Source organism: Eublepharis macularius, chromosome 4 (assembly GCF_028583425.1).
Source record: "Eublepharis macularius isolate TG4126 chromosome 4, MPM_Emac_v1.0, whole genome shotgun sequence".
NCBI classification, from domain to species: Eukaryota; Metazoa; Chordata; class Lepidosauria; order Squamata; family Eublepharidae; genus Eublepharis; species Eublepharis macularius.
In genome coordinates, this window is record NC_072793.1 from 81,492,540 (window position 1) to 81,780,897 (window position 288,358).

Sequence of the window (288,358 nt, forward strand, 5' to 3'; positions counted from 1 at the left end):
ATCTGAAGACCCTAAGACCAGTGGGCCAGGGTTTAAGGACTCCTCCAACTCCTGGTACAGCAAAGAACTCTGCATATGCTCTGAGGAACCTTCTACAACTTAGAGCTAAACTAAATGAGACAAATTACATGAGACTATGTGAGTGTTTAGAATCATGTCTGTTCCTACCTGCCCGTGTTCATTTTACCCGTGGTGAACACGTGTCCTGTAGCCCTAGTCCATGCACATGTCGGGTAACTGGTATAGTCACAGTTGCAACTTGTTTATGGTAATAATCAGTGAGTCGCCATTGCAGAGTGTTGGTTTGGGGTGGCTTCTGCTTTCCTCTCCCTTCTTTTTGCCCTTAGATCTGGCTTACACCCAAACTGTTTTGCTTTTAATCTGGTATGTTTTAAATTCTCACATTTTCTAGTTGTTGCCACCGCCTCCCTACTCCTCCTTCCTGCACCCTGCTCCCCCTTAACTTCCTCCTCCTCCTCTTCATGCAGCATCTTCGGTCATGATAAGGAGGAGGTGGGAAGAAAGATCGTGGCAACACGATTAAGCATCTGAGCAAAAGTTCAGAAACATGTCTGATACATGAACCTGAAAAGGAGAGGGTGGTGGTGGGGTACTCATTCTCCAGTTCAGTTCAGCAATATAGAGCAAATTGGGTAAAATTTGGCCATTGTTTCCAATGGGAAATGCAATTCGGGGCTTTCCAGTGGTCTGGGGGGCATTTTAGGACCAAATTTTACCAAATTTGCTGGGGACTTACTCTTAGCTGTTCTCTAAAGACCCCTCAAGTTTCATGAAGATTAGACTTTGAGGGGCTATTTTATAGGCCCCCAAAGAAGGTGCCCCCAGCCATCTCCAATCTCCAAGGTCCAAAATACACCAAATTTGCAGGGGACCTACTCCTAGCTGTCCTCTACAGACCCCCCGCCCCCGGCCAAGTTTCAGGGAGATTGGACCCTGGGGAAGGCAAGATCTATGGGTTTCTGCAGTTGCTGTCAGTTTTCCTCAACAATAGGAGAAAATGGGGTGGTTCGGTGCACTCACCATTTCCCCTTTTTTTCTATAATAAACCTTCTTTCTATAAAGGCATTTTTGGCTTCCTTGGTGCAATCCATTTCTCTGGGATGTTTCTCGAATTTCTCTTCCCTATATGCCAGACCGCTTGAACACTACGCACAGTTTTTTCATCCTGTTACTTGGTTATTTTGCTAGGGCTGAACTGGAAGAGCTGCTTCCCAGTGGATCAGTCTAGCTGTTCTCAGGAGGTACCTGAGCGGAGGCAGCCAACTACCTGAGTGCTTTCCCTTGGTCTAAGGTTGTTCTCAGTAAGGAAAGTCATTTTCCCCCTTTCCTAACAGTAACAATTTGGCTGGCAGCGGTATGGGATTTGAATCTGAAGAGTTTTTTTTCTGTTGCTTTTTTGTAGAGAAATCCCATTTTTCTTTGGGGTTTTTTGCTGAGAAATCCCAAGTGAGAAACATGAAGCCAGTTTTGAAATTTTTAGGGGAAGCACAGGAAACAAACACGTTAACAGAAAGTTTTCCTTTTTGTTTTGTTGATTTTACTTAGGAAATAGGAAATGTTGGCAGGTCGGCACCTAGACCTCTCATCATTCTAAAGAGGAGATCCAAATCTTCTGGAAGCAAAATAACAATCATGAAATGAATAAAACAAAGAGCTGTTTAGGACTGCAAATAAACATAAAAACAAAGTTAATTTAAAGCAGTCCTAAATAAAAATATTGTCAGCAGTCTCTGGAAGATCAGCAGTCAGGGGGGCCAGGCACACCTCCCTGCGGATGCTGGTCCGTAATTGTGGGATTGCCACCCCAAACGCTTTCTGTTATGTACCCAACCAGATGAGCTTCTTTAGCTGATGGGTCAGGAGGGCCTCTCCCTGTGATCTTAATTCCTGGGCAGGAACATATGGGAGAAGATGGTCCTTCAGATAACCTGGTCCCAAGCCATGTAGGGTTTTAAAGGCCAAAACCAACACCTTGAATTGTGCTTGGAAGTGGATTGGTAGCCAACATAATTGCTGTAATATTGGGGTCACATGCTCCTGATAGCTAGCCGCAACCAGCAGTGTAGCTGCAACTTTCTGTATTAACCACAACATTCTGAATCTGAAGCTATTATTAGCTGCAGCTTCTGAATGCGTTTCAAGGATAGCCCCAAGTAGAGTGCATTGTGAAAGTCCAGTCTAGATGTAACTAAGGTATGGGTCACTGTGGTTAGATCGGACTGAGTCAGGAATGGGAGCAGCTGTCACACCAACCAAAGCTGGGCAAAAGCACTCTGAACCATCTCAGCTGCTTGGTTTTCTAAGATGACCGCTGTATCGAGCAGCTCTCCTAAGCTGCAAACCTGGCTTTTCAAGGGCATGATACCCCAGCCCAAGACTGGAAAGATCGTCGCTATCATATCTCATTCCCATGATAGTTCAATTCTGCAGATAATTAAAAATACACAATGGGCCTTCCCAGGGAAAGAGGAGATATTTCTACAAATCTCTGGGAATAACTAGGTGAGCAAAAAAATCTTTAAATCAAAAAGATCTCAAATGGAGAAGCCATATGTACACAAGCACAGATATTGTATGTAAGAAAACTATCAAATGACACTGAGATTGTGTGAGACTATGTTACTGATGCTCTTCCATCCCCCTTCCAACTCCTGCAGCCTCTTGCCCCTTATCTACCAATCCTTTTGAGGTTTCCCTGGACAATCTAAAATGTCAGACAAGATCTTTCAAGATTTCAAGGTGAGATCTTCACTGCCATTTAGGGGTTGCTAAGCAGTCACATACAATATTGCCGAGGCCCCTGGCCACAGATGCAGTGGTCTATAGATTTTGTTGATGGGCTAACAGCATTTTCCAAAGCACTGAGTGACTGTAGTTTCAATCACATTTGATGGGCCATTCTCATGGCTGAGAGAGGTCTGCTTTTCCATGCCAACCATTGATTTGGCAAGCACTTGGCCGCAGAATATAGCCTTTTGGAGAAGGGCTTCCTTCCTTCTTCAGTCAGAAACTGTGCAGAAGTTCTGAATAAATTTCATATGTAAGCAGAAAAGGCATGGACACACACATGTGAATTGCCCCTCCCTGAACAGTTAAATTATTAAATTCATCTCAAGCATTGATCTTTTTCTTGAGTTAGTTCATGGAAAACTAATGTATTGTATATGCATCTGCCTTTTTTTCCTACTAAGGCAACTTCTACCGGGAAATAGTATGTGGTAATGGGTTAATCCCCATTCCCTACACCATAACCCTGATCCACCCCACACCCAATACAGAAACAGCTGTGTTTTAACACTGAAATACATTGGTATATGCAATCACAGATTTCTTTCAGAAAATGTCTGCCTGTTGACAAAAGAAGAAATCCTTCAGCCAGCTTGGTGCCCTGGAGCCAGCTTACATTAGAGATATGACATGCACAAAAAGTACCACGAAGAAATGACAGCAAGACAGACTAGAGGAAATATTTAGTGAGACTCAGTGTTTTCCATACTCAGGAATTTATAGCTATTTTATTGCACTTGAAACACCAAGAATAAAACTGACAGTTCCCCCCCCCATCCCCCCCAAAAAGTATAGCATAAAAGTTCAGCAGTGATCATTTTGTTCACAGCCACAGCTTCAAAAAACTGGAACAAAGAATTCAACACAGTCACACCGCCTTACAAGTCTAAGTCACTTACAAAAGATACTGAAGGATTTTGGAATATTTCAGCCACATCAAGTTAACAAACACAAGAAGGATGCTCTCTGAAGTTTTGTTTACATTACAAAGCTGCTTTTTTTCTGTTTCCCCCCTCCCCTTTTTTGCATTCATGTGAAATAAATATTTCCATAGAGATTTCATTTATACATATATATATTTATATATATTTATATATACATTTTAGATTCATTTTAAATCACTTAACTTTTTTCCTACTTGTCCCCCAAAATATTACAAAAGCCCTAAAATTGTGCAACAGTTAGAAAAAAATATCAGTCTCAAACTCTGCCTTCTCACACAGATTTTACCTTACTAAAAGTTTTTTAAAAAGACAAAAGGTGGCTAGTTTGCAGCCAAGCAAGAACTGAGGAGAAGGAAGTAAACCCGTCTTAAGAAAAGGGATAATGTGGGATGACTGGAAGAGAAAACCCAACCTGATATATTCCCCATTGTGTGAGGAGGTATGAACATTTGAGGCTTTACCTGAGGGTCCATCTCTCTGGAAATGTATTTGAATATTCTCTTTGTCCCGCCAACGTACAGGCAGCTGATGTGTGTAAGTAGGGAAAAAATGAGAAAAATTGTTCTGTTTTGGAATCCATGTAGCTCTTAGGTTCCTCTACAGATGGAAATGAATTTCTGGGAGTACGTTTCGAAGTAACTAAAACAAATCTGTGTTCCAGCAAAAAGCAGGCTTCTGCTGTTGTGTGTAAATTAATGATAGAATCACATGTTTAGAAGTGATAGTCCAAGCTCTTTGCATTTCCCCCCAAATTCACTGCACATAAACTATCTTTGATAAGGGATATGCCGAGACCCATTTTGAAAATCTCCAGAGATCGGGATTATCCAGTGCAGCTAATAAAGAAGATGAAGCAGAGATTAATGTTCTAGATAGCTATAAGGAAAAATTTAGGGTATGTCTGAAGTCCCAAACAAAATTCCTTTATTGTAGTCTGTTACGTTTGATTTTTCAGAAGTTAGTCTTTGCTTGTCCTTTTAGTGTTTATCATTGTCCCTTTATTGCTTATCACAGGCTTACCAAACAGAAATAATTTCTCTGCTCTAGGTAACTGACTCATTTTTTTTAAAAAAAAGTTAAATACAGTTGTGCAGTCCTAACACACTAATAGCTTGGACACAATGTGCAAAGGGGCAGGTAGGTGGGTAGGGAGTTGAGATGTTCTGTGGGATTTTGAACAAACTAAGGCTGTATTGGGTCTGAAAGAGCCTCTTCATTAAAAAACACATGAAACTAGTCAGGTTTCACTGATGGAAAAAAGAAGCTAGGATAATGCAGGAGGGCAGAATGTGGTTGAGGAAGAAAGACAATATAAGTTCTTTGAGCAAACTTAAGGAAGGGACATAGAGAGGTGAAATGTTAGTAACACTTTGCACACACAAAAAGAATCCCATACAAAACAAACAAAAAACAAAACAGGAGGGAAATATAGGGGGAACAGACTGTAGGTTAAAGAGTGATCTGTGCAAAGCATTTGCAGCATTTCCCAGGACAAACTGTGCAAAAGTTATCCAGTCTCGTCACGCATACAGAATCTTTAAATGGAATTTCTTCTTGGGTCATCTGACTAGGCTTCCAAAGGCACATGCATTTGACTTGTCTGATATTGCAATCCTGGAGATGAATGGCTAAAGCACATTTTAAAGCAGCACTCCTCCTAGATTACTTCAGCAATTGTGCTCCATAAAACTAATGCAGAATTATCACTCTGAAGTTTGTTACTGAATGAGGACCACACTGCTTGTGAAAGTTGCTCCCCACACCCACTTTATGGCAGTTTCATGTAATCAGGACTTTTGCCACAAGGATAAGCTGTAACTTGGATTTGCAACCACTTAACCCCTGTTTGGCAGACTTGCAGCTTTGTTTCTGGCAAATGATTCAAGTGATGTGTATTTAAGTAGGGAGCTGCCGTATGTTTTATAGGGGGAGGGGGAAAGGAGCTGCCATGATCATCTCTACTGAGATTGTAAACTGTACTGTGGTTCACTGTGAAGAGAGGGTGTGTGTGTGTGCTTATGATTGAAAAGTATAGAGCAATAGTTCAATGCAATAAAAAGATATTCTGAAGCTCGCTCTGTACAAATTGCCTTATATGATTGCAAATATGACCTTGTTGAACACAAATGCCCCTAGGTACTAGGGCTGCTTCTGCAGAACCTCATTACATTTTGAAGTTTAAATTCCAAGGGTACTGATACATGATACACCCTAAAATCTGTCACTTCCCTAAAAGTGACTGACAACCTACACGTCACATGAAAAGAAGCTGTGATAATCAGGTGGGGCATTTCAACATTTTGAAGAAAAGCATCCTCAAGAAATTACAATTTTGAGTGAAGGAATAGCAGATAGTATTGCAGGATAGTTTTCTGCTCAGCTTCCTTCTGTTTTCCCTCTGTCGGGTTTGAACAGGATTTATCCTGTTGAAGAGGCATGAATCCCATGGGAACAAAATGAGTTTGGGAAATTCTGAGCAGAAAGGCATCTCCCTTTCCTCCTACTATTACCCTGCATCTTCCTGAAAATGTTCTTACTTTAAAAAGAAAAATCCTGTTAGGACTTTGTAACATGCATTTGCTTGTAATGCACTTAAGAAGGTACCACATGGTCTCCTAGTATATGGAACCAGATTCACACACGGAGGGATTACACCATTAGCTATGGTTATGTGCTGCCTGCCGCAGACGACCAGGTAAATACTGGGAGTAGTGAGTGTTCCTAAGCCCAGTGGACCTTGCGTATTCTGGAAGGCATATTCTGGAAGCCAGGAAAGGTGTTATCATGGGTCCATAAGGATTATGCAGCTGAATGGAGACAAAGGGTGAAGGAGTTCAGAAGAAAAGCAAATACAGAGAATGGATTAAAAACCATGGTGCAAAGTATCCACAGTCAAAGCAGACTTTAGTGATGCCACTGGCAAGCAAGATGATGAATGCATTAGGAGGAGGAGGCCAAAAAGAGAAATCTATGGCAGCAGGGCCCTCTGTAAAGTGCAGGTGCTTAATCAGATGTAGTGGGAGGGCCAGGAAGGGCTGCAATGCACAGTCAGGTTTCCCTCTTTTCTGGAAGACTTAAAAGAATTGAAACCTCAGGCTCTGCTAGTATTCTACTTCTCTTTGACATGTTGGGCCTTATTATGTAATCATAAATGATCGTGGAAGTTATAGTATATTAGTATATTATACTAATTAGTATAATTATACTAATTAGTATTAGTATATTATACTAACTTGATGCACAGTGACTGAATACTGTGGCTCAAAAAACCATAGATAAGAGTAATGCTTGAAAAGGGGCAGGATGAAGGAAGAAGAAAGGAAGAAGCCCCCCATCCCTGAAGATTTTAACATTCTGAAAGCAAAATCCCAACATTCACATACTACCAAGCAAGGCAAACTATCATGGATTAGCAGCAGTGGGGTAAGGGCGCAAAAGTAAATAATCATGAAGCTTAGTAGCAATTCAACAATGCCCAAATCAAAAGCAGACTCATACACACCACTTTCCTCCTTGGAATTCCCCCTTGGAATCCAGAAAACTTTGGCCAGGCTAGCTAACTTGGGTGACGACTAGCATGGGAATTACAGTAAGAGAACAGAAGCAGCTCAGAGAATGGCTACTTCAGACATAGATATCATGACCAGAAATGGTGAAATGTGCTGCCATGGTAATTTTAAATGCTGGTGGTAGGAAAGGATAATGGAATCAGACATGTAGACTGAGACACAAATAATTGGAGAAAAACAATGTAAACAAGTCCTCAGGTCCGTATTCTGATAAATCTCCTCTGATATAAAAGCCCTTCTTTAAGAAAAGAGCATGGAGTACATATATCGTCATCTCAATATTACTCTCTGTATCTCCACTGAGTATTAATATAGGTTCAGTGATGCAGTCATGTTACTCTTTTTATGTCCACTATTAGGGCCCAGAGATCTGTAACTCACCCCAAGTAAACAGAAAACTCATGTTTGGGTCAGTCGAATCCCATTAAATATTGCAGTTTCTTCCCCTCAGCTCCAGCAGCAAAATATTCTTGCACTTTGCAAACATGGTTGTATATTGGCATATGTCCACCCTGCCTTTTAAGATGGAAAGCTAAGCAGTTCAAACCACAGAAAAGGCAAAATTACACCATTCAGAATTTATACAGAGTATACCCCCCCCTTTTGATATTATTGTCCCAAGCAAGCATTTTCATTTGCTTTGAAGTACACATAGTTTATGAAGTTAAATATCATGCAAATGAAGAAAGTGCCATTTATAAGTTCCTCTGGAAGTCGAAGAGCACTGTAGTTAATCTCACATTAAAGAGTAAAGGCTGCTAAAATTGGTAAAAATAAAAGGGAACAAGAAACAGAATGAATGCCAAAAATAATAATCATCACACTTCTCATACCCCTACTGGAAGGCAAGAAGGTGATGCCAATAATAGAAATCTTTCAGCCCTCCATATGTCATCAGAATGACACAACAATGATATCGGAGACATCATTTGGTATCAGGTTATCATTCATAAAAATACACAGGCTTGAGAAGGACCCATTCCTGTGTTCCCTTAAGCTGACACTGATGTCCTTTTAATGCAGACATTGTCCCTTGATCCAAGTTCAGAAATTTCTTCATTCTCCTTTAAGGTCCATCAGAATGTCCAGTTTTGATATTCATACCTTTCATGGCACACAGAAACAGCATCACAAGGAGTCCTGTTATGGTGTAGAGCTTTCCTAAGAGGTTTGCCAAAACGCGCAACAGAAATCTTTCCTCTACCTCTACCTTCTCGTACACTCTTGCACTTTCAATAACAATTTGTCACAAACTCCAAATGTAAACAATAACATAGTAAGCCCCACCCCAACTTCATTAAAAATCAGCCACAAACCCCCCAAACAATTGATACTTCTAGGTATTACATAAAGATCAATTTCAGCAAATACTCAAAATCCATTTACGAAATTACACAGAAGGGTTTTGTTTTTCCTATAAAAAAGCATGCACTCAAAGTACAAGAGATAGCGAAAGGTTTCATTTTGTTTGTTAAAAGCATAATCAAAACACCTCAAAAGTGTCATTAGTAAAGCTTGCATTCTCTTTGCTGGAAAATGTTGGCCTCTGTTTATATTTCTAATAGAAAGGGCAGTTCTGTTTCCATAGCTCCAGCATCTTCAATACTGTGAAATTTCCTGAAACTGCTTATGTAGGGAATGGCTGGGGTGAAAGGTACAAGCATAATTTATTTTTTCTTTTGCTTAAGGACAAACTTAAGTCTTGGAATGGCAGAAGGAAAGCATGTAGGTAAAATACCATAGACAATGGGATAAAAGGCTGGCTCAAAGGAAGAAAGCTGAATTGATAAAAGGTGAAACCAGTCAGCATTTTGGAGGCTCTTTCCAAAGACATTTATCTGGTATGCTGCTCTATGGCAGAGCCTGCTTCATCCTGCTAAAGAAGAGCTGTCATGTGCTTAGAAATCATGGGGGAAGATCCCACTGTCATACTGGATCTTTCACCAATCACTTTGCCCATTAGCACGCCAATGAAATATTACGGGTTTCCTTTTATTAAATGAAGCCAACAGAAGGAGAAAGGGATGAACATCCCAATCTGTTAAAACTATTATTAAACGTTATGGGCCCATCACAAAAAAAATCTTTACTTCTCCAGGAAGAGAAATTAACTATGTTTTCTCTCACTACTCTGAATAAAACCATATCAATGTAGTTTATCAGAGTTTAAGATGACAGTTTTCAGATTCATGCTTCACAGAACATGCAATTGTACTGGAGTGACAAAGTGCTGACCAAGAGCAAATTAGAACAAAAAAATCTGCATCAAGTATAAATCCACCAGTGGAAAAAGGTATCTGGCAAACTTACACTAGCAGATGGTAGCTTGCATCTTCCCTGCATGCTTCCCTTTCTGTCACTTCCCTAAAGATTTACTGGAAATGGTGATATTGAAATATTGAAGTCCAGCTTGAACCGGTGAGAATCACAGTTAATTGTGACAATATTTAATTAATGTGGATCCATGAGGACTAGGGTAAGTATTGGTGGAGGGTTATACCCTCAGGCTATTCCTCATGGGTTTCTTCTTTGCACAGACAGCTGTTTCATGCAGATGTGAGCCTGGCAGATGCCCTATAGTGTTAGATTGGTACAAAGCGGCAAACACGGAGCACGTGAAACAGAAAGGAAAGTTTTTGAAATTCTCATTGGATTATTTGTGGAGCATCTCTGTGAGAAAGGAATCCCAGCAGGAACCAAGCAGTAGAGACAGCAGCCAAGTTCCCTAGATAAAGGATAGCAGGGGTCTTCCCTTGGTAGTGAGGCAGTAAGAAACTTGGCCTGAGCAGCCAATGCTTCAGCTGAAAAACATAAAGAGAAATGGCTTTTTACTGTACTAAAATGATGCTTTTCGCATCTGGTTTCCCCTAGGCATTCCTATTCCATTTGTGTAAAGGTCGATGACTATTGACTGTGACTGCACCGAGACCTCCTGATATACTGAGATTTTTTTAAAGTCACTTTTGAAACTAGCTTTGATCAGTCTAGTAGATGCAAGTGCCAAAGCATGGTTTGTGTGTAAACCCCAGTTTGTATGCTTCTTGCTTCCTTTCTTCCCCCCAGCAGGAAGTATGTCTTCCCTATACTGCTGCATCTGTTTGCACAGGGAGATAGTGACACTAGTCAACAAACTTGAACTTATGTGTCACAACAAACCATGATTACTACTAGATTTTGCTTCTTTTAATACTGCTTTAATATTGTCTCTACTGAAATGTATGGGGTGGGTTATTTCCATTGCAACAGATTTTTAAACATCTGCAACCTCTGGACTAAGAACCAGGATTTTTTAGAAAAAGTGCAAACCAAACTAAATAAAGCAGCTATAAAACCTAGCTAGAAATCTCTGTTACTGCTAAATAAAAGTCCTGGTTTGCTTAACAATCTGCATTTAGAAAAGAGTCCAGTAGCACCTTTAAGACTAACCAACTTTACTGTAGCATAAGCTTTCAAGAACCACAGTTCTCTTTGTCAGATGCGTCTGATGAAGGGAACTGTGGTTCTCGCAAGCTTATGCTACAGTAAAGTTGGTTAGTCTTAAAGGTGCTACTGGACTCTTTTCTATTTTGCTGCTACAGACTAACACAGCTAACTCCTCTGTATCTGCATTTAGATAGTTTCAGGTGGATAGCTGTGTTGGAAGAACAAGATTAGAGTCCAGTAGCACCCTGAAGACCAACTAGATTTCCAGAGTATAAATTTTCAAGAGTATCTAACAAAGGGAGCTCAGTGTTTGAAAGTTTATATTCTAGAAAATGTTGTTCGCATTTCAGGTGCTACTAAACTCAAATCTGGCTTACCTTCATTCAGACATCATGGCTAACCATGATGTCTAACCAGGATTTAATCCAACCACAATGGTTCTTGAATGCAACCTATGTTTTCACAGGTGAAAAGACAATCCCATTTCCATAAAGATATTCACCTTTCAGAATTGAGAGGGGGTGGATTAAGAGCACTGTCAGAAGACAAAGTATGTAGAGAAGTGACCACCCCCTCCCCAAGTACCACTTCAGGGCTACAGAAGTGCAGAAGAACTGAAGATAGAATAGCCCATCAAGTAACCTGATTGAAGTATAAAAAGAGCAGGTGAGGGTCCCTACTGAAGTCAGTCTAAGACACCGCCCAGAGCCCCTGGGGATGGGCGGTATATAAATTGAATAAATAAATAAAATAAATAAAACATGGAAAGTGGCTACTGCAATGCCTTTTCCAGGCAATTATGACTGACTTGTGTATACTAAAAGCAAATATTTTAAAATCAACCATATGATTTAATCTGCCATTAAATGCTGCTCTGTTTTTGCACTGTCATCTTTATACTCCTACTTTTATTTTAGACTTATACCCCTGTTTACATTTTGAAACGGAATACTTCATGTCTTCTGGTATGACAAGAGAAGGCTCCTCTTTGACTGAAAGGACTTTTGTTGTGGCCTAGAAATGACTCACTGTGGTAAAACAGAAGGTGCTCCAGATCTGTGGAAGTGAACGATTTGCCATTTGCCATCCCGACGATGCCAGATACGAGTTTCCTCAGACTGTGCCGTGCGAGGGATTCCACTTGTGTCAACATACTGTGTGATGCGGATATAAGCAATGCAGGCAGACTCATCTCCCATTAAGTGGATATGTGGGTTCAGGATGGTAGTGTGCACTGGCTTGCTGTTTCTGGACCACACTGAGAGTGGAAGGACAAAGCAGTGAAATCAGTGTGATCTGCCCCTTGCTGCTTCAGCATAACCTCTTCTCTGCTCTTTACATAATTGTAGATAACACGAGAAAGGAAGGAAATTATACATGACATGGGATTTGTTTCATGTCAGTTTATGTGATCTCTCTCTCTCTCTCTCTCTCTCTCTCTCTCTCTCTCTCTCTCACACACACACACACACACACACACACACACACACACACACACGAATCTATCCAGCCCATCTTTGTATATTCACATGGGCAATGGCTCTACAAGATGGAGGAGGTCTTTCCCTGCCCAGATACTTTAATGTCCTGTTTAACACAAGATGCTAAGGTTCAAATCTCAAGCCTTAGCATATGCTCTAACTCAACCAAGTCACCCTTCTCTTTCCAGAAAGCTCAAAAGGGGATAAGGCAAACATAATGGAGATTGGATGAACCAAAATGTTTATAAGATGAAAGTTCTTCTTCAGGGAGTTCTTCAAGTTATGACAGCCAGGCTCTGAGAGGCAAGGTAAATGATGGCATTCAGGCCCCTTATTCACTTTATTATGAATCATATTGGATTTTGCGAGCGATTGTCACTGGGCAAGACAGTCCATATAAGTGATTTAATATCTAAACGTTTATGCTTCGATATCAATCAAAAGGCCTCTCAGGAGGGCAAAGTTTGCTTACAATTCTCAAAGTAAAAGCGATGGAATTCCAGCCCTTCCACCAGGTTCCCTAGAGCTTCTGGTTCGAAAGCAGTCATCCCAGGGTCACACATCTTTCTGCAAGGCCCATCAAAAAACAAAAAAATGGAAAAGGAAAGATTTAAACAAAACAAATTATCATTAGCAAAATTTGTTTAGTTCTGTATTTAAAGCTAAAACAGAATATATATATATATATATATATATATATATATATATATATATATATATATATATATATAATTCAAGTTTGTCTTAGTATAGTTTGACACTGAGAGATCCCTGTCTTTCGGTGCTACACCTCTGAAGATGCCAGTCACAGCTGCTGGCGAAACGTCAGGAACTACAATGCCAAGACCACGGCAATACAGCCCGGAAAACCCACAACAATCATCATTCTCCGGCCGTGAAAGCCTTCGACACTATAGAAATTATTTATTTACTTCATTTATACCCTCTCTTTCTCCCAAGTGAGGACCCAAAGCAGCTTATATTGTTCTCCTGTCCCATTTTATCTCCACAACAGCCCTGTGAGGTAGGTTCCTTCTCAAAGAGTGTTCCTCCCAATAGAGTGTTGTTTATCTGGACTGAAGAATTCAGAGTCTCTGTGTGAAGTCATAGTAACAGCAACTACTTTTTTTTAAAGTTCTAGCATGGAGTAGGGCAGTCTAACTTCAGATTAAAGGAATAGATTCAGGGATGCCATTCCCCCACTGGGGGTAGGGGATCCCCCACTCCCACCTTCTGCCCCTGCTTCTACTAACCTGACCAATGGGGGAGAAAAGATGGGGGAACAGGCCTCCCGGATGCGCTCCTAGGACTCACCTTTGGGAGTCATTGCTCTGCCCCTGAGAGTGCTCCTATGCTTCTCAGCAGGCTAATTTTGGCCCAGACAGGCCAAATTGTGCTTGTTTGGGGCCCAAATTGACCCACTAAGAAGCACTTGCATACTCCCACACCTGCGCAATTATGTTACTTCCTGGAAGCAAGGAGCACCAGGGAACACTGACAAGGTAAGGACCAGGTCCCCCCCCTCCTGCGAGAAGGGTAGAGGGACCTGGCATCCCTAAATAGCTTCATCATATACACTACAGTTACAGGCTGTGAAATACACAGATATCTGAAAGAGTAAGCTGAACTCACAAAAGCTCATAACAAATAAATGTTAGCCCTTAGGGAGCCACTGGGCATTTTTCTTATTCTACAAAGATGCAATCTGCTATTGGAGATGTTCAGTGGCCTCAGTTTATAACACTTGGGCCAATACCTTTTATGCCCAAGGATGGGGTTAAAATGTGTTGCATGCTCCCTTCACAGGGGATGGTAAACGGATCATAATGACCTGTTGATCAGCAGCTTAATGGAAAAATTGCTGCAGGAGAATTCTGCTTCGCACCTACGCTAACAGCTTACAGCATTCACCATTGTGGCTCTCTTGAGCCATAGCAATAAGGGGAAAGACATTCTTTAAATGTAGTTGTGCTCTTCACTAGAATGTCTACTGAGGGTAGGGTTACCAGGTACCCCTCACCTCCCATCAGGAAGGTGGTGTACCTGGTACTTACTTGTGCAGAGCACGAGGTCTTCATTTGTGCTCTGGTACTTACTTGTGCACACACCCCGGAGCTGGCATGATGACTTCACTTTTGGAAGTGACATCACCACACCGGCCACATGAGCGCTCCTGTGCTCCACACGGGGCCGATTCAGCCCCAAACAAAGCGCAGAAACTCTCCCACAGTCCCAGTGTGTTCCTGCACATAGCCACAAAGATTAACATAGTACTTCATACAAAGCAAGTGAAGGTTCTAGAACACTATTTGCTGGAAAAGAGAGTTGAATAGAAGTATGCTGTAGCCCAGAGAAACTGATCATGGCAACAGCCCTACATAGAAATGAAGATTTTTAAACATAGTTTTATCTGCAAAGGGTATATTACTGCAACAATTTAAGTTCTAGTCATATTAAAACCTCAGCAGCGGAGTGTAACACATGTAAAACCATTTTTTAAGCATCTCTAGATCTCAGGACCTAAATATTCACTGTCCAGTCCATAATACACCATTATCGAACAAGGCAATAAATCAGGCAGTACTGGCATAGCTACGTGAACTTAGGGCTGCCAGCTCCAGGTTGGGAAATTCCTGGAGATCTGAGGAGGGTGGGATTTCAGGAGGAAAGGGGCCTCGGTGGGCCATAAAACCATAGAGTCCACCCTCCAAAGCAACCATTTTCTCTGAAAGAACTGATCTCTATCATCTGGACATCAGATGTAATTCTGGGAGATCTCCAGCCACAATCTAGAAGTTGGCAACTCTATTTCTCAATGAACATTATTGACTATCTTCAGGTGAGGTGGCTGATGCCCCAAACAAGAGCTTGAGGTCAGTGATGGATTGGATGAGGACGAATAAACTGAAATGTAATTCAGGTGAGAAAAAATGGTATTGATGGTTTGACAAGTCTGATTTATCTGTAAAGCACAGCATCTGTTCCTGAAGGCATTGTGCACAGTTTGGAGCCACTTTTCTGGATGTCAGTTGTGGCCAGGAATGGCTTTTAATAGTGAATTTAATACTGTATTTAGTTTTCTAGCAGCCACAGGTGAAATGGTGACCTGATTTGTGTCTTACAGCCCAAACCTAAGCCTCAAGCACTGATTTATAGAATGCAACAAGGGAGGGAACTATGGAACACAGCATCTTCTCTGCAGGGGGGCTATGTGCCCTTTTGACCACTGCCACTATGATCACACCACCAACATGCCTCCACAGGCCCCTTGGCAGAGGCAACCCTAATAACATTCCCAAGCCCTCTACTGCACAAGAGTTCAGGTCTTGCTTGGGGAAGGGGCAGATTCAAAAACACCCAGGCAGGCATCTCCCCTCCCCACCTCAAAAGCAGACAAAGAAGTTTCATGGTAATTTTTGCACACACCTTGTATGCCAGCCACTGGACCAACAGGCCTTTAGCTGATTTGGCCATGTTGACTAAATGAGTTGGTATATGTTTGTGTGGTTTATAAACATGCAGGGGGGGTTTAGATGTATCCTTTGATGCTGCTGCTGATTTATTGTTTACTTGTGGATTATACAGATGTTGATTTATATTATATATAGCATTTGAATGGTTTATTTATACTGTGTTGTTCGTTGCCATGGAACCACATTTGGCAGAGTACAAATTTTAAAATAAAAATAAAATGTAGCTACCCTTATTAATTGTACTAATTCATTTCATGTGGTATTTCTCAACGTGCTGGATTAGAAGACAGCAAGATGGGCTGCTTGATAACAGTCATGGGTGTTGGGGACACGACAGTTTCAGGAAACAGCTTGACTTCTGTGCCAAGGCCTATTATCAATGTGTAGGTTCCAGACAGCAAAAACTGATTTTGTGAGGCCCCTTGTAATTAAACCAGTGCAGATACGCTTTTGTAAATGACGGAAGATTTCTTTTTCAAACTTTTAATCTTATTAAACTTTAGAAGATCAGTACAGTAAACTAACTATTTTGTTAGGCTCTGAATTTACAAGGATACGTGTCCTGTTAAAATTCTATTACTCTACCACCCTAGCTGATTATCTGTAGAACTAAAATTGGAGTCTGTGTAGGCTTGTGTGCAGGGCTTTTTTTCAGCAGGAACGCGGCGGAACGGAGTTCCGGAACCTCTTGAAAATGGTCACATGGCTGGTGGCCCCGCCCCCTGATCTCCAGAGAGAGGGGAGTTTAGATTGCCCTCCGAGGGCAATCTAAACTCCCCTCTGCCTGGAGATCAGGGGGCGGGGCCACCAGCCATGTGACCATTTTCTCTGAGGGCAACCCACTGAGTTCCACCACCTCTTTTCCCAGAAAAAAAGCCCTGCTTGTATGTGTTTTAAAAGCCTTTTCTTAGGGCAGAACAAAAACAAGCTCTGAAGCCTATGTTCTTCATTTGGAAATTCATGCTGTTTGTTCTCTCAGTCAGCAATTTGGGCCCATGCTTGCTCAGCAGTAATAGCAGTGACTTATCCTTGGCAATCTGCAAAAGAAATCCATCCATTTTAGTTATGATGGGAGATGATCAAGACACAGTCGTTTAGGAGGAGCCAAGAAGGAAAACAAACCTCCTTGAAGTTTGTTCCTAGGTGTTCTCTGTAAGGCCAGAAATAAAAATAATTAATTTGCTTACCTTCAGAGCAACCTGATGTTTCAAAGCTGGACAGCATCACCAAACTGCTTTGAACAACTCAAGCCTTTTGGAGATATTTGCTGCTAGCCTGACTTTTATATGGATCAGCATCCCCCACTCGCCCCAATGCCAAAACACCCACTGGGCATACTCACGTGTAGGACTCAAAATCCCCATTGCTTATTGCTTCAATCAGCTGCTCTGTCACCTTAATGATTTCCTGTTTTCGTACTGTTGGGTTTAAAAATAGAGACAGTAAAATATTTAACAAATAATAAGCAAAAATCCTTAGAGGAATATGGAATGAGTAACAGATTGCTGGGAGAAAGAACATTCTCAGGGCTGTGTGCATTATGATTCTTCCACATTCAGAAAAAGAACCAAATGGGTGGTACTGGGGAAATCAACATTTCAATTTTCATTTTTTCAAAAGCATGTTCCTGGTTCTTATCATTGGGAAAATATCTTTTAAAGTCTGTGAGGCACCAGCTCGTAAAATCTCAGAAGCCAGAAGGGTGGCTAAATAAGATTTTCAGCTGTTGTGGGACAGGCTTCAGCACAGAATTTAGAAATTATGCACATTTGGACAACCAGCATAATTTAGACAGTCTGCAGTGTAGAGTCCAGCATCTCCTGGCACAAAATTTAGAATGCTGAGAATTGTTCTTAACACAGAACACACACAGGCCTAGGTATTCTAACCAGGAAAAAGAAAGGCTATAGAGATGTAAAGTTTCTAGCAACAACTGGGTAAGGAAAATTCCAGAATGAGGGAGAACTTGAAAAGAATTCTTTGGTTGCAGCTTTTAATGGGGAAGGTGAGGAAAAGACCATTTTATTGGGCTGTATTTGGTATCTAGTGACTGCAGTGCCTACAGAGATTCAAATCCAGGATCAGCTTTGCTACTTAGAGCCAAATTACAAGTGACGCCTTACACAGGTTGGACACTTGTCAGCTTCCCTCAAGTTTTGATGGGAAATGTAGGCGCCCTGGTTTTACAGCTTGGCTCTCCATTACAGCTGCAAGTCCAGGATGCCTACATTTCCCATCAAAACTTGAGGGAAGCTGACAAGTGTCCAACCTGTGTTAGGTGTCACTTGTAGCTTGGCTCTTAGCTGCAAATAAACACTCAACTGTGGTGGGTGGCAGCTGACATAGGAACAGCCTTCATAGACAGATGTGACCCTGTGTTGCCTTCTTACTGCTAGTGAGAATGAAGCTAGGAAATAAACTATGTTGTTTGGTAAGACTATACCCAAAAACATATATTTAAGGGAATGAGTTGGTAAAGGAAACTAATGGAGAGACAAGTGAATGAAGGATAAAAGATGGGAGAATAATGGAATTACCCTAGATTAAGTATGAATATTACAAGCTTTATGTCATATTAATATAAAAATATTTGATTCCTGGAGCAACTAACAACTTATTAAAACAATTAAACCACTGTTCATCATCATCAACAACAATAACAACAAAAATGTAAACAAAAAGAAATTAAAGACAGTAACTTGATCAGTAGAATAAAAATCCAAATTCAAAAATCTATTTACAAAAACCAAAAAAGCAGTAACCCAAAATAGATGCAATGAACAAATAACAGTACAGTGAAGTATCTCTGCAGCCACAATATTTCATGGCCTAGGAGTTAAACTGCAATATTTCTACACTTCAAGGACAAAAGTATAGTAATTCTGTGGTTAGATGGCCAAAGTGCAGTACTTCCTTAATTTTAATGACCCAATGCCAAGGCATATAATTTTTATTGTCATCATAATACCTTTTATGATTGGAGAATGTAGTTCAATAACCTTGAGGTTTGAAACAAGAGGTTGTCTGTGGCAAGCACAACAGATACAAAACTAAAGCTAGGAACTTCCAAACTGCAGATGATGGGAGGAGCTGTGTCCAAAATGAAAGGCATGAGAACATCTTGGTCCAGGTTGTCTCCCGATCCACCCACATGCTATTTGTATTAGAAGCTCCAGTAACTTAAATAAAAATACAGTTAAAAGTCTCATAGTTGGCCACTGGCTTCTGGATGATCATGGGAATTGCAGTGAATCCAAACATGAAAGGAATGAGAACTTCTTGGCCTGTGCAATCCCCACAGTGATTGGGGATTGGAAGCTATCACTATTTGTGGCAGGCACAACTTGTCTGAAAATAAAGCTAGGGGGTTAGAAATAGGTGATTACCTTCAGGATGGCAGTGAGACTTGCAGTGACAAACAATGAAGGGATTTGTAAGATCCTGGTACAGATTATCCCAGAAAAAAACCTTTGGTATTTGCAGTGGAAGCAAAGGTTTACTCGTGAGAAGCCAGCTACAGTTTGGAAAAATGGTTGATGACTTTTGCTGTTGCTTCCTCGGGTATTGCTGCAGCTCTTTGGGAGGAGACAAAACTGCTCCTTCAGTATTCAAAGTACCATTAAATATGGAGAGTGCGGGGAGTTTTCAGGTTTGTGAGTGGAGTGAGCAGGTATGGAGCCCTTAATTATCCATAAATCTTACATCCTCATAAAAGAGAAGATAGAAATAACTTCCCTATTCCCATTCACCAAGGCAGAAAACCATAGCTTCCAAAGCAAAAAGAATGTGTGTATGTGTGTGTGTGGGGGATGTTTGAGGATTACATAGGCCAGGATGTTCCAATCCCTTTCATGTTTGACACTGCAACTCCCATGGCCATCCTGAAGCAGGTGCCCCATTTTGAGGGACCTAGCTTTATTTTTGGATGACTTGTGCCTGCAGTCGTGACAGGTAACCCCTGGCAACTGGTGGGGGTAGGAGAGACAACAGGGAGCAGTGGAACTTACCTGCGATGTAATGATGTCACTTCCAGAGGTGACATCATCATGTCATGTTATGCCAGAACCTCTCAGATTTGGGGGCAAAAATTTTACAGTTTTTGTCTACAAACTATGGTTTCACCACCAACATGATGCCATCATTTCTGGGTACAAAGGAAATGACATCATTATATCACCAGAAATGTGAAGACTGCCAGCAAGGGCCTGCAGCAGGGGGTAAGTTGTCCCCATGTTCCTCTTTCCCTCTCTATTTTCCTCCTGCTGGCCAGGTGAGCAGTAGCAGAGGTGTGTGTGTGTGGCAGTTGGGGACAGGGAATCCCCCATCCCCAGTGGGGGGCTGGAAAGTTGTCAACCTTCTGTGCCTGTCACAGCACAGGCACCCTTAGCTTCCATTGCAAATAGCATCAGGTTATGATTGGAGAATCATAACCCAAGCCACTCCCAATTCCTTTGATTTTTGACATGGCAACTCCCATCATCTTGAACTGTGTGCCCAAGTTTCATAAGCCTAACTTCATTTTATGATGTGTTGTGTCTTTCACAATCAACAGTGACTTCTAATGCAAAATTGGGGGGCAGGTTCATAGTGATAGTACAGGCCTGGATGTTCTGATTCCCTTCACATTTGGTGTCCCATGCCCATCCTGAAGAGGGTGGTCAATTTTGAGATGTCTAGCTGCATTTTCTGAGGAGTTATGCATGCCACAGATGGACAGATGGCTCCTTTTATTTATACAGACAAAGTTGAGTGTTTTCTGGAAAAGATATTTTGGTGACAAACAACAAGAAAAGAGAGCTTAGCAGGGCAAAGAAAAACATACAGATGAAATTAAAGATTGGAGAAGCATTTCAATGAATGAGGTTAAGTCTATATTGAAAGGAGAATTGAATTTGCTTCAGTCTGAGATTTGTGATAAGATGGATAAGATTTGGAATGCGGTAGAAAGCAATGTGGATACCAGAGCTGCTGTCTGGAAGGTAAGGTATTAGAACAAGAAAACAGAATTAGGAGTTTAGAGAATTTGGCTCTACAACAGGGAGAAAGTAAGATTTAAATAGCAAACTATAAAAACAGGGAAATTGGTGGGTAAACTGGGAGAAGATTCGAGAAAGAAGAGAATTTAGACTTATCTTAAGAAATAAATAATATTAAAAACAATATTATTTTGAAGGGTATTCTTGAAGAAGTAGATAGAAATTGTGGTCAATTTATTTATGGAAGTGACAGGAGCTGACACAAATAATACCACTGGTATAGATTTTGTACATACAATTAGTTCTTTTTGATCCTGTCAGCTGTGATGGATATAGATTTGAAGAAAGGGATTTTATATACTACTTCTGTGCCTTTCAATATTACATGCCTTGCACTTTTTCTATGCTCAGGAGCCAATGTAGTATTTGTAATGCAACCTGTAAGAATATGACACTTGAAACAAGAATAACAGAGAAGAATGTATGCTGACTAAAAAATATACTGCTTGTAGAGATGCACTTATAAAAACATTTCACATATGTTATATTATTCTATAAGATTCCAATGGGAATCAATACCAGAGAGCCTTTTGTAAAAACTGATTTATGCAGCAAGCTGGGTCGGCCACCTGTGGCATTATCTCCCTCAAGGCTGCAAAACTGGGAGAAAGGGCAGAAATGGGGGAAACATTCCTTTCTGCTCATGGACTTCAGTTATCTGAAGGCCCCAAGGCTGCCAGATTGAGACTTCATGGTGCCGTAGAAGGTAACAGTGGCAAAAGGAAGTGGGCAAAAGAGTAGAAGGTGTCCTTCCAAAATGAGGACAAGATAAGAAGCTGCAAGAATTGGAATTCCCCCAAGTAGGGGGCTGACCCAGAATTGCGTCTTCAAATCAGAACTGACCCTAGATACCTTACGAACCAATAAGTTAACAAATATTAGAATATTGAAATATTATTATAATTAACCTGAGGTATTAATTGCTTTGCATTCCTATTGTAGTTTTGATGAGCTTTGCACATAAGGAGACTGTCTACTTCTGTGTAAAAAAAAAAAGGACTCATCCACCATTTAATTAAACAGTCCATTTTACTCCAATTCAAACAGGACTCCCTGATTTTATTTTTTATTGTGGTTGGTCAAAGGGAGAAAGATACCACAGAAGCGCAAAGTTTGCGCATAACAGTTGTGTCCCTGGAAATTCTGGCTAGAATGTGGTAACTTTCAAGCAAAATCAAAGCCTCTGAAACAACGCAGAGAAGGTACTCCAAAAATTAAAGATCTTCTTCTCTTTGGCTGACATTAACATTAACTTAGGAAAATATCTTTTTTTAAAAAAAATAAACTTTTTATTAACTTTAAAAAACAACATACAATGCGTAAACAGGAAAACAAATTACACAATATTAAAGTCAACTATAATACAAGAAAAAACAGATAGCTTATAATATACTACCAGTTTTCAAATATAATATTAACAAAGGAAAAAGAAAATTTGCTTAGAGAATTGCAATATACCTAAGCAGAGAGGGAGGTTCTTTACAGTTTGTATGGAACCTAACATACTGCTCAGAAACACCATGAGACAAACGGTAAATGCTTTGGAGGGTGTATATCATTGGTTAATAAGTAGTCAAAGAAAGGGAGCCATTTTGTCATGAAATCAGTTTCTTTTGGAAAATGCTGAGATATATAAATAGAATCATAAACCTTCTCCTGGATATAATAATCCCAGACTCTGGAAAACCAACTGTCGATAGATGGGATCTTGGGGGACTTCCAGTTAGCTGCCAAAAGGGATTTTCCAGCCATTAGGAGGTCATTAATTAATTCTTTCCTAATGCTTGGGATATCCATGTTGTCCCATTGATTTAGAAAAATTAGCTTAATATCAAAGGGTACTTCATAACCTGTTATTTCTTTTATTAGGAAAATATCTTGATAGCCAAGCGTGATCTAGTCAAATCTTGGAAACTAAGCAGAGCTAGCCTTGGTTAGGAACTGGATGGGAGACCTCCAATGAAGATCAAAGTTGCAGAGGCAGGCAATGGCAAACCACCTCTGTTAGTCTCTTGCCATGAAAATCTCACCAGGAGTCACTCACCATAAGTCAGCTATGACTTGATGCCACTCTCCACCACCACCACAACTCCAGAACATAAAGGCTGCAATCCTAAGAATGTTCTCCTGGGAGCAAGCCCCATTGAATAAAATGGGAATTACTTCTGAACAGAGCTGCTTAGTATAGCTCCCAAAGAAAATGAAGGGAATTTAAAAGATAAACAGATGAATTAAGGACACTGGGAATATAATTTATTATTATTTTATCAAGGGAATATTACAGTGGTTTATGAAGCTGAAGAAGAAAATAGATATATTGGAAAATTTGCAGGATATGTACAGTAAGCAAAGTATTTGTAGATGATGATACAATACAGACTCAGGATAACTTAGGGTTGCCAACTCTGGATTGGGAAATTCTTGTAGATATGGGGACAGAGCCTGGGGAGGGCAGAATTTGGGAAGGGGGGGGTTGCCATAGAGGCCACCCTCCAAAACAGCCATTTTCTCCTGGGGAACTGATTTATGTAGTCTGTAATCAGTTGTAATCCCAGATCTCCAAGCCCCATTTGGAGGCTGGTAGTCCTTGGATAACTAGCAGGAGAATAAAGAGATGATTTGAGTAGAAATCAAGAGTCCTATAGAGATACATTGATATTTCTGGATCCATTAAACAACAACAAACAGATTGAAGTCTTAAAAAGGCAACATTCGAGCTACAGACAGAGAAGGAAATCTTTACTAGTAGATTTAAAAGCAGCAACATTAATTTTGAAAGTATTATCAGTTCATGTAAGAAGACAACCACCCTATAAGCAGGAGAGTATTTTCCAAACTTTATAGTGAATATAATAATGATACAAGGAAAACATATTTAATTTATAATAAGAAGAAATTAGATGATGTATTCTCTGCTACTAATAATTCACCAACCAAAGGGCTATTTTAATTTTGTTTTAAAAAATTAGATGTTAGTGTGTATAAAGCATTTTTATATCTTCCTCTTTCTCACTCAGGAACCTGATAAAAAGGCAGGCCCAGCTGGGAGAAAGGGGGAAGGACTGCAAGGAAAGGAGACTGTCAAGGGCAGGCACAGGGGAGACAGGCGGCTCAATCAAAGAAGGAGCAGAGATAGCTCTCAAGGAAGAGAAAGTCTGGGACTGGAAGGAAAGAGGACCAGGCAATGGAGACAGGGTTGCAAGGTCCCCCCCCCCCTACCTTAATTCCACGGGACAGAGGTGGCTGGAAACGAGAAGGGTTGCCGGTTCCTCCTCCGTGCATGTGTGCAAAGTGCTCTCATGCTCTGTGGGGCTTGAAATGACATCACTTCTGGTTCAAAATGGAAGTGACAGTGTCTCAGAGGGGCTGATCCTTTAGGAATTGACCCCAAATTGGGAAAGGCCTGCAGACTCAGATTAAAGAGACAGCACTCTTTAGCTCTGTGCAAAAGAGAATAAATGAAGGGCTCGAGGCAGCTGAAGATGGCAGTGGGCAAAGGGAGGAATACGATGTGATAGGTACCCCTGCCTCAAGGTGCATGTTGAGCCCAAATGTGATGAGCCAGGCAGCCTCACAATTGATGTGGTATTCCCTATTCCATACATACATCTCTTATATATATATCTCTTATATCTCTTTTATACACACACACACACACACACACACACCTCTCTATACATAGGGGGGAAAGCCCAAATTACATACTCAAAGTTATTTTGCCTATTATAGTGTAGGTAGCCTTGCTAGGTACCTGCTGATGGTGGGCAATTCCCTGGTGATTCCTGCCTCTACCCACCAATTGCCAGCTGATCAGTGGGAGAAGGCAGACCAAGGAAATGGGCACCCATGCACCTCTGGTCAATGACATCACTTCTGGTGTGACCCAGAAGTGATGACATTGTGCCAGGGCCAATTCTTTAACAATTGTCATAAAACATCAGCCCTGGTGTGACTCCATCACTTCCTGGTCACTCCAGAAGTGACGTTATTACCTGGAGCTGTGCGTGTGCTGGTTGGCACACATGTGCACGAAGAAGACAGGTGAGTACCTGCTGCCTCCCCCACCTCCCACTGGTTACCAGTTTCCCACTGGTTCCTACTGGAATTCTGAGTGTAGGTATGGCTGAAAAGCCAATTTCATATGATTAAAATCCACTTTGTGGATAAATACAAATAGTGAACAAATGTTGATAACAGAACTCTAATATGAGGGTTTCCCCCCTTAAAAAAAACAGACTAAGGGTAATTTTGAATGAAGTATGTGTTTTAACTGTTTCCTAGCCTGCCAGTTCTACCATCCAAATCTTCCCCTAATAGCTTCCTTCTTCCTCAGAGTTCAAAATACATACATTTTGAAATCTCTTGAGGAGATCTGAAACAAGGAAACAGCAGGTGGAAGAAAGGTTAAGTTCCTACTTCTTCTTCTGTATGTAAAAATCTGCCCCCCATAAACTGCTTTTCTACTCCCCCCTCCCAAAACAACAAATAGCACTGGGGCTTGGTTACATATGTTTGCACATAATGTGTTACTGGCCCTTAATTACTATAATACCAAGCTTTGGGCCTTGTTTACCAGAAAGATTATTATTTCCACAAGGCTGAACAGACATTAAATTGTGAATGTCAGGTGATCTTTTTCTCAGATTGTATGGGTTGTACCTCAATTAAATGAAAAAAAAATATTAACAGCCTTCCGGCCTTTTCCTTAGCCAAAGGATGAATAAACATGCTAAATTAACTCCTTGCGTTACTGTCACCTGCCTTGAAGTGACAGCTGTTATGTTTTAAACAAGAAACATAGAAAACACTTCTGTATCCATGTTTATCCACTGGGAGGCAAAAAGACAACCAGATAATGCAAAATTCAGGAAAGATCCATTCTGTTCTGTTCCTCAATTCTATTCTTGTTAGACCTGCAAAGGGCTGTAATCTCAAAAACCCTGCAACGCACCCTGTGAAATGAATCTTCCAAAAAGTTTTGCCAAAACATTCTGCTGTGCTCATTAATAAGATTCTATTTTAGACACACTGTATAACTTTAAATTCTTATGCTAAAGAAACAAAGTAGTTAATAAAATCCTGTGTGTATTTGAGAAGGACTTGTCTGCAATACTTCTGTCTTTTTAATTTTCACCACCCACAGAGAGACATATTCCTTCCATTCCCTCATCATGAGTTATTCCCAGTGAGCAAATTTTCAATTAACTAAATGTGAGGTCAAAGTTCATCACTACAGCAGATGAGTTCTTTTCATTGGAGAGACTTTACAAATTAACAGAGAGAAATTATTTCCTAGGCTATTATTGGAACACTGGCCCTGTCAAGTAACAGGAAGTATCAAGGGGTCACAGATTTCCTTAGGTTCGTCTCAAAGGGTAATTTAAAATGAGGAGATAAAAAGTACTTCTGAAGAGATACGGAGAAGATGAAAAGGGAAAAGGGGGGAAAGGGTTAATGGTTGCTCAGTGGGTAGAAGAATCAGGTTATTTAAATACTGTCAATACCCGGCATCAACAGAATATCTAAATGGCATGAATCTTGCTCCAGAAAATTCTGAGCAAATTAGAGTAGGGGCTCAAGTAGTTGGATAAGACAGATGGAAGACAGGAAGGCCAAGAAAATTCCATCAAGCCAAAGGGCGAACATGGATATTGAACATCAAGTTTGGTGAACAACTTGGTCAAATATTTGTTTAAAAAAATTATAGCTTTCTCTGTCTTCTCTTCATTTTCTTCAGACTGATGCTTATGTACACTAATCACCCATGGGACTGAAGCTGGTGGTCTTCCTTCAGGTTAGAGACATTTATTCCTGAAGTTTTTTCTCAGACCATCTTCTCAGGATGAGGTCAGGTCCAGTCTCTGATAATTCTCCCTCTGTTCCAGCCATCATTCTCCACAAACAAAATTTAATCTATCCTGCCCAACTCCATCCAGGGACGTGTTAACCCATGGCCAGGCCCCTTGACTTTCAGGTATTTTGGGCCCACTCTCGCACTTCAGTCTTTCACCCCATTACAGCTGACAGCCTGACCCTGGTACAGTAGGTACTAGCCAGCAGTACATAGCCCTATATCCATTTTGAGGGTCTCCTGAAGAATTCTATTCACAATTTTTAAAATATTTTTTTTGCAGAAGTAGAACTCTTCAAAAAAGCACATTTTGGGGGTATAATTGTTCAATTCTGTAATATTTTGAAGTGAATACAATTTTTATTATTTATTAAAAATATATAATTTATGGATAATCGTTTTACTATAAGAGACAATTTGTTTCACTTCAATAAGGAAGTAGTTAATTATATCATTAATAGAGGTTATATAAGAGAATCAATTAATTGGCTGTTTCCACATGTTTTCTTGCATGAGATTTGTGCGACGTCATGTGACATCGTGCAAATCTCATGCGAGAAAACGCGATCTTCCACGTTTTTCGCACAATCTTCTGGGTTGTTACGAGCAGCGGGGAGCCGTGTGGAAACGGCCATTGTAATTTATGTGAGGGTGTGCCTAAGCAAAAAAATTGATGGGCTGGTAATCTCTGCAGGGCCTCTAGGCTACAGTCTTTTGAATAATACGTCCCTGACTCCATCATAAAATCTAAAAGTTTGCTTCAAAGAAATGCAAGTACTGATCAAGCTCAAAGGACAGTATGGGTGACTGTTGGAAACATGTATAGGATGCATAGAGAATGCCTCTTATACTCACCTACTTATATTAACTGTTAATCACAGTGACACACAGAAATTCCTGCAATAGGCCAGTTGCTGCTTCCATATGATCTGGTCGTCATGCTGCATCAATTACATGTGCAAGTGGGAACCACATGGGATGGGTGTAGCATATGGCTAGTATGCACATCAGTGCTGCCAGCTATCAAAGCGATGAGGCATTGGCGGGGGAATTTATCATGTGTTCCACTGGTTCCACATGGTACCTGGTTGCAGCAGGATTGCTAATTCATTAATTGTAATTATAATAACAATATTATTCCACAGGAATTTTTGAGCATTGAAGATGAATGTGAATATGAATTTAATTCTTTAGGAACCGACATAAGATCTAATATTTACACTTCTCAAGATTTTCTTATGCAAAACAAATGGTCTCTCTGAGAATTCAGAAACAGATTTTGAAACTTACGTTTTTGAATAGCTCTTCTGTAGTTTGACACTGAAAACTACTTAAGGGTTCATAGTTTTGATCAACTTTTTTGCAAAATATGCATATTAAAATTCAAAAGGGTGACCCTGAGATCAACTTTTGTATTGCCAGAATTGCATACTATACCTTTGGTGTCTTCATCTTCAATGGTGGTGTTTGTGCTCTCTGAAGATTCCTGAACAAAGAATGGACAGGAGAGAAGCAAAATAAGACCCACCCTTTATTCAGAAAGTCCATTTGGTCACCTGTCACCTAGCTCCACCCCAGAACACCAATCACTGCAAAGGGACAAAAACAAGGTAAGTATCAGATTAAAAAAAACACTAATCAGTAATTTATCAGTAACAACAGCTCTTGTTTTGTAACTATAATACTTGTCACAGCTTTTAAATCATGAATAACCAATACATCTAACTGTGAAGAATCTTGTAGAAATGGATTCACCTTTCTTCCATTAGTCTACTGCAGTGATGTACGAAATTGATCCAGCAGGAGTGGGGCTTGAAGTCTCTTACCATAATAACTAAAAGGGGCAAGAGGGGCTGTGTAAGACTGAAAGACACCATGTTGACTGTACAATCAGGAGAGGAATGTACAAATTAACAAAGAGGGAGCTAGAATGAGAGAGTGAGGGGGGTTGTGCAGGAGTGAAAGAAATCACATTGACTGCATAGTAAAGAAAGAAATGTACAATAAAACAAAGAGGGGTTCCAAGACCCACATGGACCACCAAAGGCTGACACACATCTCCTTCCATAAATAGCCGAATGGTACACAAATTAATGCAGAGAAAGAGATCCATTAATTCTCCAAGTTTCTCACCAAGACAACTCAATTAACTGAACAAGATTCATGGGTCAATCAGTTCATCCCACCAGAAGCTTATTTACATGTTACCCACAATCACAAGTGGCAGGTTGACCAAGGCCGTCAGCTGTTTGGTCTCCTGTGACTGTATAGTTCCAGCAGAGCCATATAAGATGGCATTTTCTTTCATGGTTCCTTGGCTGATGCAGCTTGCAGACCTGCTAAAGGAGAAGTTCCATGGAGAACCTTTCACTAGAAACTGGAATTAGGTTCTCAGTGCTTTTGGGCTTCAACTATCATTCTGCAGCAGCCATCCCTGTTCATAGGATCTGTAGGGGAGACACTGTTCAGAAAGTGTTACCTTCAACCCTACTTTCCATCACTCAAAAGTAAGTCCCAAAAACAGGGAAGGCTGGAACATGTTGAAAGGCCCAACATTATCTGCATTGAGGAAGACAAAGGACACTCACCATTAACTGAACGCTGGAACTGGACTTTCTTTTCTGGAAAAACAAGGAGAAGAGATGGGACAAGAAGAGACACAGAGTGAGAAAGAAGGAAGGGAGCAGAACATGGGATGTAGTGGGTCCTGATCTTTCTGAACTGAACCTTTTAGAGAGATGAAGAATTTGTGGATAAATCTGATCCTTAACACAAGAGTTTTGTGTCTACAGCTCAGGAAAACCAATCACAGTGTAAAATGTGCCAATCTAACTCTCACACACAACTGATAATTCCATCAGACTTGCTTGGCTACACTTTCTGCTATTTTAACTTTGAACCCATTCGCTTCTCCATTTTTTGAAATCTTTCTGATTCTTGACATCCCGATACTGTCCAGAGCTCAAATTGTACAATTAATTCTTAATCCTGTGATTTTTGAATTCCAGCCAAGCCTATAATGAGCCAAGCCTCATTATAGTTAAATTTCTAAAACTCATCACATCATAGACTTCTAAACTAGTAATTACATTTTGAGACCTGATTAAATATACACCAAGGCTTAGCTTCTGCTGAAAATTGTCCATTGATGGAAGGATTTCAGTCAGCAAAGTGCAACTTCCTTGCATGCTCCTTCCACTAGCTCAAAATACCGCCTGAAATGCTGCATCTGGGGGAGAAGGGACTCTCTAGAAAGGGGGAAATCAGAAAAAAAATTGTCTCCTGCTTCCATCAGCAAAAATCTTCCAAAGGATCTGATCATAGATGTAGTCCACAGTTACAGTGCTGTATATTGCACCAAGTTTGAGATGAGTAAATTTTCTCAGGAAAAAAAATTCCCCCATGAAGAAAATAGTTAAGATAGCCGTTCAGATCTGATGAGAGAGATGATACCCTTGCTCACTATTTCAAAAGGAGTGGTTTACAAGGCTTTATTAGAAATATTTAAAATGCAGAAGCAGACTTAAACCAAACCTTGTGTGCCAATGCTAAGTGACAACTTCTCTATCTGAGCAACTGGCTCAACAATAATTTATACAAGCAGAAAACAGAAGAGGAATTATACTATTTCCCATCTTATTAGAGAACAAAACATGGGAAATAACCTAACAGGATGACAAATCAGTATGTATTCCTAAGATCAGTCCCCAGTTACCAAAGGTAACTGCTCTATGGAGGAGAGTGCCAGATTCATATTATTTATACTAAGAGTGATAAATCAAAACCTGAAACAAGCCCAAAAAAGATGGAAGCAAGTTTATTTGCAATGTGGACATGGCCTAAGAATTTGTTCTGAGCCACAGAGTGGTACTGAATAGTATACAGCAGGAATCCTGGAAATAGTCCAGTATTTAAGACTTTGATTCACGATGGAGTTTTCTCAGTGTAATACTTTAATATACAAATACACCTTATGTAAGATTCCTAAAATACACTCAAAACACTGCTGACCTCCTGCAGATGATCCATATTTGGTATTCCTCAAATCCATTTTCTTTCCTTTTTCACTTTTGCACTCCACTTACTTCTACCCTATTTACAATGGTTTGGACATCTCAATACTATATTCTTCCTTCAACTATTACCGTAATACTATGGCAGTATGTCTTTCTTTGATGCTGACAAGACATTAAAGGAAGCAGGAACAAAGTAGAAGATCTGGAAAATGCACCAGCAAAATAAGTTCAGTATACACACACTACAGAAGTCATAAATATATCTCTACCTTAACCCATCTCTTTACTGACAACAGGTATCAAACATGTGCACATCCCTGTTGAGATCAAAGGCTATTTGCTACAAGCAGAACTACAGTCAAACAAGCAATGTCCATTATCACTTGGTAATCCTCCCTACTGCACCTTGTTTGCTGCATCATATGACATCTTCAGCTAGCCTCCCTGAATCTTCTTCTCTAAAGGTAACAAGAGAAAGAGCTGACTCTATTAGTAGCATCAGCACTTACGCTCCACATGATGGAGTTTACTAGGCTTAGATGTATGATGACTACATTGATTTAGAACCTCAAAAGATGCAAGAATAAATTGTCCACCAAACCTTACTGGACAGTAATTGTAAGAGCAACTAGACGCAACATGACACAACATAAAAGCAGTGACCCCATTAAAGTAGGAACATACACACAATAAAAAGATGTAACATAGGGCAGTGGCTTTATTAGTTTAGGACATAACAGGATGTGATATGGGCAGTGGTTGCATTCATTTACAATGTAACAGGATGTGACACCAAACAGGGCAGTGAAATCATTGTGTACCCACTGGCTGAAGGAGGGACACCGTCTTCTGTCAATAAGACATAGGGGCATATTGTGGGAAAGATTAGAGTGGGAAAGGATCTTCCATTTCTTTTAGTTTCCCCAGACAAGAAGTTTCCAGCTCTACGGAAGTAGTATACAAGATATTTATTTATAATAGTAAGAATTAATGAAAGTAGAACAAACTGCTTTCCACAACTGACCCATTGCCATTGCCCAGAAATGGAACAACACCTCAAAAAATTGCAGATTGGTTCTTTGGTGTCAGTTTGTTAACATAAGATGGTGACATCAGTGAGTTTCCTCAGAAAGTCACACTAACCTTGTGGCTGTGAACCAAGGCCCAAGATCTTTTTCACCATATATTTAAAACAGCCACCACCTCCCCCAAAGGAATAGTAACATCAAAAAAGCAAAAATGAGAATCTGCAGATAAACCAGCCGGCAGCTTCATCCTTCAGACTTCGGGGATGGAATTTGGTCCTCTGTGGTGTCTCTGAGATGAAATGGAGTGAGATAGTGGCAGAAGGGAATAATCTGGTAGGCCAGTATACATGTCTTTGGCCAGGAAACCCTCTTGTCAGCTTCTGCATTCTTCAAGTAACAAATATTCTTTAATGCAGAATTAATTTCCCACATCCCCGGACACCAAAGGATAACCTGGCACAGGGAACGAGTTGCCAGCCTGCCACCCTTTCAGAATGCTTCGCCTTGGCTTCCAGGAAAAAAATGTGGTTATGTTAGCACAGAACCATGTTCAAATTTTACAAATATTTCAGAACTGATTGCGAGAATGGGTAATGTCACTGGAGGGAGAAAAACTGTTTATCCATTATTCCACAGCTCAAGAAAGCTAATGAACTGAGTTATAGAACACCTACAGGATAAACTGTGACTGGTACAGAATTAGAACTTCCTGCATTTTCCCACCTGTTCCATTTTTTCTCCATGGTTTCAAATACTGTTTACATTTACCATACTAATATGCCGGTCTCATGAACTCTAGTAAAATCATAACTATCAGTAAAAAAGAGTTTGTTTTCTGACCACTGACCAAAATGTCTAAGCCAGTATCCTAATGAACTAAGAGAGATCCTTGCCCTCACTCCCCATCCCATCTCCCTCTCTTCCAGATGAAGAGTCTTTCAGTTTGTCTTACCTCTCACGGCCCCTTGTGTTGGATTAGAAATGCCCTAGAGCCTATCCAAATGATCAGAAGGGCATGTGGTACAACTCTCTCACAAGACTATACCACCGCAAAATGGAAGGAACAATTGCTTGATAGTGACCCCACATAAGAAGATAATCCATCAAGAAGGTGGTCTCCTTGCATTCTAAAGTGATACACTCCTAAAAATGGACTGAAGGATCATACCAAGATCATTGTTGCTTAGAGCCAAGTGACAAATGACACTTGCCTGGCAAGTGAACAGACTCACGTGTATTCCTCCCTGTTCACTTGCCATTCACTTGTGGAGAGCAAGTGAATGGCAAGTGAACAGGGAGGAATACACGTGAATCTGTTCACTTGCCAGGCAAGTGTCATTTGTCACTTGTAGCTTGGCTCTTAGAGTCACACAGGGAGGCTGTATCACTTTGGCCTACAAATATTTGAATTGACTCTGTTCAAAGTATTTCCTCCAACTTCTGAAAAGTCAATAGGATGGAGTTCTTTGTTGGGAGGATTCTTAGGATATACCTATGATTCACAAAGAACAATATCAAAGCCTGGTTTAGTTCTCCAGAACTGTCCTTTTAACTTTTTTCCTTTCAGCCCTCTTTTTCTCTTTCATTCTGTAATATGAAGAAACCAATCAAACCAAGCATGAGGTAGGACAGCCATTACTTCCTCTCAGTACTGCAAATTTTACCTAAATAAAAGTAATGCTTATATTTTCACTTCTGCTGTCTTGTAGGAAATGCAGTTAATGAGGAAATGTCTCTTAAAATGAGAAGAGGATGGTGCAAGAAACCCACCAATATAACATTAGCAATGTGCCATTAATACAAGGCCCAGGGCCACGCTGGGACCCTCTAGCAGGCCTTCCTGAAGGCAAGCAATCTAGTGGCTATATAAGCCAGAAATGAGGGAGACTTACCTTCACACCATCATTCTTCTTGTTACCACCACTTTTCCCTCCTGTGGAGAAAAAGTACCATGTCAAGAGGACCAGGCAAGGTACCAGAATGAGCAGGCTAAGAAACAGCAACATGAGGGAAGTTGGACAAGAGAAGCAGAAGACAGGAACCGATGATCAGAGATTCCTCACTGCTGTCTCCTCTATAGGGTGTAAATTCACTTTACAATCCAGAGCTGTGTGTGCAGTCTGTCTCAAAAGTCCCTGAAGCTTAAACGTTGAAGTTTTCTTACTTGGATCCTCCAATGTGAATAAGAAAAGCCACAGCCACTTATACTCTTGAACACTCAAATCTTTGAAAAAACCAAAACAAAGTCCAGAAATGGAAAGAGAAGGGACCTGAAGACACATTCTCTGACAATTTACTCTTCCTGATAGAACTCAAGGATCTTTTAACTACATGGCTTGTCCTGCCCTATGCCCCCCTTTGCGTGCCCTGCTTTACAGCCTCTGGTGTGAATGCTAATGGTTCAACTGTAGCCAACAGCAGCATGCAATTGCCTGCCTGACTTTTGCACGCTCAGCCTCTCTTGCTAATTTTAGCCCCCCATGCTGGCAGGGGTCATGTGCTACAATTATGACATCCTGACAGCTGCAGCCTACATTTTGACAATGATGAAAAGCAGACATCCCATCCCTATGCCCCCACTGTCACTATCTCAGACCTAGCCTATTCTCCAGGGACTGCAGCCCTCTCACACTCCCTCCCTCTTCTTGCTATTGCCTTCAAAGAGATTCTGAACAAGTAAAGTGAGGTAGCACATGCATGCTTGGTCCAAGTACAGCTTCTAGGCAGAACCAGATAATCCAGTTGTCTGTAACAAACACTGCTCTGGTCATGAAAAGACTCTGGACTTCTCAGGATGTAGGGAAGAGAAGACCAATAAAGGATGAAGATTTGAATTTCCTAGTCTTTCCTTTGCCACACCAAGAATGTTAAGCTAATAATGAACTCTTCCATTTTTACAGCTACAGTTCTTTAACTACTCAGGCATCTTCTGGTGAACATCCATCTTGGTTTCTGAACTTCATAATGTTCCTCTCCCAACAAATCTCTAATTAACCTGACCTCTCCATTCAATAAACAATACAGTCTCATTCTTTAACCATCTTGGATTTATATTTTGTTTAATTTACACTTAAGTATATCACATATAAGACTAAGACATGAGTAACTCAGTGCATGTACACACAATAAGAAAATGCAACGAATCCTGATTTCTCATTGCATGTAGTCAGCCACAAATGTGTGAGTGTCACATCTGAGGCTATATGCTGAAATTGTGCATGATTTCCTACACAGAAGTTTCTTTAGTGTAGGGAACAAATGTAACATGTGATTTTTTTTTTGTAATTTCCCCTATCCCAATCAGATATTCATCTTGCTTATAATCCTGTCCTATAATCTCACTCTCACTCTGGCTATGTATTTTGATCATAAATCACTTGTCTACACAACAGCTTTGTCTCTAAAGCACAAACAGAAATCTCATCTTGTATCATCAGTAATTTAAACTACTAATGTACTACCAAGCTATGATGATCATGTGAGGGGGAAAAGGTTGTATGAGAAGAAAATAATTGGCTGCTGATTGCTATACATTTATTGAAAATATGACTTTTTAGAATACATTAATAAGTGGCTAGATTATAGCTAGACTACAGTCAACACACACAGTTAGTTATGCATGTCCCTTAAAATAATGGAGATAAATGTACCTAACTGTGCAATGATTTATGGCCCTAGTGTACAATTACCTTGAAGCTGGACATTTTACCTCTACTAGCTGTCATACTGCATAGCTAGGATGGGGAGGGAACAGAGGGTTGCAGGAAAGCTTGCTGGGTATTGTTTAATGAAAACCAAACTCCAGAATGTGAGATTCTATACGTGAGAAACAGCACTTTTTCTTAGAATCTTTTTTAAAAATTATATAACTTTCTATTTAAGAAGCAAGCATTCCTCAGTCCTCCTCCCCTGAGCTACAGAATGTATGACTCACACTAAATGCCTGCCTCTTATAGCATTCCTTGTATATCATCTGCATGGAATTTTGGAAAGAATATGCCATCTCTGTCTGGACACTATACATTTAAGTCATGATTCAGGGATAGGTAACCTAACAGGAGGGGGTCATTCCCCCATGTTTTTCATCTATCCCACACTAACCTACATATTGCTGTTCTAAGATGCCCAATGAAATTAAAAAGGGATTGAATAGACACAATAATTGAATGAAATAGAATGAACTAGTAAATACCATATAAATGTCTGGGGTTGTTTTAAAGATTTTATATATTACTAGGTTTTTTATGACACTGAACTAAATTGCTTTATAACTAAGGCTCCAAACTTGAAGTTGGCTTAGCTGTACTTTAGTCTACATAACTGACTATGAGGTTGCCACCCAAATTTGGAAGTAGACAGCTGGTCATTTGAATGTTGCGTTTATAAAATCAAAATATGTTTCTATTCTTGGCACATTAAAATATACAGGGTTTGGTGTAACTAGATAGTTGTAATGTGGAAAGTTTATTGAATATGAAAATTTAGCAATCAAATCATTTTGTATGCATGAGGAAAAACCTTAAAATGTTAACCATGCATCTTCTGTGCCGCATTTGACAATTAGACAATTAAATAACCTGAATTCTATGTGATACGTGTTACTATGATGTGATTTATACATTTTGTATTGTGTTGGATGAGGATAGACTGACTATTAAATTGAAAAACTGAAGCACAGCTATAGATTCTAATCAATATAGCTAATTCCCAACATGGCCCCATCTGTGGATACTTAAATCCAGCGAACGGACAAGACAAGACAGATCTTTTTAAAAAACTACAGAAAGCCACAGATTTGCATAAAAATCTGAAATTCTAAAAAAAACCCTGAACACTGCGGGAATTAAGCTGCCCCCCCCCCATAAAAGAAGCAGCACTTATAGCTTTGAGGAACAAATGCCCTCAGTTGCTGTTGCTAGGCAACCACAACAGCATTGTCAGCCTTCAAGCCTTTGTTTCTTTCAGTAAAAAGCAAGGGAGGGGGAAGAGCCATTTCCAGGCCTTTTTCGGCATTTGAGGAAGGAATCATTGGAGCAGGCCTGGCACCAACCTCAGTCAACTGAAAGCCAATGTTGTATAGTGGTTATAGTTTAAAACTAGGATCTGGGAGACCCAGGTTTGAATCTCCACTCTGCTGTAGAAATTCACTAGTTGATCTTAGGCCAGCCTAACCTACCTCACAGGATTGGTGTAAGGGTAAAATGGAGGAGATAGGGTTGTCAGTCCCCCCAGTAGGGGCAGGGGATACGTGGCTCCCAGACTCTACCCCCGCCACCACTTACCTGGCCGGCAAGAGGAAAGGGCGCAGGGAATGGACCCAGGAGGCAAGGAACCTCCTGGGCAAGTGTTCACTGGGCATGCTCCCCAGCACGTGCAACAACATCACTTCCTCAAGTGACATCATCTTGCCCAGTGGCACACATGTTCCTTTGCTTTGTATGGGCCAATTTTGGCTCCCAATGGGCTGAATTGGCCCTGTGCAAACTGCAGAAGCAAACCCGGTGATAGCGCAATGATGTCACTTCCTGGAGTGATATCACTGCATTTGCACTGACAGCATGCGTACTTTGACTGCATGAAGGATTTTGCCTTAAGGTACCCTCCTTCCCAGGGTATAGAGACCTGGCAACCCTACAAGGAGAGAAGAATGATGTATGCAATTTGGGTGCCTGTTGTGAAGATAGATGGGAGATAAATGAAATAGATAAATAAATATAACTGAAGATGGGAGGATGATGAAAAATAGGTTGGTTGGTATAGGAAGGAGAGAAAGAAATGAGAATTTAATGATATGAATGATATATCAGAAATAGAGAAATAGCAGGAGGGAAATACAGGGGAAAGTGAGGTGCTTCCCACAAGTCCTTGCAGGTCCTCCACTGTTCAACTGGGCCCAGTCCGGACAGCACCCCACAATCCGGCTGAGCCTGGCAGCTGAGCCTGGCACCACACAACTGGGCCAGACTTTTGCCAGGAGAGGCTCCCAGAGGGAGGGAACGAGGTAAACCTGAAGACTGGAGGGGGGGCAGATAAAAGTAGGATGAGTGGGAAGGAGAGATGGAAGCAGGAAAAGGAGAGAGATTTGGGGAGCTTTCAGGATCTAGAAAGAGGAAATATTGGGGGATGGGAAAATGAGATCCCCTCCCCCCAGTTTTTGAAGTCTACTTTTTAGTAGTGGCCTACCTAAGAATTATTATCACAAAATACAAGCTATACCAAAAAAAAACAGGACTTTAGGAGGGAACCTTCCACCATCAAGTCCCTCATATTATTACAGTCTTCTATGAAATATCCTGGTTTTTAGTAGATATATAGTTGAGAGCTCTGAGTATTCAATTCAATTTACATAATCTTTATAGGATTCAGTGACCACTATCTTCTTGCATACTTGAGTATCTAAGTTATATTTATGTAATAAGAGGCCAAAGGGAAGTCTAAGGGAATTCCTGTGAAAAATACTTAAGATTTCTTTTGCATATCCTGAGTAAATGCAAACCCTATATGGGATAGAATTAAATTTATTTTAGAATGCACTTCTTCCAGCTTACAAATGTGCGTATATAATGTTCAAAAGATTACAAGGTCCCATGTCCATTATTGTCCAGCAATTTTTTTCCATTTGGAGCTGAAGTTTAGAGTTCTCTCTTCATGTCCAGCATCACTCTAAGATTAATATCTAATAAACCAGGAAGCAGCAAATAAATTTTAACTCAGATAGAAATGTGTTACCTACCAGAAAAATTACGGGTTGCTAGCATTGTAGTGAGGATTGCGCCCTGAAACACACAAAAGACAGGAAAAAAGAAAAACAACACATTACTGGGTTCAAAATCATGCTTATCCCGTCCCCCCACCCCAATTTAATTTCTCTTAAAGACACTGTGGAAAAAGTAAGCAGGCTGGGGCTACAGAGGGATACATCTTTGGCCATGTTCCAGAGGCATGATGAATATCGTTCTGAGATTATATTAATAGAAACAGCTTACAGTTTGCAGAAAACAAGTCACTGGATATAGTGGCACCTGGCAAGGGGTTAATTTAACCACCTTCTGAAGGCCTGGTATCCTTTCTGTGTGTGTGGCATTATGGGATGTCATTCATCAGCAAACAGACTACCAACTAACAAGAGTTCTATCAGGGGCTATAGAGAGGGATTTTACCTTACCTCCAGGTTAATGACAGGAGGAGCAGCTAGACCTCACTTATATCAGTAAATATAAAGGGTTCCCCTCAAAAGAGCAATCTATTTTCTTGCAATCACAAGATTGCAGCTAGTATCCAAAACTAGTTATATCTGTGATTTTAAAAAGAACATTGGACACACAGACACAAACTGATCGGTGGCATATATTTCTATACCAATTCAACATTAGAGGTACCAGAGCCATCATTATCTCTACTACTACTACACATCTCTCTCACATAGCATGTTGCCCCAAAGATGTCGAAGAGTGGACTGGGGAGTTGCCTCATATCCATTTTATAGATAGGTCTACCAAGGTAGAATACTGAGGTACTCTGTCGAGAGCCATTGTCTGTAATACAGTAAAAGATGTCCTTAGCCTAGTAGTTCTAAAGTTGTTTGGATCTTTAGGCCTGGTTGTGGATCTGAAACAGATTTTCCTAGTGGATGACTTGTGCCAGAAGATGAGCCCAGGAACTGTGACCCTGTTGATATTCCTGGACCTCTCAACAGCTTTCAATACCATTGAGTATGGAGTCCTTCTGGAATCCTGGAAAGTAGGATTCTGAAGGTGGTGCTAGTGGACTACCACTCAGCTCCTCAAGCACTGGCCTATGAGGTCTTGCAAGGTTTCATCTTGACCCCATGCTTCTCAACATCTACATTAGACCATTGGCTGAGATTATCCAGAGATCTGGACTGGGTTGTCACCAATATTCAAATGACAGGGAGACTGAAAACCTTGAACAAATGCCTGGAGGTAGTTTGAGGATGGGTGAGGGCCAATCAACTGAAGCTTAATCCCAACACATCAGAGGTGCTACTGATGGCCAGAAGGACTGAACTGGGATTTGAGGTTTCTTCTGCTTTGGATGGGATTTTATTTCTCCTAAAAAGAGCAGGTCCACAGTCTGGGGGTGCTCCTGGACCTGGCCTCCTGTTGGAGAAACAGGTGGCAATGGTGGCCAGGGCGCCGTCCATCAGCTTGGGCTGGTGAGCTGGCTGCAGCCTTTCCTGAGTAGGTAAGATCTTGCCACTCCCTGGTAACATCTAGATTAGATCACTTTAGTTTGCTCTTTGTGGGGGCAACCTTTGAAGAGTGTCTGGAAACTACGGTTGGTACAGAATGCTGCAGTGAGAATGCTGACCAGCATTAGTATGATGGTGTCAGTATTTACTCACATACAGTTAAGTAATTTATTACACTGACAATACATTGATTCAAAATTTCTATCAAAACAAACATTGCCAAACAAAAGTTGAAGTGGGAAAGAACATCTTCATCTCTTTCTTCCCACTCTCACACACACATGAAGTATTTCTTCCAGTCAGCTCCATAAGCTAGTTAGAGACCATATAAATAAGATCATGTTAACATAATTGTGGCAGTAAAAGATTACAGGATAAAAGTAAACAAAGATCACTGTTTGTTACCTTCTGCCTAGTAAATGTGCACAATTGTCACAAACCAGTAAGGTTGAATTACAGTGTATAAATACTGGGGAAAGAGCTATGATATCATCAATACTATTCTTATTCAATATAATTTATCTCCAGAATAGTACTAGGTAGACAGTGGCTTATTTCAGATGGAACATGAAGCTACAATTTAACAAAACTAATTGTGTTTAGTGGGATTGTCCAAATACAGGCCATCAACTATGGTTCAGGTATGTCAAACTGGGATCTGAAACCATGGTTTGAACTTGGCTTAGTCTTAATGATGGTTTCTTATGATGAATGAATCCTGGCTTATTCCCTGGTGCATCCACGCTGCAATGCAAGTCAGGATACCAGTAAGGAATTTGAGGAAGTAGTGGTGACTAGACATGGGCACAAACAGCATTACGAACAGAAAAAACCCACAAACAGCCCAATCTGCTGTTTGTGAACAAGCTGTTCGTGATGCCCCATTCTAAATGAACAGGTGGTCATTGCAAGCCTCATTCATTGCCTTCGTCAGCCTTTCGTCAAGCCAGACAGTCTGGGGCCTTTCATTCAATTCCCCTGGCAACGGTAGGGACTGAACTCTGTCTGAACTTCTTCTGCCTTTCCTTCTGGCTTTAACCCTTCAAAGTACTTCCAGCAGAGAGTCCCATTTTTGCCACTGTGAAGAGAAAATGACAGCCAACGGGGAGACCTGTGGATCATGCCTTTCCCGAGGTGCAATCTCTCTGAAACTTTGGGGTCTTCAGAGGACAGTGAGGACTATGTCCCCTGCAAATGTGGTGGGTATTAGACATTGGGAAGGTCAGTTGACAACCCCTCAAAGTAGCTGCCAGCAGACACTGCTGTTTTTGCCAAGACAGGGCTCTTTAAACTATCAACTAGCTGGCGGCAGTGGGGAATCCCCTGGTAAGTGCATTTGAGGGGAGGGGGACTAAGTGGGGGGTGGGGGGTTCTGGCCCCCATGAATAACAGACAACGAACATGTCCGGGAACAGTTCATGTTCGTCCATGTTTGTTGTTCATTGTTTGTTGTTCGTGGGTGGCAATGAATGACTAACAGGGTGTTCAGGGGTTTTTTTTCCGTTTGTGCCCATGTCTACAAGGGCAAAGGCAATGATTTGTCAAGGCAATATTTGTCAAGGCAAACCAGGATTTAAATAATCATCTGAAAGCTGAATCCTGGTTTCACAAATTAGCCACAGTTGAAATTGATTGTGATTTTTAACATTATGTCTGAATTGAACCAATTACTTGAAAACAATTAATTTGGTCATGGATCCCAAGTTCATTCACTTGGAGGAAAGTCCCACTGACATCGATGAAAGTGTGTGGAGGGAATGCAGCTTTTATGAGTCCTATCAGAAGGTAACTTTAATTTGTCTTGAGATTTTTTATTAAGGAGTTTGATTGATTTTAATTAATCAGTGTTATCTTCTCATCCTCAGCTATTATGGCTGATTACTGGACTTTACCATAGAGCAGAATCTCTTATTTCTGGTAACCCAGCATTTCTCTCTGTACAAGATATGATGACATTATAGTACTAGCACTGCCAATGTGAAACAGATCTTGTTCTTCACAGAAGCTAACAGATCTATACAAAAAATTTGGAGAAGTGCAACTTTAAGATATAAAGTCTGAGAGATGTCTAGGAAGGCATTTTCTTTCTTGGGTTAAAAGGTAGCCAGAAGTATCAGAGCCAAACATTCAATAACAGGAACCAGGGCTCATTTCGAGGGGGAACGTGCAGGAACACAGTTCCGGCAATTCCCCAAAGAAGTCATGTGTCAGGTGGCCCCGCCCACTTGACTCTCAGCCATTTGGGGCCTGTTTCAGCCTGGATTGGGACCAAAACAGCCCCGATCAGGCATCTGATAGGTGGTGGATCACTCTCCCACTCATCAGCAGCCCGATCCTGATCATTTGGGGCCCCTTTTCAGCAATTTTCAGCCCCTTTTTGCCATTTTGGGCCCAATTTCAGCTCTGAATGGCCAGGACTGGGTCCAAAACTCCAGGATAGGTGATGTCAGGGGGTGTGGCATATACAAATCAGTTGTGCTAATGATGCACTTCCGGTGATGTCAAGGGGCGTTGCATATGCTAATGAGTTATGCTAATGAGTTCCTCCAGCTCTTTTTCTATGAAATGACCCCTGACAGGAACACATAAATGAAAGGCAAAACAAGCCAGTTAGGCAGATACATTTGCTAGAGAAGCACCTGTGAATCAGCAGTGGACACAAAATACCTTTAGCTTCCTTCTGGCATTGAATTTCTTCAAGCAATCTACGGTCTCCTGTCTGTGCATGCATGAAGCCACAGTGGAACGGTGCTGGAAGACAGAAAGTATGCTCAGAAATGCAAGGAAATAGTAAACAGACAGATCTCACTTATTTAGGCAACCTGGATTTGTTTTACTAATAATGGTATATATTGCATAGCAAACACTAGTTGCATGAAAACCACCCGGGCCATTTTCGGTTCTCTGTTCATAATATTGTAACTGGATAATACCTGTAAAATCTATTAGGGAGGCTAATTGTGTATGCCTTTGCTGGATAAGGCAATTTGTAGCTTCTTCCAGCCATTTGAATAACTAGATACAACTTGTGCAGAATAATTATTTAATTTCTTCATGCAGAAGCCTGAGCTCTGTGCTATTTATTCAGCATAGCCCCAAGACCATATATTTTTGCATTCTATGCCAGGTTGGTTCCCAACTACTCATTTAGCCTGGAATTGCCACAATTAATTGTGTTTTTATAGCCAATCTAGATGACACTGTAGTCAACCCACTGCATTCCAGTATTGTCTGTATTGCGTTTCCACCTTGTCTCAGCTAATCCTCATCTTCCCCATAGTCAGGCAACCAATTCTTTTGGGGCATTTATGCATTAATTTCACATTATTCACACATTATTGTCTTGTGGTGAGAGTTGGCTTAAGTGCTGTTTTGCATGTTTTGGTCAGCCAAACCTGCACTCTCTCTCAAAAAAAAAGTACAATATTTGTAATTGCACCATTATGGCAGTAAGCAAAAGAAAGATCATGAACAGTAGCTTTGGTATGCTATGAAGTAGAAAGTACTTAAGCCTCTCTCTTTACACCAGGGAACAAGCGCTGGTGATTAGGCATATATTCATGAGTGCCAAGACAGAATCAGCTAGTCAGGAGTGAAAAGGAAGTAATTAATTGAAAACACAAAAACTGCATGAAGAAGCAGGACCTTTGCCAGCAAGGATTTATTTTTAGGTGGATATGTAATAGAATTTTGACTGTGGGAATGGATTTTTATGGAAAATGTGACTATATTGCTATGTACAACCCCTGCTTCAATTCCTCTTCCAGCTGAATGTGGAAAGAGATCCTTCAGCAGCACAGAAAGGTTACAGTGTGGGGAGGAACTATCCCCAGCCTCAGTCTGCACCCAAATGTAAAGGAGGGAGGCTTATTAAGTGTCATCTATAATTAACGGCTTGCTATTTGTGGTTCAATATAACAGAAATATAATATAACAACAATTATGAAAATAAAGGCGTTTTCATACGCTGCCTATCAGAGACATCCTTTTGCAGAGAGTGTCTAGAAAGTATTTTATTAACACTGCTTCTTATTTGGACACAGTGTTCAAATTCAGGGCAATTTTCAGGAATACTTACTGATATCCAGGGGTGCTTTAGAGCTTCTGCTGCTGTGATACGTTTGGATGGGTTGATTGTCAGCATTTTATTGATGAGATCTTTTGCTTCAGGAGTAACAGTATCCCATTCAGGGGAAGGAAACTGCAAATGCAAAGCGAGAAAACTTCTTAAAGCAATAGGCTCCGAAGACCTTTCACATCTTCCATAAAATCTGGCCTGTTCATACAAGATCAGACCTTGAGTTCTACAACAGTTGAATACATTCCGCAATACTTGTAGACTTTAGATTGGATATGGGTATGTATGAAAACATTTATTTAGCAGAAAATGAAGGAACAACTGCTTAGCATCATCAGTAGGGGTGTGCAGTTCGGGAATCCAAATCCCGAAAAAATCCCGAATCACCCTGATTCGGGGTGATTCGGGAAATCCCGAATCGATTCGGGAATCCCGAATCGGCATGCCCCGAATCGATTCAGGGCGGTTCGGGGTGATTCAGGGCAGCATTTTGCTTGCTTTTCAATGGGAAAAAGCCTCCCCCAGGCTTCTCTGAAGCCTGGGGGAGGCATTTTCCCACCGAATCAAGCCAAAATTGGTGGTGGCCTTCCTATAACTCCCCTCTAACAACCCCCCAAGTTTCAGACCGATTGGACTTTGGGGGGCCATGTTATGGCCCCCCAAAACAAGGCCTCATCCACGCCTATAAAAGGGCATAGCTTTAGGTTGCTGCTGCTAATCTCCTATTTTGTGCTTGCTGCTGCTGATCTCCATTATTTCATATGGGGAAAAAATGAAGAGGCAGGCTTCCTTTGCCAGGGGTGGCATTTTGCATGCAAAATGCCCCCCAACCCTCAGGGGCCCTTCTCCCACCTTTCCTCCCACCCCCCACCAAGGCTCAGCCTGCTCCCACTTGGGGGGGCATTTCATGGCCTCCCTAAGTAGGTGCTCTTTTCTCTACTACTTACAGCTGGGGGAGGCTTGTCTTGCCAGGGGTGGCATTTTGCATGCAAAATGCCCCCCAACACTCGGGCCCTTCTCCCACCTTTCCTCCCACCTCCCACCAAGGCGCAGCCAGCTCCCACTTGGGGGGGGAATTTCATGGCCTCCCCAAGTAGGTGCTCTCAGCCCCCAAAGTCCACCCCATACAGCCCCACACAAACCCAATTCCCCCCCAGCTGCCACACACAGACCCAAATCCCCACATTAGCCCCTCACAGACCTAAATCCACCCCCAGCAGCCCTACACCCATAACCCCAGGAACAGGCTGGCCAGCCCTCCCACTTTGTTCCCTGTGCTGGGAACTTCTAAACTCTCTTTCCCAGGGCAATTCCGCATAGCCCAGGGGTGCCACAATGGTGGGCAAACTTCTGAGTGCCAACTTGTCCCTGAGAAAGAGCACCTGACCTGACACATAGACAACCATCCCCTGACACCCCCACCACCTACAGAGATGGCTGGCCAGCCTCCCCATTGTTCTCTGTGATGGGATCCAACTGCACAACAAAGAATAAAACACGAACAACACAAAATACAGTTTTTAAAAAATTATTTTCTCCCTTTCAAAGTACAAGTAGGCAAAGCATTATGACACATTACACCAGCAGTCTCCCACACAGAAAAATAACACAACTCTCACTTAACATCAGAGAATCACAAAAACACAATTCCTGTCAAAAACACTTTATTTCTTTAACTGCTTTAGGTTACACAGTAGGAGGGCATAACAGGGCATGATAGCAGAGTACTACACAAAATAATACAACCCACTTCACCGTTTTTGACAGCAATTGTGTTTGGGTGATTCTCTGATGTGAAGTGAGTTGTTATTTTTGTGTAGTACACTGCCTTCATGCCCTGTTGTGCCTTCCTACTGTGTAACCTAAAGCAGTTAAAGAAATAAAGTGCTTTTGACAGCAATTTTTGGGGTGATTCTTTAATGTGAAGTGAGTTGTGTTATTTTTGTGTAAGATACTGCTGCCATGCCCTTTGGTGTGCCCCCCTGCTGTGTAACCTAAAGCTGTTCAAGAAATAAAGTGTTTTTGACAGGAATTGTTTTTGTGATTCTCTGATGTTAAGTGAGTTGTGTTATTTTTGTGAGGTGGAATGCTGGAATGCCCTTTGGTGTGCCCCCCCCCCCCACTGTGTAACCTAAAGATGTTCAAGAAATAAAGTGTTTTTGACAGGAATTGTGTTTTTGCGATTCTCTGATGTTAAGTGAGTTTTGTTAATTTTTCTGTGTGGGGGACTGCTGGTGTAATGTGTCATAATGCTTTGCCTACTTGTACTTTGAAAGGGAGAAAATAATTTTTTAAAAACTTTATTTTGTGTTGTTCGTGTTTTATTCTTTGTTGTGCAGTTGGTTCCCATCATAGGGAACAATGGGGCTGGCTGGCTGGCTAGCCATCTATGTAGGTGGTGGGGGAATTTGAGGGAGGGTGTCTGTGGTTCAGGTGCTCTTTCACAGGGACAAGCTGGCACTCAGAAGTGTGCCCACCATTGTGGCACCCCTGGGCTGTGCAGAATTGCCCTGGGAAAGAGAGTTTAGAAGTTCCCAGCATAGGGAACAAAGGGAGAGGGCTGGCCAGCCTGTTCCTGGGGTTATGGGTGTGGGGCTACTGGGGGTGGATTTAGGTCTGTGAGGAGCTAATGTGGGAATTTGGGTCTGTGTGGCAGCTGGGGGGGGTATTGGGTATGTGTGGGGCTGTAGGGGGTGGACTTTGGGGGCTGAGAGCACCTACTTTGGGAGGCCATGAAATGCCCCCCCAAGTGGGAGCAGGCTGAGCCTTGGTGGGGGGTGGGAGGAAAGGTGGGAGAAGGGCCCCTGAGGGTTGGGGGGCATTTTGCATGCAAAATGCCACCCCTGGCAAGACAAGCCTCCCCCAGCTGTAGGTTGTAGAGAAAAGGTCACCTACTTGGGGAGGCAATGAAATGCCCCCCAAGCAGCAGCAAGCACTAAATAGGAGATTAGCAGCAGCAACCTATAGCTATGCCCTTTTATAGGCGAGGATAGGGGGACCTGGTTTGGGGGGCCATAACATGGCCCCCCAAAGTCCAATCGGTCTGAAACTTGGGGGGTTGTTAGAGGGGAGTTATAGGAAGGTCCCCACCAATTTTGGCTTGATTCGGTGGGAAAATGCCTCCCCCAGGCTTCAGAGAAGACTGGGGAGGCTTTTTCCCATTGAAAAAGCTTTCCTGAATCGCCCGGAATCGCCCGGAATTGCCCCGAATTGCCATTCCCGAATCAGCTTGCCGATTTGGGGACAGTGATTCCCGAATCGGCTTCTCGATTCAGGTATACCCGAATCGGGAAAGCCGAACCACTGTGCCTTTGCACACCCCTAATCATCAGTCAAAGACTGTAAATGTAGCACAGAATGGCCGCTGGGTGTGGGTAGGTGCTGTGAATGTTCTACCAAAATTTGTACACTGCTGAACTGGCATCATGCTTTTGGCTTGCCAGCTTGTTCTGTGGCACATAGAGCAAAAAGAAAATCATTCTCTGAGCAACCTCATTACAAACCATATTCGGGCCATGTGAAAATATGTAACAGAGATTGAGCGCTCATATTAGGGATACACACACACATATTTACTTATTTTATGAAAATATTTATATCCTGCCTTTCCTTGTGTGACTCAAGGTGGCTTGGTGGTGGTAGAAAGTGCCCTTAAGTCATAGCTGACTTACGGCAACCCTTGCTGGGGTTTTCAAGGCAAGAGACTAACAGAGATCTTTTGCCATTGTCTGCACTTGCATAGCAACCTGGTCTTCCTTGGAGATCTCTCATCCAATTACTAAGCAAGGTCAACCTTTCTTAGTTTCTGAGATCTGAGACCAGTCTTACAATAAAAACATCATGATTTAAAACATACAAGAATAAAATTAAAATAACCTCCCCTCTACCAAAAATGCCTGCCATTATATATGCTGTTAAAAACCTTGGCCAATAAAATGGCTTTGTAACACCCTGTGAAAATTTTCTAAATCTTGTTGCCCCTCCACCTCCTTTGGGAGCCCATTTCACAAAGCGGAAGCTACAATGAAAAAGGCACGGGCTGTGGCTGATGCCAGGCAGACTACCATAAGTGAGAGAACTGCAAGTCAGAGGACAATAGTTGGCACATGGGACATATAGGAAGAGATGTTGCAAGGCCATGAGCATCTTAATGGTCATAACAAGCACCTGGAACTGCACTCAGAAACAAAGTGGAAGCCAGTGTAGCTGTTTTAAGATAGGCAAAATATGTTTCTGCTGGCTAGTCCCTTACAATAGTCATGCTGCTGCATTCTAAACCATCTAAAGTTTTCAGGTTGTTTTCAAGCCAGGGCAGTCAGTCCAATGTCTAGTACATTATAGTAATCCTGCCCTAAGGTTAAGCATGAATCAGCATGGCCAGATTGACCAAGTCTAAGAAAGGAGTGAGTTGGCAAACCAAATACAGCTTACAGAAAGTATTCTTGGCCACTATCCCAACATGATTTTCCCAACATAAATCTGTTGCTTTAAGTATGTGCTACTATGTCCTATCTGTTAGTATGATCCTACTCGGTAATTCTGTGTTGTTTAGTTTAATGTCAGTCTTAGAAATGTTTATGCTCAATTTCAGCATTTCTGCAACCCTGTATTAGATTTCTGCTGATGCTATGTCTTTGCAAATTCACGTTTATTGAAATGTCCTGAAACTGACCATACTAATCTCACACTAGGTAATTTGCCTTAAGTCTCAGTGAGAAAGGCATACTACAAATTAGAGAGGGGGGACTGGGGGGCTGGGTCCATGAGCATCTCCAGGCTCTTACCATCATCCATTACAAGGGAATCTAATTCCCTCAAAAACATCAGCCTTCCCAACCAGCATCACCACTATCTTGTCTGGCTTTAGTTTTGGTTTGCTTTGACTTAGTTGCTTGACCAAGAGACAAGAAGGATGTACTTGGAGGCTTGTGTAATGAAATATAGGACTGCATTACATCTACATATTATTGACCCCCCTCCCAATCCCAAAATCAAGATGAATGACCTTATATAAATACTGGTAAGCAGGGTATTAGAACAGAATCCTCTGTCACTCCACAGGAAAAATCCCAGCCCGCTGATTCTGCTCCTCAAGTGGAAATTCTGTCTGATCAGACAGAAAAGAGAATGCTGCTCTGCTAATGCCAACAGAGGGATAAAATATTATTGAATCTAGTGCTGTTGCAAGGATTTCCATGAACATGTAAATAAAGTACTGTGAACATTTATAAAGTACTATATGGATGCTAAGTACAATCTTCCATCTTACCCAATGGCAGACTGGGAGACGAAAATGGGGAGGAGAGCTCTTGGAAAGTTGGACCTTCAAGACAGCAATCTACTGGGATTCCCCCCAGTAAAGTAAATGGCCAATCTAAATGACCAACCTGCCTATTATGGGCCAGCCAGGGCTCAGCAGTAGTGGGGCTTCCTTCGGAGGACTCTTCAGGAGAAGAGGAGCCCTGTGCAGTCGGTCCTGACCCAGCAGGAACTGGCGAGCAGGATGATGAGCTGCAGGCTTGCCAGGGTTCACAGCCAGCAGCTGATGCAGAACCACTGCTGCCCTCCAGCCCTGTTGCAACTGGTGAAACCCAGTTGGTCATCTCCAGCCTTCTGGCAACACTCACAGCCTTGGAGCACCAAAGATGGAGCTACAGGAGAGACGACAAAGCGCATGCCTCCTGGCCCAATGCTTGCTGATAGCGACACAGAGTATCCACAGGATAATTCCCAAGCAGCTGATTGCTGGCATGACCCAGTAGCAGGCAGCTATAAAACCCAGTTAAGAAAGGCTGTTAGGCAAGGGAGCAACAAGTCACCATCTCTCTAACTTGGTGCCCCTTGCATCAGAGTCTTCCAGGTTTCTTGTTTCCTGCAACTCTCTGGACTGGCTCCTGACCCTGCCTCTGTCTAACCCTGGAACCCCCACCAGTGAACAACTCTTGGAACTCTAGACCTTGTGATTTGGACTGACCCTCAGATTAGATGATGGACAGCTTTTGGATTCTGTGCTTTCCTAAGACCAGACCTTTGACTATGCTACTTACATTGGTGCTCTTGCCTTACTCACTCCACGCTCTGATGGAGCAACTGCCCTACCCACGACACTGCCCTTGATCTCCCCCCAAAGCTACTGTTGCTTCTTCTAGGCTCACTACTCTGCTGCATCATGATTTTAAAAAGAAGACAAAGGTAGTGATGACATTAGGTGACAGTTGTAACAATTCTACATTCTAGAGTGAAATTCTTTCACCTGTCATCTGCAGGGAAGAAATAAGGTATGGCATGCTTCTTCGTAATTAATAAATAAAAAGAAAAAGCTTATATAAATTTTATTGAAAATTAAGCTTCAACCATAGTGCTGTGTGAACAAAGCAAGGCAAAAGATAAGAACTATTAAAGGAAATGATTGTGGATGAGAGAAGGAAAAACAGGAGCGGTATTACTTACATCATAAGCTCCAGCTTTGATCTGCTGGTATAGTCGATGTTGATCTTCATCCCAGAAAGGTGGATAGCCAACCAGCAGAATATAGAGAATAACTCCTGAGTGATACAAGAAGAGGACAGCATTTTACATAAGCACCTGCCAAGTACAGATGGTAAATGGCTAGTTCAATGACTTAGAATATTGGAGCAGGCCAACACTGTCAGTGAGTAAAAATCAAAGGTGATTCGTTGAGAATCATCACATAAGTGAATACCTCATTACACAATCACCATCATGCTAACAATGACTGCTTTCACACACGTTGGATAATGCACTTTCAATGCGCCTCCATGATCATTTGCAACTGGATTTTCCTGTGTGAAACAGGAAAATCCAGTTGTGAATGAAGGTGAAAATGAATTGAAAGTGCATTATTCAATATGTGTGAACATAGCAAATGTTTTGTATAGCTTCTTGGCTAAAGTATTTAAGTCTTCAGATTTCAATATGATGTTTTCTACAGCTCAACTTCAATAGTCAGGTAGCATCAAAATATGCCAGTGAGATACTCTGGTCTTTATGGATGTGGAAAGATGAGCAAGCCGCATCTGTGGGTGTATTACAGTCTACATATAATGGCACTGGTTGCATGAGCCCAAGGAAACACTGATAAGGAAAACTGTCATAGGCAGAGAGTTTCCAGATGCAAATATGGTATGTATTAGAGGATTCAGGAGCTTAAGCATCTCAAAATGACTAGTCTGAACAGAGCCTCTTTTTAGAACTTTGAGTCTTGGGGATTGAATGCTCATTTGAAGCTTCTTGGCTAGGGTTCCGAACTCCTTGGGAAATTTGGGGCTCGGACTCACATTCGAACTCACGTTCTAGCTGTATATGAAGAAGTGAGGCTGTGACTCATAAAAGCTCATACCCTACCACAAATTTTGTTAGTCTTATAGGTGCTACTGGACTCTTGCTCTTTTATCCTGCTACAGACAGACAAACTTGGCTACCTAACATGATCTGTCTCCAAGGGAGAAAGCAGGCCATTCCATTGTAATATATACAACAGACATGCCACAGTGGTGTTGATTATTAATAGTAACCAAAATTACAAGCAGTGACAAAGGGTGCAAGATTTAAATGATTTTTGTTTTATCCTGGACCATCCTGTAGTCTATTACCTGTCACCTATGGCCAGACATCCTGTACTGGAGAGAACAAGAATTATTTTGTTAAGTGTGCAGAACATCCTTCCTTCATCTTCTGTATGCGTAATTAGCTCCTTATCTCAATTGTTTCTTCCAGATCTACCTGTTCTCCAATATTCTGCCAGGTCTACATCTCTGACTTAAAATATCAAATAAAATATCTAAGATATATTATTCAGGAAACATTGATCAGCAATGTAATCTCAGTGGTAAGTAGTTTTGCTCATTATTATGTACCCCTTTCTGCCAAGTTAGTGTTCTAACCAGGATATCTTCCTCCTAGTAAAATTTATTTTAGAAAATCTGGTAACCTCATGGAAGATATTTGCAAGGACTGGTCAATTAGGCATGCCAATAGCAATAATGCAATGTACAAAATTAGAAACACGCAATGGATCTGAGCTTGAATATAATTCAGAATGAAAATATGACCAAAAATGTATACTCCAGATCTGCTTAGTACACCACTTGGAATCCAACACAGCAAGTATTGGTTTTTCCCATGAATGTGCTGTGAAATTAAGTTCAAGGTAAAATGCTTCACTGAGTAACTGAATGACATCAACATGCCAAGTAGGTGAAGAATATACACAATTTGGCCTTGTTAGGGGGTCTTTCCTTGTTGGAAGCGTTATTTTCCTTAATTTTTTATTCAAAAAATCATTAGTTTTGTTTGATGGAGCGAGAAAAATGCTGTTAGCAAACACATTTCCTCATGGGAACCACCAGAGTTTCTACCAGAGACTCTTATTGTTCACAAGTAGCTCTACTCAAGAGATAACATTGCAGCACGTTAAATCACCAAACCATGACTCTGTTCAAAAGATCTTTGCAGTTCAGTATTCCTGTCTCATAGAAACTTGCCCTCAAAAGTTACGTATTTTGCTAGCGATGATCAATACTGCATCTGAACATAGAGTTCATTCATAAATTTTATTCAGATAACCTACATTTGTTCTTCTGCTCTACCATAATTCCTTGTTTAGAGTTACAAAAGGTTGCCATTCATGGCTGGTCAACCAGCAGAAGATGGGGGAGGTGGGGATTTACAAGAGGGGGGGGGGGTGATTGGCAACCCCAGTGCAATGATGTCACTTCTGGTATGACCTGAAAATGACATCATTGTGCGTGGGGGGGGGGGGGGGTTGATGCTCTAGCATTTGCTCAAAATCTATGGTTTAACCATAGAGTCTGGGGGAAATGCTACAGCCCCACGCCCCCATTTCACTGTGGAATATCCTCCTGCTTCCCTGGTGAGCAGCATTAGGCAACAACATGAGGGACAGGAAGTCTCCCATTATACTGTGAGACCTAGAAACCCTATGTCTATAAGTGATTTAGCTTTACTTTGCTTTCCGTTTTCAGTTGTTCACTGAGAGTAAGTGATCTTCCCTAATGCTCAGAAGAATGTTGAGGATAGATAGATGAATGAATGAGAGGCTTTTTGAAGCCTCTCTAAGTAATATACATGACAAAAAATACAAAATGCTCTGAATGTGATGAGAAGTTCCTAGATATCCCCTCCTCTATACACACTAATCTTTTAATAACTTCTTAAATCCATAAGGCTTTTTGTCAGCTAAAAGCTCCTCTGCCTAATACATTGATACTTCTTCCACCAAAATAGAGAACGAATTTTGTTGCAAAAATTTTAACCTGCTACAAAACAATCTTTGTCACCGTTTTCCTTATTTCTTGATTATATTTCTGCTCATGATGTAGAAAATGGTTGCAAAGCCTCATGACATAAATTATTTGCTGTACTACGTAGAGAAAAAACAGCTGAACCAGTTATCAAGAGTAAAGTGGGCAAATAGTTCTCACTAGGTTTATCCTCTGATGAAACTAACACAAAACATGTAGGGACTGGTAATTTAATAAATACCAGCTCTCTTTTTTGGATTTTTTGCTCACTTTTTTCTTGCTGCACTGTGTGCCATATTTTGTTTACAAAACTGAATTTGCACATTTTACAATAAACTTCCTCTCAGGGAACAATTTTGACCAGCGGAAGTGGGTTTATAAAGGTGACCACTTAATTGACAATTGGTCAGTTACCCAAACAAAGGTCTTCCCATCGTATAAACTTATTAAAAAAGACCATCTTAGAGCCTCCTACTTGGTTGATATTACTAATCACAACCTCAGAATGGCATTTACATCATCGAGGTTCCAAACAATGTCAATTGAGTTACTTTTAGGTCGTAGATGCAGAGGAGTTCACCGTGTTAGTCTGTAGTAGCAAAATCAAAAAGAGTCCAGTAGCACCTTTAAAACTAACCAACTTTATTGTAGCATAAGCTTTCGAGAATCACAGTTTTCTTCGTCAGATGCATGGAGGGCAAGAAGAAACTGGTCAGATATATAGGTGGAGAGGGGAGGGAGGAGTAGATGCAAACAGTAGCTTCTGATATGGAGATCAGTTTGCTTCTGTTAAGGAAGTCAGTTACTTCTGATAATGAGATAACCATTCATAGTCTCTATTCAATCCCAGCCTGACTGAGTCAAATTTACATATGAATTCCAATTCAGCAGCTTCCCGTTGGATTTTGTTTTTGAAAGGTTTCTGTTGAACTACGGTGACCTTTAAGTCCTTGATGGAATGTCCTGGTAGATTGAAGTGTTCTCCCACTGGTTTCTGGATGTTGCCATTTTTAATGTAGGAAAATGGGTAGGAAATACAATTACAGGACCTAATGGCGTCAACTATACTGTCTCTGGCTCTTACAACTGCCCTCATATGCCAACAATGTCCATCTAATCTGTACATTGGACAAACCAGCCAACCTCTGCGCAAAAGAATAAATGGACACAAATCTGACATTTCGAGAACTGTGATTCTCGAAAGCTTATGCTACAATAAAGTTGGTTAGTCTTAAAGGTGCTACTGGACTCTTTTTGACTTTTAGGTCGGTACTCCAAAAAACCAAAGGAGCAATGCATTTGTTTATGCAGTAGATCAGTAGAGGACCTTCTTCACTGTGTCCTGGCTTGTCCCTTGTATATGGAACCCAGAAATAAATTCCTGTCCAAGACCCTAAATGACACACATTTCCTCTCTGACTCTGACAAATTAGTATACATGTTATCTGACGTAGATACTGCCGTATCCTATAAAGTGGCTCTTTTGCCTTGGCCGCTAGAAAGATAAGAGCAAGTGCGGCTTCTAAGACAGCATCTCATCAGTCTGAACAGTCACTCCAGGTCTTGTGTTTTGCTTCCTTGTGTTCTGAATAATTCTAATGTTGTCTGGTATTTTAGAATTCTTTTCAACCTTATGGTTGTAATTTGTATATATGTTTTGCTTTGTAAAGGCCAGTGGCCATATACAATAAATTTATCTACTCTACTTTGTTTGCCCAATAAACTTCCTGGTCAGAAGGGTCACTTCAGGATAACAGCCCCAAATCCTGTTTGACAACATTGGATTAATGAGCATTCTGTAGGTTCTAAAAACATCTTTTGTATAAGGAATTATTCTGGTGACAGAGTTGGAAATTTCATTGCCTTGGTCATCTGATTTAGAGCCATGGCAGGTATCTATGATGGATATTTTCTTTCCCTTTCACGATACAGTATTAGGATTCTGTCATTTACATGGTTTACCAGTCTGTCATTTTTTTTTTTAAATGTAGCCCTCAGATAGGGTTTGCCAACCTCCAGGTGAGGCTTGGAGTTCTCTTGGAACTACAACTTATCTCCAGATTACAGAAATCAGCTCCACTGAAAGAAATGGCTGTTTCAGAGGGCAGACTATGGCATCACATTCCTGCCAAGCTCCCTCCTCTCCCCAAACTCCACGCTCCCCAGGCACCACCATTGAATCACCAGGATTAGCAACACAACCCACCGATTGGCATCTAGATAGTATATAACTCCGCTAAATAGACATTCAGAATATCCACCAAGCACTGTGGAAAAAGGAGACTGTAAACACGAAAATATACAGTTGTGGAATCACAATGACCTTTCTCCTTTTGCATAAGTTAACTTCACTTACCACATGCCCACAAGTCCACTGCTTTGCCATAAGGGTCTTTTCGGAGGACTTCTGGAGAAAGGTAACCTGGCGTGCCTGCAAAACCTGTGAAAAAATAGTGATAATGTGCAACAACAAGGTAAACCGCTGCTACCAGCAGAGTCTGAAGCACTAAGAACACATTAAAGGGACTTAAAAGTAAGATGCAGAGAATAATAATCACAAACAGAACTGCCATTTTGTTTTTCCAAACTATAGCTACACGTAGTGAACATGTAGTTCCCAGTGTTTGTTCTGCAGGTGGTTGTGATCAGTTCTATTCTCACAGTACTGAAAATCCAAGCTGTCCATTTATTTTGGTAGTGATGTTCCCAGTCATACGCTTGTATAAGCCAAACTCAATTTGCTTTGATTTTACAAATGTCACACTTAGTAGCAGATAATTTTAAAAAGCAAAGGAAGAATAAAATACACAAATCCCCGAACCTACAAGAAAAGAGATCTAAGCCACACTCTAGGAAAGACAAAGCACTAATAGGCCTACATGCCTATTTGTGATCTTGATAAATGTTGTCATCCACTACTTCCATTTGCTCTTATTTTAGAAGTTATTCCGGGATAACTTATTTTTCTCCAGAATGTATGGTTTTGTTTCTGTTATCCTGTTAGTCCCTCTCTCTTTTTCTTAAAAATCTTTGCAAGAATTAAAGAATTGTACCTTTAATGTAATGAACTCATACACTTTTACCTAATTGTGGTTGTATTTTGTGTTATTCTTGCTCACGAGGATGCAAAGTTTAAAAAGCATCTTAGTAGGGTTGCACAGTTGAGTGAAATATAAGAAAACAAATAACCCTTTGGAAGTGTGTTCCTTTCAATCACACCTTTTCTTCTGTGTTCCCACTTTGTGTAATTATTGTAAAATTCTCATGTGAAGGAATACCAGACAGATTTCTGAATCCCCTCAGCTGATAGCTTCACACAATACAAAGGCAATCTTTCTGAAGAAAAAAAAAGAGTCTATTCAGAATATGTGCCTTGATTCCATGGGAACAAGGAAAACGCCCAGAGCATGCTATTGAAATCAGAGTGAATTTGGTTTCTTAAGAAGTTTTTTAAAAAGTCAGCAGAAATCCCATAACCAAAAGTGGTGACTAAATAAAGTTTTCAGTAGTTGAAATATTGCTTACACACTTTTAAGCATACTTGCACAGCTATAAGGGCTAGAAACTTGTGTAATTCAAAAAGAAAGCTGAGATTCTCTAAAAACAAAATTCAATTTGCATTCATTACCACATTCTGGACATTCTTTCTCCATACTCCCAAGGTTCACCCAAATGTATGCGACTCATTCCAAGGTCTTAAGTAAATTTGCTACTGTAGAGCACTGAGAGTATTCTTTTTGCCTTAAGTGCACTGATCCAGCAGCTATGACCCAGAATATACTCCTTTTTTCTACAGTCTTCAGGCATTAAACTGTGAAACAGACCTGGGAGAATGACCTGAAAACTCCCTGCAGCAATAAATGTTTCCCATACCAACAGTTATGCCAATATGTTATAAAACATGTTAACTTGGTATGGTAGAAGTGTTATGAAAGCACTATCAGCAGATCCAGAGACACAATGTAGTATAAAGGATAGTGTCTTGACTTGGAAAATCTGGTTGAAATCCATGCTCAGCCATGAAACTTAAGTGTTACATAGAAACACATAAAACAAATCCCAGTAACATTTAAAAAACACACACAAAAGCAACTAGGAGAGAGCAAACATTATTTGGAATCCTGCACACAAGAAAACAGCGTTGGGAGAACAATTTGGAAAGGAGCTGAGATGGGTAGGGGGTAGCCTCCACTGCATCTTTGTTTCACATGGCTCTCTCTTGGGTCTTGACATGGTATTTTAAAAAGGAAAGCTACATTTGTAAAAGAATGGAGAGGAAAAAAAGCCTTCGCTGACTGATTATATGTGTTTGTCTGTAATGTGTAGTTTACCCTTCAGTAGAGATGGGCACAAACCGCATTACGAACTTCAAAAACCCATGAAATTGGCGTTGGTGCAATCGCAATCTGGTGGTTTGTGATTGTCCATGGCAAATGAACCAGCGTTCAGGAGAGGCCTGGCTTGGTGCGTTCAGCCACAGTTTGGGAAACCAGACAGTCAGGCGCAAGCAATCAATTCCCCTGGCAATGGAGCCAGGGGAATGCCTGAACTCTGTCTGCGCTCCTTCTGTCGCCCTGGAAACCCGAATGGAAGCCCAGCTTACCTTGATCGGCATGTCTTCCTTCCAACCACGGAGCTGCAAAGTGGTTACAAGTTGGGAGAAGACACCCAGGAGAGGGAGTGGGAAGGGGGTGTTCTGTAGCCATGGACACTCCAATCTCATCCCTGCAAACCCTGATAGGCAGCTCTGACGGCCAAACACAGACCTCCTGCATTGCTCAATGGGACCTGTGCTTATAAATAGCCGTGGGCTCCCAGGCTGGGTTTCACTTTCAGCGAGCAGTGGAGTGGGACAGAGCTCTTGCTTCCACTTGCTAGCCTTTTGTCGTGCACAGGGCTGGGCATAGCAGGCAGGAGGCTCACTGGTACTGCAGGGCTGAACACAACAGGCAGGAGGTCAGTAGTCCACAAGGCAGCAAACCAGGGTCAAGAAGTCAGGCCAAGTGTCAGGACCAATATGCCAGTCAGAGAGAGGAGCAGGCAGAAGGGTAGTCAGAGGGCAGGCCGGGGTCAAAGTCCAATCAAGCAGTAGAGCAGGGCACAAGGCAAGGCAAGAGCGTCCAGGCGTAGAGCTCTGGTAGCAGGAAGTGGCGAGCTGAGTTGCTTCCACACTTGGTTTCCTCGGCATCTTCCTTTTATGCTGTCCTAATGAGGAACAGCTGTTGCCTCTCTCTCTAACAGCTCCGCTCGGTGCTGTGCCTGTAAACGGGCACTCCTCCGTCTCTCCAGCAGAGCTGTCTTATCTCTAAGTTTCCTCCTTTCAGCTGGCCCCAGGGGCTCGGGTTTCGCTTTTGCCCTGGGGGAGTCTTTGTCTCTTACAGCCTCTGTGGAGGTTTCTGGCTGTTCCTCGTCCCCGACAGTCTCTGCAGAAGCTCCAGGCTGTTCTTGCTGAATTCCCTCTGGAGCAGCAGCAGTGGTTTCTGACTGCTCTTCCTCTCCAATAGCTTCTGCAGGGGCTTCTGGCTCTAGAGACGATCCTGCTGGCCCTTCCTGCTCATCTTCTGAGCAGGACTCTGAGGCAATAGGTAAGGTGGCCAGTCGAGGCTGAGGCTGACTCATGACCCCTTTGGGGAGAGAGTGAGAATATAATTCAGCTTGGCTTTGGGGGATAGGGATCTATCTCATCTGGTTCCAGGGCTGCTGCCTGGCTCTGGGGCCAAGCTCAGTGGGCACCTCGGCTGAGGGCTCACATTGATTATTGATCAGAGCCTGATCGGGTCAGGTCTGTGGGAGTGGTGGGCTAGGGCTCTAGTCCCTCCTTTCCTCTAGTGCCAGGGCTGCTGCCAGGCCCTGGGGCCAAGCTCGGTGGGCACCTCGGCCGAGGGCTCACATAAGTGCCTGATCTGTTCAGGTCTGTGGGAGTGGTGGGCTAGGGCTCTAGTCCCTCCCTCCCTCTGGTGCCAGGGCTGCTGCCAGGTCCTGGGGCCAAGCTTGGTGGGCACCTTGGCTGAGGGCTCACATTAGTACCTGATCTGTTCAGGTCTGTGGGAGTGGTGGGCTAGGGCTCTAGTCCCTCCTTCCCTCTGGTTCCACGGCTGCTGCCAGGCCCTGGGGCCAAGCTAGGTGGGCACCTCGGCTGAGGGTTCACAGTGTCATCTCCTTTCTTCTCCTCAATTGTTGTTTGCTGGCACTATGAGGCTTCGGGTGGGGGACAAGAGTGGTCGTGGGGAGAAGTGCAGAGATTGTCCCGGTTGCAGCACGGGAAACAGTGCTGTGCAGGACTCTGGAGCAGCAGAGACTCCCGCTCTCCAAAAATCACCAGTTGAAGCTGTGGAGGAGGCCAAAGAGCTCTTGCTGGCGGTGGAAGATGAACTCCTGAAAATTTGGGGGGAGGAGGAGGCCGAGGGATCCTTGAAGTAATGGTTGGGGTTCGAGGAAATATCCAGCCCATCCCCATCCCAAACTACCGGTGGTGCTGTCCCTGCCTGTAGTCCACCCATCACTCCGTCTTCCATTGCCAGCTCCATGGCACATCCAGCAGCAACCCTTCATCCTCCCTCCCCTGGAACCGTTAGTGGGCCACAGTTCAACCTCAATGTTTGGAGGCACTTTCAATCCCTTCCTACTGACCCCCGTGTGGTGCGGTGCTGTGTGTGTGAGGGCCTGGTGCGCAGGGGCAATGACCTGAAGCACCTGTCATCGATGGCCCTGACTCGGCACCTGAAGAGGCACTGCCTGAGCCTGTGGTTTCCATCCTTGGCCAGCATAACATCCATCGGGGAGAGACCGAGGGCCACCAGCTCGTCTGATCCGGGATCGATGGGAGGGTCTCTGGAATGCACCCTGAGCAAGAAGCGTTGCCCTGAGGGTGCGGCTGGTGGGAGTGGAAGGGTCAGGCAAGCCGCCCTAGGGGTCGGGGCTGGCTCTGCTGAAAAAGGTGAGGTCAAGGGCTCAGGAGGCGGGCATTCATGTGGTGGTGCAGAAGATTGCCCTGCAAGGCTTCCCCCATCAGTCGTGGAGGGTGTGGGCTTCCAACTGCTGCTCCAGCACTTTGCCCCATGGTTCTCCATGACATCACGGCACACCATTGGGCATCGAGTCATGCCCGCCCTGTATGAGGCAGTGTGAGACATGGTGCACAGAGACCTGTCAGCCACCCAAGGCAGAATAGTGCACTTCACGGCTGATCTGTGGAGCGGCTGCGATCACGGGTACCTTGCCATCACCGCCCACTGGTGGCAACCAGAGGACCTCCGCCTCTCCAGGCCAAGATCTGGCAGCCATAAAAAGGTGCCCTGCATGACCTGGGGCTACAGGGTGGTTCTTCTTCAGACCCGGGGGATGGACGAGGTCCACACTGGGAAGAACATCACTGCCACCGTAAAGGCGGCTCTGAGGGAGTGGACATCTGGGGTGGAAGGGTTTGTCCGTGGCTTCATGGTGACAGACGCAGGAGCCAACATGTTGGCAGCCCTGAAAGAGGCATCCCTCCCAGACCTGGTGTGCATGGCGCACAAGCTGCACCTCATGATGTGGGATGTGCTCGGGCTGGGGAGCAAGACGAGGGACAGCTGGGATGAGGGAACCTTGTGGACGCACAATCTTGGACAGCTGCTGTCGCATCGCTTCCCACTTCTCCCACAGCATAAACTCTTCCCGCGAGCTGTTCCAGAGGCAGGAGGAGGGAGGGGACCCTGAGCACAAACTCTTCCAGGACCTGCCCACCCGCTGGAACTCCACCTACGACATGATATGTCGTCTGGTGGAGCAGAAGGGCGCATTGCAAGACATCTTCAGATGTTCTGAGGAGGGGAGAGGAGCATCAGCTCCATGGACTGGAGAGTCCTTGCCCAGATGTCCTGGATCCTGAAACCCTTCAAGGATGCCACTGAGCTCTTGTGCTCCTACCAGGCCAGCCTGGATCAGGTCCTCCCTCTGATCCACAGCCTCGACCAGTTTCTGGCCCAGGAGCTCCAGCAAGGGCAAGAGCTGCTCCCCAGGGTCCAGGACTTTGTCCGGAGGATCCAGGCCTGCATTGCTGAATGCCTGCATCCTCTAAGCCACGAGGCGCCATACCAACTGGCCTCCCTCTGTGACCCCCACATCAAAGGCAGCATCGCCACGCAGGCAGGTCAGATGCAGCACTGGAAAAAGAAGCTCCGCAGAGCAGTGCTCCGTTTCCAGAGACAGAGGGCAGGAGAGAAGGAACCGGGCAGCAGCGAGGGGCAGGCGGTGGAGGAGGTGGGAAGAGAGCCATGCCAGGAAAGAATGCAACCTTGCCCTTTTCAGTGGAGCCACCCCCGACCCCGATCAAACAACTTCCCCCAGGGCGGTCTGCCTGAACCTTCCGCTCCCACCAGCCGCACCCTCAGGGCAAGGCTTCTTGCTCAGGGTGTATTCCGGAGACCCTCCCAACAGCCACATTCGGTCTCTGGGCCTCGTCGGTGGGCTGCATGGTTGGCTGCTGCATGGCGGGCGCGTCCCTCTCAGTGGAGGACTCAACGGGAGCCATGGTGCGCGAGTACCTTTCTGAGCCCATCGAGCCCCCCCATGCCAACCCGTTGCAGTATTGGGCAAGGAAATCTGACCGATGGCCGGACCTGTCCATCATCGCCACCATCATCCTGTCCTGCCCTCCCACCAGCGTGCAGAGTCTCCCAGGTGTTCTCCCACCTGGGAGACCTCCTCCGTCCCCGCCACGCACGTCTGCACCCGGACCTGGTGGACATGTTGACATTCATCAAGGTCAACCTCAACCTACTGGGGCACCCTCCCGTGGACCTGGACCTACCTGGGCTCTGAGCCACCCTGGGGTTGTAGCCAGCCCAGCTCGTCCACAGCGGGCTCAAGCCTCCCTCAGTTCTCGGGGCTGCTTCCATGACTGGTGACCCTTTGCCCTCCTCTCCCAGACAAGTTCCCGTTCCCTCTTCACACCTCTCCCTCTCTGGATCTGCTCAGATGCCTCCCAACCTCTCCTGTCTTTCCCATCCCATCCTTTCCGCAAAGGCAGGAAGGTGCGGTGCTGCCAGCTGATGCTGCTTTTGGTCACGAGGAACAGCTCTGCTACAGTTGCCGATGTGAGAGTGGCACCGTACTGTACCCTCCCTTCCATGGCACCTGGTGTCCCCTCTGAGCAGGGAGGAATAGGTCCCTCCCACCCTTTCCATGAAGGCAGGAAGGTGGGTGCTGTCTGCTGCCGCCGCTTTGGACCCCGAGGGTCAGCTCAGAAGCTTTTGCTGAGCTTGACAGGTTTGAGCTGCACGGTGCACCCCTATCCATGTGCACCTGCTGTCCTCTCTGTGCATGGGGGGAATGGGACCCACGACCAGTCACGTGTCCTTTCCTTGAAGGCAGGAAGGTAGTTGAGGTCTGCTGCTGCTGCTTTTGGGGACGAGGGGCAGCTCGTGCTGGTGTTAGTGTGGAGCTGTTGCTGGTGTTAGTGTGGTGCTGCACAGTACCCCCCCTTTCCGTGGGCACCTGCTGCCCCCTCTGAGCAGGGGGGAATGGGTCCCTCGCCCTCACACCCTTTCCATAAAGGCTGGATGGTGGGTGCTGTATGATGCTTCAGCTTTGGGCCACGAGGGACAGATCAACTTCTGTTGCACATAAGATTGTATGTCACGGTGTCCCTTGCCAACAGCAGTGGCTGTCCCCTCTGGCCAGGGGTGAATTGGTAATGCCACTACGACCAGTCATGTCCTTTCTGCAAAGGCCGGAAGGTGTGGTGCTGCGAGCTGATGCCACTTTCTGCCACGAGGACCAGCTCTGCTGCTATTGCTGGTGTTAATGTGGCACCGCACGGTACCCCCACTTTCCATGGGCACCTGCTGCCCCCTCTGAGCAGGGGGGAATGGGTCTCTCACCCTCACACCCTTTCCATGAAGGCTGTATGGTGGGTGCTGTATGATGCTTCGGCTTTGGGCCACAAGGGACAGATCAACTGCTGTTGTGCATAAAATTGCACGTCATGGTGGCCCCTGCCAACAGCAGCGGTGGTCCCCTCTGGGCAGGGGGGAATGGGTAATGCCGCCACGACCAGTCATGTCCTTTCTGCGAAGTCAGGAAGGTGAGTGATGCTGGCGAAAGCCTCCACTGTGACACAGGGGGAGCGGACAAGCCCCTGCCACAGCAGTCTGCGCACTCCTTCAGGGTGGATGTGGGGTACCTCCGTCCCGCTCCTGCTGTGCAATACAGCCAGGAAGCCTCGGGCTCGGCCCTCCTCTCCCACACAAGTACACGGTCCCTCTTCTCACCTTGCCCTCTCCAGAACACTCAGTCTCCTCCCAATGACCTCTCCGGTCCTGTCCTATTCCATCCTTTCCGCAAAGGCAAGAAGGTGGTTGATGCTGGCTGCTGCCGCAGAGTTCCTCAGTGGGATCCTTGCAGGAGGCCTTGCGGCTGTTGGGATTTTCCAACTTCACAGACCCTCTTTCGACCTGTCTCTCTCTGGAGCACTCCGACCCCTCCAATCGACATCTCTCCCTCCTGTCCTTTCTGGCAAGGCAGGAAGGTGGGTACTGTTGGCTGCCGCCACAGAGTAGCTTAGTGGGAGCTTCGAAGGAGGCCTCGCGGCTGTTGGTGGATATTCCCACTTCCTCTCCAAATGACATCTCCTCTCCCTCCTGTCCTTTCCGGCAAGGCAGGAAGGTGAGTGCTGTCAGCTGCTGCCACACTGTTCCTCAGTGGGACCCTCGGTTGAGGACCCTTGCTTGCTGGGGGATCAGGCCCCCGTCCAAATGACATGTCCTCTCTCACCCACGCCGGGAATACCAGCACACTCTACTTTGGCCTGGCAGGCAGGCACATGGGGGGGGGTCACCGGCGAGCAGCCAGACCCCCGCCCCCTAAAGGGGAGGTGGCTCATCGCTGCGTCCCTGTGCCCACCAGGCCCAGAGGCTGCTATCAACACCCACTTTCTGTAAACTGGGCCAACGTCAACTGCTGGCTCTAATTGTGTTGAGTGGGAGTTTCCTGGGGGCCTTGGATTGGAGAGGGTATGACTCCAAGATCCCTTTTGCAATCTTGTCCAAACTTGGGTGATGGCTGTAGGAGAGCCTGCAAAACACTCCCCGGGAATATGGGCTCTCTAAGTGCCATGGGGGCCGTCCTGTACCCAACGAACTGCAAACCGCAAACCGGTTCGGCAACAGAAAATGTTCATTGCAGTTCACGACTTCGGGATCGTCATCGGCACCGAACCACGAACCGCTGGTTCATTAAATTTTTTGGGTTTGTGCCCATGTCTACCCTTCAGTATTGATCTTGGGCTGGTCACACTCAAACTAACCTACTTCACTAAGGTGTGGTATGGATAAAATTAGATGACATACTGTATGCTGTCCTGAGATCCTTGGAAGAAGAGCTAGATACAAATGAAATGAATATAGAAAATAAATAAATGTTTGAATGTACTCCAGATCCATTTTGCTGGAGATGAGATCTGAATGGTGACCTTTCACCTCTAAACACCTGTGCTTGGCAACTGAGCAGTGTTCCTTTTTTAATATAAACCAGCAAAGTATAGTTATGGCTTGAAAAAGTACAAACTGTTCCCTTAACAGCCTGTCAATAGTTCAAAAATACAATAGCAACGTGTCATGTTGACCTAATTAACTTGCATTTGTAACTGCAAGTTATCAGGATTTAATTGAACCACAGCTGGCATCCAAGTAGGGTTTTCTGAGTTAAGATTTAGTGAAAAGCCCCACACACTAGGCAAAATAAAGCTAAAGAGACATTCAATATTGTTTATATTAGCTACCATAAGCTTATTAAGTTGGGGAGAGCTCTACATTATCTAAATGAAGGTGAGTGAATTGTTTAGGCCACAATTGAATGACTGGATCTAGAATGCTTTGTAAATTTAACTATTCCCAATTCTCATATCTTTTGCATGAACTATTGCATGCCACAGAGAACGGACAAGATACATTCAGTAACATGATAGTTCTACAACTACAAAGTATGAAACTGTCCAGAGCCAGTGGGGTAGTCTGCAAGGTGCCCAAGAGCTGGGTGAAAAGCCCACTGGCAGCTCAAAGCCTCCCACTGTGGTCTCACTAACTGAAGGGGCCCACACCTCTAGGCCCAATAGTGATCCAAAGGAGCCAGAAGCAGCAGGGCTCCCACACCCTGCACACCACAAGAGGGTGGTGCAGGTGAATACCCAGTCCCAACAAGGAGGGAGGAGGGAGATCCCATGAGAATGGCTATTCCGGGGGCTTCCGGTTTGGGATTCATGGAGGTCTGACGCAGCTCCAACTGCGGAGCTGACTGGACTGCCGTTTTAAGCGGCCGGCGGGGGCAAAATAGCCCGCGGCCGACTGCTCTCAGGCGGAGAGCAGGCAAAGAACGCTCAAGACCTCAGGGCGCGTTGATCTCGGGCGAGGGGGGGCTCTACGCGACGGGCCCCCTCACGACCCTTGAGGTCCCACCCTGTGACAGGTCGGCTATGATCTCTGCAGCAGTTTCGGGGCCAATGCGGTTGGCATAAGACCTACGTACCCAAGCTTCAATAGGGGAAAGAGGAGTAGAGGAGAAACGAAGATTGAAACAGTGATTACAACCCACGGAAAGTGAATGGGAAGGTAAAGATCACTATCTTCTGATACGGGACAGATTGTTAAAAGTAAAGAAGATTAAAAGTAGATTTTAAAACTGCAACAGGCTAACTATAAGGAGGAGAAGACTCGGCAAGAGTCGAAATAGAAAAAAGACTAAGTTTAAAGAAGTTATTAAAGAATTTGGATTATTGTTTTGAATACTTGCGGTTATGGAGCTGTGAGAAAATTTTACCATCGCGAGAGCTACTGCGGGAAGTCGGGAGACAGGAAGTACGTAATAACAATAGAGTTGCTGGAGAGAAGCGGCCCCTGCCGGAGGGCAGGAAGAAGGGAATCGCCATCTTTGAAAGGGGAAAAGCCGCGGCTTCAGCGGAAGAGGAAGTAAGCCATTTTGGATTACAAAAACCATAGAAGAACCATAGAGAAAAGATGCCCGACATTTTGGATTTTCTAAAAGTTTTTTCTTTGCAAAAAGACTGGGACATTTAAATTAAAAATTAAAAAGACACTAAGTTTTACGCCACGGAGTTAAGGAAGAGGGCGGACTCGTGGGAGCGAGCTAAGGCAAGCCCCACGATGTCGAAAAAAGAGTGGCAATCGGCAATAGAGAACCTAGACAAAAAACTCTTAGAAGTGATTAAAGAACTTAAGGACATGAAACCGGAGCTGATCAAAGAGGTTAAACAGACAGTGAAAAGTGAGCTGTCAGAAGTAAAGAAAGGTATGGAAACAATGCAAAATGAACTGCAAGGAACACAGCAGAGAGTTAAAGTAGTAGAAGGCGCGGTGGAGAATCTAGCTGACACGCAACAAACAGAGATGAGGCTGATGAGGGGGAGAATGGCGGTTGCGGAAAGTAAACATATGGAGAAGCAGTTAAGATTTCGCGGCTTGCCGGAAGTGGAAGGAAAGACAGCGCAAGAACAGATGACGGAGGTGTTAGCTGAATACCTGGGGAAGGAGGAGGAGGAAGTTGTGGCTATCCTGGACGTGGTATATCGTGTAAATTCAAGAATTGCGACCCAGAGGAAATTACCAAGAGATGTGATTGTGCAATTCACGACCCGAAATATGAAAGAGAAGATTGTGACTAAACAGTTTCAAGATCCATTGGAGATTGACGGCAAGACGATTATCATTATGAAGGAATTACCCAGATCGGTGTTATTGGACCAGAAAAAATATAAGGCGCTAATTCAGATTTTGAAGGACATGAAAATTAGGTACAGATGGGAATTACCAGAAGGAGTGTCCTTTGAATTTGGAGGGGCCAAAAAACGCATCAGATCTGAACGAGAGATGGAGCGATTCATAAGAGACAATGAAAAGGACTTACCAGCAACAAGATTATGATTATGGAGTGTAAAGTTTTATCTTGGAATGTAAATGGACTTAATTCACCGAATAAGAGAAAAAGCATCTTTCACTGGCTATTAAAACAAAAATGTGATATTGTATGTTTGCAAGAGACCCATATTCGAAAACAAGATGTAAAGTATCTAAAATAAAAAAATTGGGCAATGATTTTGCAGCGGCCTCTAATAAGAAAAAAAGAGGAGTAGTGCTTTATATTAAAGAGGAGCTGCAGCCAAAGTTTGTAATGAAAGATGTGGAAGCCAGATTTATAGCAGTGGAATGCGTATGGAATTCAAAGAGAGTGCTGGTAGTTGGAATTTATGCACCTAATGGAGCAAAAGAAAGCTTCTTTGAGGATTTAAGGAAGCAACTAGATGAAGTTTCATATGACCAGATAATACTTGCTGGAGACTTCAATGGAGTGACAAATTTGGATTTAGACAAAAAATCATCAACTGCACAAAAGAAGAGAGGACTGCTACCAAAGTTGTTTTTTGAATTGATACAACAGGAAACCTTAGAAGATGTATGGAGAAGACAAAACTCGAAAAGCAGACAATTTACGTTCTACTCCGCAAGACACTCTACACTATCAAGAATTGATATGATCTGGGCCTCAAAAGACTTAGCGTTATGGACTAAGGAAGTGGAAATAATGCCGATGGTAGGCTCGGATCATAATCCAATTATGTGGAAATTGGGGAGAAGGAGCAAAAGGAAAGGATGGAGAATAAACGAGGACTTACTTCAAGAGGGAGAGAATATGGAGATGCTGAGAAGAGAGACAAAGTTCTTCATATAATACAACATGAATAAAGAAGTACCAACCAACAAGGTTTGGGACACTTACAAGGCGGTAATTAGGGGCATACTAATGGACTTAAATGGAAGAGTCAGAAAAAAGAAAGAGGAGAAGAGACAGGAGATTATGGAGAAAATAAAAGCCAAAGAAATACAGTTAAAGAAGAGACCAGGGAAAAAGAAAATTTATCAGGACATTAAAATATTACAAGAACAGCTGACAGCAATGAATAATAAAGAATTGGAGTGGAATCTTAAAAGACTGAATCAAAAAGGGTTTGAAGGTGCAAACAAACCTGGGAAATATTTGGCATGGCAATTGAAAAAGAGAAAGGAAAAGAAAATAATAAATAAAATATGTGAAGATAACAAAATGTATTTGGAACAGACATCCATTAGTAGAGCCTTCTATAAATTTTATGCTAAATTGTATAATAAGAAAGAGGTGAATAAAGAATCAATAGCGACATACTTGGAGAAAATGAAGCTCCCAGTAATCTCGGAAGCGTGGAGAGACAGACTGAACAACGAAGTAACGGATGAGGAAATAAAAATGGCAATACAATCAACAAATTTGGGAAAGGCGCCAGGGCCAGACGGACTTACAGCTAAATTTTATAAGACAATGGCCAACGAACTGGTACCATTCCTAAAAGAAGTGATCAATGGAGTATTAAAGGATCAACGGATTCCAGATACCTGGAAGGAAGCTAACATTTCATTGATCCCCAAAGAGGGCCAAGATCTGACTAATGTGAAAAATTACAGACCCATATCCTTACTTAATAATGACTATAAAATCTTTGCGAAGATACTGGCAGAGAGAGTGAAGGGATGGCTTTCGGAAGTTATTGAGGAGGAAAAAGCAGGTTTTTTACCTGGTAGACAAATCAGAGACAATTTAAGGACAGTGATCAATGCTATTGAGTATTATGATAAGCGTTGTGACAAAGAGGTTGGTTTCTTCTTTGTTGATGCTGAAAAAGCGTTTGACAATTTGAACTGGGACTTTATGTTTGCCACTATGGAAAAGCTACAAATGGGAGAAAGATTCATAAGAGCAGTTAAAGAAATCTACAGAGACGAGAATGCAGCAATTGTGGTGAATTACGAGACTACTAAGAAATTGACTATAAGTAAAGGAACAAGACAAGGTTGCCCGTTGTCTCCGCTGTTATTCATTTTGGTATTGGAGATATTGATGATACAAATACGACAAGATGAAGAAATCCGCGGAATAAAAATAAAAGACTTTTCTTATAAGGTCAGAGCATTTGCGGACGATATAATGTTAATTGTGGAAGACCCAATGGAGAATATGCCAAAAGTGATAGAGAAGATCAAGGAGTTCGGAGATTTGGCAGGGTTTTACATTAACAAAAAGAAGTCAAAGATATTATGCAAAAATATGACTAAGCAAAAACAACAACTGTTAATGGAAATAACGGACTGTGAAGTAACAACTAAGGTGAAATATTTGGGAGTTGAACTGACTGCAAAGAATATAGATCTATTCAAAAATAACTACGAAAAATTATGGACTCAGATTGAGCAAGATTTGATCAAATGGAATAGATTGAATTTGTCATGGTTGGGAAGGATTGCAGCAGTTAAGATGAACGTGTTACCAAGAGTAATGTTTTTGTTACAGACAATACCAATTATCCGAGACTCTAAGCAGTTTGAAAAATGGCAGAGGAAAATATCAGACTTTGTTTGGGCAGGCAAGAAGCCTCGAGTGAAAATGAAAGTTTTACAAGATGCAAAGGAAAGAGGCGGAATGCAACTGCCCAATCTAAGACTCTACTATGATGCAATCTGCCTAGTGTGGCTGAAAGACTGGATGACGCTGAAGAATAAGAAATTATTGGCCCTAGAGGGATATAAAAAAATATTCGGATGGCATGCATACCTATGGTACGATAAAGTGAAAGTGAACTCTATGTTCTTACATCATTACATACGGAAAAGCCTATTTGCAACTTGGAAGAAGTACAGAGACTTTCTACAAGAAGGAACCCCCATGTGGGTGGTTCCATATGAAGTAATAGATCCGAGAGCTGTCGATACTGAGCAACAGTGTTTAACATATAAGGAGATAACCCGAATAGAATCTTTTAAACTTAAAATAAAGACACAGGACGAGTTATCACCCAACTATGACTGGTTTCAGTATAGGCAGATCAGAGATCTCTACAACTCGGACTGTGCAAAGGGAGGCATAAGAACAGAGAATTCGGAACTAGAGCAGACACTTTTAAAAGAGGATAAGAAGGAAATTTCCAAGGTATACCAAGTACTGTTGAAATGGTATACTGAAGATGAAATAGTTAAAGTACAAATGGTGAAGTGGGCCATAAATTTTAACAAAGAAATAACAATGGAGGCATGGGAACACTTGTGGAAAAACACAATGAAGACTACAACGTGTACTAATATTAAAGAGAACATTTATAAAATGATCTATCGTTGGTACATGACACCAAAGAAGATTGCGCTAGGGAATTCGAACACTTCTAATAAATGCTGGAAATGTAAAAAACATGAGGGCTCTCTGTACCATATGTGGTGGTCGTGTGAGGTAGCTAGGCAGTACTGGGGAGAAATAATAAAAGTAATAAGTGAGATTCTACAATTTCAAATCAATAAGAACCCAGAACTCCTGCTACTGAACTTGGGAATGGAGAACATTCCAGCCCAATATAGAACATTGCTATTTTACATGACAGCAGCGGCCAGACTTTTGTATGCGCAAAAATGGAAAGTACAAGAAGTGCCAACTATTGAGGATTGGACTTACAAATTGCTGTATATGGCCGAAATTGACAAAACGACAAGAAAATTGAGAAATCTGGACCCAGGACAGTTCAACACAGACTGGGAGAAGCTGAAGCAATATGTGTTGAAGAAATGGGAGGTGGGAGGAGAACTGTGGCAGTTTGAGAACTATTGAAACATGACAAAATGTAGAGGGGGGTGACTTTACCGGAGGGTAGAGAGAGAAATGAAAATGTCTAAGCAGTTATCTTGTTAGATTGTTATATATAGAAAAATATATAGAATATGGATAGAAAATAACTAACTATAAGGACCGACTAATTAATATTGTTTCTGGTATAAACGTGTAACATGTTAAACTGAATAAGTCTACCTGAAGAAACATATGGATCAAATTGATTGATAACTTTTGACGATAGTTATATAGATGTATAATTAAAGAAAGAGGAAATCAATAATATAATTAAATATAACTAAAGTAGAATGAAGACAAGATATGTAGAAAAAGTAATATACATAATATAAGTTAAATCGGTTGACTTATATGAATGTGAAATATTTGAAATCAGGAAATTATGAAATTATGGAAAAAGGGACAAATTGTTTGTCTAATACGGAAGAAGGGACTTAAAGATAGGGTACAGAGTGTTAAAAATAGTTAAAGAATTATTGCTTAGATTAAAGGGAAAGTATATGTTTGTTAGATAGATGAATTTAATATGAGTAAGGGAAAAGGGACAAAGGGTTGGAAAACTGTTGGAAGTCTACAAAAAAGGGGGGAAAGGGAGGGGGTTAGAAATTGGGAAACGGGAATTGATTGTAATGTGAAATCAAATGATTCTAATTCCAATAAAAATTTTATTTAAAAAAAAAAGAGAATGACTATTCCCATAGGAACAAATACTAGGGAAGGGGATTGCTTGGGCTGTGAGGAGCTATTTAAGTTCCCTCAGCACAGTGCCAAAGAGGACACAGCTGGGTCTGCTCTTGTCTCCAAACTAGCAACCCAGAGAGAACAGAAAGAGAGTAATGGTGGCAACTTGATTGGAGGAGGAGGATCCTCCTAGCCTCTGTCCCATGCAAGGAGGATTATGGATAAAGACCCCACAAGGGAAGAAGTGGTTGAAGGCTCAAGCTCCTGTCTGCTTATGTAACTCCTATGAGCTAATTGGTTTAGCCCAGGAGGGCAGAGTCAGTAGGTGAGGAAGAAGCTGGTTGCTGGGGAGCTTGATAACAATTAATTATCACCTTGAATAAGGTAATCAGAAATGTTATATGTGAACAATAGTGACTAAAAGTGGTATGTTATGTTTGATTGGTGTTGTTACTGGGATTGTATTGTTTTTGCAGGGTTGTAATTCTCCAAGAAGAGGACAGAAGCCTGGATTCCAGTTGCTTCATAATTGGAAGGATTGTGGCAAAGGACTCCATCACTTGCTGAGATCCAACAAATTGAACTTGCTTACCTTGAGTGGTTTTCAAATACATTGTTTGCTGAAAGTTTCTGTTTTTGTAGCACTTATGAGTTTGGTTAAAAAAAGAAAAAATAGTTGTATTGTTCTAATTGTTAAAACGTTTGGTGAAAAAGAACATTTTTATTAACTTAAAATTGTGTGAAAGTTTCCTTCTTAAATTAGCCCCATAGAACCCATACAATAAAGGTTACACTTACACCTTTGCGTAGGCCAGCTGGCCTTCTAGTATCTGGGGTTATTCTACATGCCTAACATTACTATGAATTTTTAACAGAGCCATTCTAAGTAGAGTTACATCCAGATCTCAGTGTTTCTTCTAAACCTGCACAGAAGTCTCTTCACCACTGGGTGTCATAAAACATAGACCAGCAGTTCTTTTTAAATAAGAGTTAGTGGGAAGAACGTTTGTTCGTTACACCCAGGCCCAGAGTGAATCTGGACCAGAATGCAAAGTGGGCCACATTCACATGGACAGCCATCTAGAATACATGTGTCTTCTTGACTAGATATAATGAGGAACCATTACATTTTCTTCACCATATCCACATATTTTACATAGTGTGGTTGTAGTGCACTGATTATAGTGTACTAATACGCTTAGAAGTGCAATAACACTGTATCAGCATGTGTGAGCACCAATGATATGTAAGCATGACTTGGTCACATTTAAATCTCTTTTGAATTGTACTACTGGCTTGAATTGTACCTCTGGTTTTCTGCATTTGCTCCCTTATTTTCAAAGGACTCATACATCAGCTCTGTAAGATTGTGCAATTAGGCACAATATAAATAAAAATAAAATACTTTCTTTTCTTTGTATGCTAACTTCACATTTTGAACTAGGAATAGCAGAAACGGTTTGTGTGCGTATGCACACGTTTGTATCAATTAAGTACCAAGGGAGTAAGAAAGTCTACCAATGGGTAGTAGTAATCTAAAAAGACATTTTTGAAGTATGGTAGGTAGGAAGGTTTTTGAATTCATATTTTCATCAACACTGTGTAGATAGCTAGATCAGATGTATCTTTCATATGGCTAAAATAGACCATTTGAAAGATACATCTTTCACAGTAAAATTATAAAGCAGACAACACCTGAAGCTATGAAGCTAAAAATTGTCAACTATAACAAATTTAGGACTGTAACCAAATATTGGCCTTTCCTGGGGACAATTAAGAATAAAATAAAAGAGGGGTTTGGTTTTCTTCAGACTGGTCCATATTTTAATTCTTCCTCTGCGTTATGCACTCTATTTCCATGTGCTGGTGTTCAGCTAATGTACCAGAAATGCAGAGAATCCTTTGTCTTAAGATCTTGAGATTCATGATCTTCAGAGCAATGAGATCCTCATACATGGGTAAAAACAAGTCGCTGAGGTGATCACCTCAAAGCACAGTTCCCCCACTCACCAAACCAAGCCTGCTGCTCTCCTTCCACTTCAATAGCAAGGCCAAAGTCAGCCAGTTTAACAGCAGCTCCCTTCAGTTTGGATGCCAGTAGAAGGTTCTCCGGCTACAGGAGGGAAAAGTCAGAGACCAATCAGCATTCAAAAGGGAGAGGAGAAAGTGAAGAAAACTAAGTGCAATGGCCTGTGTAAGTGATCAAGACAGAAACAGAGGCTGCAACTCTGAGAATTGTGAATACAAGTTCTTGTTCTGCCTTAGAATAATTTCACTCACACAGACATGCTAGGGTTATCAATCGAAACAAGAGTTTAGCATCATGCTTTCCCTTTTAACACACACTGAAGCAAGTGTTAATTTCTGCAGTGACAAAGTCCAATATCTAATTAAGCAAATGTATTTCATTTTACACAATTCATTTAAGCAAAATAGAATATTTGAGGAAGTCTTGATCACCAAGTGGGGTATTGATAGAATAGTAAGCAAGAAATAGGGCAGAAGGATTCATAGAATGGAACCTGGAGAAAAGTCAAGATGGATGAAGCTCTCATCACCATTGAAAGCTTATCCTTCTTATAAGTTTTTAAAGGTACCAGCTGCACATTTTCTTGCTATAGACATAAAGGTTAGAAAGCTGCTTGTGTTTTATTTTTTTGCCCCTGTGAAATTCTGAGTCTCAAGATACTGAAATTCCAACAAACTATGCACAAAGCTTCAGTGCTATACAATATTATTATTGTTATTGTTTGTTTGCTTGCTTGCTTGTCTGCTTGTTTGCTCATTTATTTATTGCTATGGACATACATAGTTATGGAGACCTATTGCTATGGACATACATGGTTGTGGAGATTTCTATCTCTGCTTACTCCACTTCTGCATATGATCAGACAAATTGCGAGTGATTATGAACAAGTCCCCCCTTCCCTTTTGTAGAGTAACATATAATTTGTAAGGAGAGGAAGTAAATTTATTATCAGTTAAATCAGGGGGAGGGGAGTTGAATGAAAGTCTTATTAATGGGACACTTGGATACCAATTATGGATGTTGTAGGCAGTGCTGCTTGTGAAAAAAAATGCACATTGCCTACTTATTTTTTATTACTGTCCTGATCTATTGCTGTGGATCCTGGTAAATCATGGGATCATATCTGTGTAATAATCTGAACCAACTCACTCCATTTTTAGTTGTTGGGTGGATACCTGAGCCTCCTCAGTTTATGTAAGGAGAAGATATGTCACCCAGAGTTGTGCCCCATATTTTCTCTTTTGTATACCCACCCCCCTACACACGAGATTACTCAGGAAACCCAGCAATTCTGTTTTTTTCTATTCTGCTCTTGTCTTCTATTCTATATCAGCTTTCCAAAGACAATCAATTTATAGGCCTATTAATAGCTCTCAAGCCAGGTTATCCATAGAGGCTTTGAATAATGCAAAAAACCCTAATGCGCCTGGATAGTTTAACCCTTATAAGTGTTTCCCTTCAGCTAGTGCCTGAGCCAGGACAAAATTCTGATGGCAGGCCTTGCTGCTGTACTTTGGCATGGTATATGTGTGTGCATGCATGTCCAAGCACACATGCATGTGCCTGTTTGGTCTTGGATAAAGTAAACCAAAACATGCCATAAGCTGTCTGTGTACAACCTGCTCTTCCCTACTTCTCTTCAGCAGACATGAAGATACTGTCTATGGTGGAAATCCCGTGCCACACTATCTTTTCCCCCTGAGACTGTTTTATAAACAGGTTAGGATTAGAGATGGGCACGAAATAGAAAAAAAACCCCAACCGTGCGGTTCGTGGTTTGTTGCATTTCACAAACCACGAAGTTTCACGAACCTGCCCCAGTTCATGAACCAGTTCGTTTGGTTTGTGAAAACATCACATCCAGGTCAGCAAATCATCACTTCTGGGCCAGCAGAAGGCCACTTCCAGGTCAGCAGAAGGTCTGCAGGAAGTCCATCCCCTGTTGCTTAGGGAACTGATTGATCGGTGCCAGGCTGTCTGCAGCGACGAACCAAAAAATGAACCAAACAAACTTGCCTAAAGTTCATGGCGGTTCGTCAGAAATGGGCTCTGACGAACCGCCAGTTTGCGAACCACGAACCGGCCTGGTTTGTCATGAACTTTGGTTCGTATTTCAGTTCATGCCCATCTCTAGTTAGGATGTTTTTGTATCATGTCCTAAGGAAATATTTGGGAACCACATAGAGTAGTAAAGAACATATTTTTAAACAATGCTTTTCATTTTTCACTATCAGTTTTTACAACGAAGGAGGAATTTTTGATAGTCTTGCAAGATAAAGCCAAAGCTGTCAGAGTGCCATTTCCTTAGAGAAGCAACTCAGCTGTCAAGATTTTAAAAAGTTGTTCTGTGAAGAAGAAACAGGACACATGTGAACAGCTCCCCAGCCATCCAGGAAGTGCTCTGACTGGCAGCACTGCTGCCCCAACTCTTCCGACATCTATTTTCTACCTGAGACAGAGGAAGGTGTACTTCCATCATGCCCAACACACTTTCAAAAAGGCACTTCCAGTGAGTGCCTGCCTACTTATACTCAAAGAAGCCAAAAGTCATTTGGGCTGTGGGCAGCCCAAATACAGCACTGAGTTAAAGGCAGCAATACCCTTAACACAGCCCTTAACAAAGGACTGAAAAGAAGAAGAAAAATCTGTAATAAGTTGAGGTGATCTATATGGGCTATGTGAAGAAAATGGCTTTTCTATTTCAAACTCTAGCCATGCTTGAAAACTCTGGTTCAGAAAGAAAGGCCTGGGAATGAAGCTTGTTAGAAGCTGTCAGTCAGTACACAGTGACCTTGGAGATAAGATAGCTCATTAGAACCTCCATGGTACAGCTTCAGGCCAATAAACATTCCTTAATACTAAGTGCATTTTGCACCAGTGGGAAAGGGGCTGGGACCAAAGCTGCAGATTGGTTTCACTTCTGCCCACTCACGTACTCATCCTAGCAATGCTGACATCAGCTTTTGGGGTCCTGATTGGCTAACAAGTCTGAGCTACTTAGGCCCCCCAAACCCATAAAAATAGCTTAGCAACATGGAGCTTCAAGCATAGCCAAGTTTTTGCTTGGTTCTAACTTCTGCTTCACTATAGCTCTAGCTCTGTCTATGAATCTGTAGGATGGATGTTCTTTTGCAACCATATTTTTGTCTGCTGTAATGGACTTGAACAACTGAAGTCCTGTTTGCCTCTATGCAAGAGATTCTGTTATTCTGCACCTGTGCCTAACTTATGTTTTGCCTTCTGGAACTATCGTGGTATGTATAGTTAGAGCTTACATGCTAAGGTCAAACGTCAAAAGCCTAAACCAATGAACCACCTACCAGGTAAATTTCAGGCCTGGAGATTTATCCTTTTGCTCCTGTGCCTTGGGATAGACTAAAAGCTATTGAGGCTAGTGTGAGAGCAGTCTTTCATTGGTAGTTTTGTAAAGTTCTGTTTAATAAGGCTCTGTGCATGATCCCTGTGGCCCTGGGAGGAGGCAGTAGACTCCAAGGACCTTGATAGGCTGGGAGGAGTTTTTCTGTGAAAAATCAGAATATGCAGATGTTTGCAATGCACATTTTAGAGGATAATTAACCGCCAGAAGATGCATATGTGGGGTTGAAAAGAAGATATGGCATTAAAAACTCTTTAAATCAAGATGAATTATGATATTCAAGAACATTAGTAATAAGAAATTGGATCTAACAGTAAAATACATTCATAGCTGCTGTTTAAACCTCAAGTTTTTAAAATACTTTGATTTGCTGGAAAGCCAATAAAAAGCCTTTGATTTGCTACCTTGCCTGTGAGAGCAAAGCCAGCCTCTCAGCCCCACCCTTCTCTGAGCCTGAGGTAAGAACATCTTGAAGTGCCTCAGTACATTGAACCTAGCGTAAATTGTATTTGGCTGGGGTGTTTATACAGCTGGAATGTTTATATGGCTCGGCTCTACTGGACTATATGGAACCAGTATTGATTCTGTTCACTGTTGTTAATTGAATTAATGCTGTGCTCGTCTGTCCCCGAATTAATGCTGGTCCTCCACCAGTCCCAAATAGGAGGTCGGGGGGAGGGGTGGCAATACTTGCCCAAGATTCTCTCTCCTTCAGGCCACTTCCCACCCGAGATCTCTGGCATTGAATATGTAGGCCTGGTGTGGGGTGCCAAGGAGAGTTTGGCTATCTGTCTGGTGTACCGACCACCTAGCACACCAGCAGATACCCTGTTGCACCTGCTAGAGGTGGTAGCGGGGTGGGCCTTGGAGTACTCCAGACTGATGGTGCTGGGGGACTTCAACATCCATGCCAATGATGCTTCCTCTGTGCAGGCTGCGGACCTAGTGTCTTCCATGGCAGCACTGGGAATCTCCCAATTGTATCGACCCCTACACATCAAGCAGGCCACATGCTAGATTTGATCTTCGGGATGAGGTTGAATGTGGATCTGGAAGTGGTAGAACCGGTGCCATGGTCAGACCACTCGGTCCTGAAGGCTCGTCTGGGGATACCCCCCCCCTTGCAAGGGCGGTGAGCTGATTTATGCTCGCCCGTGGAGACTTATGGACCCGATTGGGTTCTAGAATGCTTTGCAGGATCCATTGCTCCATGGCAGTTCATTAGATGAGCTGGCGGAAGACTGGCAGTGCCGGCTGTCTGAAGCCATCGACGAAATCGCCCTGTCGCCCTCTTTGCCCTTGTGCAATACGGGCTCCCTGGTATACAGAGGAGCTCTGATGGAAGAAGCGGGAACTAAGATGGCTTAAGCGAGTGTGGTGACGATCTCGGGATGAAGAGGCAAGATCATCTTATAGGACGTTTATGAAAGCTTATGAGGTGGCGGTGAAGGCTGTGAAGAAAGAGTTTTATGCAGCCCCCATCGCAACAGCTAGCTCACGCCCGGCAAAATTGTTTAACGTGGTTCGGTCATTGGTCTCCTTACCAGAGGGAGGCCATCAAATTTTGAATTTGGATATTACCTGTGAGGCTTTTGGGAGCTTTTTTGCTGATAAAACCTTGTCTCTCTGCCGTGACTTGCCAGCCTCAGTTGATTCAGTGAATGAGCTAGAGACCTCTTGGCCGTCTTCGGGGACAATATTTGATCATTTCAGCCCACTCTTTGGGGAGGATATTGACAGGACCCTGCGATCAGTTAGGCCCACCACATGTCCCTTGGACCCATGCCCATCGTAGCTGGTAAAGGCCAGTGCCAAGGGGCTGCAGTCCTCGCTGGAGGCCATTGTTAACCTATCCTTAGGCTCCAGGGTTTTTCCTGGGCCATTAAAGGAAGCTGTGGTGAGGCGTCTTTTAAAGAAACCATCGCTGGACCCCACTGACCTGGTCAATTACCGCCCGGTTTCGAACCTCCCGTTTCTGGGAGAGGTGATTGAGCAGGCGGTGGTGGAACAGCTGCATGGCTTCCTGAAGGATGTCTTGGCCCTAGACCCCTTCCAGTCCGGGTTCTGTCCGGGACATGGGACGGAGACATTGCTGGTTGCCCTCACAGACAATCTTCGTAGACATCTGGATCAAGGTGGCTCAGCGCTGCTGATATTATTGGATCTGTCAGCAGCGTTGGATACAGTCGATTAAGATCTTTTGACTCACCGCCTCACCAATGTGGGGATATGAGGGACTGCCTTGCTGTGGCTTGTCTCTTTTCTCCATGGTCAGGGACAGAGGGTGGCGCTTGGGGAGAAATTGTCATCCCACCACCCTTTGGTGTGTGGGGTCTCACAGGGAGCAATACTCTCCCCATTATTGTTTAACATCTATATGCGCCCCCTTGCCCAGTTGGTGCGAAGTTTCGGACTTGGGTGTCATCAATATGCAGATGACACCCAGTTGTATCTGATGATGGACGGCCGGCCCGACTCAGCCCCAGATGTCCTGGAACATGGTTTTGCAGCCATGACTGGTTGGTTGAGGCAGAGTCAGCTGAAACTGGACCAGACAAAGACGGAGGTCCTGTACTTGAGTCACGGGGGATTAAGTTCAGGACTCTGGCTCCCGGCCCTCGATGGGGCACTGTTAGTGCCAGTTCCGAGGGTTAAGAGCCTGGGGGTGATCTTGGATGCCTCCCTGAAAATGGAGGCACGGGTCACAGCGGTTGTCAGGTCCTCTTTTTTCCATCTGCAGCAGACCAGGCAACTGGTCCCTTACCTGTCAACCCGTGAATTAACTACAGTGATCCAAGCAATGGTCATCTCTAGGCTAGATTACTGTAACTTGCTCTACATGGGGCTGCCCTTGAGCCTGACCCGGAGATTACAGCTGGTACAAAATGCAGTGGCATGTGTTATTATGAGAGTGCCAAATAAGGCGCATATAACACCGATCTTACACAAGCTGCATTGGTTGCCAGTGGAGTACCGGATCAGATTCAAGGTTCTGGTATTGACCTATAAGGCCCTGTGCAGACTGGGATCAGTGTTTCTACGGGACCATCTCTCCCCATATATTCCCCGGAGGACACTCCAATCAGGGGACAGACAGCTGTTCGTGGTCCCTGGCCCCAAGGAGGCCTGTCTAGCCTTGACTACAGCCAGGGCCTCTTCAGTCCTGGCTCCCACCTGGTGGAACATTGTCTGCTGAGATCAGGGCCCAGCAGGACCTATTATCCTTCTGCCGGGCCTACAAGAGAGAGTTGTTCCACCAGGCATATGGCTGAGGCTGGGCCTCTGCCAGCCTGAAAAAAGGGGTGTATAAAATCTTAACCTTCCCTGTGAAGGCTGTCCACCATCCTGTTTTAAATGTTTATTAATAGAAATACACTGCTATTTTAATGTTTTCATGTAGATGAATTTTTATTGTATTTTAATATGTTGTTATCCACCCTGAGCCCACTCATGGGGAGGGTGGAATAGAAATTTGAAATAAATAATAAATAAATAATGCAGCAGCAACAGGTTTTCTACATTGCAGGTTTCCCCTCAGTCCCCTAACCCAGTCCTTCAGCCAGGGCCGGCGTGCCCATGGAGGCCAGGTAGGCGGTGGCCTCGGGCACATGGGCACTGGAGGGGCACTGGAGGGGGTGTTGGGGCGGAGCTTCTGCGCTTGGCGGTCCTCTGCGTGCCGCCCAGCCCTGCTGCAGCACGTGATGACGTCTGCGATGACGTCATCACGCAGTCCGTGGCGCGCGCGCAGGGTGCGCACATGCCGCCTCAGGCGCCAAAACCTCTGGCACCGGCCCTGCCTTCAGCAGTGGCCATCCCACCTTCCTCGAGTGTATCAGATTCTCTGAATTTCCAGCTTTAATTTTTAAAAAGTCTCTGGGTGGAGATATGCCACTGCCCTTATATTTCCGCAAATAAAGGAGCCAGAAAATTACTTATTTAAAAAAAATGAAAACTCGAAATTCAGAAAACGTGATACTCATTGTTATAATGTGTTTATTGATATGATGACATAATGATATTCAATTGCTGATTTTTTAAAAAGCCCCCTGGTGGAGGTGGGGAGGAAATTACTACCATGGACACAGGGTCAGGGAAAATGGCTTCTGTGTGAGTGAGAAAATCAAAAGTTTTCTGCCCACACAGCAGAAGGGATATAAATCCCTGTTGGAAGTGCAGAATCATATGCCCCCAGGTCCTTTTCTCCATTGCCGCTCTGAATATCTGTGGGAGATTTTTTTTTTAAAATGCTGTTGGGCCTATGGCATGATGTCAGTTCTGTGAAAACTTGGAAGCGATATCAGTTCTCTCTATGAATCACCAGGAACTTTATAGTTGGCTTTATCATAGAATCTGCACTGCAGAAATTCCTATAGAGGACTGATGTCACTTCTGGTTCATCCCCCAAGGAGGGCGGAATTCAGAAATGATATCATACTATCACTGCCTTCCATTTCTTCATGTTCTTGCCCTCAGGTCACAGCTGCCATCCAAGCTTTACTATGATCTTTTCCAAAACTGCACAGCAAAGAAGGTTTGAGAAAGATTGGAGAAAGCCAGAAAAACACTGCTAGTTGCCCGTGGGGACTTGGCCACCCTAGATAAAGAAAAAAGACCATGGAACTACTGTGGAACTACACATGATGCACACAATTCAATACACAATACACAGTCCAAGGTTTTGGCTATCACGTCCAAATCTCTATTCCAGCAGGACTGCCACTCTCCCTGTCTTCTGCCATTGCAGCTTTGCTCATCTGAATAGGGCCTTCTGTTACCCTATAAGCTGGCAAAATAAACACTGCTAGTACATGATCATTCTCTGTTGTGGCCCCCATCATGAAATAGCCTGCCTGATGAGGTCAGAAGGGCTTCGATTCTCCTGGCTTTCCATACACTATGCAAAACTACACTATTCAGGAATGCTTTTTTACACAGACAGGAGGTATTACAAGGAAGAAGTTTCAAAGAGATGCATTGCTAAAGGGATAGGGACTGTATTCTATGTTACTATGTGCTTTCTGTTGCTGTAAATATGTTCCTACTGGGTAGCTTCTGCTTTTTTTAATATGTCAGGTTTAATTGCTTATGTTTTATTTATTGTTTCAGTTATCTACCGTTGCTGGTTCCCCAGTGGGGGCGGGGGATCCCATGCTCCCAGCCTCTGCCTCTACTCAACGGGCTAGTGGGGGGGGGGGGAGAGAAGGTGCAGGAACAGGGTGCGCTCCCACGGTGCGTTCCTCGCACAGGGTGATGACATCACTCTCAGGAGTACTGTCATCACGCAGGTCCAGGGAGTGCTTCTGCGCTTCATGCCAGGCTAATCTGGGACCAATGGGCCAATTCAAAGTGCATGAGCAGTCCCAGGGCCTGCACGATGACATTACTCTCAGAAGCGTGCACTTGCTGGGAGCAAGTGCATGCTTTGCATACACTTAAGGACACTGAAAAGGTGAGTGCCAGATCCCCACCACCACTGGGAGGATAAGTAGACCTGGCAACCCTATCTCTATCAGATTTCTGCATGTTTTCAAATCTCTGCCCTATTGCATTGTTTATTGAATGTCTCAGCTATTGATTGTAGTGATTTATGCTGTGTAATCTGCTTCAGTGAGAAAACTGGTCTATAAATAAATAAATGAAAAAATAAGTAAATTAAGTAACTTCAGAAGTAAATAAAGTAAATAAAGAAGGTCAAGTGCTTCAATAACTGATTCATTCTGGTAAAGATATACTAGAATTAAGTATCAGAAGTTTCTGGTTAGCTATGGGAGTTTCAGAATAAAAGTGCTCAGTCCCCCTGCTTGAAATTTAACCACAGGATGTTCTAGGTCTCAAAACTGTTACCTTTAAGTCCCGGTGCACCACACCCATCTGATGGCAATGTAAAACAGCTTCCAGGATCTGCTGGATGCAGTGGCTAGAGAGAAGAAACATTGTCATTGTAATGGGTGGGTTAGGGAGTTTAGCTGAGGTCAAATTTTTAACAATCCCATTTGTAAATGTTTTTTTTCCCCACAGCTCCTGTAATCCCATTGCCCTTTGCAACTGTCAAGGATGTGGAATGGTTCAGTGCCTTCCATGTTCTGGTTTGCTGCAGGATCAAAAACAAAAGAACAATCTTAATCTGATGGCCACTGAAACTCCACTAGGGGCGGGTCAATAGAGTCACTCAGACTCCTCTTGTAAAAAACAGAAACTGAGCACTGCCAGATCCTCTATGAGCCTGCAGGACTGCTGAAGGTAATAAGCAAAAACACACCCAATCAGTTGTGCACAGAAATGAGGACAGTGGATGGGGTGGAAAAAGCATAATAGCGTTTTCCATATTGATAGATTTTCTCCTGTGACAGTTTGATAAAACATACACATCATGTTGCAGGCATGTAGAAAACAGAAAATGAGGACCCAGGTGCCACAACAGACAAAACAGCTGTCTGCAAATGACATTACTCTGTTTACAGTTTTGCTACATGCTAATAAAGTAATTGGATATAATATTCTTGGTATACAGGAAACTTAATGAAAGCTCTGTGAAGGGAAATCAAGTTGATAATTTAGCATGTAACACTCAGGTGGTGATTCTAAATCCAACTGAACTAATATCAAAGTTTGGGCTGGACATTTTTTGTTTTGTTTTGCATGGCAGCAATTCATTTTACCAGAAGCAACAGCTGATATCCCCTAAACCATCCCTGCAAACTGCAGGAACAACTTGTCCCACACAGTAAAATACCTACTCACCATTCTCCACTAATCCAACACTGTGTTCAAGCCTGAATTAAAAGCTAGCAAATTTTATGTGCTTTGAAAATTCAGAATGCAATAAAATTGGAACCAGTGCAAATATCCTCAAATAATAGCAAATCCACACTTTGTGAACAAGGTTAGTGGGTGTTTTCTTCCTCCTAATTGAATGAAAACCCTAAGCAAGGACTAATAGCCACACACCACCAGAAACAAAAGCTAAACAAAACCTTCTTGCAATACTAGCTCATAATGTTAGTTTTAACTGAGGAAACTGGTGGAGAAATAGAGCAATACAAGAATGTGTTCAGAGATATAGACAGCAGGCTCACAACAACCCTGTTTTGCCAGCCTCAGAGACCAACCTATGCCTGACTACTCCTGAGCATTTTTAGCTTTTCATACTCACCTGGCATCTGCTTCACTGTAGTATTCTCTAGCTACAATATCCTCAAATAGTTCCCCACCTGTGACCCTGCAAAGAAATTAAAGAGCAGTCAGCTCCAGCTCTAAAAATCCTATTACAGTGATGTCATATTGTCAGCCCTGTGCAAATTCCACCCCACCCCTGCTCCCCAGTGCAATTATTTGGCAGCACAACTACCTATGAAAGAGAGAACCTTTGTCCTACTGACATGGACTAAAGTATGATTAGTGTCACCATTCTGCTCCCCTGCCCTCTTTCTACATTTAACCTGAGCAGTGAACAGATGAACCTGCCAAAAAAACCCACCCACCCCCCAAAAAACAGGTGTAGGTTGTATTATTGCTATTGCAGGATGAGTTCTGGTTGCATAGAGATTGCCTCTTCTGCCTGAGTCTGTGCTTCAAGCAGGCAAATCATTTGCATTTTTGCTCCTCAAACACCTTGCACTTTTATTTGATCAAATGTTTTTATTTTGTACTTAATTTTTCTGAATGCAACATTTATGGTCTTGAAAAAGTATTCCAAGGGGAATGGATGGGTGGCTTTGTGACTGACACAATGAATGGCCGACTAGGCATACTTAGTACTATGTAGACAGCCTGATCCGCAAGGAGTGGAGATGGATTCATGATTGAAACAGCAACCAATAACCAGATCTGTGTGAACCTGAGTGATATACCAGAAATAAAATGCACATCTTTATTCATGCCAAGTCTTACATAGTGCTGCTATATTATCTAGCAGATTCTCCTGCCACTCTCAAGGAACTCAGGACAGGTTACAGAACCTGGTTTGATTCCCTTTTTTTTTTTTTGTGAATTGCTGCTGCACTGCAATATCCCATACATTTTGCTTCACCATTGCAACACAACTTGAAATGTTGCAGTTGTATATTGGCCCTAATGGTTCATCCTTTGCCTTACATAGCAGACCCCAAAATTGGCTGTGTGAATTGTGAAGGTGACTATCACAATGTCTTTTTGTCATCTTAAAACTTGAGGCATATGGGACATATTTTAATGCATGTGGAATGTTTATTTCCTCCCACTTGCCAATCTCACTGTTTCCTTACCCTGCTAATCACATGCCTTCTTGGCATTCTTCTGGTGCTGTACTTCCAACCCAGGGTAGCAAAGGAGGGATAAGGGAAAAGAGGAGCTATGCAAGGAAGAGGAGTTTGTGGGAGATGTATTCATGATTACTTAATTGCCTGTCTACTCTGTCTCGGAGGAGTAGGGAAGAAAACCTGCAGCACTAGGCAAGTTCTTTAAAAGAAGCCTGAGAACAGTACAGGAGCAGCTGACCCTCCAGAGGCTCCACGTTAAATATGCTAATTGTTGCTCTAAGGAGCTTGAAGGGCTGATCTGCATAAAGAGCAATGCTAATTTTGTTAAATTAGATGCTGTAAAATCTAATCTGTTTAGCAGCTACTTTCTCAACAGAGTTGACATATCTTACACACCAGGAAGAGCCAAAGTAGACAAGTTCTGTAATCAGATTTCTCGCCTCTTTATATTTCTTTTCAAAACATGGGAAGGGGTGAAGAGGATTGAGATTGTTATGCTGTAGAAAGGGGGTTGGTGGTGGAGAGTGGCCTCAAGTCAGAGTTGACTCATGGCTACCCCCTGGTGGGGTATTCATGGCAAGAGAATAACAGAGGTGATTTGCCATTGGCTGCCTCTAGTCTTCGTTGGAGGTCTCCCATCCAATGACTAACCAAGTCCGATCCTGCTTAGCTTCTGAGATCCAACAAGATCAGGCTCACCTGGGCTATCCAGGTCAGGGCAAAAAAGGGGTTACCCCCCTCCCATACCATTTTCCTGGTCATATGTAAGGCATGTTGTTTTCAGCAGGACAAAAGAAAAATTTGAACTTGTCACAAAATTCCATTCATGCTGGTTCAACACTGGGAATAGCACTCCCTTTGGGTCACTGGCAGAATTTTCTAGCAAATTGGCACCAAGGGCAGGGCTTCCCTCTGCTCCCAAATGAAGCCTAGAATCTGGAAATACTCCACCCTAGAGATTTGCCCACCCTCACATCACCAAACAATGCATCACATGTTCCACACTGTGACACTGAGAGATCTCTGTCTTTTGGTGCTACACCTCTGAAGATGCCAGCCACAGCTGCTGGCGAAACGTCAGGAACTACAATGCCAAGACCACGGCAATACAGCCCGGAAAACCCACAACAACCATCGTTCTCCGGCCGTGAAAGCCTTCGACAATACAATGCATCACATGATTTGCCTATCAGGGGTCCTTCAATCTTATCCCTTTAACATCTCCTCTAAGCATATCTGCCATCCTGTTCTATAATTATAAAATCCAGCCAGATAGTGAAAATATCTGTAACAAACTGTAATAAATATTTAAGATGGGAAAAACAAAAACAAAAGAGAACAAAGATCATCCCACCCTATTTGAAATAACTAAGCATGAAATAAAAGTACTTTGAATATGCTAAAATTAATTTAAATTTATGGCTTCCAGGGGGGAAACATTTCATTGTTTTTTAATCTTTTGCAGGTGTTTCAACTTCAAATGGAAATGGAAATTCATGCTAAGTCCACATTTTCCTATCTGCAATCTGTTCGGGGCGGGGGGGGCGGGACAGATTGGAGAGGAAGCCCTAGCACCATGTTCTGGAACCATTCTGGGTTCTACCCACTGTGGCTGCTTGTAAAAGACATTTAAAGAGACAGGACAAGAGGAAAAAATGGATGTACAAAAATGTCTATATCATATCACATTGAATTTTATGGGGGGAATAGTTCATTGTGTAGAGTGTGTGTTTGCAATTATGAGATGGAAGAAGATGGTGCTCCACCTGGAGCTTCACAAAGTACTCCACATACCTATGAGAATTCCTAGATTTTCCACTAACACTTACAGGTCAAATATCAGATAGTGGTGTGCCTCTTCTGATATGCTGTCATGGAGTCTCACTGCAGAAACAAAATGGATCAGCTTACCAGTCAGAACAAACTTCTCATTCATTAAAAAAGAAGACAGCTCCTTCACCTCTGTCATTCGATATGAATATACTTCAATTATGCAATAGAATGCAAGTACAGGAATTTGGATAGGTATCACACAATTCAGCCTCATCTATAACCCCATCTCCATAACAGAGATAGCATTCACAAAGCACAAATGTGAACACACTTTCTCACACAGTCCTGTGATCACACAGAAGCCTTTGCAGGTCTTGATAAGTGTTGTAGTATTTCTGAACAAATTGGTCTGTGTCTTAATATTGTCATGTGACAAAAGCAACATTTGGAGACAAACCAAAAGGGGGAGAAAAGAAGGTGCAATTTTAATTATAAGGAGGATAAATTTATGGCCATCATGTGATCCTTTGCATGTCCACAAACATGCGTTAAACAGATTTACATTGCAGCTGAGCATGTGGTAAAGTACTGTTTTATTTCATTATGTGCAGCACTGTAGTCTCCACCCAAACCTCATCCCGTCTGTGTGCTATTCATATAAATTTAAAGAGTTGGGAGGTCTGATCCTGGTTCTCCATCTTCTCATATAGTTGCACAATATCATGTCAAATTAATTTTGTCACTTAGTTTATTGTTGGGAGACCGGCAATCTAGGCGGGGGTTAAGTGCTGAGTTACAACGTAAATTCACTCTTCCCCCACATCTCAGCTCCTGAGATAGGATGCAACCGATTGGCAACCTCCACATTCAGCGACAGTATATCTCTGACTACCACAGGCAGCAGTTATACAAGAGGAAATTCATTGCAGTTTGTCATCTTGCTTCAAAATCTCCCTGAGACATTGGCCTAGCCATTGTAGAAAGAAAGCAGAGATAGATGGATCTTTGGTCTCATCTAACATGGAAATTTATTTTTATATTCCGTGATCCAACGCAATCTTATCCAGAAGCTCCACTGAAATGTATCATTATTGCTTAGATACATTTAGGTTCAGGGTGAAGTTGAGGAATTTATTGTCCAAGAACACATGAAGTGGCCTTATAGTAGCCCAGTTCAGATGTCAGTGAACAACACACATGCAATCCATGTATGGTATACACTTGATTTTTATTTATATATGCATTGAGTAATTCTCATGTTCAATACACGTACAGCACAAGGTAAGATTCATACCCTGCATTTATCCAGGTACTGGTCCACAGTTTCATTTGTAAAGTGAACATGCATTGGCTCTTTCTTACAAGTAGATGTACTCATGCACATACTGGATGTACATTCATTCAATATAATATATGAATGGGTTACTAAGTCAAACCATTGATCTAGCAAGCTTAGTATTGTTTTCTCTGACTTGCAGTGGTTCTCCAGGGTCTCATTTTTCACACATCCTGCTATCTGATCCTTTTAACTGGATATGCCAGGGACTGAATGTGGGACCTTCCTAAGAAAGAGCATGTGGGTAACTGGACTTGATGCATACTTGAACTATGTGATGGATAAGGTTCCATCCAGCATTAAGCATTCTGCCCAGAACTGGCCAGCAGCTAAGAACAACCAATGGATGCCCCCACAGTATAGCTTTCTCCCAAAGCCTGTTTTCCCCCAGAACATCTATATCACCATAGAGCTTCTCCCTTCATCTTGGTGGACTAACAGCTTCAAAGGCAGTCCTTTTAAGATGGCGTTCTAGCAGGTAGGGTTTCTTAGCTGCCTGAATGGATGTGATGTTCTCTTATGGAATGAAAGGCATGCAGTAACTGCCTCAGCATTCTGCTCTTGAAACTCCATACAAAGGTTAACGTGGGATAACTTGCAAGTGATCCATTCCATGTGTTACAACTCCTTGTGGCATTGTTAGCTGCCTTGAGTCTAAGGAAATAAGATGGGATATAATATTTTAAATAAAAGTTTTCCACAATATGAAAATCAGATTTCTGGACTTAGGCTCTTGCAGGTCCTAAGTTTGCCAAACATTTAGAGGAATGTAATACAGAGAGGAGTAAATTCCATCATGCTTGACTTCTCCCATTTTTGTAACCCTGCAATGGAAAAATATCTCACACCATTAAATTGACAGAGCTGATTACAGTAGATGCCAATAAAGCGGACACTGCCGGGAATGACCACAGCAGATTTCTGTACAGCTGAGAATTGGCAAAGGGATTGCCCTAGTGCACAGCTTGCTCTACAGCAATCTGCTTTCAGTGCTGAACATTTGATTAGACAATTGTTATAGATGTAATAAAGCTGCTCAGATACACGTAGCCGTAGAATATTTGAACATCCTTGAGCCTGCGCATATTTAAATATTATTATTTAAACTTATCTCAGCATATAGCAGGACTACTTGATGTTTCTGAAAAATGTGAACATGTCTGTGGGATCAATTTGGGGACTCAACAGGGGGATAAAGACAATCATGTGGCTTTATATAATTTTATGCAAAATCTAAATGCTGGAGATTTCACTACTGAAATTTTAATCAACTTCTGCTGCATAGCCTTTGGAAGAAATCCAGTTCTTATCTGATCTTTGCTAGAAATAGGATGTGGTAGAAAGCATTTCCAACTGTAAGAAGAACATAACAATCTGTAATAAAGGAGGCCTGGGAAGATACCCAAGGCATCCAGAACTACTACTGGATTTCCTAATCACTTAAGAATATAATAAGAACAGAAAAATCCAGAGCTTGGAGCAGTGGGCCCAAGAGGTGTAAATGCATATTGCAACAGTTTATGAAGGCGGCTCTCTCTAGCATCTGTCTTCATTGGTGTTTTTCTATCTATGAATCATATTTTTATCTCACCTTCCTCCAAAAAGCTCAGTGTAGGTTATATGGTTCTTCCCTCCCTTATTTAATGATTGAGGTAGGTAGGTTAGTTTGAGAGAGATAATCTGGGCCAAGGTCACACAGTAAGCTTTTACAGCTGTACAGATCTTGAACCAAGGTATCCTCGATTCTAGTCATACAGTCTACTGGTTTTCACTTTAAATAGGACCCACTGAACCAGTACACTAAAAATACCCAGAATGAAGTAGAAACAATATTATCCAATCAATATTTATGTTCCAATAGTCAGCGTTTTCCTTTCAATAACACTGGCCTATATCCAACCACTATATACACGGACTCCCAGGAACAAAATTTCAGGGGGCTGTAGTGGGAGCAGGGGGGTCAGTGGAAATTGCCCTTAATTCTTTGGAATGCCAGGACTGGGTACAGGCCAGTTAGGTTAAAAAATTCTGCATGCTAAGGATCTGGATAGCTTTTGAGGTTTACAAAAGAGTCAGTCTGTTTCAGCAGCTTTTTAAAGATTCACTGTCTAACCGGCCTGAATTTCAAAACCAATCACGGAAGGAATTTGCTGTGTTTTATATATAAATTTCTGACTACAATTAGAAAATCCCTGGTTACCTTGAAACTGATTTTTTTCCAGAATTCAAAACACCCATTCATATTGCCTCCATTATCTCACCACAGAAGAAAACAATTGGGGCTCACGATTATTTCTGAACTAAGGCTGCACTGGGCACAGAGCTTTCAGATTCAGGATTAAATTGCTGTAAAGTCTATAGACATATTTTTTTAAATGCAAGAGCAAGGACAGTGCAACTATTTTTGCAAGCCACCTGGAGTGGTGCAAAGTAGCTAACAATGTCATCATAAGCAGAGTTAACATGGTGCTGTAAATGAAGTATGCATGTCTCTAGGTTTTCTATTCCTATTTCTCAGAGCAAGTGCAGGCAAGATTGATGTGAACATGGAAAGCAATGGGAAACCATAACCAGCATCCTTTTTTCACGGCACTGGGCTGGGAAGGTATAAACAGGTTCCTCAAGCAGCATCACTCTCTATGATGCATGTGACCTGGTACAATCTAGTACAAATCTTGCCTTATTAGCTGGCCATTGGCAAGCCTTGACCTCAGCCTGTATCTGCAAAATGGAAGATAATATCCAATAGAATTGTTATAAAGTTTATTGAGTGAATGTCTAGAATGCTATGAACATTCTCAGAAGTGATATAAAAACTAAACAGTTATTGATATTGTCTGATGCAACAGGATAACAGAAGAATAGAATGTGGGGGTAGATTGGCACAAACATCAGAAAGAAAGCAAGGTCCTGGCAGGGTAGAGACTAGAGGAAAAGGGGGTCATCTACTCTCCTGCTGCTCTATCAATGAGTTTTTTAAAAGTAAAGGTGCAAGCACTGAGTCATCATTACTGACCTATGAGGGGAGAGTAGTTTTTGCTGTGATATTTTATGCTTTTCATCGAATCTCATCTTGGCTCTATTCCTTTGTAAGTTTGCCATGAAACTTCATTTTAGAAATTACCATACAGACATTACAAGTTTTTTAGGCTTGTTCTGGTTCAGAATTGACTGATTTATTTTCATTCAGAATTATTATAAGGAATGATGGATTTTGCTATGCTTGAATGAATCTTTTTTCTTCCTGTCCTTTGTGGATTCAAAGGTTTGAGACATGGCTGTTGCTCCTGTCTACTTTATTTCTCATTGCTAGCTTCTATAATTTGGGCTGCTAACACTCAAAGATACATGCTCATTCTCCTTTGCATTCTTTTTTTCTTATTTGCATTTTTTTACATAAATTTGATCATAACCATGTAAACATCTTGGGGGCAAATGATAGATTTTTTTTTAAAGCGTTCGATGCTAGTTTGAAGGAATGGATCACTGCTCATAGACTGCTGCTTTGCCTATTAATAAACAGATTTTTGCAGATTCTTTAGTGTTTAAAAAAATCTGCTGATTAACCAGAGATATATATTTCTATATTTCTCTATATTCCTTTAAATAAGCTTGCAGAGGTAGCTTACTCTGGCTTTGGCCATTGTACAGCTGGGGCCGGGATGTGTCCTGGAATGATCATCTCCAGGCTACAGAGATCAGTTCCCCTGGAGAAAATAGCTGCTAGGGAGAATGGACTCTATGGTATTATACCCCACTGAGGTCCTTCCCCTCTCCATGCTCCACCCCCCAAATCTCTAGAAATTTCCCATCCTGGAGTTGGCAAACCTAAGAAAATGTCAGCTTTGGAGGATGGACTCTATGATACCCCACAGAGTATCCTCCTCTCCCAAAACTCCATTCTCCACACACTCCATCCCCAAATCGCCAGAAATTTCCCAAGCTGGAGTTGGCAACCCTATTTGGAACCTTCACCCCATCACTTCACATAGCTGTGGCAATGGCACTGGGCTCAAAGCTAATCGGATGTCAAGAAAAAAGAGGTAAAAGCACTTGCTTCCTCTTCTTTTCAACTTCCTTTCATTCCAACAATTGTGTTGTAGCTGAACAGGCTCAGCCACATGAACTGATAGGGCTTTCTAAAAACAGCGCTCCCAACAGGGTTTTTTTTGTTTGTTCTGTTTTAAAGAAAATTCATGCGTACAGTGAATCCCAGTTCAGATCAGGACCAGGAAGAAGGTGCTTTAACCCACGCACCATGCACCATTTCCCCAGCTTGCAATGGCCCCAGGGAGCTGTTATTTGCTCCACTATGGCAAATATGTGGGGCCCTAAATGTTTGAAACAGGATGAATTGTGGTTCCCTCGGATCACTTCAGGTCAGAAAAATGGTGCCATAAAAAGGTTTAGATTTTCTTTGTACCATATGTGGTACTGATCCCAATTAATGGCTTTCAGTGTGATTTTTTTTAATAACCCAAACACTAGCAGCTCTGTTCACAAAACTCCCAGTGTCTTTCTTATATAGTTGAGCCCTTAGTGTCTGGGCAAAGGTTTACATGCCAAGGTAGCAAATACTGATGCAGCCTCTCTGTAAATATTAACTCAAAGATGAGCCTTGTTTTAGTCAATATAGCCAATGGGGCAGAGTTCTACTCTGCTACAGATCACAGTGATGCACAAATATATCACTATTCTTTGATCTATAAAATGAAGTAGAAGGAGGCTGGTATGAATGACTGCTGCTCCGTTGCTTGGAATGGGGTTCGTTTCCTTTGCTAGCCCAAGGAGATGAACTGTCCCTTCATGCTAGCAGTTTACCCACTTCTATGCACTGCCATAACTCAAAGCCTTTTCAGTTCCTCCTCCATCCCAAATTACCACCAAAAACTAGAAACAAAGCACTATATGGGGGTGGCAGAGAAGGGCACCAGAAGCTCTGTCTACATAGATCCAGTTTGTTAAGCTCTTACAAAAGAACCAAATAGCTTCTTAATTGGATTTCACACCTCAATAAATTAATGCCAGCTTTTCCATTCAGCTGATAATAGTTAACTCAGATAATCAATTGAAGAATATGGAAAAAGAAGCAAAGTTTTTATGTTCTTAAAAATGACAAACTTGACAGCTATAAGAGATTTTATCTTTGTTTATGGGATTTTTACCTCGCCTTTCTGCCCTCACAGGGCCTCCAAGGCAAGGCACCAGGGATACAGCATGCATGCACACACAGAGAAAGACTCATTTATACAGGCAGTACCGATTTGAGAACTAATGATGACTTGCTTGACTCTGGACAGCCGCTGTCAGTCTGAGTAGACAATACTGACCTTGATGGACCAATGATCTGATTCAGTATAAGGCAGCTTCATATGTACATATATGTTCAGTGTCTGCATATAAAACAACAATGAATCTTGTGGTACCTCAAAGGCTAACACATTTATTGTGAGCCACAGACTACTTCCATGTCTGCATATAGGAAATACATGCATGGAGCCAACTTCATGAGATCTTTCTACCTGGGGCAAATCCACGCGTCCCGGTGCATCCCAGCGTCGCAGTAAACATTTGCTAAACTTCCGGAAGTATAGCGTCTTTCTAGTGCGATTTCTGACTCATTGTGCGATGAGTCAGAAATCGTGCTATAAAGATGCTATACTTCCGAAAGTTTAGTGAATGTATACCGTGACACCGGGACGAGTGGATTCAGCCCTGGTCATTGCCTGCCTCCTTTGTTCTCATTTGCTCATTCATCTTCTCATTTTATAAACTCTACTGCTGTCTTTCATCCTGCCATATCTCTTAATCTTATGCCACCCTTAGCTGATCTCTAATGCCTGCTTTCATCTCTGCTTCCATGTTGGACTCTCTCAGAGCGGAACCACAAGTGACAAAAGGCACAGATTGGACACTTGTCAGCTTCCCTCAAGTTATGATGGGAAATGTAGGCAGCTTGGCGGAATGTTGGACAAGTGACAGTTGAAAAGTCCATTGGACAGCAGTCAGAGAGCCAAGCTGCAAGACTAGGATGCCTACATTTCCCATCAAAACTTGAGGGAAGCTGACAAGTGTCCAATCTGTGCCTTTTGTCACTTGTGGTTCTGCTCATAGTCTCTGAAGATATCCATCCCTGAATTAGGCTATGTTCCTGATGGCATTGACTTCTCTTCTATTCTTGGCTTCATTCCAACTCTTCTAATTTGCCTGTTATTCCTCCATCCAGGATCCTGCAAAAGTGCAAGCTCTCTTGTTCCAGGTTGGGGGACAGTTCTCCCACTATATCAGGAGACCTCTCAGAGATTCCCCCTGTTCACTGGTGGGGGGAAATCGGTGGGTGCCGGCATCACACCAGCATGTGATGTCACTTACCTTGATCTTATCCTTTCTGATTGCTACATCTTTTAATACAGCTTCTCTTTGTCCTCATTGGCTCCCTGTCTCTTATTCTCTGACATATAAAGCAAGGAGGAAAGTACAGTGGCAGAGCATAGCATAGCAAGATGAAGTGGGGGGTAGTTCAAGTATACTAACTCACATGTGCTTTTTCTTGCAAATACTAGGTGTCTTCCCACACTATCCATATATGAATGAGGCAGATAAATGAACAAACATGGCTGTCCTTATCATATGTAGATTGGCCCTCACTTGTTGCCTTATTGAAGTGCGCTAGCACATTCTTTTCTTAACATTCTGCTCATCAATACTTGCCAGTTCTCAATCGTCTTTCTCAGTTAACTTTCCTCTCCATGTCATAACTCCAGAGATTTCCCTTACTTCTGCTCTGCCAGTTGACTGCCTTCTCTTGCTCTGCGTGTCCCTCTTGCATTGGCTGATTTTTCTCTCCTTCGCTCGGTCTGTGCCATGCTTCAGTATGACAGGAAGTGGGAGAATAGTTCAGAAATCTGGAAGCGTCTGGTATGGGAGGACTCTACAGTGACACCCACACAAACACATGCACAATGATGCCATTGGTACATCCGGGTCAGTATTGTCTATTCAGACTGACAGCAGCTCTCCAGGCTCTCAAGCAGAGGTCTTTCACATCACCTGCCACCTTTTAGCTGAAGATGCTGGGGATTGAACCTGGGGCTTACTGTATGCCAAAGAGATGGTTTACCACTGCACAACAGTCCCTGCCCAATCCTTTGCTGGAAGCAGCCATGCATACCAGCAATTGCATGTCAGGATTCTTGGCTAATAGATCTCAAATGGTGTGGTGATGGCTGTCTAAAATTAGGCACTTAAATGCACATATATTTACTACTATTTAAATGGTAACAAAGATTTGTTAAGCCTAGATCAGAACACTGAAATGATATACCTCCTGGCTAATGTGGTGCTTAAAACTATATTAGATGTACAAAGATGGAGAGAGAGATTGGGGATTGACAATGGCAATCATCTTTTCCCTGATGTGTTTGACAGCTCAGTCAGAATATCCATATGGTGTTTTTCATACAGCCAAAGTATATTTAATTAAATATCTGCTGTTTTGCTGCCCTTTAATGATGCCCCAAAGCACCAATGATGGCCTTTATTGATGCCCCAGAGCTGCAGCTTAAAGCCCCCATTCTGTGATTTACCTAATGATAAGCCTGGCCTCATTGGTACCATCCAGGAAGAACTCTTCCATGTGGCTTAGACCAGCTCTGGGTAAAGAGGCGGCTGGCAGAAGTGGGCTGTAATCAGGATCTGTGACAGAGAGGCAAAGAATGTACTCTAGCGATTCTCTCCAAGAGCTGTCAGGAAGTAGGATGGAGGCAGTGAGGTGTATGTATAAAAATGAAACTAAGGTCATTCAGAAAAAAAGCTTTGCTAATGAACACAGTCTTGAGATGTTACTTCCAGGCAAAGAGGGAAGCAGGGAAAGGAGGAGGCTTTTACTGGGAACAACTTTGCAGGAGCACCGTGGCAAGAGGACCACACAATAGATGAGGTACAGAACAGAAAGAGGAAGAAGAGGTGTATGGGAAGACAGGCAAAGAAATGTGATCAGAATAAATTTTGTAGACCATGGAGATATTACTTCTAACACGAAGGCTAAAAACTCTCATTTTTCTTAAGCTGTTATTCATAGAACCTATCCACCTATAGCTGCTTGGTTTGTGATACTCCCCTAAAAGATTTTCTAGCAGAATGTGCCCAGAGCACAGCGGGTAATAGCCCATAAGGACTTGTTCTGGGAAAAATAACAAGGACTCACAGCTTCTAGCTGCACTCAATCAGAACCTCCCACTCATTCCATCAGAAAGGGTCCAACTTATTTGCCTGCATTCAGTGTTCTGTCTTCACAGAGGTCACAACATAAATGCAGCAGCATAAATGGCATTTCTCTTTCATGAATATCAAGCAACTGAATTATTCAACAAGCATAGAAAGGTCTGAATAGGTATACTAAAAAGCTGCACCAAGGCTTAACTATTATAATTACATATACAGTAGATTAAAATGACTTAACACAACCAAGTGTAAGGTAAATCAAGCCTTCTAAATCCATGGCTTTTGGCTCTAGAATGGACACCAGGATCAAAATTGTGCACTCTGGTGGAGTCCAGATTGATTGATAATCCGTTCATAATGAAATGGTATGACGATTCTTTACTTTCCTCCATTCATACCCTACTAGGGACAATATAGCTTTAAAAGCAGGACTTGTGGCCATTTGCTACCAGCTTTGCAACAATAAAAGCCCAATGATATCTTGACATAGATTGTCTTCTTAAATTCCACTAAGCAGCATTTTAGTACATGCCCAATTGCCAGCAGATACACTTTTTAATGTTATTTTCGAGAGGAACTGCATTCCTGAGTTTCCAGGCAGCAACGAACAGTTGGGGTATAAGGGGAGGAAAGGATTGCTTTCTGGGTATAAATAGCAATCAGATTGTTCTTCTGACTGTGCAGTCCTAAGAAGAGGTACTCCAGTCAGTGTAGACCCGTTGAAACTGATAGACTGGAGTAACTCTTCTTAGGATTGTACTGTTAGGGCTGTTGCTCCAATATCATCATCCTGTTATGGCTGCAGAGGAAAATGCACAAAACATGTAACGTAACTGATTGAGATAGATGTCTGAGATGAATCTGTACCATGCCTCCTTGTCTTCAGAGGTATAAGCTGCCATGGGGGATTAACTCAAATGCCAGAGATGTGAATTCAGATGTCAGCAACGTTCGCTATCTCATCCCTCAGGGAAGAGAAGAAAGCCGGGCTGTGCAGCACATACCACAATTTACTGCCCCCTGGATCTTCTGGTAACACACACAGATAGAGGTGGAGATGATAAAGGAAAAGAACTGCTACCTTGCCCCTGCCCAGCATTCTCTTCCCATAGGGTGTTATATAACAGATGAAGCAGCTGAAAGTGCAAACCATAGACTGACATGCAGTTAACATCAGTTGTGCTTCCACTGTGTTCATTCTGCCTATGTGCCTTTACCATACACAAACACAACAGCTAGTGAGGGGAGTAGAGAAAAATGCTTTTCTATTTAGGTTTACAGAGGACAAGTTTCTGCAACTTTGGTCAAGAGGCCCTGCTGGGCCTTGCTGCTTCGTTAGGACATTCCTTTTGCCCAACCTCCCCCTTCCTTTCATCTTAGCAGCTCCTTGAAAACAGAGCTCTTGCTAGCTTCTTGGCTGACTCTGACCTTGGAGATTAGATAAGGTGTTCCATTGCTGGAGTGACTGAGCTTCCATGGACAGTCACTGAGCCAATTAACATTCTTGACTTTGGGAACTAATTGCACCTGCAAGACAGGGGCTTGGTGCCAAGGACTGCAGCCTTTGCGCCCAGCCCCTTCTGCAGCCTTTGCACCCAGCCCCTTCTGCAGCCTTTGCACCCAGCCCCTTCTGCAGCCTTTGCACCCAGCCCCTTCTGCAGCCTTTGCGCCCAGCCCCTTCTGCAGCCTTTGCGCCCAGCCCCTTCTGCAGCCTTTGCACCCAGCCCCTTCTGCAGCCTTTGCACCCAGCCCCTTCTGCAGCCTTTGCACCCAGCCCCTTCTGCAGCCTTTGCGCCCAGCCCCTTCTGCAGCCTTTGCGCCCAGCCCCTTCTGCAGCCTTTGCGCCCAGCCCCTTCTGCAGCCTTTGTGCCCAGCCCCTTCTGCACATTGTCTCCTTTTGCCCATGACATCACTTTCTCGCCACTTGATTGGAGCAGGGCCCACTCCACTGAAGTGGTGAAGATGGCATAAAAACTCTTCTTTTAACATGGAGACTCAGACCTGTGTGGGTTACAGTGATCCTTCCAGTGTAACTCATCCATTGTCTCAAAATCTGGCTCTGACTGGGATGGATGCTCAAGAGGCCATCCCTTTTGCTGTGAAGCTTGACTGCTTTTGCCTCTCGATCAGAGACTTTGCCTCTTGCCTTTTCAACAACTTTGTGATTTATCTTCTGCTATGATATTGGCATGTATTAGTTAGAGCTAATAAAGCTATAGCTTTGGTTATTTTATTCCATACATTCTGTCTTGTGCATTTTAATGTGACCTTGCATCTTAATAAAATAATTATATTTTGTGTGGGTTTGTGACTAGACATGGGCATGATCGGAATTATGGACTGAAAATTGCCCCGATTTTGGCGTTTGTGCCATCGGGACCGGGCTGATCGGTTCCGTCCACGGCTCCCAGTTCAGCGCTCAGGCGCTCTATCGGGTCTCGATTGGATCGATCGGTTTACATTCGGGATTGCAGTCTGTAGACAGTCTGGCGCCAGCCATCTGTTCCCAAGGGAATGGAGCCCCGTGCAAACAGAGCCTGGGGAATGCCGGAGCTGTTTGCCCTCCTTCTGTCGCCCTGGAAACGCGAATGGAAGCCCAGCTTTCCTTGATCAGCAGGGCTGTCTTCCAACCACGGAGCAGCCAGAAAAGTACACACCTGTCTCGTCCATTTGGGAGAAGAGAGGGGAGGGCAGGGGAAGGGGGTGTTCTTCTGTAGCCATGGGCACTTGAATCTCATCCCCGCAAAGCCTGAGAGGCAGCTCTTACAGCCAAACACAGCCTTCCTGCGTAGCAGACCCAGGCTTTATAAATAGCCATGTGCTGCGCAACAAATTTTCACTTTCTGCTCCCGGGTGGAGTGGGACAGAGGCGAGCTCTCGCTTACCGCTTTTGGAGAGAGAAAGCGTGCGTGCGAGAGAGAGAGAGGGAGCTTTAGCTTTGGGCTTCAGCGGATAGGGAATTAGGGAATAGGGCGCTATCTCCTCTGGTTCCCCCCCCCCGTGACAGTACCAGCACACTCCCGTGGGGACAGACCCCCCCCTGAGGGGAGGTGGCTCGCCACCACCTCCACGGGCCTGCTGGGCCCGGCAGCCGCTATCCTCCTCACCCACCATTCCTTTAGTGCTGGAAACCGCGGGGCGCCCTCCCACGTTGGCCTTCCCGATTCCCGATTCTGTATTGGAAACGGGACTTGATTGGTGAAGTTCGGGTACCTGGGTTCGGTGCCGCCGCGGAATCATGATCAGCTAAATTAGGATTATTTTTTGGATCGTGCCCATGTCTATTTTTGACTTTGAAGTCTCAAAACTTTAAATCGCTTTTGCTGAACTCACTTTTGTTAACTCTCGTGAACCACCTACCATTTAAATACGTTTTGCTGTGAACTCTACTTGCAACACCATTCCTGCAGGGTAGACTTTGCTTTATTTAGTTCCCTTATAGGCTAGGAGTGGTGTCCCTCCCCTCCTAAAGTTTTGGGAAACCCTGAGGGACTGGTGGCAGAATTTAAGGGCATTTGGAGGGCTTTCCTTCTCTTGCCAGTTTGATAATTTTGTTTAGCCCGGTCTATAGGACTCTGCTGGCTCTCCTCCTCAGCTGGGTCGAGGCACCAGGGGCCTGTAGCCATGACAAGGGGGACAGAGGAGGCAGAACTGACAAAAGCCAAAAGCTCTATATGCTCCCCATAGATGTTACAGTGACCCATTCCACTTAATCCTTCCATAACAACTAGGGCCACCTTTGTTGCAAGTCTAATATCCTTAAAGATACTTCTATTAAAAAAAACCTTCATTCTCATGATAGATCAGAATGCTATATGTATATATTAGTTCTCACACTGAAAGTAAAAGTAGAAATCTGGCGCCATCCTAAAGGTACAGAAGTTTTTTGGTATTTTAGAAACATTGTACCTATCTCATGTTTAGGAGTGCCACCTTTTTTACTGGCTCTGTTCCTGTGGTTTAACAGCAGTCTGGAACACCAACATATCAACTGTTATGACTAACAGTGCAATCCTATGCAGAGTTACTCCATTCTAAGCCCATTGAAGTCAATGGTCATAGACTGGAGTAACTCTCCATAGGATTGCGCTGTTAGTGTACCAGGCTGCTTTTAAAGCACAGGAAAATTGCCTGTCAAAAGATGGTGACTACAAAAATCTGGAAGCACAGCCTATGCATTAAAAAAAATGAGATAGCCTGACAGACATTTGAACTGAATGCTAAATGGAACCAAGACTTTATTGCTTATGATTAATTTTATCATATTGATTAGATGTTGTTGCTTTTATTCTTAGCTGCCCTAGAACTCTTTAAAACATATGAGAGGGGGCAGAAATAAACAATAATTGACTAAACAAATTGCCTTTTTATTAGAATGCTTTTGTTAATGTCAAAGTTGTAATGTCTTTGAATATTTTAATACTGAAAAAATTAAAACTTTCAAAAAAAACCCCAAAATAAAGAATGAATAATAAATGAATGGCTTTCTTTGCTCTTTTCTACCAACTTCTAGTTCTCACCCTGTGCCTCAACAACCCGTTCTCATTATCCCTCTAAGTAGTTTTGTTTGTTTGTCCAGGAAAACATTCCTGTAAGAGAGGGAGGGAGAAGAAATGCTTCTATTGTCATAGTAACAGCTTGGTCGGGCACAGTCTGTGGTTCTGCCTGATGCAGAGGAGACCTGACGCTGCTGTGCAGGCATTTACCCGAGACAGATTGAAGCTGACAAGCTCTTTATAGTCTGAAACATTTATGAAGCAGAGGCTGTGCGTGCACATATGTAGGCATGTGTGTCTGAAGAAAAGGAGGGATGAGGAGGAAATGGGAGAGGAGAAGATAGTGAAGCAGTTTCAACTAGAGCAAAGAATGTAGGACCAATAGAAGCCATTCAAGATGAATCTTGTGGCATTTATTCCTCCGTTTTACCAAACAACATCCACTGGAGGCACTGAATAAACATGGATCCTACAAACCACTATTGTTTGTAAAAAACTGAAGTGCTGCTGCAGAAAGCAGAATTGCAAATCCTGATGCATATTGTCCTTGAGTCTAAAGAAATAAGGTAGGGTATATATTTTTAAATAAATAAATAGGACTGCCACTTTTTTGTAATTAGTCCATGTCTTCATGCCTTTAAAGACAAATTGATCTGCAGGCATTAGTAGGATAAAGTGCTCATCTTCATGCTTTACTGGATGATTTCTGTACATCAAGCTGAGGATAAAAGCACACAAACTGGTCCTGGGGAGGGTTTTTCCCCCCTCATCAGTTGGCAACACTAAGTGTACAAGATGTGATAACAGATGCTCCATTTCTGACAATCAGTGATATTCTCTCACAAAGCCCAGAATTGCTTCCTTATTCCCTGACATTTAGGAGATTCCATGCACAAGATTTTCTTGCTGTACTTCCTCTTATGCCTTTAACAGCAGCCCTATAAACAAAATGTTGTAGGTGAAGTTTTTCCTGGCAGAGAGGTAAGTATTATGGAAAGCTTTGCCTGCTGCTAAAGACACAGAAACACAGCCAGGAGAAATCCTACCCAGGAGTGATGAGGTAGACCTGTCAGGGATGCCATCCCCCCCCCGCCCCCCATGCAAGCTCAGTGCCTTAAAGAAGAGCACAGCAAACAGAATTCAATAGCTGGACTGAGTGTGGTACAGAGTTCATATAGCAGCTCCTAGATTGTATGTGCCTACAAGTTATTAAGAACTCTTATAAGCTGGTAATAAAGTTACTGTCTTTCTTTACTATTCTGATCCTGCATCTGAAAAATGGAAATGTAGCCACTGAAGGTTTTCTTGACATGGAAACTACTGTGGGGTGGAAAAAGCTACACCTGCTTACAATCTACATGGCAGATTGCTGTTAAAGACACCAAAAACTGTTTAAAATAACAGTAGGCAAAACCCCATTCCTTGACCTGGGACAGCTTGTATTTCTGAAAAGCTTTCAAATCACACTGGTGTTTAGAAGTGTTAAATGGGATGTTTTTTTAAAAATACAGATTCTTGCAATTCTGCCTTCCCCTCTTCCCATTAGTTGGGCAGAAAGGATAGAGTAACTGGTCAGATGAGATTGCCATTTAAACAGGATAAGCTTTAGATAAGGACCATTTTTCATGCAAATGAACCTTCCCAGCACAACTTTCACCAGGATTGATGGGAATTGTAGTTTTCATAGCCTTCTGAAATGAATCAAAAGTTGATAAAGCTACATTGTTTAACCTCAACAGTTCAGCAAGGCCGTTTCCACACACACTTTCAATGCACTTTAGTTATCCTTTAGAAGTGGATTTTTTGTTCCACACATGGAAAATCAGTTACAAATGTGCACTAAAGCGTATTGAAAGTGGGTTATTTAACGTGTGTGGAAATGGACCAAGTCTGTTTATGCCAATAGTGGCCACTGAATCCTAAAATTGTGCAAATGCAAACACATTCAAAATGTTTCTCATTTAAACTGTGAACAAATCAATGAAAGTGTTTGGCAAACAGGCACAGCAAGCAGGGTAAGCCTGATTTTCAAACACATTCTTTGCAAGGATCACGACGACATCACTAATTTTTAAAAGCTGGTAACTCAGCTACATCTAGAAATCACCACCAGCATCCGTACTTATAAAGACCTATTAAAAACTGAAAAGAATGTATTTAAAATAAAAATGAATGAAGAATTGCCATTTAAATATGGATGGCTACAATACCGGCAAATTAAAGATATATTTGAATCTGACCAAAGAAAGACAGGACTTAGAGTTAAAAACTCTGAACTAGAAGAACTTTTATTGGGGGAAGGGAACAAAATAATCTCTAGAGTTTATAAAGTGTTGTTGAAATGGTATACAGAAGACGAGACAAGGTTCAAATGGTTAAATGGGCAATAAATTGTAATAAAGAGATCACAATGGAGGCATGGGAACATTTATGGAAGAACACTTTAAAGATTTCAGCAAGTACTAATATTAGAGAAAATGGCTACAAAATGATATATAGATGGTATTTAATGCCAAAAAAATTAGCCATTGCTAATAACCAATTATCGAATAAGTGCTGGAAATGTAAAGAGCATGAAGGTTCTTTGTATCATATGTGGTTGACATGTGAAAAGGCTATGGATTTTTGGTCTAAGATGTGTGCTGAAATGTCTTTAATACTCAAAAGAAGTCTTGTAAGAAATCCAGAAATGTTGTTGCTATCTCTGCATTTAGAGGATATAAACAGTAGAGTGCTACTTTATTATATGATAATGGCGGCGAGAACTTTATATGCACAATATTGGAAAAAAGAAGAAATTCCAGAAGTTGGAGAATGGATTCAAAAATTGTTGCACATGGTGGAAATGGACAAGCTAACGAGAAAACTGAGAGATAGAGAACCAAAAGAATTTATAGAGAACGGGGAAATTGAAAGAGTATTTGGGGAAAAAATGGGGTTAAAGGGCATTTATGGTCTTTCGAGAATTATTAAATAAGATGTAGTGTAGTGTAAATCTTTACCTTTAAAATTAATATTAACAAATAAGAATTAGAATTTTGGAAAGGAAAAAGGGGTTGCAGTGCTATTGGAAGTCAATATAGAAAAGGGGGGGAGGGGATGGGGAACATATGAGGAATCAATGAAGTTGTTAATGGAATGTAACAATATATATTTTATGTCATCCCATCTAATAAAATCTTTATAAAAAAAGAAAGAAATCACCACCAGCATCCATGGTGATCATTTCATTGCCTTTGCTAAAGGTTGTTTTCCTCTGCTATGGGAATCCAGTTGAATTTAAATTTTACCCTCCTTGAGGAATCAGGCAATCCATATTGTCTCCAAAGCCAATATCACTGGATTAACTGGGATTTACACCCAAGTAAAAGTGTATGGCATCACAGGCTTTACACTACATGCAACAGCCTTAGAAAAACAATTTAGGTTAAGTTTATTGGCTGTATAGTTTTGGGCCCTAAATGTCTGTAGGTGAGTGTAATTTCAAAGACAGAGCAACACTGCTTACAATGAAGAGATTGTGCAAGTGGAAATTAATCAGTCTAACAAAATATGAGAAACCTGTACACAAAAGACTCATAAAATCCTTGCTGTGCTAGCATCCATTTTGTAAGCAATTTTTGTTCTGTGCATTCATTACCATTTTGCAACATCAATTTGCTGTTGCCTATGTTTAATTTTTATATAGTATATAAAAGCCCAGGAGGTTTCAACAGCTGCTGCTGCTGCTTAGACTAACTTCCTTGCTTCAGGAAAGGAAGAGCTCTCTCAGCTTGGCCAATTGAAGGCCATCTGACTTCCCACGGGGTGAAGCTCCCATTCGGAAGCTGGTACTATCAAGCAATGAACAGCTCAAGCTCTGAGAGAAAGAAGAACATGACATAGGGGTTTCTGTAATTCTTCCCCTGTTTTCTTCTAATCTATATATTTCATATACCACTCACTACATTACATCCTGGTACTTTGGATCAATTCACTGAGGACAACTGCCACTACTTGGCTCAATACAACCCCCTGTGTGAGTACTACAGTGTTGATTAAAGAGGTGATCCTTTAGGGATCTTTATTTAAAGGAGGCTGCCATCTTCTAGGATTGCTGCCTGCTCTAATACTGGTTTTGAGTCCAGTGGTACCTTAGAGACCAACAAGATTTTCAGGGTGTAAGCTTTCAAGTCAGCACTCCCTTTTTCAGTCACCTTCTTGTTGACTAATTTGAATTTTACCCTCTCCTCTATTCAGTTTTTTTTAACAAATCAGCTTACTGATCAGCAATGACTAGTTATATATTTGCATATATTTAAATTAGTTAGCATGTGCAAATGAGCGTTTTATTTTTTTCAATTCTCTGTGACTTAAAATGTTTGTGTAAAGTATTAACGGAGGGAAAGGGGTCTAGAAACGGGCCTACTTTGTTCATTGTTACTTTTAGCGATGTTTTAGGTATGCCTTCATAAAAATTGTGATAAAAATTATGTTGTTTAGTTTTATGTATTTACGCAAAGGAGACAGAGGCCTTCTCTAAAAGAGTGGCTTTTATTTTTGACACGGTCTATTTGTCCAGTGCTGAAAGCACAAAGCTTTGTTACCAGCAAAGTATAATTTTCCCACCTAACCAATGCTTCCATTGATATTGTGTGCTGTGTAGAAAGTAGCTGCATTAATTAATTTATTTGAGGTGCTTTAACCACAACTTTCTCTATAAATGAATGGCTAGTGGCTCACCCAAATTAAAATCATAACAATTATAAAAACATTAAAACAAGACTCGGGCCGTGAGCATTTAACAACCATAACCTCATGGGCACCTACTGCACAGCATCCATTTTATCACTAGTAACAACTAGTAGCATTAGTTCCATAATGCTTGCGACACTTTTGATTTTTCCCAGTTCTGTACTCATATTCTTCATGCCGGTGCACTTCCCTAATGCATTATTGTAGTACTAGAACATTCATCCATCCCTGATACCTGTAAACTCTGCCTAGTGGTTGTGGCGTGTATCCAACAGAAATTACCATAGACAGAAGAGATTTTGGTCCACAGAGTGGAACTTCCCCGCCCTCCCCTGCCTGCTGCATTCCAAAATGGCACATTTGCTACTTACACTCTTAGTGGTCTGTCAGGCAAGTGTTGGTATTATTCAGAAAGGAACATCAAGATGAGAAAAACTGCACCTGCTCATACCAAAGATAGAGGAACCTGGGACTCATGTTTATCTGGCCATCAATCTATATTGCCTCAACAGAACCCACTTTTAAAGACACACCCCAGTGAGAGAGATGGGGTGGAACAATGGTAGCAATGAAAAACATTGTAAAATGTCTAAAAGCCTATGAGCTGTATCGACACACCTGTTAATAAATGCAATGTCATTGTAAAATGATTGTCCAAAATTTTTACATTTCAGTGGAATTGCATTTAATATATAATACTGTAAGCAGGAGACGGATTAGATGGTCACATTGCAAAATACATTCTTGGAGCACAATGAGGTTAGCAGATTTTTGTTATTCCAAAATAATTCATCTCTACAGAATATATACCAGAAGGGTAGCTGTGTTTGCTTTCACACACATTGGATAATGCACCTTCAAAAATGCACTTTAGCATTCATTTGCAACTGGATTTTCCTGTCACAGGAAGCAGGAAAGCAGCCAACATCTGCTGAATTTAAACTAACAAAGAATCTTTGAAGAGGAATGCAATATAAGATGTATTAAATGTTACCTTCAGTAAGCAGAAGGGCCAAAAAGTTTATATATGCTACATGTTTTATGTACAGTATTCACTTAGTTTTGCCAGTTCATCAACAGTGGTCCACACTCATTCTAACTGGATTGTTTACTCTTTAAACTGACTCTTGATCTGTGCTCTGAAATGTGTCATAAAACACTTATTTTTTGGAATACTGGACAGTCAGGCCTTGCTTTGCAACAGCTTCATACACACATCTTTCTTCAGTTTGAAGCCTTGTACTCCACTGCCTATTCAATGCATCTTATGAAATGGACTTTGGCCACAAAGGCTTATGCCACAACCAATGTATTAGTCTATAAATTTACCTTTTATGGGGGAACATTGCAGTTAGTTAGTTAGTTCCCTTTCTCCCCAGAGGAGACTCAAAGAAGCTTACATCATTCTCCTTTCTTCCATTCTGTCTTCATAAAAACTCTGTGAGGAAGGTTAGCCTGAAAGTGTGTGACTAGCTCAAGACAGCCTTCCATGGCAGAGTAGGGATTCGAAGCTGGATCTCCCAGATCCTAGTGAAGACATCAGTGTTCCCTGGTGCTGTTTATCTTTGAAATGTTCAATACGACATTAGCAACCCATTCTCAAATGGCAATTAGCAGCAGTTGAGCAAGAAAGTTTAGAAAAGCACTCCCTTCTTAAACATTTGAACTCTTGTTAAGCAGAAGAGGGCTTTTGCCTACCTATATTTGGGTGCTTCAGGAGACGGCAGATCCGAGCCTCACGTTCCAGCTTCTGATGATCTGTAGGGAGAGAAGTCAACAAATCAGTTTGAGGCACTGCAGCAGGTGCACTCTTCTTAGTTCAGGGCACCATGGGAAGTAAAAGCAGCCCAGGAGGACACAGCTTTTAAACATCCCATGTTTAGCCTACTTTTGTAAACCTGCCAGGCTGATCAGCAGCAGCAAGCATCCCACACCTTCCACATAGCCACCACCTTCTCATCATGAAGAGGACAGTTCAGTACCTCAATTTCCTCATCTGCCACTGCTTCCTCTTCAGAAAGAGGCAAGAAAGCAATGGTTACTGCACTTGTGCCTAGACCTCCCTCCTCATGAGAAAGTGGCTGCTGTCTCCTCCTTGCAAAGATGGAAGCTCAGACAGTTCATGCATCCAGCTTCCCCCTCCCCCTTGTGAAGCAGAGGCCATTGTTTCCATGCCTGGAACGCCCTGGTCATAGCCAAAGCTGCCTCTTCTTCACAGAGTAGTCCAGGAGTGAGTTTGGCAGTTACTGCTGCCTCCTCACCACTCACCATGTCTTCCTTGCAAAGGACAGACCAGCAACCTGTCAGGAAATCTCCTGGTAAATTAAAAGGCCCATCCATGCTAGCCTCAATTGAAGTAGTATCTATGGATATACATTATATCTCAAAATAATTTCCTTCTATTTAGCAACATAAACCCAGCGGCAACTGCAGTCATGCCAGTGGTACTGAAGATCTCGTGATCATTTAGACTTGGTATTACTTAGAGAAATGTACCAGTGGAAATGTGGAGCACATCTAGTAGGCACTGACTCAGCTGCTGACTTACAGCAGCATCATACATGATATGTACAGCACAGATGTCATTGCAAATCAGTCCTGCATGGTCATCACTTATTTATATTTATTTATTTGATTTGATTTATACCTCACCCTCCCCACAAAAGGGCTCAGGGTGGCTAACAACATTAAAAAATACATTAAAATCACAAAAACATAAAATCAACAATAATTTTTAAAAAATCATTAAAATAGTCCAGGAGCAGGCTATTTAGACAAATATTGGGAGTCCGTATACGAGCATAGCAGATGGCCGAGGGCAACCCTAGAAGAAGTGGCGGTCTTAGATGGAAGAAGGAGGACACCCGCTGGCACTCAGCCGAAGGCCCAGTGGAACATCTCCTTTTTACAGGCCCTGCGAAACTGTAACAGGTCCCACAGAGCCCAGATCTCCAGCGGGAGAGTGTTCCACCAGGCCAGGGCCAGGGCAGAAAAAGCCCTGGCCCTGGTTGAGGCCAGACGGATGTCCTTCGGGCCAGGGACCACCAGGAGTTGCTTGTCTGCAGAGTGCAACACCCTGCAGGGGACGTAATGGAAGAGGCGGTCCCACAGGTATGCAGGTCCCACTCCGTGAAGGGCTTTAAACACCAAGGTTAACACCTTGAACCGGATCTGGAACTCCACTGGGAGCCAGTGCAGCTGGCACAGCACAGGATGAATGTGTGCTCAGATTGGCATTCCAGGAAGGACGCATGCTGCTGCATTCTGGACCAGCTGTAACTTCCGGGTCAGGCCCAAGGGCAGCCCAGCGTAGAGTGAGTTGCAGTAGTCTAGCCTGGAGGTGACCGTTGCATGGATTACTGTGGCCAGGTCCCGGGCCGAAAGATAAGGCGCCAGTTGCCTGGCCTGTTGAAGATGAAAAAAGGCAGACCTGGCAACGGTCGTGACCTGGGCCTCCATTGAAAGTGTGGCATCCAAGGTCACACCCAGGCTCCTCGCCGTTGGCGAAGGTTGTACCCTGTCGAGGGCTGGGAGCCAGGTCCCCAGCTCGATCGCCCCATGACCCAGACACGGAACCTCCATCTTCGGGGGATTCAATTTCAGGCGACTCTGATGTAACCATACTGTTACAGCCTCAAGACCCTTGGCCAAGGAATCCAGAGTGAGATCAGACTAGCCATCCATCAGCAGATAGAGCTGAGTGTCATCCGCATACTGGTGACAACCCAGCCCAAAGCTGCGGGCTAACCGGGCGAGGGGGCGCATATAGATGTTAAATAGCATCGGGGAAAGAATCGCCCCCTGAGGGATGCCACATACCAAAGAATGATTCAGAAACTCACTACAAACACATTCAAAACTGCTCTTCAGTCAATCACACATTGAAACCTGATACCTGCCTATTCAGAAATACATTTCTGTTCTTCACCCTTGCACATCAGCAATGGGAGAAAGGCATGTATGAATTCAGAGTTCTGCCAAAGTTTAGTATCCTTGGATGATCTAATCTCCCAGGGTTCCCTTTCTGGCTTTTCAACCACAAGTTGAACCATTGTTGTATGTAAAAGTAGACTATCCTCAAATCTAGGAGGAGGTAAAACAGTATAAATTACTTCTTCATAATGTTCAGTAGGGTAACTGGATCACTGCAAAACCCAATAAGGCAATAATAAATCTATTCATCTTTAGGTGCCTTTTCTTGTTTGTTTACATTATCCATTGGTAATATGAAACCAGGCTAAAAGTGACAAAACTTTGCACTATATTCAAAATGTAAAAGTTTAGAAATACGGCTCTGCAGTGCCACCCTTGTGTGCCCCCTCCCAGTGGTGTTATAGGCATCCTTGTTTAAGTGGTGTTTGCAATTAGGTGAGAATCAGGCTCAGGAAAGAGTAATACGAAAGCTTTTTATTAAACAAATCTGCTAGTAACTCTTCAGTTCTCTGTCTTTCTCTCTGTCTCTGTGCTTCTCCAACAAATGACATCCTGTAGGTGTTCCCTCACTGCCTATCTTTCCCTTGTCCCCCTGAGTAATTCCCCACTTGCTGAGTTTCACATACACTGATACATATTCCACTTCCCCAAGCAGTGAGAAATTCACAGGGCAGTTCTACAGAGTTTTCTTCCTTGGCAATGAGATACGATCTTTTGTAATATTCCTTCATTTACAAAAGAGCAAATAAGCAGTCAGCTAGCATATGGATAATTAATAGTCCTCAAATATCATGAAAACTTCACCCACAGATTCTTCAGGTAGTTTCCTCTTTCAGCGTTTCAGAGAGACCATTCATTCTACTACCACCCACCCTGACCCTTAGAGTCTCTTCTGTTCAAGATTCATAGTCAACAAACCACTTCTGGTTGCTTTCAGCTCTCCCAGGAGCAGGTCTTTTGTCAAACTAATAGCCCTTGATTGCCCATCCAGTGCCATTACATAACAGCAGGTACAGCATACAACAAGAGCAACAACAGCATGTAGCAGAGTGAAAAATCTCTGGCTGGGCACTTGCATTTATACAGCTAGCAGAAGCTGAAGTGACAAACTTTTTCTCTATACCCTGAAGTTTCAAATCAAGGATGCTTCTTTGTCTCCATATATTTGCAATACTGATTTCTCCCCAAACATTTACTAGTGTGATTATTGTGATCAGTGGAAGAGAAAAGTCTCCTACAATACAGCTTGGCTTCGTATTAACCATGTAGACATATGCCTCACATTAAATTTTTACTGGACGTGCCCTCTTCCTGTCTCTCTGTGTTTGGCAGCCGATATAAAATTGCATCCCTCGTTTCTTTCAGCATCTTTCTTGAAGTAAACATACACAACCTGGTTTGTGTTGAAGTCAGATATTTGAAATGAGGCAGACTTAGCTTTGTTCTGCCTGTTCTCCACTGCACATTGCAAATGTGCCCTAAAGCTCAAGAGCAACAGTCTCACACTATACATAAGTGCCAAAACATCAAGAACTTAACAAGCTCCAACAATCCATTAATGGCTATAGATGTGTTAACACACAACTGATAGTTCCTTCTTGCTCTGCTGTCATCTTTTGGTCTGTCTATCCCAATGCAAATATGGTGTTAAAAAAATCAAGTTTAATTTTCCCTGGTTTCTTATGTCCTTAAAAACAATTACACTTTGGAGGAGCAGAATTCACAGCACTTGCTGAAACACATGTAAACTAGAGTAGTGGTTACCATTTCCAACCTTTTTCTTATGATGACCCACAAGTCAAAATGTACTTGGTATGATGACCCATCCAGGGCTGACTCAAGGTTTCTGGGCACCCTAGGCAGACTACGACTTTGGTGCCTATCTAGTCTACAGTAGCCAACCAGATGTTTTTAAGAAACAAACAAATGTTGCAGAAAACGTACAGCTGTCCCCAAGGAAGTGACATTCTGAAGTACACAGCCTTTGCATTTGAACAGCTCCTGTCAACTCTCCAGTCTTTTCCCCCTCCTTCCAGCTACTCCCATGAAATTACTACTTGCCCAACAGATTCCCACCCCCTCATTATTGTCCCAAAGAGAGGTAGAAGGCGAGAATCAGAGAAGCTGAGGAGGACAAAAGGAGAAAAAATGATGCATAAAGGAGCAGTGGCCATTAGGGAGGGCTGGTCTGTGACCCACTTTCAGAGGCTTCACATGACCCAATTTTGGGTCCTGACCCACATGTTGGGAAACACTGAACTACAGGCAGATCAACAATCCATTTTTCACTGTTAGACATACTCAATATCTCAATATATCAGAAATAATGTGGTTGGTTATTTATGATTTATTTATTATTATTTCTCCCTAGTAGGGATCTAAAGTGGCTTATATCACTCTCCTCCATTTTATCCTCAAAATAACTCTGTAATGTAGGTTAGTCTGAGAGCGTGGAATTGACCCAAGGTTACACAGCAAGTTTCTATGGCAGAGTAGGGGTTCACATGGGTCTCAACAATCTAACCACGACAACACATTGACTCTCACTAAGTAGACCAAGCATTTATAAATAAGTAAATGAGATTTAAAAAGCAGCACTTCAGAATGGGACATTGGGGAGAATACTAGAGGCAGAAAAATCTGGATTCAAGCACACACTTGTGAAGATCACTAGGTCACTATTTCTCAGTCTGTCTATTTTACCTCTTTCTGAAGGAGAAGAAAGAGAACCCTCATGTATGCCCTGAGCTACTTTTAGAAAAGTTGAACACAATTGTGACACACAAACACACAAAATGGCCGGAGAGCCATATATGTACCGGCATTATCTTCAGTTCTCTCTCTCTCTCTCTCTCTCTCTCTCTTATTGTTTTGCATATTCTAGCATCCTATACACAAAATGACATAACTAATCCCCCATCCATCTATAATTCTAAAATATTACACTTTCAGTGGTAGGCTATCAAAAGACAAGCATGCCTCACTAGATCCAGAAAGGCTACCTTGAAGGCAAGTTACAGTTATTGTGAGGGACAGGGAAAGTTCCATCCTCTGTCCTCCCTGGTTAGAGCAGACCAATAACATTCACAAGGAATGGAATGCTGAAGTGGAGAGCTGAACTGTCAATCACCAACAGAAGAAACAAACAGTTGGAATTGGGGAGTGGACAGGGTTAGGAGGTTTTCTGGACCAGACAGGAAAGTCTAGTAGGGACTATGGTTATAGATTTTGACAGGCAAGAGTTTGGGTGCTGTTCTCTGTTAAAAAACAGTTTAAAAGTGCTAAGCAGTTATATTACTAGTTGCTGATTGATAAAACAGTGTATCTCTTACATGTAAAGCACCTCCCAGCACTGTCGTGTAACTTTGTCATGTAGCTGACTGAATCGGGAAGAACTTACAATACACTCTGACCATCTGAATAAATTTGTTTCTTTTGTTATGTCAGGGGTTGTCACTATTAACAAAATCACAAAAACAAATCAATAAAATAAAAACAACTCTAAAAATAATCAACTATAAAAATAGTAATAACAATAAAAAGAAACTACAATAGTAATAAATGGTGTGTCACTGAGCTGGACTCCTACCCCATGGGAGAGAAAAAGTGGAGCATGAGCACAGCTCTATGGAAGGTAGCAGCCACTGGGGCCAACAAGAGCAAGGGAGGAGTGGACAGAAGAAAGGCCAACCAGTACCAGCTCCCTATTGAGTAAAGCTCTCTGGACAAAAGGCCTCCTTGAGAGAAAGGGCTTGCTCAGGAGTAAAAGCAGGAAAGCAGGAACTGGGGAGTGGTTAGGGAAAGAGGAGTAAAAGGGCCCACTTTAAGGGGTTAAAGGGGCAGTAAGAAGCTTCGAAAGAGTTGTGGATAGACAGCAGGCTTGCCAGATCCCCTGCCCCCACTCTCTTGGCCTGCAGGGAGAAGAGGCACCTGGAAAGGCCAGAGGCAGGCTTGAGGCACACACACAAAGAGCACACATGTGCACCCATTGCACCAGAAAATGACACCATTTCTGGTGCTCTGTGGAAGCCATGGGTCATGACCATTGCTTCTGCGGCACATGGGAAATGACCTCATTTTTGGTGTGACAGGTGGCTGTAGGAGCACACGCATGTTATGCGTGTGTCAGGATAATTACCTCCTGGCCCCCTGGCCCTTGTTCTGGCCTCCAGGAGACCTGGCAACCTTGGAGAAATAACAGAATCACTTAAGGGAGCAAAAAACTTTTACTGGAGGTTCTGGGGGTTGAATCTGGGGCTTTAAACATGCTAACCATGTACTATACTATGAAGTTATTGTTCTGAACAGTCTCCATGTTTGCAACTAGTTGAGCTGGAAGAGGCAATGAAAATGAAAATCATTAGGACTTAAAATGTTAACCTCCATAGACATTGTCTTTAGTCATCGATCTGTAATTGGCAATGACCTTCCCAATTTTATTACAGTCTTGATGGCATCCTTGGTATCTCAATATCACTGAATGTTTGTAATTAAGATACACGTTATTGTCTAAGTCTAGATTGTCAAGGAAAACGTCCTTTTTTGACATGAGAAATAATACCCTGAAGCCTGCTTCTTGGAATCAGACTTGCAAGACAAGTTGTGAATGTTGTAGTATACCACTTTAAATTTAGAATCTTGTATTAGTTTCTCCACATTTTACAATATAGTCCTGTGTATTTATTTCTCTACATTTTACTGGCTTGTTAGTACATGAAATGAATTTCCTGGGAACACAATGGCTCCCCTTGCAAACATTTATTAAAGTGCTTTATTACACCAGGCGCTTCTAGTGAAACTAGTGTTCCATCATCATTACCAGAACTAGGAAAGGCCCTAACACTGCATTTACACACACACACACACACACACACACACACACACACACACACACACACTATTAGACTATATACCTTCTCACATTGTTACCAGTCACTGTCTAACAGGCACCCTAATATAGAACTTACATTTTCTCTGTGTCAGTTCTGTTGCATTTCAGCTCATGCACCATCCATGTAAAGCCCAAAATAATCCTCCTCAATCCCTGGCTTTTACACAATTTGTAGGAGACGACACATTACTGTGGTATTTTCTTGCTAAACAAGACATGCACTTGGCTCTTAATCCTGCCACCAAATTTATCTCTTCCTTTCCCCCCACAATTTGTCTCCAGTTGATTAGTGATCAACAGTACTACTGTTTCTAGGACCTAGATGCTGCATCCCTTTTTTTTTTCTTTTTAGCTCCCTTACACCCCCTCCCCATTTTAAAACCAGTTTTGTTATAATGATTTCTTCCCTCTCAAGCTGAGATGTAAGGTAGAAAGCTTGCTGTGGGGGGAGGACAACTAACCAGAATCAGCTAATGAAAAGAGGCCTCCTCTTCTCACTGGCATACTAAGATCATTTGCCTTCTCTAATTTGGCTTCTGAGATTTACAAATATTTTGGCATTCTTGACAATCTGTATTTGTACCAGAGCAGATGGTAAAGAACCAGCTGGCTATTCCTGGTCTAAGACATCACAAGTTAGTCTTTTTCCCCCTTCCATAATTTAGGGCCAAGCTACACATGACGAATGACACTTGAATGGCAAGTGGATTGAGTGGAGGGCAAGTGAACAGGGAGAAATACACTTGCTGTTCAAGTGTCATTCGTCATGTGTAGCTTGGCCCTTAGACTACTTTACATAATCACTTGAGTGGCTATCGTTCTTCCACCCCAAGCACCTGATTATGTGGAGCAGGAGTGGAGAAACACACATTGTAATGATATCAGGACAAGGGAAAAGATTAACTATATATTACAGAAGGGTGGGGGAAGCTCAACCAGCCCCATGCTATTTTGGATGGTAGAATATTGTCTTGTGTGTGTGTGTGTTTACCATATCAGACAATCTTGCTGATAAATACCAAGTCTGAAATTCTGAGAACCATACAGCAATATCTGTAACTGACTAGATTTTAAAAACATTATTTCCTAGGTGATAATGAAATACAATTGATGTTCAGGTCTCTAAAATTTTCCAAGTGGGTTGTGTCAGCTGCCACTGAGGGAAACAGCTTGTTTACACCACTCACTGTGTATTCCACCATGAGTAGCTATTCTCTCACCTAGTGTAGGAACAAATGTTCCTATTTTATCTGATAAACACTGAGGATAATAGGAAAGCAGCATTAGGAAAGGCTTTTCTCTTGTGTCATTTGAAACAACTGTGAAAATACTGGCAATTATGTCAGAATTATTATCACGCCATAACTATCTGGAAATAAATCTGATGGTACAAAGACTTGGCACAACCTTTATGTCATTAAGGCCCTAGGCAAATACTCTTAGGACTGTCTATAATATACCTTACAGGATTGCTGTCCAGGTTAGAAGGCAGTGTATATTAAGCACATCGAACACTCTAAAATGCTATAAAAATACTGTTTGTTGGTTTGTTGTTTTCTTCAGGTCTACAGGCTTAGTGTTATTACCACCCCCCAGGGCTTTTTTTCTGGGAAAAGAGGTGGTGGAACTCAGTGGGTTGTCCTCGGAGAAAATGGTCACATGGCTGGTGGTCCCGCCCCCTGATCTCCAGACAGAGGGAAGTTGAGATTGCCCTATGCCGTGGCGCAGAGGGCAATCGAAACTCCCCTCTGTCTGGAGATCAGGGGGTGGGGCCACCAGCCATGTGACCATTTTCAAGAGGTTCCGGAACTTGGTTCCACCGCATTCCCGCTGAAAAAGCCCTGCCACCCCCAGCAGCAGAACAATAAGCTTTTGTAGCAAACATTGTACAGATATTGGCCTGGGGGAGAATACTTCTGATAGGCAGAACCAGAAGGAATTCAGAGCCCATGATAGGATGGGTACACCTCACTGGGGCCCAAGAGAGATTGGCTCAAGCTGGAGACCCATTACCTTGATACAGTTAAGTTGTGTCATTTTAGAAAAAAAATAGACATTTTTATTTCATTCATAATGAGACTGTATGAATGGAATGGAATCGTGGTACTGTTTCAAATTTGTACTGGTTCCAAAGCCATTATGTTTGGGTGATGAGCCAGTGAACAGCCTACTGAGGGCTGCGAGTGACCATGGAGATGAGAGAATGTGGGTTCAGGGTGGGAGAATGACAGTTGCTGAGGGTTAAAAAAGTGAGCTCATGGAAAAGAGACAAAAAGACAGAAGAAAGGCAGCTGAAGAAATGAGAGTGAAATAATGGAACATGAAAACTTAGAAGGCATGTGAACGGAAGAGAGTGCTGGTTCCATGGCAGAATGAGAAAGAAGAACCCCTTAGGTCAACCATGTTGATGATACAGGAATTAAAGACAATCAAGGAGAAGGCAACAATGGAGGATAGGCGAGCCATTGACTCCTCTTTTCATTTTTGTCTTTCTTTGTTTAATATATAATAATAACATTTGAATTATATACCGCCCTTCAGGACAACTTAATGGAAGTTAAGACAGCTGCAAAAAATATCTTTTACAATCTCACTCTAGCCTGGAAGATGGCTTCTTACCTCAACATGGCTGACCCAGCCACTCGGATCCATGCTATGGTAACATCCAGACTTGACTGTTGTAATGCACTATACATTGGTCTCCCATCCAAATTAACTAGGAGACTCCAATTGGTGCAAAACGCTGCAGCGCAACTGCTATCAGGAGCGAGCAGGAGCATGAACATCACCCCATTCTGCAGTCATTCCATTGGCTACCTATCAGCTCTCATGCTCAGTTCAAGGTATTGGTTATCACATAGAAAGCTCTTCATGGTCTTTGCCCAGCATACCTACGGGACCACCTACCTCCCTATGTTCCTCCACAGCAGCTTTGCTCATCTGAACAGGGTCTCCTACAGGTGCCACCCTACACATGGGTGAAATCAACAGCAGCTTGTACATAGGCTTTTTCTGCAGTGGCCCCTCCCCTGTGGAACAGCGTGCCTGAGGAGGTCAGGAGTAAAGATGGGCACGATCTGCATTACGATCCAAAAAAACTCACAATAATGGTGATCGCGCGATCGTGACTCAGCGGATCGTGATTGGCCATGGCCAATGATCCAGCGATTGGGAGGGGGCTGGATCGGGGCTGGATCGTGCTCAGATCAGGAAGCCAGACACTCAGGCGCCAGTAATCTATTCACGGGGCAACGGAGCCAGGGAAATGCCTGAGCTGTGTTTGCCCTCCTTCTGTCGCCCTAGAAACCCGAATGGAAGCCCAGCTTTCCTTGATCAGCAAGGCTTCCTTCCAACCATGGAGCAGCAAAGCAGTCACCAGTTGGGAGAAGACACCCAGGGGAGGGAGGGGGAAGAGGGTGTTCTGTAGCCATGGGCACTCCAATCTCATCCCTGCAAACCCTGATAGGCAGCTCTGATGGCCAAACACAGACGGCCAAACACAAACACAGATGCCGCCGGCATCACCCACCGTTCTTTTCTCGCCAGCGCGCTCCTTTTTGGCCTGGTGGGCGGGCACATGGGGGGTGCCGCTGGCGAGCAGCCAGACCCCCTGCCCCCTGAGGGGAGGCAGCTCGTTGCCATCTCCCCGTGCCCGCCGGGCCCGGTGGCCACCGCCAACACTCACCTTCCCACATAGCTGGGAATAGCAGCGCGCCCCGCTTTGGCCTCCACGATCCACGGATCGGGAACGGGAGATGATTGGTGTGGATCGTTTAGTTGGGATCGTCACCGGAGCCGATCCACGATCAGCTGGATCAGCAATTTTTTTTGGATCGTGCCCATCTCTAGTCAGGAGCGCCCCCACCCTCCTAGCTTTCCACAAATGATGAAAAACCGAATTATTCAAAAAGGCTTTTGTATTGTAGGGAGGGGCTCTCAGATGCTTCACTAATGAGTTAAGGACCATAGACTTCACCACTATGTTGCCTTACCTTCTACCTGTTGTCTTAAATATGTGCTCCTATGAGCTACTAGTGCTTCATGTGGTCTAATGGCAGCCCTAGAATTGCTTATGTTCTGTTTCAGCATTTCTTCAACTCTGTATTGGATTCTTACTAATGCTATGTCTTTGTAAAATTGTGTTTATTTACCCTATGGCATTGTTTATAGAAATGCCCTTGAAACTGACTGTACTAATCTCACACTGTGTAATCCGACTTGAGTCTCAGTGAGAAGGATGGACTTATAATGACATAAATAAATAAATACAAAGTATGTTACTATTATCCCCACAACAATCACCCAGTAAAGTGGGTAGGGATGAGAGAGCTCCGAGAAGCTGTGATTGACCCAAGGTCATTCAGCTGGCTTCAAGTGAGGAGTGGGGAATCAAACTCGGCTCTCCAGATTAGAGTCCTGCTGCTCTTAACCAAACTGGTTTTGTAAGGAGGTCAGTAGTTAGGAGATTCCTCAACTATTGGACACTGCAGAAAAAAGAAAATTGCAGGTGGCTGTGTTGGTTCATACAAAAATTGCAGAAACATGTCTCATCTAATATCTTTTTGTTTTATCTTTTCTGCATACTAGGAGCTGCCCCATGATGCCCCAAAATATATTTTATCTATCCTGCCCCCTTTTTTTCTATTGAACATCCACCTAATGAAGAATTCCGGAGAACTCGAGAGCTTGCTCACCATTTGGTGATAGTTGGCTCCTTATAAAGAGGAGGAGCGGTTAAACATCTAGCCTTGGGAAACAAAATTGGATTGCGTAGATTACTTGGCTTAAATGATTAACAGTAACAAATTCGAAAGTACCTCGTGTTTATACTGTAAGAATGAAGCATACATAGTGAACTGAATCCATTAATCTACAACAGTTTACCCAGCCTTTCATCCCTTGTTTCAAAACAAAGAAAGAAAATGTCTGTTTTTAAAATTAAATACGTTTCATTTTCATTGTTTTAATTTTCCTTACAGTGCCACCCTAAGCAGAGTTACAAACCTTCTAAGCCCATTGACTTCACAATACTAAGTATAGTACTGTGCTTAATATTGTGCTATATTGTTTGTACTGCTTAAATTATGGTCTGAAGTACACATGACACAGAGAGTTTCATAGACAGAGCTGCCAGTATTTTCAAAATTTAATTTTCAGGTACAGTGAAGCCTCATTTGGATTTAAGATTGTGATTCATGGGTCTGAGTGAATTAAACCTTATTCCCAGGACCATTTCAGATTAGAAAAACAGAACTGGAAAAATATATAATACACCCCTCACATTAGACCACAATCCCAATCCCAATCTGAATTAAAAATAAAACACTTAGAGTTCTATCCATATAACTTCACAGAGTCACATGTTGTTGAGTCCTCCGTGGTGTATTAGTACCTGACACAATACATGTAATTAGGGTTTTAACATACATAAATGCACACATCCTTCAACAAGAGAAAGGAACCCAGAAATAAGAATAGTACACTTACCTGAAGTATCTACCAGTACACTTCCCTGAAGTGTACTGGTAGAGTTTCTATCATATTTTTTCTGTCCTCCTTCTGAGAAACTCAGGGTAGCTTACATGGTTTTCCCTTCCTCGATTTTCTCCTTACAACAACTTTGTGAAGTAGGTTAGGTTGAGTAGGAGTTTTACACCTGTCTTGGTCTTGGTCTAATAGTAAGGTAATATTCCATTTATTTTCCCCATACTGGCTCTCTACTGTTATTTCCAACTACTCAGACAGTTTTCTGCATTTTCTGAGGTTACACATGTACCTAGGGGAAAAAATGGGGGGTTGCAGCAGCAAAGTCTATTAATCAATGTTTCAACTGTGAAAGAATGAAGTGTCCTCTCACATTTGGAGCAGTGAGCAAACAGGAAATAATAATTGTAATGTCAAATTAATGGTGAGCTTGCTTAGACAGAGTGAGAATTAGTGCAAGGTAGTACATAGAAGAAGAATTTATTGATGGATAGTTTTGAGTTTGCATACCAAGAATATTGCTTCTGTTATTTCTTTCTAAAAAATCTAACTCCAAGATCTCAGGCAACCGAGAATGATTCTGCAGCAGTTCAATTTCTAGTGTTCCCCTCCATAAACTAGTTGTCATAAACTAGTTGCCAGGAGCTCTCCTACCGCTGAGGTTTTCCCCTCCGTCACACCCCAAGCAATCTTCCCCAAAACATGTTTGGAGCAATCACAAGCCAGTACATTCTGCAACCTGATGAAGCGCACAGCAAGCTCTCAGTGTGAAGGGCAAAGTAGGGTTTTATTGTGGGTTGTTGTGAGGCAGGGGGGGAATGCATGTTCTTTAACTGAAAGTGGCAGGTGAGATCTCACTCTTCAATGCTGGCTTTTTTTTCTTTTTTCTTTTTTTGCAAAGAGTGATCAGCAAGCTTTTCCTTTTACCTTCACAGCCAGGGAGCACAATGTCAGAGAAATTTCTCCTCCCACTCCACCCTTCTGTTCACATCTTCTGTGCCTTCCTTTAATACTGACAGCTATTTGAGTAATATGAATGTTCTGGAAAATTACAAATAGTATGGATAAAAATGGACAGGTTGCACAGCAGGACACCTGTTGAGAGTTTCAGTCAAGATGAAAGGATTTTCTTCTTTCTCAGTGTGCAATGGATTAATGTGTGGTATTTGGTTACCATGGGATTTGGAGTTGAACAGTAACCTAAAATGAAGCATAAGTAGTAGTCAAAAAGGAACAGAGATGTTCATGAAAAGCAGCAATATAAAAAACTGCCCATCAAGAAGGCCAGAACTCTTTTATCCGCATGCTTGGAATGTCCTAACACTGCTAAACTCATCTGACACTGCTAAAACTCATAAACATGACAGATAATGTAAGAGTTCTTCTCTTGCCCTTTGCACCCAGTGTTGGAGACAAGGCTGAATGAACAGTTGATCAGAGTGACTCAATGAAGTCTATTATTCCCAGCTTCTAAACCTATCCAGTCCACTTGAGAGCCTTGGCAATGCCATTTGGGGTTTGCTTAGCAACCCCCAAAATGGCCACCAAAAACTTTATTTCATGAGCTCAGTAGCATTCTTTTCTTAAAGAAGCTGATATCCCGATGTTTTTAAAAACATTTTATATTTTTCTGCAAACCTGGAACTTCCCCCAGGCTTGAAAAAGTGTGGACTTTTTTGATCCATACTCTGGGTCATTGTTCAGAATTAGATACATTGCTTAAAATTGTGACAAGTTTATTGGAATTTACAGGGCAACGCAGACCTGTGAGTATCTCAAATAGTTTAATTGTCCTTCTCTACAGGTGTTTCCATGTCACTCCCATTGTGTAAAGTCTTTTGCTGGGGTGGATGGTTTTGACATAGTTATCAATTACATTACTAACACCCTGGTAGGAAAGTGCTTTGCCTGGAGGTTTGCTAACCCCAAAGGTACCTGTATGGACTGAGCACTTTAACATACTCAGGCAGAGCAAGTATAGAGGTGGCAGTATTCATGCTACCCCAAGTTTTATCTGTGTTAAGGAGGTCTCGGTTCATGGATGTCTGATAGATCTTCAGACCTATTTTGCACAAAATTAAAGCTAGACAGTTATAAAACTGGAAGCTTTCCTTGCTGTTCTTCACCTCCTGTCATACAGACTGAGATTCTGAACTTCCCCAGCACAACCTCTCCTGTTTGTGCCATTGCAATCTGTCACCAGTGAAATGACAGCAAAGTAGTAGCAGCAGTTAGTGAAGATGAGAAGATTGGAAGAAGTTCAGCTCATCTTAAAAGATAAAAGGTACAAAGGAAAAATAGGAGATACTAAGTAAAATGACTGACATGGAAAATGCAGATTTGGTAGAAATTATAACTAGAGATGGGCACGATCCAAAAGAAATTAACGATCCAGCTGAGCATGGATCGGTGCCGGCAACGATCCCGAATTAATGATCCACAACGATCACCTCCCGTTCCCGATCCGTGGATCGTGGATCGTGGAGGACAAAGCAGGCCGTGCTGCTATTCCCAGCTATGTGGGAAGGTGGGTGGTGGCAGCCGCCGCCAGGCCTGGCGGGCACGGGGAGGTGGCAATGAGCCGCCTCCCCTCAGGTCCCATTCAGCAACACAGGAGGTCTGTGTTTGGCCATCAGAGCTGCCTATCAGGGTTTGCAGGGATGAGATTGGAGTGCCCATGGCTACAGAACACCCCCTTCCCCCTCCCTCCCCTGGGTGTCTTCTCCCAACTTGTGACTGCTTTGCTGCTCCATGGTTGGAAGGAAGCCCTGCTGATCAAGGAAAGCTGGGCTTCCATTCAGGTTTCCAGGGCGACAGAAGGAGGGCAAACAGAGCTCAGGCTTTCCCCTGGCTCCTTTGCCAGGGGAATAGATTGCTGGCGCCTGAGTGTCTGGATCCCCAATCCGAGCCCGAACGCAATGATCCAGGCCTCTCCCGATCGCTGGATCGTTGGCCGTGGACGATCACAATCCGCCAGGTCACGATCGCGCAATCACCATTATCGTGGGGTTTTTTCAATCATAATGCGGATCATGCCCATCTCTAATTATAACTAGCTCTTGTTGCTTTACTAATTTTCAAGGGCTATATTACACACAACATGTTTAGGTGTGCACCTATGATGTTTTAAGATTACATCTAAAAATGTAAAGCATGATTGAACCAACTTGTGTATCATACAGGTACACTTGGTGGAGAGCTCAAGTTGACCGCAGCTCCTGATTGAGGAAGCACAATAGCAAGCCTATGTTTGACTCTGTGCCATCTATAAATAGCCTAAGAGTAACTATTTCAAAACATCATTGGGTAGCTACAGAGTACTATTTCCAGCATACTACCACTTGTAATCTCACAGTGGAACACAGCACCGTGTAGAGAGCAGGTTTTGTGTAGCATTCCAAGGGTAAAACAGATTGTATGCCACCCCTCCAATATACCACATCTGTATTAAGGACACATATAAGGATAATATTAAAGGAGAAACCTTTTTTTAGAACTCTGCTACAAGCCCACTTAAACCAGGCATCTCTAAACCTGTGAATACATGAAGTTGCCTTATACTGAATTGGACCATTGGTCTCTCAAGGTAAATGTTGTCTATTCTAACTGGCACCAGCATTCTGGGGTCTTCGGTAGAGGTATTTCATATCACCTAATAACTGATCCTTTTAAACTGGAGGTGTCAGGATCTGGAGACCTTCTACATGCAATGCAGTTGGTCTACCACTGAGCCACAGCCTCAGAGTTAGGTTTCTGGGATATTTGAATCAAGGAGCTTCATATCTATTTATACTAATTTGTTGTTTTATCTCCTTTTTTTAAACATCTACACTTTTTTAACATTCTACAATATCAGGCCTTCCAAAGTATTTTTTTTAGTTAGAATCTTCCCAGAGATACCAAATGAAAAGGGTTCAAAGCCTTAAATAAGACAAATATGAAGAGCATTATTAAAATAAAATATTCACAAGATGGAGGTTAAGGAAACACTCCTTTTGTGAAAGAGAATTAACATGGAAGGAGCCAAGGAACTCCTCACCAGTCCCCTAGAACTGTTCATGTCTTTTTGGGACATACTTCCTGTACTTTTCAGAACTACATCTTTAGATGTTGTTCTGTAGAGTGCATTCTTTTTTCCACCACATTTTCAATTCCAAGACAAAAGAGACGTATTTTTTCCAAGTTCCACTTATGAGAGGTGTTTTACCCAAGCAGTTTTTCAATTGTTCTACTTTGCCATTGTTCCAGTTTGGATTTATCATTCTTACTGAAAACAAATTCTAAATGAGGCCAGTGCTTCATACAGTGCTAATTAATATGCTACCTTTTCTAAATTTGCCTTAATAAAACTTAGAATTATAAAATAGTTTTATTTAGCTTCATACAGTACATGCAGCATATGCAGAACTGGCTGGGATGGGGGACAAGGATAAGAGAGAGAGGAAGGAGACTTCTGAGATAACTGCTCTTGGGACTTATGGCTACCTAAATCCCACAATCTGGCTTCTCCTTTTGTTTGTTTAAACCCCTCTCAGCTGCCCACAAACAGCAAAAAGGAGAGTCACAAGCTTTATCTGATTGGTAGCTTGTAAGCTTTTTGTTCCCTAAAGCGTTCTAATTTGTGACCCTAAAGAATAAAAGGGTACTTATTTTGAAGTAAATATAAGCTTGTTCACGTTGATATTTTGACTTGTCAAACAAGACACAGATGGAACTGAACAACAAACATTTATTTACAGAAAATGTGGTGTAACAGTAAAGGATTAGTGTCAAATTATCAGTACAGAATGTACTATCGGCTGTCAACTGCGCTCTCCAGTGGTTATACATTTTCCAAGCTGTGACTTAACATCTTGAACTGACCTTAGTTAAAGAAACATGAGTGCTGAAGGGAGATTTGATGCTTTTCTGTAATACCATAATTTGGATTTTTTTTTAAAAAAAATGAGACATCTCAAAACAAAGATGTTTCAATGTCTCAAGCAAGTTTCACATCTATACAGGCACTTTGGATTAAACTGAAAGGTGCCATAAGACTAATGCAGGAAGCTGGCAACTGCAAGTCATGAATTAATGTGTCAAGATGGTGGAACAGAGGATCCATAGTGACACTAGTGAATCCTCTGTATGGCAGTGGAGAAATGCCTTCTCACTGACTACATTCATTCCTTCAGTGATGCTTTGTATTAATTATTCCATTTATAACCTGACTTTTAAACACCTCAGGCAGCATTTGCTTTCAGTGACCTAGTCTTGCCTGAGAAATTAGATGTTACATTTTCACAAGTGTAGAATATATTTCCACATTTTTATATATGGGAAATTGTTACGTATAAACAACTAAAACAGTGGTGTAATGCCATAAAGATTGTGCAATTCTGAACCAGATTTGGAATTCCAGATTGTACAAAATGTCACTTAGTCAGAACTATTTATTAGCATCCCACATATTGCATTTTCTTGTGTTTGCTGCCACAGGACTAACTCAAGTATCTTCCAAAAGGTAAATGTCTGGATCAGCCACAAAACTGATTCATGATGGCTGAATCACCCTGGCACTCAGTGGTGGCCATTGACATCTCTAACTTGAGTGTAGCAGAAATATCTAGTACAAGGGTTAAATTTCTGAAAGGGTTTCCTTTGACAAACAGAAAATGATTACAACTCCCCCCCCCCCACTGCCCCTGTCGTGGTAAGCTAGACCTCAAAGTCCCAAGAAAAGTTGGTACTACATCTTTAAAAACAGTGGTGGGCGGGTTTGTGCTTTTAAAAATTTGAAATGCAAAGAGTAAGAGGAGGGAGGGAAAGGGAGTTTCTAAGGTGTTAAATACAGCATGTCACTATGGCCTTAGCAGGATCTGCACATATCTGGAGGTGGGAGGCGGGAAGAGGCAGAGGGAATCCCTCTTTATCCAAACAATAGTTGGTGACACTGTGAAGCATGACTGGGCAGCAGGGAATATTTTGCCTATGAATACATAGAGCTAATGATTTCAAGCACATGTGGCTTGAAACAAAGTCCTCAGCATTTGATGGCTAGTGAATAATGAAATGGTGCGGGGGAGTTTAGATTTAAAGAAGTCAGCTAATGAAAAAGCCTTATTACTTTTCTTAAAGCACTATTCCTCTTTCACATGCAAATCTAACTAGCTACTAATACATGCACCCAGCAGATCTCTGGAGAGGTGGCATATACATTTTCTAAGTAAATAGATAAACTTACCAAATGTAATCCATAGGACCATGATTTCTACAATGAGGATTTAGGACTCACCAGTTTATCACAAGAATATTTGAATGGATGACTAGTCTGCCACTTGTTAAAAGTTAGGAAGGGAGTAAAAGAAACCACTAGAACTGCCAAGGGCAATTAAGTTCAAATTCTAAGAGATGTCTCAGACCCACAGGCAGACATAGTAATCAGAGAAACAAACTTGTAAGCTGAACAGTCCAACGGCAAGACTGTGTCATGTCCATTGGGCATGCTAAGCATTGATGTCTATTTTTTTTTTAATATATATATATATATTTATTCTTTTTAACATCTAAAAACAATAGACTACAAAAAACTACAATAATACAAGGAAAGGGAAAGAAGGGAGAATAAGAAAGGGGGGAAGGAGGGGGTGGAAAAAAGGGGAAAGCAACTTACAAACACTAAACACTACACTTCAATGCTTTCCCTTCATACTGCCATAATTAAAAAAATAGCTTAATAAAGTAATGATGGAATGGTTGATCTTACAAAATACAAATTACAATTCAAATTAAATCTTTCCCCCCCTCTGGGCCTCGGACGCAGTTCTCTCTGAGCAGCTACAGCCGCAGCGCTCATTGCCTCCCCCCTCCCTTCAGGCTTCGAATCTTCTTCTTTTTGCTTGATGTCTGGCCCAAAGTCTGGATTTTTGTCCACAAAATCCCTTAGCTGATCTTCCGAATTAATCTTGTAAGCTTGATCTTTGTAACTAAACCCGATTCCTTCCGGAAGTAGCCATTTGTACTTTATGTCACGTTCTCTCAAAAGAGCGGCTAGCTTTTTATATTTAAATCTTCTCTTCCGAACTAAAAATGGAACGTCCTTCAGTATCTTGACTTTATTTCCCAGAAAGTCCAACTCCGCATTATATGAGTTATATAGGATATTGTCCCGGACCCTCCTGGATGAGAACTCAATAACGATTTCGCGAGGCAGCTGCCGCTTCATTGCATATTTTGAAGATGCCCGACGGACTCCCAAAATGGCGCTTCTTACTTCTTCTTTAGTTGCCCTCGCTGGTGACGCTAAAAGTTCCGAGGCAAGATCCCACAAATCCTCGTTTTCCTCCTCTTTAACATTCTGGAGACACAAAATGGTCTGTGTTCGTTCCACTTGCAGCCCAATCAGCTGATTTTTCACCAACTTTAGCTCCTTGTTCGTTGCTCTCGTAAGTGACGCATTTTCCCGAGCAGACTTCTCTGCCCCCCCTACTACTTCCTTAATGGCTTTCACATCGCTTTCAATTAAGCCCACCCTTTGATCTGTTTCATTCAGCTTGTCAACAAAGGGTTTTATGGCCTCAGTAACCGATCTTTTCACCAGTTCCTCGAGCGACTCGGCTCTTCCCTGCAGGGCAGCCGAAACTGACTTGCCCAAAGCAGGACTCTGTTTTTTTGCTGCCATTTTAGGGGGGGGGGGACCGCAAATCTTCCGAGACTCTGCGAGGGGGGAAAAATCCAAATCTTCTAAGCTTCAGATCCCACCACTCCTTCACATGCGCTTGTAGTAACAGAAGGGATTCGCTTACTTACAGGCTTCCGCCTAATCCTGTTCTTTGCCGTTTTCCATAGCCCGGCAGCACACAAGGTGCTGCGCACGTCTGCCGACCTCCATAGGGACAAACGGGCAATTTACCCTCTGCCTCGATCTGCCAGAGGGCTCTTCCCGTCACGTCCCGGACCCAAACTCCCTCCCTGGGAGCCCTGGGGGCTAACCTTTGCAGATCAGCCGCCCGGTCAGGGTGCTCGGCCGCTTCTTCTCGGACCTGCCGAGAGGAGCGTCCGACATGGCTGCGAAAACGAAACCGACGCATTGATGTCTATTTTAGATGGGAAAGGAATGTTGTGAATAATAGAATTTAATGCACATGTTTAGTATCCAGAAAGTCTTACTGCTGCATTCTACTATCTGCATAGCCTTGTTAAAGACTGAAATGCATTAGGCTGTATTGTGCATAGACCATGTTATGTTGTATTACTGCTACTGCTGCAAGGTTGACTATTGTTTATCATGCTTTACAGTTCAATGCTGCAATACACACTGAGGTAACAAGGAATCAGGATGTGACCAATTACTGCCTTATAGGTTAACTACTGGTCAAAACTGAGAATAAAACTGATACTAATGAGCCTGGCATGTTCACTGGGCCTTGGGACTCTCTCCTACCAAGTCATCAGATACTACTGAGCTACCAGGGATTCCCCTTAGCTATAAATCAAGCCTAACTCAACAGCAAACCAGATCCACTTCCAAGTAAGGAGGGGAGGGGCTCTGGTTCAATGGTAGAGCCTCTGCTTGGCATGCGGAAGGTCTCACGTCCAATTCCTGGACTCTGCAGGTGGAAGGATCAGGTGATTAGTGATGTGAAAGACCTCTGTCTAAGATCTTGGACAGCTGCTGCTAGTCTCAGTAGACCTTTCTGACTTTGATGGCCCAATGGTCTGATTCAATGTGAGGCAGCTTCATGTGTTCATGAGTAACAGGTTAGAATTTCTTAATGGTGATCCTTCCATGCCTAGATTCCCTGACAGCAATATACATTGGTCCTCCCGTAGCTGAGGAAGTTTGTCTATGAATCTTTTTTTTTTTTTTGAAAAATTTTTATTGGGTTAGAATCCATTATTTCCACATTTACATTCAATTTTCCCCAATTTTTTCATCTCTAACCCCCTCCCTTTCCCCCCCCCTTTTTGTTGACCTCCAACAGCTTTCCAACCCTTTGTCCCCTTTCCCTTACTTTTATTAGCTTCCTCTATCTAAAACAAATATATATTCTCCATTATTCTAAGCAGTACATCCTTAATTATTTTTAACATTATATGCCCAAACTGTAAGCCTTTGTTTCCATCTTAGATAAACAATTTATCCCAATTTTTCAATTTCAGGTATTTCTATATATCATAAACCATATAGATCATACGTTCGTTTATATCAAACAATTTGACTTATTCTCTATATATATTACTCATTCTATCTTTTTATAATAGTTCTATATATCTCTCCTCACGTAGTCAATCAATTTGACCCTTCTATATCTTCAGACATTCAGTTTGGTACAAAACTTGTCAGAAAAAAAAGAAAATATTGTTAGTTAATCGCTCCTTATATTTAGTCCTTATAATTAATTATTTTCTCTATGTTCTGTTTGTTAACCTATATATATCTATATATATGTCAATCTATTAATCTGACTGCTTATTAATTCACATTTATCTCTTCTCCCCCCGGTAAAGTCTCCCCCCTCTACTTCAATACTTCAGTAGTTCTCAAACTGCCACAGTTTTCCTCCCACCTCCCATTTCTTCTCCAGGTATTGTTTCAGCTTCTCCCAGTCTGTGTTGAACTGCCCTGAGTCCAGATCTCTCAATTTTCTTGTCATCTTGTCCATTTCAGCCATATACAGCAATTTGTAAGTCCAATCTTCAATAGTTGGCACTTCTTGTACTTTCCATTTTTGCGCATACAAAAGTCTAGCTGCTGCTGTCATATAAAATATCAACGTCCTGTGTTGGGCTGGAATTCCCTCCATTCCCAAGTTCAGTAGCAGGAGTTCTGGGTTCTTATTAATTTGAAATTGTAAAATTTCACTCATTTCTCTTATTATTTCCCCCCAGTACTGCCTGGCTACCTCACACGACCACCACATATGATAGAGGGAGCCCTCATGCTTCTTACATTTCCAGCATTTATTAGAAGTATTCAAATTCCCTAGCGCAATCTTCTTTGGTGTCATGTACCAACGATAGATCATTTTATAAATGTTCTCTTTGATATTAATACATGTCGTTGTCTTCATTGTAGTTTTCCACAAGTATTCCCATGCCTCCATTGTTATTTCTTTATTAAAGTTTATAGCCCATTTCACCATTTGTGTTTTAACTATCTCATCCTCGGTATACCACTTCAACAGTACTTGGTATACCTTGGATATTCTTTTCTTATCTTCTTTAAGAAGGGTCTGCTCTAGTTCCGAATTCTCTATTCGTATACCTCCCTTTACAGAGTCCGAATTATATAAGTCTCTGATCTGTCTATACTGGAACCAATCGTAGTTAGGTGATAGTTCCTCTTGTGTCTTTATTCTAAGTTTGGATGCTTCAGTTTTAGTTATTTCTTTATACGTTAAACATTGTTGTTCATTATCAACAGTTCTCGGGTCTATCACCTCATATGGAACCACCCACAAAGGGGTTCCTTCTTGTAGATAAATTCTGTACTTCTTCCAGATTATGTATAGACTTCTCCGAACAAAGTGATGCAGGAACATCGAGTTGACCTTTACTTTGTCATGCCATAAATATGCATGCCATCCAAATATTTTTTTATATCCCTCTAGGGCTAATAGTTTCTTGTTCTTTAATGTCATCCATTCTTTCAACCAAACTAGGCAGATTGCATCATGATAAAGTCTCAGATTGGGCAGTTGCATTCCGCCTCTTTCCTTTGCATCTTGTAAAACTTTCACTTTCACTCGAGGCTTCTTGCCTGCCCAAACAAAATCTGATATTTTCCTCTGCCATTTTTCAAATTGTTTGGAGTCTCTGATGATTGGTATTGTCTGTAGCAAAAACATTACTCTTGGTAACACATTCATCTTAACTGCTGCAATCCTGCCCAACCATGACAAATTCAATCTATTCCATTTAATCAAGTCTCTCTCTATCTGAGTCCATAGTTTTTCATAATTGTTTTTGAATAGATCTATGTTCTTTGCAGTTAATTCGACTCCCAAATATTTCACTTTACTTGTTACTTCACAATCCGTTGTTTCCATTAACAATTGTTGTTTCTGCTTAGTCATATTTTTGCATAATATCTTTGACTTCTTTTTGTTAATGAAGAAACCTGCCAAGTCTCCAAACTCCTTGATCTTATCTATCACTCTTGGCATGTTCTCCAATGGGTCCTCTACGATTAACATTATGTCATCCGCAAATGCTCTGACCTTATATGAATAGTCCTTTATTTTTATTCCACGAATTTCATCATCTTGACGTATTTGTATCATCAGAATCTCCAATACTAAAATGAACAACAATGGAGATAACGGGCAACCTTGTCTTGTTCCTTTACTTATCGTCAATTTCTTGGTCAATTCATCATTCACCACAATTGCTGCAGTCTGGTCTCTATAAATTTCCTTAATTGCTCTGATGAATCTTTCTCCCAATTGTAGCTTTTCCATAGTGGCAAACATAAAGTCCCAGTTTAAATTGTCAAACGCTTTTTCAGCGTCAACAAAGAAGAAACCAACCTCTTTGTCACAACGCTTGTCATAATATTCAATAGCATTGATCACTGTCCTTAAGTTGTCTCTTATTTGTCTGTCTGGCAAAAAGCCTGCTTGTTCCTCCTCTATGACTTCCGAGAGCCACCCCTTCAATCTCTCCGCCAATATCTTCGCAAAAATTTTATAGTCATTGTTGAGTAGCGATATAGGTCTATAATTTTTCACATTAGTCAGGTCTTGGCCCTCTTTTGGGATCAATGATATATTCGCTTCACTCCAAGTTTCTGGAATCCTTTGATCCCTTAAAACCCCATTCATCACCTCTTTTAGGAATGGTGCCAGTTCATTAGCCATTGTCTTATAGAATTTAGCCGTAAGTCCATCTGGCCCTGGCGCCTTTCCTAGATTTGCAGATTGTATTGCCTTACTTATTTCCTCGTCAGTTACTTCACTATTCAACTTATTTCTCCAAGCTTCCGAGATTTCTGGAAGTTTGGTTTTCTCCAAATATGACGCTATTGATTCTTTGTTTACTTCTTTTTTATTATACAGCTTAGCGTAAAATTTATAAAAGGCTCTACTAATGGTAGCCTGCTCCAAATACGTTTTGTTATCTTCGCAAATTTTATTTATTATCTTCTTTTCCCTTTTCTTCTTCAATTGCCATGCCAGGTACTTCCCAGGTTTATTAGCACCCTCAAACGCTTTTTGATTCAGTCTTTTGAGATTCCACTCCAATTCTTTATTGCTCATTGCTGTTAGCTGTTCTTGAAGTATTTTAATTTCCTGGTATACCTTCTTTTTCCCTGGTCTCTTTTTTAGCTGTATTTCTTTGGCTTTTATTTTCTCCTCAATCTCTTGTCTTTTCTCCTCTTTCTTCTTTCTTGCTCTACCATTTAAGTCCATTAGTATGCCCCTTACAACCGCCTTGTAAGCATCCCAAACTTTATTGGTTGGTACTTCTTTATTCACGTTGTATTGTATAAAAAACTTTGTCTCTCTTCTCAGTATTTCCATATTCTCTCTTTCCTGTAACAAGTCCTCATTTATTCTCCATGCTTTCCTTTTTCTCTTTTTTCCAAATTTCCACATAATTGGGTTGTGATCTGAGCCTACCATAGGCATTATTTCTACCTCCTTAGTCCATAATGCTAAGTCTTTTGAGGCCCAGATCATATCAATTCTTGATAATGTAGAATGCCTTGCAGAATAAAAAGTAAACTGTCTGCTTTTAGGATATTCTCTCCTCCATACATCTTCAAGAGTCTCTTGTTGAATCAACTCAAAAAAAAGCTTTGGTAATAGTCCTCTTTTCTTTTGTGCCGTTGTAGTCTTTTTGTCTAGTTCCAAGTCTGTCACTCCATTGAAGTCTCCAGCAAGAATTATCTGGTCGTATGCAAGATCGTCTAAATGCTTCCTTAAATCCTCAAAGAAGCTTTCTTTTGCACCGTTAGGTGCATAAAGTCCGACTACCAACACTCTCTTTAAATTCCAAATACATTCCACTGCTACAAATCTAGCTTCCACATCTCTCATAACAAATTTTGGCTGTAGCTCCTCTTTTATGTACAACACCACTCCTCTTTTTTTCTTGTTGGAGGCCGCTACATATTCTTTGCCCAATTTTCCAGATTTTAAATATTTTACATCCTGCTTTCTGATATGGGTCTCTTGCAAACAAACAATGTCACATTTTTGTTTTAGTAGCCAGTGAAAAGTATTTTTCCTCTTATTCGGTGAGTTTAGTCCATTTACATTCCAAGATAATACTTTACACTCCATACTCATGATCTTGTTGGTAAGTCTTTTTCATTGTCCTTAATAAATCGCTCCATCTCTCGCTCAGATCTGATGCATTTTTTGGCCCCTCCAAACTCAAAGGACACTCCTTCCGGTAACTCCCATCTGTACCTGATTTTCATGTCCTTCAAAATCTGAATTAGCACTTTATATTTTTTCCGGTCCAGTAACACTGATCTGGGCAGTTCCTTCATTATAATAATCGTCTTGCCATCAATCTCCAATGGATCTTGAAACTGTTTTGTCACAATCCTCTCTTTCATATTTCGTGTTGTAAACTGCACAATCACATCTCTTGGTAGTTTCCTCTGGGTTGCTATTCTCGAATTCACACGGTATGCCACATCTAGGATAGCCACAACTTCCTCCTCCTCCTTCCCCAGGTACTCAGCCAACACCTCAGTCATCTGTTCTTGCGCTGACTTTCCTTCCACTTCTGGCAAGCCACGAAAACGTAGCTGCTTCTCCATATGTTTAGTTTCTGCAACTGACATTCTCCCCTTCACCAATCTCATCTCTGTTTGTTGCGTGTCTGCTAAATTCTCCATCGCGTCTTCTACTGTTTTAACTCTCTGCTGCGTTCCTTGTAATTCACTTCGTATTGTTTCCATACCTTTTTTCACTTCTGACAGCTCCGATTTTACTGTCTGTGTAACCTCTTTAACCTCTTTTATCAGCTCCAATTTCGTGTCCTTAAGTTCTTTAATCATATCTAAAAGTTTTTTGTCCAGGTTTTTATCCAGGTTTTCTATTGCCGATTGCCACTCTTTTTTTGACATCGTGGGGCTTGCTTTAGCTCGCTCCCACGAATCCGCTCTCTTCCTTAACTCCGTGGCGTAAAATTTAACGTTTTTCTATTTTAAATGTCCCGGTCTTCTTATAGAAATTAAATTTTAAAGAGTCCAAAATGTCGGGCGTCTTTTCTCTATGGTTTCTCTATGATTTTGTAATCCAAGATGGCCTACTTCCTCTTCCGCTGAAGCCGCGACCCTTCCCCTTTCAAAAATGGCGATTCCCTACTTCCTGCCCTCCAGCAAGGGCCGCTTCTCTCCAGCCACTCTATTGTTATTACGCACTTCCTGTCTCCCGTCTTCCCACAGCAGATCTCGCGATGGTGTCTTTTTCTCACAGCTCCAAAGCCACAGGTATTCAAAACAATAGTCCCATTTCTTTAATAACTTCTTTAAACTTAGTCTCTTTTTAAATTCAATTCCTGCCGAGTCTTCCCCTCCTTTTCACTAGTCTGTTGCAGTTTAAAAATCTACTTTTTTTCCTCTCTGTTTTTATCAATCTGTCCCGTCTCAGAAGATAATGATCTTTACCTTCTCTTCACTTTTCTCAGGTTGTAATCGCTGTTTCGATTTTAAGTTCTCCTCTCAGCTTCTTCCCCCAATCGATGCTTGGGTATGTAGGTCTTATGCCAGCCGAATTGGCCCCAAAACTGCCGCAGAGATTATAGCCGACCCGTCGCAAGGTGGGACCTCAAGGATCGGGGGGAGACTCGTTGTGTAGAGCCCCCCCTCGTCCGAGATCTAGCTCACCCTAGGGTCTTGAGCGTTCTTTGCCTGCTCCCCGCCTGAGAGCAGTCGGCCGCGGGCTATTTTCACCCCACCGGCCGGTTAAAACGGCAGTCCGGTCAGCTCCGCAAGTGGAGCTGCGTTAGACCTCCATGGATCCCAAACAGGAAGTTTGAATCTTATCTTAAAAGGGCCCCCATCAACAACAAGGGAGTTTGTCAAGGTTATCTAGAAAAACAAAGCTAGATATTTCTTGAGGATGAGCTATTGACGATATGGAGAGACTACTATGAGCCTGCAAAAAGAAGCAAGGGGGAATAGATTAAAAATCACAGAGGGGGATAAAAACATAAAGGATAGAAAGAGAGGAAAGGCTGCCAACTATGAACTGGGAAATTCCTAGAGATTTGGATGTGGAGCTTGGGGAGGGTGGGGTTTGGAATGAGAGGGACCTTAATTGGTTATAATATCATAAAATCCGCCCACCAAAGCAGTAATTTTCTCCAGGACAACTGATCTCTCTGGTCTTGATATCAGTTGCAATTCTGGGAGACCTCCAGGATCCACCTGGAGATTGTATGTATGTATTTTATTGTAATGGTCCTTAGACTAGCTATACATAATAAAATCAAAGCATAAACACCTGGAGGTTGGCAACCCTGAGTGCAATCCTTTGCAGAGTTATGTTGGTTTAAATACAGTGGGTTTAGATTGGTTTAACTCTGTTTAGGATTGCACTTTTAGCTTAGACTACCTGTGTCTTTTCCAGCTAATATTTCAGGATGATTAATAATTCTGTGAAATGCCCATTTCCACAGCAATGGAAAAAGCGAATGACACATTACAGGAAGGGCCTTCCTCACGCCTTTTTTCATACATGTAAAGCTTAAGTTAAGGAACAGTTATCAACAACCTTACTTTTATTCAGGACAACTTTCTAATCAAGCTCAGGCAGTTTAACTGCACCCTGTTTGCTTTTGTTACATTCTGGTTAATTTCAGGCAGTTTCACCCATCTCTGTGTTTCTGTGACCTTTGAGTCAAATTCAGGCAGCTTCATTTTTAAACATTATTTACTGCATTTCTGTGCCAGGTTTAAAACTGTGCTGCTGTTTTAGCCTGCAAACCTAAACTCACTTACTAGGGAGTAATCCCTATTGAACTTTGCAGATCTTGTTAGAGTCATAGCAGTTCAAAAATAATGGGGGCAAAAACACTTTGCAGGCCTTTGCCTGCAATCATATCACCAACCAAACCCTTCTTTGGATAGTTGCATCAGTAGCACTTTACTAAACCTCACTGGACAAAACTAAGTGCAATTCTGTTCAATGTGAAAAATATAGCCACAAAAAAGTTTTTGAGGAAAAAACAGGACAACACAGAAAACTCTGCACTGTGGTCTCTTAGCAAAAATGTCATCTGTATGCTCTTAAATTACCATATGATCAAATGAAACTAGTATGAAAGAAAGCACTATGAATATTTAGAATATTTAGAATATAATTTATGGCAGAATATTTAGAATATAATATGATATGCTGCACCCACATGTTCTCTGGAGAGCGCATATACACTCCATCATAGGAGACAATGCATTGCCTCCAGTGTCACTAAGAGATGAGTATGGAGAGGAAAGACCAAAGTCATAAAACAGGAGAGTATGCTGCTGTCACCACAAAGAACATTTGGATAGATCCAAGGTTCTTTGAACTGTAAGAGCACATTTCCCTTCACAGTTTCTAAGAAGCCTTGGAGGGAGTGGGAATCTCAGGTACATTTCGCACTCGTTTTTTAGAGCGCGTTTGTACCTGTTCCACATCCCATGTTTGCAAGGTTTTCACACTTAAAAGCAGTCATGGGATGCAGTCTCGCTTTTTGTCCGCTGTATCCCCGATTTTTCCCCCTGCGGACATACCCCGATGTTTTTTTAAGTTCGCTGCCGACTGGCAGCTGGCCCGCATTTTGCTAATGTGAACACTTTTGCCTCCTTTTTGCTTCTCTTCTCCCCCCTCTCCTTTTCCCTGGGAGCTGATTGGTTTGTGCAGAATTAACCACTCCCACCCTCCTCAGCTCTCTGAACTCCTTGTCCACCATTTTTTTTTAGTAAAGCGAGCTGAGGGTCATAAGGCTGCTTCTTCGTTGGTTTCCTTCCTCCCGGTATGCATGCTGTTTTATTTTTTTTCAAAAGCCAGGAATGATTCCTAAGCTTGCTGCTAATTCCCTGCTAGCTTTAAAATCAAGGAAAGTGTTAAATAGCTGCTTTCTCCTTCCTCCCTTAGGGTATGCACACACATTCTTTTTTTTTTTTAAAGACAAGAATGGGTTGCAATGTTGTAATGTTCCTGCACTTTCTTCCTGGCTTTAAAAGCCAGGAAAGGATTAAACGGCTGCTTTTCCCTCCCTCCCAGGCATGTTTCAGACTTTGCCAAAGAGGGGGAAAAACCCCAAGCATTTTGCACAGCCCTTTGGAAACAAGCCTCTGCTTCCTGGGAGGAGATTAATTGGCAGCATTTTAACCCTTTCCTGGCTTGATTGAAAAAAATGAGAGTGGTATATGTTTTCCCCCAGAACTCTGCCACCAATTGCCTCTCCAGTGGGCAGGGGACAGCCCAATCAGCAAAAAGGGGGGAAGTGTTCCAACATTGCAACGTTACTACGCATGCTCAATTTTTTTTTAAAAAGTGTGACGTGAATTGCAAGGCCCCAAAAGCCCAAAATTGCACCGAGGTTTTGAAATGAAGCACAGACACCAAATCGAAATTGCAGTGGACAGTGTGAAATGAACAGGTGCAATGCCGAAGCCACTGCGATCGGGGCAAATGCTCATAAATGGCGGTTTAAACCGTAAGTGCGAAAAGGGCCTCACTGAGGCCATTTATTCAGCTTCCATGAGTGCACATGCACACACAATACATATTCACATATACACACACAAAGACTGACTTTTTTTTAATATTTTATTTTTTATTAACTACATTAACTAACAATACAAAGGGAAGAAAGGGAACAAGAGGAGGAAGGAAAAAACACACAACAACTACAACATGCAACAGCTATGCTACACAAAATGTTTTCCCTTCATACTGCCATTATTCAAAAGTTAAAGCTTTATGTTATATTGATGGAGTGGTTGACCTTACTAAATGCAAATTACAATTTAAATTCAAATTAAATTTTTCTTCCCCTCCTGGGTCCCGGACGCAATTCTCTCTGAGCAGCTGCAGCCGCAGTGCTCATTTCCTCCCCCCCCCAGACTTCTCCTTTTCATCTTGCTTGGTGCACTGAAATTCCGGATTTTTATCCTCAAAATCCCTTAGTTGATCTTCTGATAATAACTTGAAAGCTTGATCTTTGTGACTGAACCAGATTCCTTCCGGAAATAACCATTTGTACTTTATTCCACGTTCTCTCAGAAGAGCTGCGAACTTTTTATACTTAAAACGTCTTTTCCGAACTAGAAATGGGACGTCTTTCAATATCTTAACTTTATTACCCAAAAAGTCCAAATCCGCATTGTATGAATTATATAGGATAGTGTCCCGGATCCTCTTAGATGAAAAATCAATGATGATCTCGCGAGGCAACTGACGCTTCATTGCATATTTTGAAGTAGCCCGACGGACTTCCAAAATGGCGCTTTTTACTTCTTCTTTAGTTGTCCTCGCGGGTGTCGCCAATACTTCCGAGACCAGACCCCGTAAATTCTCATTTTCCTCCTCTTTCACATTCTGGAGGCGCAAAATTGTCTGTGTTCGTTCCACTTGTAGCCCGATCAGCTGATTCTCCACCAGTTTAAGCTCTTTATTTGTAGCCTTCACGAGTGACGCACTTTCCCGAGCAGACTTCTCTGCCCCCCCCGCTGCTTCCTTAATGGTTTTCACTTCGCTCTCAATTAAGCCCACCCTTTGATCTGTTTCATTCAGATTGTCAACAAAGGGTTTTATAGCTTCACCAACCGCCCTCCGCACTACCTCCTCCAACGACTCTCCCTTTAGGGCAGCCGAAACTGACTTGCCCAGGGCAGGACTTTGTTTTTTTGTTGCCATTTTAGCAGGGGGGGAACCGCCAGCCGGATTCTGAAACTCAGCAAAGGGGAAGAACGAGCCTTCTTAGCTTCAGATCCCACCACTCCTTCACGTACGCTTGTAGTAACAGAAGGGATTTGCTTACTTGCAGGCTCTCGCCTAATTCTGCTCTTTGCCATTTCCCATGGCCCGGCAGCACTCGAGGTGCCGCGCACGTCCGCCGGCCTCCGTAGGGACAAACGGGCAATTAACCCCCCGCATTGATTCCGGGGGGCTCTTTCCGCAGCGTCCCGGACCCAGCCTCCCTCACTGGGAGTTTTGGGGGCTAATCTTCGCAGATCAGCCGCCCGGACAGGGTGCTCGGGCGCTTCCTCTCCAGCCCGCGAAGAGGAGCATCCGACATGGCTGAGAAAACGAAACCGAATCCACACAAAGACTGACTTAAAGGATTTAACGGGTCATTTGATCTCAATCTAGGCACAAATCCTAAAGAATAAACAAAGTAGTTCCCCTCATAATTTTTAAAAATCTTTGAGTGGGGACTGGATTAGTGTTTACAGAACGCATGGGCGAGACTGCAAATTTTCTCCCTCCTTTCCAGCTCCTTGATTTCCTTAATCCTAACTGCCAACATGGATGGTTGCCTGTCTGCTATTTTCTGCAGACAGCATGAGGGCAGCATACTTATACAGCCCTCATAACTCTGGTTTTTAGCAGTCAAGAAACAGGTTTTTTTTAAAAAAATCCATGAATATTTTGTCCTTAAGGGTATGATACATTGGTAGAGATTTTCAGCAAAATAAATTACAGACACATGGGTAGTTGCCTATCTGCAATGGATTGCAGTAGGTGGAGATTATATAATAACAAGCTGGGTCTTGTAAGATTCATGGGAGAAGGAAATCCTATCCAACCCATGCTGCCCCCCATTCTATCTCTTTCCAGCTTTCTCTTCACTTTCTTCCCTTACCTTGTTTTTTTCTCTCTCCCCCGCTTTTTTTCTACTTTCTTTCCCCATCCAATTTTCTGCTCGCTCTTTCTTCCCTGGCTTCTAGCCTCTCCCTACTCCCCACTGTCTCCCTGTCCCAGACATTACTGCTGTTATTTTTCCCCAACCTTCTGTCTTGCTGGGTTGCTGAGGCCTAGGCCTTGGTTGCACTTTGGTTTCTAGGCAACCCTACAATGCTGAATGTGGGGCTCTTTACATGTGTGCTAGATGTGAGTTTGATTAGGAGAAACCTCAGCTCATCTTGTGTTTAATGTGTGACTTGAAGCATACTTTTAAAACAGTGGAGTGTGCAAATTGGCTCCAGCAGGCATGTGGAGGCTAGAGGAGCATCTTCGTTTCCTTTTTCTCTTACTTTAACTAGTAGAGGAAGGCCATGGGGGAGGGCTTTTTGTCTTACTGCCAGTTCCACATGTGATTAGACAATGCAGGAAGATCCTGAACAAAAGAGTGGAACCGGCAGTAAGACAAATAGCTCTTACCCCAGGACCCTTCTCTGTGACGTAAAAAGTAAGGGGGGGGCAGTGGTGAAGAGACTTCTCCTTTTCTCGACATAGTCATGGGAGCCAATATGCACCTGTCCTGTTTTAAAAGTAAGTTTCAGGTCACACATTAAATGCAAGTTGAGTTGGCGTTTCCAGCTAGGCTGACAGATAGTACCCCAAGAGTGCTTGTTAATGGTTCCTCATCTTTTTGGAGAAGTATGGTGAGTGGAGTGCCTCAGGAATCGGTCCTGGGAACTGTTCTGTTCTACATTTTTTAAATGATTTGGATGAAGGAATAGAGGGAATGCTTATTAAATTTGCAGATGATACTAAATTGGGAGGGGTAGCAAATATAGTAAAAGACAGAGTGAGGACACAAGATGAACTTAGGCTGGTAAAGTGGGCTAAAACAAATAAAATTAATTTTAATAGAGATAAATGTAAAGTTCTGCTTTTAGGTAGGAAAAAATGCATAATTATAGGATGGGGAAAACTTGTTTTGGCAGTAGTATGTGCAAAAAGAATCTAGAAGTTTTAGTAGACCATACACAGAACATGAGTCATCAGTGTGATGTGGTAGCTAAAAAGGCAAATGCGATCTTGGGCTGAATCAACAGAAGTATAGTGTCCGACTCCAGATCATGCAAAGTGATGGTACTGCTTCTACACTGCTCTGGTTCGACCTCACCTAGAATACTATGTTCAGTTTTGGGCACCACAATTTCAGAAGGATATAGACAAGCTGGAGTATGTCCAGAGGAGAGCAACAAAGATGGTGAGGGGTCTGGAGACCAAGTCCTATGAGAAAAGGTTAAAGGAGCTCAGTATGTTTGGCCTGGAGAGGAGACGATTGAGAGGTGATATGATAACCATCTTCAAATACTTGAAGGGCTGTCATATAGAGGACGCTGCAGAGTTGTTTTCCGTTGTCCCAGAAGGTTGGACCAGAACCAACATGTTGAAACTAAATCAAGAGTTTTTAGCTAAACATTAGGAAGAACTTCCTGACAGAGTGGTCCCTCAGTGGAACAGGCATTCTCGGGAGGTGGTGGGCTCTCCTTCTTTGGAGGTCTTTAAGCAGAGGCTAGATGGCCATTTGACAGCAATGCTGATTCTGTGAACCTAGGCAGATCATGAGAGGGAGGGCAGGAAGGGTTACATCAGTGCTTAGTTCCCGTGGTCCCTTCTTACATGCCCGGGCTAATGCTGATCACCACTTTGGAGTCAGGTAGCAATTTTCCCTAGGCCAATTCGGCTAGGGATCCTGACAGTGTTTTGTCATCTTCTGGGCATGGAGCAGGGATCACTGGGTGTGTGTGGCAGGGGGAGGTAGTTGTAAATTTCCTTCATTGTGCAGAGAGTTGGACTAGATAACCCTACAGAAACCTTCCAACCCTATGATTCTATGATAAGGAATCATAGAAGCACATCTCAATCTTGTCTCCTCTACTGCAGCTTCCAGGTAGCTATCCCCTACTTATCTGCTGCACTTCCTACCCCCTTGCCCAGATTTTTGCTTTGTCTTCCCTCCCTTCCCCTGCCTGCATGTCTTCATCTCCCCCTTGCCCACTTTGGTTTATGTCCCCCAACCTGCTCAACTCTCCATCCTGGATTCCTGGTGCCAAAGAGAAAGGATAGAGAAGCAAATGAGTGGGAGGAGACAGCCTAGAGCCAGTACAGTGAGGGAAGAGAGAAGCAGGTGGGTGGAGGTGGGAAGCTAGCCAGAGCTGGCTTCCTCTTCCTTGCCTATTCCAGGTGGCTGTCACTGCCATGTTTTCAAACGGTATTTTTGAATTGCTATTGCAATCCAAAATGCCACCCAAACTCCAGGGGTTTTATTTTTATTTTTTGAAATCTACATATGTGCAATCGTTGCTTCTATCTAGGGGAGTGTACCTGCAAATTAGCTTTTTAAAGGCCTTTTTTTTAAAAAAAAAAGTGTGGGTTCTTCCTGTCTTTGCAAAACTCTGTACCATCTACGGCTGACCCTGTTTCATAGATTTACCTATTCCTATGGTTCCAGCCATTAGCTATTATTAGATAGATATTTGGATATGTATTATGTTTCAGTTTCCCCTTGGAAATGAGCTCTAAGGACACACCAAGGAGTGCTGCCTAAAGCAATGGGGAAGTTGGAGTTTATCTGTCCATCAGCCTCTTGCATGATTTGGCCTTGTCTGGCCCTTGCACCAGCCCAATGGGGAGGAGAAGGGGTAAAATGAATATAACAAAATAAATGAACTGAATGGAAGAAAGGTGGCCTATAAATTAAGTAAGTAAGTAAGTAAGTAAGTAAGTAAGTAAGTAAGTAAGTAAGTAAGTAAGTAAGTAAGTAATAATGAACATGAATAATTTTTTTAAAAAAAATGAAAACAAAATGAAAATGAAAAAAAGTGTACATTCCTAACCTGAAATGCCAGGAAGAGCATAAAGTTAGAAGTGGGGCACATTTTAGTTGTGGATCGAGTCTGAAAAATCTGCAATGCTGTGATTGGGGTTGTGTTACATTGGCAGAGCTGTGTGTGGGAAGCTGGCAAAGTGCTATTCTATTTTGGGGGCTGAAAGTAGCTCCTTTATTTTACTCTTTTTTACCTTTTGGAGAGATGAATAATAGTGCCATGAAGAAACAAAGGAAGTGCTTTGCCCATTTCCAGGCTTCTGATTCCCACTAATTAAGCACTAGCAGCTTTGCTGAAGGTAACGCCCCCACTTTGAATGTTCAGAAAACACAAGTCAAGATGAATCCCCACAGCCGCAGCAGCATCACAAGTAACAACCGTTCCTTCCGATGAACTCTGTCTGCATCTTGTGTGCAACACTCTGATTTTGAGTGAGAGCAGCCTGATCATGTATACAGCTTTGAAAAGGAGGCCTTTCTGCATTACTATAACATGTTAGATAGAACCCCACATAGCTTAAGCAATTGTGTCCATGCCATCACAACTAGTCCTCTCCCTGCAAAGGATCTGAGATAGCATAGAGAAGGTAGGCTGATGCACGTGCATTGCAATCTTATGCATGGCTGCTCCAAAGTCCTACTATCTTCAGTGGTCTTTGCTCCCAAGCAAGCATGCATAGGATTGCACTCAAGGTGAGGAACTCCTCATGGATGATTCATCCCATGATTACAGCTGAGCCTTCTCATTCATTTAAAATGGTCTCCATGGGGATAGCCATGAGATATAAAATAGGATCTAGTAAAGTGGTAGAAACTACTTGCAACTGACGAAAAGGACTATTTCAGCAGTGATCTGTGTTCAGTGGACATCATTCTGCAAGCTGTTAACCCTTTGTTGCAGTGGGTCCTTTAGTATGGTATTCCTTTATCTTTCTAGACACAGCCTTCAGCTATTTCTACAAATTATTTGCCCTGGTTTCAATGCTGTTGGAAAACGTTTGTTGACTGCTTCCCAATAACATGGTGGTGCATTTGGGCACCTCCCAGGGTTCCCCCAACTTTTCTCCAATCTTCCGCAAACCTGCTTTGCTTAAAAATTTTTGGGAACCATTGCAGCAAAGCCTGGAGGGCTGCCATGTGATTGGAAAAGTTCAAATTTTCCAATCCCACCCACGTGGCAGCAATTTTCCCTTCCCCCATCCCCACAGTAGCCATTGTTCTGCTGTTATATATGGCTTTTATAAAAAATTGGCAATCAAATATTGTTATATCATTATAACAATCAGTTCTCTAAATTCCCAGGTTTCATTTTTTAAAAAGTAGGTCTGTAGTTCCTTTTTGTTGCAGAGAGAAAAAGCAGAAACCATCTCTCTCTCTCTCTCTCTCTCTCTCTCTCTCTCTCTCTCTCTCTGATATCTGGGAATTCAATGAACCTGATACGCAGATTGGTATAATGTTATTTAACTGCTAATTTTAAAAAACTTTTAAAAACTGGTCATGGTGGAGAGGTGGCCACTGCCAGGGGACCTGGGAAGAGAAACCTGTCATGTGGAAACCTTTTTGCTGGTGTGCTGTATTGGCAGCCAAAATGGGGGAACTGCACAAGACTATCCTCATGTGGAAAAAACCTTCATGATAGCTTTTTTCTTTCCATTGGGAATCTGGTATTGGTTTTCCCATAATGTAAGTTTCTCAAACTTCATTTCAAAATACGTTGGAAAAGATTTATGAGTTTAGTTGATTGATTGAAAAATTTGTACCGCACTGTTCCAAAGCTCAGTGTGCCTTACAGCAATAGACAGAAATACACAATAAAATCCAATGTACACTACAAACAATCTTCAATATAAAGAGGCAAAATGTATTAGCCTATAATATATCAGTATCAGTACAGAGAATATAATCTTCAATTTAAAAAATTCCAGAAAGGTCAGTTTCAACTCCTCAAATCAACCTGTTCATAGCGCATCCCTTACAGGCAACAATCTCTGGGTGGGACCAACAACCGAAAAAAATGTCCAACAGATGACAGGAATACTTATTGACAGCCTTGTGGGTGCTGTAAAGCAGAGTTCCTAGGCTGAGTGGAAATTGTGCATGGGTTCATGCAGAGAGAAGTAGTCAGTTGGGATGGTAGTGATAGTGAACTAGCTTATGCAATGGTAGTAGAGAAGTATCATTTCTTTGACGCTGTCACCACTGCTTCATAGGACTTCCAATGAGTTCTATAGCAAGCTTTGTCAAATTCAGCACAAATTTCCCACCAGTGTTGTTCTAGATGTCTCCCAGCCCTCTTCAGGCCACCCAGCTTGGTGGTAAGCCACAGGGTGGAGTTCCACCCCAAAGACAAGAAAGGTCAATGAGGGACACCTTGTTGAGAGCTAGTAGGAGCTTCTCATTCCAAGCACTGCCTACTGTAGCTTCAACAGAGCATTTGTTTGGAATCCTTAAATCCCTAAGAACATTCTGAAAACCAAAAAGATCCATGAGTCTTCATGGGCAGACCATTTTATTGGCTCTACCATGACAACTTTGCTTGTCTGAGCAGGGTCTTCTCCTGTGGGTGCCACCTTGCAAAGGGGCAGGATCAACAACCACCTGTACACGTGCATTCTCTATTGTGGTTCTCACCTTGTGGAATGGCCTGCCTGAAATGATCAGGAAGGCTCCCATACTTCTGTGATTCCAAAAATTATTTAAAACAGTACTGTTCAAAAGGGCATATTTATAATGGTAAAGGCTATATTATAACAAAATGGTTCAGGAAGTCATTTTTAGAAAAGGAACAGGACTGTGAACTATACCACTGCATACAATATGTATAATCAGTTTGCTATAATATTATCTTACACTCATTGCTTTGCTTTTATACTTACATAATACAATTTTCTGCACTGTTGACCATATCACGTCCAATACTTATGCTCTGTTTCAGACTGCTGTAATCTTAGATCCATTATATTGCTTATTAGAGGTTTCATTCTAATGACTGGATTGACTTAACTCTGTAATTCACCTTGACTGTCGATGAGAAAGGGGAATTATAAATAAAATAAATAAAGAAAACTGAGTCCCATTATTCCATATTTCATTTGAATGACCTTGAATGCATTTATTATGGAAAGTTCTGCAAACCACCATAAGAATTTAATCGAGGCATTAGAAAAATAAAATCCTTTACATTTTCATTTGGAAAAAGGATCCCCAGACCAAGTCTCATCTATTTGTCCAACTTTCTCAAGCCCTATGGTACCGTGTTTATGGAAATGATGCTAAAATAAGCTGTAATTTCATAAGTCATATATCATTGCCCACTGAAAATATTTTGTGTGTAGTAGTACTGAGGATATATCCAGACATACTAAAAAATTCTGTTGAACTAGTACAATAAGTAGATGTAGTGAGCTCTGTAAGCAAGTTACTTACTTCTCCAAGTCTCCATGGTCATCCAGGAAATCAGAAGTGGAAAATGTGTCAACAATTTATGTTGAGGTGGATATCAGAGAGTCTGAACCATGAGTTTTACAATGTGTCAACTGACAGCTAATGTGGTCTAGTGGACAGAAGGCCAGACTGCTATCTAGGAGACTGAGGTTCAAATCCCTGCTCTGCCATGGAAGCTTGCTGGGTGACCTTGGGTCAGTCACTTTCTCTAGGCCTAGCCTAAAATAAATGTAATATTTTAATATATTGATTGTAACATGATACAAATTATGGATTTGTAAGATTAGTTGGCAACCTTATACAGTGGATATAATGGCAGAAAGCATGCCAGTACATCTATCTGATTATTCTGGTGTGAGTTAAAGAATTTGTGAAAATTGCTTGGGGAGGGGATGTAATTAAAGGTCCCTTGGCCAATCCTTCCTTTTTCCAATAAAGAAAGTTACAAAGCTATGTTTGAGTGACAGCTGCACATATATGGACTGCTCTGTTTGCTTACGCACTTACTGCTCCTACTCATTGCTTTATAAAGTGTTTTGGCACCTTGGGTACAAAATGCATTAAATAAAGCTCAATTCAATTTCATATGCTCTGTGCTGAATGTCAACCAGTTATGAAACACAATGCAGTTGTTCCCAGCTTATAGCTCCAACCAATAAATCTTCCATAGCTGGGAGGCTTTTGTACTCACCTTCCAAACTCCCCCAAAGTTGCATTTAGAGGTATTTCCTTACTGACATTCAGTCTGCCTGATATTGACAGAAAACATCAAACTAGCTGCCACAAGAAAATAGGTATTGATGGAGTGCTGCTGGGACAGCTCCCCAGAGGAGCGGCTAGCAGTTTAAGCCTACAGCTCCAAAGTATGCAGAGGTGGAAATCATGAATCCAACCTCCTGGGAATAGCAATAAAAATAAAATCATCTCAGAAACTGCTATATTGTGATATTGATGTAGCTCTATGGGGACACATGGACCCTATATATTAAAATCAGCCATTCTCTGCCTGCTGTAGGATGTAATGTAGAATATGCATCTAACATAAGAGATTGACTGAAGCCTCGGGTATGAGATTAAGAAAAGAAATGGCTGGTGATAGTTGACCAAGTTCTCTTGCCAGGTATGGGATTAGGTTTGGTAGCACATGCTGCATATCACAGGCTGCAGGACACTTTTCGATTATGAATATTATTTATGTAAGCACTTCATATGCCACGCTTTCACAATTACAAAGCAGTTACAAAATAGTGTATAAAAACTTTTATACACTATTTTGTCACCAGTTTTACAGATTAGGAATAAAGAGCTGTTGCAGTCTGAAGAGAATTATTTAACTGACCTAGAGCAGTTTTGTAATTTAAAAAAATGTGAAAGTACCACATTTAACTTTTAATATAGAAATGTCCAACCAGCAGCACTTTAAACAATAAGAAGGTGAACTGTCTGCATGAATTACTGGAGAAGAGGCAAAAATGAAATCTAAATCAGCCCACGGTATAAAATCTAAATCAGTCCACGATATGAAATGAAATCTAAATCAGTCCACGGTATGAAGGTAGGAGAAATCTGGTTTACCACTGATTTAAAGTATGTCAGCAGGCCATATCAACACTGAAAGAATGGTCATTTCATAGTGACTTTTTACACAACATTTTGTGTTTAGTAGCAACACCTGAGTAGAAAGTACATGAATGCAACTTTCATTAAGGAGAGCACCCATGTGTACTATTCACTCCTGGTGGACTGGACCAGAGCAGAGAGTTTTGGAGGGGACAAATCTGTGAAAGAAGAAAACATTATTTGCAGGAAAGGCATTTTGTTATTATTAATTTGATGTTAGGGAGGGCAGTAAGAAAAACTAAAGAACAACTAAAATGATGTAAAGAAATAATTATCTCAGACTGAGAGCCATTAGTGAAAATCCTGAAAACAGAAAAGGTACTACTGCCAGGAGAACTAGAAATCTTAGATAAAGAGCATTTAAAACATTATGCAATGAAAAGAAAAACAAAAAAAATCAAAGGTTTCCAAATCTTGTTGGAATCTGTTGAATGTCCTGGGCCAACAAAATGAACTTACAGCTGACTAAGACTGAAGGAATGAAGAAACTGATCTCGTGGTAGTAAAAGGCACAGAGAGGAAAGGCACAATAAATAAGAATATGCAGCAGCTGGACAGCTCACTGGAGGAAGCCAAACTTGTAACTAGAGATGGGCACAAACCGGAAAAAACCCAAACCATGTGGTTCGTGGTTCATCATATTTCACAAACCACGAACCAAGAAATTTCACAAACCTGCCCCTGGATCGTGAACCAGTTCGTTTGGTTCGTGAAAACAGCACATCCAGGTTAGAAATCGTCACTTCCGGGTCAGCAGAAGGTCTGCAGGAAGTCCATCCCTTGTTGCCTAGGAAAGTGATTGATTGGCACCAGGCTGTCTGCAGTGACGAACCAAAAAACGAACCAAACGAACCAACCTAAAAGTTCATGGTGGTTCAGTTCACGAACCACGAACCAGCCTGGTTCGTGCTTAATTTTGGTTCGTATTTCAGTTTGTGCCCATCTCTAGTAACAACACTACCAGTAGAAAGACAATGTCTGATCCAGATTCTGCAACTTCCAGTGACTTCTGCTGTTCAGCTTGAGACCAAAGGCTTGTTTCTTGGAACTCAAAGATCAAAGTGGAAGGACTTTGAGAACACTTAGTAAATAGAACTGGCATATTGTCCCTTAGACACCCAATGCCCAAGAAGAAGGAATGTAAATAATTCTAACAAATGGAACCTATCCATGCACACTCTTTTAGGGGGAAGGAGAATTGTCTCAGTCACTTTCCAGCAAATTTTCTGAAATAGATTTAGAAAGGCAACCCTGTCTATAATGGTACAGATTTAGGAGACAACAGGAAAATGATCAGTTCCTGGATTAAGGAGTGGTAAAATCTTTGAGTCAATTTAACCCTTTTCAGTCATTGTATTTTACCATGCATATGGGGAGAACATGCCGTATACAATCCAATGTAACTATCAGAAAAGGACAACAAAGTAAAATAGTTCTTCTGTGGAATTGTGGAAAATCAAGAGAAATTTTGTAAAGTCAACATGCTTATTACATATCAGCTGAATTTTCTCCTGCTTTCTGACGGTTTTCTGTGATTCAGGTAAAATGATAAGGGAGCAAAGACATTGGAATATGCTTTCCAAAACTGATTTTAATGTCAAATAACTTTAGACTATCCTGTTTAGTTTGTTGCCTCATAACACAGTCAGGAAAATGTTCATGTGCCTAAAAGATATAACCTTCAACACATGGCTATATTTCTTTATAACATTTTTAGGTCATCTTTCTTCCAGAACAGGTCTTAGGGCAGCCTTTAGGGATTTTAGGGTCCAACAAGGCAGACACCAGTTCAAAGGATAGGATAAAACTGTACTGGATACCCCGCACAAATCTATTTACCTTGAAGACAAACCATTGAGGAACCATGTAAAAAGTGCCACTTTCAGAGACAAGAGCAAGTGGAGCCCTCTGAGGAACCACCTCAGCAACGTCCCAGTACCCATGATGCTCCCTCAGACTTTCTTGCCTCTGATACCAGAAGAAATATATTTCATGGCAGCCCTGAGTGAAAGCTATATCTAGTTACACCTTCTAAACCTTAAACTATAACTGGCCTTGCATTGCCAGATAAACATTGAGGCCTTCCCTTCAGGCTAAGAAACCAAAAGATGCACAAACATCTCAGCCCAGAGCCATTGCTACTTGCTGATATTTCATTTTGGGCCTCCTTTCCTAGTTATTTTAAACTAGGAGGCAGGTGGTCATGAAAATACTCACCTACAGGGATTAGGGTAATCATGATGTACCTACTTATAACATTTGATTAAGTAATCTATAATCCCAGTATTTGAGAACCATGCTGGTTGTAATGAAAAAGGTGCAACAGGATGCATGATTGACTTGTAAATCTAGTTCTCTATGTCTCTCCAGCTCATCTAAAATCAGTCTTGTGCATTTCTCCCAACTGGGCAAGTTCTCATTCTCTCTCCACAGACAATTTGCACATTATATCAGGTATATTTCTTAGCATGTACAAATTACAGGGATCCTTCCCCTCACTTTGCATATCCATTTTGGGCTCTTTTGGAGGCCTCTTTTTTGGAAACTGTTTAAAGTGTATTAGGGTCTACGTATGTTAAAATGGGTTTTGTTCCTCCAGCAGTTTCTGCAGCTAGAAAAGTATGGCACATAATATCATGACAATATCAATCTGACCTGTTCTCACATGCTAAATTAACATTATGGCCAAATCCCAATTTAAAAATTGGGAAGAAATCTTTCTCATGGAAGGCTTGGACAGATAAGGGAATTTTTTACTTTAGATCAATTGATAGGTAAGAATGATGAGTTTTTGTCATTTTTCCAACAAAGGTCTAAATATGATTTGCCAACTTCTATTGAAAGGCAATATTTACAACTGCAACATTTGTTGGTGTCCAAATATGGGCTGGCATCTTTGAGTGCTTCAGACTCTCCCCCATTTTTGGAGATTCTTATTGAATCAATACAGAAAGTGAAATCTGCAATATTTGTATATCAATAATTGAGGTTGATTAATAAAAATGATACACATAATCTTAGAGATGAATTGAATAATTATGTGGAGCATCTAATTTTGTTAAAGCAATGGGATAAGGCCTCAAGCCATATACCTATTGCTACTATGGATCTTAAGTTGCAACTTGCAACTTATTCAGCAAAAAATTATTTTTAGAGTATTTTGGTCACTACAGCATCTTTTTGCTAAAGATTTAGCACAGTGTCTAACTATTGGTGGTATAATTCACAAAATGCATCTTTTAAGCATATGCTTTGATCATGTTTAGTCATTTGGGAGAAATTTATTAGTCATATTAATTGAGCGTTAGAAAACTCATTTATATTTGAGGATGTTAATACGCTGATAAACTACTTGCCTGTCTCTTGGAATCTAACTGATGGACAACAGAAATGGACCCTCCAAGCCCTTACAGTTGCTAAAAGACTTATACTTCAACACTGGAAAGACAAAAACCCTGTAAGTCACTGGACTGAAGACCTTATAAACTTATCAGCATTTGAACATATCACACACAGCAGTTTGGCTAGGGATCCTGATGGTGTTTTGACATCTTCTGGGCATGCAGTAAGGTTCACTGGGTGTGGGTGAGTAGGAGGTAACTGAATTTTCTGCATTGTGCAGGGAGTTGGACTAGATGACCCTAGAGGTCCATTCCAACCCTATGATTCTATGATATAGGAGGTAACTGCACAGACTTATATTTAGAGATTTGAAAATATTTTATAGATACCTATGTATAGATTTGCCAATAGCGTTTTTGTAGCCAACATTGTATTCATTCTTTTTTTTTCCTGTTTGCTTTTTCATTTTTATTTTTGTATGTTTTTGCACTAATAAATTAAAAAATTAAAAATTAAAAAAAGAAAAAAACTTGCACACTATATTAGGGGATATGCATAGTATCTATTGTAGGTGAACTGGAGAAGTGTGGAGGAAAAGGAAGCACAAATCCATTATCTAAATAAAGGGGAGCCTAGGACAATTAGTTGCAACCTTTTCCAAAAGGAAAATACTTCCCTAGCTGTTTATAAAGTAATTTTTGCTGTACTTTCTCTGTTTTCCTGAAAGAAAAATGATCTTACTTAAAAGGCTAAACCTAAATACATATGAGAGAATATTTCACAAAAAAACTTTCAACAACACAAAATTCAGGCCCTTGTCATTCAGTCATTTATGGCAGGCCAGGGAAGGGATAAATGCATTCACACAAACACCCTTCATGTATTCAGGCCGTCAAGCTCCCCACCACTAACAACATGTACACTATTCCAGTATCAGTTTTCCCAGCATTGTTTGTTGTAGCAGCAATCCCATCCCTTCAGGTTGTGGCACATTTTTAGGACCCCATTGCCTGCCTCATGGTGCCATTTTCTATTTTTCAAATACATCTCCTTCCCTTGTAATACTAATGTTATTATGTAGCCATGAGGGCAATGAGCTACCTCAGGGCATTGGCTTCATTTGACGTCACTAAAGTTATCATGTAAGCAGATCTCAGTGGTTACTTCATGAGGACAGGACATTTATAAAGCACCAAGAAGAACTATCCACACCTGTGAACTGGCATAAATGAGGTAGGCATTTGGACAAGTTTCAGGGAACACGAGAGCCGGAGTGTCAGACTAAGATCTGGGAGGCCCAGGTTCAAATCCTTACTCTGCCATGGAAACTCACTAGGTGACTTTGGGCCAGTCACACTCTTTCAGCCTAACCTACCTCACAGGATTGTTGTGAGGTTAAAATAGAGAAGAGGAGAACAATATGGGCCTCTTTGGGTCCCTGTTGGAGAGAAAGGCAGGGTATAAACAAACAAACAAATCTCATCCTCTCTTCCCTTTCTTTCTGAAAATGTTCATTATCATTTGGATCACCCAATGTTATTGAATTGAGCTTTAACAGTGCACTCCTAAACAGAGTTACTCCAATCTAAGCCCATTTATTTCAGTCTAAGACCATTGAAATCAAACACCCCCATGCCTCCCTGCTTAAATCTTTGATACTGTGTCTTTCTGTTTCTACATAGGGGACTATGATCAGTTAAAGGAATAATCCACTGTGCATCACTGCCATCCTGTGCCATAGTCACTCTAAACGTTACTTCCTTCACGAGTTCACCTCGGAGCCAACCTGGCCTCGCACAGACATACAGCAGCTCTGAGGAATGAAAAAAAGGAGAGCCCCAATGGCCTTGGAAAGCTGCTATTGGGGGAGGGAGAGCACCATCCTTTCTCCCAAGCTTTTTTCCCCATACAAAAACAGTGTGAAGGGAGTGTGAGGGGGGAGTTTTCCCATTTCTGCTACTGCTGCGTTTGGAGATATTGTGTGCATGTGCAGCTGCAGAAATGGAAAAAACTCTCCCATCCTCGCACTGGTTTTGCAAGGGGAAAAGACTTGGAAGAAAGGCAGGAGCTTTCCCTCACTGGACAGCAGCTTTCCAAGCCCATTTGGCCTCTGTTTTTTTATGCAAACCATTCCCCAGACATGCTGCCTCTATATGTGAGCCCAGGTTGGTTCCATGGCAAACTTGTGAAGGAAATAACATTTAGAGTGACCCTTAGTTGACAACCCAGCATAAAGGGAGAAGTATTTTCCTTTATGGGTCCTATCCCTCCCAAACATATTGAGAACAATGCAAAATAAGGTTTTAAACTGGGTTTTCTTTTTAATTTATTATTTAAAATAATATTCAAGGGGAAATACTTAATTGCCTCAACTTGGTGCCGGTAAGAAGGAATAGGATGTTGTAGGTCTTGGAGCAGTTTGTAGTTTGAACTGAAGAGGTCATAAGATTCCTAAGCACTTTCTTGATAGCTCTGTAAATCATGAACCTGGCTCACAATGACTCCTGTGTCTCTACATCTGCTTAAACCTGGCTCACAATGAACCTAGTGTTGCTACTGCTTTTGCAAGCAGCTTCTTTTATACTTGCATATTTTAGTTGCAGAAAGATTGATGCTCCACCACCAAAAAAGAATTCAAGCAAGTGTCCTTCCTCATAAATGTGGCTCATAATGATCCTATAATTATATTTTAAATATTGTAGAACACCCTGTAAGAACAGAGATGGCTTATGAGGTCAAGTGGGATGAATTAAAACTAAGGGAGTCAGGTGGCTTGGAAATTTAACTTTTAAGAGGGCATTATTTTCTATGAGAAGACCTGGCCTCCAGAGTTCCAGCAAGCAAGCTTCCTGGGGATCCAGGAGACTGCTTGCCATTTTCTGGCTGTTGGGGAGGCTCTACTATCTCTTCTGCCCAAATGGCCAGGGCTGTAAGTGGGAAGACAGCTTGCAACAAGGCCCCAGAGCAACCAGCCAGTGGGGTAATGGCATCTCATGTGGGCATTCCTTTGGGTCCAGTTTGGTCCTTCCTTTCCTTTTAAAGGATCGTGACTGAGGGGAGGGTAAAACTGTCCTCCTGAGACCAGGTTTACGCTGCCATGGGAAATAATAGCCGAAAGACTATTTCTAGATGCCTGGTTTCTACATGCCAGGTCTACCCAACTATCAGTTGTTGGTTCACTCAACTGTTTAGTGGTGCCTATTACCTTTACATTTTTATTTTAAATTTGACATTTATTGGGGGGGGGGAGTAGCCCAAAAGCTGTTTGTTGGGGCTAGCTTCCTCTCTCTCCCTCCCCATCACTGGCCTCCTTGAAATTTAAAACTTTCTTGAAATTCCAGAATATAAATGTTCATTACTCTTGTAATTCTGGGAGTCTTTTAGGTCATTTTGGAGATCCCTGAGCTGACCCAAAGCAGCTAACATCAGTATATTTTCAGCTCTTGAACATCTGAATGCATACCGCTAGAATAAAAATCATAACAAGAATTGAGCCAGAGTTGATCTAGCTATAACCCAGTTCCTTCTTCAGCTTTAGAAAGCCAGGGATGCACTGGACCTGAACTTGGCTGCACAAAGGTAGAGTCTGAACGAAGCCAGCTTTCATAGCCAAGGGGATCAGCAGGAACTTCTCAGCAAATCAGTGACTGTAACAACTGGAAAGAAAATGGACCCTGCATTTTTTTTTGACAGTTTTGGGTCTCAGAGTTTCTTTGCCAATCCCAAGGGCAGCAGTTATGTCAAGAAAAAGATAAAACAGTTATGCAGCTCTGTAGATGCTTTATACATCTAACTATGTGCATGCATGTGGGCAAACACACAAATGTATATGCATAGCCATGATTTGGTGAGTGTGAAGAGAATGACCAAAAGGAGCCACGCTGTTATAACAGTTGATAGCAAATATAGTAAGATGTTCACTGAAAAATGGACCTATCCATAGATTATGAGAGACAACCCTACACACATGTGAATCCTGATTGAAAATGGCATGTTTTGGATGATGGATGATGGAAAAAATAACATAATGATGTTAAAAACTGTTCTTAGAGGAAGCTCTGTAGCATACTGTCATGGCTTTTTTATAGGGTGATGAGATTTTAAAACCAAAAAAGACCGCTCTAAACTTGCTAATCTTACTGTATAACACAGACGGATCATGTTCTTTCAGTAATTATCACTTTGTCAAACCCACTCATTTTTCCCCTGTAGGGAGCAGGGAAGAGTAGTAAATGCAAATTAAAAGGAGATGCAGAACAAAGGGGGAACTTATTAAGGTTTATCCTTCCCTTTCTTTCTATCTATTTATATGAAATGAGCTTCAGCAGAAAAGAAAAAAAAACAGTTCTCCGAGTTCTTACCATTGGGCCAGAAAATAATAGTGCTAAGGATGTACTAATATTTATGTTGTTGCCTGGTATAGTCATACTTTCTGATCCTGACTTCTTCTTTTATGAGGATGAGTTCACAGAATCAGCTGAAGCACTAGCAAAACTCTGAGATAGTTTCATTATCTCCCAGCATGTCTCCCATTGTTAAGCCATTTCTTGACAAAATAAGAGAATGAGCCAAATCATGCAGCAGTTTCACAAGAAAAGTAAGTGATAACTACAGTTTTCAGGTGAAAATAATGGTAGAAGAATGAACTCAAATGTGATGACAGCAGAACTGCTATATTTCACTTCAGATCGTTCTGGCATATTTTGGAAAAATGCAGTTTCATTTTGCCAATCAGCAACCAGATTCTTCAATCAACCTCTGTGCATGTGCTTAGCATAGCCCAAGAATATCCCTGGTAACCATAGAACTTCAGTGCATGAACAGAGGTCTTTGGTGCATTATATCATACATCCCCCTCACACTGGAAACTTCTTTTAAAATCTGCTTTGCTTTCAGAATTCTATGCCTACACACTGGGGATACATGGACACTGAGGCTACAAACCTAACAGCACTGAACAGCAGATTCTGTGCCTGTTAACATGAATGTCTAATGCTTCTAATAGTAGCCAGTTGCACTGTCCTAGCTCTTCCATTTTAATAGCAGAATCCAAGCACTAAAACATAGCATTATACTGCCATATGAATGCTGCGTCTAAAATGCTCTGTCCTCTGACTGACAGTAGTTCTTTTGGGATCAGGCCAGCATCTTAACTAGTGATGTTACAAATTCCTCTGCAAATGTGTTCAATGGTCAAACTTATCATGCTCAGAGGTGATGTGAGCCAGTCACTTGATCAGTTCATGCAGAGCAGCCATGAATGACTGCCAAACTGGTTTGCATTAGGTTTTCCCAAAACTGCACATGCACAAAGATGCTACTGATTCAAACTGATCAGCAACCATTAGAATCATAAAGACTACTTAGGCCAACATAGAAGCATATGGTTTTTACTGAAACACAGCATGTATTGATAACCGATTTATAGAATTTGTGACTGATCTAATAGTCCATTTAAACAATTTAAACAATGCTGAACAGAGCAGTTATAGGAGGGTAGCAGAATTCAATCAAGCTGCATGAGAACACACATACATGAAAAGTCACTTGTGCTGTATTGCATAGTTAGTAAGGAATATGAACGGATCAGCAAACTATTGAACTGATTGTTGAAAAATCAGATCTCTTGTCAGAACCAGCAAACAAGCTGATTTGGTGGGTGTTCATGGACCCCTAGTCTTAATAGCCAGTAATTTTAAAATCAATTTTCCAGGCATGTTTACATATCAATTGTTATCTCCTTCTAGGTAACCAGCTAATGGGAGTGTGAAAAATGAAACTCCCGAGTCCTGAGCCAAAGACATACACAGAAATTGCTGTTTTGAATCATTACTGAGATTCACTGGAATGATAATGCAAATCGAAGACGCATAGAATAACAAAACTCCCTTCTCAAAAAAAAATCCTTTCCAATCAGACCCTTGCAACGGAGGAGCACAAAGCGCTCCCAGCCAATTCTAAACTTCAGAAAGCTACCATTCTCCTCTGCCCCCAATCTTGGTGGGTGGAGAGAGAGTTTTCCTTTGAAAGTAGAAAGACAGAGCTTGTTCAGGGGGCATAGAATTTAAATCCTTTGTCCAGTTTGCTTGGGAGTTCTTAGAAGGACAGGCAGAAGACACCCCACTGCAGTTTTGGTGACATTTGGTTGAAAACAACACCACAAAGTGTCTCCCATAGGGAATAATGGACATACAGTTACATGGTGGGGGCTTGTTCAGGTGCCTGTAGAATTTAAACCTTTTGTTCAGTTTGCTTGAAATTGTGATGTTTTGTTTAATTTTTTGAAGAACAGGCAGAAGACATTCCACTGCAAATTTGGTGATACTTGTTTGAAAAACAACTCCAGCAACCCCCGCCCCATGTCATCCATAGGGAATAATGGAAAAACTGCCAATGTCATTCCTTACTTTGTTAAACAGACTACAACACAGAGGTATGGCAAATGGATAGTTTTCAGTGTCAGTCAATTACTGTAAGAGTACAAAATTAAATTAATGTGAGGAGCGTGCGGGGTGTGTGTGTGGCTGTGCAGATCTTTAGAGAGAGAACTGTGTAATGTGCAAATCTGATGCCATTATCTTTATAAACAGTTGCCCCAGATCCTTGAATAGATTTCCCACTGAAAATAATAGTCCAGAAAGAAAAAATATGTAAGGTTTTACTTCTGAACTGATAATATCCTACTCAAAAATAAACAATCACAGTAAAACATTTCCCCCAAAGTCCGGATCAGAAATTATAACAAACAGTTCCTCGGTGCATACCCCTTCCAGCTACATTCCTTCTCTTATATGAATCACATAAGACTTTTCTATTTTTGCACCATTGTCAGTTTACAGTCTCAGATCATGGGTCATTGACAGATACAGATTCCCAGTTCCTGTCTTCTCTCTGCACTGTCTGCAGCCAATCTTGTGCAACTCTTTTCGATGAAGCTGACCTCTCTGCCCTTCGCTTTTTTTGATGATCTTTGTCATACACACCCCAGAGATCTGGCCTCAGACTGGTTGTCACTCTTCTTCTTCTGATTTCCTCAGCAACCTTCTCGGTTAATTGCACACAATCTGGTTCCCTCTGTTTGGCTCCACTCTCACCTAATTGGTTTTCTGATGCCCCCCGACAACGTTCTGTGACACTGTTTAAGCCTTGGCCACTTCATAGTTGGCTGAAGAATACATTATAGAAAAATATTGAATTATATATCTCTCCTTTCTGTTTTACTATATGTTATGGAAATCTGTTTTATTACTGTCAAATGCCTGTCTATATGAGTTTTATAACAACATTAATTCATTTGTGTTATGATCTTTTTAAACATGATATTAATAATGATTGTATATTTTCTGAAGTCAATTCGAAACTAGTTTCAACACAGAAAAGTAGTCTGAACAATTCTGAGAGCAGTCATATTGTGGTAGAATACACATTCATAGGCTTATTATTCTAATCTATATCCTTTTTTCTTCTAGCTGGGTAAGACCATAAGACTATCCTATGAGATACACAGACACACCTTCATTCACATCTCTAGCATCCTGAATATCTTCAGGGCAAGTAACAGAAGCTTGAAAAAGGTGTAGGTCTTTGACAACTTCTTTCAAATTCCATTAGGAAGTATAAGAGAAGAAATTTAGAGAGGGTGAAGACAAAGGACAAAAGAAGCAATGCAAGGGGTGGGATTGAGTCAGATGGGCCAGTTACATTTTCAAGGCCTGTTGAGTCAAAGCCAAGAACTGAATGGCCCTTAAGCATAGGTTTTTTACAGCAACCAATTTGGAAGGCAGCTCAATTCATGAACTGTTACTAATACCATAGTAGATGCTTGATATTCTCTAATACCCCTGGTAGACTTCAGCTCAAGAGATCTCACCATTTAATTGTACTCTTCTGAGGTTTATTTTGTGAGTAGGGGTAGTTGTTTCACAAATCAGTGTAGTCTTCTAAAATGGCCAGATCCTGGAGAAAAGATTGTAGTTTCTTTATGTTAAACTTATAATGGCCAGAATGCTCATTCGTGTTGCAAATGTTTCTCCTCTGCTTTCTTTACTACATTACCAAGAGTAGCATCAGGGTCACATACCACTTTTGATGAAAATACATTTTTCATTTACTTTCTTTAAAAACCACAAGAGAAATAAATGAACTTTGCACTATAGGAAGCAAGAAGCATTGATACTTGAAGCCTGACAGCTGCTTCATCACTGTAATAGAATCAATTCCCACTATTATTTGAAAAGCTACTATGATTTAGAAAACCAAACCCAACAGGACCATCACTAAGGGATGGAATCACATATGCCCAGTTGAAGAACTAGATAACTGGCTGCTGCTGCTTCCTCTTTCTCCTCCTCTTCCTCCTATCTGTTGTCTTCTGCCAAGAAGTGAAGACATTTTGTTTCATTTGACATACTTCCAATAATTGTTGTTCGCCCTGTTTTTGGTGTTTCGTGTTTATATATTTTGTTTATATGTTTTTATTGAATTGCTTTTGTATTATATTAAATGCTATTATGATGTTCAACTGTTCAAATGTTTTCATGTTAACTGCCTTGGGGACCCTATTAGGGTGGGAAAGTGGCATATAAATGTTTTAAATAAATAAATATGCAGACTCACTGTGGCCTGTGTTTGTCATATGCAATCTTGATGTTTTCTCCTTTTCACCAGAAGTCAAAGAACTGAAAGAGGTAGTGTGAGAGCCAAGCTACAAGTGACACAGGTTGGACGCTTGTCAGCTTCCCTCAAGTTTTGATAGGAAATGTAGGCGTTCTGGTCTTGTAGCTTGGCTCTCCATTTAATTGACATTTACAGAGCGGCAGTCTACGGGAGGGAGAACATGCGGTCAGGAGGGGAGTGCAGGCATTGGATTCTCACTGGGCACCCCCTTCCCCTCCGCTTGGTGTGTGGGGGTTTCTGTAAACTTCAGTTAAATGGAGAGCCAAGCTGTAAGACCAGGATGCCTACATTTCCCATCAAAACTTGAGGTAAGCTGACAAGTGTCCAAACTGTGTCAGGTGTCACTTGTAGCTTGGCTCTGAGAGCCGAAACAGACGTGACGAGATACCTAGGTTCAACTCGTGTTCTCTTACCTCAAGGTTTGTCGGGAAGTATAGGGATCCTTACAGCTTAAAGTTTATGCAGCTCCAAGCCGCACGGCTTCAGGTGGGGGGCAAGCGAGCAAGGGGGAAGATGCAGTGATGCCCTTGCCCAGCCCACGCAGAGTGATGCCAGGCTGCACAGGGAGAGCAGGAGGAAAGGTGCCCAGAACATTGCTGCATCTCCCCCCATCCCGCTCGCCTGGCCCCCACCTGAAGCCGCGCAGCTCGGAGCTACATAGCTCACCATCGCTCTGTGGGGGCTGGGCAAGGGGTGGGTGGAGTGACAGTCTGTGTGATCGGGGTAAAGGCAGAGTACACCAGGCTATGCAGCTCTGGGCCATGTGGCTTTGGGCAGGGGCCAGGCGAGCAAGGGGGGAGATGCTCTGGGCGCCTTTCCTTTTGGCTCTTCTGGTGCAGCCAGGTGTCGCTCTGCAGGGGCCAGGCCGGGTGAGGGGGGGGAGATGAAGCGATACTCCATGTAAGCGGGGAAGGGAAAATGCCACGATGCACCTCGAGAGCAGGAGGAAAGGCACCCCACACCTGCACTTCCTGCTGCTCTGTAAATGCTAAACTTTAAGCTGCAAGGACACCTACACTTCCCGACAATCCTTGAGGTAAGATAACACGAGTTAAACCTAGGTATCTTGTCACGTCTGTTTCGGCTCTGAGTGACTGATTACTGTTTTGTGCATGGACCAGGAAGACATACATTCACGTCTTGCCTCTACTGTGGGCCCCCAAGTGAACTGCTTCTACTTCACCAAACTACTGTCTCAGCCTTGATTCTCCATTTGTACAATGGGAATAGTAGTCATTGCTGTGGGAGAAACAAGAAAAAGAAGCACTTCTGTAGTAAATGCTCTACTGTGAGTGATACTGAGATGCAGGTTTCAAGTAGCTCAAGAAGAAAACTGTTCTATATCGAGACTTGCCATTGTCTTAATTTCACTCCACTTTCCAGCTTTATTTTGGCATACACAGAACCCTGTATATATCTCATTTTAAGCCAATCCATGTTTTATTTTGTTTATCCTCTGCATCTGCCTGGACTTTTAATGTCTGGTTTCAATTTATGACTTCTCTGATGTTTTATATTTTTATTGTGTAAGCTACTTCAGGCAGATTCACTGGAGATGTGTCATAGAAATTTTCCAAATAAATAAATAAATAAATAAATAAATAAATAAATAAATATTATTTATGATCATGATCCTATTTATGATCCTTATGATTCTCTGGCCTAGGAGACAAGAAAGAGGAAATGGAAGTGGGGGCAAACAGAAATAACCAGCAAGAGATTCGAACAACCATACCAGGAGTTGGGTGGGTGAGGGTATAAGAAGTTTTGGGCGAAGAAGCAATATTAATAGGAACTGTAGTTCTCAGTTATATGGATATTTTTATATAAGATTACCCACATTTGCTGGAAAGAAAAATAATTTCTTGGTGTCCACCTGAAATGTTTTGTTTTTCACTTAGCTAGGGCTGTTCTTTCCCCTCCATGCATTGTGTAAAACTGATAATATTGTGGAGGATCCTGTGACTCCCTTCCACTAAATGACAAGCCTTGCTCTAGGTGGAACTTTGCTTTATGTAATGAAGGCATCCTCTATTGGAGAAATACTCCTCAGTTAGTATATAGGAATTGTAATGATTCTAACATATATACAAAAACATATCCCAGCTTCTTCTTTTATACATAACAATATGCCTTACTAATTATCACAAGAGGAGTACCTAAATAAAATAAGACAATAGCGTTTATTAAAAATGCTGATAAGGGTAACAAAAAGGTCTAGATCCAAGGATTCCTTCCCAATATTATATAGTAATGTAATTAAGGTCACCAGCCCCTCCTTACCTCCAAAGCAGGGGATGAGAGGGTAGTCTTACAGGCATGGGGGCCCGGCCCGATCCATTGTCCTCTGACATACGCTCTCTCTGGAGGCTCTTCTGGTTGAAAAAGGGAAGCAATGGCCCCAAACATAGCATTTTCACTAAGTTTGGGGCCAATTTGGCCCTGATAAGACCCTGTAGCTTCCAGTTTTGAACTAGAAGTGTGTCATCGGGACCTCAGAAGTGCAAGCACGTGCCGTTCTGCCACGTGCTCCAGTGACACCCAGACTGCGTCCCCACGCCTTCTCCCATTCTGGCCAGGGGAGTGGTGCTGGAAGGTGAAAGGTGGAGGTGGGGGGAATCTCCTGCCCCCTACCAGGGGACTGGCTTCCCTAACTGTAATCCCAGAGAGCACCTACCTCGAGCCGAGAGTTTCTTGGTGTTTATGATCTTGGCAGCATACTCTTGTCCTGATAACACCTTCACACATCTCCTGACAATTGAGAAAGCTCCTCTGCAGGAGAGAAGGAGGGGGGGGGGGAAGAATGTGAGAATTTTAGGTTGAAGAAAGCCACATAACACTTCCTAACATGTCAAAAGGTGGGAAAGTTCAACAAGGATATTTCTTTGAATGTATTTATTGCCAGCATATTGCCTGTGAAATTCCACACTAAGGATCAGTGATGTTTGGGAGGGGTTCATTCTCATCTCATTACTTTCATGGTTACTGATAATAACCCCCCTGCCTCCAGCTCCCTTGCTGCTGCAGCAACTCCTCCCTTGCTCCCACCTTCTGAATAAAAACCCTGCATACTTCCACTTCTAAATGTGTCTGAAGAAGGGAGCTTTGTCTCTTGAAAGCTCATATCCTGGAAATCTAGTTGGTCTTTAATGAGCTACTGAACCCAAATCTTGCTGTTCTACTACAGACCAACACAGCTACCCACCTGAAACTATCCCTGTGCTCTAATTCCTCTCCCTTCCCCATGCTCCCCACTTCTCATACCTAACACTTTGCTTCACCCTTCAACACAATGCCTCCCCCCAAAAATCTATTTGACACATATTGAGTCTAACAAAGGGATGGAGCAATCAGAAGATGCACTTCTTGCTCTTCCAAAAAGTAGTTCAGAGTAGCATATTCTGAGACCACCCATTTTATACACATAGCAAACCCTTAAGGTGCACTAGGCATGTCACTGTCTCTCAGCCTAGAGCATCTTATAGGGTTCTTACATGGACCCAATCTGCTTCATCTCTGAGTGGGGATTTGAATCTGAATTTTGCAGATTCACTAGCCCAACATTTTGAGGATGAAGTGTGAAATTAGAACTATTTTGAGTGGAAACATAAGGTACATCTTTCCAAACAGGGCTAATCAGGATTAGATCCAGCCAAAAAAGTATTCCCACTTAAAAGGACATTTGCAGGAGAAACAGCAGTGTGAATGTAAGGGGAAAATGGCTGTGTAACAGTATGTAACAATTTGTTTCCTCTAGTCAAACATTTGGTATGTTCCTCTTTCAATTTTTCACAGCCTTTTCCTGAATGGTGACTTTTTCCATTGGTGGAAAGCATTAAGCACCTTCTGTCACATCAAATGTTCCCAGATCAAATGGCATCATTTGCCAACAGTAATACATTTTAATGAAGATAAACACCATTGTGATTTTTGTATAATCCCCCTTTTCAAGGTTGAATTTTTTATAGACTCTTTTGCTGTATAACTGCAATAAATACAGGACACTTGATCTTAAGTTATAGCATCAGCAGCTATTGTCATTGTGTGAACTCTGAGCATTTAAAAAAATCATAACAACAACAACATTAAATTTATATACCACCCTTCAAGACAACTCCACTCAGAGCGGTTTACAAAGAATGTTATTATTATCCCCACAACAATCACCCGGTGAGGTACGTGGGGCCGAGAGAGCTCCTAGAAGCTGTGACTGACCCAAGGTCACCCAGCTGGCTTCAAGTGGAGAAGTGGGGAATCAAACTCAGTTCTCCAGATTAGAGTCCCACTGCTCTTAACCACTACACCAAATTGGTCTCAAACCACAATTGTGAGTTATGTAAATCTATGAAAGCCAGTGTGGTATAGACATGTTGAACTAGGTTCTGCACATCCCAGGTTTGAATACCCATTCTGCCATGGAAGTTTCTGGGTGACCTTAGAGCAGTCACACACATTCAACCTAACCTACCTCACAGGGTTGTTGCGAAGAAAAATGGAGGAAAGGAGAATGATCTAAATTTCTTTAGGTCCTCATTGGGGAGAAAGATAGGGAGAAATGGAGAAATGAAGTGAATAAATAAATGTTTGGATCAAGAATTCTGTACTCTATTAAATTGTACCTAATTCCAGAAATGTGTACCCTACCCAGGTAAGGAATGTGGATATTTTGCCTTATTTATATTATGTCTTAGACAAAATAAATTAAAATATTATTGTTTAGCCCAGGGCTGGTAATGTGTTTCATTGCATCTTGTGATTCTCCAGTTGTAGATGCACAGAAGGCCTCTGTGAGCCTAACTGTTGTAACCACTCTAGAGCCCCTGTTTGTCTTTGGTGGAGCTGCTGCTTCTAAAAAAGCCTGCACTTAAGCTTTTCATTCATTTATCAAGCAAGTATACTGTACATTAGCCAGATAGCTTGGGATCGTATGAATGTATGAAGTCTATGAAAACAGAACTCTTTAACCTTGCTTGAGAAGGCAGAAGATTCATGGTACTTTCCAAGAGGAAAGCTCAATGGAACATTCATCCTATAGGAGCCTTTGAACCCAATCAGGGGCATGAAATTCAAAGCACACTTTTTAGATGCCAAACCTCCACTACTCCCTGAAGGTATCATTAAACCTAACATAAAAATTGAAGTTAAACTCCATTTTCTCTTCTCTCAGCAATCAGAAAACCAAAAGGGCATCTTTTTCAACTTTGACCCCAATAGACACACCTACCTACAGAGACGTCCTGTCTCTAAAACAACGTTACTTTTGTTGAACAGTTTCATGAAGTATGCTTTACTTTATAGCACATGGAAAGAGCTATGGAAAAAGCTATGAATAGACATCACTCAGGAGGAAGCAAATAACTTACTGAGCGGATATTACTTCGCAGTGACACTTAGTGGACACACAAAAAGAAATACAACATTATATTTGTTTGTTTTTGTTTAAATAATGTAGTTATAACCACTCTCTCCATTTGTCAGCCCTGTAGCTCATTGCGCTTGTGATATTTAATGGTATTTTGAAAACTGGATGAGCCGTTCTGCCTCCCGCCAAAAGAACTGCAGCAATACTGTATAAAGAAACAGCAACAGAGACTGGGGATTCAAACCTGGGTCTCAGATTTGAGACAGAAACTCTAAGCAGCATACCACACAGGCTCTGATAGGTCAGGGAAGTTGTAAGACCCTCTTTGTTTTGTAATAGAGGGGATATTTTCCACTAGGATTGCCAGGTCCCCTTATCCTCTCAGCAGGAGGGGCCCCCCTCACTTACCTTATCTTTGGTTGTGTGCCTGCATGATGATGTCACTTCTAGGGACCCTGTAAGGTAAAGTACCCTGTAAAATCAATCCACTGTGAAGCATGGGAGAGCTCTTGGGGTGGCACAATAACGTCACTCCTGGGAAGTGACATTGTTGTGCTACCCTGGGAGCGTGCCCTGGAGGCCTGTTCCCATGCCTCTCCCTGCCCCACTGGCCAGGTGAGTGGTGGCAGGGGGTGGAGAGTGGGAGTGGGGGATCCCACACCCCCACCAGGGGACTGGTAACTCTATTTTTCATCCTCTCTATCTGTGCTGCCTGCACTTTCCTGGCTTCTCAGGAGTAAACCTTTGCTTCCATTGCTAATAGCAGAGGAATGTTCTGGAGCTAATCTGTGCTAGGATGTTCCAGTTCCCTTCATTTTTGGCACTGCAAGTCCCACCATCATTCTAAAACTGGTGTAATATTTTAATACTTCTAGCTTCATTTTCTGATGAGTTATGCCTGCCTCAGATAAGGAACCTCAGCTTCCATTTCAAATAGCATGGGTATGGGAGGTTTCTTAAGACCATATGGGACAGGATGTTCCCATGTTTGGCACTACAACTCTCATGATCATCCTGAAGGTTGTGGGGGAAACTTAGGTGCCTAGATTTATTTTTTGATGTTAAGCCTGCTGCAAATAAAGGAATAGATGGATGGATGGATGCATCCTTTTATTATTATAGAAGATTTTTGCCCTGCCTTTCTCTGTAGTTCAAGGTGGCTTACAAATTCAAATGTCAAACATAAAATAAAATCACTAAACTCTTCCCCCCAAAATGCATATAGCCAACACCCAGTAACAAGCCCTAGCAAATAAAATGGTCTTGCAGTACACCTCTTGAGCAACTGTCAAGTTCAGACCGCCCAATGTCCTCAGTGAGCCTGTTGAATAGGGCAGAAGCTATGATATAAATAGCACAAGCCTTGGTCAGTGCCAGATAGGCTATCTCAAGTGGAAGGTACAGCTAGAAGGCCTGAGGACCACAGCTGGTGCATATATGGCCCATATATCTAAAGCCATCCTTTAGATATATGGGCCATAGGCTGTGAAAAGCTCTAAGGGTTATAATCAATACCTTGAATTGAACTCAGAAACAAACTGGCAGCCAATACAGCTGTTTTAAAATAGGCAAGATACATTCCTGATGGCTAGACCCTGTCAATAATCAGGTTGCTGCATTCTGAACCAGCTGCAGTTTCTGGGTTTTCTTCACATGAACACGTGACATGAACATTGGGTTGCTGGGAAATTCCTGAAGATTTGCAGGTGGAATTTGGGGTTGGGGAGGGGCCTCAGAATGGTATAATGCTATAGAGTCCACCCTCCAAAGCAGCCATTTTCTCCAGGGAAACTGATCCCTGTCATCTGGAGATCAGCTGTAATTCCTGGAGATCTCCAGGCCCCATGTGGATGCTGGCAACCCTGCGTGAATGGATGAAGCTGCTTTTATATTGTATCAGACCATTGGTCCATCAAGGTCAGTTCTGTATGCTCAAACTGACAGTGGATCCCCAGGGTCTTGGGTAGAGGTCTTTTTCATTACCTATTACTTGATTCTTTTAACTAGAGATGCCAATGATTATACTCTACCTGGAGCCAGGATCCCTCCCCCAAGGTCAAGCTAATGTGAAGTATATTACAGTAATCCACCTACCCAGTTACACAACTACAGGTTAATATAGCAGGGTCAGCTAAGTCTAAAAAATGAGAAATGTAGTGAACCAAATACAGCTGATAGAAGGCACTCTTGGCTTCTACACCAACCTGCTTTGCAAACAGAACTCCCAAATTCTTAATGCGGTTTGCAATTGCAAACTCCATTCATCACAATCTAGCCATATCATATAAGTAATGTTATGCCCATTGCTTGGAATAGGTTTTTTAAAAATGAAATAGAGCTGTTACCCAGCATTCTGGGGTGGTGGTGAAGATAAATATCACAATGTTAGCAGAAGAGGGAACAAACCACTATTCACACATAATGGGAAATAGGCATATGTTGGCCTCATATTTGGAATACTACAGAGATACTGTACCTCTGGTGTGATATTTGCACATACTCTTGCTATGATTATATTAAATTCTACACAGTGGCCTAAGAGTGTGGGTCAAATAATGTACTGATAGAGGCATTTTTCTACAAGTGTGGAGGAAGCACCAGGTTTGCAAAAATGCATGAAATACAAATAAAACACATTCTATGTTTGTTTGTTTTTAAAACCCTACAGTTATGGAAGCATTGTCTGATTCTTTAAGAATACCATCAACATCTCATGAGACTACATTATGAGATCTCATTGCTGGCAGATGGGGAGGCAACCCCAACCAGCATTTCCAAAGATTGCAAGCTTCTGTTAGTATTTGGGAAGGGATAGACAGACTTTAAAATGTAAAAGATAAGAGAGAGTGGATGTAAAACTGGAGGTGGGAGAGCACAAACATTTTGAAAGGAAAAGCTGAAAGTGGGAGAAAGGAACAGAAAAAGATGGGTAAATGAGTTGGAGGGCAGAAAACACCAGGAGAAACAGAAAGAGTGGGTGGGATGGAAGAAAGCAGGGAGGAAGAGAGGGAGAAGCTGGAGGCATGGCTGGGGGTGGGGAGCAAGAGAGAGAGCAGGGATGAGATTTGCTACTAGGGATGGAAGCAGGGGAGCCCCCACTGCCAGCAGGCATTTCCTGCCACTGCTCAATTGGCTGGCAGGGGGCAAATGGTGGGAAACATGGAGGTACATCCACAGCATTCCTAAGTGCTGACATCACTCCCCATGCACCTGGAAGCAACATCAGCACATCACTGTGGATAACAACAACAACAGCGAGTCTTCTGGACAGATTAGTGCCACACTCAGAACAGTTAACAAAGTCAGTGTTATCATTATCCCCACAATACAGCTGGAGAGCTGGGGCTGAGAGGAATGACTTACCCAACGCCACCTACAGAGTTCATGGCAGTAGTGGGAGTCAAACCAGCAGAGTTCTGGATCACATCCCAGTCACTTAACCTATATGCTACAGCAGCTCCCTGCTGCTGGATGCTAGAGATGCTCTGGTATTTGTCCAAATATCAGAATATCCCCAGTGTCTCTCAGCAATGTGCTGATGGCACTTCTAGGCACACAGGGACTGACATCAATGCATTTCTGGCCACATAATGACATTGCCAGCATACTCCTGACCCCCCCCCCCACCTCAATTTCTGGTGGGGAACCTGGCAACCCTATTTTTCCCCACTCAAGAGTCCTCTGCTTGTAAACCTATATTTCAGAGATAGGAAGGAAGCATCTTGCTCATCCTTGCCAAGCTACCACATTGCCAGCTAAGCAATAGTCATGCCCGTTAGAATTTAGTTATATTTCTTTGAAGTCTGTTCAACCTAGAAAAACCTCTCCCCTCAGCGCACACACGCACGCGCACACACACATATATATATATATGAGAGAGAGAGAGAGAGACTGGGATAAATACAGGAAATGGGGTCCAGGGCCTCTGAGGAGAAGCGTGAATAATTGATTTTCCTGGTGGGGGTGGAAGGAGGAGGGCAATTTGAGCCTGAATATGAATCTTTAGTTAAATGGGAAAGCAACAGGGTGTGAGGAACAAATCAAAAAAGCTTCATTGAAATCTGCATTTTGAAACATGCCCACGCACAAATGAACTCTGCATTTTGAAACATGCCCCCTGCTGGAAAAGCATCGTTCTGGGTCACATGGCAGTCAGGCCTGGCAGCGAGTAGGGTTTGAAAAAAGAGACGCTTCTTTAGCTGCAATAACTAGGTAGAGTGGACTGGGTACTTGCTGGCTCTCTTAGCTGTAGGAGTCAAGAATTATTCTTTGCCTATGTAAGATCTAGAATATTAATATCCCATTCACTCAGAGGCCTGAGGGCTTAATTTGGACGAAGGGAAATAAATGTTCCATTTTATCTCCACGGAGGGACCACCAATCTATTTTCCACAGACTTTTTCTGTGCCTTTGTCTTTATCGCATCTGCCTTTCCAACAGCAGGCGAGGGGGATGTGAGAATCATTCAGTGACACTTTCTCTACACAACAGGCTCTAGTACCTGGCTGGGTAGGAGGGCAGGTGGGTGGAAGGAATGATGGCAATCATCTCTAATCCCTGCGGAGCTCACCAAGGCCTTTGCAAGTTTAAACAGTGCATAGAGCTAGTCTACATCCATATCTCTACAATAGCTGCTTTGTTCCATTGAGGCACTGTTTCAAGTTTGGCCATAAGAAATTCAGGTTCAAATCCCCACTGAGTTTTAAAGCTCACTGAATGACCTTGGTCAGATCACTCTCTCTCAGTCTAGCTTCTCGTGCAGGATTTCTTTAAGGCTAAAATACCGCTTGAGTTCCTCAGAAGCATAATCAAAAATGTCAACCTCATGCAATTGTTTTGCACTGTGTTTAGGCAAGAACTTCACATTATGCCTGCCACCCAAAAAATAGCATCTCGGTACCTATTTCTTCACTCTGCTTCATAACATGTGTGTGTATGTGCCATAAAGGTGCAATCAACTTATGACTACCCTAGCAAGGGGCTTTTAAGGCAAGTAAGAAGCAGAGGTGGTTTGCCAGTGCCTTCCTCTGCAGAGTTTTCCTTGGAGGTCACGCATCCAAGTACTAATCCTGCTTAGCATCCAAGATCTGATGAGATCAGGCTATACTGTGCTACCTTCTCTCACAGCCTCATAACATATAGTAATGCAAAACATGTGATATGTCATGTCATTATAATTTACCCTACCATCACTTCATCAGAGAAGCTTCACGTGGTTCTAGAGGTTTTTTTCTGAGGGTTTTTTGTACCACAGGATACACATAGCATTTTAATGAAAATGAAGTAAATAAAGCAAAATTTGCAAAACTGGGCAGCACCTTATAGCATGCCACAGGTTTCTGTAACTTGTGGATAATAGTTGCTATGGAAATGCAAATTATATTGAGAACAGGCTCTTCATAGAAAAGATCAAACTTCAACCCTGCTAATGTTAAAGATTATGAGAGAAAGTCAAACCTGTTTAAATTCAGAAATCTGAAGAAACAGGAATGTTGTTTACCAAGGGCCAAATTAGATGTTATGGCATCCATGGGTCTGATTGTGGACTCCACTGCCATTTTACATCTGAACATGGGCCATTTAAAAATGCTGCAGCCCAATCCTGACCAGGCCTGGTGTTCTTTTCTTCCCCCTCGCCCCAGGTTGCCAGGACCCCTGGGCCCAAACGGGGGGCAGAGAGGCCATGGGGAGTGCACATGGGGGCCACTTCCTTGTCACACTGGAATGAGGTCATTCCTGGCACAGGAGCATGCTCTGGAGCTCTGAAGGTCCCAGGCCCTTTTCCCATGCCATTTTCCCCTGGCCAACCAGGGGAGAGGGCAGAGGCTAGGAGGAACAAGGAATCCTCCACTCCCACCAGGGAAATGGGATCCCTACCCCCTCCAATCTTCATCAAGTGCCAAAACAGCCACAGGAGTCTGTTTTGGCACTTGAAAAGACAGGGGGTAGGGGAACAAGAGCACCTGTTTCCCTGCTCTGCCCTCATGGCATTTTAAAATGGCTGAGTTCAGCTCTAAAATGGCAGTGGAATCCATGGTCAGACCCATTGATGCCATAATGTCTAGTTTGGCCCTAATAGTTATGACTATTGGAAATAAGCCAGGGAATTTGGATTGTCATAGGGTTGCCAACCTGGAAAATAAATGTTCTGTCTCTATAACAGAAGATTAATGTTTAGAAACAGGCAGGTGAAGCTTTTCATGTCATGGAAGTTAGTAGCATCATACCGTAAATAATATCCCATTAAGCCTCTGTTAAGGGGGCAATATGCTTTTTCTCCAGGGTGCTGGCAGTCCTAGATGTCAGGATAATGAATGTCCTGCTTTAAAGCATCTGTTACATTTTAAGTAACTCTTAGTGCAAACAGTTATATCCTTCACTGACTTCAATAGATTTAGAAAGGTATAACTCTGCTTAGGATTCCACTATATGAAGGGACAGCGAGAGATGCGTAGGCCTTATTTGTGAGTATGGGGGGAAATGATATTTTTCTAGCACATACTTTATTCAGTGGCAAAGTAGTGGGGATTGGCTGGTAGTTATATAGAAAAGCTTATTACAGGATAAAAAAGAGTCCAGTAGCACCTTTAAGACTAACCAATTTTATTGTAGCATAAGCTTTCGAGAATCACGTTCTCTTCGTCAGATGCCCTCCATGCATCTGACGAAGAGAACGTGATTCTCGAAAGCTTACGCTACAATAAAATTGGTTAATCTTACAGGTGCTACTGGACTCTTTTTGATTTTGCTACTACAGACTAACACGGCTAACTCCTCTGGATCTTATTACAGGATAGTCACTTAGGGTCAATTTTTCCTGAGAAAACATTTGTTCTTGAAACTTTTATTTTAATAATTAGTAACGAAGTAGAACATTGGTTGAACTTTTTGCAAATGTCCTACACTCAGTCATGAAAGAGTTAAATTGTTGTTCCGTTTGTTTAGTCAGATAGCTAGTTAGCATAGGACCACTTAGGCCTCGAGAGAAGTCCGCCAGAGAAAGTGGGTGTCTTTAGTCTGAGGGCCAAGCTACACATGACGAATGACACTTGAACAGCAAGTGTATTTCTCCCTGTTCACTTGCCCTCCACTCAATCCACTTGCCGTTCAAGTGTCATTCGTCATGTGTAGCTTGGCCCTGAATGAGAGAATCTAGGATAGTCTGTTGGATGAGCCGTTTTTTTTGGTGGGGGGCTAAGGTTTTATTGCTCGTTGTTCAGTCATCTGCTACTACAGTCTACTACACTTCTACTACTTCACTAGACCATGCAGTCTAAGCTTTTCTCTCTCTAGTTGAGACGATCAAGATGTAGTCAGAAACTATTTGTTGTTTTTCCTACCAAATATACCCTTTTTACCCTACTATGTAGTAAAGTGTTTTTATAGAGCTAGAACATTTTTGTTGCAGCAAAAAAAAAAAAACCCTGTGGGTGCCTGATTAACTTTTCTTTTAAATTATTTACATAAAATTAAGTTAAAATGTTTTCTTTAGGGGAACCAATCTCTGTAGTCTGGAGATCAGTTGTAGTTCCAGAACTCCAGCCCCCACCTGGAAGTTGGCAGCCCTATAGTATCTATGCTTCCAGAATACAAGTTATTCTTAAGTTTTATACGCATACACACAGTTTATTTTTGAGAAATGACTGGAGATGGAATTTCCCTACCCCTCTGTTCTGGACCACATGCCTAGCCATTATCCAGTTTATTTATTGCTTTCTTTCATAGGAAGAAATTCATATTAAAAGCTGCTCCTCATTCAAATCCAGTTTGAGAGCAAAATGGCAAAAAACAGCTGTTTAGACAAAGTATGCACATAGCAATCTGAACAAGCAAGCATAATTGTGTAGTGGTTAGTGCCAGACCAGGATCAGGGAGAACCAAGGTACCAGTCCCCATAGAGGTGGGTAGACCCTGATCTCTTTGGAAAAAGGTAGAGTAAAATGTAAATAATCATATTTGCATACAGTATGCAGGGGTATGCATAGTACATAGAGTGAATGTGTGTGTGGGTATTAGGGAAACCAGTGCCTTACATACTTTTTCTATGATGCTGTGCTCCTGATTCATTTTTCACTTTTCAAACATTCTAGCCTTTATAACACCAAGAGATGCAATCCTAATTAAAACAAGAAGTCAGGATTAAGGCAAGAAAGAGGTAACTTAGAGAAAACAATGCTCTAGTTTGTACTCATTATTGGCTTTCTGATGTTCCACCTGTCCACATGTATCCTAGCACGTGTTCACAAAACGTAAATTAGTGTAGGTGTTGAATATGTTGTAAATAATATTCAGCTTGCCTATTTGTGCACTTGGGCAGCAATGTTTTTATGGGGCATGAATAAACACTATGTGATCCAACCTCTGCCATTTCACAGGACTGGTTTAGCTATTTGGGACCCCTGGATGATGTTGGGCTAGGTCTAATCATGTCAGAGAATTTGTGGGAATCCCAAAGGGTCTGTTTCAATGCAGAGGAAATTTGTGATGTGCACAGATGGTTTGTCTTGATTTAAATGACAGAAAGAATTGTTCTTAGAATTTGCCTGTGGTGTAGAATATAGTCTGCAGAGTATCTCTTCTATATTTTGCCCAGCATCTACCATCAAGTATCTCAGTTCAGGCATGGGGTTTAGGTTTCCTCAAACTGACATCCCTTAAAATACAAAACCTAGGAACTAAAGGTGTACAAAATGAAACAAACACTGGAAATACATACTGAAATCACTGTTTCGTTTAGTTTAAATGGCTTCCAGAACAGTGAACCAAATATGAGGAGCAAAGTTGTAACAACACCCTCCCACTGAAAACATCATGTTTTTTTTTTCATTTTGTTTCTTACTGCAGACTGGCAACAGCAAGCAGGCAGGCAGGCACTGGGGTGGCAGCATCTTGTTTTCCTTAACGGCATTGTCTGCCAATCGGATACCAAGGAGACAGAGCGCTTACATTGGCTGAATCCACACTACCGTCATTCTCGCGGCAGTTTTTCGCTTCCGCAGCGCCATTCCTTCATCTGTTCACACGCATCATCTCCGAAGCCATCATTAATTCAGCATGGCGTCACCACAGCCCATTGCACTTTCGCCGCGGGTTATCTTTTGATGAATAAATGCCCTCCGTTGAATTCCGAGCCTCTCTTGACCCGCCTCCCAATTAAGGAGTAATTCTCCGCCTTTGTCCCCACCCCTTTTTTAAAAAAATAAAAGAGTACCGTGTCGATATGGCGACATCTCATCATATTAATCTCATTTTAAAAAAGCGGGCAGACCTCAAATATCAGAGGAACAATTTCATATGTTAATTCAATTTATATATTTGGGGGGGGGCATCCACATGATACTGAAATCATGGCTCATGTTACGCCCTGACACGGACTGTGACGACGAGTTAGGCACAGATGTCAATTTTCCAAAGACAAAATGGAGCTCTGCTGTGGGATGCTGCTGTAGGTGATCGTGACCGCTCACCCATTCCCAGATGATTTCAACCAGCATGCAGGCTGTGATGTTCCGAGCGCTCATCGTAAGTGTCTCGGGTGATTTTTTAATATATATTATATTAATGGTGTCGTTGTACCATTGAACCAGGATGCTTACTCGTCGATATAGCGTCAATTTGACTTTTTAAAAAAAAAAACAGGGCTGTTCAGGTTTTTCCTGCCCCTGGATGTGTCTTTTTAAAAGGGGATGTGATCATCTGATTGCGCAGGAGAAACACTGTTCCAGGGGTAATGTGGACAAACGAGCGAAGACTGCGCAATAACTGATGATGCAATCATTGCACGAGAAAAGCGGGAGCTAAGGTAGTGTGGAATCAGCCATTATGTTATACCACTTAATTAACTCACTTGGCAGAAAAGGGGAATGTGCACAAATGTGAACTACCTGGGCAATGGCATCATATCCATGCCAATCAGGTCCTCTCAGGGGGAAGAGCACCAACCTCTCCCTGTCTATAGACTTCAGAAATATTCATTTAGTTAACTTTGTTGGAGGGAAAGGGGAATGTGCATCTTGGCTTTTTTTTTTTTTGGAGCACTACCTGGGCACTGGTCTGTCTCCCCCACTACCATCAGGCCACTTGGATGGTTGGTTACTGTGAGGAAATGTGCTGCTGGGTGGGGTACAAGTATTCTGTTTAATCAAGCAAACTTGATAAAAGCCCTAGAAGACTTTAATCATAGTCTTTTGGGGCTCTATCTTTCTTTGAGTCAAATAGCAAACCTGTACTCAATGAAACTTCAGTTACTTCACAGTTTCTTCCTATGCAACAAACAATTTAGTTTTTTGTTCAGGTTTCTCTATCCTACTACAAAACCATCCCTCCCCATCCAGCATCCACCAAAACATTATTTTTTTTAAAAAATGCACATCAAATTTAAGTCAAGTCTCCTCTAAGCCAGGGCTTTTTTTCAGCAGGAACGTGGTGGAACGGAGTTCCAGAACCTCTTGAAAATGGTCACATGGCTGGTGGCTCCGCTCCCTGATCTCCAGACAGAGGGGAGCTTAGATTGCCCTACGCGCTGCTCAGCCGCGCGTAGGGCAATCTAAACTCCCCTCTGTCTAGAGGTCAGGGGGCGGGGCCACCAGCCATGTGACCATTTTCTCTGAGGGCAACCCACTACGTTCCACCACCTCTTTTCCCAGAAAAAAAGCCCTGCTCTGAGCCATTGACTTACTTTGACCTTACAAAAACAATCCTTCCTGCCTACAGAGGAAAACTTATGGGGAAAACATAGGTCTGTGTTGCGGGGGAGGGGTTGAGACAATTGTGCTGTCTGCCTGCACTTGGGCAGTGGAGGTTGATGGTAATTTGAATACACACATACAATCTGTTTTGCAGTGGAATGTTGAACATCAAAAGGATTTGCCTCTCACTGTGAGAACAAAAATTCAAAGCACATGGAAACATGGCAGCAAGAGGTAACAGCAGAACACAAAGGTAATAATTTATAGGCACTATCATTACTTGGGGGGTGGGGGAGTGAACAAAAAGCAAGATGTTTTTTAATGTCTCTGCATTGTGGTGGTTGAAGCAGGCTCCTGCTTGGGTCCTATCCTGCCACCACCACCCCACTACCTCTGTGACAGCCAGTTTCATACCATAGTGTGCACCTGCCGTCCCTTGCCTTCTTCCGGGTCCATTGCTGTTGTGTGTGTATAGTGTATTTGAGAGAAAACTCCATGGATCAATGGCTTCGAGGGAGGAGGACTAATGGCTGGTGCAGGTTTTGGTTAAATGTGAAAACAGCAGCCTCAAAAGAGTCTCGTTTGCCCACCCACTCTCCTTGAAAAGAACAAGGCCAGCACTCTTCTTGGCACCTTCCCCAAGCATTCTTCAGGGTCCGTAAACACTAAACCCCATTGTTGTGGGGGTTCAAGTTTACTGGGTCAATGGTTTAGAGGGAGGACTGTGTTCTGTGCTATTTTGGTGCTGTTTTATGTACCACAGAGGACACTTCGTTCTACAAATAAACAACTTTTGGTGTTCCCTAGCCCAAGGGAGGCTCACCTGGCCTTGACCAAAGCCAGGGCCTTTTCGGTCCTGGCACTGGCTTGGCGGAACTTTCTCTCTGATGAAACCATGGCCCGGTGGGATTTATTATCTTTCAACAGGGCCTGTAAGACAGAGATGTTCCACCAGGCATATGGCGGAGGCTAGGCTGGGCCCCCGCCAGCCATACTGAAAAGATCTGTCCACCATCCTATATACATATGGGCCGTGCCTGAAATGCAGTATTTTACCGTCGCCATCTTGAGGAGAAGTTTTATTGTATACAATTGTTTTAATTTTACTGTAATGTTTTATCTGTTTAAAATTGTATTTTATGTAAACTGGAATGTTGTACTCTGCCCTGAGCCCGCCTGGCAAGGAGGACGGACTAAAAATCTAATCTAATAAATAAATAATAAATAAATTAACTGCAAAAACAGCTGCCCAAAGAGCCTCAAAGGCCTCACTGTAAAGAACAAGTCTGATACTCACGATAACAAGAAAAACCAAATGGATTAGAGCCAAACTGGTGAAGCTCCACCCAGAAAAAAACAATAACGGTAAATAATTCAAAAACTCTGGATTTGAAACTGAAATGAAAATTTTCTCAGTGCACACCCTTAAATGTTACCATAAGCAGCCAGTTCTAGAAATAGTTCCCATGCAGCTGGGATAACATTTAAAGGGCCAGACTATCAGAACAAAACTATTAAAATTTGATTAAAGTATTAGCTCATCTTCACCTAGTGCAGACCCTGACACCTGCCATCTACAGTGAGTAGATCTGGTGATGAAAACAATCTTTAATCCTGTGTGGTGAAGGTGTACAAATCTTGTGTCTAAAATGACAATGGAAGGAAAAGTCTCCCTCTTTTCTGTCAAAGATTTAGTGTGTACATTTTCAGGAAGTAACCAGAAGGATATGTGCACAAGAACATATTGCATAGAGCATTATGTATTGAAGCTGGTACTCATTGTGTCCGTGTTTCAGGTTTCATGTAGGTGGCTGCGTGGGTGAAGTCTCTCTGCTGGCATTCAGACATGCATGTGCTTGTGCTCCCTTTCCTCAGATGTATCTCTCTATCCAGCCTTCTAAATGATCACATACATAGTACAAAAACAATCCATAAAAAGGTGAAGAGAGATTTATTCATAAAATTGTTTGGCACTTATTCACCCCACACTTTCTTCTTTCAAAATGATTCTATATGAATGAATCTGTGACATCAGTATTGCACCGTTATGCGCTTGTGGACAGTATCATTTTGGCAATTATCTACAGGGATCATTCAAGAGATATTCCCCGTGATTTCAGAATGATGAGGCAGGCTTGTGAATACTCCATCAGGTGACCATGTTACAACATACCACATCTGGAAAAACTAAAAAAAACAAAAGGCCCAAATCAATCTGCATTCTCTCACACATGAAGTGTGGCATTCGGCTTGCTACTTTTAGAAACAGAATGCTGACCTATGGGGTCTGTTTGAGCAAGGCTTTTCTTATATTCTTAAAGATGGAAGTTATTGGAGGTAATGACTTATCGAATATGCACCACGTTTTAAAGCACAATTCATAGAAATGCTGTAATAGGTCAGAATGTTATTTGTATGCTCCTTCCTTTATATGCAGCATCTGGTCCACTTAAAAATATATTTGAAGTGCTGGGAAATTTACCCAGTAGGCTCCTATTCAAAAATCAGCACTAGTCAGATTTGCCAGCGTGCCTTTCTCCTGATGACCACTCACTTTTATAAATAACCCATTAACCCAGGGTTGGATTTGAAGAATTACATGACATTCCATTATCCTTTTAAAGGACTTTTAATTTAGACACTGCAGTGATTATAGCTGTGATACACAGGCAGGTTTCCAACTCTAGATTGGGAAGTTCCTGAAGATTTGGGGACAGAACCTGGGAAGGATAGAGTTTGAGGAAGGAAAGGAGCTCAGAAATGATGTAATAGCTGTTCACCCTCTGAAGCTGCCATTTCTTCAGGAGAACTGTTCTTTGTAAACTGGAGTGATCGGTTGTAATTTTAAGAGAACTCCAGGCTCAAAATCACCACCCTCTAACCCCTATTGAGGAACTTTTACATATACTTTTGGGGTTTTCCTAGTGGTGCCAAAACAACTTAGTCCAATTTTCAGCAGGAAAACAAGTAGGGAAAGGAATGTTAAGTAGCATCTCCATCCCTGCAACCGTTTTATTGAAATCATGGACCAAGTGGCGACAGCATATAAAATAAACCAATCCATTAAAAAGATGATGGGACTATGCATAATATAGAATTCCAGAGAAGGGAGTACAAAGAGGAAGAGAGAAGCCTTTGATCAGCCCTAGTGTGGTGGACAGTTTCAAGTTCTGCATTCCATGAGGCTCAGCCAATCATATTCAAATAGTGGATGGGAGAGTCGAAAACAGCGGTGACAGCGGGGAGGAGGGGGGGGTTCTTTGGCAGTTTAACTGCTGGCCAACTGACAGTTTAGGGTTGTTGGATTTTGGCTGGAGAAGAGTTAGGAGGCTTGGGAAAATTGGGTATTTTGAAGATAAGTAGGTTTGGAGTGCTGTTCCTGTCAAAAGCAGTTCAAAGCGAAAGCTTTTCTGTTCTACATTATAAATCTGAATAAGTCAAATAAGAAACCTGCTTTGTAACTGTTACAGTTTCTCATGCACCAGCTCTCCAGTAACTGTGTTACTGTAATACTGAGCTCACTGGAGAAAAGGAAAACAAAGAAACAACCAAGCCCCACACTCCACTGAAATAAACTGGTTTCTTAGTTGTTTAAATCAAACCTACTGTATAATCCCCTCATAATAGGCCATTTGAATGCTAGTTGGCACCCTGAGTCCAGGCATTGTCCTCATTGAAGACTAGAAGACTAAATGGTCTCAAAAGCCTCAATTATTTAAAAAAGTATTTTTAAAAGAAAAAGAAATTTGTAGGGAGTGAAATTTAAGTCAGTTTCTAGGTCTGAAGATGGTGTGTCGTCAACATAGCCCTAATTTTTCAGTATAAGACCACAAAAGTTGTGTGCTCAAACAGTATCACATTCTCAGGAGTGAAGAGGGAAATTTGAAGGGCTTAAAGCTGTCATATCAGATTCCAGATTGCATCTGTTTTCTACTCAAAAGTATAAGGAGAAACATTTCAGAACCAACTTGCTCCTCCCCATAACACCCTTCTGGCTACCAGTAACTGCTACCCAGTGGACAATTTCCTTCACCATGTGTTCTGAGAAGAATGAGGGATGGGAAACTCTGGAATTGCCGTGCTTTCCACTTGGACCTGCCATTTGTAAAGCAGTATCATCCAGCAGCCAGAAAGGCAGAAACCTTTTAAGGCCTCATATGTACAATTATTATTATTTTGATTGCTATATTGTCAGTATATATCTAATGATACAGTCTAGCTACCACAAAGAATTATTACAAGTGAAGTTAACTGCAACGATAAGTGTGAGAACATTTTAAATCCCAAAAGAACACATATAGCACCTTTGGAAAGGGAATAATACAAAATCCATACTACAGCAGCAGCCTGCTTTAGTAGTCATAAATTAAAAGCCTCCACGTCCTGTTGCCCTGTAACCCTTCCTGCAAACACCTTAATAAATGTTTGGTAGCTGGGCCTCTGGGACGGTTGTACCCTCAATATGCAGGCATCTAAAACAAACAGAGCACTAGCTACCCTCATTGAAATGGATAGTAGCAATGCAATACCTCTAATTATTTATCTATCACATTGATGCAAAAATATTGTGCATTCCCCCTTTCATTGTTTTCAGTGCTGTATTCAGGGTACATACTAGTAACACAACCACTGGAACTGGAACAGATCTTGAAAGACAGGGGAACAAAGTGTGTGCACACACTGTATAAAGGGATTCTAATTCATGCCCAGTACAAGATAATGTGTGGGAATGGAAGGTAATGAGAATCAACTTCTGTCTTGGCTGAAAACACTATGAGCCTGGCTGACAAATCATGTTGCCTAGCCTTCATTTCAATGCTGTAAAATAAGAGTGGCAACCACTAGGATTAATGCAGTCACAAGATTAACTGATGTGACTCTGCCCATCTACAGATGTTCTGTAGTTGAGCAATATGCACAAGGAAAACATATTCAACCAGTACAATACTTTTGTTACAGGGAGGGCAGGGGGGATGCAGTCATCATTAATACAGATACTTTATCTTGAGGAAAAGAGTGCTTGAAATACATTACACCTACTCTGTGGGGATTTCATCCTATAAAGAGAAGGATGTGGGAGATAAATAAGACTTTTCTTCAAGAAGAAACATCCTCTGTTGATCGCTACATTTGACATACCCTTGATGTCCTAACTGTAGGTCAATGGGGAAATTTCTCAGATGTTTGGAAGTGCCCTTTATTATAGAATGTAGCAGGTACTAGCTTTACACTGGTCTTCCTTATATTCATAGCAGTCTATCTCACATAGGAGGAACAGCCAGGGATCAACATTGGCCATGCACATTGCACAACCAGCTTCTAATTTCTGAAGTGGTAGTTGTAGGGAGATGTATTCTTCTACTTTCCATGTTTTCAGCTTTATTCTGCAGTTCAGAATGCCACTATGAAGGTGTGTTATGTCCTCTTTACTACAGTACAAGGAATACTAGAGACCTGCAACAAACAGTAGATCTAGCATGTGGTCTCACCTCTTGATACTGCACCCTTTGTCTTGGGAAAAACAACGAGTGACATGGGGCCTGCATCTCAGGCAAGAAAAGTAGCAGCGTTAGACTTCCACTGTAGCAATGAGGAGACAGCAGCTTTTCAGTTCTGAGAGCTTACAAGCCTATACTCCACATGACCAGTGCCTATGGCTCAAGGACAGTTTATTCTCCTCTCCTCACACTTCCCTTGCCAGCACCAGCCTGTGAGGTTGCCTGCCTCCCTTCCACACTTCCTTCTTCAAATCGGTTTCAGGGTATATCTCTTTGTGGAAAGAAAAGTGTAGGTTGTGATTTTTATTCTTATTTTTAAGAAGATTTCTCTTCTTCTACAGCTCTGGGAATGATTATATAGCACCACATGATAATTTCATTCAACCCCTTCTTTCACCTGCCATGGGGGTGGATTTGAAGAATTCAAAAAGAGGTGTTTTGTTCCTTTTGTTTTGCTCTGGTTCCATCATTTTCTCAAAGAAATATCCCCCCACCCTGGCCCCACAGTAGCCTGCCCTCCTCGTTCTCCTTTATTTCCCTTAGTAATCTTCTCTCCTCCCCACTCTCCTTGGGACTGACTATGCTTTTATTTTATAACAATTATAAGAAAGAAAATTGTCTGCTTTCTTCAAAGTATCAACCTCTCTCTGTTCTTTGACTCAGCTGTTTTAACAGTAAGGCCTTGAGGAAGAGAAGCCAGCTTTCCCTCTTCACCTTTGAAGAGAGGCTGCTGGGATTTTGGCCACACTGCCACGTTCAAGGAATGCAAGAAGATGAACTAAATTCTGAGACTGTTGCCTCCTCATGCTGGAAGAAAACAGGCATATTTTGAACAGAGGCATTCAACAGTGTCAAAAAAAGGACACATCAAGACACATCGAGTTGTTGACATGCCACCTTTTCACCTCTGCTTTCTAATTCTCATTACTACCACCCAGAGAATAAAAAATAATTCTCATAATTTTGCTCTGGGGAGGGGTAAGGTACCATCATTTTCTCAAAGAAATATTCCCCACCCCCCATTTGGTAAGGTACCAAATGCTGTGACTAGTAAGAAAGAAGACAAACGCCCAGCATAATGAGGTAGCAGTAATCTTTTCTCCAAAGGAGCCTCCTAGCCTTTAATTAATATAAAAATCCTGCTGTAAGCCCTGAGCTGTTGTATAATAGTTTATGCAATGTCTTTCTGACCAGAACTAGTCATGGTCTTCTTTCTTTCATTCCTTAAAACAGAGAATGTTTAATAAGAAAAGGTTAAACATGATATTAGATTTCTAAGAATTTAACTATAGTTATTGTAGCTTACCGAAATCCATTTACAAAAAGAAAATAGATTGTGAAAGGAAAATTCAAATTGTATCAGTCATCAAACATCAGGAAATGAAATATAATTGAAATTATCCCCCCCACACACACACACACAAAAGTGGAACTCTATGATCCTCTTTCAAACAATTACAAGATACAGAAACTAATCTTGAATTTGGGTTTTTTTTTACCTTTGGGGCTGTGTCAAAAGATAAAACAAAAGTAGTGCTTCTAAGCATAGAACAACATATGTATGATTCTTTAGTTCTTGTCTCTTGATATGTAGACATGAGATAAATAACATTGTTCTTGATTTTTTTAACCGATTCCTTGTTAGAGGGTATAGTATTTAGCATGAGATTGGGGGGCTACTGGCGGTTTTTATTTGCAACAGATGCTGGTGGTACTATTGCTGACTGTGTCAGTCTGCTAGGACTAGGAATGATCAACAGGGGGTATGGCATAACCTCTATTTAAACTGGAGATATCACACACACTGATTCGGCAGGCCTCATACATACAAGAGCTCTTTTTCTGAATACCATTATGAAAAGGATGCTTTAGTTATAGATATCATATGCATCTCCCATCCTTCTTTGTAAACAGAGTCCTGTTGTCCTAGGCTGCTTATTCCATTGCTTAATTAATCTTATGTGAGAACACTTTTCCAAATGGTTAACCCAGGTATACCTTCCTGTCATTTTAAAGCCATATATTAGTGCTACACATGACACAGTAATGTAAATATTGCCTTACCAACTATATATACATTGGCGTGCACACATGCACACACACCCAGCATCATCACACAAGCACCTGCAAAATGGGTTACAGTGTTATTCTGCGTGTACTATAAACATCTACAGTTATTAAAGCTGAGGAAATCCAAATCTAGATTTTATGATGCTTTAGCTACCCATTCTTGAAGAGAATTCTGAAAACAATTTCTTCCGCAACTGTGGAAAAGCCAGTTTAGGAACCATTTGGTGTAAAACATGTCAATTAATAAATAAACTGTGAACAGTTTTTCCCCTGGAAAAATATTGTTTGGGGTGGACTTAAAATGATTTTTTTTGGATACATCCAAAAATTTCTATCAAAGCAATGCTCAAAGTTTGACTTTTCAATCAAATTAGAGGTGAACATAGATGTCAATAAAAGGATTTTCTATAATAAATACATTTGATTACTTAAGTAACTTGGTTCATCCCTAGAAAGACAACCAGGAGATGCACTAATCTTCCACCTAGCACACACTCTATAACCGGTAGTATGTATATGAAGAGTGCTGTAGCAAGAATGACTTAATTCAACCCTTGATTTTTGATTGGGGAAGAATGTGGCCATCTTTATTCTTGTGAGAGGTATAACCCCATTATCACTTTATTGATTGAAATTAGGCTATATACTCTTTAAAATAAGGACTACCTTTTTGTTGCATATTTACATAATAAATAGCTCTAAGCAATTTTGCAAAAATATAATATACACTAATAAGAATGATGATCTTATCCACTAAATAATCAATTAGAGAGAGAGAGAGAGAGAGAGAGAGAGAGAGAGACTGTTGAGAAAATCCAGTGGGCTCTTTATTAGCAGGTTAGTATGATGACAACATACATGTTACCAAAATGGGTGGATAAGTTTTGAAGGTAAAATGTCTAAATTCTTTGCTTCAGTTCGTATTTGAAGAAGGACTCATTACATTAACTTCTTAATATCCTGTGGAGACAATCTCCAACAGTGTTCTACATATGAGGATTCCTTAAAACATCTTAAGAAAAAACCACAATACTTTGCATAAGCAAGCAAGTTCCATTTGTTTTACTCTCTCTCTCTCTCTGCCTGAGGAAGTAGCCATTTTGCAATCATGTTAGGTAACGTAATGTATATCAAGATAACATTACAACAATGTATGTCAGTGCCCAAAGAAAAGTCTGGGTAGTAGACAATGTGTGTAGGGCAGTTCTGTAAAGACACGATCACATCCTATGCAATACATAACCCTTTTTCCTGGATCACTGTTGATAACACCTTATAGACGTATATACATTCAGCAATCTGTAGGCTTCTGTATGACAACAATCCTAGTTTGGCTTCCCCCTCTCTCTGAGCTAGATTAAAGGAGGAGAAAAATGGAGCCTTTTCCACACTCTTATGTACACAGACTTCTTGAGTGAAGTGTGAGCAAAGATCCAAAGGAATAAAAAACTCAAATCAAAAATGTCGGTGACCACACAGTGAGACCATCTAAGAAAGCTGGTTTTAGGGGCCAGTGTTACATAATTTGCTCAGTTGGTACACTCTATCCTCTCTTTACAGTTCTTTTTCTAATCTACATATCATTTAAACACAGCTCATTAGAATCCTTCCATCCAAGCTTGTAGTTCTTATGAGCGCTACAGTACTAGTCTCCACTTGAAATGGTACCTGTCTGAGGGCTGGGGGTGGATTTACAGTGTAATCCTATGCATAGTTACTCCAGTCTAAGTTCATTGAAGTTAATGAGCTTAAACTGGAGTAACTCTTCATAGGATTGCACTGTTAATCATCTCTTGAAGAAATTGGTTTGACTCTTTCTTGGGCATCTGTTAAAGAACACTGTATATCTCCTAAGCAGAAATGAAAGCTGTATCTCTACTTATTGTAGAGATCTGACAAATGACTCATCCTTCCACCACCCTTGCACGACTGAATCTTTCAAATGTGATTTTTTTTAAAAATTAATACGTCTGGTGAATCAATAGGTTCTCTGTGTATGTACATAAATGTACACAAGTCAGAGGGACATTGCTTGTATAAACCAGTTTAACTCAACTGTCAGAGTTGACTCTTAAAGAATTTATCCCTCTCTGCCTTATACTCTGCTTTAGACATGTACTAGCCACCTACAATAGAGGAGCCAGATTGCCTTTTCCTTTCTTTTTCCTTCTTTCTTGCCCTATATATTTTCTGTAGTTCTGCATACTTCTATACTTATATATATCCAAAAATTATTTCAGGCTACTCAAACATAAACATAAACACACACACACACAAGTATCACTATGTTCACTTAAAGAAACATTAATACCTGCTAACAGACACATCTACATATTTAAATCAGAGGCACATATCCACAATATGTTGCACACTCAGAAAATGAGGGATTCAACAAAAAAATAAATGGATATCAAGACACTTGGAGAACATACACAGAAAAATTTGTACATGATTCCAACAAACACATACACAAAATTCATACATGCACATAATTAGGGATCATTTATAGGAGATATCTTGCCGAGCATGCATATACAATATAAATGTGTCTGATAAATAAAACAGATAATATACAAATATGCATATATACCAACACTGCTTCTATATTACAAATAGATGCATAATGAAAGATACTTATAAGAAGGTCTGATCATGCAAAGTAAATTGCCACATATTTCAAGGTGTGAAGAAAATAAACACTCCAGTATAAACACAGAGTGAAAGAAACACACATATGTGCGCGCTCTCTCTTTCCCTGAGAGAAATGTACTTAGACAAACAATGTGCAAGCCAACAGTAAAAGAGAGATGCAAACCTAGGTGTGCATGCAAAGATGTAGTCCAATATGCAAAACTAAATACAGTCCCCATCTGTTCATTACAATCTCACAACATCCAGCTGCCAGCTCCTCACACTGTTCCCACTGTATTCCAATGAATGCTTTCACACATGGGTTTGGTAGATAAGGGCAGCAGGATGACTGCTATCTAGGACCCCTCACTGAACCTCCAAAGTCTGTTCCTTTGGTTAGACAGTAACTTCCCTGGGAAGTTGCTCCTTGTGAAAATGAAGCACATTAAAGTTCTCAGGGGGTGGGGTGGGGATATGAATCCCAAGGTAATTTTTAAGAGGGATCATAGTGCCCTTGCCCTCATTAGCAGGATTTTTTCACCATCACTGGCAGCAATTCCCCCCCCCCCCGCCAGTTAAAGATGCTATCAAATGATTTTAACCATTCCCATGCTGATCTTTTTGACTTGTAAAAGTGGGCAATATGAAATCATAATTTGAAGAAACTGGCTGAAATTGTGTGCCAGCTCCCAGGATCAGTTCTTCCTCCTGAGGATCCGCCTTCTGTTCACTTTAGAGTTGTATTACTCTGCTATCCTGTGAATTTGTTTTATTGTTCACTCCATTGCCTTTTTTTTCCTCTTGGGATGCAAGCTGTTCCCATTCTGGTTGCCATTTCCTTATCCTCCCCCAAATATTCTTCACTTCAAAATTCTCATTCCATTTCAACACAATAATTTTTTCAAATGTCTCAGACTTACTTTCCCAGCTCTTCAAAGAGCTGATATTCTTCTGTGAACCGGGTACAGGTGATGGTTGCCATCCTGGACGGTGGTGACTGCCTCCCCTGGCGTGGAGTTCTACTCAAACACCTCTCTTCTCTTGAGCACACACTTCCTGATTTTTCTCTTCGCTCCTAGTGTGCTCTCCCTCTCAGAGGTAAATAAGCGAATATGTATGATTGACAAGCCTAGAGATAATGATGAGGGCAATTTGTCTTCTCAGCCTCACAAGCCTTCGTCAGCATCCAGTTCCCCATAGCAACCACCTCTGGAACGCCCTGTTTCTGTTGCCCGGGTAACTGCTTCCCAAACACCTGCTTTGCCTGGCACTTTGCAGCTCTCTAACGCCCTGACTCTGTGATTGTGGAAAGTGCACCCGAAGCTTGAAACTAAAGATGACTTGAAGGAGAAGGGCTTTCTAAAAATGTGAAATATAAATATTAAAGCAAATTAAGTCATGTCACTGAGAATTAACTGGGGCAAAAAGGTTACTATGGAAACTACCATTTCCACATTACAGGATGGTCTCTGGAAAGACAGGATGCTGTTGTCCTAGCAACTGCATCTTATTCTCCAGTAAGACAGGTATTGCTCTGTTGTCTGGGCAACTGCAGAGTTTCAAGGTTTAAAGAAACATGACAATTTATTCAGCCAAAGGTACTTTGGGCAGTATGGGGGAGGTGGCTATTTCTTTCATTTCTTTTCAACCTATCTTAAGATCATCCAGACTGGACACCTGTAAATGGTTACATGATGTTTTCTGGATGAAGTAGGAAGCATTTGGAATTTCTTCCTGTAGGGGGAGCAGAAAAAATTAGCAACTGAGCTTTATTCCCAGTGGGGTTTCTGGCCCAGATTTCATGCACTTTCTGTTTTTGCTGTTGGAGTTTTTTAAAACCTTTATTGCATGAGAGAAGAATGGAATAATGCAGTTTTTAGTTATATGCAGCTGCTGCAAAGGGAAAGTGTTCATATGGTGAGATAGGTTGCCTAGCAGACATCAGTCCTTGTGTGGGAGTGATTATGGAGTGTAGGCTAAGTTAAGGATCCTGAAAGCATGCCTCACTTCCCAGAGCCATATTTTTTGTCAGTAACCCCAAAATCTTGCCTCCCAAGCAGTCAGAGATGTGACAAGATAGCCTTCTCACAGCTTAGCAGCAAATATTGACCATGTGTAGGTTTTTCATATTTTTGTAATGTTTAATCCATATCAACTCTTCTGAGGGAATGCAAATGCTTATTTATTTTTGAATCTTATTTCCCCAGCACCTTTGCAGATACATGTGCACTGTACATGCCTATGCAACATAAGAGGAACTGTTATGGTTGCACTTCTTTACCTTCAGATACTGACCTCTGCCAATGGATGGCTCATTTTTATTGGTTTCTGAAATTAAATGTACCTTTTCTATGGATGCCAGTTCCAGGTGGAACTGGGGGTGGAGCCTGGGGAGAGCATGGTTTAGGGAGGGGGGACCTCAGCACGGTAGAGTCAACTTTCCAGAGCAACCATTTTCTCCGGGCGAACTGATCTCTATGAGTTCTAATGTCATGGGCGGGGGGGGGGGGGAGATTCTCTGCCTCCTTTCTCCACACCATCCATCACTGTATAAACTTATTTCATGTTTCTCTTCGTCATCTCTTTTCTGAATTAAAAAGCCCCAACCTCTTTTGCCCTTCCTTATAGGGAAAGTGTTGCAATGTATTGATTATTTGGGAAGAATTATGCAAAATAAATATATACAGTTTTGCTTAATGAGCATGATTCATACAAGCGCTGGATTCTTAATTCTTTAAAATAGTTTCATTGACCATCAGCTGTTTTGGGTGGGGGTTACATATTCTTCTTTCTCCCTTTCCTTCTTTTCTCATGTAGGATTCAATTACTGCTTCATCGTGCATAGGAATAAATGGTGGTATATTGAAAGAAGCTTTTACAGAGGATTTGAAAAGAGGAAGGGAAGGTTAAGGAATAAAAATGGCAAAACACACATGCACATGTGTATACATTATTTATGTTATTTATAGTTCTCCATTCTCACCAAGATTCAAGGCAGGGCAGTGCAAGTCAACATGATGAATGGCTGGGACATCCAATAAACAATACAATAAAGTCTGGATGGCAGAGATTCAAAAACAAACAGAAATCTGACACAGAGCTGAAATAAAGCATAAGCAATTGAAACATGACATTTTAAATGATGCAGAAATTACCTAGCAGGAGCATGCCTACAACAACAGACAGTATACAGTGTACAGTAGTAGCCTAGATTCTCTTCTGTTCTAAAATTAATAACATTTAAATTTAAAAAGTATATAATTGTGCCTAAACACAAGCTGAACGCTCTCCCCTTTATTGTCTGTCAGTTAGGCTACCAGAGGAATACAGGAGGCAGCCACGAGTTCTTCCATTCTGCCTGTATTCAGCTCCACCTCTAGAGAGACCCTGAGAATCCCTTCCCTGAAGAACACATGCATGCAATTTGAATTGCAATATGTACATTTTTTATTTCTATGAGCTCTTTTAGGAGCCAGTTTTGACTGAAAAGTAGGATAAAAATAAATGAATGATTGAATTCCACTTTTTCTTGGTGTGTAGTTTTATTCAGCAGAGTTCACAGATTCTTGAAATTAACATGAAAACAAGCAGTGGGGTTTAATGGAAGAACTTGGAAGAAAATCGACTTGTTTGTATTTAGATCCATTTGCCTTTATGGTGTAGCAAGGACCTTCAATTCAAACAGATTCTTGCAATTTGCAAGTGACTCTCCAAAATTCGCTCCCAGCACCATTTCCTAGTTGCAGTCCTGTGATGTTTTCACCATTAAACAATCCTACCTTTAATATTCTGTTATTAAACATACTCATTGTTAATATTTTGGGCATGTGGTTGGGAGCCACCATAAGACCTAGTAACACTAAGAAAGAAGCAAAGCTATGGCTGATCTAGATTTTTTCAGAACTCCTTTTTGGAAGTCTTAGGTGTATCTACCCTGACCTGGATAGCCCAGGCAAACCCAATCTCATCAGATTTTGGAAGCTATGCCAGGTTGGCCTTGGTTAGTAATAGGATGCGAAACCTTCAAAGCAGACCAGGGCCACCAAGGCAGGCAATGGCAAACCACATCTGTTAATCTCTTGCCTTGAATACCCCAGCAGAGTAGCTATAAGTCAGCTATTACTTGATGGCACTTTCCACCACATGTAAGGTTGCAAGGTCCCTCTATCCTCTCAGTGGGAGGATAGGGGCCTGGAACTGACACGTGCATGCACGCTCCAGCGGCAGCATGATGACATCACTTCTGTAAGTGACATCATCGCACCAGTCGCGGGAGCACTCCCGCGCTCCAATTTGACCAGTTTGGGGCCAAATCGGAGCGCAGGGATGCTCCCGCAGCCAGCGCAAGGAGTGGAGTGCGTGCATGGCATGCACTCCTGAGGTGCATGCCAGTGGTGAGCATGCTCCGGGAGTTTGCCCCCTCCCACCAATCACTTAGCGATCGGTGGATAAGGGGGTAAATCCCCGGGAGTTTGCCCGCCACCAGCAGGCACCTGGTAACCCTAACCACATGCATCCCAACCCATAGATACAGGACAGCAAAAGAGAAAAAGCTGTAAGACTAAGGCAGTAGTCAAATATTAAACTAAAGTTGTTGTTGTTTTTCAACATTGCAACAGAAGGAGCCAGAGTGAATGAAGAAGAGCAAAAAAAAAAAAAAGACAGGGTGGAGGTGGATGGAGGAGGACAGTCAGAGAGAGAGCTGATTGGATGGGGGAGGAGAAGGCAAGTTCTAATGGCTTTTCATTTAATTGCAGTATTACCACCTTCATGAAAACGGCTTCCTTTTATTCCTCCACACAATACACTTCAGCTCCATCCACCAGCAGATTCAGTCACATGAGAGGAGCATAAAATTACAGTGTTCTTGACATGTTCTCTAAAAGAATCAGGCTCTTTTCCTCTGGTTTGGGAGGAGGTAGTGGAGAACTAAAGAATTTGCAAAAAGGAGAGAGGTTGACTTGGGGGAGAGGAGGGCCAGGCTGCTCATATGTAAAGATAAGAGCAGATTTCATTTCTCTGCATTACTGACATTGTTATCTCACCAGTGACTATGTTTGTTTAAATGGTGTTGAATATAGTGTGGAGAACAATTTGTCAGCAAATGGCAGAAGGCTCGTCTTCTGTAGCAATGAAAGAATCTATAAATGTAAAATTTACTGAACTGGTCACAACAAAACATCGTCATCATCCAACATTCTGTCTACTAATGGTCATCAAACAGATTTTTCAGAGAGGTTCACAAGAATGGTCTATGCTCTATGGGATTATTTTGTTTTTGTTCTTTTAATAAGAAATCAAATCATTTCCCCCTTAGCACTATGCTCACTCTTGTCTAGTGCTTAATGATGGTGGGAAAGGTGGAGGCCTTAATAAGGCCTAGAAATTCCCCTCAATTGTAGCCCCTCCCAATGGTCTTCACAGGAGACACACCTAGTTCTGTTACTACCAAATGGTCTAAAAATTATCCACATAGAATGCAGTCTATTATGGAATGATTTGGAAGAGCAGTGCCTGATCTTGGTTTTGGCAATGAGCTTTCATTCAGAAGCATCACTTTTAGAGCAAGTAGACACCGTGCTAGTACATTCAGTACACTGTCTAAAAAGAGAAAAAAGACTGCTTGAACTTCTTTTTCAGTGGTGGAGCTTCACTTTTCTACAAATGAAAGATGCAAGTACATAAGAAAGCTGCCTAGAAAAGCCAAAAGGATGCTGGGATTGTTGTGAACCCGGTGGGAGGGTACAGAGGTGAATCAAATTTATGATTTGGGCAACAGCAAAGTGCTTAGGAATCTTATGCCCTTTTCAGACTATAAACTGTACCAAGACCAACAACAACCTATTCGTGTGTACCTGCTCCAAAATGAGAGAACCAAATATAGTCTTGTGACCCCCATTGAGCCAGCCATTGTCCCAAGCTCAGAATTTTTTCATAAAAAACTGAACAATTTAGAAGAAGAGATGGGAATATTGACTGGGCCAGGGAGAACCCAGAACAGTGGGCTTCCCCCCCGCCCGAGCCAGAATCCGGACTCCTGGGACCAAGGGTAACGACTAGATATGGACACGAATGGGAGGGGGGGAACTGAACGCGTTGTTCATTGTTCATTGCCATCGACGACCACAAACAGATGAACAGTAACAAACATGTCTTGTTAATAAACATGTTCGTTGTTCGTTGGGGGCCAGAACGGTCCCCTTCAGACTTAGAGAGCCCATTTTCACAGAGAGTGTTCAGCAGGCTCTTCTCTCCAGCCATCACCCAAGTTTGGTCAAGATTGCAATACGGATCTTGGAGTTATACATTCCCAAATCCGACGCCCCCAGGAAACTCCCATTTGATACAATTGGAATCACCAGTTGACTTTGGCCCCGTGTACAAGCAGTGGAAGGTGGGCTGCCTCCCCTCTAGGGGGCGGGGGTGGGGTTGGCCGCTCACTGGCAGCACCCCCCCCATGTGCCTACCCGCCAGGCCTCCTAGAGGTTGCTTTCCACTAAGGTAATAAAGTGGGTCACGTCGGTGGCTGCTGGCCTGGCGGGCTTGGGGAGGTGGTGGTGGGCCACCTCCCCTCTAGGGGGTGGGGGGGTTGGCTGCTCACTGGAAGCACCCCTCATGTGCCCACTCACCAGGCCTCTCAGAGGCTGCTTTATGCCAAGGCATTAATGTGGGTCATGTCGGCGGCTGCCGGGCCTGGCAGGCTCAGGGGGTGGTGGCATGCTGCCTCCCCTCTAGGGGGTGGGGGGTTGGCCACTCACCAGCAGCACCCCCATGTGCCCACCCGGCAGGCCTCCCTTAGGCTACTTTCCGCATGGGCAGAAGGTGGATCAGGTTGGCGGCCCCCGGGCCTGGTGGGCTCAAGGAGGTGGTGGCTGCTCGCTGGTGGCACCCCCCATGGGCCCAGTTGCCGGGCCTCCCAGAGGCTACTTTCCGCACAACTGGAAAGTGGGTCATGTTTGGCGGCCACCGCATAACCAAATGACCCAGCAACAGTCTGCAAAGAAAACCCTCCAGCAAAACATGATGTCATACGTGGAGGCCTTGCACATACAAACACACACCCTGGTGGGTCAGAGACACCAGCATATGTCCACCAGATAGGTGTTACAGACGTGGCAGTCTATTCAGCACCCTACAGAAGACGGCAGTTCCACAGAATCCACACCACTCAGTGACACCTGAGCAGGCAGTACAGGCACCTGAGCAGGCAGTACAGGCACTACTAATAAGTAATGTAGGCTGCCACCAGCATCACCCATCTTCCTGCCTTCGCAGAAATGACGGGAATCACAGCTGGGACCCATTCCCCCCTGCTCAGAGGGGACAGCAGGTGCCCATGGATAGGGGGCACCGTGCTGTACAACCATATACATGACAGCAGCTGAGGTGTCCCTCATGCCCAAAAGGAGTGGCTGCAGACATGACCCACCTTCTTGCCTTCATGGAAAGGATGGGAGTTGCGGGACCCATTTCCCCTTGCTCAGAGGGGACAGCAGGTGCCATGGATAGGGGGCACCGTGCTGTGCAACCATATGTGCAACAGCTCCTGAGCTACCTCTCATGCCCCAAAGCAGCGGATGACATCACCCACCTTCCTGCCTTCATGGAAAGGGTGGGAGTCATGGGACCCATTCCCCCCTGCTCAGAGGGGGCAGCAGGTGCCATGGATGGGGGCACCATGCTGTGCAATCATATGTGCAATAGCTTCTGAACTGCCCTGAGCTGAGCTGCTGCGGGACAAGTGATATCAGTAAGTACCTTTAGCCCCAGAGCCAGGCAGCAGGCCAGAGATCTTGAGCATGCTGCAGAGGGGCTTGGCCTAGAACCACAGTAGACCCGGGTGGCTCACAGCCCAGCTAGGTCAAGGTCCATGGAGGGATATCCCAGCAGGTTGAGGTTAACCTTAATGAAGGTCAACATGTCCACCAGGTCCGAGTGCAGACGAGCGCGGCAGGGACAGAGGAGGTCTCCTAGGTGGGAAAACACCCTCTCGCTCTGCATGCTGGTGGGAGGGCAGGACAGGATGTTGGTTGCCACGATGGACAGGTCTGGCCATATGGCAGATTTACTCGCCCAATACTCCAAGGGGTTGGAATGGGAGGGCTCGGTGGGCTCCGCAAGGAACTCTCACACCATGACCCCCGCCGAGTCCTCCACTGCAAGAGATGCGCCCACTGTGCTGCACCCAACCACACAGCCCACCGACGAAGTCCAGAGATTGAGTGGGCCCGTTTGGGTGTGTCTCTCCTGGCGTGGCTCTCTTGCCACCTCCTCCTCCTCCTCCTCCTCCTCCTCCTCCTTCTCTGCTGCCTGCCCATCGCCCCTGCCTGGTTCAACCCATCCTGACTTCTCTGCCTGGAAACGGAGCACCGCTCTGCAGAGCTCCTTTTTCCAGCGCTGCATCTCTCCCCCCTGCATGGTGATGTTGCCTGTGATACGGGGGTCACAGATGGAGGCCATTTGGTACGGCACCTTGTGGTGCAGAGCATGCAAGTGGTTGGCCATGCATGTCTGCATCCTCCTCACAAAGTCCCTGACCCTGGGGAGCAGCTCTTGCTCGTGCTCAAGCTCCTTGGCCAGGAACTGGTCGAGCCTGTGGATCAGGGGGCTTGACCCAGGCTGGCCTCATATGAGCACAAGAGCTCGGTGGCCTCCTTAAAGGGTTTCAACAACCGGGACATCTGGGCAAGGTCTCTCCATTCCATGGAGCTGAGGCTGAGCTCTCCTCCCTTCCTCAGAACGTCTGGTGATGACAGGATGTCCTGCAACGGGCTCTTCTGCTCCACCAGACGACTTATCATGTCGTAGGTGGAGTTCCAGTGGGTGGGAAGGTCCAGAAAGAGTTGGTGCTCGGGGTCCCCCCTTCCCCCTGCCTCTGGAGCAGCTCATGGGAAGAGTTGATGCTGTGGGAGAAGTGGGAAGCGATACGCCAGCAGCTGTCCAGCAGGTTCCGTGTCCACAACATTCCCTCATCCCAGCTGTCCCTCGGCTTGTTTCCTAGCCTGAAAACATCCCTCATGGCCAGGTGCAGCTTGTGTGCCATGCACACCAGCCCCGGGAGGGATGCCTCTTTCAGGGCTGCAAACATGTTGCTTCCCGCGTCCATCACCATGAAGCCATGGACAAACCCTTCCACCCCAGCCATCCATTCCCTCAGAGCCGCCTTTATGGTGGTGGCGATGTTCTTCCCAGTATGAACATCATTCATCCCCCGGGCCTGGAGAAGAACTACCCTGTATCCCGGTGTCAAGCATGGTACCTGTTTTCGGGTGCCAGTTCTTGGCCTTGGGCGGTGGAGGTCCTCTGGTTGCCACCAGTGGGCAGTGATGCCAAAGTAGCCATGATGCAAATAACAAGCCTGATATCCGCAATAGATTGCAACACAGAGAATGAAAAACACCCGGATATCTAACAAAACTACTATGTCTATTTCTCTTCAATGTCAAAATACAAATGTTGTTTATACAGACAGTACAATCATGCTCATAAATACCATCATTGTACATAGTACTAATTGAATCTCCAGAACTCTTTGAATCAGTTCATTAATCACAGGGGGCTCCACACCCCACTCTGTTTCTTCTTTGAGCAAGGTAAGAACTCCAAGGGCAAAAAAGATGGTATGATGGTAAGTGTATTCATACAAGTCGTCTGTAATTCATGTTTTTTCTTATGATTACAGAATCTTCCCAAAAGCTAGTACAGAAGTTGGGCAGCCCATGGGACTGGGACTGTCAGTGGCTGCACTCTGTGTGTTGCAAAGTAGCCATGATGGCAGCCGCTCCGGAAGTGTACGGTACGGTATGTCCTTTGGCAGCCAACAGCTCACTGAGCACAATGTCTCGCACAGACTGGTAGAGGGCAGGCAGGACTCGACAGCCAACAATGTGCCGTGACAGCATGGAGAACCATGGGGCAAAATGCCTGCGGAAGCCCATGCCCTCCACTACAGATAGGGGGAATCCTTGTAGGGCAATCCTCTCTGCCACGACACGAATGCCCACCTCCTGAGTCCTCAACCTCACCCTTTTCAGCAGCACTGTCCCCGACCCCAAGGGAACAACCTCCATAAGGGCGGCCTGCCTGACCGTTCCACTCCCACCAGCAGCAGCCTCGTCAGGGCAAGGCTTCTTGCTTGTGGTGGAGTCCAGTGAACCTCCCACTGATCCCTGCTCAGAAGAGCTGGTAGCCCTCTTTCTCCCCCTGCTGGATGTTTTGCTGGGCGAGGACAGAGACCACAGGCTCAGGTGGTGCGTCTTCAGGTGCCTGCTCAGGACCATCGATGACAGGTGCTTCAGGTCATTGCCCCTGCGCAACAGGCCATTGCAGACATGGCACTGCACCACAGGGGATCATTCGCAAGGGCCCGAAAGTGCCTCCACATAGAGAGCTTGAAATGTGGCCCACTAACTGTTCCAGGGGAAAGAGGATGAAGGGTTACAGGCTGTGCTGCAGTGCTGGCACTAGAAGATGGAGTGAGGGGTGGACTGCAGGCAAGGACAGCACCAAGATTTTATGATGGGGACAGGATGGATGTTTCATCGAACCTCAACCAGTCCTTCATGGACCCCTTACCCTCCTCCTCAAAAAGTTTAAGTAGATCCTCTTCCCCCAGCAGCAAGAGCTCTTTGGCCTCCTCCACAGCCCCCACAGCTGAATCTTGGGGAGCAGGAGGTTCTGCTGCCCCCAAACCCCACCCAGTACTGCTTCCTGCATGGCAACCAGGACAGTCTTTGCACTTCCCCCCATAACCACCCTTGGTCCCAGCCTGAAGCCTCATTGTACCAGCACACAAGAATTAAGGAGGAATGAGAAAGAGAGAACACTGTGAGCCCTCAGCCGAGGTACCCACTGAGCTTGGCCCAAGGGCCTGGCAGCAGCCCTGGAACCAGAGGGAGGGGGTAGAGCCCTAGCTCAGCACTCCCAGAAACCTGACCAGATCAGGCACTGATAGTAGTCAGTGTGAGCCCTCAGCTGAGGTGCCCACTGAGCTTCACCCCAGGGCCTGGCAGCAGCCCTGGAACCAGAGAGAGGGGGTAGAGCCCTAGCCAGCACTCCCAGAAACCTGACCAGATCAGGCACTGATAGTAATCAGTGTGAGCCCTCAGCCGAGGTGCCCACTGAGCTTGGCCTCAAGGCCTGGCAGCAGCCCTGGAACCAGAGGGAGGGGGTAGAGCCCTAGCCAGCACTCCCAGAAACCTGACAAGATCAGGCACTCATAGTAATCAGAGTAAGCCCTGCAGCCAAGCTCAGCCTACTGAGCTTGGCCCCAGGGCCTGGCAGCAGCCCTGGAACCAGAGGAGATAGATCCCTATCTCACCACACACAAAAAAAAATTCAAGCTCCAATGCACTCTCCCTGTCTCTTTCCCAAAAGGCTAGCAACAGCTCTGTCCTGCTCCACTGCCTGCTGAAACTGAAAGCCAGCCTGGAGCACAGTGCCTTTTATAACCAGAGGCCCCATAGAGAAAAGCAGGAGGTCTGTGGTTGGCAGTCAGAACTGCCTAACAGGGTTTGCAAGGATGAGATTGGAGTGCCCATGGCTACAGAACACCCCTCCCCCTCCCTTCCCCATGGTCTATGCTCCCATGTTACCAATTGTAACCAATCTGGAGCTCCACACTTGGAAGGAAGACCTGCCTATCAAGCTAAGTTGGGCTTTGATTGGGGTTTCCAGGGCAACAGGAGGAGTGCAGACAGAGTTCAGGCTGTCCCTGTCTCCGTTGCCAAGGGAATTGATTGAAGGTGCCTGACTGTCTGGCTTCACAAACAGCGGACAAACACAACGAACAAGGCTTGCGATGACTACTTGTTTGTTTACAATGGCGCCTCATGAACAGCTTGTTCACAAACAGCCGATCGGGCTGTTTGTGGGTTTTTAAAGTTCATATTGCTGTTCGTGCCCACCTCTAGTAAGGACCTCACCACCAGGGCCTCTAGCAGATACTCCAGACCTGATGTCCTCAGCTACATCTACCAGGCTCTCCAGGCTCTGTCCCAGCAGGAGCAACAGAAACAGGGTGCCCAAACAAAAGCACCTCAGCAGAGACACAATGCCAGGCTCGTAGTCTGTGCCTCAGCTGTTCAGGCAAGTCATCACACCAGTAAACTTAATTTTTGCAGGATTCTGGCCCACATAAGCACTGACTGGTTGAGTCCCAGGACCTCTCTACAGAGTAGGTTGGGCTGCTTCTAGGGTTGCCAAGTCCAGGTTGGGACATTCCTGGAGATTTAGGGGGTGGAGCCTGGAGAGGGCCGGGTTTGTGGAGAGGAGGAGTCTCAGTAGGGTATAATGCTGTAGAGTTTACCCCTCAGAGCAACCATTTTCTCCAGGGAAACTGGTCTCTGTTGCCTGGAGATCAGTTGTAATTCTGGGAGGTCTCCAGCTACCACCTGGAGGCTGGTAACCCTAGTTGCTTCCCTCACAGTCTGTTCAAGCCTTGAGTTGGGAAGAGACTCCTGCTAGATTAACTGGTTTTCAAGGCTCCACTTCTTGTACTCTAGATCCAGGCTCTAGGTCACTAAGTAAATCCTAGTTCCTAAAAAGAGTCTTCTCATTTTGGTGCCTATAAACAGAGCAGTGAGTTTTATTTTTCTTAATACATTGAAGAGAAAATCTCCCTCCTGCAGGCCTCCAGCATAAGCAGACAGAAGCTAATCCTGTTTTGTATGGCTTCTGATAGCCATTGAACTGAATGCCCCCAATCTCTCTCCTCATCTCATTCTCCTGCTGTTCAACAGTGTGTGCTACTCCCCTTGAAACCTGCCAAGGTTCTTTTGGATCCTGACATTACCTCTGTTATGAAGCTGGTCCTAGTGAGGCCTAGTGACTCTGGGGAAGCCTGCACTAAAGTAATTGCAGGGCCTACATTTCTCAGGTTCCCTTTGGCCCTTGTGATTGGGTAAGAGGGAAAATTGCACCAAGAGGAACATAGGGAGAGGGTGCCTGAGAGAAGGAATAAAAGGCCTCACCAGAGTGAGCTTCTCTGAAGCCTGGGGGAGGCATTTTCCCACCGAATCAAGCCAAAATTGGTGGGGGCCTTCCGCTAAGTCCCCTCTAACAACCCCCCAAGTTTCAGACCGATTGGACTTTGTGGGGGCCATGTTATGGCCCCCCAAACCAAGTCCCCCTATCCTCGCCTATAAAAGGGCATAGCTTTAGGTTGCTGCTGCTTATTAACCTTAAAACCAGCCACTACACCAAGTTCTTTCAACTTTGTCATTAGAGTTTCAATTCCATTCAAAGGGTCCTCCAAAATCAACACCAAGTAATCTGCAAAGGCTCTCAGTCTATAGTTCTCCTGTTTCACCTTAACACCTGGAATTCTCTCATCTTGTCTTATGTCCCTATTCAGAACTTCAAGGATAAATAACAAAGGTGACAATAGGCAACCTTGTCTTGTGCCTCTTTGTATTCCACATGGTTTGGTTAACTCTCCATTCACAACTATCCATGCAGTCTGGGTTGTATAAATCAACTTAGTCCATTTAATAAAATTGTCCCCACAGTCCATATCTTTCAATATCTTAAACAAAAATTTCCAGTTTAAATTGTCAAAGGCCTTCTCGGTGTCTAGGAAAATCAAAGCAACTTGTCTTTCATTATGTTTTTCTAAATATCCAAGAATATCCAATACTGTTCTTACATTGTCCTTTAGATGCCTCCTAGGTAGGAATCCACTTTGGTCTTCATGAATAATGTCCCCTAGGATACTTTTAAGTCTTCCTGCCAAGATCGATGCAAACAGCTTATAGTCATTATTTAATAGTGATATTGGCCTGTAGTTTCTTGCCAATGTGTGATCTTGTCTATCGTTTGGAATAAGTGTTATGATGCCCTCCTTCCATGAGTCCAGCATTTTCCTTTCCTCTAAAATAGAGTTCATCGTCTTTTGTAAAGGCTGAAGAAGTTCATCCTCAAAACACTTGTAGTAGCTACTTGGGAGGCTATCTGGTCTAGGAGCTTTTCCCAACTTACTCTTTTTTATGGCTTTTCCTACTTCTCTTACTGTTATAGGTCAATTCATAATTTGTCTTTGTTGTTCCGTGATCTTAGGTAACTTCTGTTTATTAATATATTCATCTATTTTTCCACTGACACATCACAAATCTTATACAGATTTGTATAGTACTGATAAAATGCCTTTTGTATATCTGCAGAGTCTGTTAATGCCTTATCCGCCTCTTGTATTTTCAATAGCATTCTCTTTTCTCTCTCCTTTCTCAGTTTATAAGCCAACCATTTTCCTGGCTTGTTTGTATATTCAAATGTTCTTTGTTTAGAATAATTCAATTTAATTTCCATTTCTGTTGACATTAGCACTGGTAGTAAGATCTTGATATGTTGCAATATATTAGTATTTCCAGAAGCTCTCTTCAGACCTAAATTGTCCATTAGATCAAAAAAAACTTTAGGTAATTTACCCTGGTTTATCTTAATATGTTTCTCAGAGCATTTATCTATCTTTGGATCAATCACTCCATTCCAGTCCCCCATCAAACAATAGTTTTCATATGTTGTTAAACAATCCCCAATTTTGTAATAAAATCCAGTTTTATTCTCATTTGGAGCATAAAGACCCACCACCGATGTTTTTGTCCCCTGTACATCAATTTCTACCACCACACATCTTCCATACTCATCACTAGGGGTGTGCAAGCCAAAAATTTTCGGCTATAGCCGAAAGTAGAAAGCCGAAAGAAGATTCTCTATCGTTAAAGCCGAAAGCCGAAACAAGAATCTCTTTCGGCTTTCGGCTTTCGGGATTCTTTCGGCATTATTTCGGCATTATTTCGGCTTTTTTCTAAGGGAAAATGCCTCCGTCTTCCCGGACGCCTGGAGGAGGCATTTTCCCACCGAATAAGCCCAAAATTGGTGGGGACCTTCCTCTAACCCTTCTCTAACAACCACCCAAGTTTCAGACAGATTGGACTTTGGGGGGCCATGTTATGGCCCCCCAAAGCAGGTCCCCCCATCCTCCCATAAGAAAGCGAAGGAGCAGCATATTGTTAGCATGCTGCTGCTAATCTTTCTTCATTATTTCCTATGGGGAAAAAATGAAGAGGCAGGCTTCCTTTGCCAGGGGTGGCATTTTGCATGCAAAATGCCCCCTTACCCTCAGGGGCCCTTCTCCCACCCCTCCTCCCACCCCCCACCAAGGCTCAGCCTGCTCCCACTTGGGGGGGCCATTTCATGGCCTCCCCAAGTAGGTGCTCTAATCTCTACCACTGACAGCTGGGGGAGGCTTGTGTTGCCAGGGGTGGCATTTTGCATGCAAAATGCCCCCCAACCCTCTGGGGCCCTTCTCCCACCCCTCCTCCCACCCCCCACCAAGGCTCAGCCTGCTCCCACTTGGGGGGGGCATTTCATGGCCTCCCCAAGTAGGTGCTCTTTTCTCTACCACTGACAGCTGGGGAAGGCTTGTCTTGCCAGGGGTGGCATTTTGCATGCAAAATGCCCCCCAGCCCTCTGGGGCCCTTCTCCCACCCTTCCTCCCACCCCCACCAAGGCTCAGACTGCTCCCACTTGGGGGGGCCATTTCATGGCCTCCCCAAGTAGGTCCTCTCAGCCCCTAAAGTCCACCCCTTACAGCCCCACACAAACCCAATTCCCCCCAGCTGCCACACACAGACCCAAATCCCCACATTAGCCCCTCACAGACCCAAATCCACCCCCACCTGCCCCACACCCATAACCCCAGGAACAGGCTGGCAAAGGCCAGCCCTCTCCCTTTGTTCCCTATGCTGGGAACTTCTAAACTCTCTTTCCCTGGGCAATTCTGCACAGCCCAGGGGTGCCACAATGGTGGGCACACTTCTGAGTGCCAGCTGGTCCCTGTGAAAGAGCACCTGAACCACAGACACCCTCCCTCAAATTCACTTCACATTAAAGAATCACCCCAAAAAATTGCTGTCAAAAGCACTTTATTTCTGTAACTGCTTTAGGTTACACAGTAGGAAGGCACCACAGAGCAGGAAAGCAGTGTACTACACAAAAATAACACAACTCACTTCACATCAGAGAATCACACAAACACAATTGCTGTCAAAAACGGTGAAGTGGGTTGTATTATTTTTTGTAGTACATTGCTATCATGCCCTGTTGTGCCCTCCTACTGTGTAACCTAAAGCTGTTCAAGAAATAAAGTGTTTTTGCCAGGAATTGTGTTTTTGTGATTCTCTGATGTTAAGTGAGTTGTGTTATTTTTGTGTAAGATAGTGCTGCCATGCCCTTTGGTGTTCCCCCCTGCTGTGTAACCTAAAGCTGTTCAAGAAATAAAGTGTTTTTGCCAGGAATTGTGTTTTTGTGATTCTCTGATGTTAAGTGAGTTGTGTTATTTTTGTGTAAGATAGTGCTGCAATGCCCTTTGGTGTTCCCCCCTGCTGTGTAACCTAAAGCTGTTCAAGAAATAAAGTGTTTTTGACAGGAATCATGCTTTGTGATTCTCTGATGTTAAGTGAGTTGTGTTATTTTTCTGTGTGGGGGACTGCTGGTGTAATGTGTCATAATGCTTTGCCTACTTGTACCTTGGAAGGGAGAAAAAAAAATTTAAAACTTTATTTTGTGTTGTTCTTGTTTTATTCTTTGTTGTGCAGTTGGTTCCCATCATAGGGAACAATGGGGCTGGCTGGCCAGCCATCTCTGTAGGTGGTGGGGGAATTTGAGGGAGGGTGTCTGTGGTTCAGGTGCTCTTTCACAGGGACCAGCTGGCACTCAGAAGTGTGCCCACCATTGTGGCACCCCTGGGCTGTGCAGAATTGCCCAGGGAAAGAGAGTTTAGAAGTTCCCAGCATAGGGAACAAAGGGAGAGGGCTGGCCTTTGCCAGCCTGTTCCTGGGGTTATGGGTGTGGGGCAGGTGGGGGTGGATTTGGGTCTGTGAGGGGCTAATGTGGGGATTTGGGTCTGTGTGTGGCAGCTGGGGGGGAATTGGGTTTGTGTGGGGCTGTAAGGGGTGGACTTTAGGGGCTGAGAGGACCTACTTGGGGAGGCCATGAAATGCCCCCCCCCCAAGTAGGAGCAGTCTGAGCCTTGGTGGGGGGTGGGAGGAAGGGTGAGAGAAGGGCCCCAGAGGGCTGGGGGGCATTTTGCATGCAAAATGCCACCCCTGGCAAGACAAGCCTTCCCCAGCTGTCAGTGGTAGAGAAAAGAGCACCTACTTGGGGAGGCCATGAAATGCCCCCCCCCAAGTGGGAGCAGTCTGAGCCTGGGTGGGGGGTGGGGGGAAGGGTGGGAGAAGGGCCCCTGAGGGCTTGGGGGCATTTTGCATGCAAAATGCCACCCCTGGCAACACAAGCCTCCCCCAGCTGTCAGTGGTAGAGATTAGAGCACCTACTTGGGGAGGCCATGAAATGGCCCCCCCCAAGTGGGAGCAGGCTGAGCCTTGGTGGGGGGTGGGAGGAGGGGTGGGAGAAGGGCCCCTGAGGGTGAGGGGGCATTTTGCATGCAAAATGCCACCCCTGGCAAAGGAAGCCTGCTTCTTCATTTTTTCCCCATAGGAAATAATGAAGAAGATTAGCAGCAGCATGCTAACAATATGCTGCTCCTTCGCTTTCTTATGGGAGGATGGGGGGACCTGCTTTGGGGGGCCATAACATGGCCCCCCAAAGTCCAATCTGTCTGAAACTTGGGTGGTTGTTAGAGAAGGGTTAGAGGAAGGTCCCCACCAATTTTGGGCTTATTCGGTGGGAAAATGCCTCCCCCAGACGTCCGGGAAGACGGAGGCATTTTCCCATTGAAAAGCCGAAAGAAAGCCGAAAGAATCCCGAAACGTTTCGGCTTTTTCTTTCGGCTACCCGAAACGTTTCGGCATTCCCCGAAACGTTTCGGCATTCCCCGAAAGAAGCCGAAACACTTTTGTTTCGGCATTCTTTCGGCATTCTGAATGCCGAAACGCACATCCCTACTCATCACTCATTATCAATTTAGGCTTTAAATGTGGCTTAATGTATAAAGCAATTCCATTCTTCTTTTTGGTATCCGCTGCTATAAATTCTTCACCCAAAATTTTATAAGTTAGAAATTTTATATCTTTTCTCCTAATATGGGTTTCTTGCAAACAAATCATATCATATTTTAGTTTCTTTAAGTAGTGAAAAATTTTCTTCCTTTTGGGGTCTGAATTTGCTTCATTAATATTTCATGTTAAACTTTTGTTATCCATAGTGCCGTGAGATTTTAAAATTTAATAAAATGCAGGGGGGGGAACTCCCAATATATGTAAAAGTAAAGAGCAGAGTTAAGTATGGGCATCCACTTCCTCTTCCTCTTTGCTCTGCTCCAATTGATGCCTATATTTTTCAAGAAAGTCTCTGGCTTTATGTACTGAGTTCAGTCTAAATTTTTGCCCTTGAAATGTAAAAATCACACTTCTGGAGTATCCCATCGAAAAGCAATATTTTTCTGTTTTAGGTTTCCCATCAGAAAGCTATAATCCTTGCATTTACACAGAAATCGGATGGGAATTTCTTTCAAAACTATAATCTGGGCACCACCAATTATTAATTTTGTGATATAGTGCTGTTGTAGAATTTGCTCCTTCACTCTTCTTCTTACAAAGTAGACCAGCACATCCCTTGGGAGCTTTCTCATTTTAGCAAATTTAGAGTTAATTCTGTATATTCAATCAATTTCCATTTGCATTGTATCCTGATCCCAGTCTAAAAACTCTTCCAAAGTCACAGTCATTTTGTCTACAATATCCTCACCATCTTCTTCTGGGATTGATCTAAACCTCAGGGCAGATTCTTTTTCTTGCATTTCTAACAGTGCCAAGCTCTCTAATTGTTTTTCAATCAAAATATCATGAGAATCTACTTTGTTTTCTATTGTCTCAACTTTCTGCTTAATTTGATTCACTTCTATAGAAACTTGTTTCATAGATTGGTCCAATTTTTGAACTTGCTTTGTCATTTGATTTCTCAAAGCAGCAATCCTTGTGTCTATTTGTTTCTCAAGGGAGTCCATTTTGGCCCCCAAATTCTTCCCCAACTCATCCATCTTATCAGCCATTTGTTGAAATTGTTTCTGAAATTGTTCCATTTCTGGAAGATCTAGAGATCCACGGTGAGGTTTTTTTTTAGTTGTCATACTTTGTAGATATTTCTGTAGTTGCCAGAAGGCGGCACAGGGTGGCAGTAGACGTCTAAAATTCTCTTAGTAGTGTCTCTCCTTCACTATAGCAAGGGTATCTTTTCCCAAGCCCCGTTGCCATAGCAACAGAAAGAAAGTAATAACACAGTCCAGGTGCTGTTATCTTGGATAGCCAAAACCAACAGTTGATTTCCCAGTTTCACTTTCCCAGCTTAACTGTTCCTTTACTAAGCAATGCTTTTAATCATAAAAGTACTTCCCCCCTAAAATGTCCAAATCTACATTAATAAATCTTGAAAAAACATTCAGTCTTTAGACTTTTCACTTCCCAGGTCTATAAATTCTCCAAAAATCTGGAATAAGAAAGATTTATTCAAACGTCTTTTATATCTCCTTTTTAAAAAGGCTCTCTCCAAAGGATGTTATCTCATTGTCTTGGAGAAAATCTCTCTTCGTTAACTTAAATTAGTCTCTTCTAACATCAAGGAGCTGAAAGCTTGTTGTCAATTATCAGCTCCAACACTGTTACAAGTGAAGATAACTTTCCCAGATTGCAAATGCTACAGCAGGGACTAATGCCAAAACCTCCGTCTCAGCACCCCCCCCCCCCCCCGGCAAGCAGTCTTAGGAATGCAGTTGGGATAAAATCATGATCTGTCTTTTGATAGCAGATATTTGACAGCAGATATTTGAATTGCACTGAGTTACATTGGAAGAGAGTGACTGGCAACTTCCATTAGTGGCCAAATTGTTATCAAAGACTAGCCCAAGGAAGCTTCTTGCTTCTGCAATGATGAAAATAATTAGTTCTGCTATTCCATCAGTACTGTAAAGTAGTCTCCTATCTGTATTTTAATCTCATTTTGTATGGAGTCTCTGTATTTAAAATTTTATATTTTATATATGCCAATAAAGGCTTGCTTGACTGACTGACTGTAAAGTAGACAGGTCAGAATATTGTTGTGCTATTGACTTAGGGTTGTTGGTGTAGTACTAAAAAGAGCATCTCTGTCAGATTTGGCTTCCACCAGCAATTTTTGTTATTCAGGGCAATAAAAACAGCTTCCTCTCAACATTGGCTTCTGTAGGGTGAATGTTTCTGTGGTGCTAACCATCAAAAACAGCAACCTGTCAGTTTTGGTTACCAATGAAATATTTTCATGATAGCTAGTTTGCCCTCTCCTATCACTGCTGTTTTGCCCCATCAGGAATACACAAGAAACCAGGACTCTGACTGTGTACAACATTGGGATGGGGTGGGGAGGGGGTATGTTGTAGGCTTTGGAGAGCACCAGCTATACTGTCAGAGTTGCTGCTTTCCTCCAAATTCTACAGCAATATCTGAGTACATACAGACTGCATTAGGGCAGTGGTAGCCTTCTGTTAAGGAACTAGACGAATAATGGTAACATATTCCTATGGCTATGCCATTTCTGTTACACTGTCAAAAACAGCATCCCACCATCTTCCTCCACAAGTTGCCATTTATGACAGGCAGGCTGTTTCCATTGCACAGTCATTCAGAAATGGCATCCTGCTATCTTCCTCCATGGGTTACAGTTTCTGAGCTGTCTAAAAGACACAAACACCTGGCAGTTTTGGTTATCAGTGATTTGTTCTGCCACCTGGTTGTTTTTACTGCCCCCCCCCTTTAGTCCTATCATGAATATGAAGGAAACAAGGCCTCTGAACATGCACACATGGGGGCAGTTTCTTAGGCTTCAGATAGCAATAGCTTTTTATCAGCACTTACTGCTTTGGTGTGCAGTTTTCAACTCCCTCTTCCTAAGTAGCCTTCCATTTTGTTTCTGATTAGCTTGTGGGTAGATATTCCATGGAATGACGCCAAATGATTTCTGTGAGGGTGATTTTGTATGAAAGCAGAGAGTGGAATTACAAATACAGTGAATGCACTCTAGGAAAATCTAGAGTTTTAATAAGAACTTGAGAGCTGGGTGTTTGCTGCAAGAAGATAACATAAACCAAAGGTATTTTCTTTTATTTTGAGCTGTTTCAAACACCAGTTTCTAACATAATTTTTTCATAAAAACTAACATTGTACTGTCCTCATCTAGATGGTCTTAGTCTGTTTGTGTGTTAAGTTGCATATTTCACAGTCTATAATCTTCCTTCCACTAATTAGGGTTATGTAGACTACATTTTCTGCAGTTTGAAACATGCTGACAGCACTTGTGGGCCATAGACAGGGCAAAAGTGCACATTGTATGCTCATTTGTAACTGTATATTTAGAAGCCAAATCTGACAAGGATGATGTTTTAACACTACACCAGGCCTGCACCTGCAATTCCTGGCAGATTTGGGGGGCAGGGGGGAGAGGAGGCTGCATCCCCAGAAGCGAAGATAATTCCAGTCAACCCTGAATTATCACCCTTTTCAGACAAACTAGTGTTCAGTGCAGGTACATGAGATGCTCATGTGTGAAAGCCATAATGTGTGAAAATGCTCTGAGTCCAGAAAATAAAAGATGCAAAGTAGGTACTCTGGTCACTCTTTCCTGACTCTGGTACAGCTGGTGGATTCTTCTCACCTCCTCAGAGCTGCTTAGGTATTCTCTCCAGGCTCTCACTTTCTACAGAAACAACTTTGCAATGCTAAGACCAACTCACTACAATCTCTTTTTCAATTTTGTGTCTTCTGTATTACCCTCCAGAAAGACATGGCAAGGTAAAAACAAACAACTGAAATCAGATCCAGATACAATTGTCAAACCTAGGTTGAGCTGCTCCAATCAAATTGCAGCGTTGAACATAGAAGGGAGTGCCAGCTGAGCTGATGGATGTGAATTTAATCGCCTTGGGAGAGAAGTTGCCATAGTGTGTACTTTTCTGCTTATACTTTGCTAGATAATTGCAGCCCCTCACAGAGACATATTATGTCTAATGCCATCAGTGCTAAATCTGAACTAAAGAAGTATGTCATTGACAGCAGCGAGAGACCAATGTTTGAGGGCTTATTGCAGAAGCACAATGGAAAGCTAATTGAATCCAGGAGATTGTCCCTTATAAAATTATAGACTTAGCTACATTCACATTTACACAGGAACACAAAGCTGAGTGTGGCAAATGGTGAAATGTATATATGCAGATGCTAAGCTTTTCTTGCCCCTTTGTGTATAGCTAGCCAAATGTATTTTTATGTATAGCTAGCCAGTTTTTTTTTTTAGGGCAATACCTTCACCACAAACAGTTTTTATTATGGCCTCCTTCAAAAAATCCTGGAAACTGTGGCTCTGTAAGTATGCTGAGACTTGAGGAGTATACTAAGACAATGAATGAATGATGTGTGAGATCCCTAGCTCCCCTCAGAAAACTACAATTCCCAGAGTTCCCTGTGGAGAAGAATGACTATTAGATAATGTGAAGTCTGTGGGGCAGTGCATGTCCACATTAGTCTAGAAAAATCTGACACTGGGACACAAATCAACCAAAGTATGTCTTACAGTTTTCATGTTTTGTACCAGTAAACCAGGACAGTTGGAATGAGGTGTTGATATTTCCTTCCAAAGATGAGAAACAAGTAAAATTATCCACTGAATACCTGATTATACTCTTTCCTCAAGTTTGCTGTATTTAGCTATTGTAAAATCGACCTTGGATGCCACCAAGTGCTGCTATGATGACATGATGTATGAATATGTACATAGTTAGAGAGATGATTTAAGAGGCTTTTTAATTGTGAAAAAGTAAAGCTATGTTATGTAAGGCAGTGGTGTGGTAGAAGGATAAAATTTTGAATTCTGCCTGATGCCTGTGAAAGTGGTCAGAAAGAATCAGTAAAAATGAATGAATGACAGCATGCCTGTTTCTGATCTAATGATGTGTCATGAGAATGCAAGACAGCAGGGTGCTTCCGTTTGTGTTAAGAAAGCAAGAGGCTTTTCTTCCAATCTGGACTGAAAATGAGAGCTTCAGCCATTGAGAAAAATGAGGCTAATGAAGAAGTAATGATGAGGAAGATGATTTGATTAATCACACTCAGCAGGCACAGTGAAACTTGGAGGAATATGAGATTAGAACAACGGAGATCATTTTTAAATAATGGAGATTAAGGATTGTGGGCTTTGCTTTCATTTGCAGAAGGTACTGACAAGGAAGAATTATCCGGATGGTTTCCAGAATACGTGCAGATATTCTAAGAGCCATCTGACATCAATTAGAAGTCCCACAATTGCATTTGGCTGCACATTGAGCATGTAACCATCTCCAGACTTGAAAGAGGAACCTATTTTCTTAACATCTCCAGGACAAGAGAGACTCTCTGGGTTGAGCAAACCTATATCTTATATACAAGGTATTAGAAATGTTTCAAAACTTCCTTGGCCAAGTATGTAATTGTATAGCTGTCACTAAATACGAAAAATAACTGTTATATCTGCTGACATTATTATTAATGATTTACAGGCTAATAATACTGCCTAGTGGGCCAGAACAGGCCATTAAACATGGGCAATAAGTCAAGAAGAAAAAGTATCAAGAAGAATGGCCACTGCAGATTTTTCTCCCAGCTTCATCTTTACTTATAAAAAAGTCAATTCTCATTATCCTCTTCCACTCTTCCAATGTTCCATCAAAATGGCTGAGAACTGGGCCCCAGGATGGGGCTGTGCAGATATGAATAGTAGGTTAATTCTGCATTCTTGGGATTATCCAGGTCTGAGAACAGTTCTTGACCTTGCTGTAATGGTGCCTAAGGGCACAAACAGATGTAACAGAGCTCTCAGACATTTGTAAAAGGCAAGTTGCACATCCATTCAGCAAGAGAGAGGGAGTGATATGGAGAGAGAAAAGAAGAGGATATGACCCATCCACCCCCTTTTGGTTTTAAAAAGATAAGACCTATGGGAATTTCAGGATGAAGTGACCCTCCAGTTTTGAAATTTGGAAACTAATAGAAGTTTGGGAAACATTATTCTAGTCTGAAAGTTGAGTTTTGCTACTTCCCCATGTGTAAAGCCCATACTTTATCTGGGAGCATTTATTTATTTATTTTTATTTTACAGAATTTATACTTTGCCATTTGCCCTCATAAGGGCTACCAATGCTGCTAACATATTAATAAACATATATTAATATTTTGATCTTAAATATATTAATATTTTGATCTTAAGATGATCAAAATAACATGATTTAAACAATTAAAACCAGAGCTAAAATACATACAAAAACATAAAAACAACAATTAAAACATTGGGCGGGAAGGAGGGATCACTGAGGGAATGCCAAACAAAACCAAAAAAGAAGTTATCGTCTGCTGGTAGAAGATGGCAACAAAAGAAGACAGGCAAACATCACTGGGGAGAGAGTTCCAGAGATTTGGTGCCATTCACACATCATGCCCAAGACAGGTATGACACATGTGGCTCCCATGTTTCTTCCCCAGAGAAAACAGTCTTTGTTTTGGATGTAGGAAATCCATGTTCAGCCATGAAATTCAACTGGGCTGGTCAATATCTTTCAGCACAACCGACAGGGCAGGGTTGTTTGGTGTAGGGAGCCAGTTTGGTGTAGTGGTTAAGAGCGTGGGACTCTAAGGAGAACCGGGTTTGATTCCCTACTCCTCCACTTGAAGCCAGCTGGGTGACCTTGGGTCAGTCACAGCTCTCTGGAGCATTCTCAGCCCCACCCACCTCACAGGGTGTTGTTGTTGTGGGGATAATAATAACATACTTTGTAAACCGCTCGGAGTGGGTGTTAAGTCGTCCTGAAGGGCAGTATATAAATCGAATGCTGCTGCTGTTGTTGTTGTGAAGCTAAACCGTTTTTCTTTGGAGGAAGGGGCAGGTTCAAGTATAAACGTGTAATTAATAATTACCTTACAACCCTACTTCCACAGTTGGGGCCTACAAAAACAAGCTACGGGATCCAAGTAAGATAAGCCCTTCGTTTTCATACGCTGTGGCTAACATGAAAACAGAGCCCTCTCCATTTTCTAAGAATCACCTAAGAACTCTGAACTTCAGACAAAGAATTGGCTTCCTTGTCTTTCAAATCTTATATAGCTGCTCTCGTTTGCCATCACCTAGTGTCCAGATCACCTCAGAACACTTGCCAGAAAATGTGCTAATTTGTTGCTTTGAACCAATAGCTGAGCCCTAAGAACTCAAATTAGCTGAATGGTACCAGAGATAGATATGTCAGGAACTACAATGCCAAGACCACGGCAATACAGCCCGGAAAACCCACAACAACCATCGTTCACCGGCCGTGAAAGCCTTCGACAATACACCAGAGATAGATAGTTAATGCAATCAAAGCTACTTATGGAATAAGTATAAACTGGTTTTCACTCCATTTTCAAATGCAAAAAATTTCAGCTAATAATGTGATACCACTCTTCATTAATAAACAATTATACACAATGATAGCTTTCAACTGAATACTAGAAGTTCAGGTTTTGTGTGACTTTGGTCCCTTTCTATTGCCATGAAAAGCTCTGAAAGTTTTTCTGGCTCCTTCCCATCCCTGCTCTCTAGGGATCTCATTCACCTAGTGGGGTGGGGGAGCCCCGTTTCACTCTCCACCCCCTGCCATCATTCACCTGGTAAGTAGGGTGGAAAGCTGCAAGAACGGGCCTCCTAGGCATGCTTCAGGGGTAGTGTGACATAACAACAGCATCACACTGCCCCAAGAGCACTCCCACGCTTCACCACAAGCTGATTTCAGCTCTAAATGGGCCTGTTTTGGCCTATTTGAGGCCAAAATTGACCCACAGCAAATCTCGTACATGCCCAGACACCTGTGTGGTGACATCACTTCCTGAAAGTGACATCTGCATGCGGTCATAGGGGTGCAGGCGCATGAGGAGGATCATAGGAAGGCTGGAAAGGTAAGCACCAGGTCCCCTGCCTCCCACTGGGAGGCTAAGGGGACCTGGTAACCCTACTGCTCTCTAGCTTTTATCTGGAAGTTATTAATCCACCTTGAGGCGCACTTATTTTGAAAAAAGACAAGCTTACAAATATTTTAAATAAATAAATCAGGAAGTTGCTTGTCCCCAGTGCAAAGGTTGATTACAACTTGGATAATGGCCTTTTGGGCTGTGGCTGTACGGAATCAGTTACTCCCTGAGACTTGCCCATGTAGACCATGTCAGAAAACTTACTTTGTTGGTGTCCTGTCAAAACAACGTCAAAGCAGTTGTGATGGAATGGGCTTTTAACTGAAAGATATGGACTATGAATGACATAAATAAATAAAATAAATATTAAGTGCAGCACCAAGAGAGTAGAAAGGAAAGTGTTTTTTAAAAACTGCCTGAAGGGAGAATAATTGACAGGCTTCTCCCCCTTCCCCCTCCATGACTGGCTAGTGAGAAGGTAACAATTTGTGCTGCCTGAATTCTTAGAGGAGTTGAAGTTTGGAGTCTGACAAAGAGGGCCAGACTAGTAACCCTATGTGTGAGGGAAAAGGAAAAGTTTGCCCTAACTGGAACAGCTTTAGGTTTATGGAAAACGTTTAGTTAAAGTACTTAAGTGTGGAAGCCCACACTAATTTACACAGAAAAGATAGAAATGGGCGGGAGGCGTGTTGTTGGCAGAAGAAGGTAGTGAAAGGAGACTCCCCTTCAGCCAAGTAATCAGGGTTATATATTTTCGAGAAGAATAATTCCTACCAAGTGTCTAAAAAGGGGGGGTTGGCTCTGAGGAGGACCCTGGGTCTGATGTAAAGGGTAAAGAGTGCTGTACTGAAGTCAGAACGACTAAGCTGTAAAGTGAAAGCTATGAAGAAACCTTGTTAAAGTAACCTGAGTCTGAAACTACCAACCTCTCACTTTTAAGATCTGTAGCGTCTAAAACTAAGCTTTAAGAAAATTATTGTGCCTAATGCTTGTGAAATATTTTGATCTACGTGTACCTCAGCTTCACTTTCCCTGCCTACCTATATACCAACCCTGCCTGTTTAATAAACCTGCTGTTTGAACTTTACTCAGCCTCTAATGTCATTTTATTCAAAGAAGACATGGTCTCATAAGCCATAAATACATAAGCTTAAAGTGTGGCACAAAAAGACAAATAACACGCAGACACGTGGGACAAAAAGACCATTAAATAACACCCAGAGATACACTATCAGATGCTGCCCAGCAATCTTGACAGTTTTGGAAAGAAAATCTGCCTCACAGTGGGGAAGTGAATGGGGCTTATGTCATAGCAGTCAATTGGAATTTGGTTTTAAATCAATTGGAATTTGGTTTTATGGCTGGCAGAAGCGCTTACATTTAGGGCCTTTTTCCTTTATGACCCTCCCCCCTCTCCTTTTGAGATCTGAGAAAGGAGAGTGTTCCTTTGAAGGCTGGAACCTTTTGGTACCTTGGCTCCCAGGTACCAAGGGATAAGGGATAGCCTGTCCCTGGAGGTATCAGGATCTCAAAGTCAAAAACCTTGGATTGTCCAGCTATTGTGTTCCAACTAATAAATGCAAGGCTTCCTGGGACTTGAAAAATGATTTTCTCCCTCCGCGAGGTATAGTAACTGCAGAAGTAATCTCATAGGCCTGCCTTCTGATTGGCTAACCTATGGGCACCCTGCTGGTAGAGTGCCTTTAAAAGATAACCTTTTACTTTAGTCTTTGTTTCTTCTTGGGATGCTAGCATGGTTTCCCTAAGGATCCATTTTGCCTTCTTGGCTTTGCTGAAAGCCTTGTCTTTGGAAGGCCATCTCCCTAGCTGGTCTTTCACTGGATTTTTGGACCTTTTGGACATCATCTTGAAATCTGTTTGCCTGAAGGTAATATCTGGAAATTAGGGCCGATTCCAGATGGCCAGAAATTGCGGTTTTTCTGCGGAAATAATCGCTTACCGGCCACACGTTCACTTTCGTCTCCATCCGCTTTGTCTCGCAGCATGCCGTGCCGTCCCGCTTCCGGATGTTCGCACAGCCAACTGAGGTACCCAGGATTGGTTGTTTCCTCCCCGTCACAGTTGACGTCAGGGGCCTTCATTGGTTCGCATTTCGTTGTTTTTTTAAAAAAATTTTTTACGTGTTTTGCGCAAACGTGCAGGTATGTGAATACGCAGCGTCGACGTTTGTGCGCTTTTGTGCATTTGTGCATTTGTGCACATTTGCGCAGTTTGATGTGCGCAAATGTGCGACTGCGCAAATGGCGCCCAGTTTTAAAAAAAAAATTAAGGGAATATTGTTGCCGGCTGGCCGGCAAAGAAAGGAGGGAAAGGAGAGGGCCTCTCCGCGGCGACGAAGCATCCAGAAGTGTGCAAACCCGCAATACCGCGTTCACACCGTCCGCTTATAGAGCGCAATCGAGCGCCATGGACCACAGGTAAGCCGGGACGGGAAATTGCAGGTTTTTACGAGTGAGGTCGCTGAAAAAGCGAAAGCACTTGCTCTATTTATGCCCATCTGGAATCGGCCCTGGTTAGGGATTTTAGTATGTGCTAGATTAGTTAACTCATCTTTGTTATATTGTTTGCTTGCTGCAGTATTCTATACTTGGTATTTGGCTTGAACTCTTCAATGCAAATCCAGTTCTTTAGCCACTTTGCCACATGCTACCCTGCTAATTTGTCTTGGAACTCAGTCTGTGAGATGCCTACCTCAGAGGGCTGACTTTTGTTCGTTTAGTGCCTTGAGGGCTGGAGACTTGCCTCTCAATCTCTAAGATGTGGGGATAATTAGAGAGGCTTGTGGTAGTTGCTACCAGACTTCACTTGCTGTCCTGCCGTTTTGGGGATCCCTGGGCTGTTCTCTCTTGGAGGTTCTGGGTTGGAGCAACCCTGAGTTCTGCTACAGATCAGGTACAGTCAATAAAAAAAGTTTTCTTAAACTTGTGTTGCAAGTGTAGCTGATAAAGGTCTCCATGTATTGTTCTGAGGATGTGAGAGGATAAAACTTTCCATGGCGTATATGGGATTTGCAGCTTGTGCATTGACAAGGGGCTTTTGAGCATGTGGTGTGAATTGGAGAGGGGGATCCAGAAAATGTTTTTAATCAAAAGGGGTATCCTTTGGTTGCTAAAGTCTGAGAATTTCAGACTTGGAGAAGCAATATCCTTCTCCATCACAGTCTGTCTCCTTTCCTTGCATAGTATACCTTATATGAGCTTTCCTATTTACTAATTACTCTTCAGTTTTCCTCTATCATACAAAATGAGCCAACCACAGCCCCTTCTTGTTGAGATGTGACATGAATGGATGTTAATACTGTTGTGACCAGGCAATCATATCAGGCAGGCTGGTCAATGTACACATCCTCTGTCTGTGACACACTTCCTATAAAACAGGTTTCAGGGAATTATCACTGAGGATTTATAATGTTTTCTCTGTTTGCGTACAAAATCCCTACACCATCTGGCTCTTCCTCTCTGCTGAGTTCAAATAAGTAATACCATGAGAATGATGAAGCTACAGAAAATCACACACACACCCCTTTTGGGGGATTAAAAGTGTCATGGATGACTTGGTGAAAATATGACGAGAACCCAGAACTACCCTTTAAATTCAGCAAAGCAGAACGTTTTATTCTGTTACATAGTGAGGCTTTATGTGATGGGACACTGTTAAGAACAACAGTAACACATCAGTACAGATATGTGCTCTTCACTTCCCAATGAGAAATCCAGGGGCAGAGCTAAAGGGATTACAGCGCAATCCTATGCAGAGTTACTCCAGTCTAAATCAATTACAGTGGACCTAGACTAGAAGAATCTGACTTAGATTACAATGCAAGCTTCCTTGAAGGAGAGAGAGCACTGGTGATAGGCTTGGTGCCAATGTCAAAGAATAGGTTGGTGCTATATGAAGGAGCCTGTAGAGTCCACATGTTTCCTTCTCCTCTCTCTCATTCTCCCTCCCTCATCCCTTCACATGCAGTGATCTAATTAGCTGATTCCACCTTCATGGCAAATCATAGTACGCTGTTACATACAAACTACTCCTATAAAAGTACGTTGCCAGGCAGAGGTTCTCAAAGGACTCCCATTTTGATTTTTTTTTAAAAAATCCTGATATCATAAAAAGTACAAAAGCCATGTATGCCTGGCAAAATACAATTCCAAACACTTTTTTGAATGCATTATCTTGTTTTTATTACGTTGTTTTCTGATTTTTATAATAGAGTTATTGCATTATTTGTTGAATGTAATATACTATTTTATTGCTTTGCTTTCTAATTTCTATTGCAACTCTCAAGAGGGAAATGAGGGGAACTGATCTCTGTCTGGAGATCAGGGGGCGAGGCCACCAGACATGTGAGTATTTTCAAAAGGTGCCGGAACTCGGTTCCACTGAGTTCCAGCTGAAAATAGCTGTTGTTTTCATTTCATTGTCTTTACATTTTGCAATCCTCCTGAGTTTCAGTGAGAAAGGTGGACTATAAGCTAAGTAAATAACTAACCTTGTCAACATGCCCTTTGCAGACCATGTGCAAACCATAGTTTGCCACTTTTATATAACACCAAACTATCACTTGTCAAGGTGTGGAAATATCTAGCTTACTACATGCAAGAGAAAGAGGTAACATGTGAGATGAGGTTCCCTTAATCTTGTTTGTGTAGCACCAAACCAGGATTTGGTATTACACATGAGCTAAACCTAGGGATTGCCCTCCCACTGGCAACCTGCACTTCCTGCTGCCACTCTTTTGGGTGGTGGGAGAAAAATAATAAAAACAATTGTCATAATTGCATGCAACGTGACATCACTTCCAGGGAAAACCTAGAAATGGTGTCATGTCACTCTAGGAATCTCTGAAAACTCTTTAGTTTTACCATAGAGTGTCAGGTGATTCCTAGAATTAGATGACATCACTTCCAATTTCCCGTGGAAGTAAGATCACTTTGTGTGCTGAATGCCAGCCGTTGACTGGCAAGCCCTAGCCAAGCCTTAGATATCTTTGTAACATCAGGGTTTTTTAAAAAAATTTATTTTTATTTTGTGGAGCAGGCATAGAGAGCATTTGGCAAACTGCCGAATCAGATGGTGGGCACAACAACATCTAATAATAAACAGGGGGTCTACCCACTTGCAAGTAAAGAAAGGGGGAAGAGTCTCTTTTTAATAAAAATGGAGCACGAAGGTCAGGGGAGGCTTACCCCTGCCCCTAACATGCCTAACCTCCTTGCTTCTCTTGTGCTTGAAGCATTTTCTCCTTGTCTAGTTGTGAGACTGGATGGGAGCCCAGGGTTTTTTTTAAGGGGGGGTAGAAAGCAATTGAATGCCTGGAAGAAAAACATGGAGGGTTTAGCTCTTCAGGACTGCATACCCCACTTTTTTTAAACAAGTCCCCCCATGGATTTCTGTGAGCTCCAAGCCACACAGGAATATACCAGAATAATAAATGATTTGAAATTTCCAAATATTATGTAACTTCAATTTTTCAATTCATACTACTTCTATGTATGAGGGGTTTTGATTTGGGTTTTGATTAGTTAGCATCTGAATGCACATCTGAGTGTGATTAAAGGTGTGGGAACGAGTAAACAGGCTGTGACTTAATCCATGTTTTAGATACAGTGGGTACACGGCCTTTTTTCTGGGAAAAGAGGTGGTGGAACTCAGTGGGTTGCCCTCAGAAAATGGTCACATGGCTGGTGGCCCTGTCCCCTGATCTCCAGACAGAGGGGAGTTCAGATTGCCCTCCGCGCTGTGGCACAGAGGGCAATCTAAACTCCCCTCTGCCTGGAGATCAGGGGGTGGGGCCACCAGCCATGTGACCATTTTCAAGAGGTTCTGGAACTCCGCTCCACCGTGTTCCAGCTGAAAAAAAGCCCTGAGTGGGTATACATGTTCTTGATGGATCACATATCAGATTTACAATTTAAGTGTAGAGAAGTTAGCCGTGTTAGTCTGTGGTAGCAAAATCAAAAAGAGTCCAGTAGCACCTTTAAGACTAACCAATTTTATTTTAGCATAAGCTTTCGAGAATCAAGTTCTCTTCTTCAGATGCCTGATACAGAGACTGGTCAAACACAGAAGAGCAGAGGGAACAGGCAATTAGGAGGGGAGGGGGAGGGAGCAATCAAAACATTCCTTTGCTAGTATATGTAAACATCTCCTTTTGGTGTGTGTATCAGTTGGCTTCAAAGGAGTTTGCCCTGTTAGTTTGTAGAAGCCAAACAGCTAGACCATCCAATTCCAATGCAGTATGGGCCTTCGATAACCACAGCTCTCCCTGCCAGATGCATCTGACAAAGAGATCTGTGGATCCCGAAAGCCCACGCCAGGTACCACTGAGCTCCCCCAGACCCCACCTCTGTAAAGGAAATCTGTTACCTGTGGTAATGTGATAACCATTCATAGTCCTTATTCAGTCCCAGCTTGACAGAGTCAAATTTGCATATGAATTCCAGTTCAGCAGCCTCCCGTTGGATTTTGTTTTTGAAAGGTTTCTGTTGAACTACAGCGACCTTTAAGTCTTTGATGGAATGTCCTGGTAGGTTGAAGTGTTCTCCCACTGGTTTCTGGACGTTTCCATTTCTAATGTCAGATTTGTGTCCATTTATTCTTTTGCGTAGAGGTTGGCTGGTTTGTCCAATGTACAGAGCAGAAGGACATTGTTGGCACATGAGGGCATATATCAGATTGGAGGATGAGCAGCTGTAAGAGCCAGAGACAGTGTAGTTGATGCCATTGGGTCCTGTAATTGTATTCCCTGGGTAGATATAGGGGCAGAGCTGGCATCTGGGTCTGTTGCAGGGCCTGGTACCTGTGCTGGTGACTCTGCTGGTTGATTCATGGTTGTGAGTGAGAAGTCGTTTAAGGTTGGGGGGCTGTCTGTAGGCAAGGAAAGGTCTTCCACCCAGGGCTTCTGAGAGAGAGGTATCATTTTCCAGGATGGGTTGTAGCTCACTGATGATACGTTGGATGGGTTTGAGCTGGGAGCTATAGGTGACAACCAGTGGTGTTCTGTTGTTAGTTCCTTTAGGTTTGTCCTGGAGTAGGCTGTTTCTGGGTACTAGTCTGGCCCTGTTGATTTGTTTCTTCACTTCATTTGGTGGGTACTGTAGTCCCAAAAATGCTTGTTGTAAATCTCTTAAGTGTGAGTCTCGGTCGAGAGCATTGGAGCAGATACGGTTGTAACGTAAGGCTTGGCTGTAGACAATAGACCGAGTGGTATGTTTAGGGTGGTAGCTGGAGGCATGTAGATATGAGTATCGGTCTGTTGGTTTCCGGTATAAAGTGGTATTTATTCGTCCATTATGTAGTTGTACAGTGGTGTCCAGGAAGTGTACCTGTTGTGTAGAGTGGTCCAGGCTTAGGTTGATAGTAGGGTGAAAGTTATTGAAGTCTTGATGAAATCTCTCAAGAGCTTCCTTCCCATGGGTCCAAATGATGAAGATGTCATCCAGGAATCTTAAGTATAGTAGTGGTTCCAGTGGATGGGAGCTGAGGAAGCGTTGTTCCAAGTCCGCCATGAATATGTTAGCATATTGTGGTGCCATGCGTGTGCCCATGGCTGTGCCATTAATCTGTAGATATAAGTTGTCACCAAATTCGAAGTAATTGTGAGTGAGTACGAAGTGACAAAGTTCAGTGGCGAGGTGTGCTGTGGTTTTGTCCAGGATAATATTCCGTATGGCTTGCAGTCCATCCGCATGTGGGATATTGGTGTATAAAGCCTCCACATCCATGGTTGCTAGGATGGTGTCATCAGGTAGGTTGTCAATGGACTGTATTTTCCTGAGGAAGTCAGTGGTGTCCCGTAAATAGCTGGGTGTGCTGGTGGCATAGGGCCTGAGGATAGAGTCCATGTATCCTGAGACTCCTACCGTGATAGTGTCTCTTCCTGAGACGATGGGGCGTCCTGGGTTACCCGGTTTATGGATTTTGGGTAGTAGGTAGAATTTTCCTGGCCGTGGTTCCTGGGGTGTGTCTGTATGGATGCATTCTTGTATGTCCACGGGAAGAGTCTTCAATATTTTATTGAGTTCTCTTTTATATTGCTCCGTAGGATCAGCAGGTAGTATTTTATAGAATGTTGTGTTGGAGAGTTGTCTTTCTGCTTCCTGTATATAATTCTGTTTGTCCATGATGACCACTGCTCCGCCTTTGTCAGCTTCCTTGATTACGATGCCAGAATTGTTTTGGAGGCTGTTTATGGCATCTCTTTCTGCATGGCTGAGGTTCTGCTTTAGGTGTTGTTGTTTGTCAATTATTTCAGCCTGGGTGCGTCGACGGAAGCATTCAATGTAAAAGTCCAATGAAGAGTTCCGGCCCTCAGGAGGTGTCCATGTGGAATTCTTTTTTCTGGAGTTTTGTAACGATGATTGTGTATTGCTGGGTTGGGAGAGTGATGGTTGCTGTGATGGTGTCTGTTCAGTGCTTTGTTCCTCATTTTGTTCAGCAGAGTAGTTGAAGAATTCTTTCAGTCTTAGGCGTCTGAAATAGGCCTCCAGGTCTCCACAAAGTTGTATGGTTTGTGTGGGTCTGGCTGGGCAAAAAGATAGACCACGTGAGAGGACAGATTCCTCTGCCGGGGTCAGGTTATGACTGGATAGATTGATGATGTTGCTGGGTGGATCCAGAGTGTTCTTGTTCTCTGTTGCATGCAGGATTTTTGAGAATTTCTTCTCCTTTTTTTTCTGTAGTTCAGTAAATAGTGTGCAATAAATACTTCCTCTGGTTTTGGTAAACATCTGCCAGTTCCTGGTCTGTGTAGAGGGGTTGTTTTTAATGGAAGAGTCTAGTTCAGAGATCTCTTGTTTGATCCATTGTTGCTTGCTGTACATCAGTCCAATGAGGTGAATTAAGAGTTTTCTGGATAAGGTGTTACATAGTTTCTCACTGTAGTCTGTGTGGTAAGTGGATTTCAATGGGTTCTTCACACACAGTCCTTTGGGTAGAATGTCCAGTTTTTTGCATTTAGAAAGGAACATGATGTCTGTTTGTATTTGTGCCAGTTTCTTCATGAGGTTGATGGATTTCCTCTCCATTCGGCTGAATGTGGTGCTTTCCATGGTCATAGATGCAGAGAAGTTAGCCGTGTTAGTCTGTGGTAGCAAAATCAAAAAGAGTCCAGTAGCACCTTTAAGACTAACCAATTTTATTTTAGCATAAGCTTTCGAGAATCAAGTTCTCTTCTTCAGATGCCTGATACAGAGACTGGTCAAACACAGAAGAGCAGAGGGAACAGGCAATTAGGAGGGGAGGGGGAGGGAGCAATCAAAACATTCCTTTGCTAGTATATGTAAACATCTCCTTTTGGTGTGTGTATCAGTTGGCTTCAAAGGAGTTTGCCCTGTTAGTTTGTAGAAGCCAAACAGCTAGACCATCCAATTCCAATGCAGTATGGGCCTTCGATAACCACAGCCCATACTGCATTGGAATTGGATGGTCTAGCTGTTTGGCTTCTACAAACTAACAGGGCAAACTCCTTTGAAGCCAACTGATACACACACCAAAAGGAGATGTTTACATATACTAGCAAAGGAATGTTTTGATTGCTCCCTCCCCCTCCCCTCCTAATTGCCTGTTCCCTCTGCTCTTCTGTGTTTGACCAGTCTCTGTATCAGGCATCTGAAGAAGAGAACTTGATTCTCGAAAGCTTATGCTAAAATAAAATTGGTTAGTCTTAAAGGTGCTACTGGACTCTTTTTGATTTTACAATTTAAGTGTGCTCTTCCAACCCAATTTGTTCCTGGTTGTTCATTGTTATTGTTTTAATCATAATTGCATATAGTTGTTTTACTATATGTTGCCTCAGGAATCTCATTGAGAGGCAGCATAATAATGCTTTAAATAACTGAATTTATCAGCCAGTGACCAGAAATGCTTCTTTATTAACTATACCAGATATGCCATCTTTCTCAATAACAGGGATTTGGCCATTACCAAAGGAACTACTTACCAGCTGATTCACATCTTTGCTGAAGACTAGTATTTCCTTTCCTGTTTCAAGTACCCTATAAATATTTGGTGTAGCCAAAGATTTATAGACAACATCCAAAAGTCCATGGCTCACTGCTGTCTTCAGACAAGCCAGCCAATGAGTCCATCTGCTACATCTTGGGCAGGTCCTGTATATTTGCTTACTTAGTGGTTTATTTATATGTTATTTTAAACTGCTTCAGGGAGGAAAGTGGAGTATAAATAAGTAGTTTTTAAAAAAATTGTCATGATGCCTTGCATGTAGTAAGTCCCTGGTTCAATCCCATCATTTCCATTTAAAAGGATCAGGTATCAGGTGATGTGAAATACCTGTACTGGAGAGCAGTTTCCAGTTAGCATAGACGATAATGACCTTGATAGGACAACAGTCTGAGTATATAGCAGCTTAATGCATTCAATATGTATAGCTGACCCAAGGACAGTTGGAAGCTGTATTTGGGGCAGAACTCTGCAGCCCTCTTTCTGCTTGGATTCAGATCAGACAGTATACTTTTTGTGCTGGATTCCCCCTACTTTGGGAGCCTAGTTCATTTATTAGCAGAGGTTGCAACAGGAAAAAGAAGTTTTTGGAAGGTTAAAAGGAGTATGAAGAAGCTGTGGAGGGGAGCAAGCTTTTATCCCATGTGTTAAATCTTCCCAAACAGAAACATCTTTGTATTTCACATGACTGCTCTAATCCAAAACGTTGTTTACTTAAAAAATAAGTAATGCTAATTGCAATAAGATTCACCCAAATAGTTATTCTTACAATGCAGCCTTAAATAAATTTCTCATTTAAGATTTTGTTGTTGTTGTTGTTGTTCCTAGATGCAGCTAAAAATGAAAATCTTTTTCTGAATGGAGAATAATACTGAGAAGGAAGGAAGTGGAAAAGTTTACAAGACAGAATTTCAGAAGAATTGGCTCTTCCAGCTTTGAAAGTTTCACTTATTAATTTGTGCCTATTACACAGTTGTCGAAAATACAGGAGCCCTGAGAGGAAAAAAGGGGCCCCTAAAATGCTTGGCCAGGTCCTGTATATTTATAAGAATGCATTCTTCCATATTCATGAAGATCTCTTCTGAGTTTCTTCTGTTTTAAATGTATTATCAAGTGGTACCTATAGCAAGGCCTTTTCAGGAGTGGTGCTGTTGCTATGCAACAGCCTCTCTACAGCTGCTCATCAGGCCACCTATTTATGAAAAAATAGGACTGAACCAGAGGTCATTTAATCCTCCACCTCCACCAGCCAATTAAACAACACCTTTTGAGACTTTCAAAATGTCTCCATTGTCAGGCCTTATTCTTTGAGGCTCTAATAATTCTACAGCCAATGTGCCTATGCCAGGAAGTCCAAATGCATGAAAGGACATGTGGTGATGTGCCCGCAGTACTGGACATTTAAGTTTCTTATCTGTAAATAGCAGGAAAGTAACTAGCTATGCTTGTATATTGTTTGAAACAGAAAGCAGTATGTGAATATGTAACAAATGACAAGGCCAGCATAGATGGCTAAGGAAGCACAAACCCTGGGATATGTGAAAGAGGGGCTTAGAGCTTTCCAAACTATAACACTATGGGAGGTACCTGAGACACCTTGGTGGGAATATAGAGGGCCATGAACCCTGACCTATGCACATTCAAGGGTGTGATCAAGAAAGCATCACATGAGGTGATGAAAATCTACCTTTCAGGACATGACTAGTAAGAAACATCCAAAAGTTCCCTTTTAAAACACTGGCAGGTTGCTCTTGAGCCTTGGAATACCCAGGGTTTGGGGGGGGGGGGGTTTAAGTGATTTTCTATCACAGAGTCCTATACTGGAGAAACAGAGAGAACAGAAGGTACAGGCTAGAACAAGGCTGGTAGCTCCACACACAAAAATTAGCAGCAAGGCTGTAATGTGGGGGAAGGATCAGGCTTTCTATTAGCATAAGGATCTGCTGTTTCATATGAGCAGGCAACACAGCTCCAAGAGGGGGTGGCATTAAAAGGAACAATACGCTTAGAGCTGATGGTGATCTTAGATACTCTGCTCAAGTACAGGAAAGAAAAGTGTGAAAGAAGAAGACTTACACTGTGCTTATATTGATGCAGTGCATTGTGCCTATGTTGAAGTGAAGAAATGACATGTTGAGGCCTTTGTATAGTTAATACATTTTAATTTAATTTAATTTATTAGATTTATATTCCGTCCTCCCCACACCAGCAGGTTCAGGGCGGATTACAATTTGCATACTTCTTTAATAGGCAAAGTGCCGGCTTAAGTGAGCACTGATGGCCCTCCTTGTTGCTGGCAACTAGCTGGAGTGAAACAATTTGGTATTTGGAACATAGCCAGTGAAAAGCATGTCTGTTGCAGCTTTCTGGCAAGAAGGAGCTTTTGGAGAACTGATGCTTCTTTATAGCCTAGCGTGATCTATCTAGGAGTTTGCATGCTCTTCCACCTATTTCTGTAAATAAACAGCTATCAAAAATCCTGACATCTTCAGTAATTTCTCCTCACAAGGAATCTGGCTGTGTAAAGGCTGCTCTGGAACATCTCAAGAAGTGAGATCACAAAGCCCTTTATGCTAGGAGTTCAAGCAGGAGCGAGAGCAGATTGTGGAGATTACCTTGGCATCGTTCGTGACCTCCCTTACACAGAGAACAAATACTTGCTCGGCTGCTGTTCTCCCACTGGGCAGAGGCACAAGAGGGGCTACCTCAGTGGACTGGTGGCAGCAGCCACCATTCTGAGTGAGGTCAATGCATGAGCAGCCAGGCGAGAGGAGCCATCTCAGCATCTTGCTTGCCTGTCCACTTGTCTCCCTTGGAGCGCCCCCAGTGATTCCTTTAGATGGTCCACTCCCTCTTCTGCTGCTGCCCAGAGAGACAGTGGCAGGGAAGGAAAGTAATCTTAGGCACTGTTGCTAGGCGGCTGAGAAGCTGAACAGCAATGACCACTAAGAGCAGTGCTTCCTTCTGAGTGCAGGACAATGCCATGTGATTGGCAGCACACAGCAGCTTCTTTCCCTCTGCTCTTGAATGAAAAAAGAGAGGGATCCAGGGAGGAAGAAGGGTTCCAGTACCTTCTGGAGAGGCAATATGCTCGGTGGCACTGCAAAGGCCAGCCTTCAGGCTTCTGGCCCTGGGGGGGAGGGGTCAGCTGATAGACCCTAAATGCAATCTCTACAGGAGAAGAGAAAGTGATGGAGAGAGAGTGTGTGTGAGAGATTGCAATGCTAGTAAGAGAGGAAGATAGTAAAAGGAAGATGGAACAAGTCTCCCCCCCCCCCGCCAACCAGGTAGTTGGCTACCCTTTGTAAAGGTGCAGAGGAGTTAGCCGTGTTAGTCTGTAGTAGCAAAATCAAAAAGAGTCCAGTAGCACCTTTAAGACTAACCAACTTTATTGTAGCATAAGCTTTCGAGAATCACAGTTCTCTTCGTCAGATGCATGGAGGGCAAGAAGAAACTGGTCAGATATATAGGTGGAGAGAGGAGGGAGGAGTAGATGCAAACAGTAGCTTCTGATATGGAGATCAGTTTGCTTCTGTTAAGGAAGTCAGTTACTTCTGATAATGAGATAACCATTCATAGTCTCTATTCAATCCCAGCCTGACTGAGTCAAATTTACATATGAATTCCAATTCAGCAGCTTCCCATGAGATTTTGTTTTTGAAAGGTTTCTGTTGAACTACAGTGACCTTTAAGTCCTTGATGGAATGTCCTGGTAGATTGAAGTGTTCTCCCACTGGTTTCTGGATATTGTCCTTTTTAATGTCAGATTTGTGTCCATTTATTCTTTTGTGCAGAGTTTTGGTTGGTTTGTCCAATGTACAGAGCAGATGGACATTGTTGGCACATGAGGACTTATATCATATTGGAGGATGAGCAGTTGTAAGAGCCAGAGACAGTGTAGTTGACGCCATTGGGTCCTGTAATTGTGTTTCCTGGGTAGATATAAGGGCAGAGCTGGCATCTGGGTCTGTTGCAGGGCCTGGTACCTGTGCTGGTGACTCTGCTAGCCGATTCATGATTGTAAGTCAGAAGTCGTTTCAGGTTGGGGGACTGTCTGTAGGCAAGGAGAGGTCTTCCACCCAGGGCTTCTGAGAGAGAGGCATCATTTTCCAGGATGGGTTGTAGATCACTGATGATACGTTGGATGGGTTTGAGCTGGGAACTATAGGTGACAACCAGTGGTGTTCTGTTGTTAGTTCCTTTAGGTTTGTCCTGGAGCAGGCTGTTTCTGGGTACTAGTCTGGCCCTGTTGATTTGTTTCCTCACTTCATTTGGTGGGTACTGTAGCCCCAAAAATGCTTGTTGTAAATCTCTTCAGTGGGAGTCCCGATCAAGAGCATTGGAGCAGATTGGAGCAGATTGTAACGTAAGGCTTGGCTGTAGACAATTGACCGAGTGGTATGTTTAGGGTGGTAGCTGGAGGCATGTAGATATGAGTATCGGTCTGTGGGTTTCCGGTATAAGGTGGTATTTATCCATCCATTATGTAGTTGTACAGTGGTGTCCAGGAAGTGTACCTGTTGTGTAGAGTGGTCCAGGCTCAGGTTGATAGTAGGGTGAAAGTTGTTGAAGTCCTGATGAAATCTCTCAAGGGCTTCCTTCCCATGGGTCCAAATGATGAAGATGTCATCCAAGAATCTTAAGTATAGTAGTGGTTTCAGTGGATGGGAGCTGAGGAAGCGTTGCTCCAAGTCTGCCATGAATATGTTAGCATATTGTGGTACCATACGTGTGCCCATGGCTGTGCCATTAACCTGTAGATATAAGATGTCACCAAATTTGAAGTAATTGTGAGTGAGTACGAAGTGGCAAAATTCAGTGGCAAGGTGTGCTGTGGTTTTGTCCAGGATAATATTCCTTATGGCTTGCAGTCCATCTGCATGTGGGATATTGGTTTATAGAGCCTCCACATCCATGGTTGCTAGGATGGTGTCATCTGGTAGGTTGCCAATGGACTGTATTTTCCTGAGGAAGTCAGTGGTGTCCCATAAAGAGCTGGGTGTGCTGGTGGCATAGGGCCTGAGGATAGAGTCCATGTATCCTGAGACTCCTTCTGTGATAGTGCCTATTCCTGAAACAATGGGGCGTCCCGGGTTACCTGGTTTGTGGATTTTGAGTAGTAGGTAGAATCTTCCTGGTCGTGGTTCCTGGGGTGTGTCCGTATGGATGACTGGTGGCATAAGACCATTGCCTAGAGTCTGCAATAATATAACTGCACCACTGAATCTGTTGTGTGTGTCCGCAAGTCATGGACTGGCAGAGGGCCTTTATGCAGCCAACCCCTGGTACAAAACTGTAAATTCAGGTTGTCTCAATAGATAATTTTTCAAAAGTAATAGCTGTAAGAACAAGGAAATTCAATATAACACCTACATTCACTAATGTGCACAGGGTCTCTCAGGAATCCAGAGAGGCCCGGGCCAGTTTCAGCTTTTCCGGACCTTCGCTAATAAAAGTAAAATAAATAAATCTTGTGAAACTTCTCAAATGCCAAAAAAGTAAAAAGTGTCTATATCTGAGCTTGAAACCTAGCCCCGGCCCAATCCCTCCCCGCCACCAGCAATGGGCCCTGAATTGCATTCTAGATACCATGCTACCTAACATCAGCCACAGCTATTGCGGCTCTCCCAGCAGCAGCAGAACGCAGCTTAAGTTGGGAGCCGTCCTTTGCGGCCCCGCCCTGGAGGAAAGGAGACAGGCTCCCTTCCCAGACATCCTGGGCTTAGCCGGGGGGCGGAGCCAAGAGCCTGATTCAGGCAGCTCCTCTCTTCCCAGCTGCAGTCTCTTTGAGTGCTCGGTGAAACAAGAGCTCTTTGCTCTGCCTTCCTTTGGGTGGTGAAGCTTCTGTCTTAATGGCATTTTTTGGAGCTCTGTGAGTTAGTGAGCTGATGGCCTCATCGCGTACAGACGTGTCTGGCCAGGCACTGAATGCCCAGGACATTAAATTCGTTGGGGATAAAGTCTCCATTGGGATCAGACGGTCCAAGACTGACCAGCGGCAGTGGGGGAGCTCCTTGCTTTTGGGCCCCTGCTCTGAGCAGGAGCTGTGCCCTGTTAAGGCCCTTAAGGAATATGTCACACTTCGTGGGGATGACCGAGGGATTTTATTCCGCCACGAAGATAGGGCCCCACTGACTAAATATCAGTTTTGGGCGGTGACAGAGAGGGCACTTAAGACAATTGGCTTGTCGGGGGTCAAATTCGGAACCCACTCCTTCCGGATTGGTGCGGCCTCCACAGCAGCTGCTATGGGATACCCTCAGCGGGCGATTCAGAGAGTGGGCAGGTGGTAGTCAAGGGCGTTTCGGTCCTATGTCCGGCCCCTGCAGCAGTTTTAAATGGCAAACTACTTGTTCTTTCCTCAGGTGCCGTGTCGAGCCAAGAGAGGAACAGAATCTTGATTTGTGGCCACAGCATGGTGTACTGGGAGGCCACTCAAGCCAAGAGAACACAGATGGGATCCCAGCTGGGCCTGAGCGCTGCGGCCACTGTGGAGTGGCAGGGCAGGCGTGGTCTCAGATGGCCCGGCCTGCTGTCTCTCCTGTTTAGGGGATGGACGAAGCCTCCCCCACACGTTGTGGTCATTCACCTGGGGGGTAATGACCTTGGGCTGGTACAGGGCATGGCCTTGTCGATGCAGGTAGCTGAGGACCTTGAATACATAAGCAGCCGATGGCCGAGTGTGCTTATAGTATGGTCAGAGATGCTACGACGACGGGCTTGGTGGGAGGCCTTTGACACCAGGGCAATAGAGAGGGCCTGACATAAGGCTAACCACGCCATTAAGTGGTCTTTGGGGCAAGGCTTGGGTATTTATTTGCCACACCCCAAGATTAGGGCCGAATTGCCCGCCTCTATAGAGGCGACGGTGTCCACCTGGCACCTGAGGGCAATGATATTTTCCTAGATGACCTGCGGCAAGGGCTTTGGGTGGCTCTAGGCCACCGGTGGGGCGCGAGGGTCTAAGCAGAGGCTTGACCCTTGCGGTGGCAGGAGATTTTGGGAATAGGGTGCGGGCTGGTGAGCACCCTGTGGCACTTCCCCATGAGTGGGGACAGGGCTGCCATTAAGGGCGGTATGCATGCTTGCGGCGACCGTACGCTGGCAGAAACCTGCTGGGATCCTCAATACAAGGCCTCCCCTCATGCTGTGCGGCTGGGTGTGTAACAGGTGCTTCAATGGGGATCCATGGCCTGGCAGCCCGGGTTGCAGCCATTCAAAGGATGGCCTACACCCGGGGGCGTGGGGCTCGCCCAGACAGGTCAAGGCGGAGGTCTGGAGTTGACCCCAGGGCTTGACCTGTACCGCTTAGTTAGCTCTTGCCATGCATTACCTTTATGGTCATTTAATAAACGGCCCTTTATTCCAAGTCTGTGTCTGTCTCTTCCTTCCGGCTGGGGTTGCAAACCTTTATGCAGTGTTGGCTACTAGTCTGCATAATCTCAGTAAAAGTTAACCTACATGTACCTAACATTCAGCTGCATTTTTTTTGGTTTTGGTTTTTGGTCTCTTAGTTCTGATTTTTCTCTCAAGGAAAAATTTAGAGTCACTCAGAAGCTGTGTAATCCCATGCTATTTCACTGAAATGTTAAATCACTGTCACACTGACAGAATTATGCATTCTTTTTGTCAAGGAGCTTATGTATGCAGACCTACACTCAACACTGCATAAATCCTTGTTAAGCTAAATGGATGGGTAAGTCAAAGATGATTCATCTTCCCTCCCCTAATTTTTTCCTTTAGACTGCTTTCTAGTAATATTTTGCTTCAAGATCCTGCTGCCTGAAGCAGTCCCAGTTCCTTTTGGCATTTACAGAGCAATTTAGGCTTGTGATTCTTCCATGCCCCCTCAGGGTGGTAGGGGATCTCCCCACCCCACCTGCCACTCCAGTAGGCACTTCCTGCTGCAGGTCAGCTGACTAGTGGGGAGGAGAAAGTTGGGGAGATGTCAGCAGCATCTCTGTGCCCTGATGTCACTCCCTATGCAACAAGAAATGACATCAGCACATTGCCAGGGGTTGCTGGTGACACTCTGGTATTTGGGCAAAACTCTGTAAAATTCTGCCCAAATACCAGAGCATCCCCAGCATTTGCAGCAACTCATTGGCATCACTTCCCCACATACATCACTGGCAAGCTCCTTCCTCACTGCAACCAGTAAGGCCTCCACATACACACTAGTTGCTGGGGAAACCTGGCAACTGTAGTACAGTCCCAAACAGTTACATCCTTCTAAGCGCATTGGCTTAATGGAATAGAAAGGTTTAGGATTGTACCTTAATGGTCTCCGCGACCCTTCTTATGCATGCTCCACCTCAACAAACTATTGATTTATATTTGCAGCACTCTCTTAGCGATATTTATTGTTATGTTTGCTTTAAAATTTTGATTTGATTAGATTTTAAATTTTGTTCACCTCTTTCAGTATTTTAAGTGGGTGAGGAACACAAATTTTACACATAAATCCATAAACACAATCTAATAGAGATCTGAGCATTTTTTATGATGGCATCTATGACAGACCGCCGCCCCCTTCACTCTCCCCACTGTGAGGCAGATTTTCCTGCCAAAATTCAGCTCCCCTGCTTTGACTGAGCAGCCCCAAGGAGCAAGTTAATATTTGTGGGTTTGAAAGTTTGTTTGTCCCACCCTTACATGCAGATATAATTTTGGCTTTTAGCCCAGCCCAGGAACTTTATGGAGAAATGCAGAAGCCCTCTTCCTTTTGTGATTGGAAATGACACTAGAGACTGTAACATTCAAAAAGAAATAACAAGTTTATTTAACAGGCAAGGATTGAATAAGAGCAGTCAGGGGATGAAAGTGTGGACATAAAATTTTGTTGGTATTACAGAGTACACTTCGTGTAACAGGCAAAATAGTATCCTTGAGGCTTATTTTCATCTATTCTTGGTACTTAACAGTGAGGAGTGTTTTACTTAGTAATTTAGTTACAGCAACAATGGCCGTTTCCACACTACTCACCTTCATCCGGAACACTGCAGAAGTCACGAAAAAAATGTGGAAGATAGCGTCTTCTTGCGCAAGTTTTGTCACGCAAAACTCATGTGAGAAGAGGCTATCTTCCACTTTTTTTTCGTGATGTTCCGCAGCATTCCGGATGAAGGTGAGTAGTGTGGAAACGGCCAATGTTTTTTCTGGAAGTTTCCTTTGACCATTAAGGTTTTCTGGAGTTAGTCACTTTCTTTGTGCACCTAACTCACTCATTTCTTGAAACTAGAGGATATTTCTATCTCCTGAGTAGTCTAAAACCATTTTCTCTTCACAACAGACCTGGGGTCCTGCTCACAGTCAAACTCCTTTCAAAACTGAGCAGGAATTAACCTTCTTCTCCTCAGAAGATATAACATCTCTTCTTTTTGGCTTGAAAGGGAGTCTCAACCCACTACCCAGTCATTCTCACCCAAAACACACTCCCAGTTCTCTGGTATCTGTGAAAGGTGTACTTCAGCTTATGCTGACTTTGAATTCTTAGACAGAAATCTTCCTCAGGAAAGTAATACTGCAATTAAGGCAAAGGAGTCTTCTTCCTTCACTTTAAAAGTGAACCTATCTGACTTTTCTTGTCATACTCTCTGACTCCAAATCCTGTCAGAAACCAGCTCATTGCCTTCAGACTGGTTCTGACAGAAACTCCGGTATGAAATTTTAAAAAAAAACTCCTCAGCACTAGGTTGATCGAATAGGTTTTTTTCCAGCTGGCACTGACCAATCAGAGAAGAGGGGGCAACTTGTCACTCAAGCTCTCCATGCTAAGGAATAGTTAACTCTTCCCCTCCCAGCTCTCTGATTTTGCTGCACTGTGGAAACCTGCTGTTAAGTACAGTCCGCCACTCCATCATTTGCAAAGGGCTAAAGCATGCTCTTTTCTGGATTGTGGACACCATATTTACCTCAAAGTAAGCTCAAATAAGTATGTGTGTGTATTATGTACCACCAAGTTGCTTCTGATTTATGTTGATCTCCAAAACGTCTACTCCTAACATTAACAGTTTGCTTAGGTCTTGCAGCCTGAAAGCCGTGGCTTCCTTTATTGAGTCAATTCTTCTTATGTTGGGTCTTCATCTTCTACTGCCTTTAACTTTTCCTAGCATTATTGTCTTTTTTCAGAAAGTACTGTCTTCTTAGCCTCAGTTTAGTCATTGTAGTGGCTCTGGAGAATTCAAGATCTCAAACCCACTTACTTGTCTTTTTGGTGGTCCATGAAATCTGTGAAACTCTCCTCCAACATGACATTTCAACTGAATCAATTTTCTTCCTCTCACATTGCTTCATAATCCAACTGTCACATCTATACACAGTAATAGGAAATACCATAAATTATCTTGATATTGGTTTTCAGGGACTCTTCCTTATACTTAAGGATCTTTTATAGTTCCTTCCAATCGCCTTCTGATTTCTTGGTTGGTCTTCCTTTTGGCTGATAGTTGAGCCAAGGAAAAGAAAACCTTTAACAATTCCATTGTCTTCATTCTCAACTTTAAAACTGTGTAATTCCTCAGTAGTCATTTCTTTTGCCTTCTTGATGTTCATCTGTAACCCCAATCTGGCACTTTCCCCTTTAACCTTGATCAGTAGTCATATCAAGTCTGTACCATTTGCTGCCAGTAATGTAATGTAATCCGCATATCTCAAATTGTTACGGTTCCTTCCACCAATTTTCACTCCACCTTCTTCTAAATCTAATCCATCTTTCCTTATGATATGTTCCATATACAGATTGAACAGACAGGAAGATAAAAAACATCCTGTTTTAACACCTTTGCAGGTTAGAAACCATTCTGTTTCTCCAGATTATGTCCTTTCAGTAGCATCTGGTCCATAGTAGAGGCTGTACATCAAAATCATCAGAGGCTGTGGCACACCCATTTCTTTTAAAAGAGTTCCTAGTTTTCTCCTGATTCACATAACCAAAAGCTTTGCTGTAATCTATAAAACAAAAAATGATTTTCTTCTGAAATTTCTGGTGTGCTCCAGTAAATTTGTAGTATGATCTCTAGAGCCTCTTCTTTTCTGAATCCAGCTTGAACATCTGGACTTTCTTGTTCCATATATGGTAAGAGGCTTTATTGTAAATTTTTAAATGTCCGTTTGCTCAAATATGTTTCCATCTTTCCTTTATTTTGTCCTAATCAGATAATGTATTTCCTTGTTAATCTTGCAGTGTTCCTAGCCATGGTTTGAATATCCCTTTAATTTCCTGAATCTTGTGGAACAGATCTCTTGTTCTTCCATGTTCTCTTTTATTTGTTTGCACTGATTATTTTAATAGTTATCTTTGTATCTGCAAGCAAGTTACTGAAAAGCTGCATATAGAATTATGATTCTATTTCTGTCAACTTTTACTTTTGCTTCTCATATATCTTTAGCAATTTTAAGAGTTTCATCAATCATTCATCAAGGTTTTTCATTTCTTTTGGCTACAGGAATAGTCTTTGCGTATTCTTCCTTGATAATGTCTCTGGTTTCAACCTACAGTTGTTCCTGTTCATCTTCAACTGAATTTAGTAATGCAGATCTGTTCTTTGTATGGTTTTTAAAATCTTCAGGAACATTATTTAGATTGGACTACTGTAACTTAATCTGTGCAGGGCTGCCCTTGAAACTGACCCGGAAACTGCAACTGGTCCAGAATGGCACGTGTCCTCACAGGGATTTGTTTAGGGCACATATCCGACCTATGCTGCGTCAGCTTCACTGGCTTCTGGTTGAATTCCGAGTCAAGTTCAAGGTTCTGGTTTTAACCTTTAAAGCCCTTTGCAGACTGGGACTTGCATATCTGCAGGACTGTCTCTCCCTGTTTGTTCTCCGGAGGGCGTTATGCTTGGCAGATCAACATCTACTGGTCCCTGGCCCCAAGGATGTTCACTTGGCCTAAACCAGGGCTCAGCCTTTTCAGCTCTGGCACCAGCCTAATCGAACGCTCTCCCAGTTGAGATCCAGGCCCTGTAGGATCTATTACAGTTCCTCTGGACCTGCAAAACAGAGATGTTCCACCAGGCCTACAACTGTGGTTGAGGAGCTGGCAAACTATCCTGCTGGTCTCTTGCCTGGTCTGCTCTGCCACCTTAATTAGATTTACTGTACCTGATGCACAGCAAGTCTGTGCCTGAAATTGTTAGTCCGAGAGCCTCTTCATGGAGGTCCTTGTGGACTTGTGTTCCTTATTTTTACACTGTATTTTATAGCATTTTATTATTGTTTTATGTATTATTATAGTTATTGTTATTTATGATATTGTGACTGCCCTGACTGCTTGTGGGGAGGGTGGGATATAAATCTAATAAATAAATAAAATGTTGGCATTATGATTATTTTAGTGTTTTTCTTCAGCTTCATTCTAATTTTTGATATTAACAATTCATGACCTGTACCATAGTCAGCTCTTAGTCTTCTTTTAGCAAACAAGATAGTACTTCTCCATCTTTTACTTCCAATCATATAATCAAATGATCTCTGTATTGTCAATCTAGTGACATCCATGTATACAATCATCTGTTCAGTTACCTGAAGCATATGTTTGCAGTAAACTAATTATTAGCTTCATGAAATTCTGTGAGTCATTCTCCTGCTTGCTGCTTCATTTCAGAATCCTAATCCAAATTTCCAACCCATATATGATTTCCTACTTTTGCATTACAGTCACCCATGATTATCAGCACATTTTGTTTAGTTGTATGATCAATTTCTTCCTGGACACCTGCATAGAAACTTTCAATTTCTTCCCCTTCAGTATCTGCAGTGGGACATAAACTTGAATGATGGCTACATTGATAGGATTTCCATGACATCTAATTGCTGTTATTTGGTCAGACTTTACATTATAGCTCCTGATTGCTTGTACTCTGGCTCACCTCAGTATTGGAGCAACACCATTTCTTCTGAGTTTGTCATTTCCAGAGTAAAACACTGTGATTTTTCTGACTGAAAATGTACTAATCAGTTCACTCACACTGAGGATTACCATGTTTAAATGTTCCATTTCTTGTTTTAATATTTTGAGCTTATCTTGATTCATATTTATCACATTCCATGTTCCTATTGTATGTGTTGTTGAGTTATGAACTTTCCTTTTGAATATATTCACATTAGTAACGGAATGTCCTTTTGGCTTTAATCCAGTTGTCATTAAGAACAACACAATTTGTATTTGTCCTCTGGTATTCCCCAGAAGCTGAATGCCTTCCAACTTGATGGCATTATCTTCCAGTACTATATCTTTTGATGAAAAGTGGTTTACCAATGCCTTCTTCTGCACAATACTAACCAGTGTTAGCTGGCTCCTCTATAAAGGATCCTCCACTAGTGTCAACCAGCATAACTACTACTGCCCAGTAGCTATCTATCAAGGATTCATCCATCACCACCGCACCATCCCCATTGGAACTGTCAGTTCTCCTCTGCTGATGAAAACATTAATTCCTGAAGGGAGCGGATGCATCTTACTCTAGTGTCTTGGCTCAACTCCTGATGGCATTGTGCTCAAATTCACTAACACACTCAAACCCCCTCACCATGTTCAAGTATGTATCCAAGAGGGGGCAAATAAGTATGTTTAAGAGTATTGCTTGTGGATGTTTTAATTTCTACTAAATCTGTCTCACACAATCTGTTTTGGGATGTCAGTTATGCAAGTTATTTTCTGAAAGTGTTTGGGGGAAAGTCAAGGGTGTGTTCTTCATCTGCAAAGTATCATCCTTAATATGTTCCTTTAACTGTTGCCAGAATGAGTGATGCCACCGCTCTTCAGGTCCTTCACCAAAGCTCACATGTTCCATCTTGCCCCAGGAATAGCCTGCCTTCTTTTACAGAAACTAAGCCTATGTACCAAAATGAGCAAATATTTTTCTCATGTTTATCTCCATCTCTGTGTTCTTTTGTTGTTTCCCTTACGTTAATTTTTAGATGCCAATTTTTTCACAGCCTTGAAATATGTAAAGCACTATACATATTGTTGGAGATATATAAAATAACAATAACAGCAACAACTTTAAACAAAAACTGTTTAGCAACATCAATAAGACCTAGAAATTATTTTCTAAAATATTCTCTTGTGTGTTCTCGCTTTCTCTCTGTGTGTGTAACATTAAAGGTAATCTATCCAAAGAAAAGAAATTTTATGTCCCATTTATTGCAGGTGGGAAGGTTAAACTGGGTTGGATTATACTTTCAGTATTTTTACCTCAAGTTATGGCTACACTACTAGTATTCACATTTCAATACTGCAAAAACTTATGCCTGCCTTTGCTGCAATATAAAGGTTGCATTATAGTCTCTAGTTTTTGCAAATGTGCAAACAGATGGCTAAGTCAGGGTTTTGTGTTTACACTCATCCAATTCAACTAAATAAGACTATTCTACAGTAAGTTTTTTTATATTGTGACATAAGCTACGGGAGTTGACCAGTTTGGAGCACCTTCCTTTAGTATTAGTTATTTTAAAGTGCACCAGTGCAGAGGGTTTACTCATCAGTTTCTTCCACTGGTTCTGCTTTAGAAAGGCACAGTTGGTGCTACTTTGCCATGAACATATTGCTATGTTCTATTTCCAATTGTAAAAAAGTTTAAATTTTGTTAGGTTGGCATGAGGAACAGCCAATATTTGCACAACAGACTGTTTCAGGGGTGTAACAGGTTGGGATGGCTGAGAATGAGACAACTTCACCCTTGACTAGTGTAGCCATTTTCTCTTCAGTCAGGCTCCTGTGCTTTAAAAAAATATTCCAGCATTTAAATATGAGTAGGCATTATCTGTGCTGGTTTAGGAGCAATAGAGAGCTGCTCTTCAGTGAATGAGCACGCAAATGTTTGATGCCCTTTCCATTTAGTTTGCGAGCAGAATTATACTGCTTTGAATGGGAGAGCTTAGAAGGCTATTGGGCTTTACGTAAGAAGTCCCTATGTGATATGCAGAATGAAAAACTGCACAAATTCTGACTACATGCTGACAAGTGACATATTTTGTAACAGGTGTCACTAGGGGGCACTGCAACCCTCATTAAACCAGAGCAGGGACAGGCATTTGTTAATAAACATCCTATTTGAATATATGTAGGGAATGGGCATAGACACCACTGAAAATCAACACAATGCAGTTATCCTGAGAGTGAACAGTTTTCATAATACCTCTACTTAATAAAAGTAGCGCTCACCCAAATCTTAACTGGCTACTCTTTCAGCTTAAGGTAATTTGGTAGAAGCTGAGACCTTCTAGTCCTCCACAATATGAAAGACTTGATAAAAATGCAGGACACAATTACTCAGCTCTGTGCATTTAACATGGCTCTATAAATCTGCCTATGAATAATACTGCATCGGTCTGTTCTACAATTTATTTATACCCTTTTAGCAATCTCCTCCCCTCCAAGTTATAGAAGAAATGTGGAGGAGTTCGTCATGGCAGCAGAGTGAAAGACAAGCAGAGTCTTGGATAGATGATGCATTCTGAGCATTGCACAGCCTGATCAGCAGGCAGCGTAAAATGGCAGCAGCATCGAAAGGCACAAACTGAGCACAAGTTAACACCCAGTAGACCTGTAACACACTTGAACCTTTCCAATGTATTTGTAATCTAGAGAGTAAACTAGTAGATTTCTTTTCTCCATTCTCTTCCATTTTTTAGTCCATCCTAGGGAGAAGTTATCATAATTGGGTTTGTGATTATCATTAGTAGGGATCTAGAGAAGATAGTCATTTTGGATTCTTTAATTCAGAGAAAACCCCAACCTACATAGCCCAGGTGAGTCTGATCTTATTGGATCTCAGAGGCAGGCAATGGCAAACCATCTCTGTTAGTCTCTTGCCATGAAAACTCCACTAAGGGTCACCACAACTCAGCTATGACTTGATGGCATTCTCTACCACCAATTCAGAGTAAAAGGCTGTATTCTCACTTAACATCATGTTAGGCTAGCATGCCATAGAATTTTTCTTCTTCCGGTTTAACTCTCACTGCTGGATAACTGACAGAACTGATTATATTCATGCATAGTGAGCTAATAGTGTACAGTCTTCTTCCTTAAGCACAGCCTATCTTCACTTCTTCCACTGGCTCAGGCAGTGCAGCCCAGCCTTTCCACAAACCAGTACAGTTTAACCATCCCAAGTCTTAATATTTTTAAGGGACAGTAAACAAGCTATAGAGGAAAGCAGTTTTCATATGCTCAAATTCACTTCTCCCATGAGAGCCAACAGAGAATAGACTGATGCTGATCAAGCATCTTCCTGTATGCTGAACAATCCCTGCTCCTTCAGAATGAATCAAAGGACAGCCACAATTCCCTCTTGCCAAAGGATGATGTGACCTTTATCTGCCTGCATTGGTACACATTGAGGGTGTAGATGGAAAGCCATGATTAAGTGCCAGACCTAATGATGCGCCTACAAGTACTCAGCATCAAATGAAGGTAGATGCTCATATTTGCTGCACCTTCTCAGAGGACAAACTACAACCAGAAGTTATGGGAATGTGGGGGGAAACTGATAACGAACTTTCATAGCTTTTTACTCACCTACCTTCTAGCCATATTCTTAGCACCTTCTTTCTGCAATGGAATTTCCTCTGTTGCCTCCCTCTTTACTACAATGTGCTGGATCTGGTTTGTATGCATTCATAGAACTGTGTCACATGTCAAAAAGTCCCGACAGAGAATGCTTGTCATGAAGGACTCTGAGTGAAAACCATGTATCTCACATACGCGTTCTCTATCTTTACTTATATATAGAATGAATCACATGTGTAAAATTATCAGGTTTAAGCAATATCATTTCAAATTTCTGTCATGTGGATGAGGGATTTAAGGCTTGGGGAGCAGGGAAGATTCAGCATGGTCTAAAAGGCCAGTCAGTTCTTAGATATAGTTGGTACACAGCTATAAAGCAGTAAGTTTTGAATGGTTTGAATATTTCTTCTTTATACCTTACAATAACTATGGATGGCGTTATTACCAGCACAAAGTAATAGCCTGCTTTTGGGGGAAGGGAAGGGCAAAAGTGAATTTGGGTGCTTTTGGAAAACATACTTAGTACAGAAGTCCCTTGAACTGTTTGTTGCAAAAGCCATCAATTGTTTAAAAACGTGCTAAACAATGTTCCTAAAGGCTTAAATAAGTCTGAAGCACTGACTTCTCTCTCTCTCTCCTTGCCAAAACTGTGCTTCTTATAGGTTTTCAGAGCAAAGCTGTGCATGTTTACTCAGAAGTAAGCCTCACTTTACTCATTGGGGCTCACTCCTGGGCAACTGTACATAGGACTGCAGCCACACTAAACTCCTAAAGGGAAGTGTCTTCTGTGTAGGATCTTACAACGTTGGCTGTTACGAGGCACAGCAAGAATTGAAATCTTCGAAAATGCTCATGTTGATGCTGTGGTAATGAAACTGCATCAAGATCAGTGGCACCATGACACCCATCCTTCACACAGTCAGATTCAGTGGGTCTATTGCCAGTTAGCAGTGTTTGTAGAAGTAAATTCTATGCTGTTGGTATGCAGGGTAAAATCCCTTGTTCAACCTCAGAGGGTCGGGGGGGGGGGCCCTCTAGCATAATCCGAGACTTCATTTTCACTGAAAGCATTTCTCTAGCAATGCTTTTCTATATCTACAGAAGCTGCCACAAAACAGCATGCTTGGAAACCATGCATTCAGCACATGAATAGAAAGTGATCAAAAGCAATAATAGAGGAAGGAAGAGCATGCCTGAAGACAAGAGAAGTCAATCACCCACACACTACCATTATCTTAAGACAAGAAAACAATTGCATAGTGTTTAATATTAATTATCTTTCTATTAAGCATGAAACATGCAGTGGGAGACAGAAGCAGAGAGGTTGAAGAGCTATACCCTGCAGAAAGGCAAAATGATGTTGGTGCTTTATAAATCCCCAAAATAACAGTATAGAACAGAAGGACAAATAGGGGACGCAGATGCAGTGCATCCTGGATGATTATTCCGTAGAATCAAAATGGGCCATTTCATTTTGAAAACCTGTATTTTCACAATGCTAATTGCTTTTTCTCACTTGCTGTGCTCTTTATGGATTGACACTAAGCAGGAGGGAAATCAACGGCATTCAGAGACAGCTCCCTCAGGCAATTTCATACTCTCTTCAAGTATTCACACCCATCCAAGTTTGCTTCAGTGACAGCCAGAGCAACCCCATCCAAGCTGGATCTTAAAGGGAATAACAAAAACACGGGCTTAGCCAAGGAGAGGCCGGAGCAATATTCCCTTCACCCTCCTTGCATGCTTCCATGCCAAAATCAGGTTGCCTGACGGGATGCTGCTCATTGGCCAGACCCCACCATGAGAATCTTGTCTACAGCTGGGTTGCCTGACACATTCAAGAATATTTTAAAATACGCTTTAATTCCCAGAGACTTAAATAATAAGACCATTATTTCCCCATAATTTGGCAAATATCCTGTAGATGCTAGCAGAGACATTGCCAGTCAGAAACATCTTTGACAAGACAGAAGCAGAGCAAATTTGAACCATTTACTACCACGATGATGAAGATGACGACTACTACTACTACTATAATGTGGTAACTTGCTTTAGGGTTGCTAGCTTTCAAGTGAGACCTGGAGATCTCCTGAAATTACAACTGATCTCCAGATGACAGAGAACAGTACCCTGGAGGGTGGCCTCTCTGGCATTATACCTCGTTGAGATCCCTCCTCTCAACAAACTCTGCCCTCCCCAGATATCACCCCCAAATCTCCAGGAATTTCTCAGCCCAGACTTGGCAACCCTAACTTGATTCATAGTACAAACACTGTAAGGCACTACGAGAGATTTGTGTAATGAGACTGACCTTTCATGCCAAGGCTGTCCACATTTTTTCCTTGTGTGTTTGGCAGATTAGACAGTTTCTCCAATGTCACAGGACTAACACATCAGGGCAGATTGGGAAATTAATATAGCCCCCAAATCCTTGTTGCATGGCTTTCCCATGTGACACAAACAGCCCATTTTTGGCCTAGCCCATTTTTGGCCCATCATGGTGACTGAGCAAGAGGCTGCTGAGGCAAGAAAGCAATTGGGCTCCTGTGCTCTCCTCATGGCTGTGGCCTTGCCATTAATAGGGCGGGTCCAGAGATGAGGGTAGCCACTGCCTCCTTATCAGCTGCCACCTCCTCCTCACAAAGAAATGAGGAGGCAACCATTGCTGCACTTGTGCCTAGACCACCCTTGTCATAAGAAAGGGGTTCTTGCTTCCTCCTTGTGAGGACACTGGTCCAGGTATGAACATAGCAACTACCTCCAGCCCTCCTCCTCACAATGGGGCAGTCATTGTTCCTGGGCCTCAACTGCCTTCAGTTTGTGGCCTCGGCTTCTTTGCTTTACAAAGAGGCATGAGTGCAGCATCGGTTGCCTTCCCGGCCACTGCTACCTCCTTGAGAAGAGGACAGGATGGGCTGGCTGGCAACAGTGGCCCTCCAGACCACCAGCTCATCAGGAAATGTTCCAGTTAAGTTAAAGGGCCAATCACCATGTGGTTGCAATGAGTCAGAGTACAGCTGCTAGACAACAAAGGAATAGTTGCCTATCAAGATTAAATACCCTCAGAACTGGTATGCATTGTAAAGCATACCCACCATGCATTACTTGTTTTCATGCATTTAATACCATTTTTTTCTCTTTAAAGCAAGATTCTGCTGTTCTACAAAATTTTGAAGCTTCGCATGATCCATATCCAGTCGATCCTAATTAGCAAGACTTGCCAAAGAAATAATAATAATATCACACACAAAGCTTTTGCAAGGTTCTTAGTATAATGACTGCAGTTAACATTTTTCCTAGTGGTGACAAATGGAAAGCTGACTTTGGAAAGTCAAAGGCCACTATCTAGTGAGTCAGGAGTTGTTAAGCTTAATACAATGACAGGAAATGTCAGTTAACACTTACTTCCTTATGGAAATTGGCTAACCTACAGGAACAGTAGTAGAATGTTTAGTGAGGATATGGAAAGATGTGTCCTATCACCCTCTGCTACCCTTGATCAGCATCTCTGAAATGTCAAGGGTTTTGAAAAAGCAATTTTTAAAATTAAAAAAATCCATAAACATTTTAATGGGCATGTAAGAAGATCCCTTTTGGCCTAGACCACATCTGTCTAGTCCAGCATTCTGTGCAAGTCTGATGCTTCTGGGAAGCAGGGCATGAAGCTAACATGCACACTCAGTAATTAATGTATTTTTGAGATAGGTCCCTCTTTCCATGAAGATTCCAGTCAGTGACTGCTTTTTTCTTCAAACTTACGAGCTTCCTGATAATGGCAAATGGACCTGTCATGAATACTTCCAGAGGGAGGGAGCAGATTGGCTGCCCTGCAAACACAAACACAAACATTCTGCCAGTACAGCAACATAAAGCTGAACCTCCAAACCTATTAACTGGCTTCACCACTTTTCCCCTACAGCTGATTTAGGAGGGGAGCTGACAGAGGGGAAAAGATGAGAGGAGGATTCAGATGACTATTATACTGATTGGCAAAGGGCAGAGGCAAATGAATATTATACTGATGCTCAAAAGGTGTGTAGGCTATTATTTCTCACTACATGGAGCCCAGGAACTGCCAAACCAGCAAGCAACATTCAGAACATTTAGGCAGAAACAGGTAGACTGAAACATTTTTACATTTTTCCCAAAGGCAAAGCAGCCTTCAGCTGCAAGTAATGTCAAGTATATAACACAATGGAGTTAGCTCCATATAGGGGAGGGTCAGTGCTTCATTTTAGGCTCAGCTTCACATTCTCCAGAGCTGTGAAGTTGGATAAAGGTGACCGTTCTATACTCCTCTATGAATGTAAAGGTACTGAAATTTGCACTTCGTACATGTCTGGCTTTTCCAGTAGGCAGCTACATAGGACAATGTTCATTAGGAAGCACCACTTTTGCTGCTGATGGAAAGAATCCTCCTTTCTCCAGTTCTGGCTTGATGGATGCCTCTCCTCCCCTGCTTGGAGAATGAAGCCATGGCCAAGGGTTGTTAATAAATGTGGACAGAGGCAAATGAAACATTCAATGGCTCTTTGGGCAGCAGCCCATCAAGAACTCAGAACCAAAGCTCAAAGGTACTAAAGGGAGGGCCTGCCTAGAAGGTCCAGTCACAGCAGCTGTGTGGGAATGGAAAGAGAATTTTAAACACAGGTCTTCTGGCTCTTGACAAACTACAGAAGAAGGTCAGATAGTTCAAGAGAAGCTAAAGGATCCAGGAGCATTGGGGTCTGGTTATGAATGGAAGGAAAGGGGAGCATTTTCATTCAAATATATGAAGCTGACCCCCACCTCAGCGCTATTTTGGGTTTGCTGTCTGGAGATCCCTCATCCTTGAGTAAATACAGATGAGCAAGCAGGTGGTTGCCAATGTGGATACTTAGCAAGTGAATGTTTACCATTTTCTATTCCATGCTTTCATATGCATTTACCAGGGCTTTGTGGATGATCAGCTTATGACACTGGTGGGTTGTTATTCATAAATGGTCATCTGTGTTCTCCTCTTGTCTTCTCTAAATCTACATCACTGTGGTGCAAGTACAGTTTTGTATTCATCAGAAGAACAAAAGTAGACCCTCACCTTCTTAGCTATTTTGGGGAAGCAAAGACCTGTTAACTTGCCTTTTTTACATTTCGCACCTCCCCGTGGATTGTATCCTTTCCTAATACCAGAATACTGGAAGCCATTATTCTGCTAAACCCAGAAGCCAGCCTTCAATTCCACAGTTTGCTCAAATACACACAGATCTCAAAAGCACCCTAAAAGCTATACAGTATGAATGCTTCCAACTGTCACATCTTTCGATGACAGATTTTAAATCAATGTTATTTGTAAGAGGGGAAAGAAAGGGAAAGAAAAGACCTTCACACAGCTCATCCAAGAGCTGACAAGTCCTAACAGGGCTCATTTTCCAGAGACAAAAATAACTATTTTTCAGAATTCACAGCAGGCTTTCGCCTACACACTCTGCACCAAGTGAAACCCGTGGGGAGAAAATGTAAAATGCATTCTGCAAATGTAAATGCAACTCATTGAAAACAGCTTTTAAAGCCACTTGCCCTCTTTCGTCCTGGCCTGCCTCCATTGGTGGTGCATGCATGGACTGTGATACACAGTTTCCACATCAAGGTCATAAATTAAAAGAAACAGAGCTGAGGGACCAGCCATCCCCAGCGGAACATTACAATGCTTTTCTGAAGATAACCAATGAACATATGCCTCCCCATTGCCCGTAAGGCTGAGAGGGCCTCCACAAGAAACCAAGTTAATTCAGCAGCCTGACATGGAACAAAAAGTATTGGGAAGATGCAGCTGCCCTGGAATCAAGTGAAAGCACCTGCATTTTATTTATTTTATTCATTTAAATCCCACCTTTCTCCCAGAGGGGACCAACAGCAACTTACATTGTTCCCCTCTTGATTTTTTCTCACAACAACCCTATGAGGTAGGTTAGATTGAGAGTGTGTGTGATGGGCCCAAGGTCACCCAGTGAGTTTCTATAGCAGAGTGGTGAATCAAACCATGGTTGCTCAGATCCTGGAATGTCACTCCACCCACTACGCGACACTGTCTCTCTTTGCAATGCACCATCAAAAAAGTATCCGAACATACCCCCACTACCACAAATTTACAGGCAAGCAACACTGTGCACCTAGGGATCATCTGTTTGAGAATGTGGCATAGACTGGATGAATACACAATCGCTAGATAAGCAAAAGAGTGCAATCAAGGGTCAGGTGTTGTCTCAGAATAATTTGAGAACTGCCTTGCCAGGTCAGACTACAGTTACATTTAATATTGCACTGTGTCTCCCTTGGTGCTCATTCAGATATCATGGGCAGGGGGGGGATGACTGTGGTGGTCGTTCCTTATGCAACATTTGATACTCTGCTTCAAACACAGGGGCTTCCAGGGTTGGCAGTCAATGTAATGAAGGTTCCTGATGTGCCACAGGGGTTCAGCTGGCTGCTGGGCATCAGCAGCACAAGAGAACACTGTTATCTTCTCCTGGTCCCATGCCATCACTGACCTGATCCCAGCCAAGCGCTGCGGAGTTAGCACCAGGCACTTTACTTACAAATGTGATCTAACCATTGCATTTTGTGGCAATTAATTCCACAAGGTAATGAGGCACTGCATGAAGAAATGCTTCAAGCAAATGCTCCCAGAGGCTTTTGTTTTTAACTTTTTCTAACATAAATTTCTTGTGTTCGGTTCTTAAACACAAGTTATTTATGGAAATAATTTAAGACACCTCTCCTGCACCCTTGAACTGTGGTATGAAAAAGCGAGAGACCACACAGAAGAAAAACTTGTAGGACAGAAAAGAGCTCCAGATTTCTTTTTGAATATGTAGGTGGCAAAGTAAACAAAGGTGAAACTGTTTTCTTCTATTGTATATAAACAAATGCATAGATCAGTATGTAAACATTTTTGCAATGAGTATTTTCACCCCAGCATACTTTGAGTCTATGCATGTAAACATGTGCAGAGCTCACACATTCCTTACTGATGTCCCTGCCTACATTTATAGGATGTTTGCCATTATGTATATTTAGGAGAAAATGTTCACACTATTTCAGGTTTGTGTTCTATCTCTGATAAAAATAAGTCCCAGGTCTTCTGTATCAACACCCACTTGCTCTGAAGTGATCAGAAGGGAAAATAACTGCAACCTTCGGGGAGGGAAGAACCCACAGATTCTTTCCCAGAACAAGAGCATTACATAATTGAGATTGTTTGAGATCAGAATTTCATGTGGCAAGAGCAAACAAAGACCAGATCCTCTTCCTAAGCAGATATATTGGAACATCTTCAGGTAGAGGTCATCTTTGGTTATGTCCCAGGACCAGACTTTCCCTGGTCCCTAGATAGCCTGCATAAGACATATTCACTTTCATGTTTTACCGTTGTGTAGATTTGTGCATAGATCATGAAGTTTCTGATAATCACGGTCCAAAATATTGTGAAAAAGACCCTCTCCACTTTATCTCCACTACCTGCCACAGAGGCATGGGGGTCAATTCAACTGTCCTGCTGACTCTGTTTCCACTAATGCCTCTTTCCCTTTTCCCATTGCTGGAACTGCACCCCTTAGAGGCTGCGTCTTGTAACTTTGACACTCCTTCCCATCAAATTCGGTTTGACATCAGCCTGGTGTTCAGCTTCCGGAAAAAGGAGCGCAGTTTGCAGATCTTGCACTTCTTCTTCTTGTTTTTATTTTTCAGTTGTCTATGTCCTCCCTCCCACTCTTCCTCATCCTCAGTAGCCCAAGGTCCCCAGGCACCACCATTAAAGTCTGGGTGGGCACGAGGGTTTTCAGCTGGATATCTCACTGGAATGGCAGTCTGGTTGTAATGAACAAGTCGGGTGAGGAGAGCCCTCACTATATCAGGTCTCTGGTCTGACAGGTCATAGCGCTCATAGGGATCAGCAGTGATGTTGAAAAGCCAGACAGATTTGCGCAAACCATCTGTCAGCCGCTCTAGGTTCCACCAACTCCCTGGGAAGTTAGTCAAAGTCTGTGGTGGGATCCAGTCACTGTAACCAGGGTCTCCAGTAAGAAGTTTCCAATCCCCTCTCCGTACGGAGGCCTGTACTGCAGTATTCCATATGCCAAAACCATTCTCTAAAGAGCCATATTTGGCATGGTTATAAAGGGGATCAATATTATGCAGGATTTCAGTACGTGGACAATCTTTGCCCTCACTAATAGCTGGCCACACATTATATCCATCCAAACGTTCTGTGTGAGAGAGGTTACCCCCAGCCAAGTTCACTAATGTTGGGTACCAGTCTGTTATGTGAATTAGTGCCCTGCTGGTTCGTCGTCTACGTTTAATCAGAGGACTGTGGACAAACCCAATGCCACGGACTCCTCCTTCCCAATAGGTTCCCTTGCGGCCCCTCAGAGGCCAGTTGCTTCCACCAGAGAATGTCTGCCCACCATTGTCCGTGGAGAACACAATAACACTATTGTCATAGTAACCATACTTCTTGAGTGCCCAGGTGATGTTCTTCACGGCTTCATCCATGCACGTGACCATAGCAGCATATTTACGACGGGCAACGTTACCCATAGAGCGATAGCGGTAGATATACTCCTTGGGGGACTGCAATGGAGTATGCACTGCTTGGAATGCTATGTAGATAAATATGGGCTCCTTGGGATTATGAGTAGCCAGGATTTTGCTGACTCGCTGAGCATAGAGGAAGGTGGAATATTTCCCACTCTGTTCCCATGCCACATTTTCGCCATCGTGAAGGTCATAGCCACATACACCAGGCCCATCACAGTTGTCATAGGTGTAGTAATCCACATTTCCTGTCAGGGAGCCCAGGAAGGTATCAAAACCCCTGCGAGTAGGCAGACATTCTTTTCTGTAGAACCCCAAGTGCCACTTGCCTACCATATGAGTGGAATAACCAGCCTCCTGAAGCTTCTGGGGAAGAGTGACATGGTCGAAGGGCAAGCAGTTTGGCTGCCGGGGACGGATGATGGAGTGCTGAAGACCTGTATGGATTTGGTATCTAAGAAGAGAGAAAAGGAAAACAGAAAGAACAATTAATTACAATGCGTCAATTCTGCGCTGATCTGCGGGAGAAATGCTAAGTTCACATCATTCAGGGTTCTCAGGCTGGACACAGAATAAAAAGAGGGTTTGCAGCAGCACATTTTTCAGCTAGACCTTAAGTCTGCCTTCACAACAGAACTGTCAGAGGAGCATACCAGCTTGTGAAGTATTACCCTACCATGATAACTCGCTCTTCCTGGCCATCTCCACCTCCTTCTGCTTCCATCTTCAGCTGGGGAAAGTTAACAGTGCCCTGCAGCCAACAGCACCAAACAAAATTGCATGTAGAGAGAGACAAGATTTGACAGGTTGATGCCCTTGTTAGACAGTTACATTATGAAGATGGGCTCACAGTGTGACGATAAAAACCTGCCCTGAGCCTTCTTTATATATTCTATCTGATTCCAGCTTCCTTTCTGGAAATGCATGGCTTCTAAATGAATGCAAAGGCAACTCAACAGACTCCCAGCATAAGCTGGAGAAGCATAATTTAGCAGGCAAGCATGGTGACATCAGAGTGTCATACTAGGATCTGCTAGATCTGAGTCCAAATCACTGCCAAGAAGGGCAGTGACTTTGGGCCAGCTTAACTCTCTTAGCTTAACCTCCCTTCTCAGGGCTGATGCAGAGATAGAACAGAGAAGTGGAGAGCCACGGGTGCTGACCTGAGCTTCTTAGAGGAAGTATGGGATAAAAGTGGACAAAGCAGATAAAAAGAACATCTTCTTTCTACCTGCTCACTTCTTTCTAACTACTCACCCACAGTTATAAACTACTTAACACTAACATGGACTCTGGTACCAAGGCCTGCAACAAACCAAGATGCCAATTTTGCTCTCATATAGATCCTAGCAACACCATCAGTGGGCCCAACAACATCAGCCATAGCATCGCAGGTTCATATTCCTGCTCATCTTCCAGTGTGATTTATGCCATCGTGTATCAACAATGCCCTTCCACCCTCTACACTGGACAAACTGGCCAGTCCCTTAGACAAAGAATTAATGGCTAGCATTCCAAGTGTCATGCTTTGCGTATTATCTGTAGCCCTGTTCATAAGTTACAGTGAACACTTGAACAATCTATGTACAGTGTATGCTGTACAATCCATGTACAGTGTTCTTTATATGTGCATTGAGTAATTCCCATGTTACAGTCAACATACATACATCTTAACATGTGATAACAAACTTCACATTTATCCTGGTACTTTTCCCCATTTCATTAGTAAAGTGAATGCATATTCGCTCTTTCTTACAAATAGATGTACACCCATAGAGGCGAGATGTATGTGTGCTTAGTGTAATGTGTGAACAGGGCTTCCGAGGATTTGGATGGGACATTTGTGTCCATTGAATAAATCCACTGTAAATCTGACACATTAACATGATTTGAAACACTGAGCTGGTATAGAATTCCAGTGATGAACGTTTATTTTGTGCTTTAGAAAGCCTTAGAATTGGACTGTATTCTGTGTTTGGCAGCATAAATACACCAGAGACCTTACAAGCGGGTGTGGAGCATTCAGAACAATACTTAAGATGGTGTCTCCTCTATCCAGATGTCCAAAGCAAAGTACTCTTTAAGCAGTTTGTTTGCAGAACATACCCCCATCTTAATGTATAGCTTACACACAATGTTGTGCCAGGGAATAATAACAAGCAATATACTTCTGTACCATTTAATATGACAACACTGAAAGAAAAATCTTAGTTGTATTATTCACGGCCTCACACATGCACCAGAAAAAAGTTTGTAAGTTTTGAGGTCAAACTTCATTTCTATCCCCTTCTGTTCTACTTACAGTGGAGTGACATTACTTCACACCCAAACTGTGTGGTTGTAATTCTAAAAGTTCCAAAGTGAAATCAATAGTTAGTTATAATGCATTGAATTCTCACAGCTTTTTCAATAGTGCAAGAGGAAGGATGGGTAATTCCCCAAGTCCTTCCTCACTACTTCCCCCTGTCCTGTATGATTTTTTGTCCATATGGGTGCTGTAATTCCTCTCAGGTGTCAAAAGGAGGCAGAAGAACCAATCCAACACACCCGCTACTTGAGCATGCTAAAATTCTGTGTTCATATAGCAGACACTGTAAGAGAAAGAGCTAAATACATGCTCATGGATCAGTAGGGATAGAGCTGCAGCCTGACCATAACAATGCTGAGCAACTGATTTCAGTGGGACTTCACATCCCAAAAAAGGAAAGACAGGATCATCATCATGACATACCAGCATTTTGTTGTACACGTTTTTCCTTATGGTACAGCTATCTCCATTTGTGATTTGCATGGGACTGATGAGTGATCTCTTAAGATGCATTAGTTTCAGTGCTCTTTCTAGACAAATATCTATTGTGACAATGGCAGCAGCATCCTGTCTCCAAGTACTTTACAAAAGTGGGTTCCTGCTTAGAAAGAAAAAAAGGCCCACACGCTGACCTAAGGCCTAATGAAAGGCCTGCCGCACCTTGACCCCACTGAGCTCCGCTACTACTAACCTCTACAACAGGATCAGGCAATCCTCAAGACATGTGTGAACAGCAGCATGCCAGACCATTTTGTTCAACAGGCAGAGCCAGTTCTTCACCCAAGGGACCGAGTTGAGCCCAAAAGATACTGGCAGCACTCTTGAAGCTCAGCTTGTTCCCATGATGTGCGGCTGTTTATTATTACACCCTGCGATTCAAGCCAGGCTGAGTGTGTGACTGGCCCAAGGTCACCCAGCGAGTTCCACAGAAGAGGGGGGATCTGAACCTGCCAGACCCTAATCCTTCCCGGTCCGTGCTGGCACTTGGACCCAAAAAGGAAGCCTGCTGCCATTTTTCAACACTCTTAATTGGTAAAGAGTTTTAACATGTGCATTCCATTCATCCTAGTTATCCAGCAAAGTAGGTCAGTTTTACTTTACAAGTTGCAAACGCAGGCCAAGATGTTATGGTTTAAGGCCACTCAGTGAATTCATGACTGAACTGAAAACTGAAGTCACAACTAATCCTAATAGTCTGTTCACTGGATCACATTTTCTGTATGCCAATACTGCCTAGTTCTTTTACATTCATCATACATGTTTGCGCTGATTTGTTTTACTCGGCTAAGATTCCTGTTTATTCAAGAACTTTACCAACATCCACTTTTAGCACCCACAATACAAAATCAAACTATTAAATTATGTACTGTGTGTGCTTTTTTAAAAGCATAGCTATTAACTTAGATTTTGAAAACTATACTCAAGGTAACAAAGCTTCATAAAAATAAGCTATACGTAGGTATACTATTACAATATATTAAAATATATCATCTTGGCTCATGGTTTTGATAATCATGGCAAGCTTATCTTACACTCTGGACTCTGGGCCATAACATTTGCCAGTTTTTAATGAGAAACGCAGGAGGGAAAATCCTTCTCATTGTAACACTGTCCTTCTTCTAGTAACATAAGGAGAAGACAATACTGGCGTGTTCCTCCAGGGCTGGCAAGTGTAACCCTAGTTCTTACCTTCCTGTAATAAGCTGGCTCCTGGAGGGAGTGCAGATGGGCTGGATGTAGTAATTCTCCAGTTTAACTCCTTCGGCAGCCAATCTGTCCAACGTTGGAGTCTGGATGTCCGAGCCATGGTACCCAACATCGTGATAACCCTGATCGTCCGTTAGAATGAAGATGATGTGCGGTGGCCTCGAGGGAGCTGCGGGGAGAGGCTTCCCCATTGAATCCGCAGACACATCGGCCACCAAACTGGGCTTCATCCAGTCCCAGGACAGGTAGCCAAAGCTGAGGAGGCTGACAAGGGAGAACCCAGTGAGAGCATATACCGCCATGCCGGACCCAACCTGCGGGCATTTAACGGGTGCTTCTATTGTCCCGGCATCTTCTGCCCCCTGCACTTCTTTTCCGAAGTGAGTTTTGCTTCGTGAAACAACTTGTAGAATGAAAAAAAAAAAACCTACTTAATCCACAAGTGCCAGGAGGGAAAAGCAAATGGGGGCTGGCGGATCTTCCAGTCGATCTAATGAAAAAGGCAAAGAAGGGGGCTGCCTCGCTTAGCGATCTTATGAATACCCCCTCCTCCGGATTTTAGGAGACTCCCGCCAGGACAATTCGCTCGGTCGCTTTTTCCAAAGAACTCCACAGACCAAGCCGGAGTCTCGCGCAAAGTCAGAGGACCTTTTCATTCAAACTTCTCCCGAAGGTAGCGCGGAAGTTCAGCCCCATCGCTGCGGAGCGGCGCCCCCTCCTCCCTCCTGGAGGCAGGACCGCGTCGCCCGGCCCTGTTGGAAACCCTTGGCGGGAGCCGAAAACCACGATGGCTTTAATGCGAGCCCCCCTTTCCTCGAAAGTAAGTTTCCTAAAAACCTCTCAAGTCTTCCCCGCTGTCTCTTTCAGAAGGGCAGGCGCAACGCCGACAGCCCAGCCAGGGAGCTCCCCCACCCCACCCCTCTTGAACAAATTTGTGGCCAAGGCAAGAAGTTGTAAAACATCTGCCCGGGAGAGTACCCAAACCGCTCGGTTTATGGGGAGCCTGAGGCGCCGGCCCCTCCCCACCCGCTTACTGATTCAAGGGAAAACGCTGGGAAAGCCCAGGCTCTTCCCGGGTCCTAGACGCTGGTGGGTTTCTGTCTCAGACGCGGCGGGAAGAATCGCGCGCAAAGGCCTTTTTTGCCTAGGAGCTCGGCGGCATTTGCGCAAGCCTGAGAAGCGCCATCCGCCTGTTTGCCCGTCTGGACAAGCCCGGCTCATCATCACCCGCCACTCTTTGCCGCTCGCTTTCCCTGTCGGTGCTCCTCGATAATACTGCGACTAGGATCCACAGAACAGAGATTACAGATTCTTACGTTCCTCTCACTGTAAAATTGCTACTTTTTATTCTGGCAGAGCCCTTCCTTCTTTAAAAAGCGTCATAATAATGGCTGTGTGTATGTTTCATATTCAGGAATTTAAATAGTAGTAATGAAGGACACGGCTTCCATCTCACCTCCCCGCCACGCCTATCGCTTGAAGTTTTCTTCAACTGTTTTTCAAATCTTTCAGGGTTTTTTTTTACAAGACAAATTAAAAGACAATAATCAGAAAGGCTGCAGGCGCGCGCGCGCGCACACACACACAGAGCAGGTTCCCATCATTTTGTGAACACTATAGAAAGACGCCCAGAAAAAAAATTATCTTTTTATTTATCTGTAGTCCACCTCACTTAAAGCAGATTACACAGTGCGAGTCAATATGATCAAGGGCTGGGACATTCAATAATAACATACTTTGTAAACTGCTCTGAGTGGGCGTTAAGTTGTCCTGAAGGGCAGTATATAAATCGAATGTTGTTGTTACTCAGTAAACAATACAATAAGATACAGATTGCAGAAATTTGAAAAAAAAGTATTAATCTGAATACAGAGGTGAAGCAGCCGAAACAAAGCATTAAGTATTTTGGCATGACAAATTAAATGACATGGAAACAATCCAGTAAGAGCATATCTGCATCAACTGATAGTATAGCCTACTGTCTCTTTACCAAAGCATCTCTCTGGGACATTTCTTACAGCACAGTCCTATTACCCAAGTGAAAAAATGCTCCAGTTTTGCATAGTTTGTGGAAAGCCAGAAGAGTGGGGGCTTTCCTGACCTCTTCAGTGGGAATGTGGCCATCAAAATGGCTCTGGCTTCCCTCCCCTGCCTGTTCTGCCCATTTTTCTTTCCTCTGATCATTGTTTCTTTCCTATCTGTCCTTTGGCACTCTTCTCTATATGTTGCCTCATCCACACTCTTTGTCACAGCCACCGCCCTTCAGTGTGCGATTTAGTAGAAGCCCATTCTTGTAGCCCTGTTGGCGAGAAGTCCAGTCAGTCCCCCCAAATCTTTAACAACATGTCTTTGCTTTTCCCAGTCCTGTGATGTTACTAGTTAATTCTGTTTCTAGTTCTTAGCTGTGCAGACTGTTTCTCTGGTTTGGTTCCTCATTTGTAACCTATTGCGTCTTTGGTACCTGAGTCCCTTTCCTTTAGTGTGAAGCGCCCTCCAAATTAAGTGTAGGAATTGGTATAATTACTGCTGAAATTAAAAAATACTGCTCCCCCCACACCCTTCAGCTGGGAAATAGTCCTGTTCCCATAATGCAGTACCTAAGAAGAAGGACATGGGTAGGGTTGTCTCTCAGAGAAAAGGTAGCAGATTCCTCAAATGCAGTCTATTATCTTTCCCTCCCTATTTGCCTTCAGATGGTATCTCTCCTGCCTGACTAAACAAAACAATGGAGAAAGAGGGAGCAGGCAGACTGAGTGGCAGAGTGGTGGAATGTTATTACAGAGGTTTCATTCTCTGAACTGTATGTATATTTGCCCCCTCCAGAGTGACCATATAAGTACATCATGGTTATCTGTCCCAGTAAGTCTAAATGATTTGCAGCAAGACTATACATACACACATTATGAGGAGAAGGATATCATGTTGACGAGGCTAGATTGTGACTAATATGAGTGTCACACTAAGGGAAAATCCAGTTTATAAATCATCTTGAAAGCCCTGGGTTGCTTCATTCTGAGGTCAGAATATTATTTCAGTGCATCACCAATCTCAGTGCACAACCACAGGCTGAAAATTGCAATGAAACAATCAGGAAATCTCTCTACAAATGACCAGGACTGAATTTCAGTCATGTAAATCTGCTCCTGGCTAGTAAAACAACTAACCAAGAATTTACTTTTTGTTCTCTGTGTTTATCACTGAGAAGCATCTAAATGGAAATAAGTGACATTTTATTTCTAGAGAGACCTTATTTCTTAGTGGTACTGAATTCCTTCCTAACAAGACAGGAAACAGTGTTCAAGCCTTTTTGAACATTGTGCCTTTTGTCCTCAAAGTTGCTTCTCAAATCCTAAATGTGCAAAGGCTGTGCTTGTTTAGTTTTGCAGAAAGACTCTCTTCATATGCCCCAATGTACACTCTTTTTAAAATCCCTGTAAATATTTCAGGAGTGTCCCTAGCTGAAAATGTTTCAAGACTGAGTCCAGCTAAAACTTAATGCTGTTCCCAGCAGAAGCACTGCCACCAGGAGAGATGAATTATCTTTGTCTTTCACAGAGCAGAACTTCCCACTAAAGCAAAAACTTCCTGATGTCTCTGATTCCATCTCATTTTGCCTACACCCACTCCCTAGATACTGGTGCTAAACCAGATGGCTTTAATGCCTTTAAAGACCAGTGATTTTGATTCAACCACATTCCCATGAAACCCAGCTAGCAATTGTCCCTCGTTATGAAAGGATGGTTCATGTACTGATGGGCTAAACATGAAGCCCTCTAGTGGGGCAAATAGCACCTCCAGGATGCTTTCAGGTTAGGGAAAGTACATAGAGAGAAGGCTGAAGCTCCCTTCCCCCCTACATCCATGGTTCTAATCTGAACTGGGTTCCCAGACACTTGGAAAGCAAGTTCCCCTGATCCCGAGGGGATCACCAGCCTCCTGTCAGTTCATAGCCCCCACCTCCATTTGAGGACATGAAGTCCATCTGCTGAGATGTCTTAGCCATACCCATTCATGTCATGGAATTCCAAATGCTCGTGATCTGGAGGATCCTCCAAGGACTGTCTCAGAGGGATGAGGGTGTGACGAAGCTCCATAACACCAGCAGACAAGGTCAAGGCAACAGAGGCTGGGAGGACAATGGAGAGCAACGCCATCAGTCAGCGGGACTTGCTTGTGCCACGTGCAGGCCCATAGTCAGGTCTCATAATTTGTTCTGATGTCTGCTCCATTTCAAATTTCTACAGTTTCTAGTCCTGTTATATAGATCCAGCGGAGTTAGCCATGTTAGTCTGTAGTTGCAAAATAGTAAAGAGTCCAGTAGCATCTTTAAGACTAACCAACTTTATTGTAGCATAAGCTTTCAAGAACTACAGCTCTCTTCGGCATCTGATGAAGAGAGCTGTAGTTCTCAACAGCTTATGTTACAATAAAGGTGGTTAGTCTTAAAGGTGCACCTGGACTCTTTACTATTTTAGTCCTATTATATTGCTTATTAGATGTATCACCCTATTGATTGCATTGATTTACATAGCATAATCCACTTAAGAGTCCCAGCGGTAAAGCAAGATATGAGACCAGTAGCACCTTAAAGACCAACTAGATTGCCAAGGTATACGTTTTTGCGAGTCATATCTTGTTGGTCTTTAAGGTGCTACTGGACTCAAATCTTGCTCTTCTTCTGCACACCAACCCAACTACTCACCTGTAACTATCGCATAGAAAAGGGGAGCTATAAATAAAATGAATTAATATAATTAAATTTAAAAGGCTCATCAAAGCTCCAACAGTTTGATTTTTGCAACATTTTTTCAGGGAAGCCACACACACACCAATTCATATTTTGTACCAAAGTGAGATGTTTTCCCTGCAAATTCTTGGATTTCCCTGGGTTTGTAAAACCTTCTGTCACAGTTGTGACTGGCCTCATAATGTGGATTTAGTTGTCCACTCTGAGGGTAGCCCTTTGCTATTAGATACAGAGATTATCTAGGAGAATGGATGTACTGATATAATAATAACATTTGATTTATATACCACCCTTCAGGACAACTTAATATCATTCAGATTGGTTTACAAAGTGTGTAATTATTATCCTCATGATAATCACCTTGTGAGGTGGATAGGGCTGAGAGAGCTCTGAGAGAGCTGTGACTGGCTCAGGGTCACCTAGCTGGTTTCAGGCTGAGGAGTGAGGAATCAAACCCAGTTCTCCAGATTAGAGTCCTGCTGCTCTTAACCACTACTCCAAACTGCCTACATGTGCGATCATGTTGCTAGCAGCCTCTTCTCAATGACTACCTTTTTGAACCGATTTGAAACAGGTTTAACTGCCTTATCTCTAAAAAACCCTTGGAATTATGTTGTGGTGCATATATTGTGAATTCTTTGGAATTGCTATGCAGTGTTACAAATCCTGAACATTTGAACATCTGTTAGGTGTAATCAATGGTGTCATTTCATACTTCTGCATTCCATTTCCTGTCACTTAAATAATACTGAGGGTAGATTTCTACAACCACTCTGCATGGAGGGTTGCTTTCTCAGCTTGGATTTCATCATTCATATGGTAAACTGTTTCTCTTGATCATTTCTCACAAGCAGGGCTTTTTTTCAGCAGGAATGCGGTGGAACGGAGTTCCGGCACCTCTTGAAGATGGTCACATGGCCAGTGGCCCTGCCTCCTGATCTCCAGATAGATGGGAGTTTAGATTGCCCTCCACGCAATGGCATGGAGGGCAATCTAAACTCCCCTATGTCTGAAGATCAGGGGGTGGGGCCACTGGCCATGTGACCATTTTCACCAAGGGCGATTTAAACTTTAAAAAACTCCCCCCTTGTTCCAGCTGACCCAAAGTGACATTATTGTGCAGTCCAGAGTTCCATCACTGAGTTCCACCACCTCTTTCCCAGAAAAAAAGCCCTGCTCACAAGCACAACCTGTTTCTCTAGCTCAGGCAAAATCATGATTTGTGCACAGCCAGAAAAAATTGGCTAGCAGGGATTTTTTTCAGCAGGAACGCGGTGGAACAGAGTTCCGGAACCTCTTGAAAATGGTCACATGGCCGGTGGCCCTGCCCCCTGATCTCCAGGCAGAGGGGAGTTTAGATTGCCCTCCGTACCGAGGGCAACCCACTGAGTTCCGCCACCTCTTTTCCCAGAAAAAAGCCCTGTTGGCTAGCATATACAGAATGGCTTTTAGAATCATAATGCATGGTTTTAAATAACACTTCCAAGTATTTTATTCTGGTCATGGTGAACCATTAGCATTGCAGTTTAGGACTACAGAGCTGTAAAGCAGAACTTCACATTTCAGCTCCTAAGTTGACTCCTTCTTTTCCCATTCCTGTTGACTCAATAAAACAGCTGGATGAGTTTACCCAGCTCTATTCCGTGCCTTAATCTTGCCTTTCTTAGTTGTGGGAAGCAACATTACTGGAACTCATTACAGGCTGATCCTTGTCTCGCCACTCTAGAGCTCATTAGCTCTTCCTCTTTAAAATCCCAGTTGCATGTAGAAATAGTCACGAAAGCTCCACTATGCTCTTAGTTTATGAGCGGAAGTGTGAGAGGAAAAAGAAGCCTTGTGTAAAAGGGATGCTGGGCTTAGGGAAGGACAGAAGTCTTCCAAGTGTGAGCCCAGGATACCAAGAAAGTACTTAATCAGACCTACACATCATCATTAACCATGAAGAAGAACCTTCCAAAATCACTCATTTCCCCAAACAAAAATAATATGTTGCCTCTAATCCAGTGCTTGTTCCAATTATGATTAAAGTTTTCCAATCAGACTTACTTTATTCACAAAACATTCCGGTAAAATAGGTTATGCTAACTGGTCCAAGGCCACCTAGTGAGCTTCACAGCTAAGCAGCCATTTGATCCTGAATCTTCTGTATTCGAAGCCAACCCTCATAGCCACATCACACTGGCTCTCTCGAGGCTGAGGCTGACTGGTTTGCCCAAGACCACACAGTACGCTATGGCTGCAATCCTATGTCACCCCACTGAATTCAGTGGGATTTTCTTCTAAGTAAACCTCAACGGATGCTGAAGGTCTCCCTAGCCCGAATAGATGCTGAACCACTGCCCAAAGCATCACACTAGCTCTCTGCATATATGTGTTGCAGCATTTATTGCTAACTGTATAGTAGTGGCAGTGTACAAAAGCTGAAACATGAGATCAGACTTTTCCAAATAGTATGCCGGATACCTAGCACACCGAAGGGAAGGTGGAGGAAACTGTCGCTAAACCTGACTAAAACATTCTTGATGGGAATGACATTAACAACACAGAAATAAAAAGTGGGTGATGCAAATCAGTTCTGTAGAGATCACTGCAAGTTGAATTTAATTTCTGGGGTATAAGTATCAGAATACTTCGTCTTCTTTGTAGACTAAAAACTTTGGACCGGGATCTAAGAAGCAATGAGATTGCTTCTCCTCACCCAGCATATTGTAATGTAGGATTATTTATTCTTATATAAGCTTGTTGAAAACGCCTAAATAAGCATTGAGTTGTTTCTGCCAGATAGATGGGAATGAAAGAAGGAATATGTTTTAGTAAAATTGTACAAGCAGGAGAAGTCATTTTAAATTCACAAAATATGCACATAAGAGATATATTAGTGGATCAAGCAAGAGCCAGAGAGCCAGGAGTCATGGATTTGGCTCTGACTATCACTTGTTGTTTGTTCCTGAACATTTTCCTTTACTTCGCTCTACTTGATTTGGCTGCAAATCAATGCATACATTTCAGGAGCAAGTCCTATTTAACACAATAGGGTCTGAGAAAGATATGTGTAGGATTGTTTTGTGTGCTCATCTATACAGAGGTTGTTTCAAAGAAATGAGGTATTTGTGCCAAACATCATGAAGTAGGGGTATAGTTTGTCAGTTCAGCATTCTCAAAACTGCCTTTTCAATGGAAGAAACTCTTAATAATAACACATGTCCATAAATGTCTCAAAAATCCGTGCTTTCTCCTTTCAATGTTTTTCTTTTCCTTTTTTGGAAATAGTGTACAATACTCTATCCTCTCTGTTTATTATAAAATCAGGCCTTTATAAAAAACTGTCCCTTTTATGTATCATAGCCTTGGTCATGTAAAGTATTTCCTTCCACTGTTGCTGCCAGTTCCTGATCAGGTTCAGTTTTTTTAATTCTCTAGCTCCATTCCAGTGTGGTCCTTTGAACGAGTTTTGAATTTGGCTGAGGAGCGTTCCATACAGATTAACATTGACCTGTTATTATTGCAAGGTAACTTATAAAACAAACGCCACAGCATACATTTAGCTTGAGAAATAATGTTTGGGGAAACTATTTGCAGGCAGTAATGCCACATCCTCCATAACTCCGTCAGCCACATTTGAGAGGGCAGAATATGAATTTTAGTCCTCAAATATTATTGACTTGCATAGCAGGAAGAGAAAATACAATTTTAGCTCATTACAGGTATCTTTATTTATTATTTCTTCTGGAAGCAAAGAGCTGCAAATATAACTCTGCTATATAAATCTGGGGTATAGCTATATTTAGGAGACTGTGTACTGTTCTGATCACCCCATCCAAGAGGATCTTGTGGGAAGTTGGTCTTCTTGATCACTGTGAAGGAGCAGCCAAAAAAAAGATTTTCCTTAATATCCTGGATATCTATCGCACCTTAAGCAGGGCAGAGAAAAAAATGGAGCATGGATGCAAGAGAGCTAAGAATTTATAGCTGGAGTTTGCTGTAACTAGGAGTGAAATTTTACTGGCTTGGGAAGGAGACGAAATGCACAAATTACTCCCTGCTAGGGATCTCATTCCCCCTGGTGGGGTGGGGGATCCCCCACTCCCACCTTTCACCCTCCCCCCCCCAACACAGCTCACCTGGTTGGCAGGGGGAAAGGTGGGGATGGGCCTCCCAGGTGTGCTCCTGGGGCCAACGTAATATCACTGACATCATTGTGTTGCCGCAAGAGCACTGCTGCACTTTGCAGTGGGCCCATTTGGATCCCAAACAAGCTGAATCGGGCCTCTTTGGGGCCCAAATGGGTCCACTGCAAAGTGCACATGCACTCCTCAGCCTTCCACAATGACGTCACTTCCTGGATCCCAGCAACTTGGGGAAGGTAAGTGCTGAGTCCCCATCCTCCAACCAGGAAGGGAAGGGGACCTGGCAACCCTACTCCCTGTGAACCTGAGGTATGATTAGTAGCTATGCTACTGCAGAAGCTATATTTGGTTCCACTGTGCTCTGATTGTACATTTGTAAATAAAGCAAATGTAACCAATATCACACTATAAGGCTCCACTGATCTCTCATCTAAACTCTGTAGCAATGTCAGAAGCTTTTCCATTGAATTCTTCCCCCCACCCCTCTTTTATTTGGATGTTTTTAAATTTTTCTCTATGTGTATGTAATTATAAGTAACAATAAATTAACAAAGGAAAAAATAATAGAAAAGGGCAACTGGCAGTGCAATCCTAGACAGAGTTACTCCAGTCTAAACCCATTTAAAACAATGGGCTGAGACGGAAGTAACTCTGCTCTGTAGGTAACCAGTCCTAAACAGGATTGCACTGTAGGTAACCAATCCTAAATAGGCCTACACAGAATCTTACTCAGGTCTATTCAGTAGGGCTGGCTTTCATGAAAATGTTCAAACATTATTTTGTATTGTAAACCACCATGAATACAGTGGCAGAAAATTGTTAGCAGTCAGATCTCTTTTTCAGCCCAAATTGTTTGTGCCACCGATTGCCAAACCCTCCACTCAAGATCAACTTTTATTTACTTATTATTTTCATTTGTGTTATCTTGGGAATCTATTCCATTTGCTCTGTGAGTGCATTGATTATTACTGTAATATTTGGTTGTGTTATTTTGCTCCATTATTTGATTGCTTCATATAGTTCCAACTGCTTTCTTTGTTATTTTATTATTTATTTATTTTGTGTTACATTGATTCCATTGGCCTTCAGTCAATGTTTTCTTTCTTTTTGCTCCATTTTATTACTTTATTATTCAGTTGCTTTGTGATATTTGATTATGATGTTGTAGATAGGAAACCTCCCTCCCTTCCTTTCTCTGGACTGTGGAGAAAGCAACCTAGGTTCGGAAATGGAAAAACATTTTTATTTTTTTAATTTGGCTTCTTTTAGTTTTTGTCCAAAAACCTATTTTTCTAGTTGATGACCCTGGTTCCTATTCCTCTCCCTTTCCCCTCTTCCCCTTCACTTCTCTCTTGGGACATCAAGTCTGCCTGCCTTTCTCCACATAAGTGGAACAAGTCACACAGCAAAGCCATGGCTCCTTCGTTGGTGGGGGGGATTTTTAGCAGTCAGACCCCTTCCTCACACTAAGAGACCAATTTGTGGATGGAACATCATAAATGCCCCTCACAAGTCCAAGGCACTGCCTGGCCCAGAGGAGATGCCAACTGGGCGGGAGCCTGTAAAACTACCAGAAAATGAATCAGAGGTGGTTGACTGACCCCTCAACACCCCAGAGAGACACAGAGATAACGAGGTTTCCTAAGAAAGCCCTTGACTAATCCCATCAACACCCTACTACACTTCCCCTCACTCACCTATCCTAATCAAAGCTATTCAGCAAACCTGATAGCTTTCCCATCTGGTTCTTGCCAGGTCATCAAACAATATTTTCATCAATAGTCTATCTCAGATAGTCACTTCAAGCCTCTCCCAACTTATTGTTCTACTTCCATTAATCCATTGTTTTTGAGAGCAAGATGTGAAGCTTGCCCCAAGGAGCATTTTGTCATATAATTGGGCTGCAAATTGTGCTCTTTGTGTGTGTTCTGGATCCATATATCCACTCTCAAGTTTGCTTGAGCCTTCTTCTTCTCATCATGAAATGCTGGTCGTTTTCACTGCTGCCTCTGCAGATGCCTCCTATCCTTGAGACTGGTAATTATTGTCTTCCCTGAAACTGCTTTCTCCCACTTTCCTCCCTGACTTTTCTAGTTAGCCTTGTATGTGTGCTGTGTATGATTTTCTGTACATCTGCCTTTTATTTCTCTTTATTAAAAAGACTTTCTGGTTGAACATATGCCTGACGTATTTGAGAGTTCTCTAAGGAATAATCCTCATAAACATTGGTGGAGATTCCTAATTACCTCTTCTCAATTGCCTCCTTAATGCTAATTACCCCAAACAATTAAGGAGACCTCCTATTTGGGTAACAAAAAGTGGGATAAAAATAGAGTAGATAAAGAAATAAAATAACAAATTCCTTTCCTGCAGATGTCCCCTTTCCAACTAACTGGTAGACACATTTTTCCAGACATACATTGTTCAGCTCTGAGGTGCAGTTTTTGAAAGACCATGATATGGGCATCTCCATGTTCACGGGCAGCATACCTCTGAGGACACACATGAAGGAATGGCCATCACCTTCATTACATGCTTCTGGGCTTCCATTTCTGGAGGCCTCACTTCAAAAAGGATGTGGACAAAATCAAGAGGGTGCAGAGGAGAGCAATGAGGATAATCAGGGGTCTGGAGACTGAGCCCTACGAGGAAAGGCTGAGGGCCTTGAGAATGTTTAGTTTGGAGAAGAGGAGGTTGAGGGGGGACATGATTGCTCTAAGTATTTGAAAGGCTGTCATTTGGAGGAGGGCAGGGAGCTGTTCCAGTTGGCAGCAGAGGGTAGGACCCAAAACAATGGGCTTAAATTACATGCACAAAGGTACCGGCTGGATATTAGGAAGAACTTTTTCACGATCAGAGTAGTTCAAAAGTGGAATCAGCTGCCTAGGGAGGTGGTGAGCTCCCCTTCACTGACAGTTTGCAAGAAGAGGCTGGATGAATATTTGTCAGAGATGCTTTAGGCTGATCCTGCACTGGGCAGGGGGTTGGACTAGATGGTCGGTATGGCCCCTCCAACTCTATGATTCTATGACAGGACTCCAGGGAGAAAGAAATACAGGACAGATCTTGGATTTTTTTCCTCCAGAAAGGTAAATAGTATATTCTTTTTTTCACTTGTCATGGCATGTAGCTTAATGATAAAAGAATTCAGGTAAGATTGTTTGTTGTTCCTGGTTTTGATGAAGAAACCAAAGATACAGATAACCCACCCCAAGGAAACTTGGTTAATGATCTGAGCATATATCTAATATGAATGAGTGCACTTCTATAGAGAACAAAAAAACCATGGAAGGGGAGATACCAAGGACTAGCACATATCTTTTGCCAAATCCAGATTTGGATGAAAAAGGCAAAAAATGTTTGTTTTAAAGGTAATTAAACACCTCGCCATCCAACCCCCTCCCCAACTACCCCACGATGCCTTCTCATGATAAAACCTGTCCAAGTGAAAAACATCACATGAATTTATTATAAAAGTAAGGATCTGCTGGGGACAGGAAATAATAGATGGATGTGTAGGGGGGGCGGGAACTAGGTTATTGGATGGATTGGGAAGATGATAGGAAAACCAGGCAATTGGATGGGTTGGCTGGAATAGGGGAAAAGAAGAGAAAGCAGGGCTGGTGGGGGGATTTTCCTTCCCCTGCAAGTTGGTGCAAGCCCCCCTCTTGTCTTACCTATTGGTAAGGAGAATTTTACTCATCATACAGAGGTGTGGTAAATGTGAAGTAGAATTTGTAGGGAAATAGTTGTTTCTAGAAATTCTTCACTGAAGAAATAGCTTAAGATAATAATCAGAACTACACAAAGATTTCTGATTTAAAATAAAAAAGTTACATTCAGGTCATCATTTGGAACCTATATTTTTTAGCAATTTCAAATTAGCTGACATAATAGCTTTTATTTTCTTGTTCTCATCTGAGTGAATCAGTTGATTGGGGTCAACTGGGATGGAACGCAGGAGAAGAGAAACAGACACTCCCTCTCCCACCCCTGGTAATAGTTTCCTGGAAAAACCAGGTGTCTCTTATTGTCTGTCTCAGATTGGAGAACCTCTCTACCACCCTCAAAAGACCGTCCTGATCCTAATGTTCTGTTCTGAACATCAAGACACTTATTTTGAACTGATTATCAGTTGATGTGGTAACAGGTTCAGTTCAGGTTTAAGATAAAGAGAACATAGAGAATTTTTGTTCAGATTCAGCCCTAAAAGAAAAGTTGGAAATGATATACTAAGACACAGGCTTAACCACGTGAACAAGAAGTAGGCCTCTATCTTAAACCTCTTCCAGACTCCTGTCAGTCAAATATCTCTGCTCCTTCTCTCCACTTTTCAAAATAATAATTAGCTTCTACAAAAGATTTCTATACTGTTTTTTATTACAGCTTTTGCATCTTCAAATAATAAATTTCAGTAGGATCTGCTTTATAGTTTAGTTACAAAAATATGTAATATATAATATAGTTTTAAATAACATATTTTAGGATTCTAAATATTAGGCCTCAAATGTTTACATCACAGGAATCAGTGAAATACTGAGAGATCTTTTTTTAATGAAATGATTCATATAATTGATTTTTTTTCTATACAGAAAACTCCCTGAGCATAGAAAAGTAGCATTAGGGAGAAATTAGGCTAGAATCCTTGACCTGCATTCAACCATCCATGCATGGTCAGACCATGAAGCTTTTCCATGTTCCCCTGAAAAGCCCCCTGAAAGATCACCTGGAGGAACAGCTGCATGAATCAAGGTGAGCTGTTAGAGTGCAGAGGGACAATAGCTGTTCCTCTCTGTTCTGAAAGCACAGCTCTGCTGAGCAAAGGGTCTAATTTCATCCCCTTGTCCATTCTCCTGACTTGTTCTGCTGTTACACAACTCCTGTCACTGCAAGAATGACATTTCTGGGGGCTCCAACTTGGAAGTTGCTGCAAGAACAGAGAAGACCATGGGAAGCTGTTATGTGCTTTACATAAATAGCTTGTGTGGATGAAATACATTTTCTTATAGAAGAGCATTCAACTATATGAGCCCCATCTGTTGTATGAAGAGATACAACACGGATACATTTCTCACCTTAATGAGAACTAGGCCTGAGATAGGTATCAAATTTGGGTCCTGAGAAATGGGGAAGGGTGGCAGTACTACAACACTAGGACTAGACAGACACTGGATGGATTGGCAGTAAAAAAATATTAAGCTGGCAGTGACACAAATAGCTGCTTCATATATTGTTGATCTGTGCCCCAGTGTGCGCTCAAAAGGAAGAGTTACAGATATATATGTGTTTGGGTCACCATCTTGGTTATGATTCTCATAACAACTTGTTGGACCAGCTTGTGGTAGATTCAATTCAGCTATGCACAGAATAAAGCAATCATCTGAGTTTTACTGCCCTTGATGCGGCCTGAAGAGCTTCCAAAATTTTCCCTTGGAGAACAATTCCAGTTCCCCTGGAGAAAATGGCTGCTTTGTCGGGTGGACTCTATGGAATGTTATACTCTACTGAGGCCCCTCCCTTCCCCAAACCCTACCTGCCTAGGTTCAACCACCAAACTTCCAGGAATTTCCCCACAGGGGCCGAATCCACACTTACCCGGCACAGCACTAAGCAGGTGGAGTGAGAGCGTAAGTGTGGATTCGGCCATGGAGTTGACAATCTTATCTGTCACACAACCAGAATGATTTTCAACATGGAATAAGCTATGTGGGGAAAAAATGGTCACAGCATCATATCAGAAAATTGATCTGGACAGATGACGGAACAGTCTAGCAACAGTTTTCCTCTTCTTTTTATCATATATCTAAATACAATACCCACTAAACTAATCTTCTGGCCAAGGCCAATTTTCCATGGTATCATTTGTCTTCTGGTCAAAATATAGGATACCAAATCAGAAGACCACACAACCTGAAGTATGAACTCTAGAACAGCTTATAACCACATCTTCTGTATATAAATAGCATAGATGTGTGTATGAAGGCTCATGAAAAAGAAAAGAGAGTTCATTTGGTCCAATATAGTTATGTAAAGATTCCAGGTTACAGTAGGTTCCATGTAAGTGTGTGCAATTTGGTATTCAGTATACCTGGATAAAACTGACTAATTGCCAATTTGGCATTATCCAAGTATACTGAATAACATTAAAGAATCCCAAATAAAATTGGGATATCAACAGTGCAATCCTAAGCAGAGTTACTCCAGTCTAAGCCCATTGAAATCAATTGGCTTAGACTGGAGACTCTCTCTTCAGGACTGCACTGTAAATAAATCATTGTCAGATAAACCTGAATTTATCCGTGTTTATCCGGCAAACACAGTTACTGCCTTTTAGAAGCTTGCTGATTCATCTTACAGGCTCTTTTCTCTCCCCCCTCCCAACTTTCAAAGGCTTTCTTGGGCCTCCCCCGCCCCCCAGAGGAGGGAAGAGTGAGGCAGGAGGGAGGGGGAGGCCAGGGGTTGGCCCTTTGCTTAAGGTATCTTCATCTGGAAATCCTCGGAAATGTTTCCCCCATCCAAAACTATTGAGAGTGGCTGGGGACAACATTCAGGGGCCCACTCTTCTTGAAACTTGGGGTTCTTTAGTGGACCAGCAGAACTTGGTTCCCTACAAATTTGGTGAAGTTTGCTTGAAAAATGCCCCCCAGACCCCTTGAACAGCTTTCCCCAAGGGGAATAATGGCAAAATATATTCAGTATTCCCAGTTTAAACCAAACCCTAATCAAGATTCTGACATGGATTTCTGGAATACTGAATATTTATGGTATTCCTGAATACCAGATTGGAATTCAGTTGGAGTTTTTGGAGGGGAGGGTGCATACCCCTAGTACCATGCGAATTCATTTCTCATTGAACTATTGAGAAATGAATCCATGTGGGAACAAATGACTCATCCATGAATACTATTGAACACATTGTGGCTGACTCTGAAATCATCAGGAGGCAACTGGAAGGAATTGGGGGCACAGGTGGTATTCTCTTCGAACCTGCCAGTCAGAGAAAGAGAAAAGCAACAGAAACAGAAGATTATGGAGGTAAATCACTGGCTGTGTTCATGGAGCTGGCAGGAGCAATTTGGATTCTAGGACCACGGGCTATATTTTCTTGAAGATGGCCTGTTTGCACACGATGGACTCCACCTGTCAAGGACAGGGAAGAATGTTTGGAAGGGACCTGGGGAAATTCATCAGGATGGATCAAAACTGATATTGCTGGGGAATGGAGACAACAGGCAGAGGAATTTCAGAGAAGAAAGAGAGCAAATAGTAGACACCTACCTGGGAAGGCCAGGTCAAAGTGGGGGAATGTTGCAAGGCTTCTGATGCCTATATACCAATGCCCAAAGCTAGGCAATACAGAGGAGGAACTTGATCTGCTAATGCAGATGGAAAGATATGACTTAGTAGGCATTACATAGACTTGGCGGGATGATTCCCATGACTGGAATGCAGTAGTGAATGGGTATGAGCAGGGCTTTTTTTGAGGGGGAACGCTCCAGAACAGCATTCTGGCAGCTCTAGAAGCTGCCCACATGATTCCTTCCTCCTCTGGCCCTGCAGTCTTTCCAGAGGAGGCTAAGCTGCTTTGAGTTCATTCTGCTTTCTTTTCATTCCTCTGTGAGTGAGAGAGAGAGAGAGAGCAAATTAGCTGGGGCCCAGCGAGGGCTCTGCAGAGGAGGTTTAGCTGCTTTGAGTTCATTCTGCTTTTTTTCATGCCTCAGTGAGTGCGAGAGAGAGAGAGAGAGAGCTGGGGCCCGGCGCGAGCTCTGCAGAGGAGGGCTAAGTTTTGAGTTCATTCTGCTTTCATTCAGGGCTTTCTCTGTGTGTGCTGCTTTGAGTTAATTCTGCTTTCTTTTCATGGGGTGGATGGGAGCTCTGTGTGTGTGTGTGTGTGTGTGTGCTGCTTTGAGTTCATTCTGCTTTCTTTTCATCAGGGTGTGGGCGGCTGTGTATGTGTGTGTGTGTGCTGCTTTGAGTTCATTCTGCTTTCTTTTCAGGGGATGGATGGGGCTGTGCATGTGCGTGTGTGTGTTGCTTTCATTCTTTTGTTGACCTAAGTTGACATTGTTATGGTTTCCACAGCTTTTGAATGCAGATTGGTTCTGTGTTAGTTAAATATATGTTATGGTTATTTGTATTAGTTAAAATATCAGTTATGGTTATTCCAGTTTTATGCTAGGAATGGATAGCTGTGTCTAAGTCACAGAAGGCTTTCATCAATATATTCATCATCATATAGGTGTTCTTATGTCTTAATAGCTGTAACTCAAATGGTTCTCCCCACCCTCAGCTGATTAACATCACTGAAATTGCAGTGGACATATGGGTGTTAAGGAAGTTTTTATGAATATTGTTTGTCTGGGACACTGGAATATTTATGAGCAACACAACAGCTTAGACATTGGTAAGGTAGAGTTGGCAGGGAACAAAAAAAGCTATTTTAAACTAAATGTAGATCTAATGCAGCTAAAGTTGAGTATCTAATTTTGATTTGCTCCAGAAAAGCAAAACCCTCCCTGAAAATTCAATATCCATTAGATTAGGAATTTCAGACTCTTGTGGAATTTTGAGAAAGAATTTTGGAATTTTTTTTATACTCTGGCAGAGGAAATCTGTTAGAATTTAGATTTGTGAGATGGGATTTTTAGAGGCCCCCTCCTTCTTGCATATGTTAAAATATGATTCCAAAGAAATGAAATGTTTGGGAAAGGGAATGGAAGATTTCACTTTTTGTAGAGGATACAGAAAGGAAAAACACTTCCTCATAATAGTGTAATTTTCCAAAATTACTAACATTTATCTTGTTGTAATGCATTGTGCTGGGTTCCGGGAAGCGGCATCACTTTTGGGAAGTGATGTCATCATGCATTTCCGGGAGCACGTATACGCAAAGCATGCGCACATATGATAATAGAGAGTTCCACCACCTCTTTTCCCAGAAAAAAAGCCCTGGGTATGAGTTATTCAAGAAGAACAGGAAGTGGTTTGGAGAATGTGGAGTGTTGCTTTGTGTGAGGAAAGAGCTTGATTGTCAGGAAATACCAGAAGAGGTGAGTGACAACCTAGTGGAATGTGTCTGGTGAAGATAAGGGAGGGAAGGGTGAGCAGTATTGTGGTTGGGGTCTGCTATAGATTGCCTGACCAAGGAGATGAGGTGGATCCTGCCCTCCGTGAACAGCTTAATAGGGTATCCAAGAAACACAACCCTGTAGATAATGGGGGACTTCTCTAATGTGTGCTGGGACACCTACTCTACTACATGTCCAGGGTCATGCAACTTCCTGACCTGTCTCGCCGACAACTTCCTTTCTCAAGTGATGAGGGGCTCAGCCTTACAGGGCTTGATATTAACCAATAAGAAAGAGTTGGTTGATGGGGTAAAGGTGGTGGGAACTTTAGGGAGAATGATCACATCCTTCTAGAATTCCTTTTGCTGTGGGGTACTAAGCGGGTTTGTAGCCAAACATGCAGGTTAGATTTTAGTAGGACAAATTTTAATAAACTTAGAGATGTGATAGAGTTGTTCCATGGAAAAAAATGCTGGAAGGGAAAGGAGCAAGTGAAGGTTGGGCTGTCCTAAAAGAAGAGCTCTTGCAGGCTCAAGCTATCACCATTCCAGCAAGAGGGAAATGTGCTAGAGGATCTGAGAAGCCAATGTGGATGAACAGAGAGCTCTGTGATGAGCTGGGGTGGGGGCAGGAGATGTTCAAGAGATGGAGGGGAGGAAATGCATTTAAAGAAGATTATTTAGGGGTAACTAGGTACTGTAAGGCAGCTGACAGAGATGCCAAAGCTCAGAATGAGCGGAGACTAGCCAGGGGGCTCGCCACAACCAAAAGATGTTCTTCAGATACATGAAGAGTCTATAAAGGGGGAGATACCCCAATTGCTGGGTAAAACTGGAGAAACTCTGACAGAGGACAGAGAGAAGGCAGAAAGGCTAAGTGCCTATTTTGTCTCAGTTTTTCCCCCAAAGGAGAGAACAGGCGCACCTAGAGATGGAAGTAGGTAAGACATGGCTTCAGGGCTGCTGGTTGACATGGGAAGAGAAGTTGTGGAGAAGCACTTTACTGCACTGGACGTGTACAAATCCCAGGGGCCAGGTGGGGTTTATCCAAGAGTGCTTAAAGAACTTTCAGAAGAGCTTGCAGACCCTCTACTAATCATCTTTCAGGCCTCTTGGAGGACAGGTGATGTGCTGGAAGACTGGAGGAGGGCAAATGTCATCCCAATCTTCAAGAAAGGGAAAAGGGACAATTCTGGGAATTACTGGCCAGTCATATAACATGAGTCTGGCTTCTTGCCAAGTTCAAGTGTGGACCTTTCTGCTCCCTGCTCATGCTGAGAATCACGGTTAAACACTAACTTCAGTTACCTGTAATGTACTAATGCAGGTGCGTGAGTGACCAGGAATCGATCCTCCTATTGCCACTTACCAGGACTCCCAGACTGGATTAAACCCAGGGTTAAATCATTGTTAGGAAGGGGGCAGGGACTAACTTAACCTGCACATGTGCATTCACAGTTCATAGGAAACCAAAGTTTATGTTTAACCATGATTCTCAATGCAAGAAGGGAGCTGTAGCAAGTTGTCTTTGTACACATTTTTTTTAAACTGGGGTCATATGTAATGTCTGAAGACTGCCCTAGTGACTTGATGGCTGAGATGAAATTTGGAAGACCAACACCTTGATCCACCTGTTCCATATATTGCTCATGTATTTTGATGACAAAACCTTTAGCTGCTAGATCTGTTATGCTGGTGTGCCTCAAAACTGCTGAAGTCATTGTAACTTTAAACAGAATGACGAATTTGGCTTACAAACAATGTCAGATTAAAACATTTTTGGAGGGCTGAGAATGAATTGAGTCCAATAGACAAAGAATGAGAACATAAGTGGGAACATGGCCCAGCCCCAAGTTAGCTTTGTAATCTTCTGCATTTGAAGTTTTGTGTATTTTATAGGATGTATAATAGCTTTGTCCACATGATCAGGAACCGTGGGGTGCATGGAAGGAAAGCTGGACCCTTTTCCTGTCCCTTGGCCTCCATTCACAGCATCTATGGAGTGTTTACTACACAATTCTCTACAGAAGATACGGAGGTCAGGGGAAGGGAGAATGGACATCAACCTGTCCCCCCTCATCGCCTTCCAGCTTTCAGACAGTATGAACAAAGAATGGAGTACTAAAACCAAAGAAAGAAACTGGGAACAAGTGGAGCAAGCTATACATATGAGCTACCTACCTGATACATTCTGGTCAAATGATGGGGGAAATTGATAAAGAATGGCTGAGATGCAAAGGTTATAGGGTGTGCCCATCTTAAATAGAAGCTACTACATAGGCCAACACATGACTTTACTAAACCTTCTGATTTGTGTTCACTAAAGGCCTGATGTAAGACACTTCTTTTTTTTAATAATAATAAATTTTATTTATCAACAAAACAATAAACAACTTCAACCATACAACTTAAACAGTAAATACAAAAAGTAATATATGGAAGTAACAATAAGATACTCTTCATAAATAAAATTGCTGACAGAATGCTATGATTTGCAGTTCTTACAGTTAAAGATATTATACAAAATTTTCTTGAAGCAACTTAGCTCATAATTAACTATCTAGTATTTTCTGATATAAATGGTTTGGAGGATTTGCTTCTGTCCTATCAATGTAGTCTAGGAAATGCCACCATTTTTCATAAAAGTTGGATTTGAGTGTTGTGTTGGTTAAATTGTCTGTTATTTTGTCTATGATAAGCTGATCCCATACTTTGGATAGCCAGTGGGAGATTGGTGGGGGTATTTGTTTTTTCCAAAAGTAAGCAATTGAAGATTTTGCTATAGTTAGTAGGTTATTGATTAACTCTTTTTGCGAGGATGTATGTTTTGATTTTGCCAAAGGTTTAAAAAGATTAAAAGAGGGTCCAGTGGTATTTCATAATTCGTTATTAATTTTATCTGTTTTAGTATCTCTACCCAAAATGCATTTATTTTGGGGCATTGCCACCAAAGGTGAGCAAATGTGCCTATACTGCCACAATTTTTCCAACACATAGGCGAATAATTAGAGGTCATAACTGAAAGCTTCTTTGGGGTTAGGTACCAACGAGTGAGAATTTTAAATGATTGAAGTTTGATATTTATTGCTTTGGATTTTAATGTCGAGGAGGACCAAATTTCTTTCCACTGATCTGGTGAAATTTGGGTGTTACAATCTTGTTGCCATTTGTTTTGGTATGCATAATATTTTGGTTTTTGGGAGGTTATGATAGTTTTATAGATTCTAGAGATTAGTCCTCTTCTTTGATTAGCATTATTTTCCAAGAGATCTTCAAACTGAGTTTTTGGGTTCGACATAATGTCTTTCAGAGATATTTTATTTGCCATATTTGCCAGTTGTAGATATGAGAACCATGGAATGGTTGTGTTTAATTTTAATTCCAGTTCATTTTTTGTTAAAATTCCGTTTTGGGATGATATATCACATAGTTTTACGCCATATAGGAATTTCCATTGTTTGCTATTAATTAGATTACAACCTGGTGGGAACCATTTTTGCAAAAGTATAGTTGAATTACGTGGTATCCTGGGCATTAATTTAGATTTGTAATGGTCCCATGTTTTAAGTAAATTTGTCCAAAATATATTGTTAGTGATTTGAGTTGGTCTGAGGTGATGTTTACACCATATTATCTCTTGGATTGGTATCGATAGATGCAATGAGTCTGATGTAAGACACTTCTGAGGATCCCAAAGAACAATTGGTGCAAACTCTGTTCCAGTTGCTCTGGAATTTATTCTAGGCATAAAGCCATTGATTCATAAGTTACCCTTCTCAAGCCTGAATCTGCAGGTTTGCTGGAACAGTTAAAAATGCATGTTTTGCAGATTTTCACAAGAGGCTAGAAGCGAACTCTCCAGCTTACTGCGTCAAAACATCCTAAACAGTGATTTAAAGTTAAACTCTGCAACAACTTAGACGTATTTCTTTAAAAAATTAGTTCTTCTAAATGTATTGTCATGTTTACTGTCCTGTTTGTTATACCTTAAAAGTTTAAACAGCATATTAAAGAAATAAAAACAACTGCAATAAAAAAACCAAAGCCAGAACCAAACAATGTGATCAAGATTGGGCTCTGCAGTCATGAAAAGCTTTGCATGCTTTCTAGGGAAAGTTGGCATAGGAAAGAGCAAGTACATTTGCCGAATCAGACCATTAATGGAGTCTGCCACACGTGCACACCACCTCACTCAAGTTGCCTGCTCTTCCTCCTTGTATTCTGTCAGAATATACAGTTAATTTTGCTATTTCTTTCTCATTGATTAAAATAGGCTATGAAACCTCAGCACTTTAATAATACACAAGGAATTTTCACTAAACACATTAATACAAAATTGCTAGGGTATTCTTGAATGTATTATTGAATCAAAAACCAACAAATGGCAGAAGTTATGCTTTGGGTGGGCAAACAGTGGAAATATTGACATCAATACAAATCTCTAAACTGCTATAACTAAACCATCCTTCATCAGATATACTAAAATTTAGCCAGACTGTATTGTTTTCTAGGTAGATTCCTCATGCCAAATTTCATACTCAGGGAATAAACTTTCTCAATTTTATGATGAATAGAATGTTCAGGCTATAAAGAATAAAGGCTGATGAACATAATGTTGCCAATGGCGCCACATAACCCACCTGTAACTCTGAATTCTTGCTGTTGTTTTAGGGAAGCCTACTCAATAGATATATGTTGGATGTTCAAATTCCATCTTAGCCATGAAGTTCTAAAAATAATCTGTAACCTGTTGTGATAGCATGGTACTCTGAGATGAGTTCCTTAAAGAAAAAATGGGATATATGGCAAATTGATTTGAAACAAAGAGGTTGGGAGCCAAATAACCAATTGCTCCAATTAATTCCCAGGGTCCTCAACTGTCTTAGGGTTGCCAGCCTCCAGGTGGTGGCTGGAGATCTCCCGGAATTACAACTGATCTCCAGGTGACAGAGATCAGATCCCCTGGAGAAAATGTCTGCTTTGGAGGTTGGACTCTATGGCATTATATCATTCTGAGGCCCCTCCCTTCCCCAAATCCCGGCCTCTCCAGGCTCCACCCCTGAAATCTCCAGAAATTTCCCAACCTGGACCTGGCAACCGCTATATATCTGTACAATAAGAGCATCATCATCAAACCACATTTCAGTTACAAGCTTTTACTCCTGGGAGTCATATCTGCAACAGATGTCAACATTTTATTGCTTTCTCTAGACACTCTCAAAAACAGTGGTATGTGGGGAACGCCTTAAAGTAATGTCTACTCAAATTACTCATATTCTTTCTGACAAACAGCAAAATAGCTTGACCTCTTTGAGCTAAAATGCTAGATATTTTAATTTTGACTCTGTTGCTAGACAAGTGCTCTGATCATATTCAAGTGAGCTTTGACATGAACATAATTCTTGCTGATCATTTCAAGAGAATATTGCTTTTTGATTGGTCCCAGATCTCACACTGGTTAGATCTAAATTAATGTGATCACTTCTGTTATGAGCAAAATTCATACCCCTTTTACTTAATTAGTTTACATGTCTAGGCCTCTTTTCCACAGCAAAGTCCTTCAAAGCAGCATAGATAAAATCACAACCACAACATCACAGGAATAATAATTAAAATTCATTAATGGATCACAATACTTCTAAAAAGACTAAAACAGCAGTATAGTCAAAATGCAGTTGAAATCTTCAGAAACCCTCATGGAATAGGAGGGTTTATATAAGCCTTCTAAAAGTTTGAAAGAGCAGGCTTCATGAATATTCTTTTCAACCTAGAAGAAAGGGCAGTGCAAACATACAGCTATTCATATGGTAGAAACCATCTCCACTTATGGGAAGCTTAATCTCAGCAACGAGTCACCTCCCATTTTTGTTACATACAGGAAACAGAGACTGTGATGGGTGGGACTAACAGGCTAGTGGTAGGTCATGCTAGAATATTTGCTGTATGGAATATTGTTCTGTAATATGTAGGGTTGCCTGGTCCCCCAGGACTCAAAGCAGGGGATGAGGGGTGCACAACAGGATGTCATCTAGAGTTTAGGGCCAATTTTATCAAACTGGCCCTTGGCACAACCCCAAACTTCCATGCTGCACCAGGAATGACATCATTCCCAGCGCAACGTGGAAGTGTTCCAGAGTATGCTGTGTGCTCCAGAGTTTTTGGGTCAGTTCCCACACCTTTCCCCCACTGGCCAGGTGAATGGTGGCGGGGTATCCCCTGCCCCTACTAGGGGCCTGGTAACTGTAGTAACATGGGGGAAGAGGAAGGATGACATAAAATGCAATTTTTGATGCATAATTTGTATGAGAATTGAAGATAAAATGTACAGATGGAAGCAAAACTATCAAAAGAATTTTAGCTGGCTTTAAAGCTATTTCTTCAGGCGCCACCTTGTACATGGATAAAATCAACAGCTGCCCATACACATGCATTCTCTGTAGCAGTCCCCACTTTATGGAATGATCTACCTGAGGAGGTTAGGAAAGCTCCCACGCTCCTGGCCTTCCACAAACAATGCAAAACTGAATTATCCAAGAAGGCTTTTTACTTAAATAGGATGTCTGTACTTTAAGGAAGTGGTCTCATAGAACTCCATCAGTAAAGGGATAGGGAGGGACCACAGACCAGAGCCGGATCTAGCGCTCCTGGCGCCCGGGGCAACACTTGCCGGCCCGCGCGCGCACAGAGCACGCACGCTCCTGACGCAGCGTGATGACGTCATTTTGATGACATCATCACGCTGCGCGCCGGAGGCAGCGCGGGGGGCTGAGAAGCTGCCCGCGCCATTCGCTTCAGAAGCGAATGGCGCGGTCGGCTTTGCAGCCCCCCCCCCCACGCTGTCTTTCGCCTGCCCCGTGGGACAGGGGGTGACTGGCTTGCCGCGCGCCCTCTGTCCTGTGGAGCAAGCAAAAGGCAGTGTGGGGGGCTGCGAGGCTGCCCGCACCATGCGCCTGCCCCGTGGGACAGGGGGCGGCCGGCTGCCCCCTCTCCGGCAGGGCAAGTGAATGGCGTGGGCGGCCGCGCTGCCCTTTTCCTGCCCTGCAGGACGGGGTGCACGGCAAGCCAGCCGCCCCCTGTCCCGCGGGGCAAGCAAAAGGCAGCACGGCTGCCCATGCTGCCGCCTGTATGCTCTGGGAGCTGCTTCCGGCGCCCCCTCCCTGGCGGCGCCGGGGACAGACTACCCCCCTGCCCCCCCGTCTAGATCCGGCCCTGCCACAGACTGTACTACTATCGCTGTAAATTTTATGGGCCATTGATTCCACTGCTACTTTTATAAGTATGATCCTACTGGGTAGTTCCTATGTTGTATGATATGTCAGTTGTAGAATTGCTTATGCTCTGTTTTGGCATTTCTTCAGCTGTGTATTGGATTTCAATGGATTTTTTAAATTTTTGCAAATTTGCATGTATCTATCCATTACATGTTTTATTGAAATGTCTTTAATAATGACTGTACTGACTCACACTGTGTTATCTGCCTTGAGTCTTAGTGAGAATCTAATTTTTCAATGACTTTTAATTGTGAAAAATTAACAATTAAATTCTACTTTCTGATCATAGGAAATTAACATATCAAGAAGAAAGGTTCTAGTCCAGTGATCTGCAACATGGATGTGTTTTCTGATGCTGCATTTCCTTCTTTCCAAAGGCATATTTTCCCCAAAGCAAAGAGCTAATACTGGCTGTTCTCCATCTGTTTGGAGCAGACAGTGTGTCAGAAGAGTTCAGCAGAAAGCATTGCTTTTTTGTCTGCAGCAAGAACCCATGCAGCCATTTTCGGGTCAAGCTAGATGTGCAAGTTTTTAAAGAGTTGGGTGTGGGATCCCCAAAGCAGCTACACAGCAGCTTTGGGGAATAGCTGTTAAAATAATAAAGTCCAAATGACCTTCAGAATGCCTCCATGGGGGGAGGAGGAGCAACTCCCCCAGTGCTATTTTGGCATGAGGAAACAGCTTGAGGGGGGAGGGAGAGCCCCTCCTCCCCCCACAGAGGCATTCTGAGGCTGTTTGGGCTCTCCTTTATTTTTTAACAGCAATTTGCTTTTTAACTGCTGTATGGCTGCGGAACCCAGACCCAACTCTTTTAAAACCTACACGTTTAGCTTGACTCTAAGTCACAGGAGGACACTGGGCTTGGAACAGGCTCCTGTGGCAGCCATTTTGTGGTGCTTCCCACTTACTGTTCTCAAAATTTCAGAAGTGCCAATAGGATCAGCAAGGTTGAGACACCTGTTCTAGTCCATTCCTCTCCTAGTTATTAAAGCTTTCAACTTGAAGATATATGCAGGTGAGCTTTAAAAAAACATCCTCCACAGATTGAAAACAGGCATGCACTGGGTAGCGTGAGGGGTGGCACAGGCACATATTCTTGGCCCTGAAATCAAATTCCTTTGAATGCAGTGAATGTGTGTTCAGACCTCATCTATCACACATTATGCCTTAGACTGAACTTAATATTTTATCTAGTTTTTGATACACAGTTCATGTTAATCAAGGATCAGAAATATCAGCTACATAGTAGCAATGTCTCTATTTGGCTTTCTGAAAAATTATTTTTTTTGAAATGTTAGTAGTTAGTTATCATGTCTGTGGAATGTGTAATCTATAGCTGCTGCTGCTCTTTTCTTTTAAAGAACCTTTTATTTCCTTCCTTGGGCCCCTTTCACACTCACTTTTAAAACCAATAGATTTGAGCATTCGCCCCTCTTGGCCTGGCAGCGGCTTTGCACCACCCCGTTTTACTCTCTCCACTCCCGATTCAGTCTCACATTCTTTGCTGAATTTTATACTCAATATCAAGTATTTGTTCTGCTGTGAGGTTTGTGGGCTACTGAATACATGTCACAGTTTTTAAGTTTGAGCATGCATGGAAACATGACATTGTGACAGAGTTTCTTTGTTAGACTAAGAAACCCCGCCCTCTCTGTGCTGCCATTTTGAACCCAAACTTTTGAAAGTAGCACTGAGTGTTGTTGAGAAATGATTACAGCTTGAGCCTTTTTACTTGCAAGAAAGATAACACAAGACTGGCTACAGTGAAATTAACACCAACCCATGCTTTCACCCCCACTTGATTTATGGAATGATCTCTTACTTCCTCCCCCCCTCCTGTTTTTTTTTTTTACTGTTCTCTGCAATCAGAGTAGAGCAAAAAAAGAAAGCAAGTTCCACGCAGCGAAGGCTACAGGTTTGAAACAGGTGTATGTGGAGGGCGGGGGAACCACCATTTAGCCAGGTCCCAACTGGACGCTTGCAAGAAGATAATCTTGGTTTGTGGTAGGGAAAGCTCCCTTCTCCATGCAGCCGTTGTTCTGCTTGCTTTGTGTATTCGCTCAACCACTCATCACAAGGGACTGTTAAATGCCCACAATTCTGTTTTAAAATGCTTAATGAATTTTGTGCATAAATTCAAAATGCTGAAGTGTTACTGCCCTTCAGAAATACTAAAAAAAAATCAGAGGGGGAGCTGAGGAGGGAGGGGGCCAGAGCCCGCCCCAGCTCTGCTTGCCTGAGAGGGAAGCGGAGGAGGCAAGCAACAGGCACAGCTGAGCTCCTGCTCTCTGCTGCCTGCCCCAGTTCCGCTTGCATGGGGTGGGCACAGCTGAGCTGCAGCTCGCTGCTGCCTAACCTGGCACCACTCACCTGAGATGGGTAAAACTGAGCTGCTGCTTGCTGCTGCCTGCCCCACCTCCACTCGCCCAGGAAGGAAGTGGAGGAGGTGAGTGATGGGCACAGCTGAGCTGCCGCTCACTGCTGCCTGCCCTGACTCAGCTTGTCTGGGATGGGCACAGCTGAGCTGCCACTTGCTGCTACCCACCCTGGCACTGCTTGCCGGAGACAGGTACAGCTGAGGTGCTGCTCGCTGCAACATTACTGCCCTTCAGAAATGCAAAAAATCCCATAAATTCAGATGGAGAGCTGAGGAGGGATGGGGGCAGAGCCCACCCTGGCTCTGCTCGCCCGAGAAGGAAGTGGAGGAGGTGAGCGATGGGCACAGCTGCACTGCCACTCGCTGCTGCCCACCCCTGCTCCACTTGCTGGGCACCGTGTGCAGCACACAGCCAGAGCCTTGCCCCCCGCCCCCACTGAGGCTAACCGCTTATCCAAGCTCCAGTTCCTTGGGAGTAGAGGACAGATACCCCGGGACCCCAGCGCTTCCCACCTCCCTCATGCTCTGCACCTTCTTTCCCTGCTCAGGCCAAGCTGGGCCAGACAGAGAATGCTGCACCGCACTGCCAACAAACATACTTTAGAAAAAACATGGTGAAAGAAGCATTAGGGGAGCTGATGAGGGTGGGTGTGATTAAATCTGCTCCGGCCAATCAACATACAAAAAGACCAAAACGGTGGGCCTAAGAGAGGCAAAATCGTTCACATAGGCATACACAGCACCCAGTGAAAGTCGGCAACTGAGACCAAAAAAAATTCGCCATATGTCCACAGCCAGATATCCCAGGGCAAACTGAAAAAAAGCCCAGAGCAATGTCACATGATCACCTTGGGAATATAAAAGGCAGTCGAACATGCGGCGTGAAACAGGAAGCTACTGCGCTGTAAGACTGAGTGTGAAAGGGGCCTTGGTCTCCATTGAATCGAGCTTTTCCAGAGCAATGTGTGTACACAGTGAAGCAATTATTTTTATAAAAAATTAATCAATAGGGGTCAGCTTAGATGGAAAAGAGACAATTAAATTATGTTCTAACATTTCAAAGGGCAACCAAGATCCTCAAGCATAACCCAATGCATATATGGGCACATGTAAAAGAACACACAGCTTTTAGGACTTATTAAGAGTAACAAAGTGGTAAGCTGCAGTACTGCAGTCCAAGCTCTGCTCACGACCTGAGTTCGATCCCGACGGAAGCTGGGTTCAGGTAGCCGGCTCAAGGTTGACTCAGCCTTCCATCCTTCCGAGGTCGGTAAAATGAGTACCCAGTTTCCTGGGGGTAAAGTGTAGATGACTGGGGAAGGCAATGGCAAACCACCCCGTAACAAAGTCTGCCAAGAAAACGTCATGATGCGATGTCCCCACATGAGTCAGTAATGACTTGGTACTTGCACAGGGGACTACCTTTACCTTTAAATAAAGATAGAGTAACATGGCATGAAATGTTAGAATAAAATAATTTACAGTATAGACATAAGGCTATTCAGAGTTGGGGGGATTTTATAAAATATTTTGGACAGAATTAAACTGATCAGTTCATCTTGGAAAGGAGAGGAGTTATAACTGTAATGGGGAAACACCCACTCTCCACTATTGTTTCATTTTCTTTTCAACGTGCTCCCTCACCTTATCCCTATGTTCTCTTATGTCTTTAAAATAAACTGTTAAAATGCGACAGAATGCTAGGTGACCAGTCCCTTGCTGACTTAACATACCAAGATTGTCTTCCTTGTCTTTCTTGAAACCAAAGCAGGGAAGGTACCTTGCACACCTAGATCCACTTCTGGAAAGGCACCTCTCCCTGTAGTTCTTTCCTTCTCTGAGGAAAGTTGGCCTACATCAGTAGTTCAGAGGAAGTAACAGGACATACTGCCAAAGTAAGAAAGCAATCCTAAGCAAGTCTACAGAATTTGTTAAATTGTTATTTAGGAGATTTCTAGGCTGCCTCCTGATGTCAGAGGCAGCGTACAATTAAAATAAAAAAGTTATCAGTATAAGAATAACAAGCCATTAAAACAAGTCCAGTGACTTAAAAAGCACAAAACCATTTATAACTGAATCTCAGACCAGAAGCAGACCATTTTTTAAAAGCTGGTAAGATAAAATACCTACTTAAAAGCGTGAGATGTATTTTGGCCTGGCACCTTATGATGTTCCCCCGGGCCTCAGAGTGGGCAAGGCCTTGTAGCTTCAGACTGCTGCCCTTTTTCTCATCCCAGACCCTCCTAGGCACTTGCTGGCTCCACAACTCCCTGTGCCACCTTCACTTGTGGGCTTAGAGTCTGTCTGTGGAGCTGGCCCCTTGGACTTGGGAGCTGGAGCTTTGAAGGGGAAGGTGTGTCTCTGGCTGCCTACTGTTGTTGGGTCCCAGCCAACTGTGCCTCTGACCCTGCTGGCTGCTCTTGTCCCCTCGAGGTGACCACTTCTCACCAGGCCCAACTCCAGTTCGTAAGCGCCTGCCCTGTTCTCCCGGATTGCCTCTGCCCGCTGCCTCTCCCAGGCCTGAACTGCTGCTGGTTCGCTTGTCTCCAGCTTCATTCCTTCAGTCACCTCCTGCTTCTGACTCTTGCTGTCTGCTTGCTCCTCTCTTCTCTCCTCCACCCACCTCTTTGCAGGCTATACATATGCCTTTTGACATGCATGCCTCATGGCCCTGGCCCTCCTGTGGGGCATCAGGTGCCACTGTGTCACACACCCCTCCCCTTAAAGGTGCTTGTGCTACCCTCCACCAGTGCATGCCACTGTGACAGGAAGTCCGCATTCAAGTGCCGTGAACCTGCCTGGTGCAAGACTGTGAACATGTATGCTGCAGCACCAACATCCACCACTGGACCCGATCATTGTGTTGACCTCAATCTTTCATCCACTTCAGGGTGGCATGGTTGGTTACTAGGGTGAACAGGTTGCACAGCAGGTAATAGTGCAACAGTGTGACGGCCCACTTCACCGCTAGTGCCTCCTTCTCCAGTGTCAAGTAGGCCTTCTCTCTGGGGAATAACTTCCTGCTGAGGAAAAGCGCAGAATGTGCTTTCTGGTGCATAGGCCCCCATTGGACTGGTTCTGAGACTCCCTTCTTCAACAGGTTCTACAATGGGGCCTCCTGGGTCACATAGTGCGGAACAAAGCGGCTATAGTACCCAGCTAGCCTCAACAGCTGGCAGACATGCTTCTTAGATGTGGGCTGGGGCAGATCCTGTAGGGCTCTTACTTTGTTCTCCCCCCCACACACACACACACCAGATACCCCAGGTATTGCAGGGAGCTCTGAGCCAGGTGACACTTCCAGGCATACAGGTGCAGCCCTGCCTGCCCTATGGCCAAGAATACCACCTCCAGGTGTTGTAAATGCTTGTCCCAAGTCCAACTGTACACCACCATGTTGTCAATATAGGCTGACATGAACCCCTGGCAGGGACTCAGGAGCCAGTCCACTAGCTACTGAAGTGTGGCGGCTGCCCCATGTAACCCAAAGGGCATAGTTATGAACTGGAACAGGTCCCAGGGTGGCACGAAGGCCTTTCCTCGTCCTGCGCTTGGAGCAGCACCTGCCAGTAGCCCTTGGTCATGTCTAGCGTAGAGAAGTACCAGGCCTCCCCCAAGCATTCCAGCAGATGGGGAAACTGGGGCATGGGCTAGGCATTGAACTGTGATACCCTGTTCATGCTTCTCAAGTCCAAGCACATCCACGGGGAGCCATTGGGCTTGGAAACCAGGACCAGTGGGCTCCACCAAGAGCTGGTAAAGGGCTCGTCCACTTTAGCTTGCAACATTGCCTGCAGTTCCTTCTGCACAAGCTCCCAAGCTTTCTGGGGAAGGGTCCTCAGGGCTCACGCACCACCTTCCCTGGCTCATGTGTTCCACAAGCTCTGTTCTCACCAGCCACAAGGAGATCAGTTTCCTATGCCACTCCAGCAAGTCTTGCAGCTCTACGCACTCCTTAGGGGTTAGGTTCTCCTTACCTGCCTGCGGGGGCCCCATCTATTTGTGTTCCCAGTGCGGGACTTTCCCCCCAGCAGCTTCTAGCAGCAGGCTGTGCCTGGCACTGGTCTGCTTCCTGCCACCTCAGCCCCCCTCTGGGAGCCTGTGACCCCTCTCTCTGGGTCCCTGGGTCCATGCCCCAGGCTGGGACTTCCCCATCGGTCATGCCCCCCACTGGCGTGGCTGCCCAGTAGTCATCTAAGGCTGTTGGCCCAATGCCTAGATGTGGCAGGGCAGGGTCATCACCTGGAGCAGCTGCTCCATCACCACCACCTTGTCCATCATCTCCTTCATCTGAGGCTTCATGGGCTTTAACTACTTCTTGGCCAGTTCCCTCAGTGCATAAGCTGTCTCAAAGGATCCCTCTGCCTTGACCCTTTTATATGTTCGGAACATCTGGCAGTACGTCTCCAGGGTTACATGGAGCTTCTGGAGAATGGCCTTCTTAGCTTTCTCATAGTCGTTGGTGTCCACTGCATTGAGAGCTTGGTAAGCTAATAGGGCAGGACCTGTAAGGAATGGCCTGATCAACACTGCCAACTGGGCCTTGTACCAGGGCGTCACTATAACCATTCTCTCAAAGGCCCCCAGGTAAGCCTCCATATAATCAATTGGGGTTATCTTTGGCACCCTAAACATTCCGTTCCCCCAGTGGTGCCCCCACGGGGTTGCTTGGGTGACCCCTTCCACTGCTTGTGCCATCTCTTACACCAACAATCCTGGGCCACCTTTTGTTGGTCCATTACTTGCTGAATCAGGTTGCCTTGCACACCAGCCAGCCACCCTCCAAAGTGAGTTAGGTCCACCATGGACACTGTGGGAGTGGCAGCCTGTGCCGTTGGGGTTGTCATAATATCTTCTTTCTCCAGGTGGTGCCTGCTAGCTGCTTCGATCCTGGATGAGCCCCCAAAGTTGTGACATTCCCTGGGACCAGAGTAAGCACAGCCTTGTAGCTTCAGGCTGCCACCCTTTTTCTCATCCCAGGCCTGTCTGCGGAGCTGACCCCTTGGGCTTGGTAGCTCCAGATTTGGAAATGCCTTGAGATTTGGAGGTGGAGCCTGGGGGCAGCAGAGTTGGGGGAGTGAGGGGGCTCATCAGGGTTGTAATGCCATAGAGTCTACCCTCTGAAGCTGCCATTTTCTCCTGGGGAACTGATCCTGGTAGCATGGAGATCCACTGTAATTCCAGGAGAAATCCAGGCCCCACTTGGAGGTTGGCAAACCTATTTATAAAACCATAGCTGTCAGTGAGTCACACATATTGATTTTGAAAGTTTATCAGCTGCCATGATATACCATCCGGGCCACACAGTACCATTTCAAGCCAAGCACCAACTTGGAAATAAATAAATAAATTAACCCTTCATGTGAAGCCCAACCTCACAGACCTTCAATGCTGTCTTTCTCTCTGACTCAATGGGGTATTATTAGAAGCAGAATTATTGAAAGCAGAACTCTTGAACTTCACAATGAGAGCTCTGTGCAAAGCAAAACGTTGCATGAGCTGTTTGCATGGGCTGTTGGTTCCCTTCCCCTCTTTCTCCCACTTCCTTTTAACCTCCTATCCCACCTAACATGCAGTCAAAGTGAATACATGAAAAGGGTTTAATAAGTCCCATATTGCCTTCCTTATAGAAAGACTTCTGACCTAACAGGGCAATGGGGTCCAGTCCTAAACCACAGAGGGCATTGATCTCCTAGCCTCAGATCTTTAAGGGCTTCCGCTCTCCCCAGCCAGTGTGCAGTTTTGTTTCTTTATTGGGCATTTGATTAAAGAGTTTAAGCAAGTCAGAAGCAAAAATAAAAACAGTGAAAGAAACTTCTTTGAAACAGTAAAACCTAACCAAAGAAATTAACAACTGTCTGGTTTGCTTTGGTTTAACCATTACAGACCATTCCAAGTGATTAAAAAAAAACAGGCCTTTTTCTTCCTGGTTTACTTGTTTTTGCTCAAATATAGCCTCAGTAAGACAAGTCATCTCCACTTAGGAACTGGCACTGCTTTGTCTCCAAATAATATGACTGGTTAGGGCCAGCTAGACTTGGGGTTGAAGCCATACTGTAAGACAGTCACAGTGCAGTTTGAGTCATCTGCTGAGGCTACAAAATAGTTAACAGCTGCAAGGAGTAGTGCTCTGCTGTGGTTTCCAACTCTTGTTCTCATCTACCTCCTGCAGTTGTTCATGCTGCTTATTGGACAGTTGTTTGACACACACTCTCCTGTTGCACTTATCGTGAGCACATGGATATATGAATTTGCTGTGCCAGTGATTCTGCTGTCTGCCAGTGCACCTTGCAAAAGCATAGCAGTCTTGCTAAGCCAAGAAAGTTGCTTACCTCATTCAGCTGACTTGCTTTCAGAATTCCATGCCTGGTGCTGTTCAGTAAATGTGTTTCATAGCTGTGTGTCTATTTTAATGGAGTTCGGTCAATAGGGATCTATGCCCATTTCCTGCTCATTACTAATCTCAGCCATCTTCACCATTGGGACTCACACAGTCAAGAGCTGAGACAGTTGTACACTGGTGCTGTAGAAAGGGGAAGGCAGACTCCTTTGGGTTCACAATCACAACCTCACTAATCACTGCTGTTGTAATAGGATATGTAGGCTACATGATAGGACAAAGGTCTCTGGGATGAGTAGCTATAGCAGTAATGAACCTCATTAATGCATTTGAGGGATGGTGACAAAGCCAGGTGCACAGCAAAATAATTGAAGCCTGGAGCAGCATGAAACCCTATCCCTAATGGCTGGGTCTTCTTCCAGGGATGACTGGTTTCTAGCTACATACAGGGCTTGAACCAGGGTTGGTTTTTTTTTTAAGTTATATCCCACTTTTCATTCTAATGGGGATCACAGTGGCTTAGAACATATTTCTCTTCTCTTCCACTTTAGCCTCACAACAACCCTGTGAAATAGCCAGGTTGAGATATTGTGATGGGTTCAAGGTCACTCAGCAATCTACCAAGGCACAGCGGGGATTTGAATCGGATTGTCCCAAGTCCTAGTTCAAACCTCTACACTATGCCAACACCATGCCAGGGGTCCTCCTGACATTATGTGGCTGTGCTTATCCAGTGCCATGGCTTTCTCTGTAGTCTTTCATGACCTTGTATACATTACCTATTTTGACATCAGAATCAACAGAGGATTCCAACTTCCCCATGATGCATTTTTTTTCCTACAAGTCAAGTTGGCCTCATGGTTAAGGAGATCCTCTGCAGTATGAGAGGCATAGGGTCTAGTCCTGCCTCCTCTTTACACTTTGCTGCTGATTGGCTTATTGCTGGCCAAAAGATTAGATTTTCCTTATTCCCGCTTGGTTGGGTTCAAACCCCTCACTCCTGTTTCCTTCATGAATGCTCTTCCCCAATGGGGAGGAGACTGGAATTACTTCTGCAGATTTGCGGCTGGGTTTTCTCTTGTTGCTGTACTTCTGTTGTGATCTCCTTTCCTTGTAAAAAGCTATTCCTTGGGGCATTGTAACCCCTACCATTGGACCCAAGTCGGTGAGAGATCCTGGGCTTTCCATGGAGCTTTCCTTTGCCAAGTGGTCTGTGGAGATGTGCAGATGATCTCGTTTGGAGTGGCCATTCTTCCTTCCCTTTGTGTCCACCAGTCAAAAGGGAATGTGTTTGCAAGAAGGGTCCCTGTCTACAGAGCTCCAAGAATATGTTAGTTACAGGGCATATTGTAGCAGGGTTTCGTGTTCCCAAGAATTGAGACCAAACAGAATCTTCAGGAAGGAATGATGTTTATTGCCGGCAGAGCCCAGTGTGACTCGTGCCACAAAGAACTGAGCTCCCGATTCATTTACAGTTCCTCATTTTATACATTCAGCATATAGACACATCACATGGTGTTGGTATCCGGGTAAGCTGAGCTCATTTCATATAAAATACATCTGTTTTCTCATTTAACAGCGAGGCACTTCAACTGACATTTTAGATAAACATGTCTACATTGCTTCTGCTTTCACTTTGAGTGCAGGTTATTTTAGATAACAAGATCCTTATCATCAAGATCATTGCTCCAGACATGACCTTTTCTCAGTGTGGTGTAAATTCAGACAAGTTCTCATAAACCATCAGTCTTACGCTTCTAAGCAGTCTATTCTAAGATACACAATGCTGTAACTTCCTCTTTTTCAAGCTACAAGCTTCCTGTTTCAACAGTATCTAGCTGAGTCAACCTCACAGCTATATTTTACTTTGAAGAAGGATTTTATTTAATCTTTCTAAATGTTAGTTAATCAGAACAATATTATAACACTTATTAGTTAATAATCAATTTCCTTGGTCCTAAAACAACTTCCTTGGTCTACATAAAATCAATTAGCTAAGAATAACAGACAGTGTTAAATTTAAGCAAGAGACAAGCTGTTTGAAGCAAGCTGAAAGTGATTAGAGAGACCATTGTTCATAACTATTGGCTATGTGTTAATTTTACCAATTTCCTCGGCTACATTTCCCCCCTTTTCGGCCTTGATAGCGAAGCAGAAGAGGCCGAACAATAACAGTATATCTTCCCTCTAGGGTCAATACGCCCCCTCCTCCTCATCAGGTCCTGAGGACTCTAAGCTGCGCATTTTAAGTAAGCGCACCCTTTCTGGGGACAGTGTCAGTAATTGGGCCGCAGGTGGGGCTCCCTTACTGGGCAGAGGCGACACTGGAGTTGCTAACATTGTCAATTTTTGAAACAGTAGACTGTATTAAGCAAATAATGCATGAAATATAACAAGGAAGAAATATAATTTCAGTTAGAGCACACCCCCACTAAGAGCAAAGCCTTTTCTACCAGCTTTCCCTTAAGATAACACACACCAGCAAGATACTTATGACATTGATCAGAAATTAAGTCTGGATATAATGTTAGGATGCCTCTCTTGTGGTGGCATCTCCTGGAGTGGGAGAGCAGGAGGAGTAGACAGGAAACAACGAGGACAAGGTGTATTATTATAATGCTGACAGCCACAGTCAGGACAAACTATTTCTTGGATACCTGTCCTAAACTTATAGAAGCAATAGAAAAGGAAAACAAAACACAGGAAAAGTGCACAACCAGTAAAAGTATAGGAGAAAACACGAAAAAACATTAACTGTTACTGTAGTCCACCGATGATCAAAGCTTCAGCTGTGGGTAGACTAGCCAGCCCAGGAGTGGCTAGACCAGAGCTTCTTCAGAACCTGAACAGCCTTCTGGAGTGCTCAGGTACCAGGCCCCGGAACTGTTGCCTGTGAATCTCAGCCTTTTCCGGTAGGCTGAGATCCAGAGGGTAGCTTCTTCAGTCAGAGACGGAGGGCATCGTCTGGACAGATCTCTGAAACTCAAGGCGTGGCAGCAGGTTTAATATTAGTCCAATGAACTCAAGCTGCAATGCCTTTTACCTTTACAGCAGTGGGAGTTGCTAACAGGACAGTGTATGGGCCCTTCTATTTAGGTCCCATTAGAATTACTTGCCAGTCCTTTACCCAAATCTCATCTTTTGGCTGAAACTTATGGACTGGATTAAACACTGGCAAAGGCTATTGTTTTTCTACATACTTTTGAATTTTCTGCAAAGTTTTACCTAGGGCTATAACTTGTTCCCTGAGTCTC

At 42.7% G+C, this 288,358-nt stretch overlaps 2 protein-coding genes across 2 annotated transcripts; both read right to left on the reverse strand.

Moving 5' to 3' along the window:
- Positions 1–7,880: 7,880 nt before the first annotated feature.
- Positions 7,881–187,116, reverse strand: CAMK2A (calcium/calmodulin dependent protein kinase II alpha). Its single transcript, XM_054975219.1, has 20 exons — positions 187,055–187,116; positions 162,563–162,657; positions 107,478–107,537; positions 87,047–87,101; positions 84,134–84,199; positions 82,825–82,897; positions 73,586–73,688; positions 55,560–55,643; positions 50,370–50,464; positions 43,920–44,042; positions 42,509–42,592; positions 38,363–38,405; positions 37,252–37,260; positions 33,522–33,562; positions 29,174–29,206; positions 28,023–28,071; positions 17,041–17,116; positions 12,698–12,792; positions 11,774–12,002; positions 7,881–10,122 (listed from the first exon to the last, which is right to left on the reverse strand). The coding sequence occupies exons 1-20, from the start codon at positions 187,114–187,116 to the stop codon at positions 10,119–10,121; spliced, it is 1,479 nt and encodes a 492-aa protein (XP_054831194.1). The 3' UTR covers positions 7,881–10,118.
- A 58,297-nt stretch (positions 187,117–245,413) lies between these two features.
- ARSI (arylsulfatase family member I) lies at positions 245,414–251,606 on the reverse strand. The gene is made up of 2 exons (XM_054977709.1): positions 251,158–251,606; positions 245,414–247,614 (listed from the first exon to the last, which is right to left on the reverse strand). The coding sequence occupies exons 1-2, from the start codon at positions 251,475–251,477 to the stop codon at positions 246,216–246,218; spliced, it is 1,719 nt and encodes a 572-aa protein (XP_054833684.1). The 5' UTR covers positions 251,478–251,606; the 3' UTR covers positions 245,414–246,215.
- Positions 251,607–288,358: the final 36,752 nt, after the last annotated feature.

Coding starts and splice junctions, on each gene's coding strand:
- CAMK2A (XM_054975219.1), bottom strand. CDS start 187,116: ATGGCAACCATCACCTGTACCCGGTTCACAGAAGAATATCAGCTCTTT. Junction 162,658..187,054: donor CTCTTTGAAGAGCTGGGAAA/GTAAGTCTGAGA, acceptor TCTCTCCTGCAG/AGGAGCTTTCTCAATTGTCA. Junction 42,593..43,919: donor TAAAGCACCCCTGGATATCA/GTAAGTATTCCT, acceptor TCTGTCTTCCAG/CACCGTTCCACTGTGGCTTC.
- ARSI (XM_054977709.1), bottom strand. CDS start 251,477: ATGGCGGTATATGCTCTCACTGGGTTCTCCCTTGTCAGCCTCCTCAGC. Junction 247,615..251,157: donor AGCCAGCTTATTACAGGAAG/GTAAGAACTAGG, acceptor CTCTCTTCTTAG/ATACCAAATCCATACAGGTC.